General features: G+C 36.4%; 9 protein-coding genes and 1 non-coding gene across 20 annotated transcripts; 2 read left to right on the top strand and 8 right to left on the bottom strand.

Annotated features, from left to right (window-relative positions):
* Positions 1 to 6321: 6321 nt before the first annotated feature.
* Positions 6322 to 92739, bottom strand: LOC120420003 (phospholipid-transporting ATPase ID). Of its 8 annotated transcripts, XM_039582904.2 has the most exons (23): positions 92546 to 92739; positions 87507 to 87747; positions 66710 to 67678; positions 33919 to 33977; positions 33609 to 33821; positions 33001 to 33537; positions 30335 to 30418; positions 30138 to 30272; positions 29824 to 30072; positions 28515 to 29156; positions 25081 to 25247; positions 24897 to 25020; positions 24664 to 24837; positions 17818 to 18097; positions 17608 to 17760; positions 17348 to 17549; positions 16655 to 16956; positions 16374 to 16597; positions 16090 to 16315; positions 15911 to 16014; positions 12253 to 12501; positions 12074 to 12193; positions 6322 to 12004 (listed from the first exon to the last, which is right to left on the bottom strand). In XM_039582904.2, the coding sequence occupies exons 3-23, from the start codon at positions 66753 to 66755 to the stop codon at positions 11684 to 11686; spliced, it is 4611 nt and encodes a 1536-aa protein (XP_039438838.1). In that variant the 5' UTR covers positions 66756 to 67678; positions 87507 to 87747; positions 92546 to 92739; the 3' UTR covers positions 6322 to 11683. The 8 variants fall into 8 exon arrangements, with proteins under 8 accessions (XP_039438838.1, XP_039438831.1, XP_039438834.1 ...); XM_039582897.2 differs by lacking the exons at positions 66710 to 67678; positions 87507 to 87747; positions 92546 to 92739 and adding exons at positions 36967 to 38008; positions 56738 to 56881; XM_039582900.2 differs by lacking the exons at positions 66710 to 67678; positions 87507 to 87747; positions 92546 to 92739 and adding exons at positions 36967 to 38008; positions 56738 to 56881 and having other exon boundaries at positions 16655 to 16968; positions 17405 to 17549.
* On the bottom strand, positions 67511 to 72651 carry LOC120420022 (kelch-like protein 23). The gene is made up of 2 exons (XM_039582924.2): positions 71844 to 72651; positions 67511 to 67678 (listed from the first exon to the last, which is right to left on the bottom strand). The coding sequence occupies exons 1-2, from the start codon at positions 72564 to 72566 to the stop codon at positions 67511 to 67513; spliced, it is 891 nt and encodes a 296-aa protein (XP_039438858.2). The 5' UTR covers positions 72567 to 72651.
* A 9419-nt stretch (positions 92740 to 102158) lies between the features above and the next one.
* On the bottom strand, positions 102159 to 107191 carry LOC120420005 (mutS protein homolog 5-like). 2 transcript variants are annotated; one of them, XM_039582906.2, is made up of 3 exons: positions 106738 to 107191; positions 102706 to 104898; positions 102159 to 102642 (listed from the first exon to the last, which is right to left on the bottom strand). In XM_039582906.2, exons 2-3 carry the CDS (start codon positions 104859 to 104861, stop codon positions 102501 to 102503), a joined length of 2298 nt encoding a protein of 765 aa, XP_039438840.1. In that variant the 5' UTR covers positions 104862 to 104898; positions 106738 to 107191; the 3' UTR covers positions 102159 to 102500. The 2 variants fall into 2 exon arrangements, with proteins under 2 accessions (XP_039438840.1, XP_039438839.1); XM_039582905.2 differs by having other exon boundaries at positions 102161 to 102645; positions 106738 to 107189.
* A 5051-nt stretch (positions 107192 to 112242) lies between these two features.
* Positions 112243 to 113065, top strand: LOC120420001 (uncharacterized). Of its 2 annotated transcripts, XM_052711007.1 has the most exons (3): positions 112243 to 112434; positions 112497 to 112680; positions 112745 to 113065. In XM_052711007.1, exons 2-3 carry the CDS (start codon positions 112557 to 112559, stop codon positions 112975 to 112977), a joined length of 357 nt encoding a protein of 118 aa, XP_052566967.1. In that variant the 5' UTR covers positions 112243 to 112434; positions 112497 to 112556; the 3' UTR covers positions 112978 to 113065. The 2 variants fall into 2 exon arrangements, with proteins under 2 accessions (XP_052566967.1, XP_039438828.1); XM_039582894.2 differs by having other exon boundaries at positions 112243 to 112680.
* Positions 113066 to 113537: 472 nt separating this feature from the next.
* On the top strand, positions 113538 to 114350 carry LOC120420011 (uncharacterized protein C1orf131 homolog). The gene is made up of 2 exons (XM_039582916.2): positions 113538 to 113890; positions 113950 to 114350. Exons 1-2 carry the CDS (start codon positions 113660 to 113662, stop codon positions 114313 to 114315), a joined length of 597 nt encoding a protein of 198 aa, XP_039438850.1. The 5' UTR covers positions 113538 to 113659; the 3' UTR covers positions 114316 to 114350.
* Positions 114351 to 116102: 1752 nt separating this feature from the next.
* On the bottom strand, positions 116103 to 188745 carry LOC120420002 (b(0,+)-type amino acid transporter 1). 2 transcript variants are annotated; one of them, XM_039582896.2, is made up of 11 exons: positions 188517 to 188745; positions 141569 to 141694; positions 140950 to 141069; positions 134707 to 134808; positions 124422 to 124664; positions 123244 to 123514; positions 122954 to 123181; positions 122644 to 122740; positions 122432 to 122581; positions 122202 to 122370; positions 116103 to 117708 (listed from the first exon to the last, which is right to left on the bottom strand). In XM_039582896.2, exons 1-11 carry the CDS (start codon positions 188557 to 188559, stop codon positions 117638 to 117640), a joined length of 1620 nt encoding a protein of 539 aa, XP_039438830.1. In that variant the 5' UTR covers positions 188560 to 188745; the 3' UTR covers positions 116103 to 117637. The 2 variants fall into 2 exon arrangements, with proteins under 2 accessions (XP_039438830.1, XP_039438829.1); XM_039582895.2 differs by lacking the exon at positions 188517 to 188745 and adding an exon at positions 148058 to 148614.
* A 3871-nt stretch (positions 188746 to 192616) lies between these two features.
* LOC120420020 (RNA-binding protein RO60-like) lies at positions 192617 to 206918 on the bottom strand. The gene is made up of 5 exons (XM_039582921.2): positions 206257 to 206918; positions 198749 to 198935; positions 197842 to 198693; positions 197419 to 197779; positions 192617 to 197340 (listed from the first exon to the last, which is right to left on the bottom strand). The coding sequence occupies exons 1-5, from the start codon at positions 206518 to 206520 to the stop codon at positions 197196 to 197198; spliced, it is 1809 nt and encodes a 602-aa protein (XP_039438855.1). The 5' UTR covers positions 206521 to 206918; the 3' UTR covers positions 192617 to 197195.
* A 36-nt stretch (positions 206919 to 206954) lies between these two features.
* Positions 206955 to 209333, bottom strand: LOC120420021 (chromobox protein homolog 3-like). Its single transcript, XM_039582922.2, has 2 exons — positions 209328 to 209333; positions 206955 to 208470 (listed from the first exon to the last, which is right to left on the bottom strand). Exons 1-2 carry the CDS (start codon positions 209331 to 209333, stop codon positions 208186 to 208188), a joined length of 291 nt encoding a protein of 96 aa, XP_039438856.1. The 3' UTR covers positions 206955 to 208185.
* A 3335-nt stretch (positions 209334 to 212668) lies between these two features.
* On the bottom strand, positions 212669 to 212750 carry Trnas-aga (transfer RNA serine (anticodon AGA)). The gene has a single exon. It is a non-coding gene; the product is annotated as a tRNA-Ser (tRNA).
* Positions 212751 to 213632: 882 nt separating this feature from the next.
* Positions 213633 to 249427, bottom strand: LOC120420010 (dual specificity mitogen-activated protein kinase kinase hemipterous-like). Its single transcript, XM_039582913.2, has 8 exons — positions 248619 to 249427; positions 247923 to 248554; positions 247391 to 247857; positions 219393 to 220174; positions 218757 to 219326; positions 214868 to 215198; positions 214729 to 214806; positions 213633 to 214668 (listed from the first exon to the last, which is right to left on the bottom strand). Exons 1-8 carry the CDS (start codon positions 248851 to 248853, stop codon positions 214527 to 214529), a joined length of 3237 nt encoding a protein of 1078 aa, XP_039438847.1. The 5' UTR covers positions 248854 to 249427; the 3' UTR covers positions 213633 to 214526.
* Positions 249428 to 249688: the final 261 nt, after the last annotated feature.

Here is a 249688-nt window from a genome sequence, read left to right as displayed (position 1 = left end):
TATATCTATTGGTTTTCTCTTTTATTATAACTATTTTTTTTATATTCAACGAAATAAACCAATATAGGAATACGACGGATGTTGTTTGCATTTGTGGTTTGCTGGCCAGTTTGAAGAAGTTCCTTGAATCGTTTTAATGCCCAGTACCTATATGAGAAATATTAAAAAAAAACACAATGAAGATTTCAGGTTTTTTAGCATTGCTTTGAATTTATTTCCACAACTGACCGATTCCTTGTCTCGTTTTTTTTCGCGTTTTCGCGATTTATTAGATATTTGAAGAAAAAAAAATCATATATAAAATCAAAAATGTAAAAGTTTAGTGCATCGCGCAAAGAAACAGTCAACTTTTTAATTTTTTTAAACTTTCAAACCTACAAAAAAAAACACAAAAAAGAAAACTTCAATTTTAATTAGACGAGAGCGTCCAATTTCCCGTCCCGGGAAAAAAATTCCCGAGAATTCCCGGGATTTCCGGTGAAAAAATATTTCCCGTATTTTATAAATTTCCCGGGAATTCCCGAAATTCAAGCGGAAGGAGGAAAATATACCCATTTTAAGCCTAATACACGGTCGTGTTTGAATGATGCTGGAAAATCTAGAGTGTTGCTTAAAATTTACTAAAACCAAGTACACCAATAAGTAGAGCAACTTTTTGTGAACATTTCTGTTTATTTCCACTTTTACTAAAAGTTATTCTATTCCTTTTACAAGCATTAAAAAAAATATTTGCCAAATGTATTTTAATCAGTTGATTGCATTGGGCCAAGCCCATTTTATTATTTTCAGCTTAGGTCTTTTTTTCTTCCAGCGCTCATTCCTGTCACACATGAGGTCTGCACAGCTGATTCCACGTAGATTTTTCCCGCCAGTAATGACAGAAAACGCTGACAAACGGAATATGTGCCAAAATCATAAGTGGTTTTTAACATATGAAGGGAAATCATCGTGAACTGGAACTGCCGGTCGTTAGCCCGGGTAAAGTGGAAACGTTGAGATGATTGCTGTCCTCTGCTCTCATCTCGCAAAAAACCATACAGAGATCCACGTCCCATTCAACCGGCTCCGTGGCTTAATGGTTACGTCTTCTGTCTCCCAAGCAGAAGGTTCAGGGATCAAATCCCGGTCGGTACCTTTGAAATTAGGAATTAGGAATTTGAATATGGATAAAAACTAAAATGAAGCAGGTGGGATTCGAACTCACAACTTTGGATTGGTGGTCTTGGGACGCTAAGCAGTCGACCATCAGAAGGTTTACACTCTAGCAGTGAATTGATCCGTAGTGTTGAAACATGTTATCTTTTCATATTAAATACGCGCTGATCCCTGATTTGCCTGAGGAGATTGGAAGTCTAAATATAGATCGAGTTTCCTTCAGATGCTTGCTTCTATGTTTAGGCGGGGCCGAACAATGCCCAGCGACCTCGGAATTGGACCGCAAGGAGCTCTGTCATTCTGAAATGGGTCGTTGGAAGCAGCGCGAGGGCTATCACCACCTAATACCCGGGACTGAGATAAGTTGTATCAGCATTCGGCATATACACAGTCTGATACAAATTATACTTTCCCATAATTTCGCTACCGGTTAGCGGGTATTGGATTGGATCACACACACACACACACACAGGTCTTTTTTTCTTCCAGCGCTCTTTTGGGTCTGCCTAGTGCTGCCAATTGAGATGAAATTTGAAGCGAACACTCACGAAAAGTAGCATTTATCGAGAAAATTTCCTGGCATCACTGGCTTACTCCAACAGGCGCTGCTGGTGGTGTTAGTGGCCACCCTTTGTTCTTTATTTGCCTTCGCTTCTCGCTCGGTTTTCTTCAGCCTTCGATTGGAATGGGTATTCAAAATTGAAACGTCAAAAGACTCAGCGCGTTTGTTTTTTTTTATGGTGCTTGCTAATTATTTACATTTTTCGGGATTATTTGTCAAGTGAGTGACTAAGTAATGGTCAGAAGAACATGTTGCCGGTAGTTGGAAGCAATTTTATATCTTAAGCGCTTTGAAATCGTTAGCGCAAGTGAAAAGATATTGATGGCGACTTTCGTTAAGCAGTTAACCTCTGATCTTGCATGTGGATGTGTGTGCCATCAAAATGACGAGAAATGGTCTCGCAAAATAGAAATTATGATCAAAAGTTCATTAAATTTGATCTTTTTGGCCAGTAAATGGCATACATTTGCGTGCTTACTTGAGGCGTTGCTGTTGCTGGTAAGTTTACAGCCTAATTAGTATTTTTGGAGCTTTAATCGAGCATCAAACTCTCCATATGACGAAGATAGGTGTTTGATTAAAAAGGGTATATTTCCCCTAGTTTTAGGAATTGCAAAAAATGTTGTTTGGAACTCGGTGCAAAATTTGATTCTTTTAGTACTTGTCGCGGTTGTACGACTCGTGCTGAAAAAAACTACTTTTTGCACATTATTGCATAAATTACTATTTTGCCCCCTGTTTTTTCAGACCAATTTTGAAAAGGAAAGGCGACATAAACATGAATAATATTTGCAACGACCTAAACTAAAGTAAAACATTCTGTAAAATTTTCCTATTCGAACTAAAATATTTTCAAATCTTCAAAATCGAACCTAGGGGAAATCTACCCATTTTAATCCTAATAAGCGGTCGTGTTTGAATGATGCTGGATAATCTAGAGTCTCCCTTGAATTTTACTAAAACCAAGTACACCAACGAGTAGAGCAAGTTTTTGTGAACATTTCTGTTTATTTTCACTTTCACTAAAAGTTATTCTATTTCTTTACCAAGCATTTAACAAAAAAAAATCCCAAGGGTATTCTAATCGAGGCGAATGCATTGGGCCACGCCCATTTTTCTAATATCGGCTTAGTTCTTTTTTCTTCCAACACTCTGTCGAGTGTTGCCATTTGCGCTGACAGTTCAAACGAACACTCACGAAAAGTGGCATTTATAGGGAAAGTTTCCTGGCATCGCTGGCAGTGCTGCTGGTGGTGTTGACGGCCAGCCTTTGTTCTTTTTTTGCCTTCGTCTCTCGCTCGGTTTTCTTCAGCCTTCGATTTGAATGCAAAGTGAAAATTGAAACGTCAAACGACTTGACGCGTTTGTTTTTTTGATGGCGCTTGCTAATTTATTACATTTTTCGGGATTATTCTTCAAGTGAGTGCCTTACTAATGATCAAAAGAACATGTTGCCGGTAGTTGGAAGCAATTTCATATCTTAAGCGCCGTGAAAAAGTAAGCGAAAGTGAAAAGGTAATTTTGGCGATATTCATTAAGCGTTTGAGGGATTCTCGTGTGTGTCACTGTGTGTGCCAACAAAATGATGAGCAGTGGTCTCGCAAAATACAAATTATGATCAAAAGTGCATTAAATGTGATCTTTTTGGCCAGTAAGTGGCATACATTTGCGTGCTTACTCAAGGCGGTGCTGTTGCTGGTAAGTTTATAGCCCAAATAGTATTTTTGGAGCTTTAATCGAGCATCAAACTCTCCATATGACGAAGATAGGTGTTTGATTGGAAAGGGTAGATTTCCCCTATTATTTCTGAACAAATTGTAACTTATTCGAAGTTTTATTTTTAATTTTAGATTACGATATCTCGGCAACGCCCGATGGCCCAATTTTCAATATTAAAAATAATGAAATCTGCGTGAAATTTTAAAAATTTAAATATCAAAATTAACATTGAAAATTATGTTTAATCAATTTCAATTCTTTGCAATACTTTATCTTGGCATTTTTTTTATATCTCGTGACGATGGGGCGGTACGACCCCTTTTTTCAGTACTCAAAACCAGCTTGAAACCTTGAAATAAATTTGGTGTCAAACCTGTAAAACGTACTTTTGTGCTAACTGGGCTGAACGAAAAATGACGAGGGGACCACCGATGCAATAATATTTTCCTGGTGAAACATAAAAATAAAAGTTACTCAAATTAATTTACAATGCTTGCTTTTCATAATTCTTAAATTGTGGCTTGAAATTAAATAAAAATTGAAAAAAGTTTTTGTATTTATTGAAAATGATGTTTGCATCCATTAACCCCTCGGTCATTTCGGTTTGTTTTGGTTTTTTGACGTTTGTCTGCTTTTTAACTGGGCTACGGCCCAGTTATCGAGCGCCCAGTTAAAAAGCAGCCCAGTTAAACAGCGCCCAGTTACCGAACAACTACTGTAATAATAATTTAAAATCGCTGCTATTTTGCGTACTTAACTGTCCTAAACCGAGAGCCATGCCGTTTAATGGGAAATTGTGTGTACTTTTCGAATCTGCAATAATCCAGAGAGTGTACCAATGTTGTACATAGTTGTAGAGCAGACCAAACCAAAAATGTTGATGTATAAACATAAGGTGTTTGCATGTATTCTTCACGAGTTATCTGAACTTTACGTAAAAGTTTTTTTTTGAAAATTATATGATTTTGATCAATTTTAACAATTTTCGGAAGTTCTAACCCCTAAAACTAAATCCATTGCTTTTGAAAGTATTTTTTTGCCTGAAAGTTCAGCAAATTTTTCATAAGAATTACTTTTTGAACGTTTTTGTAACCCAGATAATTTTTTGACCTGTTTTTTTTTCTTCGGAAATGGACACTATCTCAAATAATAAAAAATATACTTTTTCTACCAGGAATTCCGATTGCAAATAAAAAAATTTCTCTTTAAAAATATATTTTTGAAATTTTTCCCATGATAAAAAGTACAACATTTAAAATACCGTGAAATTGGCTGATCTTTAACGATGAGAAAAAGAAATCTGTGGATCAACAAGTTTTTTTTTAATTCTTTCAACCAATAATATCAATGGGTTAAACTAAACTTAACTGAAATCTCTGAAAATTGGAACTTAGGCTCAAAGTAGCCATATAATTTTTTTTTTAGATAATTCTGATCATTGAATTGAAATATCTTCGCAATTCTTTTCATAACTTAAAAAAATCCAAATATGTGCAACCACATGATTTTGTTTTTGTCATCATAAAATTTACAAATTTTGGCGAGTTTCGGATAAAATTCAAAACGCAAAGCGTACGATATTTTCATTTTTTTTATTTCATTCGTCTTTCCCTCGGTCTCGTCGGCCGCTTCTCCCACCCGCAATCGTACCTTATAAACTGTTTCATTTGATAGGAATGCAAGATTAGATTTGGATTATTCTATTTTGATTATATCTTCTCCGTGTGGTCATCTTTTGAGACTTGCTAGTCCTTCCTACTGAATTTCGAAACATAAAAAAGTTATAAACATCTACCGAATAATTAAAACAAAATAATAAATCAATTGCACGCAACTTGGAATTTATGCCTCTTCGCTACATAATAAAAATATTGGCAATTGTCGTAACGGAAACGAATAACTTTAAAACAAAATACTTAATGGTTATCACTAGAATTGGTTCTTGCTTAAAATTATGACCTACATGTTAAACATAAGATAACGCTGTTGCATCTTTGCAGGATTGATGGTAACCGTTGACTCTTTTTTTTCTTTTTGTTTTTCGATTATTCATCGTGATTGCAAACTTAAAATATTTCTGGAGCATCTCCAGCAACGAGTGTGTGTGTGTTTGTGTGATTAAATCAAGAAGGCATCTTTGTTTGACTCTTTCTTCTTACTAGCACTTGTCTTCACCGTTTTATTAAAGCTATCAAATTGAACTTTATTCCACCTTTTTGCTGCTAATTACCGCAAAATACACTATTTTACTTCGTTCTATACACAACTGTTGATTCCCACGGGGAGAGAGAGAAAAAAAAGCTACACCTTCCTTCATAAATATAAACCATGTTTTGGTTTGTTACAACTCTCTCGATCTTTCTCTAAACGCGAGCAAGCTTTTGAGAAACAATTCCAGTTCTGAGTTTTTTTTTAATATTAAATAAAGTTTGTTTTATGATTCTTAGCCAATATGTACATCGAGCTGTAACATTTACAGTAGTAATCACAATAAGTGTTAGTTAAATTTGTTATTTGATTTCAATTAACAAGTCATGCATTTACATTTCAGAACATCACGATTAAACGCGTCTGGACCAGTATAAATATAAATATATAGCTTTATATGTATATAATTTGCGATTGAAAAGAGTAATAAAAATACTTGACGATTTTCGCGATTTCTACAACTTCAGATGTAATGACGGGATGAGATTGCATTCCACTTGAGTGACGCGCGTTCGCTGGACTAATTCTCCGAACACTGCATTGCCCAATGTGAGTGAACTGCTTTGTGTAAAGAGCTTGGTGATCTGATCGGTTATTAGTTCTATTTATTGTTGCTTCTCATTGTAATTTATACCCTTCAATTTCGTGTAACATTCGCAAATGAAGCCACATTTGCGATTAAGAGAGACTGTTTGTTTTTTTTTTCTTCTTGTTTTCTGAACGGTGAAGGCAAAAGTTGTTATCTTGTAAGTTTTTGTTTTTATATTTATATATAAACGTTGAATTAATACACGATCGGTTTTTGGTTATTATCCTTTTTTGCTGGTCTCCTCGGGCGGTTGCGCGCGTCTTCGTCATTCTTATTTTGGCGCAAGACACAAAAAGTATGCTTCCAAATACACGAATCCAATCGGATTCGCGTGGCGCGTTTTGCTTGATTTAAGAAAAGTTTTGTTTTTGGGTTAAAATCTTTCTGTTTTTTTTGATACACCTTAATTTTATAAATTTCAGCTATATATCAGTAGAACTTTGTTGGGTTTTGCAATAAACTTTTTTGCATTTTTTTTATGAAACGATATGACATGACAACAGTGGGTATGAATTTCGGCATTTTTTGTAACTTTCTTTTTTTAGAGACTGGAAGAGTGGTCGAGTAAAATTTAAATGATTAACAATTAAACTTTTTAATTGAGCTAATTTAAAAGAAAAATAAAAATAAGCTTGACAAAAATAAAAAGTTTTATTTTTTTTCAAATACTTGCAAATATGGCAGGTTGAAAAGGGAGATCAAACACTAAAAACGCTGAAAAAATCTCAAAAGTATTTTTCTTTAAACTAGAGGTAGGGTAGGGTAGTCATCAATGAGACACTGTTGGTTTTAAACTTCAACGATTTTTGTATTATTATTTTTAAGCATGTTTTAAAGAGCTTTTTGTTGCATTTTCTTTCTTTTGGTTTGTTCTAACATTGACCAAAATATGAGATCGATCTGACGTCTACAGCCAAAGTTATTCAACTGTCTCATTGTAGACGCACTTGGCAGGAACAATGAGACAGCTGGGGAACAATGAGACACTCTACAAAAATCAATACTTTTCTAGTAAAACATCATGTTTTTATATTGTTTCATAACAGGTGATTTGCTTTGAACATTTTCTAGCAATTTTGTCAACATGAAACTTCAATTAACAAAAGTTATACTAAAAAGTTTTTAAATTTTGTTAAATCCATATATTTTACCAAATAACTTTATATTTTTGGTTAAATGAAGTTCAAACTCATTAAATATGCCAAAAATAACTTCCAATTCATGTTTTGAAAGATTTCCATAGATTTTGAAAAGTTTAATTAAGAAAAATCAAAGTGTCTCATTGTTACCCATGGGCCGAAAAGAGTGGGGAACAATGAGACAGCCCTGGATTCTGGGTATATTCTTAATTTTGGTCAAACCTAATAAAAGGACATTGTAGCCCAACTCATGCCCTGTGAAATGACGAAAGAAATTTGGAGAAATATTAGTTTTTGTGTTAATGGCAGCCTATGAGCGAAAATGTAATTTTTAGTCATAATTAACTTTTACACCCCAGAATCAAACATACATGAATAACTTTGCAAGGGAGCTTCCATAACCAAAGCCACTATTATGGTAGACGTGTATCTAGCAGACACACCTTTCCCTCAAATATGAGCCTGATTGGTTGAAACTTCGTCTTGTGAGAGCCATTTTATCATTGTTCCCCGTGTCTCATTGATGACTACCCTACCCTATATATATATTTTTTATAAAATTTCTAGTTTTCAAGGGAAAAGTGTATGGGACCACCCTTACGAAATTCAAATATTGCTCAGCTACATGTTTTTTTTTTGATTGATTATAACAACAGGAAATTGTTATTTAAAAAAAATAAAAACAGAAAAGCAAGGAATAATTTGCAATGCTGAACTGAACAAAACTTTCTCGTTTCATGGATATCCGGATTTTTTTTCTGTGATTTATAAAGACGGATAGAACTATCGGGATAATTATCCAGATAGTGCTACTTTTACGAATATCATTAATTTACTATTTTAAACATCCGTACTCTATTGGGACTTGGTTTATATGATCATTTCTGACCACCCTAGAAGAATTTAGTTATAAATCTGCGATGTTTTCTATTTTTTAAACTGGTTTGAAAATTATTTGGATAACAAAAACCGCACCCCTAATATACATGATTCATGATCTTCGCTATATTAAAAAAAAACTTATTTTTGAGGGTTTGCTAAGATGTTTCGATAACATTAGCTGTAGAAGGCGTAGTTGGCGAGATATGTAAAATGTTGATGTCTACGATAAATTTTTAAAATAGAAAAAAAAACCAAAAATGTTCCTGTTCCTATACCCTGATTGTGAAAACACCTAATATTCAACCAAGACAAAAAATGCCCTTTCTCATTTGCAACAACTCTTCTGAAGACAAAAAGCACCAATTGATTTTGGGATCTGGACCATTGTGCATTTAAAAAAAAAACTAAAATTGTAGAACATTTTCTTACTTTTAATTTTTTTTTTAAAGACAAATCTAATTATAGATTATCCTAATGTTTTAAAAAGCGCATAAAAGAAGCACTTTATCAAAATTTATTTGAAACACTTTTCGATTGAAAATTCAATTTACATCCAAACATATTTTTTTATTATTTTTCTCGAGAGTTTTTTTCCAAACTTATAAAAAATCTCTATTATATGTTGCCAAAAATAAAAAATTCCCGTCATCAAAACTTGGCACTTTTGGTCCACTTAAATATATTAAAATTGAAAAACATCAAAGTTTGTGAAAATCATTATTTTTTTAAATGTCATAATTATTCTCATCATGCAATTTCGCCAAAGATACTAAAACGATCAGATAATCAGAAACATAGCAGCAACTGTTTAAACAACGCAAAGTTTTAAAGAGTTCATGTTTCTTATTTTTTAAATATCACGTATTTTTCTCTGGTTTCTTAAATGAAAAAATTAAGAAGGCCCCATTTGAATACAGTCCAGACTCGATTATTCGAAGGCCTCGGAAAAATTTCACTTCGAATGCTGCCGTTCTACACATAATTGTCCCATGTTCAAAAAAGTGCAACTGAGAAAAACGCGATTGAAATTTTTCGATCGATTTCTGTGTTTCTACGCATAATTGTCCCGTGGGTTCCTATTCGCCCTATGTGTCCCTAATCGCCCCAGTTAGCAGTTTATCACCCTTATTTGTGATTATCTTGCTATACAACTGGTAAACAAGACATAATGCTTAGTAAAACTAATGATTCCGTGTAAGAAAATACTTGGTGGGACAATTATGCGTAGAAGTTTAACGATGGGACAAACAGACTTGGTGTTGTTTTTAATGAGTTTGCGAACAAAGTACCAGATTTTATGTGTTTTTCTTAAAGTACACATCAAACTAAACTTAAAAATGTCATAAAGTCAAAATCGTCCAAAACTGACATGGGACAATTATGCGTAGAACGGCAGAATAATCATCATAAACATCGATTTTTTTTTCGTAGTCTAATTTTTGATTGTCGAGCTTAAGTATGACCCCTAAACTACGCTAAAGTGATTTAAATTTTTAAATTCAAGATGACAGCCAATCCGGCTCGGTAGAAATTTTGAAAAATTGCATTTTATAATTTAATAGTGATTATAAACTGTTCAAATTTCACTATAATGGGGTCGCAGAACTCGAATTTAATGTTTAAAACAAGAAAAAGAAAAAATAACGATTTTTTTTTGTTCGTGATTCGATTATCCGATGTCCCATACAAACCTTCGGATAATCCAATACTCGGATAATCGAGGCTTCGGATAATCGAGTCTTGACTGTATATGTAATTGCAATAAAAGTATTACAAATAATAATTTATAATTTTTTTCCTCGAAAATTTATATTTTTAGAAATAATTATTTTCCACCCTGAGTTCGTGAAAATTTTTAGAATGAGAGACAAAATACTTTAAATAAAATTTGCACAAGCCTTACTAGCAATATACGTTTAAACACGGATTTTTTATTTCCTTAAGCAGAACATAGTTATGCCATATTTCAAAAAAAGGAACTTCTAACTTGCTTGCGTTTTTCAGTTTTTTTTAACTTACTCAATTACTTCACTCTATAATCGTTTGGCGTAACGAAATAAAAACAGATTTTTTGTTAATTTATTCAGAATACCAAAAAGCATTTTGGATTTTTTTCCCTTTAGAAAAAAAATCAAGGAACAACTCAAAATTTGTTCAAAATAAACGAGCTTCATTTTTCGAAAAAATATACAAGGTACAAGGCATACAACAACAACGGAACCTTAAAATCATTTAGAGGCTTGGTGGTGGAAGTGTTAAATTAAAATCCACTTGGGGGCAGAATGGACCACCCTTATCCTGCCTTATAAAAACAATCAAAAGTTATGAAATTTGGATTAAATGGATTTTTTCACTCCTGGTAGCTTCACAAATAATGTTTAATTAAAATTAGTTGATTTTTTAGTTGTTTTGATGATTATTTGTAAAAATAGTGTCTTTTTTCAACATATTAACACTATTTTCAAAAATGTTTGTTTTGGTAAGTGACTATTTTTATAAAAGTGGTCTAACTTCATGGAAACTATGTAAGAAAGGTCCCTAAAGCCATTTCTTATCTCCCTTCAACGTTGTATTAGACAAAATGGCTTGTTTTCTAAGGTGGCCCATCCTGCCCCGCAAGGTGGCCCATTCTGCCCCGCAAGGTGGCCCATTCTGCCCCGCACCCTGGAAAAGTAGTCGAAAAAACTTTTTTTTAAAGTGGCTCAAAAATTGTTTTAAGCTAAAAAAATTCATCCACCAAGTATACAACATTGAAGGGAACATCCCAAAGCATAAGCCTACTACACTGGATTCATAAGTTTTCATGTTTTTCTATGGTTTTTGGCGCATTTTACTTAGGCGGGCCATTCTGCCCCCCTGCCCCTACATCTTTTTAAAAAATTGTACACATTCTTTCGATACCGTCTTCAAAGCCAGTCTCTTTCCAAATGAATTAAAGCCATTAACGCTGATTTTGCTCGTTTAAAGTTTAAATCTAGAGTTTTTTTTGGTAAGGTCCTATAAACACATGAAAGACAATAGTTTATTGGTCCTTTTAAAAAAAAACTCTGGAAATGCAAATATACAAAATAGTTTTTATACTAAAAAAAATAATTTAAAATCATATTTCTTAGCATTTCACTCGACCAACTTTTCCAGACTGTTGAATTTAGAATAAATTTCGGTGAAAACTGGAAGTTTGTAAAGATTTCAACCGGTTCCCAAAATTTCAACAATTTGGAACAAACGGCACAAAAAAACGGTTGCGATCAAGTTGCGATCCAAAAACACGATTCATTTCTTAAAATATTTACCACTCTTACCGTCAAGCAGATAGCTTTCGTCCTTCCGCATACTCTCGCTCACTCATGCTATCTCTTTCTTTCGTTCATGCAAAACCTAAAACTAAACAGTGTGTTTGTCGTGACCTTCCCTTCCCTCCTCTCCCCTCTACAGGTTGATCGTGTCCAGGTCCTGGCAGGGCGCTCGCGGGCTGTTGTCACTGTTGGAGCTCCCGGGCAGGTTCGTGATTTGGTTTCCGTTGGCCAACGTGGCGGCATTCGTCGTCGTCGTTGAGTTGTTGTTGACGTTCGTGGCGTTGTTGTTGTTGTTGTTGTTGATGGGACTGCCGTTGCTGGCAGCGTTCTTGGACGCAGCTGCGTCGGCGTTATTCTGCTGTTGCTTTTTGCTGCCCAAACCCAGCGGGAAGGCAAAGTCCTGCGGAAGCTTGCGCATGATCTTGCCGGACGTGATGAGACGGCCAAATCCTTCCTGAAATGTTGAAGGAGGAAACATTGCTTTAGTCTTTAGGGTATTTTAGTAGATATTCTGGGTACGAACCTGATGGGCAAACGCATAGCCCGACCGGAGTGACCTCCGAGCTCGTCTGGCGGACGGAGTTCGCAGGACGTCGTTGGTTTGGCGAGATCGCAACTGAGCTAACCGTTGCTGGGCGCGAATCTGCATGAAAGAAAAAAAAAATTAAATCACAGAAGGATAAACGCAGACAAAGAACCCACCTTATCGGACAGCCCCGGGAACACATCGACAAAGTAGAATCGGGACGCCAGCACCGGCACCATCAGCACGATCAGCGTGAGCACCGTGGTGAACCAGAAGGTGGCCTCCTTCATCGCCTGCGTTAGCGAGCCCACGTACGGGCCGCCGATCACGTAGTTGTAGAAGTAGTCCAGGAAGAAGTACCACAGCAGGCTGCCCCAGATCATGATGTGGTTGAACACGGTCCAGTACGAGGTGTCCAGGGCGATCTGAGAGAGAGAATATGTTTGTGTTGTTTTTATGTAAATTTTTAACAAGATTTAATTTTCAAGAAATGCAGCGAAATTACAGGCAAATTTTGTCTTATAAGGACAAAATCATTTATTTGCCTTAAAATAATATCTAAAATCTGATTAAACTAGAATGAAAATATATTTCACAACTCAAATTTTATTTCAGTCATCAAACTAACAAATTATTCAGATATCTTAATATCAAAATATCAAAAATAACTTTTTAAGATTTAGCCAAGAAAATTTGACAGCATGTGAAAATTGAACTACAAAAATATTGCTTTTAAATTTTAATTACAAAATATAATTTTGTTATCTGATCATGTCCACAAAAATATATCAGTGAGTTTATGACGAGGTTTATGATATTAATACATCATTCAGCTATGTCATATATATCCAACTGCTTGATAACTCAGAAAAAAATCAGACACAAATTCTGTTTTTTAAAACTTTTTCTATATTAAAAATAGAGTAAAAAAGCAAAGCAATTCATTAACTCCCTGTTGCAAGTTTCTGCTCATTTCTAGGCGTCCGAAGGTTATGTGTAGTAAGTCACCCAAAACCTCTTTTACGCAAATGGACCGACAAGCCTCCCAAAAAAGGTGGAACGGTAACTTCAACTCGCTGGTTCTCGGGCATTACTCAACCAATCGGGACGATTCTTGTTTCCAGTGATTTGTAAGAATGTCTAGATGATTCTAAAATTTTACAGAACTTGATTTGAACAAATCTGTAATTTCTGCGACCGAAAACATCGTTCCACCTTTTTTAAAAAGACTGCTTCCGAGGAATTTTTGGGGAATTTTTTTTACACGCGAAAAAAAAAAGTTGGAACGATGTTTTTGATCGCAAAAGTTACATAATTGATCAAATTAAGTTCTGCAAACTTATAAAATCATCTAGACATCCTAACAAATCACTGGAAAGAAGAATTATCTTGATTGGTTGAGTTGTGCCCAAGAACCATTGAGTTGAAGTTACCGTTCCAACTTTTTTGGAGCCTTGGGCGTTGGAATGTTAAAAAAGGTTAAAAATTAGTATAATTCAGTGTTATAAAATATATGTTAAATATTTCTTTAGATTGCAAAAACAATAACATCTTGAAAAAATCCACCTTAAAAATGTTTTTTTGTTCACAATAAACGCATGGGCATAGTTTACTTCAATATTTACATTTTGGTTAAAAAAAAATGAAAAAATCTAAATGATTCAGTTCCATTAAACCACACCTGGATTTGGAGTCGGCAAATTGTGAGAACCCGGAGAACATCGGAGTCGAAGTCGCTAAATCTTAAAATACTGGAGGCGAAGTCAGAAATTTTTTGAACAAGCTTTGTATGGAATTTGTTTGAGTCGCTTCAAAAGCCCTGATCTGATGCAGTGTTGTAAAAATTATCAAACTTTGAATTCTCAGCGACTACAATTATCATGCTCAAAATCTCAACTCCCCACTTTCATTGCCCTAATTTCCGTCGCGAAATTCTTAGCAAATAATTGCCGGTCACTATTTCGTGTTTATACAATCCTGTGTGACATTCTCTCATTCCCGCATTCATAATCATCTCCCTTCAACGGAGCGTAGCCACAAAAGCTGCACACAAAACAAAATTTGTCAACGCAGTTTTAAGGGGAAAATACGAGGTCGGTTTCCGATCCCCCTCTCGCGTTCTTTCATTGCCGTATTCTGAGCAAACAAAAAAATCTTCAGCGAGTGATTGTGAGCAAGGACAAAAGAAGGAGTGATTTTTTTTTAAATTTAATTCCAAATTTACACGAAAAATGCATGGGCAAAATTGATTTGCGAAAACGTAAATAACCACTCTCACTTGTCAGCTATGGATTTTATAAAACTATGGAGAAATACTTTTCGTTTAAAAATTCGACTTTATACCTATCTCATTTTTTGTTTAAGAGTATCAGCTTTACTTTCAAAAAATACCATTTTTGAAAACAATCGTACAGTTTACTAAAACACAAGCAATTAAAGGAGGTAAAGGTAACATAATCAATATTGAGAGAAAAAGTTAATTCAAAAACGTTTCATAATCTACCTTGGCTGGTGCCTTCCTCATATTAACATCATATACTCATAACTTCTGTTGTCAGATCTTCAATATCCTCCCATGATTGATCCGGACATCATTTTCATAAAAATTTCTGAGATCTGGCCTCAAAAAATGTGTTTAGTTAAAACCTAAGTGGTCATAACTTTTCATAGGGTTGTTAGATCTTGAATATTTTGGGCGAATTAGAAAAGTCTTCTGATAACGCACCCAACGATGAGTCGCATGCTAGATCATTAGACATTATTTCATCAAAATATCTGAGATCTGGCTCCAAAAAGTGTATAAATAACACTTAAGTGCTCATAACTTTTGGTATGGTATACAGTTCTTCGATGTTTAACGGTACTCATCAACCATAGCTTTTGCACCCAGATTTCTGTTACAGACATTTTAGTATCTTCAAAACGACGGGAACTATCGATATAATTTATTATTCATCCCCTAAATTACTGTCTTCGTAGTTATTTACAACAAAGTTTGACTATTTTTACAATCAGATTCTTGCAGGATTGGGTACGTTAGTTTGACAATTTTGGAATAAGAAGACAACAACTTTCTTGGTTGCTGTGTACCCTTAAGGCTCATTTAAAAGGTCTTTAAATTAACTAACTAACGACGGGTCGCATGATGGACCCAAACATCATTTTCATCGAAATATCTGAGATCAGACCCTTCAAAAAGTGCATAAATAACACTTAAGTGCTCATAACTTTTGATTGACTTTGGTTGTCAGATCTTTAATGTTTTAGCCTCATTGAAAAGTTCTTTCAAATACCTTTCTATATAAATATATGACAAGATGGGTTTTCTTACATAAACAACCCTTTTTACAATCTTCCGAACTTCAGCCAAAATCGTTTTTTTAACATAACTTTTGAAGTCCTTTTCTAAACTTCATAATATTAACTAGGGATAAGACCCTCGGTTCGAATGAGTCCATAACGGTCCAAACCGGATCAGCCGCACAGACATTTTTTCAGAATTTTATTCTGAGTCGATAGGTATACGTGAAGGTGGGTATACGATGTCGAATTAAGAAGTTCATTTTTCGAGTGATTTGCTAGCCTTTCCTTAGTAAGGTGAGGAAGGCAAAAGGGTATTTTTGGTTTAAATGAATTCATCGTTTTAAGATTTTCCTGAACTACAACTTTGTCGATCGAACAGAATCGAACATTCCAGAACTTTTGTGAGGACACCGGACAGCTGTCGATGACCTCAAATAATGTATGGAGAATTGTATAGAGAAACAAATAATAAAAATATCATTTTTTGGCATAAAGAATGGGCTTCGTAAAGTACCGAAAGTAATAACTAACCTGGGTCGTATTGTCCAGTATCAGTATCGTGGCTACCACCGAACCCAGCAGCATGTGATCGTTAAGTACGTAACCATCCGGCGAGATTCCGTCCTTGTAGGTGCCTGGTTTAGCATAAGTTAAAAAAAAAATCAATATTTTCTAAACCACTAGAAAGATGCAAGCGCAATAACCCTTACCGTACGGTATCAGGAACAGTATCAGCGAGCTGAAGATCCCGTGCAGCACGCTGCGGATGAACTCGGTCGTGTTGAATAAGGCATTGGTGATTCCGGGCGTGTACAGCTTCGGGTAGTCGAGGCTGTTCTTGTCCGAGACGTCCTGCTCGAAGATCCCGAGCGCCAGCACCGGCAGCGACGTGTAGAACAGGTTGTACACCGAGATGAACATCGGGTCGAACACGGTCTGTAAGATGGGGAAGATGGATATTTCGAAAAGGTCTACTAGAGATGTCGTAACTTACTTGAGCACTGAAGCCGCAGAAAAATGCATACCAAAAATGGCACAACGTGAATGCAAAGTTTTTGTAGAAAAAATAGCGCAGAAATTTACACATCCGATAGTAGGACCAGCGTCCGTGTACCAGTAGCAGTCTTTCGAGGAATTTGAACTGAGCTATCGAGTAGTCGCTGGCCAGTACGGCTTGCATGCCCTCCTGCCCGGAGATGCCGACGCCGATGTGGGCCGCTGAAGAAAGAGGCAAATTTTAAATTCTTTCCCCTCCTCCTAACATTCCCAACTCACCCTTGATCATGGAAACGTCGTTGGCGCCATCACCAATGGCCAGCGTGACGGCATTCTTTGAACGTTTGATCAACTCGACGACCATCGCCTTCTGGAGGGGCGTAACGCGGCAGCAAATTACCGCCCGACAGTGCGAGGCAATCTCCAGGAACTTGGACTCGAGCTCGGCCGTCAGGCAGTGCACCAGCGAGTGACCGTTGATGACAAGCGCGACTCCGGCTCCGTCGGCGTCCCCCCCGCCGGCCAGGTCCGTCATCGAAGAGTCCGCCTTGCCCGTGGTGGTGGGTCCGTCCGAGTAGTTGCTGCAGTTAACACTGTGGGGGTTAGTGAGAGGTTGTTGAGGTATTGAGGGTGGAAGCGGGCTCTACGACGGGGGTGGTTTCAACGGTTTGAGGAGCAAATATCTACGCTGAAGGGCGCGGGTTCTTGGTACACTGTAACTTACGGGTATGTGAGAAAGGGTTTGGCGATACCGGCTGGTTGTGGAGTATAATTGGTATTCAAGCTTTACGTAGTAGTAGGAGTAGTATTACATATTAAATAATAAATTAACATGAAAATCGTTGTGAAATTTAAACAGAAAAAAAAGTTCACTTCGAATTGTTCTCGTAAGTAACAACGATCGTGACCAATTGTACAACTAGCCACATTACGGTTTGAAAAACTCGCAGAAAGAACCCAATTATCTTGTACCTTTCCGACACCTCCTCGCTTCCTCCTATACTTGTATATTTATGTCTATTATCCCACCTAAAGGTCACCACCGACACCGACGGTGGCGACGAGTTCTGGATCTCGATCATCGGCCCGGAACTGTTGCCACTGTTGGCCGCACCTCCGTTGGCCGTCGCCCCCAGTCCGCCCGACTGGTTCAGGGTCGACCCCTTGGGCAGCGCTGAAAGAGCATCCATATTAGTAATTTTGAATATACATTTTCTACAACCTGGTCTTACTCGTCGGATGATACGTGTTGACGATCCGCAGCGACTCCATGTACTTCCTCAGCTGCTGCTCGACCTCGGACTTGGTAAGCCCATCGATGACAAACACGTCCACCATGTCGTCCGTCAGAAGCTGACACGAGTAGCCGATGTTGATGGCCGTTTCTGTAACGTAAAACCACGTAAGTCACAGTGCTTCCCCATCGAAACTGCACTCTTTACCCTGTTTGTCCCCCGTCAGCACCCACACCTTGATGCCGGCCATCTGCAGGTTGGCGATCGTCTGAGGCACGCCGTCCTGCAGCTTGTCCTCGATGGCCGTCACCCCGATCAGTTGCATGTCGCACTCGATCTCGTCGTAGATGGCACCGAGCTTGTCCTCGCGCGTGCCGTCTATCGAGAGGGCCGCCTCCCGTTGCCGCAGCAGCCACGAGTCGAAAAAATCCTTCGTCAGTCGGCGCTCGGCCAGCACCAGCGTCCGGAGGCCCTCGCCGGCAAATTTCTGGGGGAAAAAAATGATGCGCACAAATAATTGTGAAACTGTTTCGATTTCTTTGTGATTTGTTTTGGGATATAGGATCATTTAAAAAAAATCATTGTTTCAGCAAATCGATTTTTTATATTTTTCCTTGAATGAAATTTTGTTCATCCTTTTCTCATGTCTGAAGAAGCTGATCGATGACAGTGTCTTTAGTAAAGTGTTCGGTTATGATCAAAACCTAATTCAGCAAAATATGTAACCAACATTAATTGATTTGACAAACCTCACTTTCATTTATACTTTAATTTTTAGTATGTTTTAGTAGACACAAAGTGCTAAGCTATGACATATAATTGACAATATTGTTAGCCGTAAAAAAACTTGTGGAAGATTTTTTTTAAACAAGAGAACATAACCGGAAAGTTATTTTTTTAAAAGGAGTAATTCTCGCTGAAAGTGGACCACTATTTACACAAGGTGCTTAAAAATCAAAAGCAATGTACTTTTCCAATAGCCCCCACCAAGTTATGAATGAAACCATGTTTGGTTGGTTAAATTTGTCCTCACCTCGGCGCCACGAAGCTAAAACATTTTTTTTAAATTGGTAATTTTTTGACTTAGGCGCGTCTACAAAATTGCTAATAACTTTGCAAAACTTCAACGAACCCTTGATGTTTAGGGGTGTTTTGGAAAGGAAATGAGCAGAGCTTTCGAATGAACTTGTCAGAAAAATACCGTTCCATACATTTTTTAGCCACAAAACACCAATGTATTTTTAAAAGTCATTTTTGAAGGCCGGCGCCCCGCTTTATCGAAAAACTGACAAATCCATTCGAAAGCTGAGACGATTTCACATAAAGGACCAATAAATCTAAGGTGTATGTTCCTCCTATCTTTTTTAATCTAATTTTGATTCCGCGAGCGCAGCGCTCCGTTCGCATAAAAATATAGGTGCTCACTTTTTAAATGATAGTTTATTGTCCAAGGATCAAGATGCAATATCGATAATTGACCAATATTTGTTTTTGGGCTCTTCCAGGCAATTTAATGTCGAAAAATTGTTTGTTTTTTTGTTTTTTTGTTGTTAAATGCTCACTTACAATTGGGTGGACGTTTTTTTCAGTAAAACTAATGAATGTAGCATGTAGGAAATTTCACCACGGACATTTTTCTCTAAAGAAAACGTAATTTCGATACTGCAGTGCCAAGATATTTTAGTTTTAGTGAGAAAAAAAGTGCCAATTTCACAAATTTGTCAGAATTAACAAGCACGGCCTATTATTTACATGCGGCAAATGTTTTGGAGGCCGGAGTATGGTTTCTTATAGCTTTTTTGGTCGCTGAATTCGGACCTGGAATCAAATTTCAGATAAACAGTAAAGATTTGTAGCCACGCCCAAATGTTATTTGTGGTAATATGCTGTAGTTTTAATCGCTAGTGAAATCTGTCATATTTCATCTTTCGCTCATCTTTAATTGAAATTTACTCACGGAATTTTTTATGGAGAATGTTTTTTTCAACTTCTAATTGTTTTGATAATGTCAGAAAACCTCGTTTTGTAATTTGGCTGGTTACAATGTTAACTTAAAAATAAATGAAAACTTTAGATTTTTTAGGAAAAAAATATGATTTTGTGGCACGATTGTTTACGTCTAAGTTGACAATCATTGATTAGTGACGATTTCCAAAACTTTGCAAGGAATAGGAAAATCGTTTCCAACCATTTTCACTACACGCAAATAACATTTGAGCGTGGCTAAAATATCACTATTCACTGTTTATCTGAAATTTGATTCCAGGCAAGGGTCCTGATTGCTCAAAATCAACCACTCCATTCGCGAGCACAAATAGCAGGCGACGCGATACTGCCCTGATGAATTCCTAACGTTTGTCATTTTCACACCATTCGCTCCCGAACACTCTTTTTCTACTCTCCTTCTCTCTCTGATCGGCTCAGTCTCCGAACGGCTCAGGCAGGCCGAACGTTGCCGATCACTCTGAACTGAACACATTTTTTCTCTGATGCGCTGCGTTATACTCATTGATTTGGGTCGCCTAAAATCAATGTTATCAATTAAATTGTGCATTTATTGTGATTTCATAACATTATAGACACCATTCAATAAAACTTCCACCAAGAAAAAATCAAATTGATGGCAAACTGAGGCACAGTGGATCCAGGTGTGACAAAAATCAAAAAATGAAAGTTAAATTTCAGTAGTGTTAGTATTTTTCTATTTTTTCTCATACCTTCAAAAACTCTTTCCCAAATTTTGAGCAAGATTGGATGGAATTTGAATTTTTGGCGGCTTTAAGAGTGCAGACATTTTTGTTATTTCTAGTAGCTGAAACTTCAAAATTCGCCAAAAATATTTTTTCTTAAAACTTGCATAACTCAGCCAATTTTCAACCAAATTTGATTCTTCTGGCTGCATTCGAAAGGTAATTAAAAGTTGTTAATTTTACTGTTCTTGGAATTTTGATTGACCCCTCCCCCCTTTTTAGCTATTCAAACGAAAGATAGCATTAACTATTTTCAAGATTTTTTCGAATTTCAACCCTTCAGGAACAATTTTGTACGGGTGTGAACAAAGTCTCCTATGCAGTTTCTGTCGTGAAATTTAATGTACTTTCAGACTGTGTATAGCAAATTTTGCTCATACTTGCTCGAAAGATCAAAATTTGCATGTTTCTAAAAAAAGTCAAAGTACTCTACTCTATTCACGAATCGGATCAATAAGTCAGATATGGCAATCGCCTTATGATCTTTCTTTATATTCAAGAATGCAACAAATTTACTAAATAATACTGGATTTTGGATTTCTTAGTGTACCAAGAACCCCCCCCCCCCCCTCTCCCTCGTCTTTTTTATGACTTGGTTAAATATTCCTCTTGGAATTACTGAAAACTTCAACGGCGCAAATACTTTTTATTGTAAAATTTCACATGGGCTTGTGTGCTATCTTGTGACCCGTCTGCTGAAAAAGAAAGGACGTGTCACAAGATAGCACACAAGCTACGATGTGTATTTGCGTGGAGAATTATTGGAACAAAGTGATGCGAGCAGTGATAAACATAGTTAATTAGCAATTGCAAACATTTTAATGAATACCGTCATCAGGGTGACATTGGGTCTGGTGGGTGAGATACAATCATACAAAATTGCTAAAATTTGTATGACCTAATCTCACCCCCAGACCTAATGTCACCCCTGATGACGGTACATACTTTTTTTGGTACGATAGATTTTCTTGTGGGAATCCTAACCATGCAAGATTTTTTTTCAACTGTCCCAAAAAATCTTCCAAAAAGTCTTCCTTAAAGCAGTTTCTACCTTACATATTTTTATGTGCAGCTTAGTACATAAAAAGCAGAGCAGACCTTGGCTCTAGTCGTGGATGAAGAGAAGAGGGAAGATAGGAAATTAAAAAAAAAAATTCAATACCTTATTCTCAACCTTTTTAATGAAAATGTATCACAAATTACTCTAATTAATAACTCTAATAGCACAAGATAGCACACAAGCTACGATGTGTATTTGCGTGGAGAATTATTGGAACAAAGTGATGCGAGCAGTGATAAACATAGTTAATTAGCAATTGCAAACATTTTAATGAATACCGTCATCAGGGTGACATTGGGTCTGGTGGGTGAGATACAATCATACAAAATTGCTAAAATTTGTATGACCTAATCTCACCCCCAGACCTAATGTCACCCCTGATGACGGTACATACTTTTTTTGGTACGATAGATTTTCTTGTGGGAATCCTAACCATGCAAGATTTTTTTTCAACTGTCCCAAAAAATCTTCCAAAAAGTCTTCCTTAAAGCAGTTTCTACCTTACATATTTTTATGTGCAGCTTAGTACATAAAAAGCAGAGCAGACCTTGGCTCTAGTCGTGGATGAAGAGAAGAGGGAAGATAGGAAATTAAAAAAAAAAATTCAATACCTTATTCTCAACCTTTTTAATGAAAATGTATCACAAATTACTCTAATTAATAACTCTAATGCAAAAAAAAGTTTATGATTTATTAATTTTGTAGGTTTATCTTTGTTTTGCACCCTAGTATTTGGAGAATATTCGAAAGGGGAACGAGATGAAAACTTGAAATGAAGTTTTCGTTGGCCTCAACAAAAATCTAGAGTTTTTTTTAAAGGTCCTTTAATTTATTGTGTTTCATATCTTGACTTTTTTTTGATAAGGTCCTATAAACAAATGTATACATTGATTGTATCCCGCTTACTCCGATGGACTTTGACATAAGATGTGAAAGGGATACACTCAATGTTTACATTTGTTTATAGGACCTTATCAAAAAAAAGTCAAGATATGTTTATAGGACCTTTAAAAAAACTCTAGAAATGTCTTCTAATCTTTTTCTACCTAAACTACAGATACTACTAAAATGTGCACAGTTAAAATGTTATGATAATCTCATAGAAGCCAAATAACACTTTTCCTCAAATACACAAAATTTGGAACACCCTATTAACTGGACCACCCTAACGTTACTACTGTACTGATCCTGATCAACTTTTCGGAAGATGACAAAGCTGTTATTTAAAAGTGTGGTATCTACGAATTTGATTTAACAAAATTTCAGTTATGGATCAATGTGATATGGTACCACCCTAACATTTTTTTTGTTAAGATTTACACACACACACACACACAATCAAAATTCCAAGCTACTATTGATATAAAAAAATACAATTTCAGCAATTAAAAAAAATATTTGAAAAATAAATATTTATGTACCACCCTAATGTACTTAGATTTTATTTCATGAAAAAATAAATGTGTTTTTTGAATTCAGCTGCCCAAAATTACCCTAATATGACATATTTGGTAGAATACCTGACATTTTTTTAATTTTGTCACACCTTTGTTCGGAGAGGATCCACTGTGTGAGGGCGTGGAGACAAAAAGACTGCCACGCTAGAATTGGGTACTAAAGCCCTATGTGAATTTTTATGTACAACGGTAAAAAACACGATCGAAAACCATTTCTGAACACTTTTTTTCATTTTAATGCAAAAAAAAAAAATAATGACAAGACAACATTTTTCCGATGGATCAACTATGGTCCCCTTGGAACGAGCTGTCAAGTAGGAACTTTTCTGTCAAGAAGGACCGCGAGGTTAATTTTTCAAAATTGATTTAAAAATCAATTTAAACTCTTTGTGGTCGTACAAAGGGTCATTGTACTCAGAAAAATAAGCATTATCGCTGTAAACAATAATATCAGCAATCTAAGCTTCATTTTAGGACCCAATTTTGTGAGAATGGCTCTTCGCTTAGCATGGTAGTGTGTGAGTGTCATCGAGCGACGGAGTAGGCAAATATTTTCACGATGTATTTGTTCGCTGAGTGAACAGTTCGGGCCACTCGATAGCTGCTTGCGAGTATCATTCGCTCATGAATGCTAGCGGGTTGGAATAGGCGACGAATGGATAGGCAATGAGTGAGTGGTTTCTGTTCATTGAACCGAAAATCAGGACCCTTGTTCAAAGGAAGGTTTTTGTTTTTTTTGCTCGAAATGAAAATAAAGCAGTAAATCTAAAATTTTCTGACAAGAAAAAAAAATCAAATTTTAAAAAATTTGAAACAGATATTTAGGAATTAAGTTAAAAATTTAGGAAATAAAAACAACAAAATCATGAATCTAGAATTAAAAAAAAAAACAGATATACAAAAAAATAAAATCATAAAAAGAAAAAAAAAATGAAAATTCACCGAGTAGATAACTGTATTCTGGAAAAAATGATCAAAACTAATTATTCTAACATCCTAACATCTGGAAAAAATTATCAAAATCTTAAAATAAAATTCACCACGAATATTTTTTTTTCAAGCTTTTCTATTTAAAAAAATAATAACAAATAACTTTTCACCATTCAAGGTTTTTGTGGATAGTGCATTTATTTAATTATGGGTAAATATCGGCAAAAAGATTTTTATCCAAGTTTATAAAATAGTTTCCAACCTTTTCCATTTAACAAAAAAAATAATAAAATTCTCTTCCATTTACTATTTTAGTCATCATATATTTGTCTTTTAATTGTTAACCAGGCAAAGCTTGTAAATTATAAAACAAAGTTTTTCTGATTTTTTTTAATTTGAAGAATACGGAATATTTCTAAATTTTTATTTTGCAGCACAGTCAATTTCCTCTAACAATTATCATTTTGCTATATTTTAATTTTTGGCAAGCCGTTAGTTTTGCAGCTCCAATTTTCCAAACCTGGAAATTTCAAAAAAAAAAATGTTCCTACAATTTAGTTTTTAATATCCTTAATAAAGTTCAAATTACTTTTTATGTTTAGATTACAAAATTTATTTCGCATTATTTCAATACTTGCCATGTTTTTAGTTCTGCAGTTCCTATTTTTTTTAAACATTTTAATAAAAATCCAATTATTTTTTTAAGCATTAACTCTTCAAAATACATAAATAACACTTTTAATATTTTTTTTAAATAGACAAAACAATCAATTTTTTATAAGCGTTGTCAGCTCTTTTCTCCTTAAGCTAATCAAATATACCTAATGATGCAAAATAATTTATCGAGGAAACTTACGTTTAAGTGCTCCTGCGTTCTCGTTTTCAGGTCCTGCTGATTAGTTCCTAACCTATCGTATATCACATTGTCGGCACCCTTGCAGTACAGTAATATGGAATTGTTGCGCCGCAGTATCACCGACATTCGCTTTCTAACATTATTAAAATCTAAAATACTTAACAACTCGTACTCCTGCAAACCGGAAAACGCATTATTTTTATTAGTAACACTAAGATTTCATCAATACGCACCTCCGTCCTTCCCATCACATCGATTGTTATACTATTAGGTGCTCTGGATTTAAAAACGAACCCAAAATTTCTGGCCGCCGAAACGAGGGCAGCCTCGTCAGGACTTTGTGCTTGATACTCTAATCTGAAAAAAAAACAATCAATTTAATGAAAGTTTTAAAATCGCAACTAACTAAATACCTACCTGCCGTTCTTCTCCTCCGGCATCACCGTGTGGCACAGCGCGAGCAAACGAAAAAAGCTGTGGGCGTGTTCCTCGTCGGACCGGACCGCGTCCAGCAGGCCCTGGTCGTACCACCGGAACTCTGGCTCGTACTCCGGGTTGAACGAGAAGTCCACCGGTTCGGTGACCTACATTGTTGTTGTTGGGTTTTTTTTTATGGTGAATTGTGGTGGTTGTGGCGATGAAATGAAATTGATTTTTTTTTGTTGGATTGTTCGAGTTGAAAAGAGATGGGTTGTGAGGTTGGACATTTTGCGGAAAAAACAGCCAGAAAAGGGAGAATAAAAAGGTAGAAAATAAAGAAAAGAGTGCTTAAAAGTACTTGATTTACACTACACAAAGAAAGCGTTTCAGAGAAATTCAACGGACTAGATTGGGTGTTTAAAGCACTAGTTTAGCAATGGTAAAGCGTTGAACACGGACAAAATTATTTAATTTAACGTAGCAAGTTATTCAAACATAACATAAACATACAAATGCAATCATGTTCTGCAAACTTTTGTTATATTTTTTGTACCTTAACAGTTATATTTGCAATTTAAATTCACAAGGATGTAACAAAATTAACTCACTTAAAACCTCGTCAAGACTTTATCAAACATTTCACTGTTTTCCACATAAGACATTTATTTGCCTTGAAAAATGTAATTTTTTACACCTTATAACACTCTCAAACAATTCACGTTAAAAATAAGGTCTTGATTGCAATGTAGAATAATATTTTGAATTCATTTTGTACCATCTTTGAAGCGAAAATATAGAATGCCTTAGTATAACAATGACAAGAAAAAATAAAATTTTGGAAATTCTCAAGAGATATTTTCAAATATATTAATCAAGAATAACATTTCAAAAGATCGTAATATGTTTCATATTTTAACATTGAAATTCGGACCATTAGTTGCTTAGATATTGACATTAAAAAATGGTGGGTTGTTTAGGTGAGACGTAGAAAAAAACAATTTTCTGTTTTTAATCTTTGCATGGCAATATCTCAGCCACTAAGGGTCGTATCAACAAAGTTCAAATAAGCAAAATATAGAGAATTTTCTCAGCTTTTCAAAAATATTGTTTTCAAAGGTGGGCAAACATGGCAAACATTATTTTAAAAAATGAATAACTGCTACTATTTTCAAAAAAAGTAACCAAAAAATTGCTATAACTTCACAGCAAAAAAAGTGTAAATTTGGAAGGTGTAATTTTAGAAGGTTGAATATTACCTCTTTTATGATGTAATTTTACCTCAATTTAGACTGAAAATGCGACATTACACCAGAACAGTGGTAAAATTACACATTTTCAGAGGTAAAATTACACATTTTTTCTGACATAAAAGATGTACCCCTTTCCAGATGTAATATTACCATGAACTTTTTTTCTGTGTTGAAAACGATGCAATTTATCAAAATTTAACTTAAGTACTTTTTTATTGCAAATTTGATTTTACATCGAAAAATGTAGTTTGCGACCAATATTTTGATTTTTTGAAAAAATCAGTATTGATCTAAAATTTCATAACTCGGGCAAAGATTTTTTGCCCGTTCTGGAAATTTCTGAAAAGTTGGCATTTGATGTCTCCTAAAACATATCAGAAAATAAAAAAAATCGAAAAAGTGTTTTTTTTTTGCAAATCAAGTTTTAGTGAAAAAACAAGAAATTCAAAATCACCAAAAAAATTTACTGTGTATCATTTTTTTTCAGTGTAGTTCTTATTCATACTTACAAATTTGCCGAAGACACCAAATCGATCAAAAAATCCTCCCAGAGATACAGATTTTCGAATTTTCATAAATCATGTTTATATTGACAGCTGCCAAATTTGTATGGAAAATTATATGGACAAACTAATGATGCAAAATGGCTTCTTTGGGCATATCGAAGGCACCAAAAAAGTTTCAGCCAACTGCCAGCTTCTGAGCTACAGTGCATGATGGACGTATTTTTTCGGTCAAGCTTTTGATAAAAAAAAACAGATTTTTATTAAAAGTATCGAAGAAGCACAAAAGATTTTTTTTGATGTAAAGTTAAATTTGTAATCGAAAATTATTTCACTAAATTGTTGATAAAGTGCACCGTTTTTTGAGTTTTAAAAATTCGAAGGCTATTTTTGTTTGAAATAGAAATAGTGTTTAATCTTGTCAATCCTTGAAAAAATATTTTTAAATAGCTGAGAAAATTCTCAACATTTTTTTATTGACAGCTCCCATGTCTGTATGAGATTTGTACGGAGATGGCTTATTTGGACATAGAGAATCGAAGGACAAAGTCAAAGCCACCCTGGCTATCGATATCACCTTGTTTACGATATTTGAATGTATTTTGCTAATGTGGTTTTTTTTTAAATATTTTGAAGATCTAGTTTTAAGTTTTTTTTCTTTCATAATCGAAAAATTATACTTCATACTTATTTAGCATGAACTGAAATTAACGAAATATAAAACTTTTACAGTCCAGACTCAACTATTCAAAGTTTCGTTAGCAAAGTGTTTTTTTATATCTTAGATTATTCAGACAATCAAATTTAATAGACAAATAAGTTTTTTAGTCACTGAGCATTTTAGAATGTATTATCCAAGATATGGCGCGGTGGTTAGCGGCTTCGGCTGCCGATCCCTAAGTTGCTATGGGGCGCGGGTTCGATCCCCGCCTTATCCTCCTGGCCTTCTATCGGATGGGGAAGTAAAACGTCGGTCCATAGCGTAAAAGAGGTTTTGAGTGACTCACCACACATAACCTTTGGACGTCTAGAAATGAGCAGTATCTTGCAACAGAGACCACAAAAGACCCGGGGTCGTTAAAGTGGATTGCTTTGCTTTTTATCCAAGATGGCGGTAATAGAAAATTGTAAATATTTATGTGGGATTGTAACATGAAGTCAAATACTCAAATTTGTCTAATTTGAGGTCGCTGGTCGCAAATATAACTCCTAAAATGCTTCAAGGTGGTCCGAAAATGTAAATGTTTAGTTAATTGAATTTGAGTGATTGGATGACTTTTGCAACCTTACATAAATTAATCAGTATTTTAGCACCGCCGTATTAAACATTCGCAGACCATTTTGTAATTTTTTGTGGGTCGTGCTTTGGCTCAAAGATCAAAAATTAGATAACAAAAAAAAACTTTTTAAACTTTAAGATTCGGTTATGATTTTTTCCGCGGACTTAGGATTCTCGAGACTGGACTGTATTTGAAGCTTTAGCATGAAGCAAAAACTGTGCAATGGGTTTTAATTTTCCTACTAAATAAAAGTAACTTCAGACTAACAGACGTGACAAGCTCTATTTGTCCAAGTCATGTTTGTTTGGTCAACTCTTCAAAAAATACATTTCAAGCAGTGCAGAAAGATACTGATAGAGATAAGGTAGAAATAATAATAATAATAAAGTCATGCATACATGCACTCCTTGCGCATTACTCCCGCTAGGTGGCTCAGTGGTCGTCGAGAGGGTCGTCGTTGTGGACGTCGTTGTAGTGTTATCTAGTAACAATAGGGTAGTACTATCTTTCGGGTTGTTTTTGTTGTTGTTGCTGTTGTAATTGCCTTTACAGCTGTTGTTGGCTGTGGTGGTAAAGTAGTGACTTGTGGTTGTGGTGGTGGGGGTTACGCTCGGGCTTCTGGACATGGCCGTCGTAACAGTTCGCGTTTCGTGACTATTGTCGTGCGGGCTGAATCTAACGTGTAGTGACGGGTGATGTTTTTTGGTAGTGTTGGTGGTGGTGGTGGCGGCGGCAGCGGCGGCGGCTAGTGTGACACTACTGCTACTACTGAGGTGACTATTGTTAAAAGTAGAACTGACGGATTGTTGTGGCAGATGCGGCTGCGGCTGGTAGGGCTGATGTGTTTGCTGTGGCAATTGGAGCTGATAGTCGTAGCTGGTGGATGAGGCGGCTTTGAGCGTTGTGTTACTGCCAGCGGAGGCGCCGGTATTGGTCGCGTAGGACACGGCGGGGGCCGAGCCCGACTGGGGCGTGCTGCGACCGGACGGCTCTTCGGCGTTTATTAAAAGCGATGTGTTTTTTTGATCGTATGTAGTAGGCTACGCAGGGTGGTGTGTGGTGTTTAGAATTGAATGCGGTGATGTTTGTGATTTGGTGTGGTTGTGTTTGTGTGTACAGTAGTATTAGATGAAACGAAAAAAAGTGTTTGTAAAAAAAGAAAATAGAGTTTCAAATCATTCTAGGCAAATTATGTATCGTTTGGATTTTTGGAGGATTTTCAGTAATTATGTGCATGTCTGTTCATTTCACCACTTTTTATTGATTTACACTTGAATTCGATGTTTGTTGATATTTCATCAAATATCGAATTAAAGAACAAAAAAATACATTAACGAAAAGTGCAGTAAGGAAAAATAAGAGTTATCCAATAATGGTTTTCGAATAAACATAAAAATTTCAGAAGACATAACACTCATACTTTGGAACAGTAGAATTTGAACGGGAAGAAGTTGATTTAGAACTTGAAAAGAATGTGATGTCTCTATGAAGAAACTTATTGAAATGATAGGTTAATGCCAGGCAGCAATTGGATTGTTAGAAGACTTTTTTGCAAATAAATTAGTAATATTTAAAAAACACCCACACCAACAAAAGATCAGACACACACAAACATGAGCATATTTCAGAGTGATTCTGGACAAAGTCTTAGTGTGAGAAAGCTCCACTTTCACCTCAAGTTTAAGTCACCACAAGTGCGCCAATTACCTCGGACAGCTCGACGGCCTCGCCCGTCCTCAGATCGATGACGTCCCCGTAGGCTCGGCCCGCGATACTACACTTGTTGAACGTCATGATGTTCTGCGTGAGCGTGCCCGTCTTGTCCGAGAAGATGTACTGAATCTGGCCGAGCTCCTCGTTCAGCGTCGTCGTGCGCGCCTTGGCGTGCGTTTTCGTCTTCTCGTAGTACATCTTCTCGTCCCAGTTGATCAGGAACGATTGCGCGAAGCGTATCACCTTAAAAAAAGTGTTAAACGGTTATTGTTTTAAATCGAGAATCAAACAAGGCAGCCATCACTTACCTCTACCGAAACATACAAAGAAATTGGCACCACTGTATTAAGAACTATTGCGTAGGAAAAAAAGACTAGACATCCGATGATGGTTGCACCCTGTAGATAATCCTTTGGAATTATGTTTTCCCATGGCAGATAAATCTGAAAAAGAGAAACAATCTTGTTACTTCCTGCACTCAGTATTATCAAGATATTTAACTTACTTGAAATTTATAGCCTACAATCGCCTCCCAAATGGCGGACGCTATCGTGCAGAATCCGCAAATGGACAACAGAAAAAATACTATCTGCAAGTGTGAGAAAGAAGAAAAGAAAACCAAAAAAACAGTCGTTAGCCAAGAAATTTGAAAATAATGAATGCGCAATAAAACACTGTGTGCTTTCCTGGAACACGTTATTCATCATCAGTCAGCCACGAGACGGACACCGCAGGCCCCTGTGCTGGGGCATTGAGTGAGTGGATAGCCAAATAAAATGCCAAATTGGTAAATAAAACACGCGCCCGGTATTGCCGGCTTCCGGCCCCGGGAGTACGATGACGACGACCGCGTGGTGGCCGGTTTGTTTGTCATTACTGACTCATTTGAACCCGTGCGGGACTTTTCGGTCGAGTTGATTGTCATTAACATCGAGTGTTCTGATGACCAGCTGGATGGCACTTTTGGGGGAGTCAAAATTGAATTGAATTTTGGGCAGTGTTTCTATCTTCACTAAAATCTATTATTTTCAAAGTAATCTGAATCTTACGTAATTTAAAATTATGTTGTACATGTTGTATAAATTTTTAAGGGAAAAATAAATCAGCGATGACCAATATCTATTTTTTTCAATAAAAAATAGTTTAAACAAGAGACTTAGCAAGCATGCGGAAACAATATGTCCCTATTTTGGGCCTAGTACCTATTTTGGTTCTACCAAACTTAATTCAACGAAATTGTGCATTTCACCAACTCTGGCAGGATTCTGCCACTTGAGAATGATGCGTGCTGTCATTAACTTCATTTTGGCACACGAATGAGAGCTGTCCCCCGAATCTCTAGGCACCGGCAATGTGTTTTTGTTGGTGGGTTGCACAATCCCATTGCAAAAACAATCACTAAACTGCCACCAAATCAATAAAATAACTGATTAAAGTTACTTCGTCCATCTCGGAGAGCATGGCTCTATTTACAGTCCATTTGACACTTCATACAAACTGTGACACTGTTTGTGCGCTTCACATAATACAGTCTGTCTTGCATATTACGCGCTTGTTGTTGGTCTACGCAACAAATGTTTAATTATGTTTAAAACTCATAAATGAATGATATAGATGATGTCCATGCTAATTATGCACGTAATGCAAGTGAAATCAGTCATTCTAATGTCGATTTGGGGCTAAAAACATCACTGTAATTTAGGATGTGTGTCGATCAAATTAGTGCGGCTGTACTGTACGAGCTGGGGCGTACGTCAAAAAAGTTCGCCCGTGCTTCGAGATTTCAACCAACCAAAAGGTAGGTCTTAAATAGGCACAAAGAAGGTCGTATCCTAGGAGCAATAAACTCAAAATAGGGAGCATAAGCATTAAAAAACCAACTTATTCATGTAATATAAGCAAGGCTGCCTATAGCAGCCTTTGAGAATACATCAAATTAAAAGTGCACTCGGTTGAGTAGGCCCAAAATAGGGACAAACATCCTATAAATCCAACGAAACCGAAAATAGATATTTTAACACTTTGGATCTATTATTATGGCAGTTTATGATTCAGATTCATACACTTTTCCCTTGAAATTTAGCCATTAGCTGATTTTTGAAGGTTTGCTCAGATGCTTTCTCTAAATTTGGTCGTAGAAGGCGTAGATCGCGAGATAAAATGTTGGTGTCTTCGACAAAGTTGCTTGGATTGGCCGGCCCAACAACTTTTTAGAAGACAAAAAAATGCCCAAAACTTTTCAGAAGACAAAAAATTGCCCAATAATATTCCAGAAAACTTAGATTTTCAAAATCACCCTAATCGTGAACCACCCGCATTTTCAACCAAACCAAAAGTTGCCCCTTTCCATTTGCAACAACTCTTCCGAAGACACCAAAGCTCCAACACTTCACCATTTTTCGGAAAATCCATTTTCCACTTCATTTTGCGATCTGGACCACTGAGCATCGATGTTTTCTTAGTCCATGAGAATTTGTAAAATGGTACTTTTCGAAAATTAATGATGTGCGTTTTCTAATGGACATTTTGGACCAAAATATGTTTTATTTATTTACCAATTTAAGAATCATCTTTGTTTTGCTCATTAATGCAATTTGCAGCAAACAATGTTGAAGGTTGAGTGCCATCAGAGAAATATTTTGCCGTTTGCGGGACTATTTACATCGCAAACTCACATCAACATTCTAAACGCAGGAAACTGTGATGCTATCGGGGAAAATCTCCCGGAAAAATCTACGGCATCTTCCATTGCATCATTAATATCCCATCAAGTAAATTTCCGCGACCCTTTGGTTATGGGTTTGGAAGAGCGAAACTTAACAGTGCCACGACAGTTTCCTCCAACTATTTCGCTGCACAAGGGTGCAATCAATCATGCAAAGAATTGTAAGCAGATTGCAATGCGTCCATTTATCATGAGCTCCTCCAGCATGGTACAAAACGAACATAAAATGCGCGCTTGCTTGAAAGGGTGTTGCTGATGCTTTCTATTTGAATATTCATTGTCAATGAGGTCATCTGTCCCATCAAGTCCATGCCACTCGGGCTGGCATACGGCAGCGGGTGCAAACGGTCACGGACCTCGTTCCATTGTTGATGAATGTGATGTTTTTTAAAGTATACGGTATAAACCAAGTCACCCACACGCTATAGTTGACGCTCGGTACTTACCCCTATAATTATAAAATTTAATAGCCTATCAATGGTCGTCCGCTTGAACTTGGTTTTGCCCGAGTTCTGCATCAGTTTGGTGTCCTTGCCGGCGAAGATGACGACGCCGTAGCACCACTGGGTGTTCCGGATGATGCAACCCCGCAGCAGGATCTTGTCGTTGTCCAGCGGGTATCGCTGGTTCTTCCACGCCAGCGTGCCCTCGAACTTGTTGAGCAGATTGTTGGGCGGTTCGCACACAATCTCGCCGTTGAACTTCCACAGCAGGTCTTCCTGGTCGCCCATGACGGCCGTCTCGACGAGGCACTGTTTGCACTTGAGATTCGTTTCGCCGTCCAGCTCGGCCGTCTCGATGAAGCACAGCCCGTTGGGTTCGCTCGACGAGAGCAGCAGAATGTCCGCCGCCACGAACTGATCGTTGTCCATCCGGATGATGTCTCCGACCTGGACGCCGGACCACCGCTCGTCCACGAGCTTCCCGTGGCGGAGCGTTTTCGACCCCCGGTTGTTGACCTGCGAGTCGGACATGTGCCGTTGCTGCAACAAGAAAAGCGTTATACCATTAGGGGGTGAGGGGGAGCCAACGGAACATGTCCAGCCGATCTTACAAAGTCATCGTACGCGTCCTTGATGGCCGTCAGCATCAGTACCCCGATCAGCGGGATGGCGGTCGTGACCGGGGTCAGCGAGGAGATGGCCGGGATCAGCTGCAGTATTAGCAGGCATAAAAAATAAAAGTTGGCAAGACGTTGGAACTGCTCGAGCAGGTTCAAAGGCAGAAACGTTAAAATGCTATATTTGGACGTTTTGATGTAGTTGTTCTGCGGTTCGGTTCCGGGTTGCGGGGCATGAAAAGAAAGGCGGTAAATCGTTTGATAGGATTAATCGCAACTTTTTCACGACTCAATATTTACGTACCGCATATTTAAACTGTGTGTTGTATTCTCTATCGTTGGCTCGTATTCTACGTTCATTTTCTGTATGGAGAAACAAGAGAAGAAAAAAGAAGAAAAAAGGGCGTGAGTAAACGGTTTTTGTTGTTTTTGTTGCAGAACATGGGGCGAACGAAAATGCAAGTGTAACATGTATTCCGTGACATACATATTACTCTTAGGGAAGCTAAATGGCAGAAAGGTGTGACATTAACACCTACATATTTTATAGCTGCTGACATGACCAAATTAACGTGGAACATGAATGAAGCGAAAAGGTGAAAGTTCTAAACATTAAATAGAGTGCTAGGTGCAAAAAAAAAAGCTCTTATTATAAAATGACTGAAAAGATAGAGTATATCTAATGTGATAACGAGAATGTGCAGAAAATACTATCATAAAGCATTCATTCAGCGATGGCCCATTGGGGGATAATGGGGCTTATCTTATCGCCAGTTCAATTTCAATTATACTGCGCATTATAATGGCTGATTTTAGTCTATATAATCCATTTATCTATTCGCTTATCTATGGGAAGAAAGGCTCCTAATTAGCAATCAATTAACAACGGTTTTTATTGTGAGATTATTTTGAATTTTGATCTCAGTAAAAATTGAAAAACAAACAAATGGGAGAAATTAAATAATTTGAAATTATTGTAGTAACAAAGAAATTTCTCCATCCAATTAGTTAAGTATGTACAGACAATTCACTTATTGTTTGATAAGTGAATTCGTTAAATTCACATTTCAATAAATAAAGATTACTTTTTTTAAAGAAACTATTTTTCATGATGCTTAATGATAACAGTCTTTAAAAAACTAATTTACAGGCTTTTGAGACAATTTCCAGAAATTGTAGTTCCTAGAGTTATTTTTTTTTATTTACGAGTAGTTATGACAAACTAAAAATCATCAAACCACCTCAACATCCGACATCCGTAATGATAAAAAGGCCAATTTCAAGCTATTTATTCTATAAATTTAACCCTAACATGGAATTGCTTGAACATTTTTTTTAGGGGTTTCCAGTTAAAAAAAACACCCTTCAAAACATATGTTTAAAAAGCTAATAAATAATTTAAGAATAAGTTATTTAGCAATTGGGATTTTCTACAGGTTTTTTAGCCTTCAAAACAGCTCATAAAAACGTTTTCAACTGAAATCGAGTTATAAACAACTAAATATGAAGTGAGCAAGCAATTTTCTGTCAACAGTTTTACAAAATAAGTTGTTTAAATAGTGAAAATCAGCAAGTTGAATGGAGGTACAAGAATGTGTTTTCAAATGGTTCATGTTTAAGCCTTTTGAATCTCTAGAACAGGGGTGACCAAAGTATGGCCCGCGGGCCAAACGTGGCCCGCGAGGTGATATTTTGTGGCTCGCAGGCATTTTGAATGATCATGTACAGTGGCCCGTTGACCACATGTAAAGTGATTTTATACTTTTTCAAAATTAAGGTTTATTTTAAAATTTTATATGCTATATTTTTTTTTGTTCCGCCGTTGCAAATATTTTTCAAAGTTTATGTCGCCCCCACCCTTCAAAATTGGTCTGAGAAATCAGGGGGCAAAAAAAATATTTTTCCAAAAAACTTCAAAATTTCCATGAAAATATTAGTCTAATCAACTGAAAACAATCTAAATGCATTTTTCTGCATTGGTAATCATATTTAGCATGTTTGGGCTTGTTTAAAAATGTTTTGAATTTTTATGAAATTCAAATGCACAGCACCGCATAAATTTTATTTTTCGCAAAAAATAAAATTGTCGTAAATACTTAGATATTTTGGAAACTAATGATGACAAAACAACTGGACAGGTGTATAATGCACTTTAAAACACTTATTTCATTCAAATGTTGAAACCATGGCTCGTAATTTCAATTTTTATTGTGGTTTGGTTGAGCGTTTTAGCAGAATGCATTACTATGAATACAAAGAGACGAGTTGTTCCTTTTAATTCCGCTTTATTTTTAATATCTTGACAGATACGTATTTTTTATACTTTTTTTTATTTTTTTGCCCCCCCCCCCCCCTCGACCTTGGTCAGAGTCGAGGGTCATAAACTTCAAAAAATATTTGCAACGGCCTTAATAAATAAAAACTTATGATTTATCAATATTATGATCTCCACTTTAGGATACAAATAATTTGTTAAAACAATTTTATAATTAAAACAATTTCACACGTTTCAATGTGAGTGAAACTAGTAAATATCGTCAAAACTTTCATCAAACATTTTTGGAAACATTGAAAAAAAAAAAACGGTCAAGTTTGACTTGAACTTGAACTTTGAGCACCCCTGCTCTAGAATTTCAAGACCATTGATCGCCCAACTCTCACAAAAAAAACTGTTTTAAAATATTTTATAAAAAAACACAAAAACTGAGAAAAGTTATATCAATTTTCAGCGGTAAATAATCAAAAATGAATAAATTTTTACGAACTCTCTGACAAAATCAAGAAAATATCACTAAAGCTGATTTTTTTGGCATGTAAAACCGGACTAATGCCGAGATGTAATGAGTAAGTGTTACTAAATATCCAAACATTCTTTGTACAAGTTTTGAATTAAAATTGATACATCTCATAATATACTTTGTCCCCCTGTTTTTTGAGAAAATTGCATTTTTTGGAGATTTACCAAAAAATGTATGTCTAAGTATTTGTTTATTGTGAAAAATGCGACCTGAAAGGATACTAAGAATGAATTTCTATAAATTTCAAAGAAGGTTGACATGGAAACCATCTTATCATACCTTGCGATCCGTTTTTCATCAAAAAATAAAACCAGAGTCAAAATATATTGGAAATATTTATACAAAAATTAAAAAAAAGATTCAATGATTTATCAAATAATATGAAGGTTTTAAAAAAGGTTAGTGTGAATGTTGTTAGCTGCTAAATAAAACAAAAATATGTACGTGCAAAACTACAGCTCATGCAAAACAAGCAAGCAAAAAAAAACCTAGCTTTAGATTGAATTCGAGCACCCATAAACACGCAGAAAGGATTGGGATTTGCTTTGTTTTACCCCCGAAAATCGACCGCAGCCGGCCGCCAGCTCCATTCGATATGTACGATTGCCCACGGTCGAACGACGACTTGGTGTCACTTTTGTGGATTTGACTCTTGGTCACTTTCGCGGCACCTTGATTCCACATGCCAAGCCGCTCCAGTACGCTCACAATCGACGCCTTCAGTCCGTACGGACCGCCTCCACCACCACTTCCGGCTCCGATCGATGACCCTCCGATACCCCCACCATGACCTCCCTCATACCCACTACCACCACCACCACATGCATCATTGTCCCCGTCACCACTACCACCGCCACCGCCAGAGTAGCAGTAGTAGCCGTCTCCGGTGGAACCGTAGTGGCCGCTGGTTCCCGTTCCGCCGGAAGTTCGTCGGCCACCACTACGGGTCCGACGCCGACCGGTGCCGATGCTTTCGCAGCTCTCCAGCACCGGTGCGTCGTCCAAGGTGTTGGAGCTATCGACTACGTGCTCGAAGTTGATGTCTATGACGGCACCCTCGTTGTTCTCACCACTGACGTAGAAGTTGACGTTCGGTTCCGACCGCTGCGGGTACAGCGGCCGTATCGACGCCAGGTTGTACAAGCTGCCACAGCTCTGGGAGTTGGACTTGCGCCGTGTTGTTGTTGCCGTCGCCGTACTGCTGGCCCGGTTCCGCCGGAAGCGTTTCCGGCGCGGTGGCGAACATGGCCGCGGAACCACCACAGCCCCAGGGCCCCCAACGGCTCCGACACCCTCGTCATCGTCGTCACTGCTGTCCTGGCGTATTTCCAGGATCTCCAGCTCAACCGAGTCGGTCGTTGCATTCGAGAGGGGCATTCTTCTATCACACTGCCTCTTCAGCGATGCCACTACTATTGCCGACGGTGCACTTGTTCTTCATTTGGACGACCGAGGACACTTTTTTGTTGCTGCCACGCGCGAAGATATTTATAATCTAATGAGCGATCGATAAACGAGACTCATCATCATCTACTTCAGTGCAAGCGAGCTGGGAGTAGACCACCATATGGTGCTGTGATGGGCTGGGCTAAGCGCCTGATGCCCGAAAGCAATCTTTTAATTATCTTCATTATTTTTTCACACATCTCTCGTATACGCAAAGCTACTACCATCATCCGACGGCGCGCGGCGATTCCCCGCTGGAGCACTCTTGGCTGGCCAAATGGCCGCACGGGAAGTCAACGCGAGGTTTTTTTTTCCTTGTGTTTTATGCCAATCTCAATCAAACTCTTCTGTTTAAAACTTTTATTTGTATTTTTCAGTTTAAGGTGAAGCCGTTGATCATTTTCGAAGAAAATTGATCATCACTATAAAATATTCTGTATTAAATTCAATTTAACGAATTTCAGCACCAAAATGAATCAGCATGTGCCGGTTGTTGCCTTCTTGTAGCCACTGAAAGAATTTTTGATCTAAATCAAATGTGCTTCAAAATTTATATAATTTTGTGGCACAGTCATTGACGTCCTAGTTGGCAATCATTGATTAATGACGATTTCCTTAACTTTATAAGGAATGGGATAATCGTTACCAAAAGGAATCAGCATGTGTAGGGCACTATTCTGAACAACTTGTTGAAGGAATTTTGTCAAAATATTGAAAGCGACGCAAAATTTATATCTTTGAACGAAAAATCATGACAATGATGGAAGTCTTCACGTTAAGCTAAATCTACGTCCATTATGTTATATTTGTACTTTCCATAGAAAATAAAACGATTCCCGTAATCGTGCACGGCTTGCATGTGTTCGAAATTAAAAAAAACGTTACTTAATCCACCTTTAGGTGGTTGGTGCCTTCCTCTCATTTATAGTGATTCCAACCCCCCTAAAGTGTCCACATGTTTATGGATCTCCCCTAACGTTCGCAGCACCTAAGAGGTCCTAATAAAAATAAGTGATGAGTAAAAAAACAGACTACCTACAGACTTTTTGTCAAGATTATACAGACACGGCCTTTGAGGAAAATGGCATCCCTCTACACGGCTTTTTCGTGGCGATCAGACCCGACCAGTTGAGGTTATGTGAATTCAGACCATTTTTTAAACTGCTTGTAATTTAAGATAGGTAAGTCAGATCTTGAAAATTCTTACTCCACCTAAAAGGTCTTCTCATATGCTTTCTAAAAATATATAACATGTGAGGGTTTCATGAAAAAACCACCCTTTTTACCATAATTTTAATTTAATATGAAACAGTTTTTTTAACATAACTTTTTAAATACATGATAAAACTGCATGAATTTAAATAGCAACTTAGGGGACGTTAAGACGGATCGATTAAAACCATTCCGGCCAAAATCGGTTGAGCCTGTGACGAGATATTCCAGTGACATTGATTTGGTACACATGTCTACATACAGCCAAACACACAGACATTTGCTCAGCTGGTGATTCTGAGTCGATATGTAAAAAAGAAGGTAGGTCTAGGAGGTCTAATCAAAAAGTTCATTTTCCGAGTGATTGTATAGCCTTTCCTCAGTAAGTTGAGGAAGGCAAAAAACTGTAGAAGATTATTGCACCATACAGAATAACAGAATTCACAAATTCCAGATTTCATCAAAGTTTTTCAAAATTACGAAAATTGTTTTTTTCCTTTTCGAGATGGTATTGCTTCTGAATTTAATGAAACTTCTTTTTAAATGATAATTTTTGTCCTTATTGAATCATCTGAAGCTTCAACAGAGATTGAAACTAATTTTACCATAATTGTTTTTTTTTTGCTAACAATTGAATAATAACCACTTAGAATCAAGGCTACAATTAATTTGAAAGTATACTTCAATTTGAGATTAATTAATAATGATAATGATCAAAACATATTTCTATTCGTAAAATACATTTAAAAATTGATTATAAAATGTTGCACTTAGTTTTTTTTATTATTATCTTAATTTTTTTACAATTAACAAAAATAAGTCTATAATCTCAAAAGTTTATGATTTAAAACCATTTCAAATTTTTTGTTCATGCAGCATAGCCATGTTTTTTCACAATATTTTGATATTTTTGATTGGTTTCAGTTAAAAAAAAAAACACAGAGCAACAAAATTATTACATCGATTTTCAAATATTATGCTTCTATCGGATGGGGAAGTAAAACGTCGGTCCATTTGCGTAAAAGAGGTTTTGGGTGACTCACCACACATAACCTTCGGACGCCTAGAAACGAGCAGAAACTTGCAACAGAGACCACAAAAGACCCGGGGGTCGTTAAAGTGGATTGCTTTGCTTTGCTGTTTATTGTGTTGAAAACTGTTGTCCCGATTCAGGCTCCCGAGGCTCGAAAACTTAAGGGTTAGCCCCTTGACACATTTAAAAAAGAATCAAAAATCTTCAAAAAAAACCAAAGCTTTAAGGGAAATTTAAGTGCAATCAACTGAATGCAATTAAGCACCACTTTTTCAAATCATTTTTAGCTTTTTTGACTTGTTATAACACATTTTGAATGTGAGTGAAATTACGATTACGACCATTCTCGGGTAAGTTTACAAAAGGTCCTAAGCGCCATTTGTAAACAAAGCCGTTTTTCAATCAATTCTTGTCCAATTTACGGATTATCAACTTCAAAAATGTCGCATAACAATTAAAATCCGATCTGTTTAAAAAAAAAATCCAATAAGTGATGTAGATCGTGATAACTTTTCCGACCTATTGCAAATTAGCTCGAGAATTGAACTGGTGTTTTATGCTTTTTTTATTATAATTTTTTAAATATTTTTTTTTAGATTTTGAAATCATGCTTGCAATTTCACTAATCGTCCTCTTAGATGTTTTGCCAGATAATAAACTAAACTAATAAACCTGCAAAAAAAGTTAAGAGTCTTTAATTAAGGTTTAACTCATATGGTTTGTTACCGGGACCGTGGTGTAGGGGTAAGCGTGGTTGCCTCTCACCCAGTCGACCTGGGTTCGATCCCAGAAGGTCCCGGTGGCAAATTTTGAGACAAGATTTGTCTGATCACGCCTTCCGTCGGACAGGGAAGTAAATGTTGGCCCCGGTCTTATCTAGAGGTTAGGTCGATAGCTCAGTCCAGGTGTAGGAGTCGTCTTCCTGGGCCCTGCCTCGGTGGAGTCGCTGGTAAGGGGTAGATGGAAGCTAAGGTGTAAAAAGAGGTTTGCAATTGCCTCAACAATCAAGCCTTCGAACACCTAGTTTCGAGTAGAGGAATCTCGCAATCGAGAACGCCAAGGCAATGCTGTAGAGCAAATATTTTTGATTCATATGGTTTGTTAATAATATGTAAATAAAAAAAGTTTTTGCTGTTTAAACATGGGTTGAACTCTCAGCTGTTTCGAAATTGTGAGGAGACTGCACAAAATAGGAAAATAAATAGTATTTTCGATCATTATTTTGTTTTCTTTGATGAACTAATCTTTCAGTGCAGCAGTATTTTGAGCTAATGATGAAGCGTTAATCAGTTTGAATTATAATATTATCCACTTCTCTCAAGTTGCTTCCACTGTTCTTCACCAGAGTGTGTTCGGCATGGGGGTAATAACACCGTTCGTCAAAATTTGGGGAATTTCGTGAGTATGGTTTACTATATAAATCTTAAATAGTACGTGTAAAACTTAATGGGCAAAATTAAGCTCAATGATAAAAATTGTAAGGCAAAACTGAACTCAATGATAAATATATAAGATCAGCAGGAAAAATATGTCCAGTGTTATTGTTTTTCTCAAGCTCTTTAACTTGGTCTTGGAACCACCCGCATCACGAGCGATGCCACAACACAAACAACTTCCCAGAGCGGGGCCAAATCGAATTTCAAACCTAATTATGTATGCCATAAAATCTGAACCAAGCGCGCTAACATTTTATCGATGAAGACGCGACGTTAGCGGTTCTATATAGATTGTTCAAACTGACCTTGGTATAAGAAAATGTTGGCACAGACAAGCCATTAAGCACCACTTGCGAATGAGTGGCGATTTTGCTAATCAAACGTCTCGATTCACTCAGTTGACTAAGTCCAAACTAAAACCATAATTCATAGTCAAAACCAACGACTCCACAACAGTTGCCGCTGGAAAATCGCCTCATGTTGTCCCCCCACGGCAGGTCATTAGGGCGCAATTTTCCGCTGCTCCTCATTACGATTAAATTGCCTTTGTTTTTCTTGCATGCATAGAAATGGAAAGTCGCCAGTTGTGAGGGCCAGCTCTTGACACTTGATGCGCTAAGGGCACTTGAGGTATTCATATTTGCGCTGCTTTAGTGCCAAGCGAGGTGCTTTTTTTGTTGTGATGAATTGAACAACTTCTCAACGGGGAAATTCTCGCTGAATAGATGCACTGGAGAGCAAAGAAAAGCGTGTGACAGCGTACTTTGTGATGCATTTTGAAAAAGGAGTTTTTTTTCTATCGAGTATATTTCATTATTCTAAAAATGATTTTGTCACAGATTTTTTCACCAGGTTTAATTTGTCAAATAAAATAAGATCATTTAATGCGCAGTAGGACATGGGTAATCTTTTGAATTGTATTTTAATATGGTAACTATTAAATTATTAACTTTATTTTTATCACTTTAGATGTTTTTTTTTTTAATAAAACATTTGAACCTGATATTTTTAAGGCTTGAAACTATTAAGAAAAAAAATCATTGAAAAATGTATTATTATTGTCATTAAAATTAAACTGAAAAAATAAGTAACATATTTCCTTATTTACTATGAAATTTGTTCCAATGAAAATGTGTTAAAATTTGGATCTGAGTTTTAAATTATGTTTCATGAACACTTAAAACTTATGATTTTAAAACAAACTAAACAAGCTCTCAGAAGGAAATTGTCCGAAGAATCCAAAAGTTCAGTTTACTTTCTGATTCAAACTTATTTCATTTTCAAGAAATTTGATACTTCTCGAGTATTAAAAAAAATCAAGCTCATTTTTGGGGTTTGGGCTCAATGTACCCACCGGAACCAACCTCTGAATTTCCGCCAAAAAGTAATTTTGGTTACATCCTAGTAAATATACAAATTTAAAAACATTCCTAGATCACTTCCTAACAAGGCGACTCGGGACTGCAGCCTAAATAGGGACAGCAGGTTTTAGAGCAGTTAAAAGATTGAAATTTTGAGATCGATGCATTTTTTATCTGTATCTGTTCTACCCGAATCCATTCAAAAATATCCAAATACAGTCCTGACTCGATTATCCGAATAACTCGGAAGAAATCACTTCAGATAATCGAAACATGTTTTTTTTTCTTATTCTTTATTTTATTGTCGAGTTTAAGTATGACTCATAAACTACTCTTCAATGATTTAAAAAAAAATTCAATCAAAAAAATAAAAAAGGAAATCATTCCTTGTTCCTGAGGGGAACACCCGTGAAGAGTATCGGGGTCGGCATTTTCAAAGCGGATTCAATGACAGTTTATTAATCAACTTAATGTTAACATGTTAAGGTTAATGTTAACATTCCATAGGTTGTCTTCCTAAGGTGTCTTGATAAGGTCCAGTTTGTGACGATACACTACCTTCCTTTTACTAAGCAATCGAATCCAGAAGGGAAAAGACCCCCGGATTTGAACCCCGATCTACTGCTTACAAGGCGGAAGCGTTACCACTGGGCTACGTGGCTAGGTCAAGCAATCAAATCAAAGATGGCGGTCAATAAACGAAGTTGACTTTATAGCTGTCGGCCACCATTGCTATCGATGATGGCCACCATTAAAATTTCGATTTTTTCCAAAAATCACTATTTTTTCAAAATTCATAACTCGGCGGCAGATTTTTTGACCATGTTTCTCTATAGCTCAAAAGTTGCGGATTTTTGTCCCCTAAAACAAAAAAATCTCGAAAATCAAAAAATAAGTATTTTGGGAAATTAAGTTTTTATGAAAAAAAAAGTTGATTTAAAAATCTGCAATTTTTTTTCCGTGTACCTATTTTTTTCTCAATAGTCCTCAACAATACCTACAACTTTGCCGAAGACACCAAATTGATCAGAAAATTCACTCAAAAGTTACAGCTGTTTGAATATTTACGTACCATTTTTGTATGGACAGCAGCCAAAATTGTATGGAGACTTGTATGGGTGAACCAATGACACAAAATAGCTTCTTTGGTCATAGGGAAGGCCCCCACAAAGTTTGAGCCAAATAAAAAAATACAAATAAAATCCATTTCCGGTTTTGGTAGAGAATTGCTCATGTTCAAACTTGGAATTATTGGAATAAATAAAGCATTTCTTGTATCAATAAGGCCTACACTTCAATGCTTTTGTAACACCAGGAAAATCATTGCTAGATTTTGAAAATTACATTCTTACCTAAATTTAGCCAAAACGCACTTGTAGTAACAAAGCACAACTACGACGAAGTGCTATGTTGAGAAATAATGGCGCCATTGTTATGTACCGTACATGCCAGCATGAACTGTGCACTAAGGGTTCATCCACAAACTTCGTTATCACGTCAAGAGATGTAATCGACCAAGTTTTAAAATTATTTTCCACATGGTGGAAAGAAAACCCTTTTCAAAATAAGTGTTTGTCAAAGTTCTTTATTTACGAACATGCCCTTAATAGCACCAAGCTGTCATCGTCTGCAACTGATGGAGTATTGTTTCTAACTCGTAGGTCGCTCTTTACAAGTCTCCATAAATTGGTACGCGAGCATCTGAGCTGATGAGTGCTTTTTTTAAGGTAGGCCGTCTATGTTTGGTTCTTGTATTGTGGGAATCGGTAATCAAGTCATGAAGCATCCAACTACTCCAACTAGACTATGAGTAAATGATACTTAGTAAGCAATTTGTCGTATTGTCACCGTTTGCAAAAGCATATTGTGATCTGACGTTTGCCTCGTTTCATTCAGTAGCATTCAGTAGAGCCGAAGAGACAAAGTACTTTGCACTTGTCCTGCTTGCTCAGTTTATTCTTGGTCTCTGTTACAGCGAATAAAAACGAGAGAGAGAGAGAGAGAGAGTAATCTATCTAAATGCCTGCTCCGCACTATTCCCACTGGACAAGTGATTGACACAGATATCATTACTCTGCGGACACGATGGGTGGCATTGTGGCTCGTATCGAAATAGTAACATTCTCGTGTCCATTCATAGAAATGACGCGCGAGACTGTGACATGCACAAGAGAAAAAAAAAACACTTAGCATGTAAATTCGTTTTTGGTTATATTAAGATTTAACCTTTTTTTCTTAAATCACCATTGAAGTTTTTATTTATTTTCCCCCCTTAATTTTACATGGTAAATTATGTGACATTTTTAAGTGTGCTCGTTCAAAACCCCCAGACCGGCAGAAGTTCTGCGACGGGCCATTACTTTGTTCAATTAGATTAATGCTATTATTTTTAATCCAATTTCGCGTGCGTTACTCTTGCGGGAGGACCGGCTCGTGAGCGGAACGTGGCCGGATTTTCGACGGATTGTGGTTGGCAGAGTGTTTGTGGTGGAGTTGCAAATGGGAATGATGGGGCAAAGGGGAAGCTTTTGTAATTAATTTTATGTTTACGCTTGGGAACACACGCGACGATGGATGGGGTTCCGAGGCAGCTAAATTAGCTGATGATTTGTGAGGGGGGACAAACGAATGGCCATGTGGTTTAGTTACATTAGCGAAAACAATGCATTCATTCATAATTAAATGCAGCTTGTTTATTTTCTCCAAGTGTTTTTTTTTCGAGAAAGTTTGAGTGGATATTTTTCAGCCCACGCATTTTTAAATTGTGACAAACAAAGAAGTGACATCACTGATTCTGAGTGATAGTTCAACCGGACTCAATTGAAATTGATTGCTCATATCGCACTATATGTCGCTCCGCTAAATCAGTCGATTGCGCGTAGAATGTTATAGTGTGCAACACTATACTATATCCAGAGTCAGTCAAAGAGAATGTGTGCCCCGTCATATAAACTGTTTGTAATGCCGGTTGTTTGTGCAATCGATTTAACACATCCGTCAGTCGTCATCGACGACGTTTCTCTTGCCTTATCTATAAGACTGAGCCCCTTGGCATTGCAGAAGACGTAAAAAAAATATTTTAAAATAGGAAATTCTTACAGAAGTTGCTCTACGTTTTATGAACAATCTATTTTATCTCAAAATTTGATAATTTTTGCCAAAAACTTCAGAAAAAGTGTTTTCTAAAATATTCAAAAAAATGTCTATTGCGTCCAATTTCAGGGCTTATAAAATTCGCGGGAAACGGGAAATTTTTAACAAATTTCTCGGGAATTTTGAAATTTATCCAAAATTATTATAATCCTGCTCCTGATTTATATTTTGCAACAAATTTGTATGGAAAAGCAACTTTAATGTTCAAAATAGGTGTGAGAATCCATGGCTTGACTGCTTAAAAGAAAAAATCATACATCTTCATAAAAATATACAAATTTTCTAATTTTATATGTCTTTCAAATCGTACCAAATCAAAAAATATAATTTGTATTTTTTTGTTGAGAAGTATTATTTTTTAAATCAAATTGTAAATCAGTGAGTAAAATCCATGCTCCACAACTCTTAAAAATGCTTTTAAATTTATCTCTGTGACCAATTCGAGGGAATATGTTTAAGAATATCATTGACAAATAAAGTTAAAAAAATAATCATGCAGAAATTATGTGTTTTATGGCAAATAACTTGTTCTAGAATAAGGCTACCAACTCTTGCTGAGCAAAATCCGTACACTTTGCCGATATGACACAATGGTATAACAAAAACTGTCAATGAATTATTTGGGTAAATTAAATTTAATAAATCTGAGAATTAAAAATATAAAACTGTGTCGTTTTCACAGCTAACAGATTTCACAAAATGCTATCAGAGTGGTTATGACTTGCACGTTTAAAAGTATTCATAAAATAAACCGTGATTTGAATCAAATCATTATGCTCTTCAATTTTTTTTGTTAAACGTTTAAAAGTTTACGAAATGACAAGTTTGCCTTTACGAATAATATCGTTCTTAGTGTTTTCACGAACACTTTTCCAGAGTTTTTTTTTTATTGAAAAGGTCCTATAACATGTGAAACACAACAGTTTATAGGACCTTTACAAAACTCTAGATTTGTTAAATGTTCAAATGTTTTCACAAGATTTAGAAAGCCTTTAGAAATGGAATATATTAGTAAGTAATTTCTAAAAGAACAATTCTAGAGTTTTTTTTAAAAGGTCCTATCAACATATGAAATACAATAGTTCAAAAACTCTAGAATTATTTATAATCAAGTTTTAATTGAGGAAACCCCGGAAAACTCACAGAAAAATAAAAACTTATAATTAACAAAAGCTTCGACCAAATCAAAAAAGATTATACAGTTGTTAAAATTCCGCAAGGGGTTTCCAGAATCAAGGATTACTGACCAGTCTAAATGGAATTACCAGGATTACTTGCAATATGCCACGGATTACTTTGATTTCCCAGAATTACTTGGGATTAGAGATCGTCTGACGATTAGTTTTCTTTAGCTTACTTGTACTTTGGTTTTGAAATAGTAGTTTATGCAACAAGTTGCAAAAAGATGATTTTTTCAGCACGAGTCGTTTATTTATCCAACGAGGATCACCGAGTTGGATAAATACGACGAGTGCTGAAAAAATTAAGTTTTGCAACGAGTTCCAAACAACAATTTTTGCAATTCCGAAAAACCCATTGAGTGAAATTTCAAGTCAAATTTTCAAGTATTTTGTCGATAAATCGTTTAAATAAAAAAAAGTAGAACTTTTCAGCATTTATTTTGAAAAGTGTTGCTATTCGATTCTGTTATTTTTGGTACAGAAAAGTAGGCTATTTCGTCGTTCAAGAATGACAGGAAAAGTAAGTTGTTTCGCGACGGAATTGCAAAAAAGTTCTTTTTTGCGTTTTTCTTTGTTTCGTCGTCCGTGTCTGTCGCGGGTGAACATGAACGGGCATGTTCAACGGCGACCAACTTTTTCAAAACTTTTTTTTTTCGTAAAATCGCGATAACTCGTAATGTTTATAAGCAAACCCCTTATGTTTATATATCAAAATTTTTGTAATTGTCTGCTCTACAACTTTGTTGAACATTGTTACACTCTAAAAAATAACCCTGCAAAGTTAAAAAAACACGAAATTTTAAAATGAAAAAAATAGTTATAAATGAAAAATTGACCCTTCTGGGTCAATGTAGATTCGTAAAGTACATTAAATTTCCCATAAAATGACATGTTCCAAAATTTTTTACAGTTGGGTAACGAAAAATTGCAGAGTTTTTAAAACTCTTTTAGTGTTTTTTTTCGATTAAAAATACTGTTTTTCGGAATTTTGAGTACGCCATCAAATCGGGCGTCTAATTTAACATAAAAGTCCCTTTGACACCAAATTTCTATCTCATCACCGTTTCAGACTGCAAATTATTGAAAAACACCTCTTTTTTCGCATGTTCAAAAATTGAAGGGGTCGTACCGCCCCTCCGTCACGAGATATCGAAAAACGGACCTCGGATTCGTGATCAGGGACAAAAGTTACACCTTAGCACAAAGTTCCACGCAAATCTAAGAGGGGTCGGGGCAACTGCTGTGTGAGTTGGCGGAGAATTACCCATTTATAAGTTTAAAGTTTTCTAAAAATTTACATAAATTGGTACCATTTTATTTGTTGTAATTTTTGTTTTTAGACATCTTAAACCATTTTTTATGCTGTTTTAGTCATGTCATATAGAAATAAATTAAAAATAAATATTTATAAGATACTTATTTAATTTGAATTAGAAATGTGGTGCATATAAAATTCAAAGCACAACAGAGAACAACAAAAATTAGTTCAAGCTATCTAAAAACTGCTATCCTTGTTTAGATTGATATTAATAGTATTAAGCTAATTCTATGACTTTAAAACTTGAAAACCATAACAAATGTAAGGAAAACATAGATTTTGTGACTTTTTCAAAAACGTCCTGGGAATAAATATTTTTCCCGTTTCCGGAAAAATCAAAACCCATTTGAATTAGAGAGCATCCAAATTAGCGGACATTCCGAATCCACTCTGTACTTCTTACAACCATAAAAGGCATCAAGCGAAAGCAAAATACATTCTTCCGACTTCGCTTTAAAGAATTACTAGTAGTTACTTGAATTAATGGGAAATACACGAATTACTGAGTAACTATGGAATTACACGAATTACTACGGAATTACTAGGTAATTCGAGAATTACAGGAATTACTGCAGAATTGCAGAGTAATACTGGAATTACTGAATTACTTACTAAAAATCCGAATTATCCCGTACTAGCTATAACTTTGGTTTCTTACATGAAAACTAATAGGATATAAATAGAATCATAAAATGTTTATCGAAATTATCTTTTTAACAGTTATTTTTATCATTTTATTATTTTCTGAAGTATGTTTTAACAAAAAAGAATCATGGAATTACCAGAATTACTGGGATTATTAGGAATTACCAGGATTACTCTGGAATTACTCAGTAAATCCGGAATTACAGAATTACTTGATCAAGTTCCAAGTAATTCCGGATTAGTGACCAGTCTGACACGATGCTGGAAACCCCTTGAAATTCCGTACAAATCCGTATTATGCGTTAAATTCCCTACAAAAATTCCGGCCTGTTTAAAATCCGCGAAGAGGTTCTTAAATCCGTATGGTAAGGAAAAAATTCGTACAGTTGGTAGCCTTATTCTAGAACAAGTCATACTGATTTCAGCTTATGAAAAAATGAATAAAATCATTGAATTCATCTTAAAATGCTAAATCTCGTGCTTTTTCACTTGAAACAATATTTCATTAAATCACAACTCAATGTTCAAGACCGAGCCACGTGGCCCAGTGGTAACGCTTCCGCCTCGTAAGCGGTAGATCGGGGTTCAAATCCCGGCTCGGACCAACACAACTGGTGATCTTTTCCTATCTGGAATCGATTGCTTAGTAAAGGGAAGGTAGTGTATCGCCACAAACTGGACCTTATCACGACACCTTAGGGAGGCGACCTATGGAATGTTAACATTAACCTTAACATGTTAACATTAAGTTGAGAATGAAACTGCCACTGAATCCGCTTTGTAAATGCCGGCCCCGATACTCTTCAAGGGTGTTCCCCTCAGGAACTGGGAAAGATTTACTTTTCAATGTTTTCAAATATTTGAAGCGAGTTTTTTTAAATATGTTTGCATTCTTTGGGCACCATTTATATGATACGAAGTGGTTTTTTAATGATTTTTTAGGATGTTGTAAATATTTTTCAAAATTCTGGGGTAAAAAAAAAACTAAAAACTTCCAAATTTCAATGTAATTTTAAGTGCAATCAGCTGAAAACAATTTAAATTGCATTTTTCTTAATTTTGATCTTGACCGAAGGGTGTTTTAAACTGATTTTCAAATGATATAACAACAATTTTGGCAAAAAAAGTTACCAAAAATAAAATAGTTTATTTTCATTACATAATTTAGTCTAAGGTTAAGATTTTTTTTTTCCTCGCACTGTTCATTTCTGTACTCATTCGGCTTGAAGAATTAGCATGATAAATTAATTAATAATTTAGTCATTTTTGTTGCCAAACAAATAAGCAAGATCTATTCCCAGATGTGAATGATTCAGAAATAAATATTATCTGAAATCCTGATTAGTTCATTATGAACAGTAGATTGAAACGAATAAAATTAAGTTATCAAAGTCCCCTTATTATTATTTTTTGTTGTAAATTTTCAGAACATTGGGACTAAAAGGTCAGGAAAATGTTTACTTCCGCTTGAATTTCGGGAATTCCCGGGAAATAAAAAAAACCCGGGAAACGGGAAATATTATTTTTCGGGAAATCCCGGGAACTATTTTCCCGGGGCGGGAAATTGAACAAAGTACTGGATGTTATAGGTTCTTTTGAAAGAGCACACAATTTTCAACCAAACTGCATCAAAATCTCGAAATCGATGAAAATGCATATGGGACATTTATGCGATCAGGGGCAGTATGGCTCAGAAGATGTCTATTTTAGACCCATAAAAACATAAAAAAATTCCAAAATAAAAAAAGTCGACAGTCCGCTTTGCGCACGGCAAAATGTTGAGCTTAAAATCGTCAATAACTCAGTTTAATCATGTAATATCTTCATGAAACCTTCAGGAGTGATTTAAAATCATCTTTTTACTGGATTTATAAATTTGTCTGTGATATGAAATTTTGTGATTTTCTACATGTACCCCTTAACTTATATGTACCCCTTAACTTATTTATAATAATATAACAACAGTATTCGCAAAAAGTTACCAAAAATAAAATAGTTTATATCCATCACAATACGAATTTAACTCCAATGATAAAAAGTAAAAAAAATCGGATTTTTTTCCGTGTGCCTTTTTTATTTTTGAAATGTTCTAACCATAATTACAACCTTCTCAAGATACATAATTTCATACATTTCGTATGTCCAGCCCCCAAGATTATATGGAAAAACTAATGATACAAAATGGACGACAAGGAATAATGCTTTTTACAGCCTTAAAGCAATTTATTTTCAGCATGATTGTAGTCATAACCTATTTATTTTTGCTGCTGTTAATAAATCATGCGAACATATTTAAAACACTTTGGCACCTTATTGTTTATACTCATTTACTCATGAAATATGACAATCATTTGTAATCCCACGTCAAAAAAAAAAAAAGAGTTTTACAAACAATTAAATACATTCAAAATACAATTCAGAACCAATATAAAATTTACAGGAAAAATGTATTGAAATTTATATGTTTATTCAAAAAGATGAAATTTGAAATCGATTTTCTGTTTCATTTTATCATACTGTGAACCCCCACGGCCAAGGGTTAGGGATTTCACTCCGGTGGCCAATATGTTGCATTGCAGCAGCAGCAGCGCGTCAACTTGGCCACTGCACTACTTGCATACGAAAAATGTGCGCCCATCCGTGACAAACTCGGGGTCGGGCTTTGGTTTTTGCACCTCCACCCGGCGATCAGTCTCGGTGGGGGGAGCTGGATTCGAAGACGCGATTTCACGCGGAAAGGCAGCAACGGTGCCAACAGCTGATGTTTGTGAGTCTGCTATTGTACACAGTGAAGCTCAAAAGATTGGTTTTGAACCTATTTAAAATAAAAACTGAACAACTAAAGTTTGTTTCATTGAATTTTTAAATTTTCATCTGGCACTGTCAATTGACAACAGAATAGTGCACGACAAGGCCGTTGTTTCATTTTTTGCCTAAAGACGTTAGTAGAGGTAGCTTCTGTTGTGTTTCTTCAAGCCAAAGTGGCAATACTTTTCCGGAGGATTTTCCCTGATTTTGTATGTAGGCGATGCCGCAAAGCCGCTTTTCCGAGGACGTATTTTCTTTAGGTTTTTTGTTGTTGTATTCTGCTTCTTGAAGTGCACGTCTTTGGGTAGCTTTACGATACGAGATTCACAAACACACACACCCCTTTTCCTTTTTCTTAAACACCACGTTTGACAGGATATCCTTTTTTACGGTGGCACTTTTTTTTTCGTTGTTGAGAAGGATGAGAAGCATGAAAACACACGAAGGAAGCACTCAGTGGGCACAAAAAATCAATTTTTCATTACACTTTCCACCTTCCACTTTTTTTCATTTTTTTTTTCTATTCTCTGGCAGGTTTGAGGAAAGGACGCGGTTAGTTACACTATTTTGCTGCTGTTGTAGTTGCTGTTATTGGTAGGATACATCACTTGAACTGAACGACACATTGGAAGGGGCTGAATGGTGGCTTATGGCGTGTAATCGATATTTGCTGTCTTTGGTGTTATTACTGGATAGGCTGCAGGTTTTGGATTAGACTGGCCGAAAACGAGTGCCGACTAGTTTGTCCGACTATGAAACTATGTGTGGAACTTATGTTGGAGAATGTTCTGGCAGTTGGAAGCGAGTATTTCATTAGAGTGATGCATTTTTGTACATTTATTACAAAGTAATTCACTGAGCCGTATGTATGTAGAATATTTTTCAATTTGATATTTAGTAAGATGTTTTAATAAGGGTTTTGAGTAGTCTATAATCAACCAGAAAAAATCCGACATTTTAGATCTTGTTCTTGAAACATGCGGGATGTTTACTATCAAAAGGTTAAAATTAGGCTATCTAAAATTGGATCAACAAGCATCATTCTCTCCCATTTTTTTTTTTGAAGTAACGAATTTTTTTGACTATCATCCCGGTACTGTAAACTGGGTTGTCATTAGTAGCCGGGTGACTTTGATATCTTCAATTTTCATTTTGAAAAATGATAAATACAAAACAAACATAAATGAATTTGTATTGTTGGAAAGTTTTTCAATGTTTTTTTTTTGTTTCAAAATTGTCACAAATTTCATCAAAACTATTTTTTTGCGATTTCACGAAATCCGCATAATTTGTGAAATTTGCCCTTGGCCATAAAATTTGGTAAATATCGCGAAATGTAGCGAAATTCGAAAAAATGCATTGCCAAATTGTTCCTCAGTGTATGTAAACATTGTTTTTTTAGTTCCGTAAAACTAGGTGACATTGAAATGATTTCAATTTATTTTTGAAATATTTTCAAACTGTTTAGGGTTTTCTCAAGATTTTATTTTTTTAAACATGTAGGCCACACATGGTCCATCCACTATTTATGAAAAAAAGATTTTTCAAAAGTGCTTAAAAGATAGTTGCGTTGAAAATTCCTTTTTGGAACTCCGGGGGGACTTTGATAGTCATATTTTTTCTTGTTAAAATCAGATTTAAGGTATTCAAATTTAATTTTTACGTCAAATTTACCATCGTTAAGATTGCAAACATAATTTATAAGAAAAAAATAAATAAATTATATTTTAGTTAACTAAATATATTATAAGCTTTTTAACAAAATACATATACATTTTTGGTAAAACTGTTAAAGTCACAATTTTGCCTGAAATTTGTTAAAACTAGTTTTGTTTATAAAATTATCGATTCAAAAAGCATTGTAAATTGAATTCGAAGCACGAATCACAAGTTTTCACATTTTGTATGAAATTTGTTCTACTGGAAATGCCTATAAATTGAAAGTTTATTTTAAAAACACATAATGTTTATTATTTACAAACTAATTTTACCTTCTTCTAGATGCAAATTGTCCAAATAATCAGAACATGCATTCCATTTTCCGATTCGAAATCATGTTCATTGAGAAAATCATGACACTGTGAGAATATTAAAATAATGCTTTTTATCAACAATTTGGTAACTAACTATTAAAACTTTTCAAAATTTTATGAAAACTTCTGCTTGAAGTACTTTGAACACTTCTCTACCATGGTCAGTATGATTCCATAGGATTCCGTACGTATTTAATTTTGTTGAACAATTTAAAACCTATCAAAGTCACCCCGTTTTACGGTTCATATATTTTTAACAGGCATTTTGGAACTCATTTTTGAAGATATTGTTTATCACAATGTTTTACGAAATTCATATACTTGAATGAACATTTCCAGGGAAATTGGCTTTGGTTGTAACATGCCATGGATAATACAATATGAAGTTTAAGGAATGTTATAACACATTTACAAGCAAAACAGCCAACAAAGAGCAATTTTGTGTTTAAATCTCTGTAAAATTTATTGAAATAACGATAAAATAGTTGCATAAAATGCAAGGAAAGTATGAAAAATGCATCTTTTGGTCATAAATGAAGTTTTGTTTTATTCAACTTGATTAAAAACACAATAAAACAAATTATTAAGCACTTTAAAATATTTTCTAAGTTTATGAAAGCAGTTTTAAATCGAACTTTGCCTTTTTTCAAATACTAAAATTTTCTTTTAGTGAAAAATCATAATAGCAAACTATTTTTTATGTCTCTTATTTTACAGATTCTACTTGTGGTAAATTCTTTGATAAGGATGTGCTTTGGTTTAAAGATATTTTACCAAATTTAATTTTTAAAATTTCAGTGAAAACCAAGTTAAAATCTTGGTAAAAAATAGGTTAGCTGAATCATAAATTCTGCTAATGAAATTTCTGCTAAATTTTGCTCCTCCGCAAATGTTTGGTAGTTGCATAGCTGTAACAATATATAAAGCATTATCACACATTCTGTTTTAAAAATAAATAAAAGTGGGCTCAAATGCCCCCAAAGATTCCAATAAAACAAAATAAAATTTGTACCAGCCTTTTGTAAAAATAAATATGAAGTAATTTTTGTTGTGTAGATGTAAACAGAGCTCCTCAACAAGTGCAAAATTCCTTAAAAAGTTGGGCAGTTTAAGGTAAAAATATTTTCAAAATAAATTTATCGCAGTGAGTGATACAGTAGAGTGTAACAAAAATGACGGCAAAATCAAATGGCGTCTAGGGCGTCGCGAGGCGCGACGCATATCTTTTTTTGCCGGGGCCGATTTTCGAAAAAATGCCAAACTTTGAAGGTCTGTACGGAGCTCCAGGGTGCTCCAAATTTCAATGTTATATATACGAAAAGATGCGCAAGGATCTGGCCTACACGCCAAAGATGTTGAAAATAAACGCTTCAGTAACCAAAATGCCTCAAAAAGTGTAATTTTTAAAAAAAATCTTTTTTTGCGGGTTAAATCTCATTTAAAATTGAAGGGCGGAGCGCCAGCTCCTGTTACGTCCAATCAAGCTCATATTTTGGATTTGGGCTTAGTATGCCCACCGGAACAAACCCTTGAATGCCCGCCAAAAAGGCATTTTTGTCACATCCTAGTGATACAGTCTTTTTGATCCATCTTGTCTTATACTATATTTTGTAACAATTCTTCACTCTGATCAGTTTCCTCATGTCCATCAAGTTCATTACACAACTAGATATTTTAGACATCGACGTTGATGTCAGTTTAAGCTTCAGTTTAGTCAAAGTATAAGATTTGGGTTCTCTGAACAGTGAACACGCTCCAATCGATAGGATTGAATTTTAGTGCCTAGAAATAAAATTGCAAATTTCGGTAGTACAATAATGGATTTATTTCAATCAACCATGCGCACCCACTTAGTTTTGCTACCCCCACAAATACATATGGGTGCGTATGGTAGCTTAAGATTACTCATAGCATTTATACCCGAAATTTACAATTTTATTTATTGTCAGGAAATTTACTAAATTTCAATTCTGTCGATTGGAGACCAAATCTATCGTACTTCGATGAAATTGAAGCATTTACTGGCAACTACTCCAGTAATGACTTGTTGTGTTATAATTCGCTTCCACTTAATGCAAATAATTTTCCAGAATTTTCCAACATAGTCTCCAAGGGCCAAACATTCCAGCCTGCTCGGCACAGCCGCCATCCACCCAAAAGACCACCCTAGCGACGAGTGCGTACGGCACAATTATGCCCTACTGCTGGCCTGGCCACTTCTGCGACGCCTGATTGACCGCAGTATGTGTGTCTACAGCCTGTGCCCTCACGGTAGAGCCCACTGGTGCTGGTCATCAAGTAGCATTACGGTTATTACTCGTGTGGGGGTCTCCTCTAGGGTATGTCAAAATCGATGACTCACGGCGCCACCACCCCCTCCTGCTTCTTCTTTTTCATTTTGTTCTTCGATTCCGAGCTTAAAACAACCCCCTAACCGTCTAATCCAGAGGGGGTGGCAAGGAGTTGCCTTGTTTTGCTAAAATAAATTTTCGCACACACACAACCGTAACGTCGTGAGCAATTGTATCCACTTTAAAGGAAGGTTGAGTCGTGATTCACTTTGCGATGGTTTTTCACGTGAAAATATTCCCCCGGTTGGAACGGATGTGTATTTTGTTAATTAACGAGACCCCTTGTACGCTGTGACGGCTCAAGGATGTCCCGTTTCCAATAAATATCCCCCGCACACAAACACACACCCACAAGGCCGTTTCCGTGAAACGATTTTCCAAAAGTGTGGCGAAAAACTGGCCAACTGGTTTGCCTTTGCACGAGTGCAACGAAATTTGGCGACCGCGACTCGAGAGTGAAAACTGACGACTAACTTTGTCGATGGGTTCCCTTTCAAAAGTGCGCTCAGCAACATTTTCATTTGCGCTTGTGTTGGTGAGCAAGTCTCGCTCTCTCTTTGCTGAGCACTCTTTGCGTTCTCAATGTTGGCACCGAAATGTCAGCCGACAGTCAGCGCTGCCAACCGTGACGAATCGCAAATTGGAAAGCTCCCCGCACGAATACATGCGCGCAATGTTTTCATTTTCCAAGACTCGCGAATCAAAACAAAAACATTGCAACACGTGTGCGTGACTCCGTGTGTGTGTGTGTTGGCGTTGTTGTGGTTTCCAGCGTTGCCGGGTAGCGCTTTGATCGGGCCGCCACCCCCGGGCGGTGGGGCTGGGTGGAGGAGTGGAGGAGAATGGTGGTTTGTGATGGTGAGGTCACGTGTTGGTTGTTTTGTTGCTTTATACGCGTATGGAAGAGAGTTGGGTACTCGATTTCGCGTCTAGAGCCGAGGTTTGCACGAAGCACGATGAGAACGCGCGAAAAGGGCAAAAATTAAAATGTGCCTTAATATGCAACGTCAACGGGCAACGGGTTTCAAGCTGTTTTCACAATTATTTTCACATTTTAAATGTTTCAATTTTAGTTTAAGGGTTCACATCATTTACTTCCAAAATTGTTGGTAGCAATCGGGGCGTGCGGACGCGAAAACTTTTCGCTGTCGCAGTTTTTCTCGGGCTCCAATAATTTTTGATGAAAGATTGTGAAAATTACTTGGAAAGTTAAGTTTTTCAAACGAGTGTTCGGCGGAAAAATGGGATAATCTGGATGGATCGTGGTGGTGGTGGTGCTGGAGGAGGACGGTTCAATGGAGAACGTGGCCTGTTCCGGGTTGGTTGCGGAACTGGCATGGAACTCGGTAGCTGTCGAACCTTTCCCGAAGACCAGGATGGTGCTCGGTCCCCGTCAACATCCCGCTAACGAAAGGGAATCGGAGCCGAGGGGCACGGATTAGTTCTCCGGCACCGGTTAATATGGAACGCAGCCGCAGCAGGGAGGTTCCGTTGCCGCTGCGTCAAAGCGTGGAAAATCCTACAAAAGGTGGATGGAGCGGATTACGAGTGGGCGGTGGCAAGCGGAATCAGCCCAAGCGGGAACAGGCCTTTTTGAGCGGGTACCCGCCCTCGTTTGACGAAGACGAAGACGATTGAAGAGAAGCTTGTTTTGAACAATTTGTTCACTGGTGAGCTCGTTCTTTTTATAAAACAACCATTCTTTCATTTATTCTGACATACACACACATCATTCAAGACAACGCCGGTAGGGCGTTCCCAAGGAGCAGCCGTGGCTGACTGGTTACGGTGTTCGTTATGCGAATGGTCCTGGGTTCGATTCCCATCTGCTCCCAACGAGAAAGTATAGGAAATATAAATCTTGAAACTCTGAACATGAACGAAAAATCAAAGTCGCTCGAGTCGGGGTTCGATTCCCCGTCTTTTGGATTGGTAAGCAAAAATGCTAATCACTAGGCCATCCCGACTGGAATTAGGAATGCTGTTACTATCAACTATATACGCGCCGGGTCCTTGTCCCTTTGACAAGGGATCGGAAGTTCTAAATAACGTTTGAATCCGATTGATGCAAACGTTCTTCAGAGCGGGGCTTGTCGATTCAAGCTGAGGTACCTCGCGCTCGGCTAGCCAGCGTAGAAATTGGTCACCGAAGCTCGGCAGAGCTTACACCTTCCAAATGCGAGTTATTTGCATGTATAGAATTTACAAAATCTAAAATTCATGGAAACAACTCAATTTGTAAGAAGTGACCGCGTGGTCCCGTTTGGTTGGTTGCACACACACACACACACACACACACACATCATTTACTTCCAAAATTGTTGTTTTTATATTGAAACAATTTGATTAAAAAAAAGTTACTTTTTTATAAACGTTTTTTGTAGACAACATAATATCGAAAATTCAATCAGCTTTAAAGATACTAAATTTGCTGTCTCAGTGCACCAAACTCCGGTCGTTTTAGTACAGACAAACAGACGTGCTTTTGTTTTGACTAAAGTGAACGATGTGAAACAGCTGGAAAGAGAAAAAAAATGTTCGTTGGATTTATTCATCCAGTGCCAGACTCCTTCATCGGATTTGGATGATTCTGGATTGAAAATATAAGCCATGATTACAAAATTCCAATGGAAAGGGCTTTAAAATGAAATACACATAAGTACAATTTTCTTATAATCATAAGTTTCACATAGAGCGTCCAACTTCCCGGGTTTACAAAATTCCCGGGAAACGGGAAATTTTCAACAAATTTCTCGAGAAATTTGAAACTTATCGAAAATTGATCTGATCCTGGTTCTGATTATTATTTTGCAACAAAATTGTAGGGAGTAGCATTAGCAATAGGCAGCAGGCTTAGCCGAATGGTTACGCTGTCCGCTTTGTAAGCGGATGATCATGGGTTCGATTCCCATCTGCTCCAACCTTCCATCGGATGGAGAAGGAAAACGTCGGTTCCGACCTTGGTTGTAGTACAAACAACACAACAAACCAAGCCTGCTCCGGTGGAATCGCTGGCGGCGGTTGGACTCGCAATCCAAAGGTCGTCAGTTCAAACACTGGGGTGGAACGTTCCTTGGAGTAGAAAGAGGTTTGGGTGCTCTCCCCATTCAAGCCTTCGGACGCCTTGGTTCGAGCAGAAACTTGCAATAGAGACCACAAAAGACCTGGGGGTCGTGAATGTGGATGGTTTGATTTTGAGCATTGGCAATGGTTAAAATAAGTGTGAGGATCAATTATTGCTTAGACTGCCTGTAAAACAACATACAATTTCTAGGAAATATATAGAAAATAGGCTGTTTGGATACATATTCTCTAAAAATAATTAGGAGTATTTTTTTTGTTTTAATGAAGGTATTATTTTTTTAATCACACTGTTTTACAGTGAGTAAACGAATCCATGCTCCAAAACCATACAATTGCTTTTAAATAATAATATTGATATTTAGGCTGTAATGAAAAAAAAAATCAGAAAATATGTTCTTCATGGCAAATATTTTTTCCAGTTCAAATCTTACTGGTTTGAGCTCATCAGTAAAAAGATAGAAAAAATATTTTTCCATTGATTTTAATTTATTTTTTTTAGGATTTTTTTTGCATGATTTTTCGGACCCAATTTAATGCGGCGCTACATAAGCTTTGAATAATATTTGCAACGGCCAACCCTGCTACCAGGTAATTTCTTTATTTTATTCAAAAACTTTCTAAATTAGCACAGCAATCAAATGAACAAAACTAATCGATTATCTTAGCGTCCATTACTTTGCCCTTACAGAAAAATATTGCATTAATGAATATCGTGTATACTTTGAAACAGTATTTCTGGAGCAACATTTGAAAAGGGTGCATAAACTTTTCGACTGCTGAAACTTTTTTGCAAATTCTCAGGTTTCAGCCAACTTTTTCACAAAATTTGATGTGTTTAACCATGATTGGCCTCTCTTGCTACCATTTAACACTTCAGTTTTTTTTTGTAAAATAGTTAAAATATCTCCAGATTTTTCATATTTCAAACAAATGGATAAACTTCGAATGACATAAACACAAATAAGCTACTTTGGAGATCATATTTAAACTGGTAACAACTTATAAGCAAGTCTTAACGTGTTTAAATCGATTTTCACTGCATTAAATAATTAGTATAAATTTGTGTCCATCCAATCCAATCCAAAAATAGGGGAGAGTGGGGAGACTTGATCCCCGGGGACACTTGATCCCAAGCCTGTATCTCGTCACCATGTGGGTAAAAAAATTAGCTTTGTTCTAGAAAGTTGTGCGAAATTAACCAAAACTCATTGTAGAAAACAAAGAAAAAATAAAAAAAATGTTTAGATTAAGTTACACACATTTTTCTAAAACGAGCTGCAAAAAACTTCCAAGAGATCTTTTTTTCTTTTTTTGATATGCATAGAAAACACTAAAAAATTATTCAAAAAAATATTTTTTATATATGAATTGTTTGATAAACTTATCAACTCCAAACCCCTTACGCATTTGATGTTAAATTAATCGTCATACTATTTTTACAATCAATTGTTTAAAAAAGTCCGTTTAGGGAGACTTGATCCCTGCATTTTTACAGTCACTGGAATCAGCCTCAAGATTAATTAATTGGGCTGGGTTTTCATACATAGTTTCCTTTAGTATAGTTGTACATAACTTACTGCAGTTTGAACCTTTTTTCAAAAGTTTTGTAAACAAAAATTTCCAGCTTTTGTAAACATGCTTAATTTTGGTCTAAAAAATAATATTTTAAGTTTTTAAATATTTTACATACTAAACTTGTTATATTTTGAACACAAACGTACAGGTTTTATGTGAAATTGCTGTAACTTAAAGAAAATTAAAAGTTTGAATGAATAAGAAACATTGTGCTTAAGATTTCTTCAAATGTTGAAAGGGGGATCAAATTACCCCCAACATTTTGAAAATGCCGGTTTAAAATATTTTTTTAAAACGCTTGGCATGATTCGAAGAGTTTATCTGGTGAAATACCCTTATCAGCCAAACATAGTTGAATGTTTAAGCTTTCAATTCATGCAAAAAGTTTATAGTTTTGTGAGAAATTGACAGAGTTATGTGCGATACAAAAAAAGGGGATCAAGTCTCCCCACTCTCCCCTACTTTTTTCTCGATATTTTGGATTTGTTTTAAGTGATGGAAAGGCAACAAGTTGAAAAAAAAAATAAAGGAAACACGTTTAAATAATATTAAAATGTATCAGTAGATATCATTACAAACTTTTTATAAAATAGCTAAAAATATTAATATTCATATTCAAGTGATTTCGGAAAAGTGGAAATAAAAAATAAAAAGGAATTCATCCACTGTAATTGCATTTTCCTTCGGCAAAATGAAGTGAATCGGTTTATTTATTCTCTTCTCTACAAGCTTTGTGATTCTCGATTCGATTCACAAGCAGCTCTCTTTTTTAAGTTTCTCTCATTTTTCCCTCTCGTAGTATCCAACTCGCATTACACCGGCGAGTACCTACGAGTTAGTAAGTAGTATTCGATTTATTATTTAATTTGGCACATGCACTCTATGATTTTTAAAACATCACCTAGTTTCAAACAGTTTCTACTCGAAAAAACAAAAACTATTGCTGTGCCGAGTTAAAAAAATACATTTTGAAATTTTTAAGTTCCAGTTAATAGCGACTGGTACAATAAAAGCGCCTATAATTGAAATTTGACTTTCTTTGTTCGCGCAAGAATGCATTCCCCGCTAAACGAACGCGTGACGTCAGTTTGGCCGAGGGTTTGCCGGGCGTGCGTGAAAATTAACGGCCTCCCGACCACCCCATCATCAGTGGCAGCATCGCCATCCATAACAATTTGTATTTGAGTAGTTGCGATTTCGTGTGGGTGTGTAAGTAAGTGTGTTTGGTTCCAACCATCACACGCGAAAATGCCGTGCGCAAAACTGATTTCTCATGTGGGAAATTTATGAACGACTCTGGCGCTTATAAATGTGTGTGCCCTTTTGTTATGGATTGCTGGAAAATACCCGAGATTCAATTTATGTGAGCAATTGAGCAAAACTAAAAGTAAACCATTTTTATCAGAAGGTTTATTTTCGGTATTTGACCACAATTCAAAAATCTTATTCCGGGCAGACGGTAATAACAAAATTCATGCCATTTCAATAACAAATACTGTTAAAATAACAGAAAGTGTTATGGAATCTTCTATTCAATTCAATTCAATTCGGTTTTATTTGTGGATAATCAAGTTACAATGAGTTCATTTAGGTACACAACAAAGTTTTGGTGTTCCTTTCAGCTGTGTTTTACATCGTAATTCAATCGAAAAATTATCTATACAGCAATTCCCCACGAAAACAGCATGATTCGAAAAAAAAGTTCTCCGATCGGGCTCAAAATTTTTCTGGGGGATCCTTGGCCGAAATAATTAGACCCGTATTTTTTTGTTTGGCCATTAGGGTGACCTACGCCGTGTTAGGGTGGTCCGAAAAATGGCAATTTTCGTCGATTTTCGCAAAAACCACTTTTTTCAAAAAATCATATCTCCGCGCCATTTCATCCGATTTTAGCTGTCCTAGACGCAAAAGAAAGGTGATTAGTTTGGCTATTTGGGAAAAATAGTAAGAAGTTTCGAAAATCTAGCTTAACATTAGAAAAGGTCATATGAAAACTTAAAATGCTGTTTTGAAGGTCTCGGGACCAAAGAGCCTATGTCTGAAAATATTTTTATCGGATTCCTCGGAAAATTTCACATAACATATTAAAAAATGGTGAAGTTATGTTTTCGACACTCTGAGATACGATTTTTTGAAAATAAAAACTGTGTTTTTCGACGCGCCACGCGCAAATATTGGAAAATGACGAAAACGGGGAAAAATCGACTTTTTTCACTAAAACTGCGATAACTTTAAAATTTCAGCGATGACCTATAGATGTTATGGTACCAAAAGTTGCGTCTTTTAATTATGAAAATTTTAGTACCCTAACATGTATAGGTCATCGCTGAAATTTTAAAGTTATCGCAGTTTTAGTGAAAAAAGTCGATTTTTTCCCGTTTTCGTCATTTTCCAATTTTTGCGCGTGGCGCGTCGAAAAACACAGTTTTTATATTCAAAAAATCGTATCTCAGAGTATCGAAAACATAACTTCACCATTTTTTAATATGTTATGTGAAATTTTCCGAGGAATCCGATAAAAATATTTTCAGACATAGGCTCTTTGGTCCCGAGACCTTCAAAACAGCATTTTAAGTTTTCATATGACCTTTTCAAATGTTAAGCTAGATTTTCGAAACTTCTTACTATTTTTCCCAAATAGCCAAACTAATCACCTTTCTTTTGCGTCTAGGACAGCTAAAATCGGATGAAATGGCGCGGAGATATGATTTTTTGAAAAAAGTAGTTTTTGCGAAAATCGATGAAAATTGCCATTTTTTGGACCACCCTAACACGGCGTAGGTCACCCTAATGGCCAAACAAAAAAATACGGGTCTAATTATTTCGGCCAAGGATCCCCCAGAAAAATTTTGAGCCCGATCGGAGAACTTTTTTTTCGAATCATGCTGTTTTCGTGGGGAATTGCTGTATATACAGCAATTCCCCACGAAAACAGCATGATTCGAAAAAAAAGTTCTCCGATCGAGCTCAATTTTTTTCTGGGGGATCCTTGGCCGAAATAATTAGACCCGTATTTTTTTGTTTGGCCATTAGGGTGACCTACGCCGTGTTAGGGTGGTTCGAAAAATGGCAATTTTCGTCGATTTTCGCAAAAAACACTTTTTTCAAAAAGTCATATCTCCGCGCCATTTCATCCGATTTTAGCTGTCTTAGACGCAAAAGAAAGGTGATTAGTTGAGCTATTTGGGAAAAATAGTATTTTTTTTCAAAAATCTTGCTTAACATTTGAAAAGGTCGTATGAAAACTTAAAATGCTGTTTTGAAGGTTTCGGAACCAAAGAGCCTATGTCTGAAAATATTTTTATCGGATTCCTCGGAAAATTTCACATAACATATCAAAAAATGGTGAAGTTATGTTTTCGATACTCTGAGATACGATTTTTTGAAAATAAAAACTGGGGTTTTCGACGCGCCACGCGCAAAAATGGGAAAATGACGAAAACGGGAAAAAATCAACTTTTTTCACTAAAACTGCGATAACTTTAAAATTTTAGCAATGACCTATACATGTTAATATACCAAAATTTTCGTAATTAAAAGACGCAACTTTTGATACCATAACATCTGCCAACCTGCCAAAAATGTATGGAATTTCGTAATTTTTGTTCTCGTGGATCAAACTTACTTTTTGCCCAGGTATTTAAAAACGTAGGTTTTAAAGAAAACCTAGATGTTTGCGTATCAAAAGATCGGAAATTTTATGCCCTTTTCGATTCCACATAGGTTGACTTGTGAATCGTGTACCGGTTCGGATGCCGGCAGATTTTCCTACGACGTAATTCCGGGTTGGTACGAAATTCCAACGAAAAATCTATTCTATCGATACAAATACCCCCGAAACGGTGTTATACCTACTCCAAAATGTTTATTTAGCAATTCTATGGTAATATATTGACATTTAGTTGAATTAAAAGTTTGCAAAATTAAGTTTAGATAAGTTTTACATAGAATTTCCAGAGTTATATAAACTTTTATACTAAGTAGTTAGTAAACTTTATATTCAATCCAAATTATTTTTTTAATCAGTCAAGGATGCCTATTTGGAGTTGGGAGACTGGATTTATGGTGATTTGTCAACAAATAACATTATTTATGTTAATTTTTGAAAGGTGTACAAACTTTTTTTGCACCTTTTTTATTTTCGTAATAGTATTCGTAATAGTACTTTTTATAGAAATCATCTTTTCATGAGCTTTTTGTAGCAAAATGTTTGGCATGAGTTTCTGAACAAAACGTAGTACTAGGTTCCTGTCAAACTTTAATTTTTTTACATGTTTCATCACAAAATGTGCATAGTGCCCAAGGGGTGTAAATACTTTTTTTACATACTGTACATAAAATGTTATTGGCCTAGTATTTTCAAATATCAAAAAATGTTATTCCCACGTTATTTCCGTCTGCTCGGGATGTAGGTTATGGGGGACGTTAAGACATGTGGTTCCCGAGATATCACAGTTTAAAATCGAGGTTTTTCACAAAATTCATGAAAAATGTGAAACTTTAGGGTTATCCCAAATAAGATGAATTTGTCCGTAAATCGGAATCTTGCATGTTTATATGGTAGCTCTAACATGTGAAAAGCCGATTACGAGTGCCAATCCGTTTGAAGTGGAATTACTCATATGTCAACCTAAAAAGTGAGTATGCATTTATTTTATTTAAATCAGTTAACTTTAAAAATTGGAAGATCTTAAAATAAACCCTTATTGTGAAATTAAAAACTAACCAATATTTTCTCGATTAATTAAACCCCACCTTCAGCAGCACCCCCATCAATCCCTAAACTATCGGTCTGACATTCTGGAAATAGCTCCCATCAATCAGTGCAACCCCTTACACCCCAAGTGACAGCCAACGAAACAAAAGTCAGCTCGGATCTTCCACGAAGGCTCCAAGTCCAGCACGGACTGACAACAACGACTGTGGTGCATCTACACTTGTGCCACAGACAACTGGACATTAGGGTGCCCAGAAAAAAATGATCCCCTGCTCCACAAGCGGGAAACGGTTTTTTAGGTTATTTTAAGAATCTGTGCAAATTTTGAGCGAAATTGGTTGAGATAAGCCCATAGATACCCGAGCTTAAATTTGGTGGAAAAAAAGTTGTTCATACAAAAATTACATTTTTAAATCGCTAATAACTTTTCTGGATCGAGTTTTACAGCTTTAATCTGTTGTACAAAGTTGTAGAGCATTAAATTTTCAATAAGAATTTCACTTCTGGGAATATTTGGATGAAGCAGCGCACCGTGCCGATCAAACCGTAAGAAATTTGAGTTTTCCATACATTTTTTCGATTTTTCCCATACAAACTTCACCTTCAAGTATCAATGGGTTAATGTTGACCGATTTTGCTCATATTTGGCCCAGAGTCCTAAAATAGCTCAAGGAATAATAATCAACTTGTGGAGCGAGGTTTTGAGAAAATGTCCCATATTCTGGGCACCCTACTGGACATGCACAATTGCACAACTTAAGAAAATATAGAAAGTTGGTCAATATAAGTCTTAGACGTCTGCCAATCTGTGCTTACACTAAAACCAAAGCCTTGAAGCGCGTTGCCTCGTGTGAGGGGTGTGTTTGTAGCATGCAGTTTCTAATTGGTGTTACGTTCTGCCATCAATTTCTTACGGAGTGATTCGAAAACTTTCAAAGACTTACGTTGCTTGTCCGCTGCCGTTTTGTTATTTTTGCCCATATTGGCCATGGGACGGGAGTTTGATTTCCGGTGGGTGGGCTTGAGGTCCTATTTTTAGCACTTTTGTTCAGCAACGGTGGATCCTTTGGATCCGCGGACGATGATGACGATGATGCGACACAATCGATGGATAATTATATTTTCGTTGATGTGACTTTGCTTCAATTCTTCCTTTTATTTTTCCTTTTATCACACTATTGCTTCGTTGTAGCACTCTATCGGTAGATTAGGCTGGTTGCACGTTGACTTAGACACTACAAAACTAAAGGTGAAGGTGATATTTGGCCCCAATTTACTGCTTCGTCGCGTGTATTGCACTTCAAAACACCTCCAATGTATACTCTTTGCTTCTCTTTGGGTTGAACTCCTTTTCTCTGATGGCTGTCAAACAGCTTGGATCCTTTCCGACGTACACTAAGGACACTTGCAAAGACACTCTTACTCTTCCAATGTGGTATTCCGCACCACTAATCTGCACTATCCAGCACGTGCAGTACCGACATTTGGCGAACTCTGTATATCTTCAATTGCTGCGACCTTCCAACGGTCATTACTCGTTACGAGCTGCACCTAGAACCACGGAGTGCACTTTTTTCCGCTTCATTTTGTTTCCTCTGAACACGTGGCACTTAGAGAGCTATAGACAAAAATATCGTTTCCAAAATTTTCCGCGCAAACTTCTTCACACACGCAATATACGCACTTAACACATTGGAATGGTTGGATTTGTTTTAATTAAAGTTGAAAATTTCTTAACGTCGTTTCTAAACGGAAGTCACTTCACTGCTCATCGGTTGCATCGGTTCGAATGGAAAGCTGCTGGCCTCGACTTGATCGGTGGGACCCACAGCCAGTGCTCGAATGGAGGTACGGTCCGCGGTACCATCGGACGACACCCGTCCATTAGCGATGCCAGCCGGTGAATGCGATTCCTGCGGAGCAAAAGGATAAACGAAGACAGGTTGAGTTATAAGTCAACAACTGATTTCAGGACATTGCTGTATCTTGTTTGTGAGTATGTCAATAAAATAAATATAAAAAATACAAGAAAATTTATTTTTTCAGATGAATCATTTCAAAATAGTTAATTGCTGGTTAAATAGCCTTAAATCCACAAATAAATGATTCCCTAATTGTTCGTTCGTTCCAAACGTACCAGTGGCCTACCTTCACCGAAGCCGGCACCTCACAAACATTTTCGTGGCCATGGCAAGGACACCCCGCCACGCCAAAGCAGCCAAAACATGTGCCACAGCCGGATTTATTTCTCTCGACTCAAGGTTGCTGGCACATCCGAGTCCGAACCCGTTCTGCATCCCATACGTACTGGGGTAATATGGTTTGCCGAAGGTGACAGGTATTACTACGCCGCAATCGAACCAGTTCAAACAGAACCAAAGCGATTAATAATTCAGTTACACCTCCTTCGGAGTGGCTTCGGAAACCGGTGATTAGCTGGCAGAACTAGTCACTATACAGCAGCTGATTTTCCCACACCACATAATCACACGCGTGACTTGTTTGGAACTTGGGATACTAAACGGTGCGAGTGGACAGATACGGATTATTAGGTCTTAGTGTATACTAGGGAATTTTTTTTCGTGATTTTGAAATTCTAAGGAATCGAGATTGGACCGTACATAAACCACGTGGACACTTTTTTTCGAAATCTCAAACTAGTAACTAGTAGAGTAAGACAATAACATCTCAAGTTATAGCTTGGGCTATTGATTTTTCGCGATTTCGCGGAAGCCGCGTAATCCGTGAAATTTGCCCCTGGCCGTGAAATTTAGTAAATACCGTGAAATGCCACGAAATTTGCAAAATAGTAATTAGAAAAATTACTCTTCAGAGAAATAAAGCATGGATCTCTTTTAATCGTACGCTTTACAAGTTCCCAAATTAAACAAAATGCAAGGCAAATTTTTATTTTTATTTTTCTTAAATATTGTTCATTATACAATATTTTTTGATGTACAGATAATTAATTGAAATTTATTGACTTCGCAAAATTCTAAAAGAATGTAAAATAACGTTATTGAAAACTACAGAAAAGAAAAAGTAAAAAAATAGATATTTTACTGCCCAAAATTGAAAAAAAAAACGGCTGATATCCACTTTTTGCAAAGTCGAGATATTAGCACCAGGTGGTAGAGGATATTTCAACGCATCTTCTGAAACTTGAATTTCACTAAAATATTCTTTAGTTTTGGCTGCCGATGAGAAAAACCAAACGGCTAATATGCCATCCTTATGGGAAATTGCATTTACGGAGATTTGGTGACGAACACTAAAATGCGTTTTTCTCGGAATACTTGATTTGGCATAATAGCCGGATTTTCAATTATGGGCAGTTTATATTTTGAAAAGAAGAGTTTCTATATTTGGTTGTAGATAACGTTTTTTATTCAATTGGGTCCTAAGATGAAGCTAAGAATGCTGATATTATTGTTTACAGCGATAAAGCTTATTTTTCTGAGTACAATGACCCTTTGTACGACAACAAAGAGTTTAAAATGGATTTTTAAATCAATTTTGAAAAATAAACCTCGCGGTCCTTCTTGACAGAAAAGGTCCTACTTGACAGCTCTTTCCAAGGGGCCCATAGTTGATCCATCGAAAAATTGTTGTCTTGTCAACTTTTTTTTTGCATAAAGGGGTTACATACATGTAAATCGACAAAAAAGTCAGAGGCTGGTGTGAGCACGAACTTAATTTTATTTAAAATTTGTTTTCAGGGCATTAAAATATACATTTTCATCTATTATCAAAACAAATTTGAAGACATTTGGTTGTATCATTGCCGAGATATAGCTATTTGAAGTTAGCAGTTTCAAAAAACGGGTGCCACGATATCTCAACACTGCCTTGACCAAATCGGCTCAAAATTTTGGTGAAGACTCGTTAAACCGGTCCTGTGTGCATGACGAAGGCCGATTTTCAAAAAACTTATTTAAAAAAAGATAAAAATATTTGTGTGTTTTCATATAAAAAATCGTCAGTATTTGATTTTTGTATTTTTTTAAAAAGCGAAATTTCAAAATCGGCTTGCGCACGGCAAAATGTTGAGCTGAAAATCGTCTCTAACTCAGTTTAATCATGTAATATCATCATGAAAATTTCAGGAGTGATTGAAAATCATCTTCATACTGGATTCAATAAATTTTCTGTAATATGAATTTTTGTGATTTTCTACATGTATGTAACCCCTTAAAATAAAAAAAAGTGGTCAGAAATGGTTTTTAAGCGTGTTTTTAATCGTTGTGCATCAAAATTTACATAGGGCTTTAGGACCCTATTGGTTTAAAATACAATACAAGTTGAAATAAAATTTACTTTGCATTTTGTATGGTTTCACAATTTTCTGGAATTATCAATAAATGTATAAAAAAATGCTACAAATGGAATTTGCCTGATCTCTGTTTGTAAGCAAAAATTATCTATTGCTGAAATTTATGAAAACAAACTAATTTTTTATAACATTTATTTTGCTGATTATACTTTAAGGTTTTGCTTCGATTTAGAGATATTTTAACAAAATCAATTTCTTAAATTTCAGTAAATTTAAAATAGCTGAATCATAATTTAGCTGACGCAAATTCTGCATAATTTCAAAAAAATTAACCAATTTTTTTTTTGAAATTGAATAATATGTGTGAGGTGGTTTTATTTGTATCTTGAACTACTGCTTACTTTTTTAGACACTTTTCTGTACATAATTATGCTTAAACAAAGTATTTTTTGTTTATTTTGAGCAGATTTTAGAGTGCCGTGAAATTGCCGTGAAATTCGTGGTTTCAAAAACGACATGCCGCGTAATTTCAATTTTTTGCCGTGAAAAATCACTAGCCCTAGAGCACATGGAAAATCATTCAATCATTGATCGCGTTATTCATTTGATATTCCAGCTTAAAAAAAAAAAACAATTAAAAGTCATAACCAAATTTAATTTGTTTTGTATGGAAATTGTCCACGAGGAGGGGGGGGGGGGGGGGGTTTAAGATTAAAAAAAGTGTCCATGTGGTTTATGGATGGTCCCTTATTAGAACACAATATCAAAATCAGTTAATAAATTGGGGTATCGGGAATATTTTTTTCCTCTGTTACCAAATTTCCTGGTAATATTTTTTGATAACAGAATGAGTAGAACAAATCTATGTTTTTATTTTTATTATAACAAGTAATCTGGGTGTTTAAACACCCTAAACTCCTAAGCTCGAGAAAAAGGGGGAATTTATATTTTTTTTCTAGAGCTTGGGAGTTTAGTTGTTAGCAAGTCCTGACCTCCTGATAGTAACAGAACTTTAACTTTTCCAGTTTTTATTCCACCTGCTTGGGCAGAAACAATTGCAATATGATTTTTTCAAACATATTTAGGCAGGGCAAAATGGTTTAAGTTTGTATAAATAATCAGGGCGGTGCGTCCCTTATGTTTATGCATCAAATTTTTTTTGTCTATTCTACAACTTTGTAGAACATTGCAAAGTTACCAAAAAAATCATTTTAAAATGAAAATTTAGTTCTATAAGAATAAATCACCCTTCTGGGTGATTTCAGATTCGAAAAGTACATTAAACTACCCATAAAATGACATGCCTCACGATTGACAGTTGAGTAACGTGAAATTACAGAGATTTACGGAATTTTGAGTACGCCATCAAATCGGGCATCCAAGTTCGAGCTACAAACCACTGAAAAACGTGTTTTAGTAAAAATCTTAGTTAAAATCAGGGACCAAAATTACGCCTTAGAGCAAAGTTGCACGAAAATTGAAGAAGGTCGGGTCAACTGCAGTGTGAGTTGGCGGAAATTGACCCGTAAATAAAAAAAATCACTAAAATATCAATCTCGAAAAAATGCAAAATTCTTGATTTATGGTAAGGCTGTCTCTTTTTAGTTGATTAATTATAGACCCGTTTACTGATAGATGTTTTATCTAGAGTTTTTAACAATCGGTTCATTATTGATGCAAGGCTGTAAGGTAAATTTTGTTTTACTTGAGCTTTTGCTTCAAAATCGTCACAAATAAAAACAAAAATTATTTGACAACAAAATATTTTATTAATTTCAAATTTCACTCATCATATTTCGACGCACAACTATCCGATAGACACGATTTGCTTGATCCTGGTCTTTCTGACTTGCTCGCCAGCGATCGACGGCATCCATGAGCTGACGATCGGTGCCGTGTCTAAACTTTTGCTTAAAAATCATCAACACAAGGGTGCCAGGTAGCTTCAGAAACTGCGGTAGTTGACATACTTTAACAATGTTAGAACTAATCTGGCTCAGACACAACTGTTGCACCCGCAAATCAATCCTCTTGGATGCTGCCACGTACTCTTCCAGCACAATCTCTATATTCTCCATCAAAAATCGTTCGCACTTTTTCTGCAGATAGTAAATCAGGTACTTTGAAGCAACCAGCAGCAAATCGAACACGTTCTTCCGCGTAACCTCGCAATCCCCGCAGTAGATAAAGTACAGCATCTCGAGGAATACGCTCGGCTTGACGTTCTTCACGATGACCGTGGTGACGGACTTGCGTTTCTTGGTCGTCTCGGCACGCGGTCGAAACATTTCGCTAAATACCTCACTGCAATGGACCAGCAGAACGCGGTGCGCGTAGAATCGCTTGGCGTCCGCACCCACCAGAAAGCTTACGTCCGCCAGGAACGAGTTGTTGACAAACCGGAGCAACTGGTCCTGGTAGCAGCTTCCGAGCTGGAGCTGCTCTTGTGCGGTGTCGTCGAGGCTGGACATGTTGTGGAGGTTAGTGCTGAAGATTCCGGTGGGACTAGTTACGATGAGAGCACGCATGCTAATTATGAAGCTTAAAAGTGTTTGAAAAGTTTTACCTAATCATAATGTACCTAACATACTATGTACCTGTGTTTCGACAGTCATTCAACGGGCACAAGGGTAGGGCAAGTTTCATGTACAATGCATAACCTAATTAAACTACTATTAGAATTAATGGCAACTTTTTATCAGCTATCGCGCTGAAACGACCTAAACTAGATAACGCTATTCATTATTTAAGGTGCTTATCTTCCACCGCATCATCAATTACCAGCGGATGTAGTATTACTGGTATGACATAGAACCTTCTTGTACAACAAGCTATCACACCACCGCACCTAGGTGTTCGGCTGTATCGCATTTCACGGTCTCCACCGAAAATGGCCGAATTTCCGCCTCCACCGTCAAATAGCCGACATAAGCCGATTTGTAACCGCTTCTCCGCAAACATTTTAGATTCACCAAACAAACATCGACCTCGCTCTGGCTAGCCAATGATGACAAAGGTTTTTTTTTGTGTGGAACCGGAAGTGTTAAGGAACTAATCGTCACGCCAGGGCCATTTGTCAATCGCTGGGTGATCCCAAGAGAAAACTATGCTTTCTTAACGGCAATCTTTTTTAAAATCGTTATAGTTTGTATATATTTTCTAGATTTTTTTGAATAACTTTTTTTTACCTGTTTGTCAAATTCAACAACAATTGGTTCCACCAAAAAACAAAAACAATAAAGAACGATACTAAACGAACCATTAACCAGCAAAGAGGTCACGTGTCCAAAGCTGCCAAATCACTCCACATTTTTTTGCAGAACGTCGGACTTACGTCACCTCGGCCGAACCAAGTTTACCAGGCAAACCCGATCGGTTTTGTATGTGTCCAAATGTGTGTCCTTCACCCACCGAGCAAGGAGCAGTACCTCTGAGGACTGTTTTCCCCGCCATTACCGTGCCGTAACGACCTGTCTACCCCTCGTGGACGTGTCCACGCCACTCTCCCTGGGCGGTCATTTCCTTGATTTTGCCATTGGGTCAGCAGTGAAAAGTACAAAGCAATCTCACTCACACAACACACACGGCTTTCCGGCTGAGAATTGTGAATGGTCCAAATGTTATTAGTGAAACTCACGCCACGGTGCACAGACAAAATACTAAAAAATTAAAATGAAAAAGAATCTATGTAAATAAACTGTTTTTGACTTGATAAATTTATTTTTTTACTTTTTTTATTGTGTAGGGGCAGGGGGGGCAGAATGGACCAGGGGGGCAGAATGGGCCACCCTTGGTTTTGGGCTTTAGAATGGATTTAGACCAATTGTAAGGCAAGGGTCTTATAAAGGACGTCAAATAACTTCACCACACCGAAAACGACGTTTGAATTCATTGTATTCTTCGAATTATGAGCAAAAATGTAAATTTATTAGAAAAACCACGCAAATGTTGTTTATTTCGAGGTTTTTAAATAAGCTTTCTGAAAAGTTGGATTGTTTGAAAAAGTTTGCTCAATGCTTATAACGATACTAGATGTTACTACCAAGGTATACAAACAACAACGGAACCCTAAAATCATTTAGAGGCTTGGTGGTGGAAGTGTTAAATTAAAATCCACTTGGGGGCAGAATGGACCACCCTTATCCTGCCTTATAAAAACAATCAAAAGTTATGAAATTTGGATTAAATGGATTATTTCACTCCTGGTAGCTTTACAAATAACGTTTAATGCAACATTAGTTGATTTTTTAGTTGTTTTGGTGATTATTTGTAAAACTAGTGTCCTTTTTCAACATATTAACACTATTTTCAAAAATGTTTATTTTGGTAAGTGACTATTTTTATTAAAGTGGTCTAACTTCATGGAAACTATGTTAGAAAGGTACTTTAAGTCATTTCTTATCTCCCTTCAACGTTGTATTAGACGAAATGGCTTGTTTTCTAAGGTGGCCCATTCTGCCCCGCAGGGTGGTCCATTTTGCCCCGCACCCTGGAAAAGTAGTCGAAAAAACTGTTTTTTTAAAGTGGCTCAAAAATAGTTTTAAGCTAAAAAATTTCATCAACCAAGTATACAACATTGAAGGGAACATCCCAAAGCATAAGCCTACTACACTGAATTCATAAGTTTTTATGTTTATCTATGGTTTTTGGCGCATTATACTTAGGCGGGCCATTCTGCCCCCCCTGCCCCTATGTATTTTTGTTCATATGAAAAGAACTTATATGATGATCATTGACTCAGTGAAAATATTTCAAGGTAAATCGTATTATGTCTTCGAAGCGTATTCAAAGAAATTGTTGAATGGTTGATTCTCGTTGTGTAGGTCTTTTTCACTCCTTACTCAAGAGTTGATGATGTGAGCAGCATATATGTGGCGGAATATTTACGGTATGCACCTGGAATGGCCGAGTGACGGAAACGAAAAGAAGGACATCATTACGGCTCTGTGTAGGCAGGAAATTAGGAAAGTTTTCAATGGGCTACTGCTGACCGGCACCGGAGTGCTGTGAGTACCGTTTACGAGAGTTGGTTCGTTTGGGAATAATGTTTATGGATAACACAGTTCAACAAAAAATCAAATGTTTCTTGTCTCTGAGACGAGAATATGTGTTCTTAGTAGAATTTTGCCTGCTGAATCCGAATCCGGGTCCATAATTGCTCCAAATGGTCCCAATTTTGAGATACAACCTTTTGAAATGTTAGTTTAGGCCAAAATTAGCTACTTTGTCGACTATTTTACAAAAGAACTATTGAATAAACAACTAAACCAATAGATGTATCTTAAAGTTCACGTTTTCCCCTTTCTGAAACACCCCTGGTTTTTAAAATTTGATTGTTTCTACGCATATTTATAGCCATTTTAAAATTAGAATTTGACTTGCATACAAGTTGGAAAAACTTGAATGAGAACCAACTGAAAATATAATTTTAAAATGGCTATAAATATGCGTAGAAACAATCAAATTTTAAAAACCAGGGGTGTTTCAGAAAGGGGAAAACGTGAACTTTAAGATACATGTATTGGTTTAGTTGTTTATTCAATAGTTCTTTTGTAAAATAGTCAACAAAGTAGCTAATTTTGGCCTAAACTAACATTTCAAACAGGTTTATCTCAAAATTGGGACCATTTGGAGCAATTCTGGACCCAGATTCGGATTCAGCAGGCAAAATTCTACTAGGAACACATATACTCGTCTCAGAGACAAAATCTTGTTGGACTGTGTAATTGTTCGAGGTGAGTTGTTTGGTTTATGTGAATGTGTGGGGATTTACCAAATTGGACCGTCAACTTGAATTTCTTATGGATATAAAAATTAGTTATTCTAATAAAACGTAAAGTAGGTTTATTGCTTCAAATACTTAGAATGTGGATTTTATTCAGAATGTTTTTATATTTAAAGAAACTAAACAAAACTTAAGAAACTAAACAAGAAACTAAACATTAACATAATAAAGCAATTGGGAAATTCTCTACCAACTCACACATAATCGGGAAAAGTTGCCCCGACCCCTCTTCGATTTGCGTGAAAATTTGTCCTAAGGGGTAACCTTTGTCCCTGATCACGAATCCGAGGTCCGTTTTTGATATCTCGTGACGGAGGGGCGGTACGACCCCTTCCATTTTTGAACATGCGAAAAAAGAGGTGTTTTTCAATAATTTGCAGCCTGAAACGGTGATGAGATAGAAATTTGGTGTCAAAGGGACTTATATGTAAAATTAGACGCCCGATTTGATGGCGTACTCAGAATTCCGAATAAACGTATTTTTCATCGAAAAAAACACTAAAAAAATTATAAAAATTCTCCCATTTTCCGTTCCTCGACTGTAAAATTTTTTGGAACATGTCATTTTATGGGAAATTTAATGTACTTTTCGAATCTACATTGACCCAGAAGGGTCATTTTTTCATTTAGAACAAAAATTTTCATTTTAAAATTTCGTGTTTTTTCTAACTTTGCAGGGTTTTTTTTTACAGTGTATCAATGTTCTACAAAGTTGTATAGCAGACAATTACTAAGATTTTGATATATAGACATAAGAGGTTTGCTTATAAACATCACGAGTTATCGCGATTTTACGAAAAAAAGTTTTGAAAAAGTTGCTTTTTGCGTTTCTCTTTGTTTTGTCGTCCGTGTCTGTCGCGGGTGACCATGAACGGCCATGATCGATGACGACCAACTTTTTCAAAACTTTTTTTCGTAAAATCGCGATAACTCGTGATGTTTATAAGCAAACCTCTTATGTATGTATATCAAATTTTTTGTAATTGTCTGCTATACAACTTTGTAGAACATTGTTACACTCTAAAAAATAACCCTGCAAAGTTAGAAAAAACACGAAATTTTAAAATGAAAAATGTTGTTCTAGATGAAAAAATGACCCTTCTGGGTCAATGTAGATTCGAAAAGTACATTAAATTTCCCATAAAATGACATGTTCCAAAAATTTTTACAGTCGAGTAACGGAAAATGGGAGAATTTTTAAAACCTTTTTAGTTTTTTTTTTCGATGAAAAATACGTTTTTTCGGAATTCTGAGTACGCCATCAAATTGGGCGTCTAATTTTACATAAAAGTCCCTTTGACACCAAATTTCTATCTCATCACCGTTTCAGGCTGCAAATGATTGAAAAACACCTCTTTTTTCGCATGTTCAAAAATGGAAGGGGTCGTACCGCCCCTCCGTCACGAGATATCAAAAAACGGACCTCGGATTCGTTATCAGGGATAAAAGTTACCCCTTAAGACAAAGTTTCACGCAAATCGAAGAGGGGTCGGGGCAACTGCTGTGTGAGTTGGCGGAGAATTACCCAATTATAAAGCATAAGGCAAATAAAAAAATCTTCAAACAACCAATTAAATAAAAAAGACACATTGTAAAAAAAAATATCTGTTGAAAACTAAAATTAATATAGTCCACAAATTTCCTCATTTTCCCTCTTATGATGGCACAATTATCATCACCCAGGAAAGTCCCTGATAATGTTATCGTAATTATACACACCCAAATGATACAAACCGGAATCCTCCCAGCTTGTAGACAAAACACCACAAATCATCTAAACCCACATCATCGGCCCCGTCGATCCCCGTCGTAGTTTGTTTGCGGTGAGAGCGGCAGCGGCTGCTTCGGGCATAAAATATTCAATGAGATTCGAGTGAATATTAAGAAGGTGGGAGCAGTAGTCGATGGTGGCAGAAGGGCTTCAATTAAACTGGCACTACTACGATACTCGGACCAGTTCTTACCCGGCCGTTCACAATCCTTACACAGAGCGAACCTTAACGACAACTACTTACTACCCGGCAATGGGTGAATTTCTGTGTTTTGTTGTGCCACGTGGGTAGTAGAAACACCCTAACCTTCAGCTGGCAGAAGATCGAATTGGACAACATTTATTTTATGAAAAAGTGTAGTCCTCTTGGGTTGATTTTAAAATTTCTCAGAAAAATGCCAACAGAATGTCATAATGATCATCACCTGAAAGTACAAACAAAAGTTATTTTTTTCCCATTTTCGGCATTTTTCCGTTTTTGTGCGATGAAAAATCCTGATTTTATTTTCAAAACATTATACCTCGAAATCCTGTGCATAACATTATTTTCAAACATAGACTCTTGGATCTGAGATCTCAAAAACAGCATTTTAAATTTTCATTCGACCTTTTCAAATGTTGGGCTATTTTTTTGAAACTGCAATTTTTTTTTCTCTAAAAGTCCAATTTATCACCTATTGAATACACTCCGTAGCGATAAAATCGGTTGAAACGGCGGAGAGATATAATTTTTCGAAAAATGTGATTTCAGCAAAACGGAAAAAAAGCCGATTAGTTCACCAATTTGTTTTCACAAAAAATGAATTTTCCAAAATCCAAAAAAAAAAAGTTCACTTAAGTACTTAATAATCGATAAGAAGGTTATGGCTTTAAATTTTTACTCAGCACATATTAGCATTCATTTGGCTTATAAGGGAAAATTTGTGAAAAATTTTAGTTTATAGATCGGCTAAATGTCTTGCGCTTTAAATATTTTCTTATTTATTATATATATTTTTAAAAAGACTGGGTATTATCTACGTATGTTCATGATTTTAAATTTAAAAAAAAATATCATGTTTAATAACTTTCATCAAAATTTGGCATCTGGCATCTACAGAAAATGTATCTAATTAAAGCAGCTGTTTAAGCCAATGTTTTGCATAATGTTTTGATTTTTTTGATTGATTTCGGTTAAAACAGGAACAGAACAAAACAAATAGTAGGGGCCTATAATAGAAATAGGCTGAGAAACAAATAGTTCCCCTACATCACTTTCCAAATGTATTGCTCTTAAATCTCATGTACCTATTCAGACTGTAGCCCTGATTTTCCCCAGTTATTGGTAATGGCTTTAAAACAATTTGTAAAATATTTTTTTAAATACAGGAAAGGCGAAACATATCTTAAATTTTACATTGACTGGTATCGTTTTATTCGTTGTCGGTTTTTTGTTTTTTAGACATTTTAAAATATTTTTCAAAGCTTTTCTGGACATTTAATGTAAAAAAAATATACACAAGAGGCTTATTTTATTTGAATCACATTGAATTAAAAAGTGTGGTACATCTAAAATTTAAGGCACAACAAAAAAAAAAAAACCTACCAGATAAGGCTGGTACAAATTTTTATGAAAGCTTTTGTCAAATCGGTCTGAAAAATCAGGGGGCAAAAAAAATTCAGAGACCTTCAAAATGTCAATGAAATTTTAAGTGCAATTAGCTGAAATCAATTGAAAATGCATTCCCCTGCGTTAAAAATCATTTTTAGCATGTTTGGGTTTATTCAAAAATCATTGCAATTTTTGAAAATTTTCGTTGTAAAGCTTATGTTTTTGCTAAATTTTTGATTTCGTCAAATCTTTCATTTTTGAAAGCCTATGATTGCAAAACAACTGAACAAGTGTTAAATGCTTTTAAAACACTTTGTGTCATTCAAATGTTGAGAATATGGCTCGTTATTTCAGTATTTATATATTTGGTTTTTTTGGTATCCTGACATAGAAAATTTTCTACTATTTCAAGTCATTTCTTTAGGGGGTATATAATTTTTTTTTAAATCAGGACCCTTGTGAGAGGTGTTCAAAATACCTCAAGAAAAACTTTTCATAAAATTTTGAATAGTTTAAAAAGTAAGTTAACTACAGTTAAGAAAATGTTGATGAAAGTCATTATTTTAAACTTCTCCAAGTGTCATGATTTTCTCAATGATCATGATTATGAATCGGAAAACAAAATGCATTTTCGGATTCTTTGGGCAATTTTCCACTAGGAGAAGGTTAAATAAGTTTGTAAATAATAAATAATATGTGTTTTTGAAACACAATTAAAAAAAATCTCCAAATTTATAGGCAATTTGAGTAGAACAAATTTTATGTAAAATGTGGAAACTTGTGATTCGTGCTTCTAATTCAGTATTAAATGCAATATAAATCGATAATTTTATAACCAAAACTAGTTTTAACAAATTTCAGGCCAAAATCCGACATTTTAACAATTTTGCCTAAAATTAATATGTAGTTAACTAAATATAAACATTGATTTTTTTTTCTTAAAAACTATATCAGCTACTTTAGTGATGGTACAGTTAACGTACAAATAAAGTTTGAACATCTTAAATATGATTTTAACCAGAAAAACTATGACTATCAAAGTCACCCCGGAATTAAAACTAACAATTTTTAACGTAAATATTTTTCTAAAAAGTAAAAAAAAAGTAAATCTTTCCCTATACCTGAGTGGAACACCCTTGAAGAGTATCGGGGCCGGCATTTACAAAGCGGATTCAGTGACAGTTTATTATTCAACTTAATGTTAACATGTTAAGGTTGATGTTAACATTCCATAGGTTGTCTTCCTAAGGTGTCTTGATAAGGTCCAGTTTGTGACGATACACTACCTTTCCTTTACTAAGCAATCGAATCCAGAAGGGAAACGATCACCAGTTGTGTTGGTCCGAGCCGGGATTTAAACCCCGATCTACCGCTTACGAGGCGGAAGCGCTACCACTAGGCTACGTGGCTCGGTCATACTTTTTTTTTCTAAACATCATTGAAAAAAACTTTTTTCCAAAATATTGCATGGATTTTGTGTGGCCTACCCCAGTACATGTTTCAAAAATAATAATCTTGAGAAAAACCTTAGGGACCATCCATAAACTACGTGGACACTTTAGGGGGGGGGGGTTATGGCGATTGTCCACGCTCCGTACAAAAAAGATTTTTATTGTATGGATAATTGTCAACGAAGGGGGGGGGGCGGGTTCGAGATTTCCAAAAAAGTGTCTACGTGGTTTATGGATGGTCCCTTACCTGTTGGAAAATATTCTAACAACAAATTGAATTCCTAACAAAGTCACCCCGGTTTACGGTACTTAAAAAAAATCACAATTTCAAGTCATTTCTTTATAGGGTATATAAAAAAAAATTAAAATCAAGTTTAAAATTTTCGGTTTTCTATGAAAGCATTCGCTTCCAAAATCAAGTTTAAAATTTTCGGTTTTCTATGAAAGCATTCGCTTTCAGACATAATTTTAGCGCAAAATTAATTATCTTGTCAAAATTGGTCAAAATTTTCCCATAGTTTCAAAGGAATTTGATAAAATACTGTAATACCAAAAAAATACCAAAATGTGGTATGGGACCATCCATAAATCACGTGGACACTTTAGGGGGGGGGGGGTATGGCGATTGTCCACGCTCCATACAAAAAAGAAGGGGAGGGGTCAAGATTCCCAAAAAAGTGTCCACGTGGTTTATGGATGGTCCCTATCCGATCATTGACAAATTCTGCAATTTTGCAATATCAAAACAACTACGGACATTTACGGAAGAAACCCACCCTAAAGAACGACGATTAAGGGTTAATACCAATTTACGGCACCAATAAACCTGCTGTCGATTTGGTGGCAGCTGGGATTTCCACCCTATATAGCTGGCGTGTGGCGAGCATTCGGGAAGGCATCAAGTTTGTTAATCGTGGGAAAATGAGGAACCCTGGTGATTGAAATTTGCATCGATTGAATAATTTGTGTTCACACGAGTGCTGGATATACTCCACCGCAATTGATTTTTCCTTGCCTGGACCTGGCGGATAATGGTGGGAAAACACCCGGTCGGTCCAGTCGCGGTACCTGGTGTCCAAGTTGAAGGTTACCTAATAGACCGCACTTCAAAGTGTGGTGGCCATAATCACCTGGGAGGGGGACCACTTTTGCCATGTAAGACGCGGTACTTCACTATTCATAAGCAGTAGGTACTCGCTCTGCAGATCCGCTCGCGGAACGATTTGAATTTCGCGCTGTCACTAATTATCACGGGTTGTCCGGTGCGCCCGACCTGGAACCGGTTGGCTGGGGGACTCACAACGGTGTCGCGAATTCATTATTCATCACGTGCCTTGGAAATATTTAGCCACACGGTTTGACCTTGGCCGTGGACATTGTGGGGACAATGCTAACGTTTCGTTCCGATCTTGTAAGGGGTCTGATGACGACGACCACGTGGCCTTCAGTGCCACGTTGTCGAAGTTGTTGATGTTGTCCTAGTCAGCGCTGAGTCAGTGATTTACACAAAGACTTGTGCTTCATTGGACGTGCTGGCCGATGTCCGGTCCAGTGACAGAGCACGTTGAGTTGGTTTATTTAGCTTCTACATTGGAAATCAGCGCGTTAGGTTGGGGGTCTTTAATTGGAACCACTAATGGAGGCGCGCTCGGTGGAAGGTTGCCCGACCATTGACCAAAATGTTGAGAACGTGCTGGAATGTTATGGTTCTGCTCCGACAAGGTCGAGGAACTTGAGCTCGAGAAGGGTTTATTTACTTGCCTTGTTCCTAGTCAAGTTTCATAACATTAATCCCTGAATCATCACCGGGGGCATCAACCAGCCCAAGTCACAAGGTCTTGGCAGCATATTTATCATTCATATGTTGAAGTTAAAAAGCAAAGCCGAAGCAAGTACACACTAGTACCAAGTTTATCGCCACTTCATGGCTGCACGTTAATTGCTGCTTTATTGCGATGCCCCCCCACCTCAACTCACTATCATACACAACGCGGGTTGCCGCGCAAAAGTGAAACGCGACCCTGAACGTCTTACCTAAACCACTTGTGTGTACCTGTTTTTTTGTGTTTTTGTTTTTATTCACCGAAATTACCGCCAGCAGTTTAGCTGTTTGACATTCTGCCGTGGGGGTGATAAAAATGCGTTCGAGACTTAATTTGCCTATACAGCAACTCGCAACTGGATCTACAACACACCGACGAGCAACGCAATGCCCGGACGTCCTTCATTTCGCACCGTGGATGATGATGGTTGAGAGTAATATTCTTGAATTGTAATTGTTTTGCCAAGGCCACCCGAATTAATGTTTGTCAAATGGAAGGACCTTGAGCGGTTATTAGGCTAATGTACAAAACAACCACATGACAAGTGAGCAATGCAAGCATGTTGTTGCCCTTTAAAAATGTTTTTTTAAAAGAGAAGTATTTTGTTGTTAAGACCAGGAGGTTATTTTAGGCTATAAATTAAATTGTTACTTATGTTCTCTTGTTTTTTTAAGCTTTTTTTTTGTATTGTTATGTGCACGTATCTTTTTAAGTTTGAATCTTAATCTAAAACTCTCAACCATTATCTTTGCCTAATTATTGAATTATTATTTTTCAAGTCATTTTTGATAGTACATTTTTTGCAACATGTTTGTTTGTTTGTTTTTTGTTAGCTTATAAAATGAACGCCACATCAATCGTAAGCAAAAAAGTGAAAACTTTTCAATCAACATACTTATGATCAAGCTCAAATTTGGTGGAGCTGTTGAATCCCGATTTTCATAAAAATCTGACTTTTGGGCACCACCCCAAAGTTTCGAGACAATTGTGAAAAACCTCAAAACAAGGTAAAACTCGACGTCCAATTTCAATAGAGATTTTTTTTAACAGTTCACATGGTTGCAAAAAAAATCAAAAAATAAGATTTATTAAAATTTATATTACAAAAAAAATCAGTTGAAAACTAATTAAGCTCCATTGATAAGGGTAGAAGCAATTTTCCACTCAAACCGGAAATGGATTTTATTTACTTATTTTGAATTGGCTCAAATTTTTGAGGGGCCTTACCTATGAAGCCATTTTGTTTCATAGGTTAACCCATACAAGGCTTCATACAATTTTGGCAGCTATCCATTTAAAAATGGTTTGCAAATATTCGAAAATCTGTATCTTTTCGAGGAATGTGCTGATCGGTTTGGTGTCTTCGGCAAAGTTGTAGGTAAAGATGAGGTTTATGGAAAAAATACCGTTTTTTTAATTAACTTTTTTCAACAAAAAATCATTTTTACGAACTCCATATTGGGTAATTCTCTACCAACTCACACGATATCGGGAAAAGTTGCCCTGACCCTCTTCGATTTGCGTGAAACTATGTCTTAAGGAGTAACTTTTGTCCCTGATCACGAATCCGAGCTCCGTTTTTTTTATATCTCGTGACGGAGGGGCGGTACGATCCCTTTCATTTTTGAACATGTGAAAGAAGAGGTGTTTTCCAATAATTTCAGATAGAAATGTGGTGTCATAGAGACTTTTATGTCAAATTGGATGCCCAATTTGATGGCGTACTCAAAATTCCGAAAAAAAACGTATTTTTCATCGAAAAAAAAAACACTTTTTTTAAAAAAAAAACTCTGCAATTTTCCGTTAATTGACTGTAAAATTTTGTGGAACATGTCATTTTAAGGCAAATTTAATGTACTTTTCGAATCTACATTGAAAATAATATTTTTTTCATTTAGAACAAAAATTTTCATTTTAAAATTTCGTGTTTTTTCTAACTTTGCAGGGTTATTTTTTAGAGTGTAACAATGTTCTACAAAGTTGTAGAGCAGACACTAACACAAATTTTGATATATAAACATAAGGGTTTTCTTATAAACATCACGAGTTATCTCGATTTTACGAAAACAAGTTTCGTTTTGTTTCGTCATCCGTGTCTGTCGCGGGTGACGATGAACGGCCATGATCGACGACAATCAACTTTTTCAAAACTTTTTTTCGTAAAATCGCGATAACTCGTGATGTTTATAAGCAAACCCCTTATGTTGATATATAATTTTTTTTGTTATTGTCTGCTCTACAATTTTGTAGAACATTGTTACACTCTAAAAAATAACCCTGCAAAGTTAGAAAAAACACGAAATTTTAAAATGAAAATTTTTGTTCTAAATAAAATACTCTTTTAGGTTAATGTAGATTCGAAAAGTACATTAAATTTCTCTTAAAACTACATGCTTCAAAAAATTTTACAGTCAAGTAACAGAAAATGGCACAGTTTTTAAAACTTTTTTAGTGTTTTTTTTTCGATGAAAAATACGTTTTTTGATTCTGAGTACGCCATCAAATCGGGCGTCCAATTTTACACAAAAGTCCCTTTGACACCAAATTTCTATATCATCACCGTTTCAGGCTGCAAATTATTGAAAACACCTCTTTTTTCGCATGTTCAAAAATGAAATGGGTCGTACCGCCCCTCCGTCACGAGATATCAAAAAACGGACCTCGGATTCTTGATCAGGGACAAATATACCCTTTAGGACAAAGTTTCACGCAAATCGAAGAGGGGTCGGGGCAACTGCCGTGTGAGTTGGCGGAGAAAAACGGTGCACTTTATCATAAAAATCTGCAGAATAGTTTTCGACGCCAAATTTCATTTTACATTTAAAGTTAATACATTTAAGTTATTTGGTGTTTTTAAATGGATATGATAAAATTTAAAAACTGACAAATATATCATTTGTTACTTTTACCTATTCACGGTAACTTACCTGCAATGAAACTATACAACAACATTATGGTTTCTTTGTATTAATATTCATTGAGTATGATTGTTCTTGCCAACACTGGCTGTTGAGGTCAGATCAATATCATATTTTGGTCAACTTTAAAAAAAAAAAGAATATGCAATATTTACAAAGATAATTATAAACGTATCTCATTGATGACTAACGTTACCCTATCGTTTATTTTTGCATTTTTTTTTAAATTAAATAGATAATTTTTCAGCTTTTCACAGAATTATTTTTTGTGACCTCACATAAAATATTTACGGAAACCTTAGAAAAACCGATATTTTCATGATTAATAGATAATTGAATGTAAAAAAAGAATTAAGCATTTTTAAAACCATATTAAAAAAATTTGTAAAAAATAGGCTTGATTTTTGAAATAAATCATCGCGGTGGTCTTCATAAGTCACGTGAAAAAAAATACTTTTATAACTAGGCCGTTGCAAATATTTTTCAAAGTTTCTGTCCCCTCTCCCCCTCCCCCTTCAAAATCGTCCCGAGAAATCAATGGTCTGCTTCATAAATCATATTAAGCATGTTTGGACTCGATTAAAAATATTTGGAATTTTTGCGAAATTCCAACGTTTTTTTTTAACTAAGCTTAGATATTTTGAAAACTAATGATTGGAAAACAGCTGAGCTGGTGCAATATGCATTTTAATTTTTTTGCCCCCCTTACTTAGGACTTAGGTCAGAGTCGAGGTACATAAACTTCAAAAAATATTTATAACGGCCTAACCAATGGATGAAAAAAGCTTTTAGTGTTTAATTCAATATATCAATTCGGTAGTAAGGCCAGCCATAGTTTCAACATTTGCATGGAAAAAGTGTTTTAAAATGCATTTTACACTTCTAAACGCAGGGGAATATATTTTAAAATGATTTCAGCTAATTGCTCTTAAATTTCCATTGAAATTTTGAAGATCTTTGAAAAAAAAAATTTTGGCCCCTGATTTTTTGGGCCAATTTTGAAGGGAGGGTGGGAGGGGGGGGGGGCTGACAAAAACTTTAAATAAAATTTGTACTAGCCTAATCATGATGAGATGTAATATTTCAAACCTTTCGTAATTAGTACCATTGCAATATCCGCCAGTGACAGAAATCTGCTCTGTATATGGTACGTACAGTCCCACAGAGATTTTCACAGTAGTTCCACCGGGGATCCACATGAAACGATAAATAAGTGATATTTCATAACATCGCACCACGTCCCCACCCGCTGCGTTCCCGATATCTGGGTCACCGCAGGAGTGCCAACTGCCCGACTGTCTGCCGTGTGGAGTTCAATAGAGTGTCCTGCTATGCGTCGACATCCTCGTCCCGTCAATATTGTGGCTAGACACGAACCATAAAACCTCAACCCTCTTCGGTCCAGTCCTAGAGCTGTTGATACCTTCGTCCCGATAAAAATCTATTCCTCCCCGCCGCAACTGCAACTTCCCACCTTCCCATTCCGATTCAACGTTGCAGCGTTGAATTGTGTTGCAGTTTGGCGCTCACATGTCACCCCGGGTGGACACTTCCTGATAACACATCGACCCAAAGCCGGCGGCGGCGTGTTGTTTGTGGTGGGCGTGGACCCAGGAAATACGGCCACAGAACATATCGGAAGTATTTACTCGTAATCAATACCTTTGGCCGGTTTGGTTGAGGTGTTCCACTTTTGTGAAGGTGTGCCACATCATCACAAAACCGTTTCCACTCTGTTTTATGGGACGTTTTGATAGGATGTTCTTTGTGTTAGCATACTCGGTGGCGACTTCGGGGACCGCCAATTAATCGAACTCTTTTGTTCTTTCTTTTCCACCGAAAGCTACTTGTTGAACCTTAGGTGCGAGAGTTCGAAGCACACCTAATTCAAGTAGTTTTTTGTTCACATACTATAATTTCAAATTTCAGGGGGTCGGTCGGGATTTGATCCCTGAACCTTCTGATTGTGAGACATAAACCAGTTCCTTTTTAAAAAGTTCCTTCAAGTTTTGTACGCCGTACCAAAACGTAACCGAAACCAACTGTGTCACAAGAAGAAACGCAACAAGTGCCGAACAACCATGAAATATCGAGCGATAAAGCCAAGTTAACTGCCACCCCAGGCTTACCTTTTCCTCGCGATCTCAACGACATCGATCTCGTTGTCGCCGTGGTGGGACCAGCCCTGCTGCTGCTGACGACATTCAAAACTGTTTCTTCTGCGGAACACCGATCACTGGAGCACTCGTCCACTCAAAAACTGGGTAAAGCTAATTTAATTGTTGCCCACTAGCACGGCGAACTTTTCGCTGCTTGGATTTGACCAGGTCTCGTTCGGCTCAAAACTTTGAACAACTTTTAAAAAACTCCCTGCAAAGATACAAACACAAACGCGACACCTTAAGTCAACGGGCAGTACTTCGGCACGTGTATTGGTAGTACACAAGTAGACAAGCGTGCTACTGAAAAGCCCGTGCGGCCCCTAAAACTGGGCCCTCGCTATGCTTGCTGTGTTTACTGCTTTTAGGCTTCACGTTCACTTCGTTTAAAGCAGTAGGCAGCGCGTTCGTTCCACGCGTCATCGCCGCCGTATGAATGCACTTCATGAAGAAGAAAAAGAAAAACCGCGATATTGAATGAACGTCACACGACGCGATGGTTGAGGTTGGTCGCGCGAGGTAAAACAGAAGCACACACTCACACACAGAAATCTTGCACTAGGAGTTGGTACAAGGTTTTATATAACTTTTGATTTTCAACTTTACCAAACTTGAGCGGACTGTTTTTGCTCTCGTTGCAGTTTGCTGGTTAGATTTTTTGACTCTGGAAGGTGTATGAATGAAGGACTTTCTGGTATTACGAGAGAGGTTTTAACATTGCATGTACACAGCAAGAAATTTCTATTGATATAACTTAAAAAAAATCATATCGAGGTTTTTAAGCGAAGATGGCGTTCGAATGGTGAACGCCCGAAATGTCAAAATCACGCAGTGGTACCAACATTACGGAAAAAGTGTGCCATGGCATGACAGCCACATTTTTTTCTAATGTTGGTGCTATGCGCGATTTTGACATTTCGAGCGTTCACCATTCGAACGCCATCTTCGCTTAAAAACCTGGATACCGCACCACAAGATAGAAGATATTTGATATTTTTTTGTTTTTTTTTTGCGGAGTCGGAGTCACTTTTAAATTTACCCGACTCCGCAGCCCTGGCTAAATCTTCAGAAACCGGAGTCAGAGTCAGCTAGTTTTCAGCCATTTTCTTTAGGGTTGTAGAGTCGGAGTCGAAGCTGGTGTCGCTGGAGTCGAGACTTTTCGGAGAGCTGGAGTTGAATAGGTCAGCTAATTCTGAGAAGCCGGAGTCACAGCACATACTTTTTCAGAAGCCGGGTTCAGAGTCGGTTACAAAGCTACCCGACTCAGCAACCCTATTTATATTTATTGATTATACTAAAGACACTTTACAGTAACATTCTTGTCGTATCCTTAGATGGTTTTATATTTTTAATACATTTATGAAAGTAAAATTATTATCAAAATTAAGGAAGTTCAATTTTTTTGGGAAAATGCATGATAAAAATAATGGAGATATTATTAGTATTTTTCTTAGCTCTGTAATGCCCAATTTTTTTTCGAAAATTGTTTTTTTCTCGTGTTCCGAAGTCATTTTGAGCAACTTTTGTTCAACGAAAAATTAAATTCTCTTGTTTTATATTTTTCTTGTTTCATTTTTAGTATTCATATTTGCATTATTCTTGCTAAGTTTATGTTTATATCTGAAAGTACTTGGTTTAGCCGGGACCGTGGTGTAGGGGTAAGCGTGATTGCCTCTCACCCAGTCGGCCTGGGTTCGATCCCAGAAGGTCCCGGTGGCATTTTCGAGACGAGATTTGTCTGTTCACGCCCATCCATCGGACGGGGAAGTAAATGTTAGCCCCGGTCTAACCTAGAGGTTAGGTCGTTAGCTCACTCCAGGTGTAGGAGTCGTCTCCCTGGGTCCTGTCTCGGTGGAGTCGCTGGTAGGCAGTTGGACTAACAATCCAAAGGTCGTCAGTTCGAATCCCGGGATGGATGGAAGCTAAGGTGTAAAAAGAGGTTTGCAATTGCCTCAACAATCAAGCCTTCGAACACCTAGTTTCGAGTAGGAATCTCGCAATCGAGAACGCCAAGGCAATGCTGTAGAGCGAATTTGATTGACTTGGTTTACTCTACCACCTCCTATCATTACCTTTTGCCTATCTAGTTTTTCATGTTTTTACATTTTTTTTTATCAATTTTATGCTTTTTCTTCACTTTTTTTTACAATAGAACTATATCATTATCATTTAAATTCAAAAAAAAAATACCTAGAGCCATTGTCTGATATATTAAAAAATTTACTACATACCAGCGATGGAATAATCATCATCAAAAGAAAATCATTGGACGTTCATCAAGAGAAAAAAATCCGAAGGGAGCATGGCTCTCCTCTCTCGCGCACGAAAGATCGGTAAAAGGAATCTAAAAAAATCATCATCTTGATTATTCGGCGGAACATCTTTTTCACTACTACACTTGCAAGTGGAACGTCACACGTCGAAAAACGACCTGTCACATTTTGTAGATGGGCAATGTGTGTAAACAAAGTGAAATAAATACTTTTAAGTGGTGCTGATAAGGAAAATCACAAAAAATCATCAGCAGATGGATTTTCTTAAAGAATTTCGGGTGCGATTTTCTTTTGCGTGATTTGCCTCCTCTCTCTTTCGCGGGTGAAGAAAGTTCGCTAGCGAAATTGATTTTTTTTTGCGATTATTCCATCCCTGCTACATATTTATTTTCACATAATATAAAGGAAATTTTAGTACCGTCATCTGGGGCGAATCGGGACTACAGTCTGAATAGAAACAGCAGTTTATAGAGCATTAAATGGTTTAAAATTTGGAAATGGATGCACACATTTTGTTGGTCTGAGTCTGTTCTAACCGAAACCAACCAGAAAAATCAAAAAAATTGTGCTCCTACATCGTTAAAACTGCTGTCCCAATTCGCCAAAGTTGACCACAAAAAAAATGGCAAAGTCACATAAAACAAGTCAAACTGCCAAACGTTAAATTTTCTTCAATTTCAAGAGTTCTTCTTTAGAATGCATTTTAAAGATCATAAATAGGTTGGAAAATTGATTTTCGGCGAATTTTTAGATCGAAGCCGGGGTTATGTTGTGTTGTGTTTATTCAGTGGTCATGAATGTCCAATTCTGAATAAAATAAATATATCATAAAGCATAGATTTTCAAAAATATTTTCATAAAGCGCTTTGAAGATCGGACTTGCCTGAATGTATGATAAGTATTTTTTTGTACTTATCATCTAACTAAATAAACTTTTTTTTTTTCAACAGACGTAGTCTGATACGGGAAAATTAAAATTGTCAAATTATTGTCAGTTAAACGTTATTATTAACACAAAGATATTCTATTTTATCTCAAATTAGTATTTTAAGATTTTTAATGTTTGAAGATCTTAAAAGGCAAAAAATATTTTTTTCAGATTTTCAAATAAGGCCGTTGAAAATATTTTTTGAAGTTTATGTCCCTGGACTCTGGCCAAAGTTGAGGGGGAAGGGATGGCACAAAAAAAAAATTAGAAGTTTAAATTACAAGCTATGGTATTAACATTTTAAAGAAAAAAGCGTTTTAAAATGCATTTTACTCCTGTCAATTTTTTGCAATCATTAGTTTTTAAAATATTCAAGTTTTGATAAAAATAATTGTTTTCGGCGAAATATTTCTTTTTTTGCATTGCTGTACTTTTAATTTTATAAAAAAAAAATTTATGGATCCCCGACATGTTAAATATGATTTTAAACGCAGGAAAATGCATTTCAAATTGTTTTCAGTTGGTTAGAGAGATTTGCATTAAAATTTTGAAGTTTAAAAAAATATATTTTTACCCCTGATTTTTCGGACCGATTTTGAAAAGGGACATTGAAGAAAAATTGCAACGGCCTAAAGGCATTTAAAATAATAAACTTCATCAACAATTGCCACACATTCTCATCAATTCAAATTAAAATTTAAAGCAAAACTTTAGTAAAAGAAAGTTTCTGGAGTTTTTTTTTAAAAGGTTCAATAAACCAAATTTCCATTTTTTGCATTTTTTGTGTTTTTGAAACCGCCTTGAGTCAGCGGTATTAAAAAACACCCAAAAAGCAAAAACTGAAAATTTGGTTTATAGGACCTTTAAAAAAAAAACTCCAGGTTTTAACTGAACTTTACATTGTAAACCATCGAGTATAGGCTTCCACGTGCATTGAGAATTCTAACAACCTTGACCTCCTGAGCATGAGTAATACAAGTTGAAGAAGTTTTGGATGTCCCATAAACTGCATGTTAAGAGTTAAGTGAGTGATGCCATTTGCGAAAAATATTCTGACAAATGACTCGAAAGTACCAGGATGTCAATCTGAAAAACTTGGACCACAACCCTAAGAATATTGCTTTAGATTTAAATCCCTTCATTCAGAAAAATATAAATGGCACGATTTGATTGAAAATTTTACCACTATTTTATTAGTTACTTCCTTTTCATCTTTAAATTCACTCCTCTACCGGTAACTCTACGCCGAATGTGTGTGTGAGTGTTTACTTCTGTGAAGAATTTTTATCCAATTCAAGTTCCGGTTCACCACTAAACCACCATGTTTCTTTCTAGATCGTCAACCAGTTCCACACTGCTGTTTGCTTTGACCAAATGACCCACTGCCGTCCAACTCAACTGTGTGACCTTGTCAAACGCACAACAACGACCGCTTGCCGGAATCTCGATCACTTCCGGACATATTCCAATTTTTGTGCGTTCACAACACCAAATCCACTACCGCAAACTGCTCGCCACCGTGAATCAACGGCTCTGAATTCAGCGGTAATCGTGATTACGATAATTGCTCCAACAGTGTGGGACCGGTGGCGGTGGCATTTAAAATTCGCTCAGCTCGCTCGGTGGTGGCCAAATTACGGCTTTGTGTACGCCGTTGAACTCAATGCTCGCACTAAATCAGCTTCCACTGCACCAGTAGAGCTAACCAAAAAGTAATTTTCCTTCCAATGTGTACTCATGGATTACTCATCACCGCACGGAACACCCAGTTCTACGAAGCGATCTTCGACATTTCAAACGAAACAAACCGGTAAAGCGCGGGAAATTCCCGGAGAACTCGAGAGACGTCCTGCGTCTTCGATAGTACCGGGGGTGTGTTGTAAGTTGTACCGTAACGAAAAAAAAACGGAAACTGAACAAACGAACTCGAGACGGGGGAGAGAGAGAGCGCGAAAGAAGAAGAAACAACGCGACGCCAAACCACGTCGTGTGGCGTCCAGAAGTGAACTGAGCTAAACAGAACTAGCGTCGTGCATCAATGGAGAAGGCTGAGCAGCATGCCGGGCCAGCACGACGACTCCTCGTCACGATGATGACGAACGACGACGGCCGCGGTGACCGAAATTTACATTCTGGAGTCTCTACAGTTGTAAACTCAGCTGGTCGGCGATCGGATGGCGGCAGAGTGACCTAAAAATTTGCAGAACTTTTGGATTTTTTTTAATTTTGTTTAGGCAATCGATACTAATACTACTGGCAAGCTACCTGAATTAAATAAATTTAAAAAAAAACATCAGGAAAATTATCTTGTTTTATTAAGAAAAGAGCTATTCTTAAGAATTTTTGACATCGATTACATTTGTTTTTTTTTAATTTCCTTAAAAATTTATTACCAACAAATCAGAAGTTTCGATACAATTTAAAAAAAATGGTATCAACATATTTTAGAATCTGTATCTTGAGAGTGGTATTTCTGATAAAGACACCAAGGCAACCCGGGCAGACGGTAATAACAAAATTCATGCCATTTCAATAACAAATACTGTTAAAATAACAAAAAGCGTAATGGAATATTCTTGCAAAATAAATTTTTGCATAAGAGTTTAATAACAGTTTATGTTTTCATAACTAAATTGGTTATTGGTCTGATATTGAGTGAGAGCCAAAACAACTTTGGAATAACATTTTTTGTTATGGAACAATAACTCCAACTGTTATTGGGATGACCGGATTAGTTGTTAAAATAACAAAAAATAATAACAAAGATTTGTTCGAAGAATAACTCAAAATGTTATTAGTCTGTTATTACAATAACAATCCAATAACAAAAAAATCATAACGGCGAATAACAAATCTTGTTATAAATAAAATAAAATGTTATTGGCCTAGTATTTTCAAATATCAACAAATTTTATTCTTACGTTATTTCCGTCTGCTCGGGAACGTTGTAAGTAACAAAAAACGAATTGTGCAAAAACAGCATATTTGAAAATTTTCTATTTTTATATATTTTAGAGGATTTGAAAACAACATTTTCGCTTTGATCCAGCAAGGGCTAACAATATAGGGCAGTGTTGCCAATTTTATTAAAACATCTAGATTTTTTCTTAACTTTTAAAAAATACACTCGAATTTAAATTTCAATTTTGCAGCTTAAAACACAGTACTCAAAAGTAATTTCAGCATCCATTTGAGTATCGAAAAGTTAATCTTTTAAGTACTTGCAGGGATGGAGTAATCGCAAAAAAATCATTTTCGCTTTCGAACTTTCTTCACCCGCAAAAGAGGCGAAAAACGCAAAAGAAAATCGCTTCCAAACTTCTCGAATAAAATCAATCTGTTGAAGATTTTTTTGTGATTTTCCTTGTTAACACCACTTAAAGTTATTTATTTCGATTTGTTTACAAACATTGCCCATCTACAAAAAGTGACAGGTCATTTTTCGACGTGTGACGTTACAACTGCAAGTGTAGTAGTGAAATAGATGTTTCGCTGAATAATCAAGATAATGATTTTTTGAGATTCCTTTTACCGATCTTTCGTGTGCGAGAGAGGAGAGCCTAGTTTCCTTCCGATTTTTTCTCTTGACGAGCGTCAAAAGATTTTCTTTTGATAATGATTCTTCCATTGCTGCACGGAGAAAATGAGTTCTGAAAATCATGAACAAATGTTCGTGAAATTGGGAACCACGAACAAAGTGCTCAAATCCCATGGTACGTTTTTGAAAAACGTAGTACTTGTAACGAAAAATCATACTTTTCGACACTGTTTTCGAGTTTGAAAGTTATCTTGATTGAAAAATATCCAGTTCAATGGGTGTTTATGGTGAAACGGGACGCCTGTTCTTGGACTTCCTCTGTTACAGATTGCTTGCTTTCGCCCAAACAGAATGTTGTAACGGCATTATCCTTAAAGGTGCTTGTTTACCAAAAACTCGAGTCGTGGTGTCAATCGTTGCCTTCCCGTGTCAACTTGACTCGTTGCAAAAGTTGATTTTTCGGCACTCATCGGTATACCTTGATTCAAAACTCATCGTTTTTTTTTGCATTTTTTTCGTTTTTGTTCATGGTTGCCGAAGTATATCAGTTTTTTTCAAAGGGTTAAGAAAATCGCCTATAAATTTGTTTAAATAACATCAAAGATTGAACTTCTATTTGCTGAGGTACATCCACAAAAAGGAAAAAGAAACAGGAAAAAGAGCACTCAGCTTTCAAATTACGAATCATGCCAAAATTATGATCCCCTGATAAAATAATATCATTTTCTATACAGCAATTTCCTTTCCTTTTGAACCGAAATAAAAGTTCTCCAATCGGGCTAAATTTTTTTGGGTACCTTGGCTAAAATAATTAGACCCTTATTTTTTTCTTTTGCTATTAACCCTCTACAACCTAACCCCGCCTTTAGACGGGCTTCGATCTAAAAAATCGCCAAAAATCAATTTTCCAACCGATTTTTGATCATTAAAAAGGATTGGAAAGAAGAACTCTTAAAATTTTATAAAATTTCAGGGTTGGAAGTTTAACTTGTTTTATGTGACTTTGCCAATGTTTTTAAAAATGTCATTTTTTTAGGGGTCAACTTTGGCTGTGTTTTTTACTAACATTTCCTATATTTTAAATAAAAATAAGTATGCAGTAATTTTTGTAGTGTCTCAGACTATGCCTCTACGCATTTTTTTGCACTTTAAATGATGATGGTGCCATTCTATAGCAGAAAATGTGAAAAACATGCCAAAAATTGAAAAAGTGACTGTAAAAACGTGAAAAAATTAGATTAGCAAAATTTAATTATATTAGGTGGTAGAATAGGCTAAATACCACCAAAAACAAACATAAACTAAACAAGATAAATGCAAATTAAAACAATAAAAATTAAACAAGAAAAACATAAAACAAGAGAAGTAAAGTTTTTCGTAGAACAAAAAATGCTCAAAATGACCTCCTGAACACGGGAAAAATAAATATTTTCGAAAAAAAATTTGAGCGGTAGAGGGTTAAGGTGACCGAGGTAGGGTGGTTCCAAAAATGGCCAATTTTCACAAAAACATTTTTTTCAAAAATCATAACTCCGTGTGATTTCATCCGGTTTTAGCTGTCTTGGACTGTTGAACTTCTTTTCTATGGTAAAGGACAAATAACTTGGTTTTTTTTTATTTTATTAAAATTGTACAAGTACAGGTATTTTTTCAACCTTTTATTTTAACTTTTTAAAATGAGTTTGTTGGTAAACAGAAAGGAAAAACGGTCGGTCATCCTATTCCGCGAAGCACTTGGAGTGAAGTTTCAAGCGACTGCTGGCAGGGCAAATGCGACGACGCGCGACAACCCACGAAGCCAGGTTGGTTCGCACTCTGGACAAGAGAAAGAGAAGTTGGACTTCCACTCTCAGTATCGCCACGGCGGCTTGGGAATGTCGGGGAATGTGTGCTTCATCGCTGGCTGACCTCGGCAGAAGCGGCCTCTGAGCTGACCCGGCTTGTTGTTTGCATGTGACTAATACCGGATTGTTGAGTCGTTGCGTTTTTTTTGAGTGATGCCGGTTTTCTATACGCGCTTGAATGGTGCACTTTGTGCATATGATTTGCGGTGCAACGCTCGATTGCATGGGCTTGTTAATTATGGCGGGAAATGAAGCTGTGAAAGGCACAAATCTTCGATTGTGTTCGACAGGCAACGAATTTTTTTAAATTTTTTAAATTTTATTTAAAAGTAAATAAAGAAAACAAAACAAACCCATACAGTCAATTGCCAATAGCTGTTTTACTCTTTGAAATCGATATCGTCTATATGAGTGTCTATAGTAAATCTATTAATTATGGAAAACACACCTTCAACCAGTTCCAAGAAACAATTTATTTGACACCACTTTCAGCTGGTCATATGTATTTGTCCGGACTGTAAACTACCAGTACCGATAGTAGTAATGATAAAATTTGAAGAACACGATCTTCAAAATATGGAGATTGAATCAAACTAAAAAAAACAAGCTTTGAAGTACTATTTGATGTTGTCACGAATATACTGTATTTTTTCTAAATTAATTTAACCCAGCGCACAAACTTTCACCTTGAAAAAAAGTACTTCGAAATAAACACCAATCACGATTTCAAGCAAGTGGGCAAGTGTTGTTTTCGATTGCAATTACGTTCATGATCAACCCCTTTACGACACTGATCATACCGCACAATAAGTGGAGCAAACGACTTTCAAATGTTGATTTATCGGTGTCGTGGACGCCACTTGAGCTACATTTGTCGAAATGATATTCCACTCGGTGACACTTTGACCCAGGCTCGTGCTTTATTAGGCGTGACAGATTGCCCACGCGGCAACGGTTTACCGTTTGCACTTTACGATGTTGACCATATCATGAACACTTTTGAGAACTGTTGAAAAACGGAATATAAAATAATAGGACACGCATTCTGATTTATTTCAAAAACTCAATCCGGATTTTTCTTCGCACTCTACAGTGAGTATGCGGCAACTCTGCAAAATTTTCAAATGCAAAGCATATTTTAATTTTAAAAAATACAAATAAAAATAGCTATAACTTGAAAATGGTACATTTCATTTAAAAAATAAAAAAAAAATTTGTTTCGATTGCAAATTCGATTTTGATTTGAAAATGATTTGTAATATTTTTTTGTCAAAATTTTCGATATTTTCCCAAAAAACACCTTTAAAAAAAATCATAACTCCTGAACCAGATTTTGCACTTTCACGCACTTTGGCACAAAACATGTTTTTAAGTCCCCTAAAACATATAAAAAAATCCGAAAATAAAATATATGGGTCATTCCATCTGAAGCGGAACAGCATTTGAAAATTACCCTCTCCGATCCTGCTCAAATTTTGCAGGGCTGTTGATACTATCAAAACATGCAAGAATCCCGAATTTCGTCCAAATTGATACCTCCCCAAAAAATCGACTTTTTGGCGATTTTTGAGCAAAACCCCTATTTTCAAACGGCGATAGCTCAGGAACCACAAATCTTAGAAGGTCGGTCTTAGAATCAATTTTGAAGGAAATTGGACGTAGAATCCATTTCCGTGATATTTATTTTTTAATTTGACCTCACCATCGCATTCCCCTGCCAATTTTACATAAGAATCACTTATTGCCAGAAAGGAATATGTTTCGTTCCAGAGATATCGAATTTTAAAGTTTTGAGTTTTTGAGATTACCTAAATCAGCTTCATTCGCCGCATCTGCTAGAAGCATACAGGCGCGCTGATCAATAACTGCTACCTGGTTATTTATTGAAATACGATTTTATCACAAATAATCATCAGCAAATTAGATAAAAATTGAATGTACAACTTTGTTGAAAATGGAGTATAATCGTAAATATTTATTTGATTTAAAAAAAATAAAAAAATATTTGTACCTACGGCATGGCGGAAGCAAAATGTTATAAATTGAGAACACCCATGGAAAATTTATACGTAGAAAGTTGTTCCCTTATTCCTGATTTTCCTGATTTAGAATATGTTCGATTAAAAATATTCTATCTGTGGGACAAGGCAGAGAAAGAACGATACTCAGTACTGGGCAAAAATTATTTTCGGCGGATCTAGCAAGGAATTCAAGCAAAACAATGTAAAAGGACCGAAGCCGAAGTGTAAACAAAGAGTCTATCCTGCTCACGTCAGTTTATGTTTACATTGGGAACGAGCAGGATAGACTCTTTGTTTACACTTCGGCTTCGGCCCTATTACAATGTTTTGCTAGAATTGTAATTGATCTTATAACTAACATTGAACAAGAAGTTATGAATTAAAATAAATAAAACTTGTTTATAGGTTTTATTCTCGTGAAAAAACGATAACAAGGAGTAGGAGGAAGATTTTTGGAAAGTATTTAACAGATAAATGTTAAAAATCACAAAATTTATTTACTGCGAAGCAACTAATTCCCAAAATTTAGTTGAAATGATTTCGAACCCTTTGAACTTTTTTTTAGCTTTTCAATCATTTCGAATTCTTGGAACACAATACGTCTGCTGCCCAACGTATCAGAAGTATAATGTTTTGTTTTTGAATTGAATTGGAATTGGCTTGAACTAAATCATCTTTTAACCAAATGGAGCTGGTTCACAGTATAAAAATCAGTTTTATATGATCAATCTTTCAAAGCATAAAGCTGAATTTGGGGGATTGCTGAATGGAACTATTTCTTTACCGTCCATGACAGAGGCCTCGGGGGTACTCTGAAACGATTAGCATCACGTGCAAATTGACAAGGAACTAGAATTCAAACACCAACAGATTTGTACAATTGGGCACAAATAAGTTGTATAATCTTGATGTAGTATTTTTCTCAAAAACAGAGTGTACCCAAGAAAGGAATGCGTTCAACGAAAGACACAAAGCAGCGGTAACAATTCCATTGCATTCCATCCACAAATCCATTCTGCCATGCCAGTCAATGATAGAAAATTATTTCAACTGCTACAGCCAGCTCTAATACGGTTCTATTACAATAAGATTCAATTCAATTCAATTCGGTTTTATTGGTGAATAATCAAGATACAATGAGTTATTTTGAAGTGCATAACAGAGTTTTGGAGTTCCTTACAGTTGTGTAATTACAATAAGATCAATTCAGGAAAAAGAGTGCATTAAAAATGAGCCAGTAAATATTCCTTAAAGAATATAGATTGTTAAATGTATGAGTTATTTTAAAATTGTGTAAAATAATAAAATAAATAAATCTTCTCCCAGAACAGAACACCAGGGAGCAGTTATTGATCAGCGCGCCTGTATGCTTCTAGCAGATGCGGCGAATGAAGCTGATTTAGGTAATCTCAAAAACTCAAAACTTTAAAATTCGATATCTCTGGAACGAAACATATTCCTTTCTGTCAATAAGTGATTCTTATGTAAAATTGGCAAGGGAATTCGATGGTGAGGTCAAATTTAAAAAATAAATAGGGCTGTTTTGAGATACGGCCATTTATAGTTTTCAATTGCGCAATACAGGTAGACAAAATATTTTAATCCAAATTTTGATCACGGAAATGGATTCTACGTCCAATTTCCTTCAAAATTTAGTCTAAGACCGACCTTCTAAGATTTGTGGTTCCTAAGCTATCGCCATTTGAAAATAGGGGTTTTGCTCAAAAATCGCCAAAAAGTCGATTTTTTGGGGAGGTACCAAAATTGAGGGGGTGGTCCGATTTGGATGAAATTCGGGATTCTTGCATGTTTTGATAGTATCAACAGCCCTGCAAAATTTGAGCAGGATCGGAGAGGGTAATTTTCAAATTTGTATTTTTTCTTGCACACTTCAGGTGGAATGACCCATATGTATTTTTTAAGAGCGAGTCCACGAGCAACGCATATCCATCTCGCATCGACCTCACCAATCTGCCTGAAATTTTCAGGGGTTGTTTGAACATGTAAAACTAGCATCTGGCAAAAATATGAACACTATAGGTCAACGAGAAGTGGAGCAGTTTAAAGGTTCAAAAACGTCAAAATTCTTAAAATGGCTATACTGCCGCTCTAATCGAGTCCGTCCCATATGTAAAAACAGCAAGCCGAGAAAAACGCATGTCAATGTTGTCCCGCCCATAAGGCTACGTGTTAGAATTTCACGAAAAAGTGGATTTTCTACGGTTTTCTAGAACAAAGTACTAAATTTTATTGGTTTTTCTGATAGTTTACATGATTTCGAACCAAACTGCATCATTACCTCAAAATTGACGAAATTACATATGGGACGGACTAGCTTCGAGCGGCAGTATAACTTAGGCAAAACTCAATTTAATTTCAAAATTCAAAATGCATCTGAAAGGGCTTCAAAATTGCAACAAAACGCAGGGTAGAGCATCCCAATTGGTTAAATCTAAAGGGAGTTATTGGCATTTTAGTGAAAAATAGCATAATTTTCAAACTCAAATAAAAAAGTGTTCCATCCAGATATCAACTTGGTTCGACCTGCAGCTTGTAGGGGACATCTGGGACTACCATCTGAGACTGAGAACGCTTTGGGTAAAGTAGTTTAACATATTAAATGGACACTTTTACTTTTAGTATTTTTTTTTTGGTTTTTTTTTCATATTTTTTTTTATTATGTCCTTTTAATTCTTTTGGTTGTGAATTTTTGCTCGGGGACCCCATTTTCTGGTGATAATTTTATCATATTCGTGTTTCTGAGACAATTTCACACAAGAAACATGCATAAAAATGCTTATTTTCATCCATTTTAACCGTTTAAAAATCAAAGTTAAAAAAATTAAGAAGTTATCTTTTTCTGGTGACATTTAGTATCCTTGGAAACAAACTTGATTTTCAATAAATGTGAATCGAAGATTTTTTTAACTTTCATTTCTTAAAGGGTTAAAAAGGATGAAAATAAACATTTTTGTGCATGTTTCTAGTGTGAAATTGTCTCAGGAACACGAATATGATAAACTTTTTTTAAGATTGTTGACGTTTTTGAACCTTCAAACTTTGTGTCCCGATTTGCCCCACCTAGAGTGCTCATTTTTTAGCCAGATGCTAGTTTTATGTGTACAATCAACCCCTGAAAAATGTCAGGCAGATTGGTGAGGTCCAAACGACGTCTCATACAAAGGGGTATGCCCTGTTCGTGGACTCGCTCTTAAATTCAACGGTCATCAAAATTTAAATAACAAAATGGGTTTTTTTTCTGTGTACCTATTCTTTCTGAAATTTCCTAACCTAACAACATTATCGAAGACACCAAATCGATTTGAAAATCCCTCACACACTTACATACCAATTTTGTATTATCAGCCATCAAAATTATCTGGAGACTTGTATGAAAATCCAATGATGCAAAATGATTTCTGTTGACATAGGGAATGCATGGACAACATTTCATCCAAATTAAAAAAAAAAATACAAAGAAAAGTCGATTTGCGAAGTCGTAGAGAAAAACTTTACTGAGTTGAACGCGAATGTTATTTTTCGACCGATTTCTGTATTTCAACGCATCATTGTCCCGGGGCTCCGTTCCCCTTATATGATCCTAATTGCAACAAAAAAATAGTGGAACCACGTGGACACTTTTTTTGAAATTTCAGCCCCTCCCCCCCTTCCTGAAGGTGACAAACATCAAATGTGCCGTGACTTCATCGGCAATTCCGTACATAACTTTCCACTGTGGGAATCTGACTGTCGTCTTTTCGTGGAATTTTTCATAGAACCAACCGACTCTTACATGCAAGCCATACGGAACTTTTGCCATATGACTGGATCGCACAGAATATCTTGTTTCGGTAAGGAAGAATAATAAACTGAAAGTACTACCTGTCACTGTACAGACTTAGTAATAATAACGACGGCGAAAGCAGTCGGCTGAACGAAAAAAAAAAATCAATAATTCATTAATTATACATAGGAGAATCAGTGCCGTCATGCAGGAGGGGTATTGATTGAAATCTTGGCCCGATATTCCGACCGTGGCAGGACTGGACATACAAACACACGTAACATATGATGGAAGACCCTTTTGTTTACTTAGACAGCGTGGACAGCGGTGAACGAAAAGGTACGCGAGGTGTTGCGCGCCTTCGAGATAGGCAGCGTGCACCGCATGGAACCCGATAAATGTTTTCACGGTCAAGCGAAGAAGTGGTGGCGGCGGCGGCGGCGTTAATAATCTAGCACCAATCAAACTGTCAGTAATGGAAGGTGAATAAGTGATGGACGGTCGGTCACCGGGCCACGAATTTGATTTATTAGAGCTTCTTCATAGTTTACAACGGTCCGGTGGTACCCATAACCTTCACCGCGAAATCCCCGCTTGCGTGATAGGCGTGGATTTGTACAGCATAACGAGCGTCACGGGATCGATGCTCTCATCGGCCACATATTTCTTTACCAGGGCCAGCGTCATTGTCTGAATGGCATTGGTGAACGTGTCCTGTCTGCTGGAATGTTTAAAAATAATTCAGTAATCGTGCTTAGAACGGTTCAAGGAAGGTGCTTACCTCCTGCTAGCTTCCAAGTTACGACTGGACTTCGTATCGTCTTCGCTGAAACTCTCCGGTTGTGTCGCATAAATTCGCAGGTAACGATTTTCGCCTAGAAACCGCTCGATGTCGGTAAATTGCGTAGCGACGGTTACGATTGGAGCTTGCGAACCCTTTTGCAGCAAATGCTCTACACTGGAGATGAGCAGTGCCTTGCCCTCGGTATAGGTTGTGCCCTTGCCAAACTCGTCGATGAGTACAAGCGATTTCGAGGTGGTGTTCATCAGGATGTTCGACATCTGGTACAGCTCGCCCATGAAGGACGATTTCCCGCTGAAGATGGATTCCGGAAAATCGAGCCGCGAATAAATCGAGTCCAGCAGCCCAATTGTTGCGGATTGTGCCGGTACAAACGACCCGATATGAGCTAGATAAGCAATTAGGGCGATCTCCTTCAAGTAGAGAGTTTTTCCCGTGGATTCTCTGCTTGCGAATACGTTTACGATGCGTTCGTTGGCAGCGCTAAAGTCCGTGTCGTTGGGATGATACGTTTTGAACTGTTCCACCAGTGGATGTCTACCTTGCTTGATCTGGAGAATCTTTTGATCCGTCAATGTTGGGCGCGTAAATTCTTGACTCACGGCAACGGATGCAAACGCGAGCAGAACGTCAAGCTTGCCGACATGTTTGAAAATGGCTAAAACATGGGGAATGGCCTGATCGACGAAAGACACGAGTTTCATTAGAACGGTATTTTCACGATCGTTCATAGTCACCAGCAGATTTCCAAACTCGGTATTCAGCTCCTTGCACATATCGTTCTGGAAGTACACACTGCCTTCGGATTGAAACACCAAGTTCATCGCTGACTGCTCGAAAACCGCTGGATCACGCAACTCTTCACATCTGCTGCTACTGAACACGTACCCGTAACTCGGCAGGAACGTCACGTACACATCGCTCATGTCCACCGGTAGATTCTCAAAGTCAACACGGGACGTTTCCATCAGCAGCCCTCGTGTTTCGTCAAAGCTCGTCCGTATACGATCCAGTTCACGATCAATCCCTCGCTTCACGGTGAATTTGTTGTTTTGAGTCCCTCGGTCCAAGTCGACAACTTCATCCAAGGTGAACAGAAGCTGCTTCAGGGCGTTTTCCTCTTCCGAAACAAATTCAGCCAATATATTGATTACGGTTCCCCGTAGCTCCGGTTCCCCAACAGCCAGGCACAATTTACAGAGCATATAAAGATAGTAGACGTTCTTCTTCAAGGACTTCCAGTCGCTATTCTTGGTTGACTGCTTCGCGATCTTTCGATACACCGGTTGCACCTTCGTCAAGTTCCCAATCACATTTCGCATCTCTTCGGCAGATCGGGAGTTCCGTCCAGCAACGGACCACTGTACGGTGTTCAACCGCAGTTCCAGCTCGGCTAGGTCGCGCACCGGCTGCTGCATTATCGTCCTCAGTTCAAGCTTGCCAATGTTTGATGAACACCGATTGAACAGCTTTATTAACGAGCACGAGCTGGATTCCACTTTCTGTTTGAACCCAGATGGATGCAGCCGTGAGTTGAAGATTTGCAAAGACTGATAGGTCAGTTCGTCGATTATCAGCTGAGTGTCTGGAGTTAGGACATTGATTCGTGTCACAAGCGGACCATCATCTGCCGGAATGATCTGCTCCAGAAGCTTCAACAAGCTACCAACGGCATGGATCAACAGTTCCTGCTCAACGGGGAGCACACTGGCCAAGAAGATGCGCCGTTCTGATTCGGATGCTTGAGTTGGCATGCCGGGAAGGTTCATGGAAAGAATTTTCGTCATACTGTTCTTGATTGCCCTCGAGCTAAACTCGCAGGTACGAGCATGCTCGTGGGTTTCGATCTTCCCCGTGCCAAGTCGCTGCAAAACCGTCCCTTCTGGAAGATCCAGCAGCTCTGGAATGTCATCATGAAAGTGTTTGGACCCAGATAGCAGATAGAACAGAGGAGTGTATTGACGGATCAAGTTTCTAGCCAGCGGATACTGCGGTCTCGGTTCCGTGGCCTGCAGGATTGCGTACAATTCCAACTGGTCAATGTCGTAATACGACGCGGCCAATGTTCCGGAACTCCAGCAAAGGGAAAGAATTTTGCTCGCGTGAGCTGAATCGTTCAGCTCTGCATCTGTCATAGTGTTCTCTGGGGGGTAGTGAAGCTTACACAACAACCTACGGAAGCAGACAGAGAGACGCAACATTCGTGAGCACATGACTGAAAAATGGACTGAAAACTGGTTTCAAATGGTGGAGAACTAGGTATAGCTAATACGCATCATTGAAAAGTCTACGCGTACCAGCTTGAATGACCCTGAACTTAATGGTCCATCTGCGTTGTGGCGCGTATACTATTCACGACGGACGTGTCGTGCGCTGCCCTGGGAGATCTGGACGGCTGATCTATTTTGTGAAAACAAGGTAGCAGCTTACATCCCGCCATGCAACAGTGCAAAAGATCTCATTAGAACGCTGGGCCGATCTTGTGTGTGTGTGTGTGGGGATAATGCGTTATGCAACTCGCTAGCAACTGATCGAGATCGTAAACAAGATTTTAACCGGTTGCCCCCTTCTACTCATCGGGAAGCAATACAAATTGAATTTATATGATCTGCGAGAATTGAACGTCTATGGCAACGCTCGAGCGAAGCTGAGGAGATACACTTGCTGGAATGTGACCAATACACGTCAAAACTTGCAAATATTTCAATTATCGTGACCTCATGTTAGTTTTGCTCGTAGTGGTGACCTTTTGGCTAGAAATCGAAGGTCTCACATGGTGTAGGAGACCTGCTTTGAACTAATCGCTCAATAAATCAATAATACAAGAATAAGATCACTAACAGACCAACTAAAAGTTTTTCTGCGAATCTTTGCTCTTGGATATCACGTGTCATCAAGTATCATATGATTTGAATCTAATTTTGTTTATATTCCAATTATAACTATGATAAGGAATGTAAACACACCTTTGGAAATGAAAAAAAATACTTCATGATTTGATTATCCGAAGTCCCACACAAACCTGCGAATAAACGAACGTTGGATAATCAAAACCTCGGATAATCGAGGCTTCGGTTAGTCTAGTTTGGACTCTTAAAGTATACATAAGTCAGTAAATTTTGTAATAAAGCCTTAACCTGTAATTTAACATATTTTTATTAGGTTTAAATCAAATCAATATTTGTCATTGGAAATACAATTACTAACAACTGAACAAACAAATTTAAACATTTAATAAAACCAATCCACAGCTGCAATGGATTGCAACTTTTCGAAAAACGCATTTGATTCAGAATGAATCGCTGAAATTGTGAAAGCGATCGATAAACAGAATGTGTCCACACTGGTTAGATCGTGGCTGTTTATTTTCGATATCGACCATTCGCAGAGTTCACAGCCAGCGGCAAAATGTAAACAATCTCACACTACCCCAAGGGGCCGCGTTCCAACATCTGGGATGATTTTACGAGTTTTGACTTAGCACCGCTCAAAGTGCGATGCGCTCATAGTAGGGGAAATTCTCGTATGTTTGGCAGGTTAAGCACTCGCTCCTAACTCCATCCAATTTGCTGATTTTCACTATCTAAACAACTAATTTTGCAAAACTTTTGATAGAAACTTGCTTGCTCACTTCTTATTGATCTGTTGATCACTCGGATTTCAGTTGAAAACGCTTTTAATTAGCTTTAATTGAATGTCAAAGTTCTGACCTGCCAACATTAGAGGCACGCTGGAATTAAGTGCTGTTCCCCTACCTTCTGCCTAGTCGATTTTCCGCTCTGACCAAGTCAGTTGCAATTTATTTTTACTTGGAGCCGATTTGACATTTAACTCGGCCGCTAAAAATATTTATCAATAATTTGAAAGTGAGACCAGTGAAATTAGCTGGGAGATGATCTGAGACAAAATTTTAAGCTACGCATCAGCTATTTTGTCGTGAGGAATTTTAATTTTCCAATTAAGTTTGAAATTTGTAAAAAAAAATACTCAACGTAGAATGAATCAACTTACCAGCAATAACGATCTTAAGCCGTCCATTTAAACGGTTACGTCATACACTACATTACAAACGAGGACATTTATCGCGAACCACTTTACTAGCACGTGTTTTTTGCCGTGACACTAAATCGCACTAAAATATTAAATCGTTAAACACCTCTTCCCAGAACACAACGCGTCATGCATGGAATGTAAACAATCTCTACGACCAGCCTGCACACACCGCCAGCTAAGATTTCATAAAATTCCCCGGGAAAAAAAATGCAAAATGTGCAACTAGTAACTTTAAAATGTCACGCGACACAACTCGGTGTTCCCTTTCTCACCGCTATAACTAATTTTGCTGAGTTTACAGAGTAAAACACCGACTATCCACTAACCGTTACTAGCAAGGGCTACCCTTTTTTTGTTTTGTTTACATCACGTCACACTATCATGTACTCGGCGAGAATAATATGACGATCGCGTTAAAACACCGGAATCCCACTGAGATGAGTGGTCGGCATTTGAATCAGTTGGTATTGGTGATACACTAGGCCTACTACATGGTTAGATGCTCATTATAGGGACAGGAGCTTATTTTAGTAATAATCGATAATAATTTTAATAATTCATGGATACATGCTCGTTGAAAATTTAAAAAGGCTATGGCACTATCCAGTCAATTTGTTTAAAAATTATTACGATAAATCGCTTCGTTTTCAATTTCGAAAATGGAAGCTGATAAGGCCAATAAACAATATATCCAAAGGTTATTGTTTTTTCATTAAATCAGGGATAAAAAATATGTTTAATTAAAAACATTTCAATTGAATGTTCAACTGATTATACACTAGGGTTGTTTAAATTCCAAAGTTAACGAAAACTGAAAAAAATTCTGAGCTTTTACAAATATCTTTCATTAGAAGCGTAAGCGTTTCCAGCGTTATAAAGTATTGTATAATTTGGAAAAAAATAATATTTAAAGTTGTCTACATATTTTAAACCAGGGGTGCTCAAAGTTTTTGGATGCCGGGCCAAATTTGAAGCTCAAATGAGCTTGCGGGCCAAATATATAAAGTTGGTTATTTTAAAAATTAAATCACCATTTTTTTTATAATCATTATAAAATAATAAATTTAAATTTAATAGAATAAAAAATACATCTATCCCTTGAATTTTCATTTTTAGATTTTTGTTATATTTTATGAACTTTTTCGTTTTTTTAACAATAGTAAACGGAAAATGACTGTTTTCCATTAGTTTTGTTGATTTTGTTCTTATCATTATTTGAATAAAATGAATTAAATTTAGTGTTCTTGTGTTTTCATTGAAATTTGATAGTCTTTTTTTATATTTTTAAAATGGTGACATAAAATCTGAACAATTTATGACACGAGTAATTTTATCTTTGCAGATTTTTTTTTAATTAGACCAACGCAAATATTCAAAAAAGTTTTTGTCTTTTGGCTCTGGCCATGGTCGAGGCAAAAAAAATAATAAAATTGAAATTACGAGCAAGAATATTCAATATTTCAATAAAAAAAATGTTAGAAAATGAGTTATAAACCCGTACAGTTAATTTACAATCAAAATGATTCTAAATGCAGAGGAATTCATTTTGAATGGATTTCAGTTGATTGTACTTAAATTTCCATTAAAATTTAGAAGTGCTGTAGAAAAAATATGTTATGCCCCTTATTTTTTTAAAAAATAATTGCAACAGCCTCATTCCTCCGATTTCAGTATTTTGTCAGTCTAAAGCAGATGGTAGTCAATCAGATTCGTTATCCAACTGTCATGAGTTTGGATTCCGAGGTGCAAGGTTTTAGAATGCAATGACATTTTCGGGGTCAGTTTACATAAAGGGTCGTAATGACTTTTCAATAAATATTATTGTTTGCTATTATAACAGTTTTCTAACAAGTAAAATTCACACGTTTGATAAACTTGTCCAAAAATGCTTGATGAAAATTTTGACTAAATTTACTAGTTTCACTCCCATTGAAACGTGTGAAATTGTGTCAATAAGAATGGTTTTTGAACAACATATTCGTGTCGTAGCATAAACAGTATAAAATTATTTAACGAATGGTCAACGGGCCATTTTACAGGATCATTCAAAATGGGTCCGAGGGACACAAAAAATCACCTCGCGGGCCACGTTTGACCCGCGGGCCATACTTTGGTCACCCCTGTTTTAAACGATTTACTCTATGAAGAATTTTGCAGAGCCTTTTTCGATCGAAATTTGATTTGCATTTGTTAAAAAAAAGTCTGGTTACCAAGATTTTAATTTTTTTCTTTACAACAAACTTAAATTATTAATTAATTTTCTTAATATATTTCTGCCCCTGTTCGCTTAAATATCCCATTTGAATTTTCTGCATGTGGAGAAAACGATCTTGAAATTGGAAATAAATATTTTTCATGGATTTTAAAAATACAATCATTTAAAAAAAACTCATTCAACAAGGATCTTACACATTCTCCTGTTTATACTTTTGTTATTTCCGTATTGAAAATTATCTTGATTTTTATCTTTCGATTTGTAGCTAAAAGTAACATTATAAACGAAGCTAATCCAATTACTACGTCAATATCGAAAAAAATGCATATTAGACATGTCAATGCAATTTATGCGAACAGGGGCAGTTTTATACTTGAAAATAAAAAAATAGATATTTTTTAAATTGCATTATTTTAATCTTAAAAATCTTTTCTAGAAACCCATCCACTTAAATTTACATACTCAAATTTAAATGGAGACTTGTATGAACGTCCATGTCAAATTTTGCAATAAAAACAATGATTTTGGAAATAATTTTCAGTTTGTACGAGACTTTCAAGGCTCATTTTCTGTCACTAAAAACATTTTTTCCGCATAAAATCGAATAAATCGAATAAATAAGTTTCGTTTAGAATCTTAATCTGGTGTTGAATAGTTTTAATTATTTAAATAAAGATTTAATTACATGCAGTACTTAAAAAAATCATTCCGATTCAAATTTATAGAAAATCTTCCGCTGTTTCGTAAAACCTCAATTGAAAAATAAAAAATGCTGAGTTACTTAATTAAAAAAATCGTTAAAAATGAAGATTCATATGAGTTGGTTAATTTTGCGCGGAAATTGTACCCTTTTTCAATTTAAAAAAGGAATCTTTTTTAACTTTCCTGATCTAGCATGCATACAGTTTTTTAAGCCCTTTTAGCTATGGAGGAGAAAAGCAACTCGCGACAAAATTTTGAGGCTAGGAATTTTGACAGGTACAGTCATCCCACATATTCGGAACACCCACGAATTCGGAACACTTTTGTGATAATTTGTCAATAGCATGAAAAATGCATCTTTTCTGTCGACCCTACTATTTTTAAGACCTTTATTTGGACATCCTCTTGCTATTTCACTAGTAAAAGTAGTACTTTTTTACCAAAAAAAACTTCATTTCAAGACTATTTCATACAGAGTAGCAAAACACTGCCTCCAAATTGCCTGTTCCATAATTGTGGGATGTTATTGTGCCTCCCACAATTGTGGAACACCTGAATTTAACTGATATTTTCACAAAAAAAGTTATCAGACCATAGATAAAACATCACTAAGCTTGTGTTTCATTGATTTCAGTGTGTGAAGTCATTATTTTGTTACAAATATGTACTCCTGGAGAGAACCAAAAAAAGTGTTCCTAATTTGTGGATTTCAAGGGTCAAAGTTTTTCTTAAAAACTTGATATAAAAGTTAAAATTTGCAGTTGTTCGATACAGCATTCGAAAGATCGCATGAAAAGCTTTCAAATGAAGGTAAAAGCGAATCATTAAGTTCAATTTTCGATTTGCTATGATTTTTTTAACATTGGCCGATCTGTAAACTGTTCCGAATATGAGGGATGACTGTATGATTTTCAGCTATATTGTCCCTAGTTTTCTGTGGGAGAGAAAAGGAGGCGAACACTTTATGAAAATCATACCTGTCAGAATTCCTAGCCTCAAAATTTTGTCGCGAGTTGCTTTTCTTCTCTATCCAGGTTTTTAAGCGAAAATGGCGTTCGAATGTTGAACGTCCGATATGTCAAAATCGCGCAGTAGCACCAACATTAGAAAAAAAATGTGGCTGTCATGCCATGGCACACTTTTATCGTAATGTTGGTACCACTGCGTGATTTTGACATTTCGGGTGTTCGAATACCATTTTCGCTTAAAAAGCTGGATAGCTGGAATTCCCTATGTTTCAAATAAAACTCTAGAAGTCAATATTTATTTATTTAATTACTGCTTAAAAAATGATGGAAAACTAATAAAATCGGGGCCACAGATCGTAAAGGAGTAAAATGTCCATAATCCATAAAGCAAAATTTGTGATACTTTTGCTTTAATTATTTGAAAATTAGTCGTGAAATTTCTTCGAGAGCTGATAGACAAAAAGGTTTTTTGTACCAAAATGAATCAGCATATCGAATCGATGCCTCTGTGCTCTCATATGCTTACGAGATAGGAATAAAAGCAAACTGAGTACAAGAAAGCACAGAGGCATTGATATGTCGGTTGTACCCTTCTTGAAGGCTCGGAAAGAAACTATTGATCAAAATCAAATTTGTCTTCAAATTTATATAATTTTGTGAAGCAATCATTGACCTCTTCATTGCCAATTATTGATTATTGATGATTTGGATAACTTTACAAGAAACAGGAAAATTGTTACCAAAAAGTATCGTGTAGGGTATTCTTAACAATTTGCAGAAGGATGTTTGTGAAAATGTGTTAAACAAAGCAAAATTTATATCGTCGAACGAAAAATCATAACAATGATGGAAATCGTTACCATAACTAAAAAAAAATAGTATATTTAGTTCTAGTGTTATGATGATTGCTAATTTGATATAAATTGACTGGAATCGCACGTTTTCCATCAAACCTAACGACATAACAGTCCAAACTTGATTATCCGAAGTTTAGATTATGCAAATGTTTTTAAGCCTTTCGTATTTTCAATTTTATTAATTTTCCAGATCAAATTGAAGTTTAGCGATCCCAATTTAATAAAATTCGAGTGGACATCACGAAATGAAAATGCTTAATATATCAGCACTTCCAAATTGGCCAACAACTTGGATTATTATATAATATATTATTTTAATTGATAGCTTCTGAATCTGAATAATTTTAAATAACTAGTGCTTGAAAGTGGTTTTGCTTCAGACACGACACTTTTAATAATGTAAGCTCGAGTATTTTGAAACTTTTGCGTTTAAGCAGCAGCAAAAAATGCAAATGAAGGGTGTTAAGATCATATTCCACTGCAGGAAACTAATCTTGCATTCTTGTCAAAACTCAGTTTCATCAAACTTTCCTTTTACTTCAATGGAATAATGTTTCCGACAAACTTTTTTGACAAACTGTCTAAAAGGTGCGCAAACAATGTTTTTATAGTGACATAATCATTGCTTGATAAATTTAGCGAATTAACAAGAATAAAATTACTGCTTAAAATATGGAAAAAAAATCCGGGTACAAATATCGGGACAGTAGTTCACGCTTACACTTGCGCGAGTAAATTGCCCAAATCATCATCACATATCAAATTGATCAATTAGCACCAGCTGGGATTTTTTTTATTGTAATTGAGCTAGCGACTCGTCACCAGCTTCTAACTTCACCGTGCCAATCTGTTGCGCATGTTACACGTACTTCAACTTGATAAACGACCATTACCGTTGGTGTCTTCTGGAGCTGTAAGTTTGGAATTTATTTCTCGGGAATATTTCTGCCCTACATTCTTGCACGATCGGAACAGGGGTATAAATAAGGCAGCAGCTGATCTTCTGATGTCCATAACAAATTTGTGTTCTCAAGAATGGCGAAGATTTTTATCCTAATTTGTGTGGCGATTGCCCTGATCGGAATAACTGGCGTACAGTCGTCGGATGCGGTTGGAGGAACTCCATGTGCTGCCAAGTGTCCTTCCGGAACAGAGATTCGTAAGTTATTATGTTAATAAAAGTGTTTGTTTTTGTTTTGTTCAATAATTGTATTGGTTAACAGAATTTTGTCCCAAGAACGAAAAGTTCCAATGCTGTGCCAGCCCATGTGTTCAGCCCACGTGTGGACAGCGTGACACGTCGCACATCCGGTGCATCCGTTGTCCAGATGAGTGTATCTGCCGGAAGGGTTTTATCCGCCTGGAATTCGGAGGGCCGTGTGTACGGGAATCGGAGTGCCCCGTTCCAACTGTTGCAGTTGATAACGCCGCGAATACAAACTCAACAAGTGAATAAGCTAAAATTGTGCTTAAAAAGCGTTTTCTTGCAAGTTTTATTGATTTGAGAGGTGCATTATTTGAATGTTTCTAACTAAAAAAATATGTTATATCAAATAAATAAAAAAATACAAGAAATTTTAACAATTACTAAACTTAATTTCTTACCCAAATGTTTTTGATTAGCCTAACTTGCAAACATATTTAAAAAATGTGAAGAAAAGAGCAAAAAGCATTAGATGTATGAACGCATTGGGACGTTGTGAAACTTGCATACAAGTTTACTTGATAGCGGCAAACTAGGCAAACCTACAAGTTCGATGCATTGTAATGAGTATTTTTATTACAGTAGTATTAATTTGTTCATGTGCTTATTTCAGTGTATTTAGAAAATGTGAATTTATTTTTTTATTTAAAAAATTGAGATATATTGCGTCACGTATTTAGTCAACAGAACCTTTGAACATAAAACAGCTTTCACTATTCGCCGCTAGATGTCTCACTAGTCACCACCAGGTGGCTCTGCCATCGCCATTTTTGTTTACTTTGTTTGCCTGTCAAAAGCATTGAATCAAACAAAAACAAGCACACAGTTTATTTGTAAACACGCAGGCCAACACATGGCTGGTGAATTCGTTTGATAGAAGAAATCTTTGTGCTTTGTGAAACCTGCAATCAGTTTCAATTTAACTACAGAAACCATGGCGCCGGATTTCATTCCGATTCAAACGAAAGCCTCCCGAGTGAAGGAGGCTTCTTCCGAATTCAGCGTGACTGTTTTCGAGCCCAAAAAAGCCCGAGCCAATCGTCCGAAACTGCCCAAAGTGAAACGACTTGCCCCGGAGGATGACGCCAAATCCGACGATAACGGTGACAGTGATGAGGCCGATATCGATGACATCTTCTCGGATGCCCGCAGGCGAAAGCGGAAGGTTAGTGGTTTGTGAATTTTGCTTTATTTTGGTTGTTAAAGTGTGTTTTCGTTGCCTAGGTTAAGGAAGATCCACAAACGTTCGACATCAGCAGGGCCCGCAAGGAGGTCATCAACTTTGGCATATCCGGCTTTGACAAGGACACAAAACACGAGGCTAAGGTGGCGCTGGCCATCAAGCTGGGAGCGAAAGCGCCAAAGAATCCGTACCGGAACTACAAGGAAATCCTGGAGGAACGGAAGCGCCAAAAAGAGGACACGGATCGGGAGAATCGTCGCCGAAAGGGGCAGAGCTTCGGGGCGGCCAAATCCTTCCAGCAGCACCAGCAGCGGGCGCGGCAGAAGGCCTCCGATCCCGGATCGGTTACGAAGCACTACGGCGTGGTCGATCCGAAGATTGGCGACAAAAAGAAGCGGAAGGGTTGATGGGGTTGAATAAATAATCTAAGAGTTGTTAAAAAGTGTTTTATTTTTGCTTGTCCAAAATGGATAACACGCCTAGTAGTTGGTGCCGACCCTGAGTGATGAGTAGTCAGTTGTTTCGGTCTAAGATCGACTTTTGCAATGATTGTAAATCCATGTTTTACGGGTCACATCTCACCGTGTAGGCGTCATCCATAAAGTACGTCACGCTCTAGGGGGGGAGGGGGGTTGTTGCAAGTGTGACAAGGGGGAGAGGGGGGATACGTGAGACTGTGACGTCACGCTAGACCATTTCTTTAAAACTGAAAATGTAATCAAACACGATTCAAGGCATTAAAAAAGTTGAAAGTGTTGAAAATCTGGCGACTATGATTAATTTTGCGATTAATCGCTGCCTGTGACACCCCACGAATAAGACTGCTGAGAATGGTCTTTATTCTCAAAATGCCACGACTAGCTGTCATTCGTCAAGAGTGCAGTCGATGATTGTAACAACCAATGACTGCTGGCGGTAAATGGGGAAAATTGTAATCAGATCGCAGCAAGTTGACGACTAAACCCAATCATTCAAATTTTTAATCGTCCCTGCCACACCCAGCGATCAAGTGGCAGTCGTGAAAAAAAGATCAAAGCATACTCAGAGGGCCTTTCTTCAGGTAATCATTATTCGCTCGAAGAGATTTTTTTTCAACCTTGTAAGAAACAGAATTTTTGATGATAGATTTAATATGCTACAAAAAACTGTGATGGTGATGGTGATTTCTATCACTACAACATTGAACAAAATAAAAAAAAATCCAAACGCAACCTGTAAAAATAAAAAATAAACTTAACCCATTGAATTCCGAATTTAATAATAAAACTTTTTATAAATCATGCTAAAATTGTAAGAAAAAGATAGTGGGCGGGGGGGGGGGGGTTCGACAAAACGTGACGTACTTTTCGAGGAGGGTTAGAACCAGCGTGACATAGGAGGGAGGGGGGGGGGTTAATTTTGGCCGATTTTAGCGTGACATACTTTATGGATGACGCCGTATTGCATTTGTATGGTAGAGTGACCCTCAGTGGGACAGTTTTGGTTTTAAACTTTAAAAAAGAATTGTTTAAAAGAACTGTATTGTTGCTTGTCCAAGAGCAAAATGTCTGGTATGTAGTTGGTGTCGAACTTGAGTGATGAGTAGTCGACAGTTTTGTCCACAGGTTTATGAGTGATCCCCTATAATTCACTTTTATGAATAACTTTGCACGGGAACGTGCATAACAGGGGCCCAAGAGAATCCAGTAGACAAACCTTTCTCACCAAATATGAACCCGATTGGTTGAAACTAGAGAGTCGGAGTCAGCAAGTTCTGAGAAGTTGGAATCGGCATATTTTGAAACCCTGGAGTCGGCTGGTTTTCAACAACTTTCTATGGGGGTTGTTGAAGTTGGGTCTTTTTGGAGAGCTATAGTCTGTACAGAGCTTTAAATACTAGATATTAAATGGTATGAGGACTTGTGATACTACAACAAATAGTAATTTTTTTGATAAAATATTTTTCTCTTTATTTCCAAATTCACGCTGATTGAGGCATTCGTTTAACTGTCATCGTTTGCTGTATTCTGTTCCCAAACTCAACAAGTACGAGGTTTCACCAATGCAATCCCTCTTTCAGCCCAAGTCTACATTAGAAAACTACTTAAACCTACAGTTTTTCACATTACTTTACACAACATTTCGTTTTCCTTTCCTAGCTAGGCGATTGTGTTTCATTCCTTGCCTTCGGGTTCCGACGTTACAGTTGCGTGTATTTTTTTTTTGTTTTATGTTTATTACTTGTAGACATCACTTGATAGGTTGCAACTAAGTAAAATAAATAAAAAATACTAAGCTAGCGATCCGTCGGCACGGAATGATAGCTCCTTAGTGCACCGATCGGATCGTCAACGAGTATTGTACAAACAAACATTTCAATATCAGTAGTAAAAATATAACAGACGTGGACGTGATCTTTGGTAAGCTCAGCCATATCCACAGCTCTAACTTCTAAATTGTTTAGCTTTTAGTCCCTTTTGGGCGGGAGTTCATGTTTTAAGTTTTCCTTATGAATCCTACGTTTCCCAACCATCGAAACGAATCGATATCGGTTCAACGAATTTCACGAGCGTTTAAACCCGGCTTCCGGGTGGAGTGTGATTTGCTAATGCGAATTTTGGTTTCACCAGCTCCTGCACTAAACTGGTGAAGCAATGATCGTTCCTCAAATCAAGGTTTTGTTTTCCTCATTTACTTTTCTCTTCAAAAGTATTCCCGTTGTGATTGGTAATATAAAAATATTCACGTGTCTTTAGATTAAACACACAGCTTAACTAAACATTAATAAACATTCGAGGAGCGACCATTAGGGAATGATCCGTGCAGCTTCGCTTTTCGAGGCCAATTTATGGGTGGTCCTTATCGACCGAGACGCGATTCAAATTAATCAACCTTGTATTTAGTCAATCTCAATCTTTTGATAATATCACACTTTTTTCCTTCAGTATAAAAAAACATGAACCACGCTTCCACAGGGGTTCTACACATAGACAAAGTACTATTGAACAGTGTTGATGGTTGTTCCTACGTCAAAATAGTGCTACCGCACTTGCATATGGTTACGTTATTGCATCGTTAATACCAGAATAAAGGTAGTGTCATTTGTTTGCCATCTCTCGTTCAAGTAAATCCTACATCTGATCTGCAGCTCGATTAGTCTTGTGTTTTTAAAGGGGTTTTGTTTTGATCGTTTGGATTTCTTACAAAAATAGTCTTTTTGTTCAAATAATGTGTTTGCTTTGATTGGTGTTCTACACTTTTTCCTCTGCTGTGTATATCATTTCCAAAAATGTGAGTTAACGAAAAGCACGTTACGTTCTAATTTCAATAAGTTGTTACTTCGTTTGTTGGTTTGGTTTTGAGCAGTGTTTGTTTTGTGTCTTTACTGTTTGATGGGAACAAAATAAAAACTGTGTGTATGTGTTTGTGTTGCACTTCCGGCTTCGTACTCTGCATGTTCGCTGCTCAGTTGGCACATTCTTCCGTACGTCTCTCGTTACGCTAGTGGCTATCGATCCTAAGATTCATGTATTTTCAAAATATGTATGTATGTATAGCTTCAATCTATTTGCTATATTGCTGTTCAAATTTCCTTCATTGTGATGGGTTTGTTTGCGCTTTTTATTTGCCTAAACAAGCAGTATTGTTACTCTCTGATCTTAAACACGACAATTTGTGGTGATAATTTCAAAAAGCTGTTGATTAAGGTTTGTTTTGCGCGACAATAGTTGGTGTGATCGACGAGCTGTTTCAGTCAAACATTGCCATCGACGTGGTCGGTACAACCTCAAATAGCATTTGGAAGAAAAGGGTAAAGTTGTCTGAAAAGGAAAAAAATAAGAATATTATTGGCAAAGACTCGTGAAAGAACTATTAGATTACTGCATCCTCTTGAAGCTAAAACTGAAGCAATTGCTTTTTCCATACGGTTTGATGATTTTTTTTCCATACAAACTTCAAGACTTATGGAGAAGGGTTCCCGTAATCAGAACGACCAAACAATTCATATTGCAAGTTTGGCCAATACCAAACATCAAGGTTTTTGATACTGGGCATGCAATATATTTAGACAGATATCTTGCCACTCATTTGAAAATGTACAAAATAAACGCTTTAACTTTTAACTTTTTATCCTTTTTTTCACTTTGAAAAATCTAATTAAATTTTATGCAAAAAAAAGCTGAAAATTTCAAAAAAAAAATTTTTTTTTACATTAAAAACGAACTAATCGTTTCCGAAATATCGCGGTTTGAAAATGAAAGCAAATCGAGTGACACTGAGAAAATAGAAGTTTATGCATCAAGTTGAAAAAAAAATGTTTCGGCACCAGCATATTTATCATACGAAGCTCTGCCGAACTTTGCACCAAATTCCATCCATACAACATTTTTTGTAATTCCGAAAAACACCCTTTGAATGGAATCCATGTCAATCCAATGTTTCAATCAAAACAATGTTGAAAAGAATTACATCTCGAAACAAGTGCTAAAAAGTTGAACTTTTCAGCATTTGTTTTGAAAAGTATTTCTCGAATCTGTTATTTTTGGTAGAGTAGGCTGTTTCGTCGTTTTAGAATTACAGGAAAAGTAAGTAGTTTCACGGCGGAATTGTAAAAACATTATTTTTTTTCAAAACGTAAGCTGTATCTCAGCAACCAGCATCCGATTAACAATGTAAACAAGTAAAATTGCAGGAAATTTTTAGAGTTATCGTTTTTACGGAACTCAAACAAAGGGAGAGTGGGGAGACTTGATCCCTCTCTTAACTTCTCACAAAACTATGAACTTTTTGCATGAATTGAATGCTTAAACATAAGGATGACAAGAAAAAATGAGAATTTTGGAAAAAAAAACTTTAGAGATACTCTCTGGTAAGATTCTCTAGGTAAAAATAAGTAACTGTGCAAATTTTAAGCCAAATCAGTTAAGGTATAAGGGTCGCTTTTTATTGTTGAAGTTTATTTGGAGAAAAACAAAAAGTTCAAAATTCCGCCAAAAGGTGGCGTTAAATGTCTCGGATCATTGTCAAGTGTGAGAATCTTGAGTAAAAATTTAAGACAAACAACTTTGTCGAAGACGCCAAAACGGCCCGAGTTAACCCTGATGAGTTATTAGCGATTTGAAGAAGACTTTTTTTGTATAAAACGATTTTTTTTCACCAACTTTAACGATAAAAAAAAACAAACCTTGAACCTTAACTGATTTTCGCAGGTGCTTATTTTTGCTTAAGGAATCGAATCAGGGTCAAGTCTTCCTAACACTTTTTCAAACTTTTGGTTGTAAAAATAGTATGACAATAAATTTAACGTCAAATGCATGAGGGTTTTGTAGTTGATAACTTTATCAGTAAATTTAAGAAAAAAATGTGTAACTCAATCCGAACATTTTTTTAATATCTTTTTGTTTCTTTGTTTTTCACAATCAATATCAGTCAATTTCGCACAACTTTCTACAACAAAGGTAATTTGTTTACCCACATGCTGAAGAGATACAGGCTAGGGATCAAATGTCCCCGGGGATCAAGTCTTCCAACTCTCCCCAATAATTGCTTCCAACTACCGGCAATATATTCTCTTGCGCATGCTTTGGCTTTTCACGTGAATAAAATCCTAAAATATGTAACCATTTACAAAAAAAAACACCCTGAAGCACTTGACGTTTAACCACAGAGAACAGATGTATATCATTGAACAAACAGCATTGAAAAACGTGTGTAAAAATTCAAACCAAAATACGTTGAAAAGAGCTAGGGTGTGCACCATCCACCTAGATAGCGCCACTTACAAAATCATGATAGCCTACAGTAGCAGAAAGTTGGACCATCTAATCACTGCATAAAATATTCCGTACGAACGACATCAGATCAATGTCTGACTGCCCTTCATCAGAGGGTTGCAATTTTACGCGCCAAAGAAGGTAAACAAAACGAAATTGGACATAACATATGTAAAGGAACTATTTCAAGTTGTCGCTTGAAAAATCATTTTTGAATGAATTTTCTGTTATGTTTTCGTTAATATTAATGCATTTTTGCATTATTTTTAGTCAACTGGAATTATACTGAAGTGAATGTTATATTTAAACGAGGTTAACATTTTTTTTATCGAAATGATTGAGCCTTTTTCATTGTTAAGACAAGTGTTCTCAGCCGCGACGGTGGCGCCGCCAAGCGTATCCTGCACACTCTAATTTCTTTGATGCAAGATTGTATGCAACGCATTTTTTTAGTTTACACGGTTTACACACAAGTTAGAGCCAAGATGTACATCTGTTCTCTGTGGTTTAACCCATTCTTGTCGAAGGCTGGCGAATACCGAGCGAGTAGCAAAGGCAAATAATGAACAAAGCCTACCATCCAACACCACCAGCAACGCGTGCAAGAGTGAGTCAGTGATGCCAGGAGACTTCCTTTGAAAACGTTACTTTTTGTTAGTTTAAGAGCGAGTTTTTCACCGATGTGAAACAGGTCGTATCGAGGTGCTTCGATTTGGATGAAACTTTCAGCGTTTGTTTGTCTATACTTGAGATTAACTCATGCTAAATATGAGCCCTCTACGACAAAGGGAAGTGGGGTAAAACGGGCATTGAAGTTTGAGGTCCAAAAAACATGAAAAATCTTAAAATTGCTCGCATTTCCGTAAAACTTCATCAATTCCAACTCTCTTAGATGCATTCGAATGGTCTTTTGAAGCCCTTCAAAATGCGCTATAGACATCCAGGATTGGTTTGACTTTTTCTCATAGCTTTTGCAAATTACTGATAAAAATGGATTTTTTTTAAACCTTAATAACTTTTTGCAACAGCCTCCAACACCCATACTCTCATAGGTCAAAAGTTAGGGAATTTCATGGACTATAAGCCTACGGTATTAACTTTTTGGCCAATCGCAGTTTTTCTCATAGTTTTACGATTTTTCTATAACAAACATTTTACAACGTTAGTTTTTGCCCTGTAGGCCTCCATAGCGGCACTTTTTGGTCTCAATTTTGACATATTCGGAATCCTCAGAAAATTTTACATTAGATTGAGGTGTTGGAATTTTGAGTTTGATTGGAAATATTGCCATTTAGAATTAATTAAAATATTATTTAGCATTTTGTCGGATTATGGGTAAAACAGGTATTCGCCTACTTGATACAGCATTTGACGTATTGAACACAGGGTATGAAAAATCTAACTTTTTTTCATAAATGTTTTATTTAATTATTTTCTTAATCAAATTCATAACTCCAACATCTCAATCTAATGTAAAATTTCCTGAGGATTCCGAATATGTCAAAATTGAGACCAAAAAGTGCCGCTATGGAGGCCTACAGGGCAAAAACTAACGTTGTAAAATGTTTGTTATAGAAAAATCGTAAAACTATGAGAAAAACTGCGATTGGCCAAAAAGTTAATACCGTAGGCTTATAGTCCATGAAATTCCCTAACTTTTGACCTATGAGAGTATGGGTGTTGGAGGCTGTTGCAAAAAGTTATTAAGGTTTTAAAAAAATCCATTTTTAACAGTAATTTGCAAAAGCTATGAGAAAAAGTCAAACCAATCCTGGATGTCTATAGCACATTTTGAAGGGCTTCAAAAGACCATTCGAATGCATCTAAGAGAGTTGGAATTGATGAAGTTTTACGGAAATGCGAGCAATTTTAAGATTTTTCATGTTTTTTGGACCTCAAACTTCAATGCCCGTTTTACCCCACTTCCCTTTGTCGTAGAGGGCTCATATTTGGCATGAGTTCATCTCATGTATAGACAAACAAACCCTGAAAGTTTCATCCAAATCGGAGCACCTCGATACGACCTCTAGAACAAACCGAGCAGAATCTACAAATACTGCCTCTTAATCCTAAAGGTTTATTTCAAATAACATGAACTGGCAGCAACTGAAGGCCGATAATGAAAATTGCGTGGACGACAGGGTATTCTCGTCAAACCAGAATAGACTTTGAAAATATTTTTGTCAAATGCTTGTAAATGAAATAGGAATAGCTTTTGGAATAGTCAAATTAAACAGAAATGTTCACAAAGAGCTGCTCTACTGGTTGGTGTAAGGAATACCCCGGATTATCGAGCATCCTTCAGACACGACCGCTTAGTAGGATGGACACATTTCCTCTAGTTGAAGTTTCCATATAATTCCGTTATATTGGTCTGGGGGGTAAGATTGGGTCATACAAATATGCCGAAATTGTTATGACCCAATGTCACCCCTGATGATGGTAATTTAATTTCGGGGATGGCACAAAAAAATAGGAGATTACAATAATTGCGTGGCAATCCGCGGGTTAACAAACTACTAAAATGCAAACCAACTTACTCATAAACTTTGGATGATAGCCGTAGTGCACGAACGGTATGTAGAAGATGAAACCGGTGAATATAAACAACACTGCATACAGGTACTCAATCTGTGGTTTCTCGATGATGGGCGCTACCACGAGGTAGCCGGAAATGACCATAACCAAAATTGGAATGATAAGTGGAACCTAGAATACGTTCAGTTAGTTAACGATTGTCAAGCATCCCTCTAACGGTAGAACACTTTACTTTGTAGGGCCTCGGGTAGTTGGGTTTAGTGTAACGCATCACGATAAGAGCCAACATCGCGCCACCGTAGAAGATCCACGCCGTGAAGCTGAAGAAGTCGATCAGCGAGTCGATCGTTCCGTAGAGGACCATCGCACCGGCAATCATTGACTGGAAGGCAGTTGAAAGTTTAGCAGCGAATTTCACAATTTGCGTTAACTCGATTAACTTACGTGGAAAATCAGTCCCGGAGCCGGTGTCAGACGGCGCACGTGTACGTACGAAAGGATGTCCAACAGGTGTCCTTCACGGCTTGCGGCAAAGCACAATCTACACATGTGGCGAGAGGCGGGAAAGATAATTGAAACGTCCGTCAGTATAATAACAACAATAAACTACTTTCTACCGCGACGACGACGACGACGACAGAAAATAATCGATATCTTTTTGCTCCGTCGCGCCATCTCTCGTCGCGGTAATTACGACAGGGCATTATTTCCGTGCCAATTGGCACGATGTCCGGCGGCGGCGTGACACACATACCTGCCGGCGGCAAACAGCGTTCCGTTGGCGCTGCCAAATGTGCTGATGGTGACGCTCAGTGGCATCAGCCAGGCCATCGCGCCCAGGATGCGGTTGCCGAACGTGACCGCGACGGCTTCCGACTCGATCATCTCGGTCGGCGACATGGCGGCCAGGTAGGACACGTTGATCAGCGCGTAGCACAGCGTCACCAGCGGGATGCCGATGATGATCGAGCGCGGGAGGTTCCTGGAATGAGGGGTTGTTAGTGCGTGCTACTCACTTTGTCAGTTATCGATTAATGGACTCACTTGCTCGGGTTCTGGATCTCCTCGGTGACGTAGTTGAGGTTGTTCCACCCGTCGTACGCCCACAGGCCGGTGTAGAAGGCGGTCGCGATCGCCCCCAGCGACGGCGTCGGGCCGGTAAATGCATTCTGCAGGTGCTGCGTGTTGCCCTGGAACAGCTTGTAGGCGCCGCCGCAGATGACGATCAGCACCGCGATCAGTTTTGCAGAGGTGAAGACGTTTTGTACAGCCATCCCTAAATTAACGCTATAACAGTTTACAAATAAAATGCTCACTAAGGAAAACGCAACGGAAAAAAACGGACGAGCAGGTGCAGCACAGAAGGTGGGGTTGATGTACGGGCGTCGGTGCGTTGCGTTGCCAAGTAGAAGTAGTTGGTTGTGGTGAGGGGAAGAGAAGAAGAAGAAAAGAACGATCTTAGATTCGTACTGAGCAGACATCCCGGTTTACGAAAGTAACGGTAATAGAACGTGATGGAGATGATCGATGATGAATTTGATGACAGTACTTGATGAGAGGCAGCTGATGAGCCTAGTAGGATGACGACCGGTTTGATCTTGCCTAAGTGCGATCTCGATCAGTCGATAGGTCCTATCGTGATCTCGATCACCTACAGGCACACACACAGAGACACGCGATCACGCACGGAGAACCATCAATATATACAGACAGAAGATACGCAGGGGACACATACACAGTCAGTTTGGTTCTGGCAAGTGTGTGTATTCTGCTTCTACAGGTGAGTTCTCGCGGACCATCAGTCTATAAGAAAAGATCTTTTTATAGCGCTAGGAGATAGCTGATCTTGAGAGTAAAGGACATTTGGAGATTCCCTGCGAGCGATGCTGGCGGAGTCGCCTGCGCTTGTGGTCGTCATGTCCAAACGCCTCATCCCGGGACCACACCACGTCCACGACGGTTCGATGATCGGATGCAACGGAATCACGCCTACTCTCTATTTTATTACAGGGTAAACCGTGATTCTGCAACAGAAAATTAAAAATAGTTCGCTGACGGGTTTCGAAAACCAAAAACAAACAAAACAATTCAACACAACTGATGACGTCGTGAGTTAACGGAAGATGGTTGTTTTGTTTAAATTTAAAATAAGACCTCAAAAACTGTTAGCTTACATCAGACACTCTTTAAAAAACATCCTTTTTCTGTCCAAAGACACTTACCTATCGCCAGTATTGCAACCATTTTCACAACGCTCAAGGGTGGATCGCACTCGGCCACGAAGGCCTCGACGGCGTACTGGGCGAACGAGAGGCAGATGATCGCCATCTGGGACGGCTTCAGGACCAGCGTCGAGACCCAGGAGAACAGGAAGGCGGGCCAGGCCCCGAACGCGTCCATAAAGTATGCCCATTCTGCTCCGGAGGATGTGTTCATCGTGCCTAACTCGGCGTACGCCAATGCACCTGGAAAGATGAGAAAAATTAAATCAATTGCTCAACAACTCATTTCCGTCAATACATTTCCGTCAAAACATCGATATTTTGAAAGCGAATGATTGAGAAGCAACTGGACGCGTGTAAAATGCGTTTAAAACACTTTTTCGTCCATATTTATTTGTATTTATATTTTATGTATTTAATTTTTTGTTTCATTCGGTACAAAACGCATTTTCAATATTTTCGGTAGTAAATTTGGATTTTTTTTCTATTCATGCTAAAAAAATCGATTTGGTGATAACAAAAGTTGATCTTTGAAAAAATCAATTTTTGATAAATTTTGAATAAAAAAAATCACTTAGCCGTTAATTTATATACATTTTATAAAAAGGTATTGAACTTAATTCAACAAACATTTCAAAGTGAATTTCTCAAATGAAACATACAAAGTAACCTTACCTAAGGTCAATTTGACGACATAAATTCAATTTTGCACACTTTTAGGCTGATATTTGTAAGAAACAGAATGACTGTCAAAGTCACCTCGGTTTTAAAAATAACAATTTTCAACTAAACTTTTTTTAAAAAGCCTAATTGAAAAGAACTTTTTTTTACAAACGCACATGGACATTGTGTGGCCTACCTCAGTACATGTTTAAAAAATGAAAATATTGAGAGACCGTTAGAATGATATTTGAAAAATAAATAGATTTAAGGTACATGTTTAATCTCTATATTTATTTTATAAGTTTAAATTTTCCCAAAAAAATTGTTTAAGTTATATTTTGACTAGTATTTTGAAAGAAGCTCAGATATTTTTTTCGATAAATTTTTTGTCTTCTTCAGATCTGATTTTTATAAACTAATGATTGCAAAACGACTAAACTAGTGTAAAATGAATTTTAACACATTTTTTTGCTGCTGTTTTTGCCAGAGCCGAGGAGCAAAAACTTTTAAAAATAATTGCATCGGCCTTACTAAATAAATGTTATTTTGATTCTCTGTAATAACCATTTTACTTTGAATTTTGCTCCATAATATAATTTTTGAACATTAAAATCTGACCTTTTTAAGAATAATTTAGATGTTTTCAATGTCATGTAAATTTTTTTCACGTGGAAATTTAGAATTTAAAATCTTTTGTTTTATTTTAAATACATTGTTTCAGATTATATTTAAAAAAAAAAAAAAACGAAACTATTGGCACTACGCCCCCCGGGGCATGGCCTTCCTCTAACGTGGGATTTCTGCTCCAGCGCCTCTGACGAGACAGGAGAAACCGGGACCGACGTTTTACTTCACCATCCGATAGAAGCTCAGTGGATAAGGCGGGAATCGAACCCGCGTCTCATAGCATCATCGGGATCGGCAGCCGAAGCCGCTACCCCTGCGCCACGAGACCCACGATTATATTATATTATATTTATGCCTCTTGATTTTTCACTTTTTTGTAGATGAAAACTTTTAAAAATAGTTTTCATAGGGCAATATCATTCATTTTGGCTAGACGGAATCACCGTAAATTTTGTTGCGTCCGCCTCGGGATTCGAATCGGTGACCTCTGGATTGTGAGTCCAGTGCGCGGTCCAATTGATCCACACAGCCAGACAAGACTGCTAAATATTGTTTTCATATGGAATTCAATAAAATGTAAAATAGATCACGTAAATTTGTTATGCTTTATAAATCGAATATTTTGATACAATTTTGTGAAGCCTGTGATAAATCAGTTTTGCAAATTTCACTCAAAATTTTAGTTTTAATTCTATTCGGTAGATAATGTTATATTAACAACATTCTTAAGTAATTGAAAATAAGCAAGAAGTTTATAATATTTTACACTTTTTAGCATTTTACACGTTCCGTGTTTTGTGTTTCAGAATCAAGGTCCCCGTGAAAATTGCTTTTTTTGAGCGTGAAAAATCACTAGCCTAATAATTATTGAAAGATATACAACAAAAAACTAATATTCTACCACACTTTGAATTGTATTCCGAATATGTTTAGAAATATAAATTGAATTCAAACATCATCAAAAACAAGCTGTAACATAATCTTTGCAAAGGAGTTCAGAGCAATTCTCTGAGATTTCGGTCATTCGATTTTTTTTGTATTTTTTAATCCGGCTGAAACTTTTTTGGTGCCTTCGGTATGCCCAAAGAAGCCATTTTGCATCATTAGTTTGTCCATATAATTTTCCATACAAATTTGGCAGCTGTCCATACAAAAATGATATGTGAAAATTCAAAAATCTGTATCTTTTGAAGGAATTTTTTGATCGATTTGGTGTCTTCGGCAAAGTTGTAGGTATGAATATGGACTACACTGAAAAAAATTGATACACGATAAAAAAAAATTTGGTGATTTTTAATTTAACTTTTTGTCACTAAAACTTGATTTGCAAAAAAACACTATTTTTAATTTTTTTCATTTTTTGATATGTTTTAGAGGACATAAAATGCCAACTTTTCAGAAATTTCCAGAATGGGCAAAAAATCTTTGACCGAGTTATGATTTTTTGAATCAATACAGATTTTTTCAAAAAATCGAAATATTGGTCGCAAAAATTTTTCAACTTCATTTTTCGATGTAAAATCGAATTTGCAATCAAAAAGTACTTTAGTGAATTTTTGAAAAAGTGCACCATTTTCAAGTTATAACCTTTTTTAGGTAACTTTTTTGAAAATAGTCGCAGTTTTTCATTTTTTAAAAATAGTGCCCATGTTTGCCCACTATTGAAAAAAATATTTTTGAAGAGCTGAGAAAATTCTCTATATTTTGCTTCTTCGGACTTTGTTGATACGACCCTTAGTTGCTGAGATATTGCCATGCAAAGGTTAAAAAACATGAAAATTGATGTTTTCTAAGTCTCACCCAAACAACCCACTATTTTCTAATGTCGATATCTCAGCAACTATAGGTCCGATTCACAATGTTAATATATGAAACATTTGTGAAATTTTCCGATCTTTTCGAAAAAAATATTTTCAAAAATTCAAAATCAAGACTAACATTTCAAACAGGCCAAACATTCAATATTACGCCCATTTGAAATGTTAGTCTTGATTTAAAATTTTTGAAAGTATTTTTTTCGAAAAGATCGGAAAATTTCACGAATGTTTCATGTTTCAACATTGTAAATCGGACCTATAGTTGCTGAGATATCGACATTAGAAAATGGTGGGTTGTTTGGGTGAGACTTAGAAAACATCAATTTTCCTGTTTTTTAACATTTGCATGGCAATATCTCAGCAACTAAGGGTCGTATCAACAAAGTCCGAAAAAGCAAAATATAGAGAATTTTCTCAACTTTCCAAAAATATTTTTTCCAAAAGTGGGCAAACATGGGCACTATTTTTAAAAAATGAAAAACTGCGACTATTTTCAAAAAAGTTACTTAAAAATGGCTATAACTTAAAAACGGTACACTTTATCAAAATTTCACTAAAGTACTTTTTGATTGCAAATTCGATTTTACATCGAAAAATGAAGTTGAAAAATTTTTGCGACCAATATTTCGATTTTTTTTAAAAATCTGTATTGATTCAAAAAATCATAACTCGGTCAAAGATTTTTTGCCCATTCTGGAAATTTCTGAAAAGTTGGCATTTTATGTCCTCTAAAACATATCAAAAAATGAAAAAAATTAAAAATAGTGTTTTTTTGCAAATCAAGTTTTAGTGACAAAAAGTTAAATTAAAAATCACCAAATTTTTTTTTACCGTGTATCAATTTTTTTCAGTGTAGTCCATATCCATACCTACAACTTTGCCGAAGACACCAAATCGATCAAAAAATTCCTTCAAAAGATACAGATTTTTGAATTTTCACATATCATTTTTGTATGGACAGCTGCCAAATTTGTATGGAAAATTATATGGACAAACTAATGATGCAAAATGGCTTCTTTGGGCATACCGAAGGCACCAAAAAAGTTTCAGCCGGATTAAAAAATACAAAAATTAAAATTAAAGAAAAAAGACCGATTCCGTAGAGAACTGCTCTTCAAGGATTTTGTCAAATTATTACGCTATAACCACGAGTTATTTCTCAAATTTCAACGAGTAAACATGTTATTTTCGCACGCGGATTTCGTCAAAGCATTTTTGCGCTTCCTATGCGAATTAGACGGCGCACATTGCATAAAGTGTTCACATGGTCGAGGATTGTTTTTATATCGCTCTATGTGTACGTACGTAAATATTCGCGGAAATTTTCTTATAGAAAAAAATGACCTCGTGTTATCTTTGCCCCGATGTTCTTCAAGCCTTCCATTTGTGAATGAATGTATTTTTAGACAATTAATGTGACTAACTTTTGACGGTTAAAGCGCGATTTCTTTTCTTTCTTCTCGACTTATACCGGTCATGCTTTGGTTGATAGCCACCACAACCTTCACGATCATTCATCGCTTCGCTCATTTATCAACCTGTCTCGACCAGTTGCCATGTGGAGCTCAAAATCAGTGTTTTACTTCAAGAAATTGCATGGCAGCTGTTTTCGAGGCTGCATTAATTTAATTCATTAATAATTTCTTGAAATTCCGAAAAAAAATAGTGCAGCAGACTGTACTTTACTGACCACACCTTGAACTTTTCAAGAATTTTCCCTCTTGTTACAGATTTTTTTTTCTCCTTCACAGACTTACTACTAAAAATAGCCAATTGTTTGACGGCCGGTTACCGTTTGAGGAGACGAAGTCAGCAAAAGTGGACCTCATCATCATTATTCGACTTGGGAGAGAGAGCTCGAAAAAAAAAGTTTCCCAAAACATCAATAAGGGGAAAACTCGTTTCACCCGTGATGTATGACGCGCGGATTCTTATTGTGTGTTTTTTTGTTTGTTTCCGTTGACAGTTTGCTGGTTTATTGCAGATGGTAATTTTAGCGAAATTTGTTTTGAGTTTCGCGCGACAGCACTTTGCTCAACATCGTTCATCAGCCGGCGGAAAGAGGTCTGCAACCGGCCTGCGGTGCACTCTCGGTGATCAAAGTCACCCCGCTTTACGGTAGATTAGCACCACCCGGTGGGAGATAATAATAACTTTTGTTGGTTTTTTTGTTGTTGTTGTAATTTAGGGATTAATTACCTAAAAACATGAGCATGGTACAAGCGAAATTTGGACGATCGTCAAAATTAAAAGCCTCTTTGGCAGGTGTTCAGGTCGTTGGGTGCACAATAAGTGCAATCAACGAGCAGCGTGACTCACGTTACTCAGAATCATTTCACAGAAGTTGTTATGCACTTTATCCCGTGGAGACGCACGGTGTTCCACCTCGGTGCATTTTCGGTCGTAAAATACCAAGTTGCTCCATAAAAGCTAGCACCCACACAGCTCACCGTGGAGGCAGATTTGTCCGACTGCGTTGGTACATCCGCTTGAGCGTCGTTGGGCGTGATTTACGACGTAATTGCCGGTTACAATTATTTAGAGCAAACTACAATCCTCCGCGGTGTGATTCGGTTGAAACTAGTTATTCGTCCCAGAAATGACATGATCTTACTTAAATAAAGCTCTAAGTGGATGCCACAAAATTGTTGGAAAAGTTTAAGAAGCAAAATGAACTGCCAAGTATTGATTCCACCTACCTAATCGTCCATTACCAAGCATGAAATTCCAAGTAACGATGTTTTATGCTAGAGAGCTTTTCCGGTGGTACGTGACTAGATTTTATTCGTCTGAGAAAATTTATCGTAAATCCCCTCTTTCTTGTTTATACTGGAACACTTTGAGATAGTGGAAAAGTGCTGATTTTGATTCAACCCTTGTTTTGTATTGTTTGCTTGCAACAGAACGTTTCGGCTAAATGATGATTGACAACAAGCTTTGGTAGTTTGATGTGGGTTGACTTCATATTAAAGAGAAAAAAACAGCAAAACCTTTTAAGAAATTGAGGGACTGAAATTGGTGCGATATTTTGTTGTTTTATTTTAGGTGTGTACAGAAAACAAAAAAATCACAAAAATTATTTTTTCATACCTCTTTATTAAAAACTATTTTGAAATTTAAAAATCTAGCCCAATATATGAAAACATCTAAAATAAGGGATCACTTTATTACTTAAATAGCAAGGAATAGAATATTTCGTTAAAGTTATTTTTTTTACAATGAAAATCAAATCAAGTTTCCAAAATATCTCAAGTTGACTGACACTTAGAAAACTTAGTTTTTCGCAGCACAAAGACAAGAAAGGAAAAAAGGAAAATTGTAGGAAATTTTCTGTAGGAAAATTCAAAATAAAATTTACGAGGATTCAAATGAAAAAAAAACTGATTTTTTCGAAAAATGTCATCTAAAAATGGCTACAACTCGGTGCACTTAACCAAAAAGTTAAGTCTTTTCCGATTGCAAATTTGAATTGCCTCTAAAAATTTTGTTCGACGATATTTTATAAATAACATTTTCTTTAAAAAGAATAATGCAAAATGACTTCACTGAACAAAAGGAATTCGAGGACAAAGTTTCATTTAAGACAAAAAATACAAAGAAAAGTCGATTTCGAAAACGTAGAAATTATTCTTTTATGTTACGCTGGTACAAATATTAGAAGTTTAAATTTTCGATGTACATTACCGCAAAAAGGTTTTTTTTGTTTTTTTTTTGAGTTTGATCGGCTACTCAGTCTGGGCAAAGTGAAACGCTGTTTATGCTGTGTCCGACGTTTCGGCGCTGATTGGCGCCTTCTTCAGGGGGAACTATTAATTAATAATTTATTGTTAGAAACACATAGTAGAGGACTTATTACAGAAACCATACATAGCTTGACGTTTCTTGTTAGCTGCCTTTTCTAAGGCTAACGTCATAAATTCCATCAAAAGCTGGTGGTACACTGACTAAAATTAACAACGTCGGACACAGCATAAACAGCGTTTCACTTTGCCCAGACTGAGTAGCCGATCAAACTCAAAAAAATAACAACAGTCGAACTCTCATCAATTATAAGGTTTTTTTTGTTTTAATCTTACATTTTTTGAAAACTAATGATTGCAAAACAACTGAACTAGTGAAAACGCATTATAAAATTTTAAAACTATTTTTTTCATTCAAATGTTAACTTTGTCCTGATTTGGTTCTCCAAAATATGTTGAGGAGCTTCTGGACTATGGATAAACGAGATTGGATGAACAAATGTGGACTTTGTACATAAACATAGGAGGATGGCGTCGCTATTTTTAGACCACGTTTTCCAATTTTTCTTTATCGAAACCGACTACTTTATCGACTTCATTTTGCTGGGCGGGCGTCGACGACACATTACAGGGTGATATCGACTTCATTTTCCTGGGCGGGATAGGAAGCCGTTTATTTTTAGACGATGACTCAGTACTTTTCCACTTTTGCACTTAAAAAAACAAGATGGCAGCACGGTGTAACGCCACGTCCCTATACAGAAATTCCCCACGGCTACGTCACGACTGTCATCCACATACAAGGCGAGTGAAGTCAAAATCGAACCAAGATCGAACCAAGTCATAATTTACAAAAAATATTTTTTTTTAGTTGATCTTTTGTCCTTAAAAAGATTTACATTTTATCTCGGACTTGAACTTGGGGATCAGCATTTAATTTCATCGAGCACTTAATATTGGCATATCAACCTTTTGATGTTCAAATAAAATAGTTTTAAACATTTTCGACGGAAATTTAGTGAGTATTTTAAAAGCGCAATTTATTTTAAACCAACGGTCAGGAAGAATCAAACGTAATTTATGTTGTTTCAAGGAAATTGAATCTATTTCATTTTTAGTTTAGTGTATTTTGATATATTGCTTGGATGGTCAAGTAAAACCTTGTAATATTTTGATATTATAATTGTTAAATGTGGAGAAATTTACTTAATACTTGTAATCATCTCAAATATATATGCAAAAGATAGTGAAAAAACTCACAAAAAATAATTTGGAAAAATATTTATGTATGTATTTCATACGACCTTTTCAAAAAACCAAACGTAAACAATATTGACAGCGCCTCTGGCGGTGACTTCAGAAAACTGCATGCGTGTCAGATCCTTGCAATTCCCCAGGAAAACAGCATGGAAAAAAACAAAACAATTTTTGTAATTGAAAGACGCAACTTTTGGTACCCAAACATGGATAGGTCATCGCTGAAATTTTAAAGTTATAGATTTTTTGCCAATTTCCTAATTTTTCCGTCTTTGCGCGCGGCACGTCCAACAACCCGGATTTTATTTCCAAAGAATCATATCTCGGAATCCTGTTAATGAACTCCTCCCAATGTTAAGTATGTTACGTAAAATTGTCCGAGGAATTCGATCAAAATATTTTCAGACATGGACTCTTTGTAACAGACACCGTCAACACGGCATTTTAAAGTTTCATACGACCTTTTCAAATGTTTGGCTGAACTCTTCGGTCCTCAAACTATTTTTCATTGAAAGACCATCTAGTAATAACCTTTCATTTGCGTCCAGACAGCTAAAATCGGACAGCTAAAATCGCACCATGCGAAGTCATGCATTATTTTTTAAATGTGTTTTTTGCGAAAATTTACGAAAATGAACACGATTCGAGCAATTTTGTTTTGTCCATGCTGTTTTCATGGGGAATTGCTACATAGGAGTAGATAAATTTGGACATTTCACCTTCCCTTGCCTGACTGATTTGATATTGTGTACTGAGCTCAAATTCCAAAATTTAGGCTTGGACGCAACAGTGGTTGGCCTAACTACTTTCAATTTAGATAAAACGGTACCCGAAACAGTATTTTTAACATATGTTACTTTTGGTGCAAATTAATAAATAACAAAGTGGTTAAAACGCTCAAAAAGTTTTTTTTTATTCGCTGGGACCAAAAACTGTTGCGCGTAGTCCCACTCATATTTGAGCAGCCATAATAAAAAAAATGAAAAAGAAAAAAACTCATGAATTTTTTGACAATTCTAATAATTAAAATCCTATAATAACAAAACCCTCGATATATCTGTTTAGGGGATGTCAAATTTGCCATAATTTAATTGCAAAACTTAACTTTCTTTGTTTTTCTTTAAAAATTTTTAGTTAAGCAAGTTAGATTTGTAAATAAAATCTGGTTTTCAATATGTTCAGATTAGACATAGATTAGCAATTTTGATGTATAATTCAGGCTGACAAAAAAAAAGGCAATTGCTTCGAGAAAAACAACACAAGACTCAAGTAATGCCTGTCTGTGACTTCCACCACCGTAGATCGTGAGCGGTTCTCAGGACGATTCGACAACACCCTCTCGACGCCGCGTGTGACGCAAAAATCAGTGCGATTCGCACTTTTACGTGGGCTGTCGCCGTCACTTTGTCCGTCGTCAGTAGCAGCGAACATTTTTCGGTGCGACGACCACGGCGTCGACGACACATTACAGGGTGACTCAAGAAAAACAAGCAAAAAAAAATCGGAATATTTATGCAGATGGGCGTTTTTTTACTTGGCCCCCATTAGATCACATGACCACGTCGGGGGGCTGGCTCAAAAAAAAATGATTCCGATGGCCAAAGTGTTGTGCAAAATTGTCTTACCCGAGTCGGAAATGAACTGTAACCAAGTCTTGTTCAAGAAAAATTCTCAATGGCCGTGTTGCAAAAATAGATGTGTTTGTTTCAAACTTGAAAATTTGCGTTTTTATCTCGCGTCTAGTGCGACTAACATTTATGCTAACACTCTAAATCGATTTCTGTGTAAGACACATATGTTCTACCATCATTCCGATTAATTCAAGCTCAAGGCTGATTGTCTCTCGTCTGGCGGAAGGAAATCTCGCCTCGAAGCTCGAAGTGATTTGTGTAATAAATTTCTGTCTTCTGTCGCATCGAGCCCGACCAAATGAGTTTTCCTTCCCTCTTATTTCCATCATTTCGTGATATTCGGCGAGCGCCCCTGGCTAATGCTCGTACATCAAGTAGGACGACAATGACGAGTGAGATACAGTTTTGCACCCAAAAAAAAGAAAAGAAAATCTATGCCAGCTGTCACTCGGCTCTGTACCGACGACACACGTACACCGGTGGAAATCTGTGATGATTACGATGGGATATGCTGGTGATGGTGATGGTGAGAGACGGGTTTGGCACTTACCTAACAATGAGAGCAATCCACAGGCCATCCATATAATAAAGCTCACACCAATGGAACCGGTTCGCACCAGTAAACCAGATGGCGATACAAAAATTCCAGACCCTAGAGGAAACGGAGAAAATCGGGATTGGGATTAGAAAGGATATCGAACAGCAAAGGAATTGTGTTGCAATTGGTTACAATCAGTACAATAGTGATTAAAAGTATAGACATTTTCATAACGTGAAGACTTCCATCATTGCCATGATTTTTCGTTCAAAGATATAAATTTTGCGTCGCTATCAATAATTTGATAAAATTCCTTCAACAAGTTGTTCAGAATATTATCCCATTCCTTATAAAGTTGTGGAAATCGTCATTAATTAATGATTGCTAACTAGAACGTCAATGATTGTTCCACAAAATTATAGAAATGTTGAGACCCATTTGATCTAGATCAAAAATTCCTTCAGTGGCTTCAAGAAGGCAACAGCTGGCACATGCTGATTCATTTTGGTGCTGAAATTCGTTAAGTTGAATTCAATACAGAGCATTTCGGAGTGAAGATCAATTATCTTCGAAAAAATCAACGGCTTCACCATAAGGCTGGTTCAAATTCAATGTTTTTATAACATAAAAAAAATCCAAAAGTTCATATTTTCAATGCATTCTTCTGCGTTTGCAGCCATTTTAACATGTTTTGTTAGGTTTGTTAAAAAATCATTTAAATTTTAGTAAAAAAAAATGAAAACAATTAACAATTAAAAACATAAAATAACTAATGTTTGCAAATCAATTGTGCAGGTGAATAATGCATTTTCCAATGTTTTTTTTTTTTATCATGGAAATATTGAAATTCTGGCTTATAATTACAATTATTATACAGTCAAACCTCGCATAAGAGCGCCTCGCATATGCAACTTTGCATATACGAGTCATTCCACCTGATTCGGTTTTGTCGCAAGAGTTGCATATGCGAGGTACAGGGCTTATGGGATTTTGGCTATATGGGAGACATGGCTTATATTTTTGTAAAAAATCATCTTAACTATACAAATTTATAGTGTTTTGGAATCGTTATGAAGTCAGCTATACAGCTAGACCAAATTTACAAGGTTTACGATGTTCTAGGTCATCCGAAACTTCCTCAAGTTAAGGCCTATGTGTACACCGCCGTACAAGTATGAGGTAGGCGATTGTGACTTTGGTTTTTGACCTCAGATCATATCTGGATAGCCTTAGGGAGGTTCAGGGACTAGTCTACCGATATGTGGTGATGTTCTGGGTCTTCTGAGGAGTCCCGAGAGTTACGACCGATGGGTCTACCGCCGTAACAAAATAGAGGTCAGTAATGTTTGACCTCAGATCATATCCAGACAGCCTCAGGGAGGTTCAGGGACTAGTCTACCGATATGTGGTGATGTTCTAGGTCTTCTGTAGAGTCCCGGGAGTTACGGCCGGTGGGTCTACCGCCGTAACAAGATAGAGGTCAGTGGTTTTTGACATCAGATCATATCCATGTAGCCTCAGGGAGGTTCAGGGACTAGTCTACCGATGTGTGGTGATGTTCTGGGTCTTCTGTAGAGTTCCGGGAGTTACGACCGATGGGTCTGCCGCCGTAACAAGATAGAGGTCGATGGTTTTTGACCTCAGATCATATCCAGATAGCCTCAGGGAGGTTCAGGGTCTAGTCTACCGGTATGTGGTGATGTTCTGGATCTTCTGTAGAGTCCCGGGAGTTACGACCGATGGGTCTACCGCCGTAAGAAGATAGAGGTCGATGGTTTTTGACCTCAGATCATATCCAGATAGCTTCAGGGAGGTTCAGGGGCTAGTCTACCGATGTGTGGTGATATTCTGGGTATTCTGTAGAGTCCCGGGAGTTAAGGCCGATGGATCTACTGCCGTAACAAGATAGAGGTCGATAGTTTTTGACCTCAGATCATATCCAGATAGTCTCAGGGAGGTTCAGGGGCTAGTCTACCGATGTGTGGTGATATTCTGGGTATTCTGTAGAGTCCCGGGAGTTAAGGCCGATGGATCTACCGCCGTAACAAGATAGAGGTCAGTGGTTTTTGACCCCAGATCATATCCAGATAGCCTCAGGGAGGTCCGGGGACTAGTCTACCAATGTGGTGATGTTCTGGGTATTCTGTAGAGTCCCGGGAGTTACGATCGATGGGTCTACCGCCGTAACAAGATAGAGGTCGATGGTTTTTGACCTCAGATCATATCCAGATAGTCTCAGGAAGGTTCAGGGGCTAGTCTACCGATGCAGTGATGTTCTGGGTATTCTGTAGAGTCCCGGGAGTTACGACCGATGGGTCTACCGCCGTAACAAGATAGAGGTCGATGGTTTTTGACCTCAGATCATATCCAATTAGTCTCAGGGAGGTTCAGGGGCTAGTCTACCGATGTGTGGTGATGTTCTGGTTATTCTGTAGAGTCCCAGGAGTTAAGGCCGATGGATCTACCGCCGTAACAAGTGAGGTCGGAGGTTTTTGACCTCAGATCATATCCGGATAGCCTCAGGGAGGTTCGGGGACTAGTCTACCTGTAGAATCCCGGGAGTAGGGTCCCCGGATCTTCCTGAGGCTATCCGAATATGATCCGAGGTCAAAATCACTGACCTCAGTCTTGTTACGGTGGTAGACCCATCGGACGTATCTCCCGGGATCTTACAGAAGACCCAGAACATCACCACATATCGGTAAACTAGCCGCTGAACCTCCCTGAGACTATCTGGATATGATCTGAGGTCAAAAACCTCCGACCTCTATCTTGTTACGGCGGTAGACCCATCGGACGTAACTCCCAGGACTCTACAGGAGACCCAGAACATCATCACACATCGGTAGACTAGTCCCTGAACCTCCCTGAGACTATCTGAATATGATCTGAGGTCAAAAACCATCGACCTCTATCTTGTTACGGCGGTAGACCCATCGGCCTTAACTCCCGGGACTCTATAGAAGACCTAGAACATCACCACATATCGTTAGACTAGTCCCCAGACCTCCCTGAGGCTATCCGGATATGATCTGAGGTCAAAAACCACTGACCTCCATCTTGTTACGGCGGTAGATCCACCAGCCGTAACTCCCGGGACTCTACAGAAGACCTAGAACATCACCACATATCGGTAGACTAGTCCTCGGACCTCCCTGAGGCTATCCGGATATGATCTAAGGTCAAAAACCACTGACCTCTATCTTGTTACGGCGGTAGACCCACCGGCCGTGACTCCCGGGACTCTACAGAAGACCTAGAACATCACCACATATCGGTAGACTAGTCCCTGAACTCCCTGAGGCTATCTGGATATGATCTGAGGTGAAAAATCACTGACCTTTATTTTGTTACGGCGGTAGATCCATCGGTTGTAACTCCCGGGACTCCTCAGAAGACCCAGAACATCACCACATATAGGTAGACTAGTCCCTGAACCTCCCTGAGGCTATCCGGATATGATCTGAGGTCAAAAACCAAAGTCACAATCGCCTACCTCATACTTTTACGGCGGTGAACACATAGGCCTTAACTTGAGGAAGTTTCGGATGACCTAGAACATCGTAAACCTTGTAAATTTGGTCTAGCTTTATAGCTGACTTCATAACGATTCCAAAACACTATAAATTTGTATAGTTAAGATGATTTTTTACAAAAATATAGGCCATGTCTCCCATATAGCCAAAATCCCATAAGCTCTGTACCTCGCATATGCGTGCTTCGCATAAGAAACCCCCATATGAGTTGCATATACGAGGTTTAACTGTATTCAAATCTTGCCACCCACTTATCACTTTCAGTTCCTGTACCTAATTTTAAATTACTGAGCTTTACTGAAAATCTGAAATTTGACGAATTTTTATTTGAAGCAAAATTTTCTCATAAAAACCGACAAAGTAATGTTTCTCAAAATTTAAGGCAAAACATGAAAATTAAAAAAAACTTAAATGAAAAAAAACATGACAACTTTATGCTTGAGAAATAATTTAGCTCAAAGATTTTGGATATCTGGGGCGAGTTTTGACTATTTTTGGATATTTTGGGCAATCCTTGGTCAGTTAGTTATGTTTCAATTATGTAAAAATGATGTTTTCATTCAAAAACACAGGGTTTTCCTTGACGAATGTCTGAACTATTTCTTATGAGTAAAGTCTTATGAGTTTGTGTTTGTGATAATCCGATGAAAATTTCAGAAGATTTTTCAGTGATTTTTTTTTTCGCTCTTTAAAATTTTGTTGGTAAAACTTTTGATAACTTTTTTCAAAACAACCAATGCGCCGTGGGTTTCCTATATATCCTATACTATGGAGCGGAAAAATTTACAGTTGGTCTTGAATTTAACGAAACTGCAATTACCATAGTAATTTTTTGAAAAAAAAAAAAAACAGATTTGATTTGGGGCTGCATTTTTTAAAACTATTTTTAATTTTTATAATTTTTAATTTTTTTTATCGCTACAAACATTAACGTCATGATTCGAATTCCCGGACGCTTCGAAACCTGGACACCTCATCTTGTTTTATCAATTATTTGGATATAGTTCGCATTATGAATGTCAAAAATGTGTTATTTGATGAATTCTAACATCAACTTTCATTTAAAGTTTGTTTGAACACTGTAGTTAATGCCAAAACAATAAAATAAAATAAAATAAATTTATAAGTTTACCAAAAATGTGAAGCATTTCACTGAAATATTTCATATGCATCTCAAGCACCAGGAAGGCAAAGCAGATATTTAAGGTTTTGATTTCCTTAAGGGGTTACATTTACGGGTGCCACGATATCTCGAGATAGGTCGGACCAAATTGGCTGAAATTTTGGGTGAAGACTCCCAAGACATGTTCCGTGTGCATGACGAAGCCCGATTTTGAAATTTTGAATTTTCAAAAAATACAAAAATCAAAAACTGGCGATTTTCTATATGAAAAACAGAAACATATTTTTATCTTTTTTTTAATAAACTTTTTAAAAATCGGCCTTCGTCATGCACACGGGACCGGTTTAACGAGTCTTCACCAAAATTTTGAGCCGATTTGGTCGAAGCAATGTTGAGATATCGTGGTACCCGTTTTTTGAAACTGCTAACTTCAAATAGCTATATCTCGATACAACTGATATGATATGATACAACCAAATGTCTTCAAATTTGTTTTGTTAATAGATGAAAATGTATACTTTAATGCCCTGAAAAACAGATTTTGAAACAGTTTAAGTGTGTGCTCAAACCAACCTCTGACATTTTTGCCGATTTACATGTATGTAACCCCTTAAATTCTAAAAAAAATTATATAAAATATCAATTGTTTTGATGGTAACATGTTATTCGAGACCTAAAAAATGCCATTCACTAACACTTCAGTCCAAATTTGTGCGATTCATAAGCAAAATCGAGTGTCCGGAATTCGAAGCAAAAGTGTCCGGATTTCAAATCAGCTTTAATCAGTGTCCGGGATTCGAAGCACAACAAATCATTTTAATTTTAAAAACCTTATGAAAAATTTTTAGAATAGACATATTTTGCATGAATTCTCTTAAAACTAACTGTTTATACTACATCCTGATGATATTTCTAAATTTCCAACTTATTAACTACATGATTTTTTGTCAGCTATAACAAAAATGATATGCTACTTAGTGTCCGGATTTCGAATCATGACGTTATATCTCGATTAAGTTTTCAAAAGGCCCTATCTGCATAGGAAACCCATGAGGGATAGGTTGTTTTGAAAATTTAATCTAGATATGTAAACTGTGCTTTTATGTAATGCATTTTTTACACCTGTTTTGTATTTACTTAAATTTCATTATAATAAAAAAAAAAACATTTCATGCATTTTAAAAAAAATCTTGCACTACAGATTTGACAAAATTGCTAAAATTATATAAATAACGAAGAATCTAAACTTCTTATGAAAGATCTGTGCCATTTGTTTTTTTGCAAGATTAGGTATTCCAATATTTTTATTTAAAAAATTCAGGCATTGTGAATTTAATCAAGCATTTGCATTCCTCTGTCAAGTCATTGAACCTCGTCATTTAAAACGATACTGGTACTCAGAAAAAAAACATAATTTCAAACATGGTATAATATTCCATTATCTAAATTTGGTAAACAACCCGCCAGCCGATAAACAAACGCATCAATTACTGCCACTCAGGACAGTGAGACAACTTTGGCAGGGCCATTTAATCACTTTATTAATTATTATTATTATTTTTTGTTTTCATTTTCGAATCTGCCACACCAACTTACCGATCATCGTTCCGACAATTAAAGCCACCCCACTGAAGAGTCCCACCCGTCTCTTGAGGTGAATAAGGTCGTTCTGCGCTGAGCCCGTCCCCTCCAGCGAGTCCCGCATCCCCCCGGTCCCTGTGGAGAGAATGGACAATCGAGAAAGAGAGAAAGAAAAAATGGTTCATGATTAGTTATGATGGATTTGGCGGGAAAATATGGGAATTCATAAATTTTAAGGGTTTAATCACTCATGCCTTTGTTTTGAGTTATTTTTTTGGTACGTTTGTATTTTTGTAGTGTCCTTTTTGTAATTAAGCATTTCCTTTTCCAGCAGCTGTTGAGCGGTTGCTTGCCATTTCCGAGCAACTTTTTCCGCTCTTCCTCCAGGAAAAAAGAGGAAAAGGTGATATTTTATGTGACACGAAATTTGCGTAACCATTTAGGAAACCGAGACGAAATATGACCGGTAACGAGCCGGAAGATTTATGGGCCACTCGCGTTAAAGGCGTTTCAAGCGATGGGAATATTTTTCGGCAATACATTATCTAAATAATGATTGTTTAGGTAGTTTAACTGGATAAACGATATGTTTTTTTTTTCTTCGTGAAATTGATACGCGCATTTTTGACGTTACCTGATGAGTCGGTCTCTGCCGTTTCGGACGTCCCTCGCCCGATGCTCCCGTTGGGATCTTTTGCTCCGCTCCCAACTTTGGCGCTCCAGTCTGCCGTTGATACGTCTCTAATTGAACCATTATGTCCTGGGGAGAAAAAAAAAGACGAAAAAGATAAACGCTGGTTAAAAATTAGCTCCAAGTTTCGCTAAACGATTTATATGGTACTTTAATTGGAAATGTCACTGAAGCATCCATAGAAAATGAAATGCCACGCAGAAAAAAAATACACGTGACTATAGCAAATTGATAGTGAAACCGATGTGGTGAGCGCCAACTAATAGTTTAATTGAAATTTATACCGACAGGAAACATATTCGCCTCGGTCATATGTGGGTTTCCGACTTCCATTTTGCGCCATATTTTCAATTTGGCTTGACTTTTAATTGATGCAAAAAGTTCAAACAAAAAAGTTTACGGTTCAATTTTATTTGACTGTAACCAATGATGCGAGTAGGTTTTCCATCAGAAAATATCAGATCAAAGGTTGAACGTTGCAGTTTATCAAAGCGAAATTGCAACTCATCAAACGAAATCGAACGTCCTCTGGCTGCAACACGCACTTGGTTTTTTTTTAATTTTGATGACACAAAAGTGATAAAAATTTACAGGTCCGAATATTAGATTTCATATTCAATAAGTAAAAAGTTCATTTTTAGACTTATCAAACAGCAATTTGAACAATTTGAAATAAATTACGAAAATTACAGAATAAGGTTTTGTATGGAAATTATAAGGTTCGAGAAAATCCATAAAATTACACAGATAATATTTTAAGAGACGGGCAATTTACGGATCTGTAAACAAAAATTTCAACAGTTAAATTAACATTTTTGCTGGTTATGCCCATCAACAACTTCAGTGCTTTACAATCTTATTGATTACTTGATATAGAACTGTTACACTTATTTCACAACCAATTCAGAATTTTAGAAAATATATGAATTCAATTTTAATTTCAGGAAAACCGAGACAAAATTAGAAAATTGGACGTACACGTGTTAATTTGAACACTTGCATGATTTGAGAGCTTCAACAGTTAGCTAACCGCGCCTTGTAAAGTGCTTCATTGAGTTAATTCAATATGTACTTCCTTTTCAGTCTTTTTATAGAAATCAAGCAAAAAAGTGTATTTCACTGTTTTCCTCGAATGACGAAACAGCCTACTTTTCATCGCAAAGTATAACAGTTCTCAAACTTTTCAGAACTCAACAGGATGCTGAACATGTTGCATACACTACAATTAAATGACTTTATAGTTTTAGATTTTCAATTTGTTCCAAATAATTCACGTTAAATTTGCATGGTTTTGTGAAAAATGATATTGTTTAGTGAAAAAAACAAGTAGAACATTTAAAATCATTGCATTGTTGTCGAAAAACAACAATTTAGTGTACAAATAAAAATTAAAATATTTCCCAACCTGCAAAAACAATGTTAGAAAAATACTTCTTCAAAAAATTAAGCTAATTAATAAAATTTTAAGATTAGTAAAAAATATTGATAAAATCAAGATTTGCTTAATTTACATTATTATACAATTGATTGCACAGCAAAAAAAAGTTGAATTTTGGAATGTTGAAAATTTGGTTGGTTGAATATTACTCATTTTTTGAGTAATATTAATCAAAAAATGTGTAAAAATGTGAACCTGATGAAAATTCATCAGAAACTGATGAATATTCACCAATTCCTGATGTAATATTACACATTTTTTTCGACACAAAATCTGTCACCATTTCCTGATGAATATTACCATAATTTTTTTTTCTGTGTGTATTAGCAGCAAAACGTTTTTTTTTTCTTTTGCAAAAAAAAGGAGAAAATCATGGAACCTCAAGACTCACAAGACATATTTCGTGAGCATAACGAAGCCCGATTTTGAAATTTTGTTTTTTTTGAAAAAATACAAAAATCAAAAACTGACGAATTTAATTTTATATGAAAAACACAAAAATATTTTTTAATTTTTTATATAAACTTTTTTTAAATCGGCCTTCGTCATGCACACGTGACTGGTTTAATGAGTCTTCACCAAAATTTTGAGCCTACACAGCAAAAAATCCGATGGTAAAATCGCATGCAAAAGCATGCACATCACCTTCGTCAAAATAAACACTAAATATTACACACTACATGTACAATTTTTGCAAACAAAAAAAAAGTTGCAACCGACGGGATTCAAACCCAGCACCAACAGTACGGACTGGCGCCTTAGCCCACTCGGCCATCAGATCGATGAAAAGTTGTAAGGATAAACGCATATATGAGCTTGACATTTCGGTCAAGTAGGTTTCCCATACTGATGGGCTACATATTTCAGGGTGTAAAATCACATTAAATTGCATAAAATAATGCAATATTTATTTTACACCCAGGCCTATTAGACGCAGCTGGATTACTACTTTTTTAGCTGTGTATTTGGTCAAAGCAGTGTTGAGATATCGTGGCACCCGATTTTTGAAACTGCTAACTTCAAATAGCTATATCTCGGCAAATATACAACCAAATGTGTTCAAATTTATTTTATTGATGGATAAAAATGTATATTTTAATGCCCTGAAAACAGTTTAAAAAAGTAAAAGCGTGTTCTCAAACCAACCTCTGAATTTTTTGCCGATTTACATGTATGTAACCCCTTAAAGGTGGCTATACTGCCCCAGATCGCATAAATGTCCCATATGCATTTTCATCACTTTTGAGTCAATTATGCAGTTTGGTTCAAAATTTTATGCTCTTTCAGGAAAGCCTAAAACATCCAGTACTTTGTACTAAAAATCGACCGACTTTTTGAATCTCATTGGGGCTTAAGTGTTAATGAATATAATAATGTTCACAAAACTGTTCGGATTTTCGACACTTCACGTTATGGCGGAAGCAAAATATTTTAAATCGAGATGACACATGAGATTTATACTTAGTAGATTGTGGTTCACCTTCCTCATAAAGAATATGTACGATTCAAAATATTATATCTGTGAAAATGTGTTTTGCCATAGTTCTCATAGTTCAAAAGTTCCCAAGTTTTTTCAGCACTCGTCGTATATATCAATTTTGGTTTACACAGTAAAAAAATAAGCGTAATGTTTAAATTTGGAAGGAGTTGATTAAAAAGGTTAAATATTACCATTTTTATGATGTAATAATATCTCAATTCAGACGGAAAATTACACATTTTTCTGACATAAAAGATTTACTGCACTGATTCCCAGATGTAGTATTACCATGATTTTTTATAGTGAACTTGAAACTTAAAAGTACTTTATGCAACAAGAATATCCGACGAGGCTCTGCTGAGTATGAAACTATAAGTGTTGAAAATTAAACCAACATGCGTCTACTTTAAAATGTGATTCCTTAAAAAAGACCATAAACTTTTTATGAAATTTGCAAATACCCTCAAATGCAAATTCACGCAGCATTTGTCTGGCAATTTTCTCCAAACACACACATTCGCTAATTAAATTGCTGTCCCTAATCAGTGCTGTTCCGCCAGCTGTGGGACTTTTGTCGGCTTCGTCTGGCAGCGTTCACAAAACAGACACCATCCCATCCACTGTAACAACGTTGTCGTAACCAGCATTGTTTGCTGTCGTCACTGCTTTTTTGGCGCTTGTTTGTGAGTCACTGAACTATAGGTACACATGCCAGAAGAAGCAAACGAACACCACGAATACGAATACGCGACCAGCAGTTGAGAAATTTGAACACGACCAGTCACGTAGCCCGACCTTAAGGTGCAAGGTGAGGATGCTAATTAAAGCGTGCCTCGGCTTTTCGCAGGAATTTCGCCCAAATTCCGTTTTCTTTATCGATTGACACATTTGTCTGTCTGTTCTTGGATGTTTTCCTGTCTATAGTGTTTGTATCAGTACGCTCCACAAACTGAATTATTTCATTAGGAGTGGGGAGCTGTTCGCAAAATTATGTCACCGACAAACTACGTCACGGAACTTCGTTACACACGATCTGCACGACACATCCCACACTTTCCGTTGCTGCTGCTGCTAGTCCCGAACCCGGCTTTCCAAAAAGAAATTCCGCTCGTGTTCGTGACACGCAAAATCACCACTTGTTTCCGTTCGTGCGGGCCGATTAGGGCCGATGGTTTCTTCACTAACATAAAACAAAAACCCTCCTCTTCCCGTAAGCATGTGGTTCACACGTCAATCATTTTTGTTCAGCATGATAGGATTCCCTCGTTGATTTCGATTCTTTGCGGCACGAATACTTGCAGCACCGCAGTTCAGAGCAGGTTCAACTTTGGCACATATATTTCATCACTTGCACCTATTTAAGGATGCGCGGCTGTGGTGGCGTGCTACACGACTTAGAACGTTTGCTTTTGCTTTCACGATGATGATTGATCACTGTTTTTTAAATGTTGATGCCTTTCACAAATGAGAATGATTTGTTCTGCAGGTCATTAATATGGAATATCTCCTTTGGTTATGCGTATTGAGTGCATTGAGAATCTGTAAACTATATTTTTAAACACTCTTTTTACTGGTTTACTTTCAAAACATATTTTGTTGGAGAAAGTTTTTTTTTTTTTTTTTTGAATAATTCATTTAACGTTGATAGTCATAAAGAGAGGAACGTATCTTCTTGTTATGGTCAACAGTTTTTTTTTCATTTCGGATTGTTTTTGGGTTCAGATGTTCCTTTCCATTCAGTAGTCGCGCTAGAAACCTTCTTGTAGCATTTGTTTTGTTTTATTTTAAATGGAGGCCGTGCCAGTTGTTTTCATAAACTGATTGAGCATTTGATTTAGAAATATTTTAAATATTTAACAAAATTGATCGCTTTACTAAATGTATGTATTCAATATTTTCTATAAATTTGGTGGATTTTTTGATTTATTAAAAAAACAAAACTATTTTTATAAAATAAAAAATCGGACCTAAAAATTTAGAATATATTTATATTTTTAAGATTTTTTGGATGTTTTACAAACTATTGGTGATTTTCTGATGTTTTACAAACTATTGGTGATAACTTCATTTTTTAAACGGCTGCTGCAACATTTTGAAACTTCAACTTCAATTTAATTATTTTTTCTTATTGGAAAGTCATTTTAGAGTTCAAAATCAGACATAAAAACACTTCTAGGTTGTTCTTATCATTTAAATAAATAAATACAAAATAAAATTTTGTAATCCTGCTTTTGTTATTTTGATAGTAAATTTAACGTAACTGAAACTAAAAGTTATTTTTAAAAACACATTAAACATTTGGAACTGTTTTGTAAAACGACTCGATATAGCCTGCTTTTCCTCATCTAAAATAACATAATCGTAAAGTATTTCTTATCGATTAGAAGACTGAAAAGTTCTACTTTTCAGCACTCAAATCGAATGAACGATAAGTTGACTTAAAAAATGGACGTTTGACTTTGACTCTTATTCAGATGGTGTTTTGGAACTTGTTGTTTGCTACTCGCTGCAAGACTTTATTTTTTCAGCACTTGTCGTATTTATCCAACTCGGTAAATTTCGTTTCGTAAATTAAAAAATCGTGCTGAAAAAATGTTCTTTTAGTAACTTGTGGCATAAACTACAATTTAAGTTTTTAGTTTGCTACGTGCCGTAAAAGTGATGTACTTTGTTATTCTAATCATGTTTGAAATATAAAAAAAAAAACAATCAGAAACGCTCAAATTTTTGGCATCAGTGTTGTTCGATTTGTTCAAAAAGCACTTAATTTTTTTTCTAATAATTTTGTCAGAATGTAATTGTAATTGTTTTAAACATTCTTTTTAATTTTAAAAATGAAATTGAAAGTTAGTTTAAATATGAGATAAAAAATCTGCTTTTTAATTGTGAGTTTGCTACATGATTTTAAGTCTTCTTATGATTTTTAAAAAACACTTTTTATCAAAATTAAAGCATTACTCGGATAGAAATCCTGTTAGCTAATCCGGTAAATCTATGTTTTTGAATTCGTAATCATTGAAATGTGTCCAAAATCATCAAAAATTTTTCGATTTCAATCAACAATGTTGACGATTTTGAAAAGATTTACATCAAAGTGAGAAAAATGTTGACGATTTTGGAAACATTTCAGTGTTTACGAATTCAAAAACATAGAGTAACCAGATATACTAACAAGATTTCTATCCATGTAAAGTTATTTAAATTAAATTTTTGGTGTCAGTTAAAGAATTCAACTGCACATGTATGAAATATGGACTTCAAGTCTTGAGTAGTCCAAGCTTTTTTAAACACATTTTTTTACTATTTATTTCTGTACTGTATATTAAGGATAAATGTAAAAATATGGCAGCTAAAAATCCATAATAACATGACGCAAATTCAAAATTTTTGAAAGATAAAATAAAGGTTTTCTGGTGTGGTAATTTTAATAACTTTTTATGAACATTTCAAACTTTTCTTAGGATGATCCCTCCAGAAAACGCTTTTAAACGCTTTCCCCTAAACTTTTCTTCACCTGCAAAGCTGTTATCGGAGTCTGAACTGTTTTTCCGACCGTCATTTCCCGCTGCTGCTACTGAAGAGAAAAACTGCGACAGTGTATCGCGCATGGCATGAGAGTTGCACGTGGTTGGCCGGGAGTTTGGGGGGATAGTCAGCTAAGCCGCTGCTGCTGCTGCTTGACTTGCTCTAGTTTGAGCGTGTGGTTGTATCCAGACGACCAAATCTTTTTTGATCAGTTCAGAACGAACTAACGAACAAGCAAAAACCTAAAACCACCCCGATCGTTTGCCGAACGCACCGTCACGCGGCGTTAGGTTGGACCGTAGCCAACACCACTTGGAACCGAACCCCCCCAAAAAAACGCGATCACTTTGTCGGCCTTCGGGTTAAATGCTACGAACTCTCGGACGGATGTGTATTGGTGAGACTAAACTGCTACTCCGGCGGCGAAGGGGCGATCCCGGAAACGACGCGCCGCGATTTTCGGTCTTAGCTCTTTCGGAAAGCAAAAGGAGGAGAAGGTTTCCTAGCGTGATGTGAACCGGTGAAGATTTGCGGATGTACTGAAAAGACTATTTTCTCGCCGGTCGGGCTTTTATACGAGAGAGGGCGCCGTCGTTGCCGTTCGGGGCGCGAAAATTTTGCGGGATTTGCGCGCGCAGCTCGCTCTGAAGTTCGGGCCCTGTTCGGGCCGCTTCCGTCATCCATCTCCCGGGCAGCAGTGTAAGAGGGGAAGACTCTGTGAGTGTGAGAATAATTTCTCAATAAACAGCGTCGCGAATCGAGAAACAACACAGTGGTGATCTATGATATTTCTCATAAACACAATATATATATTTTGAGGAATTCAGAATCCCTTCAAGTCGTGCAAACGTGGCATCGAGTGGAAGGTATGAATCGACCAACCTATAGGTCCTAGCGGTCTCTATTGCAAGATTCCTGTTCGGTTCTAAGAGTACATTGACTTGAATGGGAAGAACAACCAAACTTCTTTTGTCACCTAGGACCCTTTCACCCAGAGATTCTCATGGTCGATTTCTGGATTGCGAGTCCAACCGTCGACCAGCGAATCCACCGAAGCAGGTTTGGTCCAGTACTTTTGTACCTTTTGTACCTCTTTTGTACCTATACGAGAGGCAATCATGCTTACCACTACACCACTCCGGTATGCGTGAATCGAGCCCGACCTGTGTTTTAAATGTTATTTGTGGATTAATAATGATTTTTTTTAAAGATAACGATGAATTGGTGCGACTGGCCTTTGACAACATCCTCAAAATTGTGACGATTAGAACAAATCTGGAGGTAGATTTAGATTGAGCCGAGAACTTCCTTTGTATCCCGTAGTAAGCAAAATCCAAAAACTTCATCATCCCGGTACAAGAATCTAACTCACGATCTCTGGATTGGAAATTCAGTACACCGCTGGCCGGGACCAATCCCCTAATAGTGAGCATTTTTACTCTTTGAAGGGATTCTGAATTCCGGAAACAATATATTTCTAACAGAAATTCCAGGACTTCCCGGAAAAGGTGAAATATACTCAAAAACGATCTTATTTAAGAGACAGTATTTGTAGATTCTGCTCGGTTTGTTCTAGAGGTCGTATCGAGGTGCTCCGATTTGGATGAAACTTTCAGGGTTTGTTTGTCTATACATGAGATGAACTCATGCCAAACATGAGCCCTCTACGACAAAGGGAAGTGGGGTAAAACGGGCATTGAAGTTTGAGGTCCAAAAAACATGAAAAATCCTAAAATTGCTCGCATTTCCGTAAAACTTCATCAATTCCAACTCTCTTAGATGCATTCGAATGGTCTTTTGAAGCCCTTCAAAATGTGCTATAGATATCCAGGATTGGTTTGACTTTTTCTCATAGCTTTTGCAAATTACTGTTAAAAATTGATTTTTTTAAAACCTAAATATCTTTTTCCAACAGCCTCCAACACCCATACTCCCACAGGTCAAAAGTTAGGGAATTTCATGGGCTATAAGCCTACGGTCATAACTTTTTGGCCAATCGCAGTTTTTCTCATAGTTTGACGATTTTTCTATAACAAACATTTTACAACGTTGGTTTTTGCCCTGTAGGCCTCCATAGCGGCCCTTTTTGGTCTCAATTTTGACATATTCGGAATCCTCAGGAAATTTTACATAAGATTGAGATGTTGGAGTTATGAATTTGATAAAAAAAAATAATGAAATAAAACATTTATGAAAAAAAGTTTGATTTTTCATACCCTGTGTTCAATACGTCAAATGCTGTATCAAGTAGGCGAATACCTGTTTTACCCCTAATCCAACAAATTGTTAAAAAATATTTTAATTCATTCTAAATGGCATTTTTTCCAATCAAATTCAAAATTCCAACACCTCAATCTAATGTAAAATTTTCTGAGGATTCCGAATATGTCAAAATTGAGACCAAAAAGTGCCGCTATGGAGGCCTACAGGGCAAAAACCAACGTTGTAAAATGTTTGTTATAGAAAAATCGTAAAACTATGAGAAAAACTGCGATTGGCCAAAAAGTTATGACCGTAGGCTTATAGTCCATGAAATTCCCTAACTTTTGACCTATGGGAGTATGGGTGTTGGAGGCTGTTGGAAAAAGATATTAAGGTTTTAAAAAAATCCATTTTTAACAGTAATTTGCAAAAGCTATGAGAAAAAGTCAAACCAATCCTGGATGTCTATAGCACATTTTGAAGGGCTTCAAAAGACCATTCGAATGCATCTAAGAGAGTTGGAATTGATGAAGTTTTACGGAAATGCGAGCAATTTTAGGATTTTTCATGTTTTTTGGACCTCAAACTTCAATGCCCGTTTTACCCCACTTCCCTTTGTCGTAGAGGGCTCATATTTGGCATGAGTTCATCTCATGTATAGACAAACAAACCCTGAAAGTTTCATCCAAATCGGAGCACCTCGATACGACCTGTTTCACATCGGTGAAAAACTCGCTCTTAATATTTCTTTAAAAACGTTACATAATCCACCTGTAGATGGTTGGTACCTTCCTCGCATTCATAAAGTGAATATCCCAAGTAACATTTTTTTCCAAGAGTTCTACAAGAGCTCTTCAAGATAGCTACAGCATAGCAGTTTGGACCGCGGTAGGATAAAACTCTCTTCAAAACTTCTTCAGGAGTTTGGAAGAGTACTTGAAGAGAGTTTTATCCTACCGCGGTCCAAACTGCTATGCTGTAGCTATCTTGAAGAGCTCTTGTAGAACTCCTGGTAAAAATTGTTACTTGGGATACCACGCAGCCTCAAAAAAATGTATAAATAATACTTATTTTTATCAAAATATCTGAGATCTGACTTCAAAAAATGTTTATTAAAAACACTAAAGTACTTATAAGTTTTAATAGGAATGTCAGATCTTCAATCTTTTGGGCTTGTTGGGAAGGTCTTTTGATTACCTATCCAACGATGAGTCGCATGATAGATCCGGACAACCTTTTCATCGAAATATTTTAGATCCGGCCTCAAAAAAGTGTATAAATAACACTTAAGTGCTCATAACTTTTGACGAGGTTGTCAGATCTTCAATCTTTGGACGCGTTGGAAAGGTTTTTTAAATACCTTTCTAACAATGTATAGCATGACGGGTTTTCTTACAAAAACCACCCTTTTTTACAATATTTCAAACTCTAGCCAAATCGTTTTTTTAGCATAACTTTTGAAGTACTTTTCCAAACTTCATAATATTAACTAGGGTCATGTTAGACGCCAAGACGGATCGAATGACCAAAACGGTCCAAATCGGTGTGCATATTTTTCGGTGCACGGACTCACATCCAGACACACGCACAGATATTTGTTCAGAATTTGATTCTGAGTCGATAGGTATACGTGAAGGTGGGTCTACGAGGTCGAATAAAGAAGTTCATTTTTCGAGTAATTTTATAGCCTTTCCTCATTAAGGTGAGGAAGGCAAAAAGTGACAAGAGAAACATACTGGAGAAATCTTGTATAATTAAAATACAGTTATTTTTCTATTTTTCATTTAAAAAAATTAAGACGAAAGTTCCACTGAAAAATTCTCAAACAAGTTATCTCAAGATCTCATAAAGGTCTGAAATTTGTTTTAGATATTCTCAATGTCTCAATATAATTATTATTACTACCTATTAGACTTTGATGAAAAATATATTAATCCCGAATATTCCTCAAATATTCCAGATTAATCCACATTCTTTAGGAGTTACTCAAATAAAGGCATCCGAAATATAAAATGATTGCTAAAAAAACTCGTTATTCGAATAAAAATCTTAAATAAAATAAAAATAGGCAAAATATATATATAAAAAAAAAACAAAATATCACAGATTAAAGTGCGATTAATAACACGGCAAAGCCAATCCTCTGCAACGTCAGAGCACTGTCGGTCGCTTGAAAACTTTGATGAGCAAGATAGATACCCTGCACACATACAAAACCACGCATACTGAAAAGCCAAGAAAACGCGACCGAAAATAACCTGATGAAAACTTGGTCTGCGTCTGCGAACCCCCGTCTTGGTTAATCTCGAACTTTTCAATGAGCGCTCGGCGGAGGCGCATGGCGTCAAAATTGCGTTTAGATATTTCAGCGGAAACTGATTAACCCACACGCTGATTGAAAACAACACAAATTTTAATTAAATTTCCTGCAACATCTTAGCTTACCTAAAAACAGGTAAATTTTACACGTTTGATAGCAACATTCAAATTGAGTATGCTTGTCGTGCCCATGCCAGTTGAAACGATTTTACATAAATAGTTCAAAATGTTTAACCTTTCAACCCAAATTTCCCTCATTTTGACGTCACACAAAGCCGAGGGTGTGAATTATAATTGGAAGGTGTGCTCTCGCTATTTATGTTTACACACTGAAGGTGGTTAAAGAAGACAAAACAGAAGTGAACCACTTGTTAATGAACTTCGAAATGGGCTGCTAAAAATAGGCAAATTTATCGCTGAGAAAAATTTACTGCACTGAACCGAGATCTATCGACAGCACACAGCTGCAAAGATCAAACGCCGATAAAAACAGATTGCACTCAAAACGCGCGAATTATTGGAGGCACCTTGCCAATGAGATAAACAAACAGCTATTGGATGACGCCATAAATTGGCTCGTTATTTTTTAGAACTTCTTGCATCGAGAGGTGCTGATAAACACATCGATGGACCGTTTAAGGTGGGATACTCTATCATGTTTTTTTTTAAATTAAATTACCTTTATAATAGAACAGCATCAAAAAACACAAAAAAAAATGCTCGTTTGTATTTAGTTACGTTTCGGTAGATTTTGTTTACAACAACTTTTTTATCATTAAAACAATATTGGGACAACAAAACAACGTCCCACCTTGGGCAGTGCGACTGAGCGATTGCAGTTTTTTCACGGGACTCATACGTAAACCGTGGTGTCAGCTGACTACAATATTTACCGGTTGGCTGGCCATCAGCGCATTTTTTGTGTGTTTTTGATTTTTTAATTTTTTTTCAGCGAGTCATTTGTCACGCACGCATTTCGCCTGCGGCTGACGTGGTAAGATATTCGATAATACACAGCAACCTTCAAAATTTCAGTGCAAGATGGTTTCCTATGGATTTTCATGTATTTTGCTGATAACAACAATATGATGTAACAAAAATGAATCTTTGACGGGCATTGAAAAGCATTTGCCGGTAGGCGTACTCATCCCAAATCCCAAATATGAGCTTGCTCATGATTAGACGTAACAGAAGCTGGCGCTACGCCCTTGAATTTTAAATTTAATTATCCCGTAAAACTCACCCGAGATATTAACGTGAGGAAGGCTCAAACAACCTAAAATAACAATAACTTTTTAGAATTTTCGAAATAAAATCGAGTTTGGGCAACCATGAGGACTTCTGAAAAAAAAATCGAAAAATTTTCACAAAAAATCAAATTAGGTAGATTAACCCCGAAGCGGTAAACTTTATCAAAATTTCTGTAAAGTGCTTTCTGTTTTCAAATCCGATTTTGCATCTATCACAGCAAAAAATCCGATGGTAAAATCGCATGCAAACGCATGCACATCACCTTCGTCAAAATAAACACTAAATATTACACACTGCATGTTCATTTTTTGCAAACTCAAAAAAAAAAAAGTTTTAACCGACGGGATTCAAACCCAGCACCAACAGTAAGGACTGGCGCCTCAGCCCACTCGGCCATCAACCGATGAAATATGAAAAGGATAAATGCATATATGAGCTTGAGATTTCGGTCAAGTAGGTTTCCCATACTGATGGGCTACATATTCCAGGGTGTAAAATCACATAAAATTGCATAAAATATGTTTTGCTCTTTTTTGGTTCATAGTTTAAAATAAGTCTTGTTTCACTTAAAAAAAATCAAAATCATGTTTTCGAGATACCATTTTTTTAGGTTAAAATGTGCAATAAAAAGTGTTTATTTTTTAAGAGTGCATCTATCTTTCCCAAAGGAGAGGAGACATCAGAAATCCCTTTCTCAAGATCTAGATTTTAGAATATTTAGTTACTAATTTTGTATGGAAAGCAGAAAAAAATGAAGTAAAATGGCATCTTTGATCATAGGAAAAGCCCAAAAAAGGTGATTCCTGAGAGAATTGCTAAATTGATTTTTCCCGTTTTTTTTCATTTTCCACTTGTGTTCGCGTGACGCCTTAAAATCCAGATTTTTAATTCAAATCTTATCTTGATGATTTACTTCTATCATTTTTTTCAGATATAGACTCTTTGGGTTTGGATGTTTTCCCAGGAATCGAAGATAACATTTCAAACAATTTGAAAAGAGAGCGTTTTATAGTAACTTTTTGAGCAAATTTTCTCATATTGAGGGGCTACATATCATAAATGGGTCTAATATTACATACAGGTTGTTTTACACTCAAGCCTTTTACATGCAGCTAGAATACTACTATTTATTTGCTGTATAAAGCATCTGACCTGCTCGAAATAAATCGCTAAAATGGCCAATTTGCTCAAGCGTCGTTTAAAAAAATGTGTTTTTCATAATTTTTTTGAAATCAGATTTCAGAAAATTTAACTGAATATAGTAATGCGAGTTTTATGCGACCATTCAACTTTAAAATGAATTACGAAAAAAAAAATTTGAACCAATCTATTACCATTTACCATATCATTTTATTCGCAATAAAATCACTGTTCAGCAAAATATGAATACAGATTGACAATTTCGTGAAAATCAAATCGCACATGAATCGAAGCGACAAATTAAGTACCGCCAGGAAAAAAAGAAAATAATTTTGTCAAACTCATGGCAACAGGTGCGTGGGTGATTGAATGTTTGGTTATGCACCCCCACTCTGAATTATCATAAAACAACACGATTTGTTTTTTTTTTCCTATGAAAATCACAGCAGCATGAGCGCATTTGATATTTCACTTTTAAGTGATCTATCATGTATCTATCTCAATATCTTGAATGAATAAATCTGCGGTTCCATGCTTTTGAAGAAGCCTTATTCACTAAATAAAGACGAAACTTTGAGAAGCTCAGACAAAGATTCCACCACGGAAAATCTCCTCCAAGAATCTGCAAAAGCTTTTAGATTACAAGCAGATTTACTTGTACAGTGCAAAGACGATGCCATGACATCAGCTCGAGAAAACAATTCATGCAAAAGTGTCCAAAACGCCTCAAGATTTTTGATGCTTTTTTTGGTCACCGAATCTGAAATTCTAATTCCTGCATCCGGTCAATGTCGGAGTAGATTTCGAGGTTCAATAAGGTCGGATCAAATTAACATAAAGAAAGAATAAACTTCTTCAGTGACGTTTGACATTGAGTCCAGCTCGTTGAGTCGCCCGTCGAAGTGCGGCACTCAACTCAGCATGTGCTTTTTTATGGGTGGCGCACCCGAAAAAGGACACTCCTCAACTTATAGAGCAGAAAGCTCGTTCGAGCTGAGAAGCCAAAGAAACTGCTGCGCAGATTGCGTAGGAGGAGCACATTAGTGACAATAAGTGGCATCTGGAAGGCACTTGCACGCGTAACTTTGGTATGTTGCTGTTTTCTTGTGGTTTTGATAGGGCGAAATTATTGGGCAAATGAAGATAAACTATTGCTCCGAAGAGAGCACGTACTGGGTTCTTAGTATTATTTCAAGGTTGAGTGGTGATGTTTTAGCAACTTGATATATTTGTGGTTTTATTTATTTATTTGTAACCTTTGCTGTAAAAATTATAATTATTGAAAAAAAAAACTGTTTTGATGTTTCATATTTTGATTTCATATTGCCAAAATTATATCCAAACTTTTTTTTAAACTGATTGTATGCGAAAAGCACTCATAACAACAATCACTCAAGTTCTCAAAGTCGAACCTCAACAACACCTCGGGCACAACGTAACCAAAACGAACGGGTTTGACGTGATGACAGGTGCTGCCAAAGTGATCCGATGAAAACGCCAATCAAACCCCCTGCGATAAAGGTACCCGCGGACAATTTTCCGCCCGATTTCCCCAGGCAGCGAAAATCGTTTAGTCCTACCGGCAGGAAAGCTTTCAAGTGAAAGTTTATCCCTTCCCCCTCACAACAGCAAACGTGTCACAATCGATTCAAAGCCAATCAGATAGAAATTGTGCCCGGGTTGATATCCTTTCGCCGGTCATTAATTGTGAAGGCGAACAAGAAACGAACGGACAAATTGATACCACGCTACCATACAAAAGGGCGGCAAATTTCAATTCGTAACGGTTTGACCTTTTTGACTTTTAGGATCATCGTTCTGAATAGAAAAAGAAAAAAAAATGCGAAAGACTCATCACTTCTGCAAATGGATTGGATTCGAACAAAAATAACCTCCGGTGGACTCCTCGATTGAGTTGGGGGCTCTCTATGAAAGTAAATAAAAAGGAAAAAGGTCGATACAATCGGAGGAACTAATTAAGTGCTTCGTGCCATCATCAATGAAGAGCAAGAGCGATAAGAAAATTGTAAGTCGCGGCTAAGGCTTCCATTCACGTCGTCGTTCTCTTTATCACGTCCGTCGGACGCGATGAATCTTCGCAGAAGCGATCGAGCGTCACAACGTGTAATAAAGACTGGATTCAATCCAATGAAACGATGTTACAGCAGATTAGATGGATATCATTGGCTTTGGAAAGCAAATCAGAGAAAAAACTCATTAAGCTATTTCAAATTAAAATTTCATAAAACTTCGTTTTCTTTTGATTAATAGCTGTCCTTATAAAAATGGCATACATTCTGCATAAATTCCATTTTAATATTGATTTTATCATTTCTAAAGAGATTGTGTTTTTTTTTTCTTATACTTTGGTCCTTGATCTACACAGAACAAAAAAGATCGAGTTGCAAAAACTTACTACGAAATTCAACAAATTTCTACGTGGTTCTTAATTTTCACATCGCAAAAAAAGATATTCAATAATCTATATCTTGGGATGGGTGATCGATATGTTGTCTTTAGCGAAGTTTTAGTTGGTGAGAAGGAGAATTAAAAAAAGGGTGACACCCTAAAAAACTATTTGTTTGGTTTACATTTTAACTAAACGTTAATTTCGCAAAAATCCATTTATTTTTAAATATTTAATTTTTTATATTTTTATATGTTTATAGAGATCAACATACGCAACATTCAATACCACTGAAAACCATGGATAAGAAAAATTACACGGAATTATGATACGTAATTTGAAAAATTCGTGACAACTTCATAATATGTAAAATACGCACAAAAAAAATCTATGATTCATTTTTTTTTTCAACTTCAATTCGGTTTTATTGGTGAATAATCCACGGCGTGTTTTCTAGAACAAACTTTTCAGGAAAAAATAGTCATCGCTACTTTAAAATGTGTCTTATTGAAAATTTTCTCAGCTTTCCAATGCTTCTAAGAGCGAAATGTTTCATCGGAAAATTTCTGTGATATCACTATTTTAAGTTTTTTGATTTTAAATACCTTTATTATTTATTGGTAACATTATACTAACAGTTCAGAAAACATATCAAATGATGTGTTTCATGTGTCATTAACTCATCAAAATGTGCAAAATAAGACAAGAAACAACTTTGTAGAAGGTTGCAAACCACTAAACATTTTGAAAATGAAGTTTTAACCGAATTTTTTGAATATATGGGATTATTCAGAAATTAAAATCATAAAACATTGTAAAAATATATTTTTTTACACAAGGAAAATGCTGAACAAATTGTTTTTTGATGTAAATGTAATGCGCTATGAAATTTTCTAATCATTTGAATATTAATATTTTCAAAATTAAAAAATATTCCTAATATTTCAACAGGACTTTATTATTTGTTTGTTGCTCTCTTGAAATATTTGGCTTGATTTAAAGATAGGAAAATGTTTTCATTCGAATGATTGCTAAATTTCCAATAGATTTATTTTCTAATGTTGTTTTTAAAGGTGAAATAAACAAAAAATAGCTTAAGCTTTTTGGGTGTTTCTGAAACCAGAATATTTAAAAACACCCAAAAAGCAAATTTGTTTATTTTAATTTTTGTTTATTGCAACTTAAGATTTTAGAACATAAAAAATAAGACCAATAGTTGCAGAGATATCATCAATTAAAAAATAAGATTTTTTTTTTAAATCATTTCTTTTAATTTAAATTTATTGCATTGCAATGCTCTCAGCAGCTTATTCATCTGTTTCAAAGTCCAAAAATGAAAATTTTAGAAATTTCTCTTAGCTATTGGTAAGAAATGTTTTCAGAAATAAACAAACATGAACGTTACTTTTTTCCTTTTTCGAAAATGGTTGGCCATTCTACCTAGCCATCAACGCTTTCTACGAGAAAAATTAACAAAAACACAATTTTAGCCTTGGATCGGATTTTAAACAGAACAATTCAGGGTAAATTTTTTAATGCAATTTTAAAACTCAAATATCTCAAAAAACGCACTCAATGGGAAAGATTCACTAAAAAACTTTGAAAAAACTCAAAGGCCAATTTTCATCAAACTTGAAATATCGTCTTTAAAAATTTCAAAGTTTTTTGAAAAAGTGTATGTAACCTCGAAAATTGTCCAGCACCATCTTTTTTTTCTATATATTTTTGCCCACTGAAATCAAACTTGCCTAGAGATTTAAATCACATCTTAAAATATTGAACTTTGACCATGTTTCGAACTACCATCTTCTCTATAAGTAATAAAAAGATTGCAATTTTTTTAGATAAAGTAAATAATCTATTTTAAAGATAAGTAATTAGTTATTTTTGTAATGTAAAAATAATTACTTATCTTATAGGAAAAAAAATAAGAATAGGCAAAATATAGAAAAAAAGTTACTGACGTATATTGAAAAAAAAAACAAAACAGATAAAAGATAATATTTGGAGTGCGTAGAATAGATCTAATACATTAAAAAACTGCACAGGATAAAAACATTTAAAAATGCAAACAAAAAAGGGGAATAACTTAAAACAATTGAAGTCAAGTAGAGCACAAGATGCTCAGAATGATCGCCTAATCACAAGCAAATTCAAAATAAAAAATATGTTGGCAATAGAGGGCCACACATTTTTAAGTTTTCAAAAAAATAAAACTGCTCAACTCGAACCTTTTCCCGTAAAGTTTCACAAAAGTCTACCATCAACGAGAAAGCCTGCAAAAGGCACCAACCCCAACACATTTTGCATTAATGAACCCCACTGGAAGTAATCCACGCCTCGTATTCAAACAAATTTATTAGCTCTGACGCAAATAGTCTCCCCCCTTAGGGTCAGCTCGCGAAGCCCCCAAAAGGACCCTCACCCTGCTCGGCGGCAGCACCAAGGACGATAACGTTCAACCTTCACATTGCCCTTACGCCGCAGATATTGCGCCGAGAACTTTTGGAGCACGAGCGAAAGCTGCGAAAAGCTTTCCCCACCCCACCCCGTCGCCAACTCCAGCCCAGACGTCTCGGCCCCACCACACGGGTTTCGCTTTTTTCCCGTTTCCGGCAAATCACGAAAATTTTCCCACGCGTTTTCTGCGAAAGCAGGAGCCACGTGGCCGTGGGAACTCCAAGTCTGGCGATAAAAAATGTGCTTCTACCAGGAGCCAAGGCTTTCCGGCGATGTTTTAGAAATCCCTCCAAAAAACAAGAATTGTACGTATAGATGTGTGAGTGCGTTTGTGCAAGCGTGTGTGTTTGTGTTATGCTGGAAAACTTGGCCGTAATTTATGCGGAATTCCATTCCACCCGAGCAGCATAAAAGACAGGAAGGACGAACGCACTCGAACGCCGGCACTTTATCAAGCGGAGGGTTGCCGGCCTGCTCGACGAAAAGGGTCCTCGCAGAACGTCTACAAGTGTGTGTGTGTGTAGAGGTATATGTTTTGGAGAACGAACGCATGCGCCTGGTGTCCTGGTTGTCATGGTCCTGGCGTTCTTTTGAAGGGCGAATCGGCGAAAGTAATGCCGCATCTCTCCGGCAGATACGAACTTTCAAAACAACGTTCAGCAAATAGGAGGTAGATTAGGGCGCGTATGAAGTGTCATTCTAGAATGACGTGCTTCGCCTACCAGGGCAAGATAATGCGCGGCTCAATTAACACTTATTGGGGATTTCAGAAAGGAACCAGAATCACAATAACAAAAATCTTGCTTGCTTTATCGAAACTCCAGTCAGTTGTAAGATTTTATTGCAAAAATATGACAGAAATTTACTTTTGATTTTCAACACAAACCCTAAAAGAGCACTCAGCTATCAAACTCTAATCTTAGAAATATGTACCCTCCCTGTAAAGGCTTATGAATTGATCTCAGTTAAAAGGTTCTCAAAATCTCTGAATTGTAAAGGTAACATCCTGGAGCAGAACTGTTACATTCCAATAAACACTAAATGAATCGAATTGAAAAAAAAAAATCAACATAAAGCATAAAAATTCTATCGTTTTTAGGTGCAGTACATTACATGGACAACATCTAATATAACCTCCACATACACACCACTGAAATAATTCTGCTTCAGATCGATCGTTTCACCTGATGCCCAACAGCATAAAAACATGGCATGCAGGCCCAGCTGGGCAGAGTTTCAATGTCGTAATTGAATAACAATATCCGTCTGCGTGGACTGAACAAACAAAGAAACAGTCAACAAAGTAAGTCAGTCTTCTTCGTACCGATATGGTGGGTGGGTGCTGGTTTGGAATTGGAGCTGTGCGCTATTTTTAGCTCGATGGAAGTACACACAGAGTACAGGTCTGGGAAGCTGACTGTAACTGTGTGGAGTGTGTTGTTTACATACACACACATACATTCGGACTCTTCGGAGCAGAACGCATTTGATTGAATATACGATATGATTTAATGGATAGCCAATTTGATTTTGCTAACGCATCGAAAATGAAGAATGTTTGTTTGTTTGTTTGTGTGGTGTCAAAGTCAACCAAAAAGAAGTCATATCGACGTCGTCGTGCTATCTTGTCGCACCCGCCATTTCGACGTTCCGAGAAAAACGCGTTTTAATGTTTGACCTTGAGTAAACAAAAACGAAAGCACGCAATGTAAACAATAACAAACACGTTTTGTTTGGCTGACCATTCTGTGCATTGTCCTGAAGTTTGGTTGAAGTTGGTTGCTGGAGTCCCGAGTTATAATTACAAATGTTTACGGTTGTCTAGCTTGTACGTGCGTCAAACGCGTTCTGACCTGAAATCCCTTTGGCCAGTTGTCGCACTTACATCAATTTTCAGGGAGTGACAAGATAGCACGACAAGATTAAAACTACTTTCATATGAAAAGTGACAAAAATTTTCGGAGCTTTTTTGGTTTTCATTGAATATCTCAGGATTGAAATCGAATTTTGGGGATCTGTGAAGGTCAAAAGATGAGGCATTGTGAGCTAGACAAAATGGCGTTCTTAACTCAATTTGGCCCAAAATGCACGTACGACAAGTTAGCACGACGGCGACGATATCAGATCGTCGACAGTGGGAATTTAACAAATGTTAGCCATTCATTTTTTTTTTTTTATTATTATTATAGAGACTTTACACCATTGTGCATTCATCTCTTCAAGGTGGATAGTGAAAGAGGAAATATTACAGAGTTTAAAATCACTTCAATAATTATTACCATGCCTTTTTTCTAACGATTTCTCTCTATGTTTCAAATATTTAGCAGAATATTTAAAGAATGAATTATCAAGTTCTTCAAGTTTATCTTCGTCCTCTTCTTCCAGGGATTTAGAAGTTATCTCACAACACTTTTTCTTATAATATTTTGCTTTTATGACATCTTCATCTTCTTCATCTGTTTCTTCTGCAGCCATCTCTCTTCGTTTTTTTGTTAGTTCGTCTTCCGCGTCCAAATATGCCTGTAAGCGATTTCGGCGGCGGGTGTGCTTAGAAAGCACGGTCTCGAATCCATCGTTGTCTTCTTCGTCGATTTCACTTGTTTCCATTGCATTTTGTTCTGGTTTACTATTGTTGCTTTTACTGCTGCTGCTGCTTGGCTCGGGTTCAATCGGTTGTGTACTGCTTTTTTGGTTAACCTTTTTACTCGAATCCGCACATTTTTTGTTCTTTGCTTTGAGTTTGCAAAGCGATTTTTTGCCTACAATCGTCACTGCTGCAGCAGCATTGTTTACAGTGATTAATTTCGGCGTTGGCTGTTTCAGCAACATCCGCAGGGTCCGAACTCCATTTGGGATCCCTGGGAAGAAGTTAATCCAGCGGTCGTTGGTGATGGTCAAAACTTCGCCGTATTTACTCATCACTTTGACTACGTCATCATTGCTTATGCCTAGAGGTAGGTCAAGCACACGAACTTCCGTAGCGTTGTTGTCCAGGTAAATCGGGATTTTGCAACCCTGATATACCAGAGGTTTGTCGATGATGGACGAGGCCATTGCTGAGTCGGCGAACTGCAACACGGCTATTTTTCTTCTATTGCATAATTGCAATGCTCGCAAGTTTTCTTGGTTTACTTGAAGGTCTGCGAGAATTTTTTTTACAAGCTTTGGGCTTGGTTGGTTTTGGAGTTGACAAAAATCCAGAACCACACTGTTTTTGTCTACGGTGCACATTTTAAAAAAAGCGGCGACGCGCACACAAACTGCGGACTGGCGTTGAGAATGCGACTTGTAAGGTCGGCGGTTACTTTGCAACTGAGCCATTCATTTAAAAATATAATGAATTCAAGTTTGTTGCAAAATTTGTTGCTACAGTTTTGCTTCTATCAAAAATTTCATAATATCAATTAGTCTAAGAAAAAAATCTAAAGATGTACGTCTTTCTTCGATCTGTGATATAGAAGCTGAAAATTAGAGATAAACAGCATCTTACGAAAACAGCAAGATTTGAAAAAAAAAAGTTGTGCAATTCGGCTCAAACTTGGAGCGAAGGTTCACGGGTCGAAATATTTAACGGTACACATCAACCATCGCTTTTGCACCCAGATTTCTGTTACAGACATTTTAGTATCTTCAAAAATACGGGAACTATCGATATGATTTTTTTTATTTATCCCCTATATTACAGTCTTCAAAGTTATTTACAATACAGTTTGACCATTTTGACAATCAGATTCTTTCAGGATTGGGTCCGTAAGTTTGACAAATTTGGAATAAGAAGACAACAACTTCTTCGGTTGCTGTGCACCCTTAAACCCGTTTTTTTGCCATTAGGGGGACCAACGCCATGCTATTATGATTCGAAAAATGATCAAATTCATTTTTTTTTTCAAACACCACATTTTCAACAAAAAAATCATAACTCCACACCATTTCAACGAATGTTAGCTCTCTTGAACGCAAATGAAAAGTGATTGTTTGGCTTTTAGAGAAAATTATGTAGTAATAACGTATAGATAAAAATCAAAAATCTAGCCAAATATTTGAAATAGTTCTATAAAAACTTTAAATGCGGTTTTGGATGTCTCGGTACACTAGAATTTCCATTAAGATTCAAAATAGTTTTAAAAAGTCAAAGTAGTTATGTCACAGACATAACCGGAATGGCGTAGACTACGTAAAGTTTTGATATGTGGACAGAGTTTTCCATTTCTTAATTTTGATGAATTAGCTAGACACTTGAAATACATTAACGGAATAAGATTGTGAATGCGAGATGGACCCCCCGACACCTAGTACATTCAATTGGACCGTGTACGTACCGGTTGTTGAAACGGAATTTTTAAACGATTCGAATTGAATTCCGATAAAGTTGACTATTACTAGAAAGAGATGGCAAATCTAATGCGAACAAAACCGCAGCTACCATGTAAACATACTTTGAATGTGTTGATAAATCTTTGACTAGACAACATCGAATCAAGGAAGGAAAGAAAAGAACGAAAAACGATTTTTTCGCGAACCGAATGAATGTTTGGTAGCAGAATGAGGGGGAGGGAGAGGGGTTGGGGGTGAGAGCAGCCTCAGAAAGCTGTGCATTCCGTCGCCCCCGAAGACCAAAATTTGTTCCTGAAATTTAAATTCAAATTAGTTTGCTGCCTCGTCCCGGGTGGGACGAGGGCAACTCTTTCAACGCTTTAGAATTGGATGAGACGTAAATCTTTCAGAAGTTGAGCTAGTTGGATGTCCTGATTATTTCACAACCAAGGCTTGACCCACGAGAGGCTTTTCGGCGGAAGGCGGAAGGCAGCAGGCGCGCGCATCATCTTGTTGATGCCTCGTCCCGGGTGGGACGAGGGATGGGGATTGAGGCACCTCCGAACCACAGCAACCACGAAAGATCCAAACGGGCCGGCCATCGAGAGGCAACTGGCTGAAGGTGACGACGAGAAGGCGATGCGCACTTCTTTTCCAGTTCTGGTCCCTCTCTCCTGCTGCTGCTGCTCTGGGCCGAGCTTTCCTGCTGCTGCTGCTACTGCTGCCGGTCCGACGTCTGAGACGTGAATGATGGAATGGGCTCTGGCGCGCGTTCTTATGTATGATTTAGGCCCGCTACTTCCCCTCCTTTTTCGCGACCGACACTCGGTCGCGTTGCTCGGATGATTTTCCCCTCAAAATAGGTACCGTAAACTGGGGTGACTTTGATAGCCCGGGGTGACATTGATAGAAATTTGATTTGGCCACTAATTTTGATACATCCAATGTAACAGTCAGATTTTTGCATATATGTTCGATAATAAGCTATCCCTTAATGCCTACATACTCAAAATTTAAAAAAATGTTTAGATATTAATTTGACAAGCATTTGAAAAACCTATCAAAGTCACCCCGGGCTATCAAAGTCACCCCAGTTTACGGTACTTGACATTCCCGTCCGTGAGTGGGAAGCGCTCATTTTGCTTGCACAATCTCTGCATTTCAAAAACATTTTAAAACATTCAATTGTTTCAATAGTTAAACTATTTTGCCAACAATGAAAGTTTTATAGCAAATTGCTGAATAATTTTCGAATCGAATGGCACATAAATCGTGTCGATTCGATTAGAGGGAAGGAAGATATAAGCGTTTGACGGATGACGCAGTAATCCAGGGCCTTCGGTCCGGGTTTTTTGGAATAACACCCCAGTACCTTCGACAAAGACGTAAGTCTACGTCAATATATATTTTTTTAATGTTATTGAAAAATGACAAAATATTTCATTCATTTATTTGTATGTACATTTAATGTCTTCAAAATATTATTTCAAATGAACAGAAATTTTTCCAATGGTTCAGTTTATAATACTCTCTGAGATTTCGGCAATCCGATTTTATATTATTCTGGCTGAAACTTTGATGATGCCTTTCAGATGCCCAAAGAAGTCATATGTTATCATTAGTTTGTCTATATCATTTTCATACAAATTTGGCAATTGTCCATACAAAATGGCATGTGGAAATTCAAAAATCTGTTTGTTTTTAAGGAATTTGATTTAGTGACTTCACTGAAAAAGTGATATGCGTATTTTTTTACTTTTTAAATCACTTAAAAAATGTTTTTTTAAACACTATTTTTTTTAATGTGATTTAAACACAAGAAAAGGCAACATATATATTTTTAAGTAAAATCAAATTGGCAGTCAAAAAATACTTTAGGTAAATGTTGTCCACAGAAAAAAAATTATGGTAATATTACATCTGGGAAAGGAGTACATCTTTTATGTCAGAAAAATGTGTAATTTTACCACTTTTCTGTTGTAATGTCGCTTTTTCAGTCTAAATTGAGGTAAAATTACATCATAAAAGAGGTAATATTCAACCTTCCAAAATTACACCTTCCAAATTTACACAATTTTTTACTGTGTTCAATTTGTGAAGTTTTGCCCAAAGAAGCGGTGAATTCGTGCGATTGTAAATTTATTTTGTCAAATTGTTCACATAAAATTTTAAATTTTTACACGGATTTCGGGTTTCGGAATATTTAGTCTTAGTGTTTGTTAAATTCTGTCAAAATTTACAAATGACCAGTAAATAAAGAGTAAAAATAATATCAATGCTAAAATAAATTGGAAAACAAAATAGTGCTATTCAAAAACTATTTCTTATATATCTATTAATTTGAGATGCTCCTTATTATGTCCATTTAAAATAGTTTCACAGCTGCCTCTACATGTTGAAATTAGTTATTCTACACTGTTTATTTTAACTTAAAGTAGCGCATTTTATTATTTTCTGTTAAATACTACACTTAAAAAAAACAAACTTTAACGACCCCCGGGTCTTTTGTGGTCTCTGTTGCAATTTTCTGCTCATTTCTAGGCGTCCGAAGGTTATGTGTGGTGAGTCACTCAAAACCTCTTTTACGCTAATGAACCGACGTTTTACTTCCCCATCCGATAGAAGGCGTGATCAGGCATAACTCGTCTCGAAAAATGCCACCGGGTCCAACTGGGATTGAACCCAGGCCATACTGGGGTGAGAGGCTACCACGCTAACCACAGCGCCACCGGACCCGGCGCACTTAAATAGATTCTATCTCATAATCAGTAATCCGAATGTGTCACGAATCTAGGCAAGTTTTTAGTAGAAACAATGTTGTATTGAGAATTAGTGCAATTCGCTACTCCCACATATTGCATGCAATTTTTGCGTGTATGCAACAGCGACGAACCGCCCTAATTCTCCATACAAACTTTGGAGAAAAACCATTCGGCCCTGTCTAAATATTTTTGAAAAATTCAAAGTGCACGTGTTTCTGGGGACCAAAAACTTCATGCTTCCCCTCGAGTTTAGTTTGTACAGTAGAGTGCCCAGAATATGGGACTATTTCTCAAAACCTCGCTCCACTAGCTGAATATTGTTCCTTGAGCTATTTTAGGACTCTGGGCCAAATATGAGCTTAATCGGTCAACATTTACCCATTGATACTCGAAGGTGAAGTTTGTATGAGAAAAATCGAAAAATGTATGCTAAACATAATTTTCTTACGGTTTGGTCTGCAGGGTGCGCTACTTCCATCCAAATATTCCCGAAAGTGAGATTCTAGTTGATAATTTAATGCTCTACAACTTTATACCAAAGCTGTAAAACTTAATCCTGAAAAGTTATTAGCGATTTAAAAAATTTTTTTTTGTATGAAAAACATTTGTTCACCAACTTTAGACTCGGGTATCAATGGGTTAATCTCAACCAATTTCGCTCAAAATTTGCACAGATGCTTAAAATAACCCAATAAACCGTTTTCCGCTTGTGAAGCAGGGGGTAATTTTTTCTGGGCACCCTACTGTACAGTCATTTTTGTCAATTTTTATTGGTCAGTGTAATCGAGAGCAGTTTATATGAGCAGCATCACAAAAAAATATACCCCAGTTCACACTTATAACAAAAAACTAAAAAAAAATAACAGAAAAATCAGAAAAAAAAAATCTTTGTAATTTTGTGAAAGCATGCCAGAAATTCAATTACAATGCGATAAAAGGTCAGTATTTATTATGTAAGAAATACCTTCGAACACCCCCTTAACCGACAAATTGACATAGTAGTAAAATCCAGGGTTGTTACGGAGAAGTTGAAAAAAAAATCCGCGCCAGATCCGCGCCGACCCAAAAACCAATCCGCGCGAAATTCGCGTCATATAAAAAAAGAAATTAGAGTAACATAATGACTCGAAAAAGAATAACTCAGAAAGCATTTGGATCAGTACCGTTGATCAGTTGTGGATTCAAATCCCACCTGCACCAAGTGGAACCTTTTTCGCCATTTCTGAAAGATATCGTTTCTTTGAAAACAAATTCAGAAAAAAAAAATTTAAATTCAAGCATTTAAAAATTAAAAAAAAAACATAAAATATAAAAATCGCAAAATTTTAAAATTTATTGATTTTGTACTCGATAATTCTCGCCAAAATTCTACACCGGAAAATTGAAACACGAAATTACTAAAATATGACTCCGAAAACGATCCAAACTAAGAAAATGGCAAAAATTGTGATATTTAAGAATTTAATAATTGAATAATTGAATAATTGAAGAATTGAATAATTTAATAATTTAATAATTTAATAATTAAAAAAATTAATAATTTAATAATTTAATAATTTAATAATTTAAAAATTTAATAATTTAATAATTTAATAATTTAATAATTTAATAATTTAATAATTTAATAATTAAATAATTTAATAATTTAATAATTTAATAATTTAATAATTTAATAATTTAATAATTTAATAATTTAATAATTTAATAATTTAATAATTTAATAATTTAATAATTTAATAATTTAATAATTTAATAATTTAATAATTTAATAATTTAATAATTTAATAATTTAATAATTTAATAATTTAATAATTTAATAATATAATAATTTAATAATTTAATAATTTAATAATTTAATAATTTAATAATTTAATAATTTAATAATTTAATTATTTAATAATTTAATAATTTAATAATTTAATAATTTAATAATTTAATAATTTAATAATTTAATAATTTAATAATTTAATAATTTAATAATTTAATAATTTAATAATTTAATAATTTAATAATTTAATAATTTAATAATTTAATAATTTAATAATTTAATAATTTAATAATTTAATAATTTAATAATTTAATAATTTAATAATTTAATAATTTAATAATTTAATAATTTAATAATTTAATAATTTAATAATTTAATAATTTAATAATTTAATAATTTAATAATTTAATAATTTCATAATTTCATAATTAAATTCATTTAATAATTTAATAATTTAATAATTTAATAATTTAATAATTTAATAATTTAATAATTTAATAATTTAATAATTTAATAATTTAATAATTTAATAATTTAAGAACTTTCTTAAAAAATTAAAAAAATTACAATTAAAAAAAATTCAATGTTAGTTTTTCTCGTAATTTTTCAATGTGCTTATTCGTATTTCTTTTTGCGTTTTTGAGTCTGTAAGTTTTGGCAATTTCAAATTATGATTTTTTTGTATATTTGAATATATAAATTCTGAAATTTTCAAATTGTTGAATTTCAGATTTCTTATATTTTTAATTACATTTCGCTTTTAGACGGAGATTTTAGCAGATTGCTAAGTGGATTTCGTCATGTTGTGATAATTGGGAGCCAACCAATTCTACCTGACAGAATCTTTTAATTTTTCAGTAAACCTCAAATTTCAACATTTAAATTTTAGATTGAAAAAACTTAAAAAATCTAAAAAGTTTTATAGCTTCCAATTTTTAAATTCTGTAATTTTTATAATTTTGTAATATTGATTTTAATATTGCTATATTTAAAAATTCCTTGGAAACTTTGGAAGCCTGTACCGGGCTAAACAAAAATAGATCTAAGGGTTAAATCCAATCCGGAACATACCCTAAGAATCATTTATGTACATCCTTATGTTTATAACTTTGGAAAAAGATTAAAATATGATTTTGAAGATAAAACATTTATAATAATAGAAACCGGGTAAGCAAATGTTTAAAAAATAATGAGTTGTAATGTTATGTTAAATTTATATAAGCAATCTCAGTTTTTTATTTTTTTAAAATAAACGCTCCTTGAAGATTATTTCGAAGTTTCGTATTAAAAAACAATCAACAATTTTCAGAAGAAAATTTTCTTCATTAACAACTTCTTGGAAATTGATGTTTTTGCACTCAACGAAAAAGATTGAATTTATTTAATTGCTATTCATATCTTCGTTTGTAACTTGAAAGAAATTCTATTGGTCTCAATTGATTTATTTACCAAAATTGCTATCCGCGCGAAATCCGCGCCTGAACAAAATTAGCCAGCAAATCCGCGCCAGATCCGCGCGATACGCGCCATCCGCGCCATCCGCGCGATCCGCGCCGTCCGTAACGTCCCTGAAAATCATACGTGATGAAGTTAGAACTTTATCCCCAACGAGGATTACGTTCAAACTTGGCATCGAATCACGCAACCCAATATTCCTCCCTCCATCCAGAGGGTAACCGTAATAAAGGTGTTATAGCCGACGTGCCCGAGCGTAATTAGATTTATTGATTTTCCCTATAAAACCATTTGTTCGCATGCCGACCCGGTTGCATTCCTGCAGCAGTGACCAAAGGTTGCCAATGCCAAGGACAGTTGAGACATCACGTCGATGTTCCCTTGGGAAGAGGGGTAGGGTGGTGGATAACACCTGATTACAATCGTGGATCGTGCACTGCTGGTAAGGACTTGTTTTTGCAATTGCCTCGAATAAGTGCATACTAAAATTGCATTGGCACTTCAGGGGTTACCAACCTTGAACTTTACATCAACTGGTAAATCTTAGATTGAAACAGAAAAAAAAGAAATGTCGAAAGCAACAAATCCATCTATCCAATAACACTAACTGCCGACTAACAGCTAGTGTAATGGGGAATCCTCTTCAAACTATCCTGCAACATACGACTCTTGTGTATATGTGCCACTGAGCAATCTAATAAAGTTTAATCTTCGCCAAGCGAAATGGATTTGCGCACGTCAGTTGCAATTTACCACTTTCCACTCACTGAAATTGCATATCAACCATTCCGTAGCGATCCTCCCCATCAAACAGTGAATGAAAAACGTATCTGGTCTGGTGGTGGAAGGTACACCTATAGCTATGTCTATTTTGTAGGCACACGTCAGGCCCAGAACTTGCCAAGTAATGCCATACACCTCTGGAAACGCTTCTCGGTTCATGCTCGAATGGTGGTTAGTCGAGGGATGGCACGTCAAGGTGGTAAAGATGTGGGAGGAAAATTGTTTTTATTTTCTAACACTTTAAACTTCCACTGATACAACCTGTGGATTGTACGATACTCTGGAAGCCTATAGTCAAAATCACAAACATTCAGACAAATGGCGTTGAATACTGTTTGCCGGTTACAAAACTTTGCGTGTTGCATGCAATCTGAACATGGAATTGCTATCATGGTGAACGAAACAGTTTCGTATGACCTGTTGACATAGATTGATTGATTTATTTTACATACAATTGAATCAATTCTTAGACTGGCATTATAGCTTCAGTGGACATCACTTGAATTGTTAAAAAGAAAATAGTAGTTTATGCAACAAGTTGCAAAAAGAGGATTTTTTCAGCACGAGTCGTACATTTATCCAACGAGGTTCACCGAGTTGGATAAATACGAAGAGTGCTGAAAAAATCAAGTTTTGCAACGAGTTCCATACAACATTTTTTGCAATTCCGAAAAACACCCATTGAGTGAAATTTTATGTCAAATTTTCATGTATTTTGTCAATAAAGTGGACTCTCTGGCTGTCGATCTTCTCGATATCAATATTGCTCCAGCTGTCAATAAATTTTTCAGTCCCTTCAAATAGATTGCTTTGATTTTCCGTTCTATAATTTGATAACTCCCGCTCTCGACGGTCCCTTCAATATCGACAACGAGAAAGTACACTGTAAATCGTTTGAATCAAAAAAATGTTGAAAAGTGTTACTTTTCGAAACAAGTGCTGAAAAGTTCAACTTTTCAGCACCCATTTCAGTGCTGAAAAGTAGAACTTTTCAGCATTTATTTTGAAAAGTGTTGCTATTCGATTCTGTTATTTTTGGTACAGAAAAGTAGGCTATTTCGTCGTTCAAGAATGACAGGAAAAGTAAGTAGTTTCACGACGGAATTGCAAAAAGGATGTTTAACGGGATTATCAACTATACAATGACACATAGCAAACATTGAGGAAAAAATGGTTTGTTATATTTTATTTTACAATCCATAGGATTCTCATAAGATACTCTTTCTTAATTTCAATATAATAAAAAAAAGTATATTGATAAGGACCTAACAAAAACAAGCTTAAAGAATAGTTATAGAGATGATATAATCTCAGTATTTAATTTTTCACTAGTGAACTTCTCTCACCCACGAAAGTGAAAGAAGGTAACATATGACAAAAAAAATCTCTAATATTTGGCCTGAACTGAAATTTCAATTGCCGGGTCCGGTGGTTTAGTGGTTAGCGTGGTAGCCTCCAAACCCCAGTATGGCCTGGGTTCAATCCCAGACGGACCCGGTGGCATTTTTCGAGACGAGATTTGCCTGACCACGCCTTCTATCGGATGGGGAAGTAAAACGTCGGTCCATTAGCGTAAAAGAGGTTTTGAGTGACTCACCACACATAACCTTCGGACGCCTAGAAATGAGCAGAAACTTGCAACAGAGCCCACAAAAGACCCGGGGGTCGTTAAAGTGGATTGCTTTGTTTTTTTTTTTTTTTTTTTTTAAATTTCAATTCAATTTAATTAGTGTTTATTAGAATTTGACAGTTCTGACAGTTCTGAGACGCGGGTTCGATTCCCGCCTTATCCACTGAGCTTCTATCGGATGGTGAAGTAAAACGTCGGTCCCGTTTTCTCCTGTCTCGTCAGAGGCGCTGGAGCAGAAATCCCAAAAAGTGCCAATAGTTTCGTTTTTCGTTCTGCTCCAGGATGTGACATTTGCAATTCAGAGCTTTGGAGAACCTTTCAACTGAGATCAATTCAGGAAGGGTACATGTTTCGAAGATTAGATTTTGCTAGCTTAGTGCTCTTTTAGGGAAAATACATTTTGAGAAAAAAAAAACCCTGGATCTATGAACTGAAATTTACATAGGCAACTTGTCGCAATTGCAAGATGCGCTAAAAGAGCAAGATTTGGTCGTAACTACATTTCATATGAAGAGTGTCAACTTTGCGCGGAGTTTTTCCGATTTTCTTGCTATCTCAGGGTTTTGATGTTGTTATCTCAGGGTTTAAATCGACTTTTGGAGATCTGTGAAGGTCGACAGGGTCATTTAAATTTGCACATGATGGCATTCTTAACTCAATTAATCCCAAAATCGACGAACGAGAAGATAAGCACGATCACGACGAAACAACTTTTTCGTCAATTTTTGACAATTTCACAACTGAAAATGTACAAACTGGATTCCAATTTAAGGCAAAAATAGGATTATTTTTAATATTCTAAAAAACTATATTTATTTGTATCAAAAATCGTTTTGATTCAAAAAGCAGAGAAAATTTTCTAATATTTTTATGTTTGGACTGAGATTATTAAAATAAAGTTCCTGAGACGCAGGATAACATTAAAATGGAGAAAATGATTTCTGGAGTTATTTTTAAAAAAGTCCAATAAACAAAACTTGTTTGCTTTGGGTGTTTTTCGATACTCCTGATTCAAGGCAGTTTCAAAAACACACAAAAAGCAAAAAATGAAAATTTTGTTTATTGGACCTTTTCAAAAATAACTCTGCATTTTCTTCTAAGTGCCATCCGATAAGTCTTAATTTATCAAATGACGATACCTCGGTAACTGTTCTTTCGATTTTCTAAATTTAAAAAAAGAAGGATGTATGATTTTTTAGAATCAATTTTAGAATCTAGAAACCATTTGAAAGAAGCTAAGATACATTTTAAGCTGAGCAAAGTATAGAGTTTTACATTTTCTTTATCACAAATCGCTGAATTGACTAAATTGATTTTATGTCGATTTATAATTAAGAGTGGGACGAAAAATCTACATAAGATAAAATATTTATCAAAAAAGTGTTAAAACTTCTTGTCATAAAGATATTATATTTTACCCAGTTCCTAGGTACACATGAAATAATGATGGTAAAATAACATCTGGGAATGGTGACAGATTTTGTGTAAATTTTGTTTTTAATTCTGGTGAAATTTTTATCAGTTTCTGGTGAATATCACTTTTCTACACATTATTTTTGGCAAAATTAAACAAAAATAGGTAATATGACATCTTCAACTTTTCAACTATCAAAAGTTCTGTTTTTTACTGTGAATTAAAAAAATAGTTTCCCAGAAAAAATTGACGCTAGGGTGCCCAGAAAAATGACCCCCTGCTCCACAAGCGTAAAACGGTTGTTTGTGTTATTTTAAGCATCTGTGCAAATTTTGAGCGAAATTGGTTGAGATTGATACCCGGGTCTAAAGTTAGTGAAAAAAATGTTTTTCATGCAAAAATGACTTTTTTAAATCGCTAATAACTTTTCAGGAACGAGTTTTACAGCTTTGGTATGTTCTACAAAGTTGTGGAGCATAAATTTTCAATGAGAATTTCACTTTTGGGAATATTTGGATGGAAGTAGCGCGCCGTGCAGACCAAACCGTAAGAAAATTGGGTTTTCCATACATTTTTTTCGATTTTTCCCATACAAACTTCACCTTCGAGTATCAATGGGTAAATGTTGACCGATTTTGCTCATATTTTGCCCAGAGTCCTAAAATAGCTCAAGTAACAATATTCAGCTTGTGGAACGAGGTTTTGAGAAAAAGTCCCATATTCTGGGCACCCTAATGGACGCCCTAAACAATTTGGCAGATCCAATTATTTGAGAATAAATTTCCACGACCATCTTGTATCCAACTGCCAAGCTATTTCCCAACAAATTTGATCCTAGCTCCAACTGATGACTGAGCAAATTGCACCGCTACTCTCACAAAGTAATTTAGCAACAATGATGGCGAAGCGAACTCATTCACGGTTTACACACTGGCTTCTCCCGCCAGCAGAACTGGACCGTTAAATTGGAAGGACGCCACCGGGCTGGTGTCAAGCGTACAGGTCAATTGGACCACGCTCTCGGCCCAACCCGCCACAAAGCGGCAAATTTAGGAAGTCCAAAGCCATAGATTCAGCCCGCGGTTGCCAATGGCAGTGACCTTCACTGGTAGAACCTACATCCAGTCTGGAGCAGAACTTGACCCTTCGCATTGAAGCCACCCCCCAATTGGTACGACAGACGGCGCTGCCGAAAGTCGACCGCGAGTCTGGCCGTGTTGACACTGGAAATTAACATCACCACACAGGGTGATGTGATGACAGATTTCAAGTGGTAACTGATCGATAGCTGTTCGCAGATTATGACCGAACATGTGACTTGCTAAAAATGTTTCAAAACAAAAAAGGCAACTCCACCTGCCAAACTTTCCCCCGGTCCTTGGTGGAGTGGCAGCTTGGTCGTTCAGCTTGGCCATGTTAAGTTCCGCCCCACAACGACCAGGCGTTCATATCTCACCACGGAGCGATATTCGAAGAGGGAGGAAACCTATTGACGTCCGTCGATCCGGCTCGTGTCTATGACCTGGCTCCGGGTCGGCGTATGCGCAATTCGTCGTGTCGTCTAACCTCAAAAAAAAAGTCAGTCGCTATCAATGGAAGTCATGCTCCTCTCCAAACTGCTTCTTACTGCCCGGTCCTGGCGGTTCAAGTGTTTGTGTTGTGACTTTGTGCCGCACTCATCTTGTTTGCCTCGTGAAGTTTTACATAATTCTGGGCTCATGTGACAAGCCGCCATTGCTGCCGTATACGTACGTACAACAGATGCTACTGCTCGCCAGTTGGTTTCCTTGAGCCAGTTTCAAATGGAGCACACTCTTTTGGTGCGGGATTGTGGAGAAAATGGTAGGAAACAAGCGAAACGAGCAACGATGGACCGTTGCAGTCTGTGGCTTTGGACTATCGATTCGAAAAAATCGCATTTAAATCAATGACTTTGTATTAACAAAAACTAGCACGCAATGTCAAAGTGTCAAAATGCATCTACCTAAAATTCCTTTTGTCCAATTGTCGCAATTGGATCCTAAAGCCCTTTGCGATTTTTTTGTGTAAAACAGGATTAAAAACCATTTAGTTTTTTTTATGCAAAAAAAAATAAATTGACAAGACAACATTTTTTCGATGAATCAATTATGGTCCGTTCGGAACGAGCTTTTCTGTCAAGAAGGGCCGCGAAGTATATTTATATAAAATTGATTGATTTAAAAATTCATTTTAAACCTTTTTGGTCGTACAAAAGGTACTCAGAAAATCAGCTGAATCGTCGTGAATATCAGCAATTTAAGCTTCATTTTAGGACCTCGTAAGCGGTAGATCGGGGTTCAAATCCCGGCTCGGACCAACACAACTATTGATCTTTTCCCTTCTGGATTCGATTGCTTAGTAAAGGAAAGGTAGTGTATCGTCACAAACTGGATCTTATCAAGACACCTTAGGAAGACAACCTATGGATTGTTAACATTAACCTTAACATGTTAACATTAAGTTGATTAATAACTGTCACTGAATCCGCTTTGTAAATGCCGGCCCCAATACTACACGGGTGTTCCCCTCAGGAACAAGGAAAGATTTACTTACTTTTACTTTAGGACTTCATTGCAGGCTGGGGCAAAATAGCACGCGAATTGATCGGAAAAACATTTCATTTCAAGAGTGTCAACATTGCAAGGAGATTTACGGCTTTCGTTGAATATATTAGGGGTATTGGGAATTTGTGTAGGTCAAAAGGGTATTATGGTTGAGTTTAATAGACGAATGATGCTTCCTTACAAGTTGCAAAGGAAACGTAAAATTCCCATAAATGGCATGCTTTGGATTTTTACACGACAACGGCAGTGATTTTAAACTATTTTTTAATGTTTTGTGGAATAAATATATTTTTCCTTATTTTGATTCTCTATAATAGACCTGCCCAACGTCAGACCGCGGGCCCGATCTGGCCCGTGAAGCCATTTCATCCGACCCACGACGGCTTTTCAACAAAGTTTTATGGCCGGCCCTTAAGGCTCATCATGAAGTATTCAATAAATAAATTGAGTGTTTAAATTTAAAAAAAATGCCTTGTAACAAATTTTCACTTGAACAAAGATTTAATAAGGAACATTCAGTTGTTTTTCCTTGTGCAATAAAATGTTGCTTATTCAACGTATTGTTTAAGTTAGAATTTAATTCTTGCCATTTCTATATTGATTTCTTCAGATTTATTAAACTGAAAAATGGCACAAAGAAACAAAATGATCCATTTCGCAAAAATGAGAAATTTATTTAAAAATGGATTTGTTGTGTTTACTGTATTTTCATCAAATTGTAGTTTTTCTTTTTTAGGGAACTTGATTAACACTCAAATGCTCGGGTAGTCATTTGACCCCTATTTTTTTTTTCTTAAAAATCTTATAACTTTTGGTAGAATTGACCAATTTGGATGCTTCCGGTTGCAAAAGATCCAGATTTGTCTATATTTTTAACTGCCAGATGTGGGACAAATATGGGCCACTTTTACCGGAGATATTCCGGATTTCGTTGGGTACCTCGGCCCTCCTATATGGGTTTTTGGCCAATATAACAAAATCATTTTCACAGAACAAAGCCGGAAATAATGCAAAACTTCAAGGCATCATTCTAATACATGATCCAAGATTTTTAAGAAAAAAATAGGGGTCAAATGACTACCCGAGCGTTTGTTAGCAAAAAAATATGCATTTTTATAAAACACATTTTTAGTAATAAAATTTTGATTGATATGATCGCTGCAAACATTTTTAAATTATTAAAAAATGTCTTAAAATGAGTCAAGAAATTAGAGAGCATAAAAATGTAATGAACTTCAAAGAAAAACGAATTGAAAACTATTCAATAGACTAATAATTTTCTAAAATTTTTAATTTGTGTGTTAAAATCATTTGAAATATCGTAAAAAAATTGTTTGATATTTGAATCGATATTTCGTTTAAACTGATTTTATCATGCTCCATTGATTTTTTAAATATTCATTGAAGTGTTGGGGAAATTAAACTAAATGAAAAATGAAACAACCAATAAAATTTAAATGTCTTTTTTTTTCAAGTTAATAAAACGATCAAAACCAATTTGTGGTGATTTTTATTAATTTTCATGCTAAAAAATTACAAGGCAACATTTTACGCTGATCAACTATGGTCCCCTTGGAACGAGCTTATTTTTAAAAATTGAATTAAAAATTCATTTTAAATCCTTTTCGGTATTACAAAGGATCCATATTAGAGTGTAACAAAAATGACTTTTTGGCGGGCATTCAAGGGTTTGTTCCAGTGGGCATACTAAGCCCAAATACAAAATATGAGCTTGATTGGACGTAACAGGAGCTGGCGCTCCGCCCTTCATTTTAAAAAAGGGATTTAACCCGTAAAAAAAGATTTTTTCAAAAATAAAATTTTTTGAGGCATTTTGGCCACTGATGCGTTTATTTTCAAGATCATTGGCGTGTAGGCCAGATCCTTGCGCATCTTTTGGTATATATAACATTGAAATTTGGAGCACCCTGGAGCTCCGTACAGACCTTCAAAGTTTGGCATTTTTTTCGAAAATCGGCCCCGCCAAAAAAGATATGCGTCGCGCCTCGCGACGCCCTAGACGCCATTTGATTTTGCCGGGGCCTTTTTTCGAAAAAATGCCAAACTTTGAAGGTCAGTACGGAGCTCCAGGGTGCTCCAAATTTCAATGTTATATATACCAAAAGATGCGCAAGGATCTGGCCTACACGCCAATGATCTTGAAAATAAACGCTTCAGTGGCCAAAATGCCTCAAAAAGTGACATTTTTGAAAAAATCTTTTTTTACGGGTTAAATCCCATTTAAAATTGAAGGGCGGGACGCCAGCTCCTGTTAAGTCCAATCAAGCTCATATTTTGGATTTGAGCTTAGTATGCCCACCGGAACAAACCCTTGAATGCCCGCAACAAAGTCATTTTTGTTACATCCTAATCCATATACTAAGAAAAATATACTTTGCCGTTGTGAACAATAATATCACCGTTGGTGATTCACAAATGTAAGCTTAATTTTAGAGCCCAATTGCAATCGACAAAAACAATTATAATACAATTTTCAACTAAACAAAATAAAAATTAATCGGAAAATCATATTTATTGAAAGTTATCTTGGTTTTCTTTCTTAAAAACAATACACGAATCTTATTTGTAACACTAGTTTATATATTTGTTTACTTGCTGTGGCTTTAAATTTGGAATTGATCAGTACTGAATTTGTTCAAACCGAAATATTTTGAAATTTTTTCCACTCATTTTTTAAGATCTTAAAGCTATGTTGTTTGATTTTTTCTGAATTTGCGTGACCCTGCAAATTGTATCAACTGTTTTTATCAGCGTACATGTTATAAAAAAATAACTTTATTTTTTTTGTTGGAAATTCTGAAAAATCTTGACCTCATGTTAACCAAAAACGATTTGAAAAATATTTCCAATATCACCTTATTTGACAGTTTAGTGGCACTGATTTCCCCCCGTAATGGACGCTCATTTCATGTACAAACTTCGAAAGATGCACCAGTTGGGGCAGAGTGCAATCTGGTCCAGAAAGAGCTTTGTCAACGCAAATACTAGCGGCGATGCTGCGATGCTCCTGGTGGGCACTGCAGTTGGACTTGTTCCAACATGACCTAGTTCAATGTTTGGTTGGCCTGCGGAAAAGATTCCCATTAGGTTATGGATTCTTTAACTCGAACTTTTGAGTAGCGAAAAGCGAAATCTTACTTCTACTTTTCTTTTTTAAATACAATTTAACAATAATTAAGTTTCAAAAACTGACATAGATCTCAGCAATCAACAAGGCTTATTTTCACATTAAAAAAAAGAGTAAAATAAATGTAAATAGTATAGATCACAAGACGGGAAAACAAGCCAAACCAAGAAAAAAAATCCTGTTATACTAACGCGTTCCAACTCATAACGAAAAACATAGCTTAGAAAACATGGAACAAAACGAGTGAACAGCATAAATCACCGCTGGAATGTTGTCGGATTCGTTGTCTGCCAATAGAATCAACCAAGCGGAACAGGAACGTCACATACCCGTGTAATGTGATTAGCGATGCAAAACGGTGATACTCCACAGATTATAGGACATTTATATGCGAATTATTTCGAGTCCACCTACCCAAGCTTTCTTTTGCTCAACTTCACAGGATAGCGACCAGTTACATGTCCGATTATCTGTGGCAATTCCGGCGCGATGTCATTGACGTTTCCGCTACATTACAGATTATAAAGGCTTCTGGCGCCATGTTTCACCAGGGACAACTGAACTGTTTGAGGACATCATTAGGTTAGAAACATGGAAGTAGATGCTAAGTGGATCAAAAGTCACGAATAAATGAAATTCAACAAGAATTCAGCAGTTATTTTTTGCTGCATGTAAAATAATGCAACCAATTTTTTTAATTTTCTTTACAATTTTGGAGTAAAATTATTATTTTCTATGAAATGAAAGGTAGCTAAAATTTAACGAACTCGCACCATTTATGATGTAATATGAAACAAAAAACCGAAAAAATTAAGTACTTTGTATGCCAAAACTGTACAATGTTCCCCCATAAAAAAATACAATACAAAAATATTAAAATTAACGACATTCAATTTCGCCACCACAAAACCTTCCATTAACACGTCCGTGCCATAATCATTTTGGTCGGTCAACATTGTTACCATCATGATGTGCCAGCCTGGTTTGGTCGTGAAATATTGCACTTTCAATTCGCCAGAATTCTCGCCGCGCAAAAAAAAAGTTTCTGCACTACTCGCAGTTATATCTGTAGAATTAATGGGTGATTTATGTACCCGGCGCTAATTAACACTTCCCTGCGCTTCGCAAATGGCACACAATCGTGACATTCATTCACGCAAATTCTGGCAGATTGATGATGGCAGTTGCACTCAAATGCAAAGTTTTATCAATTTATTGTTATAAAATAAAAGTTGTTTTTACATAGTAAAATCATGTTGTAATTGATTTTAAAATGACATTTTAACCGATTAAATTTTCAAAAACAGTACAAAAACCTCATTCATTCATGTACCAATTCCCGGTGTCATGTAGGAATTTACGAGAACGGTCCCACCATGCCCACTAAACTGGAATCGTGTTCTGATATTGTCTTCAATCAGAATAAATTGAGCGCCAATTGGGTTGCGCACTATGTCTCCCTGCCGTGTGTGTGTGTTGTAGCAAGTCAATTTTCGCTGGCTGAAATGTACAACAATCCGGACTCGCACATCAAAACTTGATGAAACGAGAATATGGGTTGTCAGCTTAATTAACTGTGCGCATATTTTACCCTTGATTAGTGCATTTTGGAATTGGAAAAACTACGTTTCAGCAGTTATTTTGATGGAAGCGTTGAGCAGACAAATATGATAATTATTTGCACTTTTTATTGAGATGAAAAATCACTGATTGTAATTGGATGCTAAATAATCAAATTTGCACTTTTTAATAAATCACAAAATTATGGCCAACATTATAAATCTCACAACTCTAGTCGTCTACATTACAAATTTTGTATATATTATTTTCCAGCGATACGAGAGAAAAAACACAATTTTGTTATGGTGATTTGAGTCCAAAAGCAAAGAAAAATACAAATGAGCAATTCTCTACGAAATCGGTCTTTTTTCTTAAATTTTAATTTTTGTATTTTTTAATCCGACTGAAACTTTTTTGGTGCCTTCGGTATGCCCAAAGAAGCTATTTTGCATCATTAGTTTGTCCATATAATTTTCCATACAAATTTGGCAGCTGGCCATACAAAAATGATGCATGAAAATTCAAAAATCTGTATCTTTTGAAGGAATTTTTTGATCGATTTGGTGTCTTCGGCAAAGTTGTAGGTATGGATATGGACTACACTGAAAAAAAATGATACACGGTAAAAAAAATTTGGTGATTTTTTATTTAACTTTTTGTCACTAAAACTTGATTTGCAAAAAAACACTATTTTTAATTTTTTTTTTTTTTTATATGTTCTAGAGGACATCAAATGCCAACTTTTCAGAAATTTCCAGGTTGTGCAAAAAATCTTTTCGATACTGGTTTGAAGTTTGACACTTATCTTGACGGCAAACAATTGCAAAGAATTGTGTTTTCAACTCGTTGCTATTCTTGATTTTTTCCACACATTACATGGCAAATCTCGTTGGATAAATATACGAGCCGAGCTAAAAAAGTCTTTATTTGCCTATAAAATCAAATATTTAGTTCACTTTTTTAATAGTTGTGAAATTTATTCACGTTTTTTTTCAATTAAATGATCTGCAATAGGTATGAAAAAAACCTTTTTTTTCAGTGTTCTAAGTGTTGAATATTTTGGTAGATTTTTGACAGTTCGATGCTAACGAATTATTTCAAGAATATCTATCACGAATTTACCAAAATCATTTTAACAATGTGGCTCAGATATTAAATATTTGAAATCGAATGAAGTGTGAAACTTTTTGACATTTTCATCTTTAAAAAATATCGAAATTAAGCCATAATTATGAAACAGACCACAATCAACTCGAAATTAAGCCATAATTTTGAAACAGACCACAATCAACTCTCCTCACAATCCAAGCAGGCTTTATTACAAAAAATCGTAACATTAAACATTAATTTTAGACAAAACTCGGGTGAGTTTTCAGAAAAAGTTTTTTTTTATATTAGTTTTCCGCAAAATTGTAACAATATTTCATTTATTTTTAGTTTGGGGCCCTTGAAAGAAGTGTAGATGAACAATCTTAAGCATTTTTGAAATTTGTTTTTTCGTAAGTAGTCCGAATATTGAGGCAAAAAAGGCTTTGTATACCATTGGCTCTTACGTCTTTTTGAAAACTTATCAGCTCTTTGGAACAGACACCGTCGAAACGGTATTTAATCAATAAAAAAATGCGTTGAAACAAAGCTTGATTTTCTCAATTGGGTCCTAAAATGAAGCTTAGATTGCTGATATTATTGTTTAAAGCGATAAATCTTGTTTTTCTGAGTACAATGACCCTTTGTACGACCACAAAGAGTTTAGAATGGATTTTTAAATCAATTTTGAAAAATTAACCTCGCGGTCCTTTTTGACAGAAAAGGTCCTACTTGACAGCTCTTTCCAAGGGAACCATAGTTGATCCATCGAAAAAATGTTGTCTTGCCAATATTTTTTTTTTGCGTTAAAATGAAAAAAAGTGATCAGAAAAGGTTTTTAATCGTGTTTTTTACCGTTGTACATTAAAATTTACATAGGGCTTTAGTACCCAATTCCACAATTTTTTTTTGTTGTTTTTAAAAAGCTGCATTGACGTTTAGCGTTGATTCAACAAAAATCATGATTTTCAAATCAACAAAACGTTTTGTTGATTCAAATATGCCTTATTTTTCTGCGTGTTACAACCTTTTTAAATGTTTGTCTACATGTTTGAAAATCCTAACTAAAAAATACTGGTCTCATTTGTTGTGCCAAGGAAGCAATTTAATTTTTTTTAATCTAGCTTATGTATAAAATTGCAGTACACATAAAAAACTCAATGCACTTAAAAATTACAAGAAAATCATAGATTTTTCAGAAAAAAACATGTAAAAATCATGAATCTATTTTTAACAAAAACTTCATTCCCTTACTTGCAAAGAAAAACAACAAACCGGAACACTTTGGAGGTCCCCAAAAGTCCTTGACCTACATTCCAGCTCGCCCAGCATCCCGAAATACTACGCCGAGACTCCATCAAAATGGGAAACGATAATAACAAAACCCCCCTATGAAAAAAACCCATTTCAGTCGTCTATTTCCTGGTTTTAACCTTCATTGCCGCACGCGTACTTTTTTTTCTACATGTGTTTGTTGATTAACTTTGAACACCCACCCACCCACTGCTGGCTGTGAACTGAGAATTTGGTACGGACAACCCTCCAAAACCGCACGACTTCCTGTTATCTGAGGTCATGTGAAGGTTACTGTTTACCACACTCTGTGCCGGTCTCTGTTGTCCTGTTACCGCACTCTGGCGTAGGCCTTTTGACGACTGTCAATTTTTGGGAGAGTGGGAAAGCACAAGTTTCCCGGTAGAGAAAGTAGCTTCAATAGAAACGTCAATAAAGTTAATTGAATTAAATAATATCGAAATGGAAATAACAATTATAAATCGACAGTAAGCAATTCTTTCAACAAATGAAAAGAAAGTTACCTAAAACATAATTAACTTGAACAAAATTGTCAAAAGTAAAAAAGGGAAAACTTTTGTAAAAGTTCGTCCATTCCGCCGACAACACTTCAACAAGAGTGAGAAAACTTCTGGCGAGAAAAGCTCCCTCTTGCTCACACCGGTGAGCAAACGAAAAACCTCCCATTCACCAAGTACTCTCACGCTCTCCCTCGCACGACGACGCCAGCGAAAAGCAAGAGCACGCGAGAGAAAATTCTAACCTCAAATTCGGCCGAAAATGCCAACCTTGAAGCTGGCAAGGGCCGTCAATGGGCGGTCGGTATGCACACGGCGTGGATTTTTTTTTTGTCGATTTCAAAATAAAGAAAATATTACCCGCCGGGCAGCACTGTGGTCAACGCATGAATGGACCGTTGATACGCAATCAGCCGGAAATACTAGAAATGCCGACGGCTTTGTAGCGTAGGCGTTTTTCTAAATCTGGCACATCAAAGTTATTATTAGAAGAGGTGTGAATTCATTGCGGACGTCTCCAGATTCAAACTAAATTAATTTTATTCGAAGCACTCAAATATTCAATAACACTATTGAAAAGGGATTTCAAATAAATAAAAAGCCAAAAGTATCACAAAATGCTTCATTTATGACAGTTATGCTAGAACATAACTGTCATAAATGAAGCATTTTGTGAATCTTTTGGTTTATTTTTATTTGAAACCTCTTTTCAAAAATCTGCAAAATGCAAATGCAAAATGATGCTGTACTGTACACCGGAATATCACAAAAATTAAAATATTTTTATAAAAGTCCAAGCAAGCTATATATGACTATCAACGCAGGAAAAAGGCGGAGGGGGTGTGACGATATAAACTTTGAAGTAGTAGTTTATGCAACAAGTTGGAAAAAGAAGATTTTTTCAGCACGAGTCGTACACATACCCAACGAGGTTTACCGAGTTGGATAAATTCAATTTTTGCAACGAGTTGCCTACAACTTTTTTTTTGCAATTCAGAAAAAACGCTTTTTGAACGGAATTTCATGTCAATCATCCGTGTGTTAAGTAAATTCACCGTTCAAAACAAAAAAATATTGAAAAAATGTTACTTTTCGGTAATAGTGTTGAAAAGTTCAACTTTTCAGCACCCATTTCAGTGCTGAAAAGTAGAACTTTTCAGCGCTGGTATTGAAAGGTATTAATTTTCCATTCTGTTATTTTTGGTAGGGAAAAGTAGGCCATTTCGTTTCTCCAGAAGGACAGGAAAAGTTGACAGTTTCACAGCGAAATTGCAAAAAAAATATTTGCAACGGTCTCAATAGCTAAAAGCATTACGAAACAAACTCGTATGGTTTTGAACAAAGAAAATTAGTTTGAACATAAAAATAGGACAATTTAAGCAATAGATCGAAGTAAACCATGCGCGTGTGCGGATCAAAATATTTTTCGCTGTCAATTTTGTTCTTCAAATTTTCTTCCAAAAAATAAAATAAATACTTAATTTTGCCCTTTTTTGGCAATATCCGGTGAAAACTTGGTGGTCACGGACAAGCGCTTCAGCAGATGTATCCAGCGGAGCATTTGGAACAAAACCTTCTGGATTTTCGAAAAGGAGTTTGGTGCAGATACCGAAGCAGCTTCCCGGCTTCCAACGGAAAGAATCATCAACAATCTGATTGTAAAAAAAAGTCAAACATTGTTGTGAACTATATTGTGTAGACTCTTGTGAACTATATTGTGTAGACTCTACTTTAGGGGATGAATAAAAAATCATTTTGATAGTTCCCGTATTTTGCCGGGAACCGTGGTGGTAAGCGTGATTGCCTCTCACCCAGTCGGCCTGGGTTCGATCCCAGACGGTCCCGGTGACATTTTTCGAGACGAGATTTGTCTGATCACGCCTTCCGTCGGACGGGAAGTAAATGTTGGCCCCGGACTAACCTAAAGGTTAGGTCGTTCTTAGTCCAGGTGTACGAGTCGTCTCCCTGGGTCATGTCTCGGTGGAGTCGCTGTTTGGCAGTTGGACTAACAATCCAAAGGTCGTCAGTTCGAATCCCGGGGTGGATGGAAGCTAAGGTGTAAAAAGAGGTTTGCAATTGCCTCAACAATCAAGCCTTCGAACACCTAGTTTCGAGTAGGAATCTCGTAAGCGAGAACGCCAAGGCAATGCTTTAGAGCGAATAATTTGATTTTGATTTGAGTTCCCGTATTTTAGAAGATAATTAAATGTCTGTAACAAAAATCGTGAAGCAAAACCTCTGGTTGATGTGGTCCGTTAAATACCTGTTAATTAGCTGATTGTTGTCGGATATTATGGTTTCTCTGCCAAAGTAGCAATTCTAGATTCCCCAATGATGACTATATTGTTTGAATACAAATTTAGACAAATTAAGTAATTTTAATGTATTCATGTATTTAACTAAAAACAAATCTAATGTTACCCAAAATACTGACAATCTCTGTACGAATAGTTTTTCGAAATGCTTAATATCACATTAAAGAGTATTAAGAATATTAAGAAATTACCTATTTGGCGGAAACTGATTTAAAGTGGGATATTGATGCTCGATAATCTATTTTGTACAGTTGAGAAGTAAAACGAAATTTTACATTGAACTCTTTAGTTTAAATTAATTTAGGTTTAAATCATGAGAAAAATTCAAATATTTAAATTTTCAGTTGAAAAAAGTTCCACCTATTCCACATCGCACCACATAACTTCGTCTATAGTTTTTTGCTCAGAAATTTAGAACAAAATAAATTCTCAAAGAAGATAACTACGCAGTACAGAAATGTAAATCTGGAAGATGTAAAATTTATGGTGTAATGTTATTTCTATTATGATAAAATATTACCTCACTCAAAGTGGTTTCATAACACGTTTGTCTTGGTGAAATGATGCATAATTTCTGACGGAAAAGATGAAGCAATTCCGAGAAGTAATTTTGACATGTTACGTTTTATGTCCAGAGAAAAACACTCACAAACTTTGACAGTTCGCTTTGCGCATTGCAAATTTTTGAGCTCAAATTGTGTCTTACTCAGTTTAATCTTGAAATAGCTTCATGAAACATTCAGGAAATCATTTTTAAGAGGATTTTATAAAATTTTCTGTAATAAGAAATTTTATAATGTTTCACATATATGGTAACCCCTTAAACCACTTCTCGTCTGCTCTCGCAGCACTGCCCATAATGGAAGATTCGGCCTTTATGCCAAATCAAGTGTTCCGAGATAAACACGATTTTTTGTTTGTCACCAAATCTCCGCACGGCAATTTCAAATTTGAATGGGATAATAGCCCTTTGGCTTTTCGCATCGGCAGCCGGCAATATTTCAGGGAAATTTAAGTTTCAGAAAATGTATTGGAACGTCCTCTACCACTTGGCGGGATAATTTCGATTTCGACAAAAGTGGATATTAGCAGATTCTTCAATGATGAGAGAGAATCGAGATATTAGCACCAGGTTGGAGAGGATGTTCCAACGCATCTTCTGAAACTTGAATTTCACTAAAATATTGTTTAGTTTTGGCTGCCGATGCGAAAAACCAAACGGCTAATATCCCATTCCCCTTTGAAATTGCCGTGGCGAAGATTTGGTGACAAACACAAAAACGCGTTTTTCTCGGAATACTTGATTTGGCATAATAGCCGAAATTTAAGTGTCCATAATAAAGTCCATTTCAGCTGAATAGACGGTTGTTAAATAAAATTGTGGACTGCAGAATATTACTTATTGCCTGGGTCAAAAGAGCTTAAAAACAGGGCCGATGTACCAGGTTTAGCATCTGCTCACAACCCTTTTAAATATTTATATATGTCTTAAGTTTTGTAAATATTTGATTTCAAACAATAAAATATTTTTTCAGGCTATTCTGAATCCACACTGAGTCCACACTGAATCAACATATGACATATGACTATCACCAACAAAAACGACCTTATTTGTTTAGTGTGCTTCTTCCTAAACAAATTTGAACCCAATTTACACATCCCGGTGTTATTTGTGTTCGAAAATTTTCACTTTTCCTTTTCGCCGACGCCACCACACCGATTCACTCATTCACTCACTTCACCCGCTCACACTCGCTCTCCATTTTCCGAAAAGGAGTGGTGAGTTTATCCTCATTTTCACTCTGCTCACTGGCGAGAAAACACATTTTCCTCACCAGCCAGCCCTAAAGCCAGACCCAAGCCAAGGGTGTGTGTAAAATTCGAAACCACATTGCAGGATTGCATCACCAGAGGCACACTTTTGGGACGATTTTACGCCCAAATTTGGGCCACTTTTGCGGGAAATCACTTTGCCCCACCTTGCACTAACCCCCAATCTATCGTTTAGTAGCGGAAAATCTGCTTTTTCGGTACTTACCATTGGTGCCGAATTGATTTGCTTGATAAGCATGCTGAAACATGTCTTGTGATCGGTCACTTTCGATGTCCGTACTCTCATGTCACTTCAAACACTGAACGCCGACGCTAGGGCCGCGATGGAATATATAGAGGAACCGAAGACACCAGCACGATGAGAGAGCAACGCGTGCCCCGACACGCTCCTGGGAGCAGGAGTTTTTTTCGCCGACGACGACTCGCTCCTGAGACTCCAGCGAACGTGTGGCGACGGGGGTTCCAAAGTCCTGACTCGTGCCTCGACGCAAGGAAAAGTCAGAGCAATGCCGAGCCGAAAAATCTCGGTGCTGGTGATTGGGGCTGAAATTTAAAAATTAAATAATTAGATTTGAAAGTTTGAGGTTAAGGAAAAGTAACGGTACTTGGATAAATAAACGATTTTTTTTCCAAATTGATGTTTTATTACTATTTTACTAAAATCAGTAAAATTGAAAATAAATATTAACAATAACGTAGAGAAATGTACATTTTATAATTGACAGCAGATTGTTTTTAAAAAATCACTGAAATGTTAGCATCCTGTTCGTTTAATATAGAGCAATTCTCTGGGATTTCGGTCATTCGATTTTTTTTGTATTTTTTAATCCGGTTGAAACTTTTTTGGTGCCTTCGGTATGCCCAAAGAAGCCATTTTGCATCATTCGTTTGTCCATATAATTTTCCATACAATTTTGGCAGCTGTCCATACAAAAATGATGTATGAAAATTCAAAAATCTGTATCTTTTGAAGGAATTTTTTGATCGATTTGGTGTCTTCGGCAAAGTTGTAGGCATGGATAAGGACTACTCTGAAAAACGTTTCTTAATCCACCATTAGGTGGGTGGTGCCTTCCTCGCATTTACAAAGTAATAATGAAAATAAGTTTATGAAAATAATATATACCTGATACAGACTTTTCCAGAAAACATGCAGACTCTCATTTGAAGCAATGTGGCAACCGGGCGTTTCTGGCGCGACTCTCGCACGTAAACAAAAAGATCCGGCCTTTGAGGTTATGCAAAAATCACCCTTTTTTGTAGCTACAAAAAAACTTTTTCATGGCATAACTTTAAAAGTACTTCATTGAACAGAATGAAATTTAATAGGGTCTTAGGGGACCCCAAAATGAACAGAATAAGGCGGATCCGGCCAAAATCGGTTCAGCCAGTTCTGAGATAATCGTGTGGAAAAAAAATCATGTCTACACACATCCCCACAGACATTTGTTCAGAATTTGATTCTGAGTCGATAGGTATACGTGAAGGTATATCTAGGAGGTGTATTTAAGAAGTTCATTTTTCGAGTGATTTTATAGCCTTGCCTCAGTGAGGTGAGGAAGGCAAAAATATGATACACGGTTATATTTTTTTTTGTGATTTTTAATTTCACTTTATGTCACAAAAACTTGATTTGCAAAAAAAAAACTATTTTTAATTTTTTTTAAGGGAAATCAAATGCCATCTTTTCAGAAATTTCCAGAACGGACCAAAAATCTTTGACCGATTCATGAATTTTTGAATCAATACTGATTTAATAAAAAAATGTAAATATTTTCAATGTTATAATATGAAACATTCGTCAAATTTTCCGATCTTTTCGAAAACGAGATCTTCATTTTTTAAATCAAGACTTACATTTCATAAGGGCCTCTCATTCAATATTACACCCTTTTGAAATGTTAGTTTTGATTTAAAAAAAATAAAAATATTGTTTTCGAAAAGATCGGAAAATTTCACGAATGTTTCATATTTTAACATTGAAAATCGGACCATTAGTTGCTGAGATATCGACATAAGAAAATGGTGGGTTGTTTGGGTGAGACTTAGAAAACATCAATTTTCCTGTTTTTAAACCTTTGCATGGCAATATCTCAGCAACTTAGGGTCGTATCAATTAACATCAATTCCTTCCCTACTAACCCCGAGTAGGCCGCGGGTAATCGGCTCCCCTCTCACTAACATCTACACACAAGATCCTCTGTAATTACTCTTAGCATTAACCCTCTACTGCCCAAATTTTTTTTTCGGGATAATTATTTTTCCCGTGTTCAGGAGGTCATTTTGAGCAACTTTTGTTTTACGAAAAACTTTACTTCTCTTGTTTTATGTTTTTCTTGTTTTATTTTAAGTATTTTAATTTGCATTTATCTTGTTTAGTTTATGTTTGTTTTTGGTAGTATTTGGCCTATTCTACCATCTAATATAATTACATTTTGCCTATCTAATTTTTTCAGGCTTTTACAGTCACTTTTTCAATTTTTTGCATGGTTTTCACATTTTCTGCTATAGAATCGCACCATCATCATTTAAATTGCAAAAAAAATGCGTAGAGGCATAGTCTGGGACACTACAAAAATTACTGCATACTTCTTTTTACTGAAAATATTGGAAATGTTAGTGAAAAACACAGCCAAAGTTGACCCCTAAAAAAACATTGGCAAAGTCACATAAAACAAGTTAAACTTCCAAACCCGGAAATTTTCTAAAATTTTAAGAGTTCTTCTTTCCAATGCCTTTTAAAGATCAAAAATCGGTTGGAAAATTGATTTTTGGCGATTTTTTGATTGAAGCCCGTCTAAAGGCGGGGTTTGGTTGTAGAGGGTTAAGAACAATGTAATTACAAAAGCCGACTCGGTCCTAACCAGGTTCCAGTATCGAAAAGGACCTAATAAAAATAATTAAAAAAAAAAAAGAGGTCGTATCAACAAAGTTCAATAAAGCAAAACATAGAGAATTTTCTCAGCTCTTCAAACATATTTTTTTCAAAGGTGGGCAAACATGGGCACTAATTTTAAAAAATGAATAACTACGACTATCTTCAAAAAAGTTACCTAAAAATGGCTTGAACTTGAAAACGGTGAACTTTATCAAAATTTCACTAAATTACTTTTTGATTGCAAATTCGATTTTACGTCGAAAAATTAAGTTGAAAAATTTGTGCGACCAATATTTCAACTTTTTTTAAAATCAGTATTGATTAAAAAATTCATAACTCAGTCAAATATTTTTTGCCCGTTCTGGAAATTTCTGAAAAGTTGGCATTTGATGTCCCCTAAAACATATCAGAAAAAATAGTGTTTTTTTTTTTTTGCAAATCAAGTTTAAGTGACAAAAAGTGAAATTAAAAATCACCAAAAAAAATTACTTTTCACCAAATCACAAAAAAAAAAATTACCGCGTATTATTTTTTTCCATACCTACAACTTTGCTGAAGATACCAAATCGATCAAAAAATTCCTTCAAAAGATACATTTTTTTTGAATTTTCATATATCATTTTTGTATGGATAGCTGCCATATTTGTATGGAAAAATATATGGACAAACTGCAAAATGGCTTCTTTGGGCATACCAAAGACACCAAAAAAGTTTAAATCGGATTAAAAAATACAAAAATTTAAATTAAGGAAAAAGCCGATTTTGTAGAGAATTGCTCATGAACCAAAAAAGTTTTGAAGAGCAGACAATCTTTTTAAATCAGATGTTGCTATTTTGGATAAAATGACTATATAAATGTGAGGAAGGCACCAACCACCTAAAGGTGAATTAAGTAACGTTTTTTTTATTTCAAAGGTAAAATCAAAATTTCAATCGGAAAGTACTTTAAATAAATATTTGTACAAAAGTTGATTTTTGGTTGATAGATATTAAACTCGGTCAGTAAAGTCGATTACGAGTACTGATTCGTTTGAGCAGAAATGCAACGAACTTAGTCTAAGAGGAAAAGAAACGCTAATCAATCCACTTTCATCTCGTTGCTTCCGGATGGCTGAAAAAATGTTTATAATTCATTTTGCTGAGTTCTCAACATTCATTTCTCAACGATTTTTTGTTTGGGTTAAGGAATTCGATCTGTAGGAACCCCACGTAACAACCAGCTTTTGGCATCATGATAAAAAAATCAACAGGTTCAAGAGGATCATTTCCTTCCGACTAGATTGTGTGGAACGCAAAAAAAAAAATGCTACTTAACAAACAAGCCGATGTCAATGCGTCTTATTGAGCTCTCTATTTGCCAAAGTCATCATCGAACGCGGTCGTGGTGGTAGGGATTTCGGAAGACAATAAATGATCATCTGTTCGAATTGTAACCAAATAGAAAAAACAGTTGAGTTTCGAATTTATTGGTTCTTTGAATTGATTTTTCTTTTCTTTGTGTACGATCAATTTAGAGTGAATTTTCGGCAAATGGAATCGTTCGATCGGGTTCACTGGTGATTGGTTCTATAACTCATAATATAAAGTAACTGATATCCACTGATAACCATTTAACAAAATACTTTAAAATGAGCAGTTTATTTTGTTGTATTGCCTTTAGTTTTTGTAACGGTTTAATTTCATAAGAACATGCGCTAACAAAATAATTTGATTTGATGTTTTAACATAACTGAAAAACTAATTAAATATGTGTTAAGGATAACTTTTTCCACTAATTTAATAGGATGCAAAATAAAGGTGTACAAATCTATAAAACAAATCTCATTTGTGTTGTGTGCTTTTCACAAAAAGTCAACAACTGAATTTTCACTATCGTCGTATGGTTTGTGTGAGCGTTTTTACTTCATTACTGTGTTAAGCGAAACTGTTCAATTTTCGTGTAAATATACGTTGGAATTCCAGATCACAATCGCTTCGGGCTAAAATAAAGAGCATCGGTTTTTTTTTTATTTGCGTTTTTCACAATTTTCGCCCTCAATTTAGTTTATTGAGTGTGTCGAATTAGCAGAGTTTAGTTTTTATTTGTTCTATAAGTCTTGATTCTAGCAAAAATAGTTGCTTTCTGTGTATTCCGTTCACAAATTTGGCGTTCTGACAAAACAAAAAACGGTTCATTGTCAATTTGATAAGATTTTCGAACAGCTGCTCGACTCTCGAGGACTTTCCGTACTATTGATTTAGAATTATTAGTCTAAAAGCGTTTTCGATATGCGATACCGCATGTGTTACCACTCGTTACTTGTGTTTTTATTTTCAGTACGGCAAATAACTTTTCTTCTGGAACATAAAAATGTTTGCTAGTGTTTCAATCGATGATTTTTGTTTTTTGGTGATTTTTTTCAAACGTGTAAATATAAATCTGTTCCTGGTTTATTGTTTGCTAAATCTTTTATGCTTCGAGATTTCATAAGTTATACTCTATGTTTTGATTTGATGTATGAATTAGAAATTAAGATCACGATTGGCTAGTAATTGTTTTTTTAACGTTTGCATGCGACGAGTGGGGCTAATTCGGAGGCGCGAAAAATCAATGTCATACTTTTGTAGAATATTTCTTTGCGTTTTGTGTGTACATGTAATACCCGTTTAAAATTGAGAAAAATTTAACACTAATTGAGGCGCTCTACGCTGCTTTCAATGCTGATCGCCGCTGTAGTAATTTGTTTAAAGGCTTTTAAATTTGAATTTGTATATTTTATCACGTATGAACATCTTCTGGTTTAGCTGAACTATAAAACAATAAACCTAGACGTTCTTAATTATGGTTGTGTTTTGCTGAGCAAATACAGTGACGACCAGCATCGAAAGTGCGGCAGCACTGCTCTGTTTTTTGTTCATTTTATTACTGTTTAACTTTTATGTTTCCTTTCTTATATTTGCTTGCGAGTAAGTAACTAAGATTGCCTCTATATTGTTAAGCGTTTTGCTTTGTTTTTGTTATTTTTTCTGTGTTAAATATTTTATCATAAATATTTCTATCAACAGTTTCTTTCTTTAGTAAGATTTTTCCTTAGGAAATAAAAAGATCGTTATAATCTCGGTCATTGATTGTCCGCGGAATCCGAATAGGCCCAGTCGCTCGGTTTTAGTTTGTTGTTTTATTACTTTAAAAACAGGTTCCTTTTTCTGTGAATGCACCATATTTTGCCTTGGTTTCATATTAGACGACTTTTTAAAATTTTCAAAATAATGCAAAAAGTGACACAAAACAAATTCTCTCACCAAACTCTGTTAAAATACATTATGCTGTTTTATGAAGAATAAATGATGCCTTTTTTAAAGGAAGAATAAAACTTTCTATTTGAATAAAGGGTTAAAATTTATGCATGAATTTAATGACAATTTTGCGTTTAAATTTACCTATTTTCGATCATGTTCTCAATTTTTATTACTCTATACAGTTTACGTCAGTCATTTAGAAAACAATATTCCGTTTTTTTTCTCATGTAGTTTAACGACCAATTTTTATCATATTCCCAGGTAAGAAGCACTTAGTAATCCAGTCTATTCGAATTTGAATGAATTTTGGTTCGTAAATTTCGTGTCATGTTTTCATTTTCCCTTGTTTATTTCAGTGCTAATTATTTTTGATACTTTTTAGATTTGAAATGAAATCTTTTTGTTTCATTTTTATTGATTTTCACAACACCAAATACCAAAATAAAAGTAATGTTGTTCGCAATAACTTACAAAATTAATAATGCTTTAGGATTCGACATAGATTTCCGACTCTATTGTGGGTTTGTTAAATTTATGAGTTTTTTTTTGTTTTTAATCACAGCGCTAGAAGTGTAGATGACTCAAATCATGAAAAGAGGAAGTTTTTGTTTGCACATTAAGAGCAAAAAGTTTGTGTGAATTTTAGGTTATTTGCTAGGTATTATGAAGGGTACCGTTTGCAGCTTTTAGGGTGGCTACTCTATGCTTTACTCATCTTGTGATTTTTGTGATTAACAGTAAGATATTATCTTAGCATTACAAGAACACGTACACATACTTAATACATATGAATCGTGCTGTAGCTTAACTATCAAATAAGATAAAAGATTGAATTTTAGTTGTTCATTGAAAATCATCTATATGCAACATGATTATTGATTACTGATTGTAACGGGATTGACAATTATTTGAGAGTTAAACTGTGGCTTCAAAATCATTTTCAAACTGAAGAAAAAGAGCTTTTGATAGTTTTTTTCTGAAGTTGATTTGTTGGTGTAGATTTCAACGTGATAGACATTCATGGGCAACTTAAATCTTAGCAAGAGAAACGAGCTTTACTTCAAGTCATTTACACTAGTTACTCTCCTTGCTTGGATTAACGTTAGATTATTGATACCGTTGAATATTTTATGTAATGTGCAATATCGTGTAAATATGTAAATTACACTTTAACTTCCACTACCAAGATGAGATTATTCGCCGATCTGCCCTTATAACACAACTCTACATATTTGAAGTCGATGTCAGTAAACGCTTCAGTCTCTTCAAGGTATGATGAATTTGAGCTCCCAGAAAACACCTCAATTGAATTTTAGTGCATTCCCTGCCAATGAATAAAATTGTTAATTTCGGGTATAAATTGTATGGATTCATCTTAAGCACCTCACAGATAAACGAAATTGCGGATTTACAAATTTATTTATTGGTCAGAATACAAAAAAAAAAGTTCTGTCGATTGAAGCGTGTTCAGGGAGCCCAAATCTATCATACCTTGACGAAACTGACATCAACTTCAAAAATGTCGAGTTGTATAATTTTATGTGTTGATATTTCTGAAAATTTTACGCAAAACACACACTACCAGCTATCTTATTAAGGGATTATAGCTTACATTTAAACTTACTGGCTTATGCATGTGGGTCGTCGCGCATGTTATTCTGTGTTTATTTTAAAAACCAGTACAAACCTAACTCTAAACATGCGAAGCCTATTTGTTTGTTAATGAAAATGATGAAAATCTCTAAAAAAAAATCCAAATTGCCGCTACCAACTGAAGGAGCCAATTTGGTCGATTGCAAAATAAAAGCATCGTATTATTTCAGATATAACAATAACATAAGAATGAACAACTTTGTTCTGCTTCATATTTTCAAAAGATTGGATCGTTTTTGTATTGCGCGAATACGCTGTCGTTTCGTTTTGCGTTCGATTAGTTTGTGTTGTTGCACGGTTAATATCACACTATTGCTTTCGCAGTGATTTTGAATCACGACTTCAATGAAATGTTGCACATTTTGAAATGTTGGGTTTTGCTTTTTCGTTTTCGGAGTGGCCCTCTTAAATCAATCATGGATGAATCTCTCTCAATAGCGTTTGATTTTTTTTCGCAAATTTAATCGAAGATTTTTTTTGCGGTGAATTTTAACTGATGGACACTGCTCAGTCAAATATTTTCATAACTTTATCCTCAAATTTGGGGTTGATGTATCAACAAGTATGTGTGGGTCTCGTGGCGCAGGGGTAGCGGCTTCGGCTGCCGATCCCAATGATGCTATGAGACGCGGGTTCGATTCCCGCCTTATCCACTGAGCTTCTATCGGATGGTGAAGTAAAACGTCGGTCCCGGTTTCTCCTGTCTCGTCAGAGGCGCTGGAGCAGAAATCCCACGTTAGAGGAAGGCCATGCCCCGGGGGGCGTAGTGCCAATAGTTTCGTTTTTTTCGTATCAACATTAATTTGATTTATTCAATTTGAGTTTTATTTTCAAACCCAATATCAATTTTCTAAAACCCACATACACTGCTTGCTTAAAGTGTACGAATATTCTAAAATAAAATCCACATTGCGTTGCAAACGAAGAGGGATCAGACTAAGCTGCACTATAATGGGTTCACACAAGCTATATAGTTTACGAGAAAATCCTTGCCCAAAGCATCTAGAACTACCGCTGAATAAATCCATAGTAAAATACGATTAAGATACCTTCTGCCAACAATTCCGCGATCGCTTACGTAAAGTGTCCCCGTACGTACGCATCGATCACCTTCGGCGTCTCCTCGGTACAACCGACGATTTCCAGCACCCGTCTGGTTGCGGCCATGTCCGCGTGGCGCAGGTCCTGCTGGTGACGACTCAGGCTGACAATAATGTACCTAACCAAAAAAAAGAGGGAAGACGCGTTGAAAAAACCAACTCAGCTCGACCCCGAGAAACTCTTCGCCAACACTTACACCGCTTTGTTGCGCGTCTCGGCGTTGTACGTGTTCAGCACCTGCACCGGCAAGTCCCGCTTCGGGTTGACGCGGATCAGCGAGTCCACGATCGTCAGAAACACGTCCACCTTTGCCTTGGAGCGCTGCGCGTGACGAATCGGCTCGCAAATGTCCACCTTGGTCTTCCGGTTGGCGATCGCCTGAATGTGATCGCAGCCCTGGAAGTAGGCCATTTCGCGGGTCAGGTTGACGTTGTTCAGCTTGGTCGGCTGCTCCGTGAACGACATAACGTTGACGTGCGTTTCGCGCTTCAACATCGGCAGAGTCAGCAGAACGAACGCCGCCTGGCACGACATCAGACGGTTCCCAAAGACGGGTTCTGTAGAAAAGTTTTTGGAATGTGAGCAAAAATTGGCCAATTCGGGAAAAAAAAGTTCTTACTTTTCGACTGTTTCGATCTCAAATCCAGCGTGACGAAGAATCGCAACCCAGTGCGCTGATAGTTCAGCATCGAGCTGTTCAACGCGTTGTAAAACTGCTTCATCACCGTCGGATTGGCCGTCACGTTCTTCAGCGCCAAATTGTTAGCGGTGTGCACGGCTTCCTTGACCACGTTCAGGTAGCGTTGCCGTTCCTCGTACAGTCGCATCGTCTGGTAGATGAAGATGGGATGGAGCTTCGATTCCGACACCGAAGTCACGCGGTTCAGCACGTTTCCGTACGCGGTCGAAAACGGCGTGTCGACGTCCTTCAGCAGCTTATAGTCCTGCAGAACCAGCGCCGCCTGGACAATGTCTCGGTAGGCCATGCGCGAGAACAGACTCTCCCAGACTGCGGACACACGCTGCAACGGAGCCGGCACCAGCTGGATCGTGTACTGATGCTGCTTGATCATCTGACAGGCTTGCGTAGCTGTCTGAACCGCCTTGAAGGTTTTAATGTCGCTTAAAACCTGCACAGCTTCGCTGACCAGCTCCTCAGGCTCACCAGCTTTCTCATCTTCCTTTTTCAACTCCTCGGAAGCTTCCACGCCATTTTCCACCGCATCCGACTTCTTCTTTTTACTGGCCACGTCCGATTTTTCCCCGTTGGACCGTTTCTTTTTACCACCCAATGCAGCGTTGATTACCTCCATCTTTTCTCTGTCCTTCAGGTTCATGTGCAGCATCACCACCAGATCCTTATGGCTCCACTTGTGACAGCTGCGGTCCGACGCGAACAGCTTGGCTAACTCCACGGCGGAATGTTTGTCGTACCATCTGGTCAGCGCCGTCTTCATGCCGTGACCAAATCCTAGAAACAACAATATTCAATAATTTCCTCAATTTTTCCTCAAATTAAAGCTCACCCTTGCCGGTGGTCGCCAGCTTCTGGTAGAAGTGCACAAACTGGAACAGATCCTCGGAGCGCTCGATCAGCTTCGGGATGGTCTCGTACACCTTGTGCTTTTCCTCGGGCGTTTTGAACGTCCGCGCTAGGAAAGCCAGCGCAAAGAGGCACTCGTCGGGACGAACCAGGGAGCCACTTTTCATGACCTGGAAGGGGAAAGGGAGGGCATGCATTTAGTTCGTTGTTTGTTTTATGTTGCAGTTATAAAAAATATATAATATTATTAAAAATATTAGAATTTGAGATAAGTTTTGAAAAGTAGAACATTACAGCATTGAAAATAACACTGAATATGGTACGTTTTGCAATTCCGCCGTGAAAATATCAACTTTTCATGTCATTTGGAAGAGATGAAACGGCCCATTTTTTCAAACCATTATACAGGGCTGAAAAGTTCAACTTTTCAGTTGTCCTTTAGTTCTTGCTTCTTTTTTTAATTTTCAACTTATTTTTATTAGGTCCTCTCAGGTGCTGCGACCAGGTTAGGAACGAGGATCGGTCAACATCTAATTAAAAAAAAATACATAGCAAAACCAACTCCTTACACTCCATACATCGAGATCATGGAACTGACGAGAGTTACTTTGACCAAGCGGGTCTTACAGGTCTTGAACCTGGCGCTGTACTCGGAGAAAATGTGCCACAGCTCAGCCGAACTGTACAGCACCTCCTCTCGAGATCCTTCGAGGATCTTTCCGCCTTGTGGTTAGCACCGGCGCCGGTGTCAGTATTTTCTTGACAGCTTCCTGCGGGTCGAGGGCGACCCTTCGGTTTTACGTCCTGGACTGCGCCCGGCAGTGGAAGAAACTCCGCCGGCGTGAACGCCGGAACTGTTGGACTCTGCTTCTCCGCCTTACGTCCGACGGTTTTGGTTTCGACGCCTGCTGCCGCCGCCGGATGAAATCCGCACGCTTGGGGCAGCTGCGGTCCGTGGCTTCGTGGGCTGCAGAGCAGTTGGCATACCGCTTCGGCTCGGCTTCCGTCCGTCTTGTGGGGACCCCGCTGTTGTTGCACCTCCCCTTGAGGAGACAATTCTTAGAACCATTGCCCAGATGCAATTAGTTGCACTGGGTTACGTTCGGTCGCTTGTTCCGGTAGGCCTCCCACCTGATGTGAAATGCTTTCAAGCGCTTGATTTCACTCAGCTGCTTTAGGTTGGTGTACCCCTTGGGGGACGTTACAATGTACGGGGAGTCGAGCTCTCCTTTTCTCTTGATGGCGTGAACCCTTACAGCATCCAGGTTGTGCGATTCCTTGAGATTCTACTTGACGTACTCAGGTGAAGCCGATGGAAGTTCCTGACAACGACGCGGAGTTGCCGCTCGCTTCGTTTTTCGTGGGTATAGAACTCCACTTTGTTCGCAATCAAGTAAGCCCGCGCAGTTTTAAAAAGGTCCTCGCAGAAACACAACATTTTGATTCCAAACGGAGTCAGCTTGTAACTTGGCCTGACTGTGCAAGACAATATGACACTCTTCAGCTTGGCGTAGCTCGAATTCGTACCACCAGGGTTTCTTGGCCACTGGAACCGGTGGGACACCTCATTCCCAGCTGGGTTACCATTGTTGTTGTTGTTCTCTACAGCGGGCTGAACTTGTTGTTGATGAAAAGATGCTTCACTTGGCCATTTCCTTCAGCTGTCAAAACCGAACTGAGTCCTGGAACTTCATGGAGACAGCTTCATACAGCGCCTTCGATATTTTCGGAAGAAGATCATTTATGGCTGCTTAATTTTCTTCACCAGTTCTTGAAAAAAATCAAATTGACTTGACGACGTTGGTTGGAAAAAAATATGACAGAACAAACTATTTCAGAATTCACAACCTTAGCGCAATACGTCGTCGGCAATATGTACCTTTCTTTGAAGTCAACAAATCTTCATACTCTATTGCAGGCTTTTACAACTGCGATAAAATGAAAGCAAGCATCGATTTAACATCTGAAGCAATGAAATACATTTTTAAGTCAAATAATGACTTACAGCGTTAGGGGCAGGGGGGGCAGAATGGACCAGGGGGCAGAATGGGCCACCCTTGGTTTTGGGCTTTGGAATGGATTTAGACCAATTGTAAGGCAAGGGTCTTATAAAGGACGTCAAATAACATCACCATACCGAAAACGACGTTTGAATTCATTGTATTTTTCGAATTATGAGCAAAAATGTAAATTTATTGAAAAACCACGCAAATGTTGTTTATTTTGAGGTTTTTAAATAAGCTTTCTGAAAATTTGGATTGTTTGAAAAAGTTTGCTCAATGCTTATAACGTTACTAGATGTTACTACCAAGGTATACAAACAACAACGGAACCTTGAAATCATTTAGAGACTTGGTTGTGGAAGTGTTAAATTAAAATCCACTTGGGGGCAGAATGGACCACCCTTATCCTGCCTTATAAAAAACAATCAAATGTTATGAAATTTGGATTAAACGGATTATTTCACTCCTGGTCTGCCGCTCCAATCTAGTCCGTCCCATATGTATTTTTGGCAAAAATGAGATAAACTTCACAAAAGTATTATTTTTTCACGTTATTTAAGCCTTTTGAATAAACAAGTAATGTTTGTTCAAAAAATTCCAAAATAAATATGTCTTTCGTGCTGTCCCATATACAAAATAAAGGCAAGTCAGTTCCCCATATAGAAATGTCTCGCAAAACGTTTGTGTGGATGCAGAGTTGTTTAAATTTTACAGAGTATGTCTTTATGAATTCGTAAAGCTTGGAAATATCATTATCTGTTGATTTCTGAAAAAATATTTGAATATTCAAAATGCAATAATCCAAACCTTTTTTGGTTTTTTTTTTTCATTTTCAAGGGAAAACCACGGATAGAAAAAAATAAAATGCATACCGTTATGGCTAATATCTACACCATACAATTGGTTCTATTTTGTCTTGAATGAATAGGCTTGATCCTGGTCCTGGAAAAGATTCCACCTCCGAAAAGCGGATTTTTTTAAAATTACTTTCTAGGGTTGAGTTGAGATTTGCATTCATGTGTCATTTGCCTCTGTATTATTTTATAAATTTCTGGTGTCGTTGCTGGTCATATTTTTGTATCTTGGAATTCTATAAAAATCTGAAATAAACAAATTTGTATCATTTGGTGACCATAAATTACTTAGAAAACTACCAAAACAAACCTGGAAATGACAGTTGAACCAGATTGAACCTCTGGTGTAAATGTTCAAGCCTACCTTGATACCATGATTGACCTGCCTTTATTTATGGACAAATAAAGTCAAGTCGGTCTCTTGTTGAAAATTCCACAAATTTACCTTATAATTGGTAGTTTTTTAATTAAATTTATGACAGTGGTGTTTTTTAGACTGATATCGAAATAACTGTATAAAAATTATATAGAAATTGTTAGTTTAGATTGAGAAAAATGGTGAAACTTTTTTTGGGCTTCTCACAGCGTTATCTCAGCACTCACTTTTTACACATGGGACGGACTAGATTAGAGCGGCAGTGGTAGCTTCACAAATCACCTTTAATGCAACAATAGTTGATTTTTCAGTTGTTTTGACGCTTATTTGTAAAAATAGTGTCTTATTTCAACATATTAACACTATTTTCAAAAATGTTTGTTTTGGTGACTATTTTAATAAAAGTGGTCTAACTTCATGGAAACTATGTTAGAAAGGTACCTTAAGGGGAGATTAACTTTGCCACATTCGGTTATTTTTTTCACTGTTTGATTTTTTATAATTTTTGTATTTAAGATATCGTAAAACCCTTTCAATCAATTGTTGTACACATCATGGAGAATGTTTGGTGAAAATATGAACATTTTTGGGGGTCATCCATAGAAACTGGGTGGTCGATAAACGACGTACTTTTGGTATTTTGATATTAACTCGTATCCAATCCGTTCAAATATAGGCAATATGGGTATCAAACTTCATGATTTTGAATGGACCATTCAGACAAGATAATTTGAGGTCAATTTTTGGACCATGGCCACTTCGGAACCGTTTCTGGGTACCCCCGGGGAACCTATGAAGTGGCCAATATCATATCAAAGCAAAACCCATCAATATGGGTATCAAAATTCTTCATTTTGTCAGTACATCTCAAAAATGGTCTTCCAAAATATTGTTCTGGCCACTGGCCACTCCGGAACCGGTTCCGGATTTCCCCCCGGGTAAATCTTCGGAGTGGCCAATATCATATCAGAGCTATGCCCATCAATATGGGTATCAAAACTCTTCATTTTGTCAATACATTTCAAAAATGGTCTTCCAAAATATTTTTCTGGCCACTGGCCACTCCGGAACCGGTTCCGGATTTCCCCCGGGGAAATCTTCGAAGTGGCCAATATCATATCAGAGCTATGCCCATCAATATGGGTATCAAAATTCTTCATTTTGTCAATACATCTCAAAAATGGTCTTCCAAAATATTTTTCTGGCCATTGGCCACTCCGGAACCGGTTCCGGATTTCCCCCCGGGTAAATCTTCGGAGTGGCCAATATCATATCAGAGCTATGCCCGTCAATATGGGTATCAAAATTCTTCAATTTTATCAGAACATTTCAAATATGATCTTCCAAAATGTTTTTCTGGTCACTGGTCACTCGGGAACAGGTTCCGGATTTCCCCCCCGGGGAAATCTTCGAGTTGGCAAATATCATATCAGAGCAAAGCCCATCAATATGGGTATCAAAATTCTTCATTTTGTCAATACATCTCAAAAATGGTCTTCCAAAATATTTTTTCGGCCACTCCGAAGATTTACCCGGGGGGAAATCCGGAACCGATTCCTGAGTGGCCAGTGGCCAGAAAAATATTTTGGAAGACAATTTTTTATCTGTTCTGATAAAATTGAAGAATTTTGATACCCATATTGACGGGCATAGCTCTGATATGATATTGGCCACTCCGAAGATTTACCCGGGGGGAAATCCGGAACCGGTTCCGGAGTGTCCAGTGGCCAGAAAAATATTTTGGAAGACCATTTTTGAGATGTATTGACAAAATGAAAAATTTTGATACCCATATTGATGGGTATAGCTCTGATATGATATTGGCCACTCCGAAGATTTCCCCGGGGGGAAATCCGGAACCGGTTCCGGAGTGGCCAATGGCCAGATAAATATTTTGGAAAACCATTTTTGAGATGTATTGACAAAATGAAGAATTTTGATACCCATATTGATGGGCTTTGCTCTGATATGATATTGGCCACTCCGAAGATTTACCCGGGGGGAAATCCGGAACCGGTTCCGGAGTGGCCAGTGGCCAGAACAATATTTTGGAAGACCATTTTTTATCTGTTCTGATAAAATTGAAGAATTTTGATACCCATATTGATGGGCATAGCTCTGATATGATATTGGCCACTCCGAAGATTTACCCGGGGGAAAATCCGGAACCGGTTCCGGAGTGGCCAATGGCCAGAAAAATATTTTGGAAAACCATTTTTGAGATGTATTGACAAAATGAAGAATTTTGATATCCATATTGATGGGCTTTGCTCTGATATGATATTGGCCACTCCGAAGATTTACCCGGGGGGAAATCCGGAACCGGTTCCGGAGTGGCCAGTGGCCAGAACAATATTTTGGAAGATTATTTTATATCTGTTCTGATAAAATTGAAGAATTTTGATACCCATATTGATGGGCTTTGCTCTGATATGATATTGGCCACTCCGAAGATTTACCCGGGGGGAAATCCGGAACCGGTTCCGGAGTGGCCAGTGGCCAGAACAATATTTTGGAAGACCATTTTTTATCTGTTCTGATAAAATTGAAGAATTTTGATACCCATATTGATGGGCATAGCTCTGATATGATATTGGCCACTCCGAAGATTTACCCGGGGGAAAATCCGGAACCGGTTCCGGAGTGGCCAATGGCCAGAAAAAAATTTGGAAGACCATTTTTGAGATGTATTGACAAAATGAAGAATTTTGATACCCATATTGATGGGCATAGCTCTGATATGATATTGGCCACTCCGAAGATTTCCCCGGGGGGAAATCCGGAACCGGTTCCGGAGTGGCCAATGGCCAGAAAAATATTTTGGAAAACCATTTTTGAGATGTATTGACAAAATGAAGAATTTTGATACCCATATTGATGGGCATAGCTCTGATATGATATTGGCCACTTCGAAGATTTCCCCGGGGGAAATCCGGAACCGGTTCCGGAGCGGCCAGTGGCCAGAACAATATTTTGGAAGACCATTTTTGAAATGTATTGACAAAATGAAGAGTTTTGATACCCATATTGATGGGCTTTGCTCTGATATGATATTGGCCACTCCGAAGATTTACCCGGGGGGAAATCCGGAACCGGTTCCGGAGTGGCCAGTGGCCAGAACAATATTTTGGAAGACCATTTTTGAGATGTACTGACAAAATGAAGAATTTTGATACCCATATTGATGGGTTTTGCTTTGATATGATATTGGCCACTTCATAGGTTCCCCGGGGGTACCCAGAAACGGTTCCGAAGTGGCCATGGTCCAAAAATTGACCTCAAATTATCTTGTCTGAATGGTCCATTCAAAATCATGAAGTTTGATACCCATATTGCCTATATTTGAACGGATTGGATACGAGTTAATATCAAAATACCAAAAGTACGTCGTTTATCGACCACCCAGTTTCTATGGATGACCCCCAAAATTGTTCATATTTTCACCAAACATTCTCCATGATGTGTACAACAATTGATTGAAAGGGTTTTACGATATCTTAAAAACAAAAATTATAAAAAATCAAACAGTGAAAAAAATAACCCTATGTGGCAAAGTTAATCTCCCCTTAAGTCATTTCTTATCTCCCTTCAACGTTGTATTAGACGAAATGGCTTGTTTTCTAAGGTGGCCCATTCTGCCCCGCAGGGTGGCCCATTCTGCCCCGCACCCTGGAAAAGTAGTCGAAAAAACATTTTTTTTAAAGTGGCTCAAAAATAGTTTTAAGCTAAAAATTTTCATCAACCAAGTATACAACATTGAAGGGAACATCCCAAAGCATAAGCCTACTACACTGAATTCATAAGTTTTCATGTTTTTCTATGGTTTTTGGCGCATTTTACTTAGGCGGGCCATTCTGCCCCCCCTGCCCCTAAATGCTTCAAATTATATGAAACGATGGCTTCGAGACATTTTTACTGAGAATGACTAATTTGCTATCAATTTAATTGAATATTAAGTTACAATTTGTTTTTTTAAACAGTTTTTTCAGCTATGTTTTACAACTAATTCATATTGAAACTGATACATGGATTGTTCGAGTAAGTCGATGAAATTCAATCATGTTTTTTTTATGCAATTTAAGAAGATAAACGCAGCACAAGTGAAACCTATGTTTTCCACCCCACCTCCAATGCCCATTGCAAGTGTCGACCAAATTCTTCGCTGTCTAGGAAACAAGACTCGCAAATGAAAAAGAGAGCCATAACACGGAGCAACGTTGTCTCCCCTCAAGAAAAAGATGGACGATTAGCCCCTTACCCTCTCAACCATCTCGAGCGGAGGCTCGGTCAGCGTTACCGCTTCGGCCAACTTCCGGACCAGCGGATCTTCGTCCGCTCCCGCTCCGTTGACAGCGTTCGGCGTCGTCGTCGTCGAAGTCGCCTCGGCCAGGGTCTTGATGGGACCGAGAATCTTGCAGCCTTCCTCAATGTTCAGCGGTTGGGGTTTGCGAATGTAGAACGGCTGATCGGTGCCCAGGTACAGGTACCTGAGGATCACCTCGCTGTCCTTCAGTTTGGCCATCGCTCCGGGACCGGCTGCAGAGCACTTCCGCGGGGGTTCAGCTACGTGGAACAGAAAAACTTTCGACTCGATGTGCACCTATTTCGAACGGAGTGAAGTCACCACACAATTATTTTCACTGCTGGCCCAGTCTCACCGAAACACACTGAAAGAAGAAGAGCAGTTCTTCACAGCGTAGATACACGTCGTCGTCTTCTTCTTCGTATATCGGACTCGTGCATGCAGCAGCAATGGCCTGGCCAGCAAGTCTCTATCACCACATACGCGCGCGGCCAAGAGAGAAATTAAACGCACACCAAACTAAAACAAGAAAACTACGTATGAGCTCTGCTGAGTTGTTGTATTTTTCTAGAAGAAGATGGGGCGCGCATCTACTGCTGTAAGGCAATCCCCGCGGTGTATGGCCACTACAGTGACTACACTGTGCCGTATACGAACGTACATACTAGGGTGGGTCATTTTTTTCGAAAGTGCTCGGATCCGGCTGAAATAAAGACCATCTTGTAGAGGGGACCCATAGGGGCTCTCATACCAAATTTGAGCTCATTTGGTTGAAAACTGGCTTGTCGCTCGGGGGTTAAAGTTTACATGGAAATTACTATGGGAAATGCGTGATTTTACTTCAAACGCTCCTACAAGCTAAGCGACAAACTTTAACCCACACTTACACTAGGTAGCCGTGTCGGGGGTGGTCTAAGGAACATTTTTCTCTAAGGGTTCATGGTCATCCGTTCAACCCTGAGCTTGCGCAAAGCCGAAACATCCGGCGACGCCGGAATCCTTTAAAATCTCAGTTTTGATGGTCAGCGCATACTACGAAACTAAGATTGCATCGTGTGACAGAATGGGAAACACACGACGCCAAACGTCAACTCACACTAAATTGGAAGCAAATAACAACGGTACTTCATTGTTATTTTTACTCTTTGCATTAAATAACACATGATTCATAATTAAATATTTTATATTTTCCGTAATCAACAGCATTTTTCTGGCTTATTTCTAGAGAGAATTATTCGAAAAAAGGTATGCAAGAATCAAAATTGGGTGAAAAAAACGTTAATGGGGTAGGACTTCTTGGAAGTAAACGGTTGATCGTCGCACATGGCCAGCGGAATCGACGGCGAGGGGTTCGCGAATGGTTCACGGGAGTAGTCATCGGGTTGGACAGGACACGTGGAGGTAGTTACGGTTAAACTTCATTGAGGAAAGCGGTTGATCGACGCACAGGGCCAGCGGCATCGGCGGCGGCATGTTCACCGGAAGAGCCATCGGGATGGACAGAACAGGGATGGATTGGCCATAACCCTCTCACGCCCATGGTTACTCCAGAGCACCACAATTTTTTGTCTTCAAAATTAAATTTCTCTGCAACCATGTATTTTTTCAACCTTATATAGAATGTTTTATATAGAATGTTAACTTGGTGATTAAAAAAAAAATTCATCCAATTTGGTCCATCCAGTTACCAGTAATGAAGAAAACCGAAAAAATCTCGATTTGCTCTGGGCGGGAAGGGGTTAATTATCACCGGCTTACCTAAATAATATTCCTTTTAGTATCATACTAAAAAAGTATAGCTTTTTATTTATTTATTTTTTGGACCAATAAAAGTTTTTTTTTTCAAGCTTCATGAATGTATTTAACATTGTATCACTTGAACTTCTACTGCACGCTCTTCTCGACCGCGTTGTTGCAGATGATACGGCTCTCGTAGAAATCAATCACCAGCTTTGAAACGTGCTGGCGGACACTCCTGGACTGGACCAGTTCCACCTCGTCGAGTCCCCTCCAGCGAACCTGGAACAGCCTTTCGCCGTCCTCTTCGGTCACTGCTTCCAACTTCTCCGCCACGTGTCCTTTTCGAATCCGTTTTTGGCCTTCGTGCGTTTGGCCGGAACCAGCGGCTGTGGCCTCCAGCGCTAAACTTTTCGTCGCTCTCGGCAGACTCTACCGTTTTGGTGGCACTTTCTCAACTTCTTCTCCGGCCCGATCCATGTTTGAGTTAGAGTCCGCCGAAGATCGCTTGCCGCGGCTGGCCCGCTTCTCGCCTTCCTCGCGCGCAAATTTCTCCAGAAGATCCTGGCAGTTGAGATTTTCCTGAACCTTTCTGCGCCGGGTTCTCTTTGCAACTGCTCAACGACGAACTCGGGTTCGGAGGCCATGTTCTCTTCAGGGCTCAACTTTTTAATACGATCTGGTGAATTTTATTTTCAATTTGCTTGTTAACACTTTGTTGGGAGAGCGAACACCATTTTAGTGAGTTGACGTTTGGCGTCGTGTGTTTCCCATTCTGTCACACGATGCAATCTTAGTTTCGTAGTATGCGCTGACCATCAAAACTGAGATTTTAAAGGATTCCGGCGTCGCCGGATGTTTCGGCTTTGCGCAAGCTCAGGGTTGAACGGATGACCATGAACCCTTAGAGAAAAATGTTCCTTAGACCACCCCCGACACGGCTATCTAGTGTAAGTGTGGGTTAAAGTTTGTCGCTTAGCTTGTAGGAGCGTTTGAAGTAAAATCACGCATTTCCCATAGTAATTTCCATGTAAACTTTAACCCCCGAGCGACAAGCCAGTTTTCAACCAAATGAGCTCAAATTTGGTATGAGAGCCCCTATGGGTCCCCTCTACAAGATGGTCTTTATTTCAGCCGGATCCGAGCACTTTCGAAAAAAATGACCCACCCTAGTACATACCCTCGCTCTCTCTCGCGACGTCCCACGTGTCGTCTCAAAGGGCAATGCCAACTCTAGTGGGGTGTAGTAGTGTTGTGTGGATTTGTTATGCTTATTTTGCATAACATACCAGCATAGTTCGCGTGCACCTGTTGAAGAGATGTTCAAAAAGAGTCAATAAGGTTTGTTATAATAATATTATTACTGATATTGCGCAACATAAGAAAATTGAAGAACTATTATATTTGAAAAAAATGCAATCAATAATAGAAATTTCGAAATTTAGGTTTCTACGGAAGCAGTCAACAAGGTTGTAGGATGTCAATCAAACATCAGGTCCAGTTTGCTACGATGTTCTGGCAATACCAAATTAACTATTTTGGCAGAGTCGTAAGTGACAGTTATGTATACACTTAGATAGACCATAAGACTTTAAAAAAATTAAATTTAATTTATATTTCATGATAGGTATAAATTGATGAATCCATATTCTTACAAAATTTCGTCTAAAAGTTTTTTTTTCGAATAGTACTCTAAAATCGCAATTTTTTTTGGGCCCGTTTTCCGGTTCCTTGCCAAGGTATGAAAATCATCAATTACAATAATTAATAACTGTCACCAGGACGTAAATGAATGCATCATAAAAGCATTATTTTCTTAAACAGCTGATATCAATGTTATTTTTAAGCATCCCTTAACACTTCCAACACAGACTTCAAATGCATGCGCTCACCATCACACCGAGTAAAATATACAAACTTAGAAATACGTTTAGCAGTGGTGAACACACAAGCACAAAATTTGACGTAGTTGACTGTTTTTTGACATCTGTTTGTTTGGTTTGTTTGTAAATAAATGTTTGTTTGATGGGTTATCCAGCGTAGGTTGTCTTCTGTTTGGGACACGGAATGTTGGATGCAAATGAGTTCTAAAATTGAGTTAATAGAGCTTTATGACGTTTCGCGTACGCACACTAGCGCACCATTTGATTTTGCTGGTCGGACAAAATTTAACCTCACTTTTTTTCGTGTACGTACACACAATACATGCGCACGTAAATAACTCTATCGAGAAATTAAAAGTGAGAGTGTGTGCGTGCAACATGGAGTTAAACTTTTCAAAGTGCTATGGTAATCTTCGCAGCAACTTCATAGAAAGTTTAACTCCATGTTGCACACACTCTCACTTTTAATTTCTCGATAGCAAGCAACCTGTCGTGTTCAGAAATTGATTTAAACTTAAATGTACAAAATCATCAAAAATAATCACCAAAAATAATTTATGAATGCAAAATAAATTTAATCTTGAAAAAATCATGGTTGAATTATCATTTTATGTGTAATTATATCTTTGAATATAATATAATTCAATCTTATCAAGCTTTTAAAAACTCAACAAAACATCCTCCTTGTTTAGTTTAAAAAAAAAAATATTATTAAAATTATTTTTGGTTCAGAATAACTGCAGTCATCCTACCATCTACTTTTTGTTATAATTTGATAAATTCAAAAAAAAAAAATTTTTTTTCAATATATGGCTAATTCTTATTTTCATCATTTATTTTTAGTATTCGTTTCATATAAAATTTTGTAACAGTTTGGTTTTGATGTATGTTTTTCATTTCAATAAAAAAGAACTAATATAATTAAAAAACGCTTTGTGGATGAAATATTTTAGCATTGAAAATTGTTAAATTTCATAGTAATTCACGGAAATTTTGAAATTCACGAATTTCACGCTGTCCGCGAAATGTGAAAATTCACTAACCCTAACCCTATACACACTATCGATAAAGCTAAATATTCTGGAAACAATTAAACTGTTTACATGCAAAAAAAACACATTTTAAATATTTTTTTCCTGGTTTTAACAAAATTTTAACTGATGATAAAAACATGTTATTCGGTAAATCAGTAATTGCGGAAACGACGAAAAAACATTGTATGCGTTGATTTTGACGGATGCCTAGAAAAAAATACCCCCAGCTCCACAAGCGGAAAACGGTTTTTTGAGTAATTTAAAGCATCTGTGCAAATTTTTAGCGAAATGGGTTGAGATTAACCCATTGATACCCGAGCCTAAAGTCGGTGAAAAAATTATTGTTCATGCAAAAATGACTTTTTTAAATCGCAAATCACTTTTCAGGATTAAGTTTTACAGCTTTGGTATGTTCTACAAAGTTGTAGAGCATTACATTTCCAATGAGAATCTACCTATTGGGAATATTTTGATGGAAAAAGCACACCGTGCAGACCAAAGTGTAATTTGGTTTTCCATACTTTTTTGATTTTTCCCATACAAACCTTTGAGTATCCAGTAAATGTTAACCGATTTTGATCATATTTGGCATAGAGTCCTAAAATAGCTCAAGAAACAATATTCAGCTTGTGGAGCGAGGTTTTGAGAAAAAGTCAAATATTTTGGGCACTCTAATGAGCAATTCTCCTCGAGCAAAAAAAAAATCCATTTTGTGACATTAGTTCTGATCTGATCAAGCCGAAGGCAGCATGGCAAAGTTGTGATATTGATGAGGACTTTTCAGCAAAAATAGGTAGGTAATGCGACAAAAAAATTGCTCAAATTAAATAACTTTTATTGACAAAAAAAAAATTATAAAAATTCTTTTAGATTTTTTCCGTTTATTTTTGAAGAATAAACTAATAATAATATATTTGGTTTTTGGAAAAAAAAATGAACAACAACATTTTTTTGATGCAGTTTTAAGGTAAAATCGTATTTGCAATCGAAAAGTACTTAATAGAATTTTAGATATAGTCATGCACCGTTTTCGAGATATGGCCACTTAAAGTTTGATTTTAATAAAAAATTGAAGCTTTTCGATTTTTTTAGAAGGTGTCCAAATTAAATTATTGCTATAAATATTGAAAATACAGCTAAAAAATTAAAAAAAAAATTGGCTTGAAACCTTAGTTTTTTAACATTTTCAAATGATTTACGAAATAATCTAATTTTAAACAGAAAAAATCACAAGTCCATCCATCCATCCATCCATGAAACAAATAATCAAATTGCGCAGAAAATCATGCTCTTTCTTATTATTTTTACATATTTTTGAGAGCAACGACACAAAATAACACTATGAAAAAAAAATCGATTATTCTAAATTATTCTAAATTAGGGGAACTATACCCTTTTTCAGCCTATTTCTATTATCGGCCTATCAGCACTTTGTTCATGAATTACGGCTTTCAAAAAGTGTTTTTGACTGTTCCAAAGTTATGAATAGCTCGAATTAAAGTGAGCAAGCAACTCTCCATTGTTGAAATATCTGTAAATGTTGATTTAATAGCGGAAAACGGCAAAGTGATGAGAATTGGTCGAACGGCTTAGAGTGATTAAAATGGGTATATTTCCCCTACCATACCCAAAGCCGTCTCTGTTGTTGTTGTTCGAAAATATAACATCGCTTCATTTACCAGAGAGCGAAATACAAGTAATAAAAAACATTAACGCAGTCGGTAGGATTCGAACCTACGCTCCCAGAGGGAATCTGATTTCTAGTCAGACGCCTTAACCGCTCGGCCACGACTGCTTAGCTGCATATGAGTGGTTATGTACCACACAATTCGGTAACATGGAGTTCGGATATTCGAAAACACAGAAATCTGGCCCAACTAACGCACTCGGTTTCTGGTTTCAGGGCGTATGTTTATTTGATTTTTTTTTCTTCTCTGTTTGTTTCGTCATATTTTGTTGGTTTATAAATATTTTCTTTTTTGCATTTTCTCGCAACTTTTTTTTCTCTCGGTTTAATATATATTTTTAATATAATAAATGACTAAATGGTTTCGCACTTTCCTCCGCCATCTCTCACTTCAACTTTTTTTTTCTTTTCTTTTGCACACACGCGTTGCAGCGATTTGCGTTTTGTTTTTTGTTTGCTTCGTTTCTCCATTCGAATATATATTTGCCTATGTGTGTTTTTTTTGTTAACCTATACTTTTTTGTCGATTTTTGTGTCTGTTTTTACTTTTTTGTTTTGCTCTTTATAGAACAATAGATATAGAAGTATGTAGGTAGATATAGAATTATGTACAAATCATTCTTTTTTTTTTTTTTTTGCTCTGCTGCCGTACAAACTCGGATCAACAACTCTGTGCCTTCTCTGTTTAGGGGGTTGCATGTACGGTGTAGAATGTAAAATTTACACTTTTACGGAAACACAGAGCGCACGCATTTGACCGTCGTAATTGCTTCAGCGTTATTTGTTTGCATTTTGTTGAGGGTTTAATATAATTTTGTGAGTTTTAGGTCTTTTTAAATTTAGCTATGGCGTGATTCGTGCGTGTAGTTCTGTTGTTTTTAGGCAAATTTTGCTGTTTTATTTTGTAAGCGTTCGTGCGCGAGACAGGTCAGTGAGCGTAATATTTTTTTATCTTAGTTTTGCTTCTTCTAAAGAATATAGTTTCTCCAGTCTGTTTGTAATGAATTTATTAAGCATAAATAGATGTAGACTATAAATAGAGTTTTTTTTTGTTGCTTTGCGTACGTTACATTCCAAAAATACCATCTTTAAGGTCAAAACACATTGTAAAAGTGAGTAGCACAATGAGCTTGCTGCTTCAAACCAGGCTCGATGTTTGAAGTCCTTATCCGAAAAAGCAGTCTGCGCAACGATGCCATATTGTGAACAAAGAAGCAAGTTAAGCTTGTTTCGCTAAGAAGAATAAATATGCTAGCAAAGCTACAATTCTTTAAACTTGTTATAGTAGTAGAGACAACACTAGACAAAAGCGCGGACAGTTTTGAATCACAATCATAAATTTTTAATCGATCTCGTATTATTGTTTTATCGTTTCTGCAAGTTTGCCAAATGTGCTTGAGATGTAATTTGGGTGTCGAGTGATGTCAAACTGGACAAATTTGGGGGGAGCACCTTGCCAAACAGCAATCGTTTGAAATGCATTCCAACCGAGTCTTTACGAAGGAGAGATTTCACGCCTCAACGGAGTCGTTTTCAAGATTTTGATCTTTCACACAAGTGATCGAACCTTTGGCTTTGGAAAAGTTCGTCGTTCTTAACAAAACTAGGCGAAAGTCGTATTTTTGTGTCGTTTTTTTTCGTGATTTGTTGTTATTTGCTTGCTGTCGCTGATGTCTTTTCATGCAGAAAGACTTCAGAGTGTGTCTGAACGGGGTAGAGGGGGTTTACAAGGTATTTACGAATAAGGCGCGTCAAAACTCCTGACAAACAGCAATCGCATCGCGTACAATAAGCTTACAGAGCTAGCACAAACACATCTTACCCAGGCCGCCTTCAATCCAAGAAGCTGTACATCGATCACATGACCTGGACGATCACCGCCACTCATTGGTCTATCGTTCGGTACGGTCGCCGGTGGGGCTCCGGGGTGTAATGGATGCGGGTGCGGATGTGCTGCGGCGATCCGGGCACACTCTCGGAACCTCGCCTTGGGGGCAGCGGAGGCGACGGGGACGCAGAGGTGAACCTACAACAAAACAACTTCATTCATATGCGACAAAACTCTACAAAAAGTGTCGTAACCTACCGTTGATTGAGAATCGGCGACTGGCCGAGCTTTTCCAGCTTCCGGTGCAACAGCAGGGGAGACTGACCTCGGTTGAACCTGAAACAAACAAAAACCATCAAAACCTTATCCAACCCCCACTCTCCATACCTTGCCATACCTCGGTGGCGGATCCGGACTCCGGTGGCGCCGGTCGTTCCCGAGCACGTGGGCCGCCGCCGACGGTGGTATCGCCGACGGTATCCCCGTGCTCGACCCGGCCACACCAAACGGATTGCTGCCGTAGTGATTCACCGGCGCAACCGTCGCGCCGTTTCCACTGCCGAACGGAAACGATGGTTGTTGGTGGTACATCTGCTGCTGCTGCTGCTGGAGTAGCTGGTTTTGGAGGTGCTTGTCCTTTGGTCGCTTTTCACCCGTAGTGGCCAGGTTGAGCTTCACGAACGAAGCGAACCGTCGCTTGGCGAGATCTGCAATGGAAGTGAACCATCCTGGAGGTGTGAGGAACACGGGGGGAGCGATCGTTTTGCAAACCACAGCGCGCAGGAAGCATTTTTGATTTGTGGGGAGGGCATTTGTACAAGTCGGCAAAAGCAGCGTAATCGAGGATGGTGAAAATGGTGCGCGGTTTGTAAGCAAAGGTGCAATAGGAAAAGAAAAAAAAAGAAAGAAAAAAAAACACAATCAACAAATGAAACACAAAAACGCAGTAAAAGCAACTAATTTAAACTAAATGGTTGTAGGCGGGAATTAAATAATTGAGTAATCATTCATTTAACCCTCTCCCGCCCATCGTTACTCATGAGCATCACAAATTTGAACTCAACATTCTTTCAACTGGCACAGCTGTTCATTCCATAATTCTCCACCAAAACCGGAAATGGATTTTATCTATAGTTTTTTATTTGGCTCAAACTTTTTGGGGGCCTTCCCTATGACCAAAGAAGCCAATGTGGGTCATTGGTTCATCCATACAAGGCTTCATGGAATTTTGGCAGCTGTCCGTACAAAAATGGTATATCCGAAAATCAGTATCTTTTGAACGAATTTTCGGATCGGTTTGGTGCAGGGTGGCCACTCAAGTCGGGAAATCGGGAAAGTCGGGAATTTATATTTTTTTTGTCAAAAAGTCGGGAAAGTCGGGAATTCCAAGCATACTTGTTTGAAAATTAATTTTAACTCTTGAATAATTTTGTAATATTTTGTACAATTTTCAAATTAAATTCACTCAATTCTGCTTTAGTGACTTACTTTAAATTTAAGGTTCTTTTCACTATTTCAATTTATTTGAGTATGGAAAAGCTGTTTAAGACATTCAAAATCTTAATAAATATTGGATGCAGTTGACACAGATTTTCATAATATTTTTTTATGAATCAAATGATCTCTATTAATTTTTGTTTATCAACAAGACGTAAAGTTAATGAAAAACTAAAATAAAAATAGAGCCTAATGTCCAGCTTAGGGTTATGGTTATATTTCATTTTGTCACATAGATTGAATATTTGAAAACAGATGCCAACTTGAGTTTGGCAATGGTTTTTTTGCAAGTATTTTTAATTGTTTAACTAAATTCATTAAGTAATTTCAAATATATTTTTTCCAAATGTTGTCCTTGAACTTTTTTTGTGAGTATGGGTAAATTACCTTCTATAGATAAAGCTTGATTTTCAGTTTTCGGAAAACTTAAATATCGAATAAAATCCAAAATTGAAAAACTTTTTTACGTTTTGAAAACATGAAGAAAATATTGAACAAGAAATTTTGAGTTATTGCAAAATTGTTAAAAAAATGTCTCTTCAAACATTTTGCTTAAAATAAGTGGGAAAAATAGGAATGAAATTTAAAATTCAGTTATCTTTAACTTTTTCCAGTTGGAACGAAGTATCAAAAACTATACGTTTACCAATTTAAAAAATATATAACATAAAAGTTATAAGTATTGTTGAACTTTCGATTTTTTTATTACGAATAATTGTTTGTGTTTCTACTCTGAATCATAATAATGAATTTCCATTTTTGAAGTATTTTTTTTTTGTTTAGTTTCTGTGTTTACAGAAATTTCAAATAGTTGGATTTTTTTAAAATTAATTTAGAATTTTGTTTCGATAGTTGGTATTGACTTTTCTTATATTTCTCTATAGAGAGTTTTTTGTTTGAAATCATTCTTTAGATAAGAAATGCCTATTATTTGAGCTTTCTGGAAAAGTCTGGAAAAAGTCGGGAACTTGAAAATTAGGTTTGAGTGGTCACCCTGGTTTGGTGGCTTCGGCCAATATCGCAGGTACTAGAAAATAAAAGCAGTGTGTATGATACTCAAAAAACTTGAATTTTCTTGTTTCTTTTCCTTTTATTCGCTGTGTTTCAGCAACCAGAGGTCCAATCTTCAATGTCTTTTAGGCAATTTTATTGGAAGTTTTTTCAACTTTTCGTGAAGAATATTTTCGGGAATTGACATGGCCACTATTATGAAAAATCTAAAAACTGGAATCAAAACTTCATCAAAAATCGACACTTTATCAAAAAGATCTGTCGAGTTTTTTTCGATTGCAAATTTCAATTAACTTTAAAAGCTAAAGTCAATAAAAATCGGATAGAAATTCTATATTTCCAAAAAACAAAAACGGGTTTCTGTCTCCTAAGACATAAAAATATGGATTTTGTAAAACTGATTTTCTGTAAAAAAAAGTCAACTAAAGATTAGTCCTCGTTAAAACCTACAACTTTGCCGAAGACACCAAAACGATCAGAAAATTTGCTTCAAAAGATACAGATTTTCGAATGTTCACAATTTACAATTTTTTGTAGGGACAGCTGCCAAAATTGTATGACAAAATGGCTTCTTTGGTCATAGGAAATGGGGACCTAAACTTTGAAAAATATTTGCAACGGCCTTAAATAGTTTGAATTAAAAATCTGTAATAATCCTTTGATCATTCCATAAATTGAGTAAGGGCTCGAACCTCACTTGTTTGAAGAAAAGGGTGAAGATTGAAAACAATAGATAGTAAAGGAAAATGTACTGTATAAAGAATAATAGTAAAAGAAAGATAATAATTATATGTTAAAAAATAACACGTTAAAGCTTTATGTAGTAAGTAGACGTAGAAAAATAGACAGTTGTTAAAAAATATAGATATCAAACAAGCTTAAATTATATCTAGATTACTTTTTCAAAACAACCAATTAACCATGGGTAGGAAATGAACATAGGACCTTTTGAAAAAGTAAGCGAGATATAAATGACAACCGAAAATGCATTCTGTTTTCTGATTCGAAATTATGTTCATTAAGAAATCATGACACTTTGAGAATATTAAAATTATGCTTTTCATCAACATTTTCTTAATTAAAGTCAATAACTTTTTAAACTCTTAAATTTTTTATGAAAACTTCTTCTTGAAGTACTTTGAACACTTCTCTACCATGATCAGTGTGATTCCATAACATTCCTTACGTATTTAACTTGTACTCTTCATTTTGCGGAAAAATCTCAAACCTATCAAAGACACCCCGTTTTACGGTAGAAAAAAAATGGAAAAAACAGAAACCCCGTTCTGTGATATTTCAGGTACATTCACAGCAGCTGACTCAACATACTGCAAATCAAAACAATACAATCTATAATCACAAATCACTTCCCTTTCCCACAAAGGTCAAAGAATTACGAGCCGTTTCCACAGGTTCCTTCCAGGATGTTCCTTACCTGGATGTCAACCGAAGAGCACGCAACAAAGTATGTGCCATTGCATGCTCTTAGGTATCAAATATTTCTTAATTTTTTTGTTTCCACCCCTTCAAAAACGGTCCGAAAAATCAAGGGCAAAAAAATATTTTCAAAAAACTTCAAAATTTTAATGTTATTTTAGGTGCAATCAGCTAAAAACCAATTAAAGGGCATTCCCCTACGTTTATATTTTTTTTGTTCTTAATTTTAAATCAATAAAAACATTATTATCGTCGTCACACAAAACCCACATGAACGCCTACATAAGCCAAAAAGCTACCACACAAATACGCACAATCAACCGCAACTCCAGCAAACTTACCCGTATCGTCCTTGATGCCATCGCCCGGGCCTCCTCCGTTACTAACGCCCTGCATCGCATAACCCGCACTCCCGTACTCGGGCAGCGTTTGCCGCCCGTAAAGCTGCTGACCATGGTTCGCGTAGAAACCTGCTCCTCCTCCCTCGGGAAAACCCCCGTCACTGCCGGCACTCCCACAGCGCTCACCCGCCCGGGCCATGCCACTACTTCCACCGGCACCTCCATTTGCGCTCTCCCTACTGCTGCTCTTGGCCCGACCGAACGTGTTGAAGAAGCCGGTCTTGTGCTTGGGACTACTGCTGGTGGTGGTCAGTTGTTGATATTGGTACGTCGGGATGTTGCTCGACTCGGCGGGCACAAGCTGCGGATAGCCGGCGACAGTGCCGGTGGCGGCGAACGCCGGGTTTGACGGGTGGTGCACGGTTCGGTGCGAGGGCAGCGGACTGTACTTGACCGGGATGCCGCTGGGTTGCTGGGGATGCTGCTGATAGAACGGGTTGGTCGTCGATGGCTGCTCGTACTGTTTGGTTTCTCTCAGCTGATTCTGCTGATGGTAGAATCGTTGAAGAACTGCGGGGGAGAGAATGAGTTTGTATGTCAACTTCTTACAAGTCTTAAGCGAAGTCAATATCTTACCAATGGGACTAGTATTGCCTTGCAGGTGCTTGTACTGCTGGTCTTCGTTCAGGTCAATCATCTTTCTGTTCAGCATCAACGGCGACGACGGATTGCTGAAGCCACCACGGTTTCCGTTCAGCATCATCCCGCCGCCGCCGCCGTCCTCACCCGGCAGCGGTGGCTTGTACGACTTTTGCTCCGACTTTCGGTGCGAGAACGGTGACGTGGTCAGGTTCTTGAACAGACTCTGCCCCAGACTGCTCAGCGTGGAGTCCTTCTTTGGGCTACCGTACAGCAGGGGCGAATCGACGACCGACGATGACGAGGACGAGCCGGCCGCGGCATTTGCGTTCGTGTCCACCACCATCCGTCGGGGCAGAAAGGGCGACTGTTTGTACTTGCGGTTGCCGTCCGGCAGGTTGACGTTGACGTTACTACTGGTGCTACTACTAACTATCGCACTATTTGGTTGCAGTTTAAGATACTGAGCCTGAGGTGTTTGCATTTGTTGTTGGTGTTGTTGTAGTTGGAGGTGATGTGCCGGTGACGGGGACCGCAGATCGAAGGGCATGGAAGACGAGGTAGTTTGGGGCGCCGCGGACGGCGCCAAGCTAATGTTGCTGAGTTTTGTGTGAAGCTGTTGCTGTTGCTGGTGGTGCAGATCAACGTTGCTGCTGCTGCTGGTGTGGTTTGGCATGTTGCTGGATTTGATCGGTATGGACGATGCTATTACGGTTTGCTTTTGCTGGTTCGACTGCGCCTGGACCGCTTCCGTCAGACTTTCGAATGGTGTCGGGACTCTGCGTTAGGGGAGAGGGAAAAGAGCAAACACTTAATCGTACCGTAGTTCACACGTTGGGCGTAAGCAATATTGTAAAAGAATGAAGAACTACTAAAACAAAACAAACAACAACTCAAATCAAACTGGTTAGTAGTCATGCGACGTTCACGTGAGTGAGGATTAATGTTAGTACGTAATTAAATAATTTACTGATATTTATCTTAAATGAGGACACGTAAAAGTGATTCAAAAAGTATACTTACTGGTTAGAACTTAAAATACTAAAACAACTAGTTACCTACAAATAAAAGAAATGATCAAAAATACTTCGGTGCACGCGAGGTACAACTTAAAAAAGAAAGAATACTTAGAAATGACACGCAGAGTAGAGAGTAGAAAGTTCGAATAAAGGCAGATTCAGAAAAAAGTTTAGAAGAAATAACGGAACAAATAAACTTTGATTTTTTTCTGTAGGATCTCAAAGTATTTAAAAACAAATTCTGATGGCACAAATTTCCCTAAGTTGTATCATTGTACCTAATTTTAGTTCCAAACGCTTGCTTTTGTTAACCAGATCTGAGCGTTACTACGCATCGCGAACTTGTGAACGTGAGTTTACCATAAGCGCAGTACGCACCTCCTAAGGAAAGGTCAGCGGTTCTCAACCTGGGGTACATGTACCCCCGGTGGTACTGCCAAACAAAATATTCTCTTAGTTTTTTTCCAATCGCTTTTTATTGAACTTGAATTTTGTATGAAACTGTGTATATCGGTTCCTTTTGCCCAAATGAAATAGTATGCCTTTCACATACACGCAGAAGAATATGTTGTACGATCAGCCTGTACGAGGTTTGATTCAACAAATTTTTTGTTGAATATAATCAACGCCGATTTTGCGTTGAAACCTTCAAAAAAAAAAAAAAAAATTTGAAACCTTGATTTTTTCAATTCCACAAAAATCTTTTGTTGTTTTGAAAAAGTTGCTTTGACGTTTAGCGTTGATTCAACAAAAAGCTTGATTTTCAAATCAACAAAAAATTTTGTTGGTTCAAATATGCCTTATTTTTCTGCGTGTACACAATGGGGATGGTTCATACAGAACACTAGTAGCAAGCAAGTTACACAGCAGTTGTATAATAAGTTTGCTACCTAAGAAGTGCTAATAAGGTTTTCACAAATCTATATCTTGTGGTGGGATTTTATGTTAAACAATCTTTGGCAAAGTTGTAAATTATGATTTGCTTATAAAATAATACAGTTTTCCCTGAACAAATTTAGACAAATACTTCTTTTTAATATTCGTGGGTGCCAACATTTTAGGTATCACGAACGGATTGGGCAATCTATGATTTTTTTTTAAATCGATTTTGAGAAAGTATCGACAATACACTCAGGTTTACAAAAATATAATTTAAATAGAAACATTGAATTTGGCTAGAGGTGGGAAAACAGCACTTTTTAAGGAGCCGCTCATTTTCGTTCGCTCATTAAAAAATTGGCTCTATAAATTAGTTGAAAAAAAATTCTGCCAACATTGAACAAATATATCGTGGGCTATTTGTCGATTTTGGTAAAATTTTGCAAGCAATTTGAAATGTTCCAAATTATAATACTTAAATTTACAATCAATAGTACATAGAAACTCATTCACTTTTGGAATTTCAAAAAACACTTGGAAACTTAAAAATATGAGTTTGAAAACATTTAAGTGGTGTTCAATTCACAAATAACTAATTTGTGGTTACAATTTGTTGAGAATTATATGAATTATATATAGTATAATAATAGACACAAATTTCAAAATCATTCCGGCGGCTCTTTTTTGCGAGCTATGGTTCGTTCGCTCTTTTTAGTGAACCGGCTCTTTGAGCAGCACGCTCTTTTTTGCCCACCTCTAGAAAATTCAATTGTTAAGACATTTTATGAATTTTGCATTAAATGCATTGTTTTCGATTTCTTTTATAAACTTTTGTTTCGAATTTGTAAAAAGTGCCATTTGCAAATATTTTTCAAGGTTTTGAATCTTAGTCGTGGTGGCTTGTTTCTCAGCAACGAAAGAATGAATGCAAAAATTTCAAAAACGAAATAATAGAAAATTTTCTAACGAATTTTGCAGAGATAAAATATAACAGACTTTTTTCAATAAAAAAATAATTGAAGATATAGTTAAAACTTGGAAACGGTGGACTTTATCAAAATGTCACAAAGAATTCTGTGATTGCGATTTTAAATCTGAAATCAAATAGTTTCGAAATATTGATGAAAAGCAATGCCAAACACCATTCGTCACACTTTTGATCAATCGACATTTTTTGTGACAGTTGACTGAGCTCGTTTTTCATTTTCGCTACATCCGTCTGACTATTATACCCTGCTCTCCGAACGAATGAGCGCAACGCAAAGTCAATCCCACAGCTCGAATCGCAATCGCTTGGCCTATGACTGCATGCAAATGGTTGCTGTCACCACACAAGCAAGAAAGAGAGAGAGAGAGCATGTGGTGTCGTGTCGCCCGGCATTCTCTCGGGTCAACTTAAGGAGCTAATACACTCCAGCAAACAAACAAACAAACTCGCACTTTTTGACAGTTTGCCAGTTTGCCTGCTTTGTTTGTTTGCATGGATTTGTTTGTACAAACGTCAAGTGAATAAGTAAGTAAATCTTTCCCTGTTCCTGAGGGGAAAAAAGCGGATTCAGTGACAGTTTTTCAATCGACTTAATGTTAACATGTTCAGGTTAATGTTAACATTCCATAGGTTGTCTTCCTAAGGTGTCTTGATAAGGTCCAGTTTGTGACGATACACTACCTTCCCTTTACTAAGCAATCGAATCCAGAAGGGAAAAGATCACCAGTTGTGTTGGTCCGAGCCGGGATTTGAACCCCGATCTACCGCTTACGAGCCGGAAGCGTTACCACTAGGCTGCGTGGCTCGGTCTTGTACAAACGTCAGCCTGCATACATTTTGCCTTGTTTGCGAGTATGGCAAACTGTCAAACACGAAAAAGTGGGAGTTTGTTTGTATGTTTGCGGTAGTGTAATGGCTCCTTTAGGTTTATCAACAGAAGGTCGCATCCAAAAAACGATCATGACCGGCGCTGTCAGTGTACATTCAACAATCGGGTCGATGATCAATGTTAAAAAGGGGAATGTTCAATGACAGGAATTGCTGACATTTGAAAGAGCTCGTTGAAATTTCACTGATAGCGCCAGTCTTGATCGTTCTTTGGATCCGAATTTCGGTTGAAACATACGAAGTTGACACGAGAAAGTGCCGAGCTCAATACACAAACAGCCGGCCGACGCGACGACACATGCCCTTTCTCCTTCTCTCTTTTTGCTATCTCTTTCTTGCTTGTGCTGATAAGTGAGGTGACAGCTATCATATGAATGCTGTCATGGGGATGGTGACACGAATTTCTGTAGGATTCAAATGAACGAGCTCTGCGCGAATGAGAGAGAGGTGGCGAGAGTCAAATTAATGTGTGAGTAAATCCGTAGTAACTGTTCAATAGGGCGAATCTGTGTTTGTAAACAAGCAGTCTATCCCTTTTGCTCAAGTGACAGTTCACGTCAAGTAAGAGGGGGATAGACTGCTTGTTTACAAACGCAGATTCGCCCTATTGAACTGTTACTATGGAAATTTGCGTCGCGTTTAATCGTTCATGTGTGAACTGACTAAAGCAGAATGTCAAAGTCAGGTTTACGAAGTGAAGGCGAACGAAGCGCTCAGTCACCTTTAAACAAAAAAAATCGAAAGTTCGCTACCCTTGCCGATAATGATAGCAGACTCCCGAGCACTTTCAAATACAGTCCAGATTTTCAGATTATCCGGAGCCTCGATTATCCGAAGTTTCGATCACAACGCAAAAAAAAAACTTTTTTTTTTTCTTTTTAATGTTTTTAACATCAAATCCGAGCTATGCGACCCCATTTTAGTCAATTTTGAATAGTTGATTGCCTAGAAAATTGAAAAATGATTTTTTTCAATATTCCGTCACCGCCACATTGGCCGCCATCTTGGATTCAAAAATTTTAATTTACTTTAGAGAAGTTTACTGACCCTGATCGCATAAATGTCCCATATGCATTTTATCACTTTTGAGTTAATGATGCAGTTTGGTTCAAAATCGTGTGATCTTTCAAAAGAGCCTACACCATCCTGTACTTTTTTTCTAAAAATCAGGAGGAAATGCATTTTTTTCGTGAAAACTTAAGGTGAAAGGCAAAGCCGCGGGGCCGGCTAGTTGGCGCGAAAAATCTCATAGGTTACTGCGATGCGCGCGCGCCACGTGCTCTCGTTTTGAATGCTGGCGTGGCTCAGTTACTGTTCGCACGAACTGCGTGCAGTGGAAAGTATTGTTATCGGTATGAAAATAAAGAAATAAATATTTTTTCAAAACAAATATTTTTTTAAATAGTTTCAAGCAGTGTGGTTGGTGTTAGTAAAGCGTAAACGGGTTTTTCGAAATATGAAAAAAATAATCATTTTGGATTGACAGTTTTTGTGAACTATATCGAACTGCTAATATTTTATTTATTTTTATTTGTTGTACAAATATTGTTTTGGCAAATATTTTAGTAAGGTTTGATTTACAAAAACATTGATAAGCATGATTCGAATGTAAGTAAAATGACTGTATATCGTTATTTCGATTTACAGTAACTAAAAAAAAACACACTCAGCCTCACGAACCATGTCAATACTTCGAAGGCTAATTGCTAATCAACTGACGTAGTGTAAAATACATTTTAAAACACTTTTTTCATTCAAATGTAGTAATTTGAAATTGTGTATGTGTTGAGGGACATAAACATCAAAATATATTTTGAACAGTGCCTTACCGAGTGATGAAGATGAGTCAAATAATCAAACAATTTGAGGAATGTTATACAAAAACATCAATCCCTGACATACACATTTTTCTATTATCTCTTAGAAAATACATTGTACGCTTTCAATATCATCAAAATGATGAATTAACTAAATTTCGAAGTCAATTTTGTTGTTTGGAATAAGCAAACATAATTTTCTATATTTTTTTTACTAGACGCCCGTTGAGGCAATAACAACTTCAAAGAAAAGAAAAATGTTTTGAAAAAAACAGGAAACCCATTTATTTTGAAATGGCAAATGAAATGAATAACATCAATTTATTCAATTTGTATTACAAAATCAATGTTAGTTCTTCTAATTGCTAGAAATTTATTATAAAAAGAAGCTGAATCGTGGGAGCGACAAAGGATCGACAAAGTCAACTAAATTTAAAAAAATAAATTGCTAATGTCAAGATAACTTTCAAATAATTTGAAATGGCGGTCAGATATTTGTAGTAAATTATTAAATAATTTCAAAAACTCTCTGCGATGGCAGTCTGAGTCAGTTCCTGGTAAAACTAGTGATCAGAATGTATTGTTTTATATCTATAAAGTATAAATTCAAATTTTGCTAAATTACATAGTGAAATTTAAAATTGATAAAAAAATCTCGGAAGGTCAGATATTTGTAGTAAATTATTAAATAATTTCAAAAACTCTCTGCGTTGGCAGTCTGAGCCAGCTCCTGGTCAAACTAGTATTCAAAATTTATTGTTTTATATCTCTGAAATATTAATTAAAATTTTGCCCAATTACAAACCGAAATTTAAAATTGATAAAAAAAAGTCTTAGAATGTTAGTCATTTCTAGTAAATTATAAAATAATTTTAAAAACTCTCTGCGATGGCAGTCTGAGTCAGTTCCTGGTAAAACTAGTGATCAGAATTTATTGTTTTATATCTCTAAAGTATAAATTCAAATTTTGCTAAATTACATAGCGAAATTTAAAATGGATAAAATATCTCGGTAGGTCAGATATTTGTAGTAAATTATTAAATAATTTCAAAAACTCTCTGCGTTGGCAGTCTGAGCCAGCTCCTGGTCAAACTAGTATTCAAAATTTATTGTTTTATATCTCTAAAGTATAAAATAAAATTTTGTTAAATTACATAGTGAAATTTAAAATTGATAAAAAATCTTGGAAGGTCAGTCATTTCTAGTAAATTATTAAATAATTTTAAAAACTCTCTGCGATGGCAGTCTGAGTCAGTTCCTGGTAAAACTAGTGATCAGAATTTATTGTTTTATATCTCTAAAGTATAAATTCAAATTTTGCTAAATTACATAGTGAAATTTAAAATTGATAAAAAAAAATCTTGGAAGGTTAGTCATTTCTAGTAAATTATTAAATAATTTCAAAAACTCTCTGCGTTGGCAGTCTGAGCCATATCCTGGTCAAACTAGTATTAAAAATTTATTGTTCTATATCTCTGAATTATTAATTAAAATTTTGCCAAATTACCAACCGAAATTTAAAATTGATAAAAAAAGTTTTAGAATGTTAGTCATTTCTAGTAAATTATAAAATAATTTTAAAAACTCTCTGCGATGGCAGTCTGAGTCAGTTCCTGGTAAAACTAGTGATCAGAATTTATTGTTTTATATCTCTAAAGTATAAATTCAAATTTTGCTAAATTACATAGCGAAATTTAAAATGGATAAAATATCTCGGTAGGTCAGATATTTGTAGTAAATTATTAAATAATTTCAAAAACTCTCTGCGTTGGCAGTCTGAGCCAGCTCCTGGTCAAACTAGTATTCAAAATTTATTGTTTTATATCTCTAAAGTATAAAATAAAATTTTGTTAAATTACATAGTGAAATTTAAAATTGATAAAAAATCTTGGAAGGTCAGATATTTGTAGTAAATTATTAAATAATTTCAAAAACTCTCTGCGATGGCAGTCTGAGGCAGTTCCTGGTAAAACTAGTGATCAGAATGTATTGTTTTATATTTATAAAGTATAAATTCAAATTTTGCTAAATTACATAGTGAAATTTAAAATGGATAAAATATCTCGGTAGGTCAGATATTTGTAGTAAATTATTAAATAATTTCAAAAACTCTCTGCGTTGGCAGTCTGAGCCAGCTCCTGGTCAAACTAGTATTCAAAATTTATTGTTTTATATCTCTGAAATATTAATTAAAATTTTGCCCAATTACAAACCGAAATTTAAAATTGATAAAAAAAAGTCTTAGAATATTAGTCATTTCTAGTAAATTATAAAATAATTTTAAAAACTCTCTGCGATGGCAGTCTGAGTCAGTTCCTGGTAAAACTAGTGATCAGAATTTATTGTTTTATATCTCTAAAGTATAAATTCAAATTTTGCTAAATTACATAGTGAAATTTAAAATGGATAAAATATCTCGGTAGGTCAGATATTTGTAGTAAATTATTAAATAATTTCAAAAACTCTCTGCGTTGGCAGTCTGAGCCAGCTCCTGGTCAAACTAGTATTCATAATTAATTGTTTTATATCTCTAAAGTATAAAATAAAATTTTGTTAAATTACATAGTGAAATTTAAAATTGATAAAAAATCTTGGAAGGTCAGATATTTGTAGTAAATTATTAAATAATTTCAAAAACTCTCTGCGTTGGCAGTCTGAGCCAGCTCCTGGTCAAACTAGTATTCAAAATTTATTGTTTTATATCTCTGAAATATTAATTAAAATTTTGCCCAATTACAAACCGAAATTTAAAATTGATAAAAAAAAGTCTTAGAATGTTAGTCATTTCTAGTAAATTATAAAATAATTTTAAAAACTCTCTGCGATGGCAGTCTGAGTCAGTTCCTGGTAAAACTAGTGATCAGAATTTATTGTTTTATATCTCTAAAGTATAAATTCAAATTTAGCTAAGGCCGATGCAAATATTTAAAAAAGTTTTTGTCCCTCGGCCCTGGCCGAGGTCAAGGGGGGGGCAAAAAAATAAAAAAATATAAAATTTTAAATAACAAGCCATAGTCTTCACATTTAAATGAAAAAAGTGTTTTAAAATGCATTTTACACTAGTTCAGTTGTTTTGCAATCATTAGTTTTCAAAAAATCTAAGATCTGACAAAAACAAAAATTGTATCGAAAAAAAAGATTTTGCATCGAAAATTTTCAAAAAAATTTAAGATTTTTTAATAAACCCAAACATGCTAAAAATGATTTTAAACGCAGGAGAATGTATTTTAATTTGATTTCAGCTGGTTGCACTTGAATTTTCATTGAAATTTTGAAGTTTATTGTAAAAATATTTTTTTTGCCCCCTGATTTTTCGGGCCAATTTTGAAGGGGGGGGTGACAAAAACTTTTAAAAATATTTGTACCAGCCTAAATTACATAGCGAAATTTAAAATGGATAAAATATCTCGGTAGGTCAGATATTTGTAGTAAATTATTAAATAATTTCAAAAACTCTCTGCGTTGGCAGTCTGAGCCAGCTCCTGGTCAAACTAGTATTCAAAATTTATTGTTTTATTTCTCTAAAGTATAAAATAAAATTTTGTTAAATTACATAGTGAAATTTAAAATTGATAAAAAATCTTGGAAGGTCAGATATTTGTAGTAAATTATTAAATAATTTCAAAAACTCTCTGCGATGGCAGTCTGAGTCAGTTCCTGGTAAAACTAGTGATCAGAATTTATTGTTTTATATCTATAAAGTATAAATTCAAATTTTGCTAAATTACATAGTGAAATTTAAAATTCTAGATTAAATTTTCAAAACAACCTATCCCTCATGGGTTTCCTATGCAGATAGGACCTTTTGAAAATTTAATCTAGAATTGATAAAAAAATCTCGGAAGGTCAGATATTTGTAGTAAATTATTAAATAATTTCAAAAACTCTCTGCGTTGGCAGTCTGAGCCAGCTCCTGGTCAAACTAGTATTAAAAATTTATTGTTTTATATCTCTGAAATATTAATTAAAATTTTGCCCAATTACCAACCGAAATTTAAAATTGATAAAAAAAGTTTTAGAATGTTAGTCATTTCTAGTAAATTATAAAATAATTTTAAAAACTCTCTGCGATGGCAGTCTGAGTCAGTTCCTGGTAAAACTAGTGATCAGAATTTATTGTTTTATATCTCTAAAGTATAAATTCAAATTTTGCTAAATTACATAGCGAAATTTAAAATGGATAAAATATCTCGGTAGGTCAGATATTTGTAGTAAATTATTAAATAATTTCAAAAACTCTCTGCGTTGGCAGTCTGAGCCAGCTCCTGGTCAAACTAGTATTCAAAATTTATTGTTTTATATCTCTAAAGTATAAAATAAAATTTTGTTAAATTACATAGTGAAATTTAAAATTGATAAAAAATCTTGGAAGGTCAGATATTTGTAGTAAATTATTAAATAATTTCAAAAACTCTCTGCGTTGGCAGTCTGAGCCAGCTCCTGGTCAAACTAGTATTCAAAATTTATTGTTTTATATCTCTGAAATATTAATTAAAATTTTGCCCAATTACAAACCGAAATTTAAAATTGATAAAAAAAAGTCTTAGAATGTTAGTCATTTCTAGTAAATTATAAAATAATTTTAAAAACTCTCTGCGATGGCAGTCTGAGTCAGTTCCTGGTAAAACTAGTGATCAGAATTTATTGTTTTATATCTCTAAAGTATAAATTCAAATTTTGCTAAATTACATAGCGAAATTTAAAATGGATAAAATATCTCGGTAGGTCAGATATTTGTAGTAAATTATTAAATAATTTCAAAAACTCTCTGCGTTGGCAGTCTGAGCCAGCTCCTGGTCAAACTAGTATTCAAAATTTATTGTTTTATATCTCTAAAGTATAAAATAAAATTTTGTTAAATTACATAGTGAAATTAAAAATTGATAAAAAATCTTGGAAGGTCAGATATTTCTAGTAAATTTTTAAATAATAAAAAAAACTCTCTGCGATGGCAGTCTGAGTCAGTTCCTGGTAAAACTAGTGATCAGAATTTATTGTTTTATATCTATAAAGTATAAATTCAAATTTTGCTAAATTACATAGTGAAATTTAAAATTGATAAAAAAATCTCGGAAGGTCAGATATTTGTAGTAAATTATTAAATAATTTCAAAAACTCTCTGCGTTGGCAGTCTGAGCCAGCTCCTGGTCAAACTAGTATTCAAAATTTATTGTTTTATATCTCTGAAATATTAATTAAAATTTTGCCCAATTACAAACCGAAATTTAAAATTGATAAAAAAAATCTTAGAAGGTTAGTCATTTCTAGTAAATTATAAAATAATTTTAAAAACTCTCTGCGATGGCAGTCTGAGTCAGTTCCTGGTAAAACTAGTGATCAGAATTTATTGTTTTATATCTCTAAAGTATAAATTCAAATTTTGCTAAATTACATAGCGAAATTTAAAATGGATAAAATATCTCGGTAGGTCAGATATTTGTAGTAAATTATTAAATAATTTCAAAAACTCTCTGCGTTGGCAGTCTGAGCCAGCTCCTGGTCAAACTAGTATTCAAAATTTATTGTTTTATATCTCTAAAGTATAAAATAAAATTTTGTTAAATTACATAGTGAAATTTAAAATTGATAAAAAATCTTGGAAGGTCAGATATTTGTAGTAAATTATTAAAAAATTTCAAAAACTCTCTGCGATGGCAGTCTGAGTCAGTTCCTGGTAAAACTAGTGATCAGAATGTATTGTTTTATATCTATAAAGTATAAATTCAAATTTTGCTAAATTACATAGTGAAATTTAAAATTGATAAAAAAATCTCGGAAGGTCAGATATTTGTAGTAAATTATTAAATAATTTCAAAAACTCTCTGCGTTGGCAGTCTGAGCCAGCTCCTGGTCAAACTAGTATTCAAAATTTATTGTTTTATATCTCTGAAATATTAATTAAAATTTTGCCCAATTACCAACCGAAATTTAAAATTGATAAAAAAAAGTCTTAGAATATTAGTCATTTCTAGTAAATTATAAAATAATTTTAAAAACTCTCTGCGATGGCAGTCTGAGTCAGTTCCTGGTAAAACTAGTGATCAGAATTTATTGTTTTATATCTCTAAAGTATAAATTCAAATTTTGCTAAATTACATAGTGAAATTTAAAATGGATAAAATATCTCGGTAGGTCAGATATGTGTAGTAAATTATTAAATAATTTCAAAAACTCTCTGCGTTGGCAGTCTGAGCCAGCTCCTGGTCAAACTAGTATTCATAATTAATTGTTTTATATCTCTAAAGTATAAAATAAAATTTTGTTAAATTACATAGTGAAATTTAAAATTGATAAAAAATCTTGGAAGGTATTTTGTAGTAAATTATTAAATAATTTCAAAAACTCTCTGCGTTGGCAGTCTGAGCCAGCTCCTGGTAAAACTAGAGATCAGAATTTATTGTTTTATATCTCTGAAATATTAATTAAAATTTTGCCCAATTACCAACCGAAATTTAAAATTGATAAAAAAAATTTTAGAAGGTCAGTCATTTCTAGTAAATTATTAAATAATTTTAAAAACTCTCTGCGATGGCAGTCTGAGTCAGTTCCTGGTAAAACTAGTGATCAGAATTTATTGTTTTATATCTCTAAAGTATAAATTCAAATTTTGCTAAATTACATAGTGAAATTTAAAATTGATAAAAAATCTCGGTAGGTCAGATATTTGTAGTAAATTATTAAATAATTTCAAAAACTCTCTGCGTTGGCAGTCTGAGCCAGCTCCTGGTCAAACTAGTGATCAGAATTTATTGTTTTATATCTCTGAAATATTAATTAAAATTTTGCCCAATTACCAACCGAAATTTAAAATTGATAAAAAAAATTTTAGAAGGTCAGTCATTTCTAGTAAATTATAAAATAATTTTAAAAACTCTCTGCGATGGCAGTCTGAGTCAGTTCCTGGTAAAACTAGTGATCAGAATTTATTGTTTTATATCTCTAAAGTATAAATTAAAATTTTGTTAAATTACATAGTGAAATTTAAAATTGATTAAAAATCTTGGAAGGTCAGATATTTGTAGTAAATTATTAAATAATTTCAAAAACTCTCTGCGTTGGCAGTCTGAGCCAGCTCCTGGTCAAACTAGTATTAAAAATTTATTGTTTTATATCTCTGAAATATTAATTGAAATTTTGCCCAATTACCAAGCGAAATTTAAAATTGATAAAAAAAAAAGAAGGTCAGTCATTTCTAGTAAATTATAAAATAATTTTAAAAACTCTCTGCGATGGCAGTCTGAGTCAGTTCCTGGTAAAACTAGTGATCAGAATTTATTGTTTTTTGTCTATTAAGTCATTTCTAGTCATTTCTAGTAAATTTCTAATAATTTTAAAAAATCTCTGCGATGGAAGTCTGAGTTTGTTCCTGGTCAAACTAGTGATCAGAATCTATTGGTTTAGATCCCTGAAGTATAATAATATAACGGATGTGAAATTTAAAATTATTAAAAAATCTTGGAACGTCTGACATTTGTAAAAAGAATTAAAAATCATTTGGGAAGGAAGTCTGAGAGTCAGTTCTTGGAAATATAATTAGATTTTTATATACTTGCAGTGTCAAATTACAAAAGTAGCAAAAAGCTTGGAAACTCAGTTGTTTGAATTTAGTTTTTTAATATAAAAAAAATTCTGAGATTAGAATCCAAATCAGTTTCAAGTCAGGTTTGTTATAAAATCTGGTTGTCCCTGGAGTATAAAATCTCAACTTAGCATAAGGCCATGTTGAATTTCAAAAATCTATAAATCTGGTAAAACTAGTAAATTTAAATAAATTATAAATCTTATTTAAATATCCTTCTGGGATGGGAGTCTAATTCAGTTCCTGAAAATGTGAGTGATCAGATTTTTTTTAAACCTTTTAGTATAAATTCACAAATTGGTATAATACCATGCCAAATCAAAAAACAACAAATAGTTGTTTGAAAAAAAAAAGTATTAACTAAAAAAAAAACTTTTGGGATAACAGTCTGAGTCAGTTTCTAGTCTTGTTATTGATCAGAATTCATTGTCCGTTGAATTTAAAATTTTATTATTTTTTTTTAATTAAAAAAAAGAAAAAATATGAATAATTTAAAACAGCTTCTAGGATGGGTATCTGATTAAGTACGTAGTCATATTAGTGATCAGAATTGGTTGTTTCATATATTTTTTTTTAAGATAGAGTATAATATACATTATGTAAAAAAAGTATTTACATCCTTTGGTCACTATGCACATTTTGTAATGAAACATGCAAACAATTTAAAGTTTGACAGAAACCTAGTACTACGTTTTGTGGTTTGGTTGAGCGTTTTTGCAGAATGCATTACTATGAATGCAAAGAGACTAGTTGTTCCTTTTAATTCTGCTATTATTTTAATATCTTGACAGATACTCTGTATTCTGTTCTCGACTCTCGAGGAACAACACGTCTCTTTGTATTCATAGTTATGCATTTGCATTGTTTATTATTTTATCTGGATATTAAACAATAATTTCTGATCACTAGTTTGACCGAGAACTTACCCAAACTGCCATTGCTGAAAGTTTTTTTAAATTATTTAATAATTTATTGGAAATAACTGACGTTCCAAGAATATTAAACTGTTTTAAATTTCACTTGGCAATTTGGCAAGTTTTTAATTTATACTTCAGGGATATAAAAGAATTATTTTTGATCACTAGTTTTACCAGGAACTAACTCAAACTGCCATCACAGAAAGTTTGTTTAAAATTTTAAAACGTGGGTTTCATAGAAAACCTAGATGTTTGGGTATCAAAAGATCTGAAATTGTATGCCCTTTCCGATGACACATAGGTTGACCTGTGAATGGTGGACCGGTTCAGATGCCGGCGGATTTTCCGACGTCGTAATTCCGGGTTGGTATGGTATACTAAGTAGTTAGTAAACTTTATATTCAATCAATTTTTTTTAATCAGTCATGGATGCCTATTTGGAGTTGTGACACTGGATTTATGGTGATTTGTCACTAAATAACTGTATTTATGTCAATTTTTCGAAAGGTGTAAAAACCTTTGTTGCAACTTTTTTGATTTTTGTAACAGTATTTATTATAGAACTTTTTGTAGATATATTTTTTTTATGAGCTTTATGTTCGGCAAGAGTTTCCGAACATAACGTAGTACTAGGTTTATGGCGAATTATAAATTGTTTGCATGTTTCATCACAAAATGTGCATAGTGATTAAGGGATGTAAATACTTTTTTTACATACTGTATAAAAATGTTATACCTGAGCAGAGGTAAAGAACACAGAAATACCAAATTTTGGATATATTTGGGTAAATAACAGCGATCTAAATGAGACCTTGGTTCCCAAGTAATAGATGTCAAGTAATATTATGAAATCATTTCAATATTTGCACGTGAAAAACCACAAAATAGCCAAAACATGTTATTGCAAGGGTAAAACAATTCCACAAAAAAAAATTATTATACCTAGTTGAGGTATTCTAGATTTTTACACATATATTCCTTACCAAAACATGGCATTGCCATGTTTTTTTTGCTATTCCCACACCTTTCGGTGATCAGATTTAGGTATTGTGTGGTCTTCCACATACATGATTTTGGTTTGTTTTGACCATGTTGTTTGTATTTTATCATCTATTACTGGGCAACCAGCGGAACATTTCGGTCGCTGTTATTTGCACAAGAAAAACAACATTTGGTGTTTTTGTGAACAGTGATGTTCTTCACCACTTCAATACTTTGATGAACGGCATATGTTTGAAGTTCTTTCTGTGCCAAGGATATGAAATAACAAAGATTGAAAACGAAACCACAGAGTAACCCAGAGTGACCAGTCCGAAAAAAAGTCATTTAATTTTTTGGCTCCATAAGGTTTGCTGGTAGCAGGCGTGCGATGTACCTGCGATGTACCACAAAGTTGAACCATAAATCAAGAGGCAGTGGTAACTCTGTCTTACTCTGTGACGAAACTTCATAAAAGTCAACCAAAAGTTTCACCAAAACTATCAAATGATTCATCAATCTAAGTACGTACCATTAGAAAAAAAGTTATTTCGAATGTTTTGTTTATAAATTTAATAAAACATAAAATTAAGAGCTACAAAAATTATTACGTTTGGTATCCCGAAAAAAAACATTTTCAACGCTTTCTCCAATATCCTAAGAGCAGGCTTGCCCAACCTTTTTGGCTCAATTTTTACATTTTCGATCTTCAAAGTAACAATTGCCCATTTTTCATGGTTTATCCGGTGGAATCGGTTTTACGAAATATATTTTAACAAGTCATGTTATCTGCATCTGGATCACTTTTTTACTTTAAACTTACACAAAAATTACACAAAACAATATTTTTTCGATCTTTTGCTGAAGTTATGTTCACTGGTCATCTGAAAACTGATTCCACCATATAAACCATGAAAAAATGTAGAACTGTTATTCTAACGATCATTAATGTGAAAATTGAGCCGAACAGGTCGGGTGGTCAGTCTAAAAAAAAAACAAATTCAAAATTTTCCAACTCCTATAAAACATTAATTTTGAATTGTCATTTTGATGAAAAATTTACTACCGTGTCAAAATTAGTCAAAAGTTTCCCAAAGTTTCTGAATTTCTTCTGGGATATAAAACTACAAATCAAGAATTTTTTTTTAAAGATCCTATAAGCTATTGTGTTTCATATGTTTATAGGAACAAATAAAAAAAATCTAGAAATTCTGATCAAAACGAAGTTGACTTTATAGCTGTCGGCCACCATTGCTAGGACCAACCACTAGTGTCTTCCTTTTTATCTACAAGGACTTCGCCGCCCTGGGCTCCTAAGTGTATGAAAGTATGGCACGGAGCGACGGCGCCGAATACCCATATTTACACAAAGAATTTTAGAGCGCCCGCCGCGGGATTCGATCCGGCGACCTCTGGATTGTGAGTCCAGTGCGCGGTCCGATTGATCCACACGAGCGGGACAAAAAATTTCTGAAATTCTGATCACCTACATGACAAAAACTGAATCAGAATCTCATTCCAGACGTTTGTTTAAATCATTCAATTATTAATTATAAATAAAAGAGTTTCTAAGATCTTAGATATTATTAAATTTGACATGGCCGTATGCCGAAATGTTTGTTTGTTTGTGTCTGTTTGTTTGTTTGTTTGTTTTTTTTTGTTTTTTTTTGTTTTGTTTTAAAATGTTTACTTCTGGGATGTGGGTCTCGTGGCGCAGGGGTAGCGGCTTCGGCTGCCGATCCCGATGATGCTATGAGACGCGGGTTCGATTCCCGCCTTATCCACTGAGCTTCTATCGGATGGTGAAGTAAAACGTCGGTCCCGGTTTCTCCTGTCTCGTCAGAGGCGCTGGAGCAGAAATCCCACGTTAGAGGAAGGCCATGCCCCGGGGGGCGTAGTGCCAATAGTTTCGTTTTTACTTCTGGGATGTAGAAATGCAAATACTGATTACTAACATAAATAGTAACTGTATCAATCTCCCATCCCGGTCTTACCAATTTATAAATTTATACTTCTGAGACAATATGATAATAACAAATTGTCTGATGTGTGCTACCTTGTCACATAGACCGTTTTGGTCAAAAATTTGTTATTGATAAAGTTTTGTTATAATTAACAAACTCTACAAGATGCTTTAACCCGATTTAGGATATTCGCTTCCGTTTCTCGGATCACACTTGACACACTTGTGCCATAGACCGATTTCTCATCAAAAATCGTCTTGCTATCTTATAACATGTCATACAAATTGTTGGAAAATGTAGAAATTGTTTCTTGTTTTTCACAAATTTACTTTAAACACATTTTTAAATGCAATGCAATCGTTTGTTATTAAAAATATACTGATAAAGTCGGTTAAACTCTTGATTTAAGCTTATTTTAGTTTGTTTGGGAAATCTGTGCACACTTGTGACATGTAGTTCCTTTTTACTTTCAAGGCCCACTTGGTCGTTGTCACAAGATAGCACACAATAGGCGAAATTTGATTAGTAACATCAACCAGGAGCTGAAACAGTGTTCCATCTCAGAAGGATTTTTTAAATTAAATTTTAATTTTAAACCAGGGGTGACCAAAGTATGGCCCGCGAGGTGATATTTTGTGGCCCGCGGACCCATTTTGAATGATCATGTAAAATGGCCCGTTGACCACTTGTAAAGTGATTTTATACTTTTTCAAAATTAAGGTTTATTTTAAACTTTTATATGCTAATCTTTTTTATTTTTTGTTAATAAAAAAAACTTATGATTTATCAATATTTTGATCCCCACTTTAGGATACAAATATTTTTTTCAAAATATTTTATAATTAAAAAACAATTTCACACGTTTCAATGTGAGTGAAACTAGTAAATATCGTCAAAATTTTCATAATTTTTTTTTAGAAATATTAAAAAAACGTTCAAGTTTGACTTAGGCAGAATTCTGTAATAGTTGCAAAAATGCAAGTTTTCTTTATTAATTTGCAAGTCATAATGACACTTTTATGAACTGACCCTCAAACATACTTTGCACTTCCTTCGGGATTCGAACTCATTACAGTTAGATAACGAATCTGATTGACTACCAACTGATTTAGGCAGACAAAATGTGGAAATCGGAGGATCAAGTTTGTTGCAAATATTTTACAAAGCTTTCGTCGATCAACCCACCCCTCCACCATTATTAAAAAATTGGCTCAAAAACCAGGAGCAAAAATATATTTTCAAAAAACTTCAAAACTTCAAAAAAATTAAATTAAGTGCAATCAGCTGAAATTTATTAAATATGCATTCCTTTGCATTTAGAATCATTTGAGCATGTTTGGGTTTATTAAAAAAAAAAATTTAGTGAATTTTCTATGAAATAAATAAATGACACATTCTCCGGCAATGTACACCTTAGGATGAAATTTTGAAAAGCGTGTATGAGCTATTTGGATATTTTTCCTCGATTCTAGACTACTTGAAGCTTCAAAAATCATGGTTTTCATTAATTGATCATTTGAATATCATTATGTACAAGTTGGTTAAGTTATGCATCAATTCGTGATAAAATCATCGTATTAAAACATTTTTCTAAAAACTCCTGGTTTTCAGCGAAATAAAATCCAAAAATTATTCTTTTGATTGCATTTTGTAGGTTTGAAGATGTTATAAACGGAAATGTCATGGATTTGCAGTTTATCTTATGTTAAGTATTTTTTCAAACTAGTGTAAGTTTACCATTTTATTGCGTTGCAACGTCACGAAAAAGGAACAGTTGTTTATGCCAACAGAAGACTAAACATTCAATCATTTTGATATTTTGGATGCTCTTTGTACTTAGAAAGAGCTTTCAAATGCAACCTAGAGCGACTAAATTGGTTGTCTAGATCCAAAGTTTCAACAGGTTTAAGTTTGCGTTGCAACGTCACGAAATTTTAAATCATATTGGTCACATGACAAAAAAGGTGTATGCGTAGTTGCTTTTGAAGATAAAAGGATAATAAATATTATATATTTATTATATAATGTTTCCGAGCATATTTACAGAAGAATTGTACATGGGTCATTCACAAATTCCGTTACTTAAGTTTGTATGCAACACGAAAAAAGTAGGTATTTTATAAAACTTGTTGAACAAATCAAAATAGACCGATGTTCACAAGGGGAAAAAATCTAAAACTTTCTAAAAAGTAATCACGTGGTTACTGGATGACCCCTTTATGATAAACTGATTTACGTGAGGGTTCGTTCTAATACAACGCAACGAATTTTTTTATTCCGCACCCTTATGTAGGCCAAATTACAGTGAAATTCACTAAACAATAAAAATCATGTGATTGTTTTTTTACAAACTTGTGCCACTTTGTTGTTGGACGAACCCTTACCTAAATATGTTGTATGCAGCGTTTAGTTATTTGCAATTAAAAATGTTTTGTTGCGCAGGTAAACATTTATATTATTTCCTCAAATTTAATTTAAAAAGCACAAAAGTCAACAAAATAAGTTACGTTGTTTGCAGATCACCCCTTAGGAGCCATCAACAAACTATATGGGCACTTTATTTAGAAATTTCAGCCCTCCTAAAAACGTGAAGCTCCTCCTCCTTTCTAAAGCTTGTACGTGTTTTGTAAATTGCTCAAAATCATTAAAATATTGAAGGAGCGTTCTTGCATCACGTAACAAAACATTTATATTTTTAGGCCCCCTCTACCCCCTGGTAATACATTTCCGATACATTTTTTTGTATAAATCCTCGAATCCCCCGAATATCAAGGGGGGGGGTATTACGCCGTTACGTAATGCATGGACGTCCCATTACATGGATAGAGGAGGAGTGGAGGGGGAGGGGGGGTGTCCTTCGTGATAATGGAATAATACAAATATTTATTTTTACTTTGAAAACGCTTTGGAAAACTTCGTAAATCGTACTGCTACTGTGAAAGCGGTATAGGGGGAGGGGGGGTCTAACATGGGCGGGCCAATCAATTCACATGTCCTTGTACTGTCTATTAATGTCCTATTATAAAATATTAACCTACAGTTGTTCAAACTAACAAAAACTATGATTTATTTTGAAACTAAAATTTCGTGACGTTGCAACGCAACGAAAAACCCTGTTTTCAAAAACAGAGCGTTGCAACGTCACGAAATGTAAGTGGTCTTTAAAAATCGAGGTTTGATTTTTTCGAAAAACTAAAGATTGCATTCGATTTGTTGACCAATTTTACACTAAAAATGGAAGAAGAACTTCAAATTTGTCGTTTAACAGAGCAGAGTTTTAGGCGAAACATGGATTGGGTCAGGATTGAGAAAAAGTCACGCGTTGCAACGTCACGCTACATATTACCCTCTCAAAAATTGAATATTTGCTTAAAATATTGTTTCAACATTGTTTCTTATAGGAAATTTAATGTACTTTCCGAATCTGTAATAACATATGTACCTTTTCAATGTATTTTTTAAGTTACAGCCGAAAAACTGAAAAAAGAAAAGTCAAAGCGTGCAACGTCACGGCGGAATGTGTCAAATGTTTTTTCGCTTAGATGTTTTTTTTTGTCGAATCTTTTTTTTTTTGAAAATAAAGAGTGCAGTTTAACTATACGGAAGCTTAAAACATTCTCTTACATTTTTTACATTGAATTGTTGAAATTATGGCTCTCAACGATTTTTCATTAGCCACACTTAATTTATACATGAAATTACGCTTTAGATGAATTATTCAACATGTAATGTCACCATTTTCGAAATATAAAAACAAAAGTTTGTTTTATTTTTTTTAAAACACAAGTACATTCAGCTAAAAACTTTTTTTCAAATACCTGAAACAATAAAATCAACGATACCGATAGAAAACCGTTATTTTGTATTTTCTATTATATTGAATTGACAAATTAAATCTTTTAAATTAAAATAATGTTATTTTTTTTCAATAACATTTTTTTTTGTAAATTTGGCCCGCAAGCGCATTTGAGCTTCAAATTTCGCCCGGCCTCCAAAAACTTTGAGCGCCCCTGTTTTAAACATACTGAGTTTCTAAGGATTTATAAATGTTTTCCTTTGGGTAATAGAACAACAAATTCTGATTACTAACATGAAAAGGAACTGATTCAGACTTTCATCCCAGAAGGTATTTTTACAATAATATATTTCAATAAATAATATATTTAAATTAATTAATTTTACTTGATCTATAGAATTAAAAAAAAATAACATGACTTTATTCGTTTAATACATATTTTTGGAATATAAAACAACAAGTTCTGACCACTAACAGGACCTGGAACCTTGAACTAAATCAGACTCCCATCCCAGAAGGTTTTTTTTTAATTGCGGTACCCGTGGTGTAGGGGTAAGCATGGTTGCCTCTCACAAAGTCTGCCTGGGTTCGATCCCAGAAGGTCCCACGACTCGCCTTCCGTCGAACGGGGAAGTAAATGTAAATGTTTCTAGGATATTTCTTGCTTACTTTTTCAAAAGGTCCTATGTACATTTGAAACCCATAGCGCATTGGTTGTTTTGAAAAAGTTAGCATGGCTTTCATGTGCAGGAACTGAACGTTTCTCAGAAGGATTTAAGATTTTTTTATAAATTATTTCATATATTTAATTTTACTCTATTTTTTTATTTCACGTTGCCTTACGCCAAATTGTGAATTTATATTCTAGGGATATATAACTACAAACCATATCGCTTTCATGCGCAGGAACTGAATCTGACTTGTATCCAAGAAGGATTTCAGATTTATTATATAATTTATTTTAAATAATTAATAATAATTTAGATAATCGAATATAAATTTTTAAAATTATTTTTTTTATGTCAAGTTGTAAAGGTATATTTCAGGGCTATAGAACTAAAAATTCTGATAAGTAGAAACTGAATTAGTCTTCCATCCCAGAAGGGGTTTTAAATTATTTCATTATTTATTTCAACAGAACTAAATTTCCTTGATTCCGCCCCTTTAAAAAGTTTTTATTTTATTTAATTATTTATTTAAGAAAGTTTCTAGAAATTTTGATAATAAGATATTTGACATGGCCTAATGCCGATTTATAAATTTATACTTCTTGTATATAGAATAACAAATTCATATTACTAACTTGAACTGGATTTGAATAAGACTGAATAAGGGATTTTTTTATTAATAATTTATTTTGAATATTTGATATTTTATTTTTTTGGACAGTTTTTAACTGGATTTTTTTATTTAATTTTTTTTTTTTGTTGGTTAACCCGTATAGGCCTGGGTGAAACTGAAATCATTGAAATGGCCATAACTCATCCAATTTGCATACTTCTTTTTTAATTGGACTCGTTAGAATTTCTATTTTTCGAAAATAAGCCGGAAAACCCAAAAGTTTTCTGGTGGGTCAACTGGGTAAAAAATGGCGATTTTGGGGTCCCGCAAAAATTTTAAACAGCAATCTTTGAAAAAATACAATTTTTCAAGTTATGATCGTTGTTCTACCAGACAGTGCTGGCCATGCATTCTGGACCACCGGAGATCTTCCGGATTGGGCGGGTAGGTCTCCAACCCCGGGGAAACCGGTCATCCATGAACCCCAGAACCACTTTCGGACCGATCTGGCCACTTTGGGACCGGTTCCTGGTTCTCCGGTGAAACCCGAAATATGGCAAATAACGGGATTATTTCAGAACAATTCTGGACCCAGCAATTTGGGTGTCAAAGTTCATAATTTTCAAAATCTAGCTCATCCAGGAACCCCAAAATCATTTTTGACCGATCTGGCCACTTTGGGACCGGTTCTTGAAACTTTTATGCAATTCGAAATATAACTAATGACGCGTTTATTTTAGATTAATTTTCGACAAGGCAATATAGGTGCCTAAGTTCATTATTTTTAAAATCAAGCTCATTGATGATCCCCACAATCATTTTTTACCAATCTGGTCCCTTTTTCAAAGCAATTTTTGATCAGGCAATTTGGGTGTAAAAATTCATCATATATAATTTCACATCTACATTGGCTAGTTACTTTTTTCTGAAGGAGCCCCGGAACCGATTCAATAGTTGCCAGATCTGTTCAAAACAAGTTATTGTGATCATGGATGAGCCTGTTCTTGAAAATGATGAACTTTGACAACCATCTTGCCTATGCCTAGTCAAAAATCGTTCTGAAATAATCCCATATTTTCAATATTCCAAGTTTCACCGTAGTTTCCAGAATCGGCCCCTAAGTGACCAGATCGATACAAAAATATTTGTGGGGATCATGAATAAGCTTGATCTTTAAAATGATGATCATGGATATCCATATTGCCTTGTCCCAAATTGTTCTGAAATAATCCCGTAATTTTTCATATTTCGGATTGCACCGGAGTTATAAAACCAATCACCAAGTGACCAGATCGATCCAAAAGTAATTTTGGAGTTTTTGGATGCCCGACATTTTGAAAATGATGAACTTTGACACCCTAATGGCTGGGTCCATAATATGCCCATAATTTGTAATATTCCGTGTTTCACCGGAGTACCGAGAACCGGTCCCAAAGTGGCCAGATAGGTCCAACAGTGGTTTTTGAAAATAATGAACTTTGACAAAAATGGTGCAAAAATTGTTCTGAAATAATTCCGTAATTTGTCATATTCCAGGTTTGGATTAACGGAATCGGTCCTAAAGTGGCCAGATCGGTACAAAGTGGTTTTAGGGTTCATGGATGAGCTAGATTTTGCAAATGATGAACTTTGACACCCACATTGCTGGATCCAAAATTGTTCTGAAATAACCCCGTAATTTGCCATATTCCGGGTTTCACCGGAGTACCGGGAAACGGTTCCAGAGTGGCCAGATTGTGCCAAAAGAGGTTTTGGGGTTCATGGATGTCCTATCTTTTGAAAATAATGAACTTTGACCCCCAAATGGCTGGGTCCATAATAATCACATAATTTGCCATATTCCGGGTTTCACCGGAGTAGCGGGAACAGGTTCCAAAGTGGTCAGATCGGTCCAAAAGAGGATTTGGGGTTAATGGATGTCCTATCTTTTGAAAATGATGAACTTTGACCCCCAAATGGCTGGGTCCATAATAATCACATAATTTGCCATATTCCGGGTTTCACCGGAGTACTAGGAACCGGTTCCAAAGTGGTCAGATCGGTCCAAAAGAGGATTTGGGGTTCACGGATGTCCTATCTTTTGAAAATGATGAACTTTGACCCCCAAATGGCTGGGTCCATAATAATCACATAATTTGCCATATTCCGGGTTTCACCGGAGTACTAGGAACCGGTTCCAAAGTGGTCAGATCGGTCCAAAAGAGGTTTTGGGGTTCATGGATGTCCTATCTTTCAAAAATGATGAACTTTGACCCCCAAATGGCTGGGTCCATAATAATCACATAATTTGCCATATTCCGGGTTTCACCGGAGTAGCGGGAACAGGTTCCAAAGTGGTCAGATCGGTCCAAAAGAGGATTTGGGGTTCATGGATGTCCTATCTTTTGAAAATGATGAACTTTGACCCCCAAATGGCTGGGTCCATAATAATCACATAATTTGCCATATTCCGGGTTTCACCGGAGTACCGGGAACCGGTTCCAAAGTGGTCAGATTGTGCCAAAAGAGGTTTTGGGGTTCATGGATGTCCTATCTTTTGAAAATGATGAACTTTGACCCCCAAATGGCTGGGTCCATAATAATCACATAATTTGCCATATTCCGGGTTTCACCGGAGTAGCGGGAACAGGTTCCAAAGTGGTCAGATCGGTCCAAAAGAGGTTTTGGGGTTCATGGATGTCCTATCTTTTGAAAATGATGAACTTTGACCCCCAAATGGCTGGGTCCATAATAATCACATAATTTGCCATATTCCGGGTTTCACCGGAGTACCGGGAACCGGTTCCAAAGTGGTCAGATCGGTCCAAAAGAGGTTTTGGGGTTCATGGATGTCCTATCTTTCAAAAATGATGAACTTTGACCCCCAAATGGCTGGGTCCATAATAATCACATAATTTGCCATATTCCGGGTTTCACCGGAGTACCGGGAACAGGTTCCAAAGTGGTCAGATCGGTCCAAAAGAGGTTTTGGGGTTCATGGATGTCCTATCTTTTGAAAATGATGAACTTTGACCCCCAAATGGCTGGGTCCATAATAATCACATAATTTGCCATATTCCGGGTTTCACCGGAGTACTAGGAACCGGTTCCAAAGTGGTCAGATCGGTCCAAAAGAGGTTTTGGGGTTCATGGATGTCCTATCTTTTGAAAATGATGAACTTTGACTCCCAAATGGCTGGGTGATTATTATGAATCACATAATTTGCCATAATCCGGGTTTTACCGAAGTACCAGGAACCGGTTCCAAAGTGGTCAGATCGGTCCAAAAGAGGTTTTGGGGTTCATGGATGTCCTATCTTTCAAAAATGATGAACTTTGACCCCCAAATGGCTGGGTCCATAATAATCACATAATTTGCCATATTCCGGGTTTCACCGGAGTACCGGGAACAGGTTCCAAAGTGGTCAGATCGGTCCAAAAGAGGTTTTGGGATTCACGGATGTCCTATCTTTTGAAAATGAAGAACTTTGACCCCCAAATGGCTGGGTCCATAATAATCACATAATTTGCCATATTCCGGATTACACCGGAGTACTAGGAACCAGTTCCAAAGTGGTCAGATCGGTCCAAAAGAGGATTTGGGGTTCACGGATGTCCTATCTTTTGAAAATGATGAACTTTGACTCCCAAATGGCTGGGACCATAATAATCACATAATTTGCCATATTCCGGGTTTCACCGGAGTACTAGGAACCGGTTCCAAAGTGGTCAGATCGGTTCAAAAGAGGTTTTGGGGTTCATGGATGTCCTATCTTTCAAAAATGATGAACTTTGACCCCCAAATGGCTGGGTCCATAATAATCACATAATTTGCAATATTCCGGGTTTCACCGGAGTACCAGGAACCGGTTCCAGAGTGGCCAGATTGTGCCAAAAGAGGTTTTGGGGTTCATGGATGTCCTATCTTTCAAAAATGATGAACTTTGACCCCCAAATGGCTGGGTCCATAATAATCACATAATTTGCCATATTCCGGGTTTCACCGGAGTACCGGGAACAGGTTCCAAAGTGGTCAGATCGGTCCAAAAGAGGTTTTGGGGTTCATGGATGTCCTATCTTTTGAAAATGATGAACTTTGACCCCCAAATGGCTGGGTCCATAATAATCACATAATTTGCCATATTCCGGGTTTCACCGGAGTACCGGGAACCGGTTCCAAAGTGGTCAGATCGGTCCAAAAGAGGTTTTGGGGTTCATGGATGTCCTATCTTTTGAAAATGATGAACTTTGACTCCCAAATGGCTGGGTGATTATTATGAATCACATAATTTGCCATAATCCGGGTTTTACCGAAGTACCGGGAACCGGTTCCAAAGTGGCCAGATCGGTCCAAAAAAGGTTTTGGGGTTCATGGATGACCAACCTTTTGAAAATGATTACAAGCTTGCTCCCATGCTTTTTCATCCAAAGCGCTTAGAAATCATAACCATTTGTTTGGCTGGCCACACCACATGCGCAAAACATTAAAAAAAATATACTATACAACATACTACATCATAATCTATCAAAAGAAACAAAAACGAAATTTTTTTTTATTAATTTATCACCAAACTTCTCCCACCGCGCAACATCAGTAAAGTCACGCATGGCTTGAACAACAACACTCCTGCTGACCAGCGAGGTGCGCTGCCGGCGGGCGGCTGTGAACGCGCGTTGGAGGCAGGCCATGAGATGCGCGCACACACAAACAAACAAACACCAAAAATGATGCAAATTTTCAAAAGTTTGCATTTGTCTAGGAGATTTTCTCAAAACCTATTCATCCTAGAGATTTGGTCCCAAAGAACAAAATGTAGAGGATGAGTTGCTCGAATTTCGTATGTCGTAAAAAAGGTACCTTTTCTAACAACTATTAGGAGATATTTTGAGTCAAAGTTGTCAAAGAGAGTTTCCCGGCATTACAAAAAAATTTCAAAAACTTTTTTAGTGCAAAATGTTCAGCAAAGAGTACTTGAATTTTGCATGTAATAAGATTTGAGAAAAAACCTTACCATGTTCGAAAATCCCCCACATTTACTTGCACCTTAACACGAAGCCATATGTGTGGGACAAACGTCAAATGCGTTTTTCTCATCATGCTGTTTTTGCATATGGGACATTAATGCGAACATGGGCAGTTTAGGGGTCACGCTTAGGCTCGACAATTAAAAATAAGACAGTAAAAAAATTTTTATTTGTGATTCGATTATCCGAAGTTTTGATTATCCGAAGTGAAATTTTTCCGAGGCTTTCGGAAAATCGAGTTGAGTGTACAGAGACACCTTGACTTTTTACGCGATGCTTTACGTTTTTCTAATTTGTCGTTTTCTCGACGCCACATTTTTGCATTCTTATAAAAGCCATTTGGAGGTTTTGTTCAGATCTACAAAACGCGTTTTGGGACCATCCATAAACCACGTGGACACTTTTTTTTTGTAATCCAGGATTGAAATCGAGTTTTAGGGATCTTAAAAGTGTTGGGCATTGAAAGATTCACATAATGAGGTTTTAAACTCAACGATTGCGACAATTTGCCGGAGAAATCCAGCATAGTAAAGAAATTCAAGAAATATTTATACTGTTGAGGTAAAAACTGCTTAATGGTCAAACAGAAATTTCTTCTTGGGATGACCACGCGAGCGCGCGCGCGTTTTGTTAGAATGAAAGCTCGAGTTAATCGATTAGTGCTCAAGAGGGTCGTTTTGAACGCTGAAACAGGTTTAGAAATTGAAAAATTCGACAGGCTAAGCACGGTGTTCTGTGACTCGGAACTCGTTAGGTAAAACGTTGCAAAAAGAAAGTTAAACGCAGCAAGGAAAACAAGTTATAAAAGAAGGGAAAAATTAGGAAAAGTAAGTTTAAGAAAAATCGTCATGCTAACGGGAACGCACATGCACTGCGCAATCGTACCTATTTTGATCCGACGCCGAAGAAGAAGGCCTCTGAATGCTGACGGAGTTCAGCGAGCTGGAGGAGGCAAATCCTGGCCCAACGGCGTTCGCCAACAGCTGCGGCGGCGAGGTCAGCTGAATGCCACAGCCGACGGCCACGCTGCGGAACCAACCGGCCACGTCGGTGCTGGTGTCCTTTTCGGCTTGCTGCAGGAAGCGATGCTTCAGCAGTTCGGGATACTTTGGTCGCGCCTCGAAATCCTTCTGCAGGCAGCGCTGGACAAAGTCGCGGAACTCGGGGCTGAACGACTGGTCCTCGGGGAGGCGAGGCGGGCTGGATGTGAGCACTTTGGTGAGAACTTCGAAGTCGGTTTTGCAACCCCGGTAGGGGAAAAGGGCGGTCGCCAGCTCGACCAGGGTGATTCCCAGCGACCAAACGTCCGCCCGGATGTCGTACCGGGACTTGGCCGGGTCTATTCGTTCGGGCTGAAAAGAAGTAGACAAATACGTTTAGCGATGTGAAACTTTAATGAGGTTAAGGAAAAACTTACCGCCATGTACGCGGCGCACCCGGCGGATCTTGTTTTGGCGTTGGAGTCCACTAGCCGGCCACTGATGCCAAAGTCGCAGAGCTTAATGTTCCCCCGGTCGTCGATCAGTATATTCGACGGCTTCACGTCCCGATGGATCACGTTGTGCTGGTCCTTGAGATAGGCAAGCGCCGTCACCGTGGCCACCGTCACCTTGCCCAGGATCTGCTCGGGAATTGGTTTCTTGTACTTTTTCTGCAGCTTGTCGAAACAGGTCGTCATCAGCTCCATGCAGATCCACACGTCGGCGTCGGTGATGAAGCAGCCGAGACACTTGACGATGTAACGGCACTTTTCCGACTTGAGCACCACGTCCAGATCCATGATGATTCGCTTGTTCTCCTCGTCGTTACCCGTGCGGCGCATCTGCTTCACCGCGATCACCGTATTGCTCGGCTTGTGGCACATCTTGACCACGTGACCACTGGTTCCGCTGCCCAGTTCACCCATTTCCTGCATGTCCGCGAGCGAGGTCTTGTAGATTTGGTCGTTGATCTTCAGCATGCCGCTTTTCTCCATGATCGACTGGAAGCGCATCTCCGACTCGGGCCGCCAGGTGCCGCTCGGTGGTATCCGAATGTCCAGGTTTGGTCCTGAAAAAGCATTATTGATAACTGCACAAATCATCCTCCCTTAGGAACTCCCCAATCCACTTACGTCCTCGTCCGGAACCGAATCCGCCGCTGCCACCGCGTTGCGTGCGGTCAAAGTTGAGGGTCGGCGGCGTTGGCGGTGTCCCCCAGGGACGCTGCAGTGGGGGAACAAACATCGAAGGTTGTTGCGGCAGCTGCTGTTGTTGTTGTTGTTGCTGCTGCTGGGCTGCCGATTGTCCCGGCAGCAGTTCGGCCTCAATCTTGTTGATGCGGTTCCGTATCGAACCGGGGCTGGACATTTTAACGCCGCAAGTCTGCTCCTAAAACCGTTCCGCGATTGGTTCCACTGCAATTTTCCTTCTCTTGTTTTCTTCGTTTTTGACACAAGGCCCCCGTTCGATGACAGCCAGGGAGGGGTGGCGAAGGCCAAAATCGTAGCAGGCACTGAGGGATTTATTTCCCAGTTCCGGAACTCGCTTTAATCCCCGCACGGGATACTGGACCAGGGTGTAACCACCCTCACCAACCCATCGGACGGCCCAATCCCGACGAACTCGGCACAGCACCACACAACCTTCAGCTCTTTCTCCTCCTCCTGCGTCAAGGTTTCCGCACAACACTCGCGCGGCGACACTTCTCTGACACTCGCACGGGATCCACCAACACCGTCGCCGTGTTCCGGCACCGTTTTCCGCGAATCGTTTGCACCGCGGAAAGGTGGCCTGGGTTAATCTTTTTCGCGTATTTTCTTATTTGCTGCTGCTGCTGCGGAGGGCCCCGTTCCGTCGTCGTCTTTCGTCCGCGCGTACGCACACACACTCACTGCAACATTTTTTTTTCTTCTCTTCTTTATTTTTTATGTGAAATCGATGGCAGATCGCGAAAAGCATCCACGAGAGCGGGGTCGGGCGGAAAGGACGTAGATTTTGTGTGTTTGACAGCGGATTGACACTGAGAAAAAAAAATACATAATTAAATTAAATTAAGTTATTTTTTTTTAAATTTTATTTATTGACTAGGGGTTGGACAGAATTAATGTTTTTATTATTCGTTAAACTATTGACGAGGGTTTTGATATTTTATCAATAGACTGACAAATAGTTTAGCTGTCGTTCCCACCGTGTATTATAAATC

The sequence above is a fragment of the Culex pipiens genome, chromosome 3, assembly GCF_016801865.2.
Source record: "Culex pipiens pallens isolate TS chromosome 3, TS_CPP_V2, whole genome shotgun sequence".
NCBI classification, from domain to species: domain Eukaryota; kingdom Metazoa; phylum Arthropoda; class Insecta; order Diptera; family Culicidae; genus Culex; species Culex pipiens.
Note: the sequence above shows the minus strand (reverse complement) of the source record. Positions and strands in the feature narration are given on the sequence as shown.

Bases quoted from the DNA above. Each gene is read 5' to 3' on its own strand.
- LOC120420002 (XM_039582895.2), bottom strand. From the start codon at position 148,151: ATGCGCGATACACTGTCGCAGTTTTTCTCTTCAGTAGCAGCAGCGGGA. The intron at 134,809-140,949 runs GTAAGTTGGTGT...CGTTTCCTCTAG, and splicing joins AATTGTCGGAACGATGATCG to GGTCTGGAATTTTTGTATCG. The intron at 122,741-122,953 runs GTATGTGTGTCA...CCACATGTGTAG, and splicing joins ACGCTGTTTGCCGCCGGCAG to ATTGTGCTTTGCCGCAAGCC.
- LOC120420005 (XM_039582905.2), bottom strand. From the start codon at position 104,861: ATGACAGATGCAGAGCTGAACGATTCAGCTCACGCGAGCAAAATTCTT. The intron at 102,646-102,705 runs GTAAGCACCTTC...TAAACATTCCAG, and splicing joins AACTTGGAAGCTAGCAGGAG to CAGACAGGACACGTTCACCA.
- LOC120420011 (XM_039582916.2), top strand. From the start codon at position 113,660: ATGGCGCCGGATTTCATTCCGATTCAAACGAAAGCCTCCCGAGTGAAG. The intron at 113,891-113,949 runs GTTAGTGGTTTG...TTCGTTGCCTAG, and splicing joins CCCGCAGGCGAAAGCGGAAG to GTTAAGGAAGATCCACAAAC.
- LOC120420001 (XM_052711007.1), top strand. From the start codon at position 112,557: ATGGCGAAGATTTTTATCCTAATTTGTGTGGCGATTGCCCTGATCGGA. The intron at 112,681-112,744 runs GTAAGTTATTAT...ATTGGTTAACAG, and splicing joins TCCTTCCGGAACAGAGATTC to AATTTTGTCCCAAGAACGAA.
- LOC120420020 (XM_039582921.2), bottom strand. From the start codon at position 206,520: ATGGCCAAACTGAAGGACAGCGAGGTGATCCTCAGGTACCTGTACCTG. The intron at 198,936-206,256 runs GTAAGGGGCTAA...TTCCCCTTCCAG, and splicing joins CGCTCGAGATGGTTGAGAGG to GTCATGAAAAGTGGCTCCCT. The intron at 198,694-198,748 runs GTGAGCTTTAAT...TGTTGTTTCTAG, and splicing joins GCTGGCGACCACCGGCAAGG to GATTTGGTCACGGCATGAAG.
- LOC120420003 (XM_039582897.2), bottom strand. From the start codon at position 37,789: ATGCCCCTCTCGAATGCAACGACCGACTCGGTTGAGCTGGAGATCCTG. The intron at 24,838-24,896 runs GTGCGTATTGAT...TCCGGTTTGCAG, and splicing joins ATGTGATGGGAAGGACGGAG to GAGTACGAGTTGTTAAGTAT. The intron at 12,005-12,073 runs GTTCGTACCCAG...TCAACATTTCAG, and splicing joins GCTATGCGTTTGCCCATCAG to GAAGGATTTGGCCGTCTCAT.
- LOC120420022 (XM_039582924.2), bottom strand. From the start codon at position 72,566: ATGCGTGCTCTCATCGTAACTAGTCCCACCGGAATCTTCAGCACTAAC. The intron at 67,679-71,843 runs GTGCGTCGAAAT...TTTGCTCCGCAG, and splicing joins ATCGTGTCTATCGGATAGTT to GAATCGCATTCACCGGCTGG.
- LOC120420010 (XM_039582913.2), bottom strand. From the start codon at position 248,853: ATGTCCAGCCCCGGTTCGATACGGAACCGCATCAACAAGATTGAGGCC. The intron at 248,555-248,618 runs GTAAGTGGATTG...ATGCTTTTTCAG, and splicing joins ATTCGGTTCCGGACGAGGAC to GACCAAACCTGGACATTCGG. The intron at 214,669-214,728 runs GTAGGTTACGAC...GTTTTGTTGTAG, and splicing joins TCGCCGATTCTCAATCAACG to GTTCACCTCTGCGTCCCCGT.